At 33.0% G+C, this 224,127-nt stretch overlaps 5 protein-coding genes across 5 annotated transcripts in view; all 5 read right to left on the minus strand.

The window, feature by feature from the left end:
• LOC115875263 (chitotriosidase-1-like) overlaps positions 1–12,930 on the minus strand; it is a 23,623-nt gene extending 10,693 nt beyond the window's left edge. The window contains exons 1-3 of the mRNA XM_030890685.1: positions 12,850–12,930; positions 12,745–12,805; positions 8,149–8,331 (exon numbers count right to left, since the gene is read on the minus strand). Of these exons, the coding sequence (XP_030746545.1) occupies positions 8,149–8,331; positions 12,745–12,805; positions 12,850–12,930 (325 nt within the window). The remainder of the gene's footprint in view (positions 1–8,148; positions 8,332–12,744; positions 12,806–12,849) is intronic.
• Positions 12,931–17,048: 4,118 nt separating this feature from the next.
• Positions 17,049–158,453, minus strand: LOC115875236 (serine-rich adhesin for platelets-like). Its single transcript, XM_030890656.1, has 19 exons — positions 158,277–158,453; positions 79,438–79,498; positions 78,364–78,546; positions 71,420–71,679; positions 56,995–57,119; positions 52,235–52,364; positions 41,926–42,111; positions 41,368–41,777; positions 37,582–37,742; positions 35,622–35,741; positions 35,307–35,563; positions 31,969–32,336; positions 27,984–28,148; positions 27,044–27,331; positions 26,917–26,988; positions 24,314–24,445; positions 24,102–24,227; positions 23,992–24,045; positions 17,049–22,294 (listed from the first exon to the last, which is right to left on the minus strand). Exons 1-19 carry the CDS (start codon positions 158,283–158,285, stop codon positions 17,908–17,910), a joined length of 7,494 nt encoding a protein of 2,497 aa, XP_030746516.1. The 5' UTR covers positions 158,286–158,453; the 3' UTR covers positions 17,049–17,907.
• A 3,403-nt stretch (positions 158,454–161,856) lies between these two features.
• Positions 161,857–169,405, minus strand: LOC115875237 (exoglucanase B-like). Its single transcript, XM_030890657.1, has 6 exons — positions 169,322–169,405; positions 168,261–168,475; positions 165,273–165,481; positions 164,666–164,885; positions 164,400–164,603; positions 161,857–162,969 (listed from the first exon to the last, which is right to left on the minus strand). Exons 2-6 carry the CDS (start codon positions 168,467–168,469, stop codon positions 161,898–161,900), a joined length of 1,914 nt encoding a protein of 637 aa, XP_030746517.1. The 5' UTR covers positions 168,470–168,475; positions 169,322–169,405; the 3' UTR covers positions 161,857–161,897.
• Positions 169,406–178,423: 9,018 nt separating this feature from the next.
• Positions 178,424–187,533, minus strand: LOC115875238 (exoglucanase B-like). Its single transcript, XM_030890658.1, has 5 exons — positions 187,385–187,533; positions 186,904–187,325; positions 184,658–184,877; positions 182,339–182,536; positions 178,424–179,541 (listed from the first exon to the last, which is right to left on the minus strand). The coding sequence occupies exons 2-5, from the start codon at positions 187,319–187,321 to the stop codon at positions 178,470–178,472; spliced, it is 1,908 nt and encodes a 635-aa protein (XP_030746518.1). The 5' UTR covers positions 187,322–187,325; positions 187,385–187,533; the 3' UTR covers positions 178,424–178,469.
• Positions 187,534–197,491: 9,958 nt separating this feature from the next.
• LOC115875239 lies at positions 197,492–200,082 on the minus strand. Its single transcript, XM_030890659.1, has 3 exons — positions 199,792–200,082; positions 198,962–199,211; positions 197,492–197,972 (listed from the first exon to the last, which is right to left on the minus strand). Exons 1-3 carry the CDS (start codon positions 199,837–199,839, stop codon positions 197,539–197,541), a joined length of 732 nt encoding a protein of 243 aa, XP_030746519.1. The 5' UTR covers positions 199,840–200,082; the 3' UTR covers positions 197,492–197,538.
• Between the last annotated feature and the right edge of the window lie 24,045 nt (positions 200,083–224,127).

Raw genomic sequence — 224,127 nt, forward strand, 5'->3', positions numbered from 1 at the left:
AAATAGATACCGTAATTATTCATTCGAAGTTTCGAGAAGAATCGACTTCCCCTGGAATGGAGTAGTACATACGAGAACAATCGAAACCTTCTCTATGCACCTAACGATCTATGGACTATTCGAGAAATCTTTAGATGTGGGTATAAACAGCCGGCGGCTGGGGCCTATAGAGGGCAGACATAAATAGACCAGTACAGTTGACGCGCTAAAATTCAAAATAAATTCTTTCTAGATAAATAGTTATAAATCGTTTGTAAATAGTTCTTTAAGTCTTTTATCGTTATTTTTTTTTTGTTAATTAGTGTTAAATAAATTATTGGGTTTAAATAAATTGTGACTTTCTATCCACACGGAACCGACGAAAAACGTAACACTATCAATTCGCGAACCTTGTCATTTTTTGACGGTTGTAGAAAAATTCTTTTTTTTTATTTAAAAGATAAAATATTAATTTAATATATTCATACTCTACAAAATTTGAATACAAATTCTTTATTTATTTAGAATTAAATTATCGTTTTATTTCCATAGCTATTAAGCTGTTGCTTTGATTTATTAATTAACCATATATTTTGTTTATTGGCATGCGTATAAATACTATTACATACCAAACTCAATGCCAACAGGTTAGGCAAAAAACGCATGCTTGAAATGCTAAAAACACTAGAACTAGTTCAATTTATAGCGTAATAAAGGTGTTATTTAGAAGTTCTGTTTATGAGTAATTTAAGTAATTTAAATTTGTTTATTTTGCTTATTTTTTTGTTAAATTTTAAGGAATGTGATTGATATAGGTAATCATAGAAAACTGGGCATAGTTCTGCGTTTTTTTAAACGAATTCAGGACTGTTATGCAACACTCTACGCATGCATAATCATCAATTTAATTATAGAAGAATGGCTAATTAGTTAGTCTATAGCTGTAAGATTTAATACAATGCAGGACCTCTTTATTCCTACTATCATCTCTCGTTGATTCGACCTTCGCTGCTATTATTAAAAATTACATGTTCCACCTACACTCCTTGGAATCCGACGAAGGCATTGTCTCTGCAAGAGTACTTTCATTAGTACCTATACAGGATGTCGCGGAAATACGGAGAATTTTGAATTGAAGGAGCCAAATAGATTATTCTAAATACCATAGACCCCATAGACACGTATAGTCCAGTCATCTTAGTCGAAATAGGGTAGGAGCACAGAATATCTAGCTACGCAACAGAAGCCTCGTTACATGTATAAAATTGTAGGAAGCAAAAGGAGACAGGCTTTAAAAGCCTGTCTCCAAATCAGATATTTTGATGTGGTAGTTTCGCTACAATATAATAGAGGGCAATAAATTTAAAAGAAAACAGTTTTCTACAAACAAAATCTAAAAGAATTTTGTGCAGTGTTGCCATTGTGTAATTCATATCGTAATACTTCCTGATAAAGCCTACCTTCAAATTTGCTACATCATTTAAACATATTAAAATAGATCAGAGCTGTTTTTTTCAGTTTGCCATGTTAGTTGGAATTAAATCTTATGAGCTAAATTACAATTACTTCCTGACGTTTGATTGTATAATTAAATCCTGAATTTTCATTGTAATTCGGCGACAATATAATAAGGATTGTTCTACAGAACTATTATTATAGTTCTACCACTTCCTGACGTTTGATTGTGTTCATACCAAGTTCATATCGTATAATCGGGAAAAAACGGCGTTAGCGATAGCTATGAAATGAATATCGCTGTCATTTTATATGTAAATTTATATGGGAAATGTCATCGATCGTCCTTCTCAAGCCAACTGGACGCCGTTTTTTTCAGAAGCATATCAAGTGATACCATAATATAGTACTATATTACGATACATGGCGTTCGATTGGGCTTAAACTTGGTATACTATATCTTCAGTGACATTGTAATATCATGGTACCATGAGGCATATAAAGTGGTACCTTCTATAGTACCATATTTGATGACATAGCAATATTAGGTACATGGCGGCAATAGGGCTTAAACTTGGTATACTACGTATTTTCGGTGACATTGTAATATGATGGTACTATGGTGCATATAATCTGGTACTATAATATAGTACCATATTATGTACATGGCTTCGATTGGGCTTAAATTTGGGATACTACGTATCTTCGGTGATATTGTAATATTATGGTACCATGGAGCATAATAAGAGGTACCATAATATAGTACCATATTACGATACCATTTCCTGGCGTTCGATTAGGCTTAAACTTGTTATACTACGTATCTTCGGTTACATTGTAATATGATGGTACTATGATGCATATAAAATGGTACCTTAATATAGTACCATATTTCAATACCATTTCCTGGCGTTCGATTGAGCTCATATTTGATATATACTTGCGTATTTTTGATGACATTGCATTATTATTTTACCATGAAGCATATCAACTGGTACCATAATATAGTACTATATTACGTACATGGCGTTCGATTGGGCTTAAACTTGGGATACTACGTATTTTCGGTGACATTGTAATATGATGGTACTATGATGTATATAAAGTGGTACCTTAATATAGTACCATATTACGATACCATTTCATGGCCGTTCGATTGTTCTCAAATTTTGTATACTACGGATCTTCGGTGACATTGCAATATTATGGTACCTTAAAGTATATCGAGTGGTACCATAATATAGTACACTATTATGATATCATTTCCTGGAGTTGGATTGGGCCCAAATTTGGTATACTTGCGTTTCTTTATAAAGATCTGTTTAATTAATAATTTTAATTTATTTTACGAATTTTAATTTATTGTTCGATGTCGTGACAGCAACTTTTATGCCGAACTAATATATTATTAATTGTACCCGTGTCACTTTTTAAAATCTACCTAGGTCTATATAAATAACGTGGCAAACGGAAGAAATTTGTTATTATAGTATTTTTTAGTCAGTTAACATTTTTTTGTACTGCATTTTAATAAACTATTTCCATTATTATTAAACTTATATTTCATTACTAACGTTCCAGCATTAATAAATATCACTATCAATCGCCCTGTATATTATTAATTTTAAAAGTAATTAAAGGTATTTTCTTACTTAACATTATAAGGTATAGTGTATATTAAAAATATATATGTTTTGTAATAATATACTTAAAACTATTTTAATAGCCAAAAGAATAATTAATATAAGCGTATCTGACAAGGAAAGAAGAATAGAAAGAAACACATACTGCATTATACACAATAAAAAGAATGGGATGCCAATTCAAGTCTTTTTGAATCTGGCAACTGTGCATATTTAGCCGAGCTATAAGGCCGTCGACGAGCCGTCGATCCAAAACCGAAAGTTCAAAATTTCTAATTATATTCTGATTATGATATTGTCGCGCCATCTAGTATTCTATTTGTGCAATTTTAGCTCTTTCATTTCGAGTATTTTTCTGTTGCGTAGCTAGATATTCTGTGGTAGGAGTCTCGGAATTCAAGATAACCGGTTGTAAACTTGTATAAACCTTTATTTTAACATCTTAAAACATGTCTCAAAACCTACCGGTAGAGTGTGCGCGACTTGTAGATAACTGAGGTCAAAGGTAAAAAAATATCGATGCTTTGCGCATTTTTTACAAATATCTCGTTCCCTTTCACGTTTACGCTATTTGTATTCATTTTAAATATTGTAGAGGATAAAATTCTCTACAGCTTTTGTTTCAAACATTTTTTTGTACTTCAAACCGTTTTTGAGATAGAGAGCGGTGAGCGCGCAATCTTTCATTATGTACGGTTTCATTCAAGTTCAACCTGTAGTCTCGGTCAAAAACACGCCGTATAAAGTCCGTTAATTATTGAAAAATATATAATTATAAATAATTTACATTTTTTCCTAAAAGATCATATTGAATATAATAATTTTTTTCATAAATTAAGTACCTATATCTTCATTTAGTAACACTTATCTCTTTGTACAATTAGAAAATTATTAACAGAAATAATTCAATTACATTTTAATTATAGTTAGATTTATACTAATTACATTTTAAGTAAATAAAAAGACAAGAAATACATTTTTAATTTATATGTCTATTAAAAAATACGATTTCATACATTTCTCATGGTTGAATGGAATTTCAAATTCTTCTTCATTTTCATCTTCAACGACATTTGTCTCCAAGTCTTCTAGGATTTCGGGGTCAATTGTACCATCTTCATTGACATCACTCTGATAGGGTGAAGCATTGAGACAAGTTTGTCCATTATACTGGCCACAAGCTAAAGAGCACGGCAACCCTGATTTTCTGTATCCACATCGCGAACCACAACCATTCTTGCAGTTGCAGAATATTGTGTTCAGCAAATTTTCTGGAGCTGGAGGTAGAATAGTAGTGGTAGGTTCCAGGAATCCATTACGCATTATCCAACCCCACTCCTGGGGTTGTGAAAGAACTTGGTAGTAAACACGATTGAAATGTTGGTGAGCTGCTGCACTTGGTGGAAGATTTGATAATTGCACAGGTTTATTCAGTTTGGTTGATTTGATGAATTGTGTATAACGAAGATGATCGATGCTATAATTAAAATCTAATTAAAGTATTTTTTTGTTAATAATTAATGTTAGCATCATCAGCAGATGAAGATGATTATAAACTGAAAACTAGTTTATAATCATCTGCTGATGATGCTAACATGGTTAGCGAAACGCGCGTCCAGTGTAAAATAAAAGTGTTTTGGTGTATTGTGATGATTTAGTGTTTTTATTTTCCTGTGTAACAACAAAGGTTCCAACCCTCAACTGTAAATGAAGATATACTTAATTTATGAAAAAAATTATTATATTCAATATGATCTTTTATGAAAAAATATAAATTATTTATAATTAAATATTTTTCAATAATAACGGACTTTATACGGCGTGTTTTTGACCGAGACTACAGGTTGAACTTGAATGAAACCGTACATAATGAAAGATTGCGCGCTCACCGCTCTCTATCTCAAAAACGGTTTGAGGTACAAAAAAATTTTTGAAACAAAAGTTGTAGAGAATTTTATCCTCTACAATATTTATAATAAATACAAATAGCGTAAATGTAAAAGGGAACGAGATATTTGCAAAAAATGCACAAAAAATCGATTTTTTGACCTTTGACCTCAGTTATCTACAAGTCGCGCACACGCTATCATATGTAGGTTTTGATACATGTTTTAGGATGCTAAAATAAAGGTTTATACGAGTTTACAGCCGGCTATCTTGAATTCCGAGGTGAAACCCCTAAGATGACTGGACTAATACAGAAGTTTGCTGCAGATAAAAATAACATCAATGCGTCTCGAACGGTAATCTAAAAGCTATTACCTAACACCTATCATCTCTATTCTTTATCTGATTTCCCTCTCCCTGGTTTGTGTATAAATATTTTAAAAATCTATAATTATTTATGTATACAGAGTGTCTTAAAAGTGAATGTTTTGAATTTAAAGAAATATGTTTATTTTTAAATAGGCGGGTCATGAAGCAACCTGTATATTGATTTGTTTGACCACAGACTTCATATACAGGGTGACAATTTGAAAACGAATAGTATTTAATATTGCCTCTACCGATGATAGTATTGTGACGTTTTTCCTCGGTTCCGTGTGGATAGAAAGTCACAATTTATTTAAACACCATTTATTTAACACTAATTAACAAAAACAATAACGATAAAAACTTAAAGAACCATTTACAAACGATTTATAACTATTTATCAAGAAAGAATTTATTTTGAGTTTTAGCGCGTCAACTGTACTCGTCTATTTAAGTCTGTCCTTCAGGCTCCAGCCGCCGGCTTTTATACCCACAGCTAAAGAGCTTCTCGAAAAGTCCATAAATCATTAGGTGCATAGAGAACCTTTCGAATGTTCTCGTATGTACTACTCCATTCCAGTGGAACTCGATTTTTCTCGAACGTCCGAATGAATCATTACGGTGTCTATTCTTTAATGCGATGTTAAGGTCATCTGAGGGCGGGACATATAGTTAGGTTAGGTCGAGTCCACACGGGACCCCACCAACCCCTTGACCCCAGGGCACCTACCCCTAAAATTTTAAATAGTAACCTCTATTTCTTTTACCATTTTTGTGTTTCTTATTCTACATAAACTGCATTATTTTTTTTGAGAATTTTATAAGGAACACTTCTTCTTCTTCTTCCTTCTTCATACTAGGCGAATCGCCTGTTTGGTTTCGTCGTCTCTACCGGTTAGACTGACAAGTTGTCGCTCCATCGTTTTCGTGGACGTCCTAAGCTTCTGCGACCTAGCGGTGATTTGTCGCGTGCAACTCTCACTATCCTTCTGTTGTCCATTCTGCTGATATGCTCGTTCCATTCTTCCTTTCTGCTAAGTACCCACTCATTTACATTTTCCACCTTGCACGCTCTTCTTATGCTTTCATTTCTCTCCCTGTCCAGAAGCGTCTTTCCAGCTATTCTGCGTAGTACTCTCATTTCGGTTGTTTCTAGTAGTTGTTTAGTTTTCGCTGTATCAGGTCGAGTTTCTGCAGTGTATGTCATTATTGGTCGTAGCGTTGCCTTGTAAATTCTCGCTTTAGTCTCCACCTCAATGTTTTTATTTCGCCATATTGTATCATTTAGGCATCCTGCTATTCTGGTTACCTTCGTTGTCCGTTCTCGCACCTCCGCTTCTACATCACCATATCCTGAGATTTCTATGCCTAGATACTTAAACTTCATCTCTTGCTGAATAACATTGCCCTCGACTTCCAGTTTGCATCTTAGTGGTACTTTTAATGTCGTCATGCATTTAGTTTTCTGAGTCGATATTATCATAATAAGTGATTTGGCAGTGCAATTAAATCGATGTAATAAGCGCTGTAGATCGTTCTCATTTTCAGCTACCAATACGGCGTCGTCGGCATAGCATAGAATAGTAATTTCCTGGTCGCCCATACTGGATCCCTTCAGTAAACGTACATTTCCTATTATTTCGTCCATAATGATGTTGAAAAGAAGAGGGCTCAGGGAGTCACCTTGTCGGATACCACAGCCTACATTTATTGGTTCGGTCAGGACCCCGTTAATTTTAGCTTGAACTTGGTTCGCTTCATATATGTTTTGTATGGTTTTAACGAGGTTGTGTGGGATTTGCCTATTGTAAAGAAGGTGTACAACGTCTCTTAGCTGCACACCGTCGAACGCTTTTTCTAAATCAATAAAACACATATACGCTGGTTTGTTATATTCGATTGATTTTTCTGTTATCTGTCTTATGTCAAAAACCGCGTCTGTGCATGATCTGCCCGATCTGAAACCTTACTGTTCATCTGCTAAGCATGTTAAGTCGTTAATTTTGGTTGTTATCACTTTTGTCGTAAGTTTTAGTGTGGTGCTTAGAAGATTTATGCCTCTATAGTTTGAGGGCAGCTTCTTATCTTCTCTTTTAAACATCAAGATAGTGGTGCTGGTTCGCCATTCATCGGGTATCCTGTGTTGGTAAAGAATTTTTTGAATCAGGGATGTTAGCTGCTGTATAAGACTAATATAAGGAACACAAAAATGGTTAAAAGAAATAGGGGTTGCCATTTAAAATTTTAGGGGTAGGTGCCCTGGGGGTCAAAGGGTTGAAAGTAACACGACAACAAATGCTTAAAAAATTGTCCCCCTTGATATGGAAATTGACGTATTTTGCCAAATTTTCATACTATCATCGGTAGAAGTAATATTAAATACTGTTCGTTTTCAAACTGTCATCCTGTATACAGGTTGAGTCTTAAATAAGTCAAATATTTTTAGGGGTAGTATATTTCGACCTCAGAAACACAATTATGAGGTTTTTTTGCGAAAAAAAAATTGAAAATTTGGAATTTTTTGAAATTTTTTTTAGTTTTTGGTAAAAAAAATATAACTTCTTGATGATATGGCAACATAGATAGTAGATTAAATTTACAAGAAAAAGAAAATCCAGAAAAGATCCAGTGGTTCTCAAAATTTAAGCAAAATATCATTTTTTTGGAAATTTTCAAAGTGAAATAACTCGCTTATTTTGAACTTATTTGTAAAACGGTAAAGAGAAAATATGTGTCTTTTATCGAGATCTACAAGCCCTGAAAATATTTGCACTTATTTAAGACCCGCCCTGTACATACTATTTTATATTTTGTTTACCTTTTTCTATGTCTTGGTATTTATCGAATGGTTTGAGGGTATTTTCTTTGGTAAATCCTCCGAAGGCATACACCAAATGCGTGCATAGGTACGGATTGATGTTCTGTGGGCTGAATTTGGCCTGTCCGGGCCTGTACACCGACCAATTCGTGTAATAACAAACCACACGCATTTCTTTTGAATCTAGAAAAAAAATTAAAAAAATGAATAGTTATTTTTTATACAAGACGATAAAATGGTATTTTATCGTCAACCAAAACAACGTAAAAGATCCCAAGCAGCATTTGGACGTCGGGACAACGTTGTGTCACGCGACCAAACGTCGGGGCGCAACGTCGGCACAACCTCGTGCCAACCCTAGTCTGCACTAGTTTGGAGAATAATTTTTGGGTCGAAACGACGTTGGATACCGACGTTGGCTAGAAGCCTAATTTAGTACAAACTGCAACGTTGTTTAAAATCCTAATTCACAGAAATACAAAACTAATATGGCGTCTAAGTCGCGTTTTATCCTAAATTGGGATAATTATAGTAAAAATATTATTTTCATGATTTAGTTAGAGACATATGTCAGATGGCAGTGAAGGAAAACAAAACAAAAGTATTTAAGTGTGGAGGATGTTTGAAGATCATAATTATTGAAACACTTTAACCGACTCTGTAACTCGTTACCCAAGGCAGAAAAGTTAAACGCAAATAACTTTATTGATAAATGTATTGTTTCTACTTTGAAAAATACTAATGGGCCTTAAAATTAAAGAAGTTTTAAAAATTTTCTTGAATTTTTTTTTTTTTTGTAAAATGAGAATAATTTATTCGCAGTCGAAAAAATTGTTTCCGCGTGTTTTTTAGGGTCAAATATTTCAAGTTAATGTATTCAAAAAGCAGGAATTGCTATTTTAGGAACGAAACATTTTCTTATTTAACAACATGGCGGCTTTCACTTTGTTGTTTTAGAGATTAAGATGGAGTAATTCGAGTAGTCGCATACTGGACTAATAAAGTCGCAGTTAGGCCTTAACAGGTAGTAATACTAGTCTCAAGATTGCCTAATTTAGTCATTCTAGAGTCTAGCTTGTGCCGCCCTCTATAATCTATAATCTAAATAAACGAGGGAGTGGATAAACTATCGGTAATATATGTCGATGTATATTTAAATTTAGTTTTATATGTACCTTTCTTATGTTCCATTTTAATTAAGTTTTTTTTATAAAAACAAAAACAGCACTGAACTGTCTGACTGAACAGAACAATGAAGTGAAAATTTAAGATTTAAGGTTATGGTTCAATACAGTTGCAAAAAGGTAGTGACTCGACGTCCTACCAACGTAAGAATAAAGGAAATCTAAACAACGTTGGAATTAGTAAAACAGACGACGTTTGCATAACGTTGGAATAGGTCCTGAAACTGACGTCGGAAAACTCTATATTGTCCAACGTTGTAACTACGTTGTCCGAATCACCTAAAGATCACTTAAGCAAAAAAGGTTACAAGACAACGTTTATTCGACGTCGCAGAAGCTTCTACTTTGCTGTAGCACTAGTCCAACGTCGGCACAACGCTATAAAAACGTTTAAATTTATTTTAACACCCATGGTAGGGAGCTAACTATTTTTTGTAACTAATCCAACGTTGTGTTTAGTAAACGTGTGGTCGCAAGTCGTGAAAATGCTACTTGGGATTGGTTAGGGTGGACGATTTCGGAAGACGATAATACAATTTTATCGTCGTGTATAAAACAATATTTTTTTTTCCATAGCGAGTTACATTTTAAAAAATATACAGAAATTGTTCTGGGTTGGCGTTGGTTTCTATACAGGGTGGGCCACTGAAAATTTACAATGGCTATAATTTTTAAACCAAAAAAGATATCAAAAAAATAAAAAATGCCGTTTCTATAATATCGTGGGGGAATACATATGACGTATTTTTTGAACCACCCCGACCTACCCCTTAGGAGGCACCCCTACTCACTTGAAAATCTTAAATGGGGTAAAATCTTAAACAGTTGCTATGGAAAAAAAGAATAAGGACAACTTTTTATTTATTTTTTCTGTTCTGAAAAAATCTAATTTTATAAATATAAATTATTTATAAACATAGAAAAGAAAGATATGTTATCACACCTGTTTGTGTTACTTTATATCCATATACATTAGTTAGTTACTACAAGAAATTTCTTATAAATATTAATATATCTAATATAGATTTAAATTCAGTCAAGGACAGGGGATACAGGGTGTCCCATTTTCGTGTGTTTTACACGGTTTTTCCTTTATGAGTAGAGATACGAAGATATACGGCTTCCACATCACTACTTTTTTATGAAACTAAAGATGAAGAACTACCAGATTTATGCGAAAACAGTATTTTGTTTGGTGGACACGCTATACAAGGTAGGCGAAATTCCACGCTTTTAAAGGGAAACATCGGTGTCTGGAGCTCAATTTTTATCAAAAAACCGGTGAAAACCGCACATCGATATCTGTTACCGGTTCGGAGTTACGGGATGTTTTTCAAAAATGGGCATTTTTAACAAATCGAAATTAGAATAATATTCCATTTAATAGAATTAAAGGTTTAAGTATAATTTTTCAATAATAGTATTTTCCTTTAAAAGCGTCCAGTTTGATCTTGTACAAGGTGGACCCTTTTGGTTGATTCTATAGGGTATCTAGGAAACCGTGAGAAATATTCAAATTTTGATACTGCAGTCTCGGGTTCCTTTTTTGAAAAAATTACAATGACGCAAACGGATCGTGGCTATCTTGATCGGTTTTGAAGCTACAGGGGGATTCTCAAATATTGTACATTTTGAAGATGTTCGATAGTTTGTTTATTTCAGCAACCACGGAAAAATGGATTATACATTCTAAAGGCACTTTTCTGTGTAGAATGCAGTGGCGTAGTCAGACTTTTTTCGAAAAAAATATTTTTTGAGATATTAACTATACTTACGTTTTTTTAAATAGAATTCCCTGTATATTTTTAAATTTTCTTATTCAGCTTGGCATGGGCTTCGCGAAAATATATAACACTCTATATTTATTTTCACTATTAACCTCAACATTTCAAATTTTTCTTAAAATATCCACTTAGTAGATAGTAGGCCGCGCCGAGTAACAAAGTAAACGGTTGTCATGGTGATCGGAACACACCTGATGGATGCGGGACATTTCATATCAACAAATTGAAGTGTGTGTATTTTAAATAATAAAAAAATGAGTAAATTTGAAACTTTTGAGAAATATAACATTCTAACATATTATAATTGAGCCTAACAAACATAAGCAAATGGCAGCTGATTTATATTTTGAGCGGTATCCAGAGCGCGAGCAACCAAACCCAATCATTTTTAAAAGGTTAGAAGATAGTTTAATCAATTTTGGATCTTTTCAAAAACCGCGTCTGAAAAATTATCAGAAAGAAGATGAATATAATCAATATATTAATGTCCTCGGAGCCGTAACACTAGATCCAACAAAATCAAGTAGAGCTATTGAAATCCTGTTATTGGCGGCGTGCGGAGACGGTACCAACTCTGTCTAGATAATAATGGGCAGCAGTCTGAACATTTAATGTAGTCTTTGTGGTTTTATTTTTTTTATATTAACTGAGAAGCCCGATTGAAGTAACCTCTTGAGTTTATATTAAAATATGTTCTTTTGTTTCTGTCACACTTATTTTTTATTTGCTTCGTATTGTTCGATTTTATTTAATTGCTAATCTATGTATTCGGCTTGATTTTCTTCATCTTCTTTCTGATAATTTTTCGGACGCGGTTTTTGAAAAAATCCAAAATTGATTAAACTATCTTCTAACCTTTTAAAAATGGCTGGGTTTGGTTGCTCGCCCTCTGGATATCGCTCAAAATCTAAATCAGCTGCCATTTGCTTATGTTTGTTAGACTCAATATAACATTCTAACATATTATATTTCTCAAAATTTTCAAATTTACTCATTTTTTTATTATTTAAAATACACACACTTCAATCTGTTGAAATGAAATGTCCCGCATCCATCAAAGGTATGTTCCAATCACCATGACAACCGTTTACTTTGTTTCTCGGCGCCGCCTACTATCTACAAAGTGGATATTTTAGGAAAAATTTGAAATGGTTAGGTTAATAGTGAAAATACATAAATATAGAGTGTTATATATTTTCGAGAAGCCCATGCCAAGCTGAATAAGAAAATTTAAAAATATATAAAAAAAACATAAGTATAGTTAATATCTCAAAAAATATTTTTTTTTCGAAAAAAGTCTGACTACACCACTGCGTTCTATAAAGAAAAATGCCTTTAGAATGTATAATTCATTTTTCCGAGGTTGGCTGAAATAAACAAACTATCGAACATCTTCAAAAAGTACAAAATTTAAGAATTCCCCTGTAGCTTCGAAACCGATCAAGATAGCCACGATCCGTTTGCGTCATTGTAATTTTTTCAAAAAAAGAACCCGAGACTGCAGTATCAAAATTTGAATATTTCTTACGGTTTCCTGGATACCCTATAGAAACAACCAAAATGGTCCACCCTCTACATACAAATAGCAATAGCAAGAAGAGGCAATAACAAGAACATTCACAACTTACCTGTGAGTTTCGTCCATGTCGATAACGATATCAGCAAAATCAACCATCGACAGATATCCGTCTGAAACAAAGAGAAGGAACATTACTTTCTCATAAAAATTTTACCCTACTTTTACTATTTACTATTTCTATAGAATGGCGTGAATATTCAGATTTTGCACTGGTTGCATTTTTATTTAAATACATTATTAATACGTTTCTTCAAAAGGCAGAAAAAGCAAAGCTAATAGAGAATTCTTTTTGTAGAGAGGCGCATTTTCTATTTTTACATTTTACAATTTTTTTTTAATTACCTTTAAAATTTACAAGATATGTTACAAGTGAGGGCTGTAAAAACTTTCATGGACTATAATTTCCTCAGTAAGCATTTTAGAGCTTTATGTTTATAGAAACTTGTTGTGTACTTTGGTGGATTATATTATAATCACACTTTTAAATAAACTCAATATCATGACGATAGATCTTCAATGTTTTATTTGTTTGTACCATCCTACAATCAAGAGAAACCATATTTGGTATCGGTACTCTTACGCTTTCTATTATTAGTGTACGTTTAAAGTGAAACTTAGAAGATGGTACATACCTGATGGTAAAAATATCTATTTGTTGTTAAATGTAAATAAAATTCGAGTACCTACTTAAAATTACGTATGTTTCATTTTATCTTTGATTAAAAAACAACTCGTAGTGGTGAAATGTACGATAATAGTTTAGAGTAATAATGAGCGAATAAAATATTTTTCTTTGTTTTTGGATAGATGATGTTTTGTGGTTAAAACATTCTGTTATCAATAACAGAAACAACAATTTCTTGACTTCTAAAATTCGATGTGTCAGCACCACATTTTGATTAACCTGTATTTACATTTTTCTTGTATAAGTGGGTTTACTATAATTCGATGCATATGGAGAGTCTATATCTTTTATATATGTATGTCTTTGTATATAAAAGAATTGTTCGTTGTTTCATAGTAAAAAGACTTTTTTTTAAGATAGGCACTGTATAAATATATGAATAAACATATAAACACTATAAATGCAATATATTATTAAATAACAAATACCCATTTTATAAAAAACATTATACATTTCAGACAGATAAAAAATAATGTGAAACACAAAAAATTAAATGTTTCTAAAATTAATGGATTTTAAAGCGATTGGGCCTATAATATTGATTTTTGTTTTTTCCGTCAACTGTTATTGTTTCTGCTACAATAAAACATATCAATCTATATACAATACCGAAGGTTTTTCAAAGGTGGCTCACCCCTATACCTTTTTTTATTTTTTCTGATAAAAAAACAAGATTTGGTATTTTAGTATACCGGGTGCATCTCAAAAGTGGCTCACCTCTATAACTTTTTTATTTTTTTAGATAAAAAAAAGAGATTTGGTACGTTAGTATATGACATAAATTAGGATTGATTGACGAATTCAATTGTTTTTCGTCACTTCCTGTTTCACCGGATTTTTTTTTACTTCGTTCGATAGAAAATGACACTCTGAATAGAATGACATATCATATGTCAACTTTTGTCATTTTCTTATATGGTTTATTTCAAATTGTAACATGCGGTTCATAACGACAATTTGACTTGGAATACCAAGTGTGTTGTACCAAATTATTCGTAAAAAAATGCCTTTTTCTAAATATATTAATAAGTTAATCGTTCAATTTGAAAAAAATGAGATATGATTAAAAATACGATTTGGGTATCTTTAAACCGGCCAGGACAAGACACGAAAAACATTAGACGATCAAATTTATTTTCCAAGGCTCCTTGATTAAAAATTAGTGTTTTTAACACAGCCACTCTAGATTGAAATTTAAAATACGATTTTTTTAAAGCGAAAATTTCATAAGTTGACATGTGATATGTCATTCTATTCAGAATGTCATTTTCTATCCAATAAAGCAAAAATATACCGGGGTGCCATTTAAAAATCAAAAGTTGTAATCATTTCCGGTGAAACAGGAAGTGACTAAAAACAATTGAATACGTCAATCAATCCTAATTTATGTCATATACTAACATACCAAATCTCGTTTCTTTATCTGAAAAAATAAAACGGTTATAGAGGTGAGCCACTTCTGAGACGCACGGTATACTTAATATTTCGAGTAAAATTGTCGGTATATCTATTGCCATTGTCACTCTATACAGGGTTGTTCACCACATACGACACGGAGTATTGTAGCTAAACGATGAAAAAACTGTTTTTGAAATATTTTCAATTTTGTGAAATTGCAGTAAAAATTTTAAGGCTTCATTTCTCCAAGGGTATCAAAGTTTTTAATACTAAATATTTACTGAAGTTTATTTACTGATCACTTATTGTGTTGCAATAATAAAAATAATACTACCTTATACAGAGTGTCTAAAAATTTATTTTAAATAATTATTAGCTTCAAACGGCAATAACTTGTTTAATTTAAATGGAATACCCTCTACATTTTACGAGAATCAGATGCACAATTTAATTGTCTATCAAATTATATTATACCATTTTTCCCTATCTCTTTAAGTTTCCGTAGAAAATGCATTTTCTTGTAATTTAGAACTTATTTATCAATATACCCATGGACTATTGACATTTTAGATTATTTTTAAAGATGTACCAAATTTTTAAAGAGTACAGATACTAATATTGTCGATATAATTCGTTTATTTCATTAAAAAATAAAAAAAAAACTGTTTAAATACCTATTTGTTAAAAAGGATCAATTAATATGATTCCAGTATTCAAACTACATTAACTGACTGTTTGCGTTGATTGATAATAATTGCTCCAAATACTAAAAAACTGAATTTTGTATGGGCATTAGGCAGTGTGATAAAAAGTAACACCTTAAAAATGATATTTCATTTCTTAATAAATGCTTATTTATAACAACAGAGACTTTAATTTGATAACTTATTATTATATTGATTTCTGACTCAAATCCACATTTATTTATAATAATTTATTAACGAACACAATTAAGTATGTAATTAATTAGATATGGACGGAAATAATGGTGTTATATTTAATTAATGGTATACTCTTTTATAAAGATTTAAATAGTTTTCTTTTTGCATACAAATGGGCTAGTAATATTATCGTTTTGCTAAAAACGATAATATTACTAGTTTGTACATTTTGTACATTTGTTGCTTTAAAAACAATCTCAAATATCAATATTCCATGGATATATTGATAAATGAGGTCTAAATTAAAAGAAAATGCATTTTCTACGAAAACTTGGTAAAAAATGGTATAATACAATTTGATAGACAATTTAATTGTGCATCTGATTCTCCTAAAATATACAGGGCATTTCATTTAAATTAAAGAAGTTACTGCCGTTTGAAGCTAATAATTATTTAAAATAAATTTTTAGACACTCTGTATAAGGTAGTATTATTTTTATTATTGCAACACAATAACTGATCAATAAATAAACTTCATTAAATATTTAGTATTAAAACATTGATACCCTTGGAGAAATGAAGCTTTAAAATTTTTACTGCAATTTCACAAAATTGAAAATATTTCAAAAACGGTAAGGTTTAAGTATAATAAACCTTAATCAAATTTACCTTTATTTTAATCGTAGAAACCAAAAATGTAATAATATACAGGGTGTTCCATTTAAAAAAATACAACTTTGATATTTTTTATTTATTTGGGACACTCTGTATGTTGTAAAAATATTTTTAAATTGTAGCTATAATAGTCCTTCAACGAACCCCAAACTTACAATTTGTAAAAATATCATCGTTTAGCCACAATACTCCGTGTCGTATGTGGTGAACAACCCTGTAGAGGTGAGCCACTTCTGAGACGCACGGTACACTTGGTATTTCGAGTAAAATTGTCGGTATATCTATTACCATTGTCACTCTATATAGATTGAAATTTAAAATACTATTTTTTAAGCGTGAATGTCAAAAGTTAACATTGCGATATGTCATTCAAAACGTGATTTTCTATCAAATAAAGTAAAGAAAATACCGACAGGTCATTTCCGGTGTAACAGGAAGTGAACAATTGAATACATTTATCAATCCTAATTTATGCCACATACCAAATCGCATTGTTTTATCTGAAAAAATCAAGAAAAGTTATAGGGGTGAGCCAAAAATTTTATTTTTTTACTACTCTGAGGATAGTACTAAATAAATACAAAATACAATCTTTTATTGTAGAATGGTCACGATTTCCGATTAGTACTTTTGATAATACGTTCAATTTTACCTTCACGACTAAATCTAAAACACAACTGTACAAGTGAAAGGAGAAAGAAAAACAACCCAAAGTTCAGATATCACAATATTATATTTAAGGACAAAACAGTATTACATTATTAATAATAAAAAAAATATTAGAAAGAACACAGAGAACCCCACTGGCCACATACGAGTAACAAATAAAAAAAGAGTCGACCATTTCGTTATGGCACAAACACACAAGAAGACAGAAGGGCTAAGAAAATATACAGGGCGTTTCATAAGAAAGAGAGAACATGTTTTTTTTTCTGAAAGAAGATTTTTTACTTATGGAACACCCCGTATAGAAAAATAAACAGTTTGCAGAGAGGGTGTACAAGGCTATACAAACAGTGCTGGCAGTAATATATACATGCAATCCTAAGCTTAAGTTACTAAAATTATAACGATAACAAAATATATTTACATATACGGAACGACCAAAAATGATTGAAATTGTCTTACATTATTATAGACCCAATTTAATACTATTAATACTATATATTAATATAAAATTATTTATATTTTTTCGCGTTGTTTATACACTAGTTTAAATCGTATTTAACAAGTATAACATTTTATTGCCAACCAAATGAACAAAGTATAGCCAACTATTTCAGACATTTTTGATAACTCCGTAGTTATTTTGTGTTTTATTTTTTAAATCCCTTCAGTCTCAATACAAAATTATTTTAAATTCCAACAATAATAAATAATAATAAACCAACTCATTCCATTGTATTATTATTCACCTAATTTGTCGATTTTTTTAAAACATAACCATACAAAAAGTTTCTATACTGAAAACTGAAAGGTTAGTACCCCAAAATCATAAAAAAATCGTTCAATAACCTTTTTCGGGGTCATTTCAAATAAATAGATCACTAAAAAACCATCACAACGACCTACGTTATGTTTTCGGTACCGCCCTAGGAGGTAGCGCGAGGTTCCTGGACATTTCCACACGAATCGGTACTATTTTAATCGTCCTTGTATCGGGCTTGGGGCGGATCTCCACCACGCGAGCCTTCATGGTCACCTCTTCTTCGTCCTCTAAGTCTTGAGCTAACACCCTCACAGGCACAAACTTGCTATCCGACTTTGAGCGTGACTCTAACACGTCTTGGTTCAGTACTCTGACTTGGACTAGTTCAGATCGACCGCCTTCAAGCAGTTCATCGGTTGATGTGAAGCTGGGGTTCAAGTTATTCTGGAAAAGACCTTCTAAAGATATTGTGGAAGTTTCCGGAGATAGATGTTTAGGTGTAACAACGTTGATGTGGGAAATTCCGTCAATGATTTCGGGTTTTCCACCAATATTTGTTAGGACTTTGTTATCTACAACCTTACTACCGCCATGAATCTCAAATTTACGCTCTTCGCGTTGATTGGGCTGTCCCATTTTTAACTCTAAATCTACATTCTTCAGGTTAAAATTCTTTGATTTATCTGGACTTGGAACTTGTTCAATTTTGGCTGGACTCTCACCAACTTTACTGTCAGTAGACGAATAAACAGGAGATATAGGTTCGTTCAAACTGATCTCATTTGATACAGGGTCTTTAATAACCGTCTCATTGTTTCCATCAACAATTTTAATGAACGTTATCCTTGAGATCTCTCCTATTTTATCCAATGTAGGTAACACCTCCACCTTTGCCTCTTTGGTTTTCACTTCTTTGATCCTATTCACTTCGATCAATCGTTCAATTTTACGTGATTTCTCATCGAATGATGATGACGCTGCTGATTCAGTTGTAGAGTTCATTTCATCGACTTGAGCAAAAACGTGATGTAGAGTTGTCAAGCTTGGATCAGTTGTATCGGTCGTGAACATCTTAATCGTAGTGAATTGATCACTAGAAACAGTCTCTGTGTCAGTTTCAATCACATCACCTATTGTAGTAGACTCAGTAGCCGAAGAAACAGTCGAAGACAAAACAGCAGGAGTATTCATCTTCCTTTTTGCAAACAAATTTTTGTTTCTTTGCTTCACTGCCTCGGTGTCTACCCCTAAATCTTCCTGATTCACTTCCGATTTAACTGCTGGATTATTAGAAGGTTTCGTAAACTTAGGTTTATTAATCCTGCCCTTAGCTGGTTTGTTCACAAAAGGAGTATTCACAATTCTTCTTGTAGTAGACCTAGTAAAGGAAGGTTTTGAAGTAGGAATAACTTCTTCATCTTCTTCAAATTCTTCTTCGTTTTCTTCATCCTCATCCTCTTCAGTTTTCCTGTTATTATTTCTCTGGTTAACATACTGTCTAACTGATATAGGACTTGTTGATCTTACTCGACTACTCAAAGGTCTGACTGTTGTTGACGGCCTAGAAAACCTATTTTTACTAGCTCCAGATCTAGTAAAAGATCTTCTAGTACTAGAACTCACAGAAGAAGGAGTGGTGCTTGTAGTAAGTGATGGTTTACGGGAGAATGACAGTCCAGGACGTTCTTTTAAAGTCCTTAAAGTACTACGACGTCTCGGTTCCGATGTTGTTGTAATTCTGTGAGTTGTTGGTGTGTTATTATTGTCCGTGAATGTTGTAACTTCTAAATCTGAATCGGTAGTACTTGTTTCGAAGTTGCTAACAGAAGTTACATCAAAAGATCCCTCAGTTGTCGGACTGAAAGTTGTTTCTTTCACACTTTCAGTTGTGGTAATACCAACTTCATCTTCTTTTGAGATTAAAGTAGTAAATTCTTCAAGTTTATTGAACCCATCTTCTGTACTGACTGTCAATTCTAAAATTGACTGCGTTGTTGCATCAGTTTCCGAAAGCTCAGTTGTATTATCATCAGTAGATGAAGCAACAGTAGTAGTGCTAGACCTTGATTTGGATCCTGGACGACTTTTTAGCAAATCTTGCTGAGATTTAGTCTGAACTTCTTCTTTACTCACGGCTACTTTCTGTCTTGTTAGAATAGCCTTGTTATCTGAATCAGTCTCATTGTTGTTTACCATCTGATTAACTTCTAACTCCGATTCAGGCTTAGTAGGATCAGTAAATTTGTCTTTATCAATCAAAGTTTCTGATTCGTTAAGACTATTCAAAGCAGTTTTAAATACGTACGAACTAATAGTTTTGTTTGCCTTGACACCATCATCGTTATCTTCCTCATCCTCGTCATTAAAGTTAGTGTTAGACTCAAACTTATGAGTCCTACTAAGTGAAGAAGTCGAGAATATAGTATACTTAGGTTTGTCTTCTTCGTTTTCTGGATGTTCGTCTTCATCCTCATCTTCTTCATCGTCCGAGTTAAAATCTTCATCTTCTTCATCGTTATCTTCAACATCAAACCTTTCCGTTGTAGAATACGGCTTTCTTGAATACAGGTTATACCGAGGACTCAGTGGAGCCTTCGTAGATTCAAAGAAAGTCTCTTCAGTGGTAGTCTTTTTCCCAAAGCTCGGTTTAAAAGACTTCCTGCTAACCGATTCCTCACTGGCAGAAGCTTGGGTGGTAGATCTTCCAAAATATCGACCTCTTGTCGATGATGGCAAAGAACTAGGAGTTGTTGGACGTCTTCTAATATACGTTCTTCCGGTAGTAGTGAAACTATTTTTTTCGGTAGTTGTTGCAGAGCTCTGTGAATCAAATTCGGTTGTAGTTTCAGTGTTAGTGGTTTTACCCCTTATAAAGTTCTTTCTTACAAGCTTAGTAGTTTCGTCTTTTGATGTAGCATCCAAATTATTAGAAGACCCAGGCCTAAAACGACGTATAACTTTCCGGCCTCTGACGGTATTTGCTTCTGTGGTTGAGCTAATATCAGTTGCATTAAATTTTCTGATAATTTTCCTGGTTCTCAGTATTCTAGTAGGTTCAGTTCGTGACAATAAAGTTACTGACTGGATATTTTCACTTGTAGAAGTCGTAGTAGTCGTTGGAGTGGTAGTTTCGTTATCACTACCTAAATCTAACTCTCGGTTCTCTTTTTCTATCGATGTTTTGGTGAATATGCTTTCTTTGTTCTTGCCGAAACCAAACTGCTTTCTCAGCTTATCATCAAAACCAAACGTATTAATCTTGCTACTTTCCCTGATGTTAGACTCAGATAACTTAATATTTTCACCTTCTTCCCCATTTAACACGTCAATATGATCGCTGGTAGTGTCTTCTTCTTCATCTTCTATATCTGTATTGTTCTTGGTGACACCAAACCTAGACTTGGTACTGAATAGTGCTATTAAAGGATTTTCTGATAAGGTTGTTGTTTCAGTGGTTGAAGAACTAGAAGACACTTGGTTTGATTTAAAGAATATCGATTTTCTTCGTGAATTAGGTAATACAGAGCTTGTGGATAGGGGTTCAATAGATGTATTTTCCGTAGTACTCGATCCAGACGTAGGTCTAAACCTTCTAATTATTTTCCTGCTTCTTGGTGTGATTTTAACACTATTCTCTGAAACATCTGGTTGTGGTGTTGTAGATGAGATCTCAGACGTAGATTTGGCGGTGGTTGATCTAAAACGCCTGATTACTTTTCTGCTGGCTGATTTATCCGATTCTGCATCGATTTGATCGACGTTTTTCTGGATTACTCTACGACTTTTTCCGAAATTTGAAGAATCTATTAGCTTCCTTGCTAGAGGTAAGGTTCTGGATCCAGTTTTTTCGTCTTCTTCTAGTACTTTCTCTGTAGTTGATGTAGTACTGGAAGTAGATGAACCTACGGGTCTTCGACGTCTCTTATTAAGGTTTATTTCTCCCTTCTTCAAATCAACCGAAGTTAACGAAGATAAATCAGCCAATTCAACAGGTCTGTATTTCCGGTTCTGTTCCAGGTTGTAATCGATTTGATTCTCTGTAGTACTGGCAATGAAACGTGCCTTGGACCTGACAGATTTAACTTCGGTCCTTTCGGCTTTGTCCTCCTGCTCGGCGTCTTCGTTGCGGTTTGTACCAGCGAATCTAACTCTATTTCTTATTCTACGTGTACCAGAATCTGTGGTGGTGGGTATAGTCTCGCCCCTAGCCCGCGATTTGAAACTAGACTGACTCACCTTTGCAGCAGATTCGCTCGAAGGAGTTTGTGTTGTTGTTGTAGTGGAACTCTGAGTGAAGGGTCTAGGATGGAACAAAACCGGACGTCTTCTTTCCGGTACTTCTGATGTGGAGGAATTGCTGGAAGAAGTTGACGATGCGAGGTCTCTTTGAGGTTCGGTAGATGATGGTGAGGTAATAGATGTTGATTCCGATGGTGGGCTTGGTGGTGTTTGTGATGTAGGAGTGGTTATAAGGATTTCGGTTTCGGTAACTGAAGAGGCGGCTTCGTTTTGACCACTTTCAGATTTTAATCTGAAAAAGGAATGAAATAAGTACTTATGTGAAATTATTTCTGTATGCTTTTGAAATATTGACAATGAAATAATGGGTTTAATATTGGAAAATGAATTTTAGTATGAATGTATGTATTTTTTTGTACTTCAAAGTAGTAGTGGGAACTATCGAATGAATACTATCGAAACATTCGATAGTTGCAATTCATTCGACTAATTCGATAGATAGTAAGAGAACATTCGTTGAAAACTATTCGAATAAAAATTATTATCGAATAGATGCGGCATCTGCCTTGAAATATTGTATTCTAGTAATTCGGCAGCAAAAACCATTCGTTTATAAAACTCATTCATTTATGAAATTCATTTATTCGTCAGGATCGATTATAATAAAATATTAACTGGATTTTAGTTGTCGCTCGGCGACGTAGGTTTCTTTCCGAGAAACCCGACAGCGGTCGACACATTATTTTTTTTATTGAGGTGCTAGTATTTACACATTAAATACATTATGAAGGGCGCTGTTGCCATATATTGGTATTAATTCATATTAGCAAAGAATATTATTATTTGCCATTAGTTAGTTAGGGATAGTATGTCTATATATTTTGCATTTTTTTATTAATATTCTGTTGTTACACTGCAATAATACTTTTTATTTTGGATGTAGGAAAATTATCTTTAATGTTTTTAAGCAAAGACTGGTTTAATAAATAATAATAACAGTAATAATTTGTTATACCTATTAACAACAAAATTTAAAATCATTTAATATAAACATTTTTTTAAGTAGGAGCAAAATATAAACAACAAATTAGAAGTCAAAATTATTTATATTAGATCCTGTTTAAAAATAATATAGTCTCTAAATTTTTGGGGTAACTTTGGTTTATTAAATAATAATAATTACTGAACTAATTTGTTATATTAACAACAAATTGTAAAATCATGAAATATAAACAGTTATTAATTTTCTAAGCCTGCAGTGTAATTAATGTAAAATATGTAAAATTATTTATATTACTTTATATTACTATTTAATAATGATATTTACTTTTACTGGCATTTACTTAAAAAATAAATGAAATATTTCTTCGCAAAAAACTACATGTAAGAGAATTAGCATAAACAAAATACAAACATCGTTAACTTTTTTTTAAATTGGCATGTGTAAAACTTTCAATTTAATTTTCTCACCCCAAAATTTGAGTTCGATAACCATTTACTTAACCACATTACTTAAATATGATTATTAAGTTCAACTAATTCATATTATTAAAACATCTAAAATACAAATATGTTTTTTGAAAATCAATTGTAAGTTTATCTCATCTCTCTTAAAAATTGCTACTTCTCAAAATTTCCCATTAAAAAAATAGACCATATAACATATAAAATTAAATAATTGAAAGATCGGGCCACAGAAAATCACACAAATTTTCTGAAAAATTTTGACCATCTCGCATACAATTGTCAATATATGTATAACCATTTAGTCGCACGGCGAGGTTGTCACATATATGCTTTAGTATACAAATGAATGAATGATTTTATTCGAATAAAACCATTCGATAGTTGAAATCATTCATTCAGTAACCATTCGATAGTCTAATTCATTCGATAGTTCCCATCGCTAGTTTAAAGTCCAATTTTCAGCAGTAAACTCGAAAGGTAACTTAACTAAGAATGTAATTCAACTAAGTTAAGAGTACTTACGCTTGTGACGTAGGTGGTTCGCTTGAAGCAGATGATACACTATTAACATCATTCCTAAAAAAATAAGTTTTGAATAACAAAGTAAACAGAAAGAAAGTACTGTTACTTACGATGAAGAGTTCTCCGCTACAATATTGGAAGAAACTGTTGTAGTAGTTGATCGTCGTATAAATTTATATTTCGATTCGGTTCTGCCTGCTTCAGTTACACTGGGGGCATCAGTAGTTGATTTTTGCCTAACAAAATAGTATAAAAAATTAGATTTTTCTATGGGAGATCTATTTTAAGATATCTGATAATTTTAATTTTGTTTAAACCTTACCTTAAAACCTCTTCGTTGTTATCATCTTCTTGATTAGAAGTGGCAACAGTGGTGGTGGTAGATCGTCGAATAAACTTATATTTCGATTCAGTACTGGACTCAGCTCCAGGTGAGGTTGTAGTTGATCGTTTCCTAAAATCAAATTTGTATTAGTAATGATATACCCAGATATACAGGGTAGTCCGAACTGTATTCCGGAAACTTCGGCAGCATAATCTACACAAAAATAAGTAAAAAAGTTCGTATAAATGTATGTCCTAAAATGCTTTGTTTCGGAGATACAGGGTGTAGAAGTTTCATTTTTATTTCGAATTTTGCCAAATAATTTCTGGACTAATATCGATATTTGAATGAAAAATGGTATTTGGGAGTTTTTTGACATAAAAAATTTGACTATGATTTCAATATGACTCCTACCTCTAGAGGGCGCCACCTACATAATTTTTAACTGGTTTGAAGAGGAATAACTTTTTGTCCGCACCTGTATAAAACTACTGAGTAAAAAAATATACATTTACGACATTTTCTACGCAAAAAAGGTCTCTTGGTAAAAGTCGCTACGAGTCATAGTTCTCGAGAAATTTGGAATCGAAATTATCAATACTTGTCATCATTGACATAAATTAAAAATGTGTCAACTAAATCGTTATTAGTTTGAAATAATTAGTATAGTTCATAAATTTGAAATGTTTTTGTACCAAAAGTTCAACAGAAACTGTTTTATCATCATTTTTTCGAAGAAAAATTTATGATCAATTTAAAAAAATACAAAGTTCCCAAATTTATCATTTCAGTCAAATAAGTATCTACTCGACATGTTTATTTTTTGTCAATAATGATATGTAAGATTGAGAACTGTTGCTCGTAGAGATTTTTACCAAGATATATTTTTTACGTAAAAAATCACAGAAATGTATATTTTTTCACTCAGTAGTTTAATACAGGTGCGGACTTAAATTTATTTTACTCTTCAAAACAGTGTAAAACACATGTAGGTGGCGCCCCCTACAAATAGGAGTCATATTGATATCAAAATCAAATTTCTCAGATCAAAAAACTCCCAGACACCAATTTTCATCCAAATATTGACGTTACTTCAGAAATTATTTGGAAAAAATCGAGATAAAAATGAAACTTCTACACCCTGTATCTCCGAAACTAAGTTTTTTAGGACATACATTTTTATAGGAACTTTTTTACTTATTTTTATGCGCAAAAATATGCTGCCGAAGTTTCCGGAATACAGTTCGGACCACCCTGTATATAGGCTTCAATTTGCAATAACAATAATTTGAACGATTTTATCGAGGGGTAAACCGCAGAGGGAAAAGTGTACACCGTAATTCCTTTTACTCAAATAATTCCTCAGAATTCCTCGTAATTCCTTCGGAATTCTTTGGAATTTTTTGGTCTTCAAGGTCAAGGTCAATCATTCAAGGTCTTCCTTGGAATTCTTTGGTACGAACTCGGTAACTCTTTCAGTTTCAACCAGCTTTGCCACCTCCGTTTCGCAGTTCCGCAATGAATTTTCTCGTGATTTTTATATGTCCAATATCTCTATAAGTACTAGATCTAACAATAAAAAGTACTATTACAAGATTTACGTTTTTTTAGTTAAATTTTAGGACTAATAGGGGATCATGAGGTGAAAATACTGGAAATATGTCGGCACTTACTTATTAAAATTATTTTTTCTCGGGATTTTTTTGAAAATTATAGGTCCTAGTTATATCTATAGGAAAGGGAATTAATAAAACTTCAGTTGAACGTCATAATACGATCACCAGTAAATTCCACAAGATTACGCATGGTGTCATTGATGAAGTGCACCTAAAGTTGTATTAATTTTCCTATTGTATATACCTCGGTATTATTCCGAGGAAATGAAAAAACAACTTTACACTTTCTGAGTATTGAATAAAAAATCTTATGAGCGTTTCTTTAAAATGGCGAAATCAAGGAACGTTATAAGTAGATCTCTCGGGGGTGGTTCGGCCGTACTATTGGAATATATTTTAGATATATAATCGAGGGTACAATATTAAATTAAAAGAATATCTAACCTGTAGATATTTGATGTTGGGAAATTTTGGAAGCGATTCGAAAACGAAAAACGGATAGTAAAAAAATCGCCTGCAAAACGTTTTTCGTTAAATTTGGTCCTACCTATTATAGTATTCATGGTCTACTTATGTTCGTTAATTTTGTATAAAGTTGCTTGTAATTCCTGTTAGTTCCTGTGGAATTCCTCTAAATTCCTAAGGAATTCCTTGGTATTCATCGGAATTCTTCCGGAAATCATTGGAATTCCTAGTAATTCCTTGGAATTCCTCGTAATTCCTTGGAATTCCTGTAGAATTCCTTCATAGTGTACACCATAATTCCTCTGCGGTTTACCCCTCGGATTTTATATATGTAAAAATTATTTTTTTATCTCTGTTTGATATTCGATCGGTTGATTTAGACATATCGAATATATGTCAACTTTCTTACATTGCATTGTCAACCCCATTTAAAGTAAAATAAATATACCTTCAACAACCATAATTTCTTTAATTTTATCATCTTTTTGTAGATATTTCTTTAATAAATATTGTTATTACCTAGCAACTTGATCATCTTCAGTGGTTACCGGTAGTGGAGTTGTAGTACTACGCCTCAGTATAGTTTGGTACCTAAAAAAATCAAAATTAAAATAAAATCTATCAAATGAAACATTAAAAAACATACTTTGGAGATTCTCTGCTTGATTCCGTTGTTGATCTACGCCAACTGTTTGTACCACCCTCTTCATCGTCATCATCCTCATCTATTTCTTCTTCTTTTTCATCTTCTTGTACTGGGGCTACAGTGGATCTTCGAATTGAAGTGTACTTCGAAGATGAAACGCTGGGTTCAGTGGTTGAAGGTCTCTGTCTTCTGATACTGACGTATTGAGGAACATTGTTTTTTTTCTTTACTTCTTCTTCGTTTTCTTCGTCGTCTAGTTCTCCTAGAATTCGGTTTCTGTCGGAACCACTGTAATCAAAAATAGTTTTATTTAGTAATTATTTTGCCATTTTCTAAGTTCTCTAGTTTGTTTGTTGTTGTTTTGTCACGATATTTATCTATTAAAGACTCTTTTTATTTTGTTTATACATTAGTGCGAGGTCCAATTTCCTCGTTGTAGACAAGGATATAAAAAAAAATATACTGGGTGTTCCGTTTAAAATAAAACCATAACTTGCTTTTAAAGGTGACCAGACCAATGTTCAATATTAATTTTCTCTTACCCTGTATAACTTTTTGGGTCAAGTTTTAATTTGATTTAAAGTACAATAGTTATTTTAACAACTATACCGGGTAAATTCCAATTTAGGTAGCTTTTATTGTAATTTAAAAAATGTTTTGAAATAAAATCTTTATTTTTAGACCATGTTAAATATATCAAAAACCTTACATTTTAGTCATATACTTCTCTAATAAAATTCACATTTATGTTTCTCCTAGAATCCGAAAATCAATTAATATATAGGGTGTCCCATAACAAAAAAAATATCTGTGATATGTAACTTTGTTTGGGAACACCCTGTAGAACTTTTTATATTTTTAAAAAATGTTCTTAATTGCTGCATAATGCACCACGTGGTATGAAAAGCGCCACCCTGTACTTAAGTAATAATATACTCACTCATCTTCATTGGATTCGGTGGTAGTACTGCTTTTTGGTCTACGAATATTAACATACTCCAAAGCTGATTTCGATCTACTTGACTGTTTACTTTTACCAGCTTTGTTTTCTTCTTCCGCCACACTTTTTACTTCTTCTTCGTCAACAGCTTTCTCTGTAGAAGCCCTACAAAAACATTCATCAAAAAAAAAAAATCTTCCCCAAATTATATAAAAATATAGTAATCGCAAAAAAAAATTCCGATGCACGTAATGACAATTAGGAGTGACAAGCGATAGCGACAGCGCTGCCAGATTGTGATGGATTTATGAGATGAATCTTAATTTAAAAGCGACAAACAATATACTTATTATATCATTTTTAAAGATTTTTACGTTTTATTTTTAATTTAGTACTTTACTTTTACTTTTTCGTATCCGGATTATATTATAGTTTATTAACCCAGTAATGGGCTACGTCCAATGCTTCCCGTTTAACCAGCCATAGGTCTTCGAGGGTACATCTGTGGGGGCACGCAGGACATTGAAGAAGATGTTCCATGTCCTGAAAGGCGCCGCAGTCGCATTTGTCGTCATTTCTGTCCAGCAAACCCCATTTGATCAAATTGGATTTTACTGGGGCCACCCCAGTTCTGATTCGGTTGAGCATTCTCCAGGTTTTCCAGTCGCTAGAAACACCATTTGGTGGGTCCTCTCTAAGGGGGTAGTGGGAGGGAGGTTCATCCAGGGGGTGGCTTAGGAAACGGCGTCTGGATTTAAGTCTACCTGTGCCGCACTCTTGGCCAAAAATTCAGTGACGAGCATCAAAGGTTTGTTTTAACTTCTCAGTATGTTCATGAGCTTTTCTGCGTAAATCGGGGCTTGTAAATTAATTTAGTAACTAGTATTTTAGTAATGAATTGATTTATTTGTTTTATAGTTTATTTTACTTATTACATATTGGCAAAAACTAGTCCATTATGAAGCGTATTCTAAGCGTTATTAAGGGTTATATATTTATTTATTGATCTACATCTTACAACGCCATAAGTGGTAATATAGTCTGTGAAACGAATAACTTTGAATTTGACAGTTCCCGCGGGCTTTTCTAGTGTTAATTTTATTAGGTTAGCAACTTGCTGCCATGCTGACGCAATACCGTCGCTAATAGAACAGCCTCGGAGCGAGATTTATACGGATTAATAAATATGTTGTAGAATACATGGAAAACATAATTATTCCTTGTATTTTTGGTCTGTATTTTACAAATGATATAGTTTACATGAAATATTATACATAATATACAGTTAATAAATACAATATAATATATACCTATTTATTCTAATAAATACTTTGGCAAATAAAACTATGAACCATGCAAATGCAGCAAATGTTTTACAATATACAGATAATGAATAGGTACATAAGATAATGGGTAAAATGTAAAATATATTTTAAATTTTGAGGTTTTAAAATCGATCTAATTTAACAAAAACATTCAATATCTACTAATAGTGATGTATTATTATTTACATTCACAAAATTTAGATTTTCAAACCTCAAAATTTAAAATATATTTTTCATTATTTGTAGATTCGAAAACATTTGCTGCATTTGTATGGTTCATAGTTTATTTGCCAAAGTATTTATTACTATAAATACGTATATATATTGTATTTATTAACTGTATATTATGTATATTTCATGTAAACTATATCATTTTTAAAATACAAACCAAAAATACGAGGAATAATTATGTTTTCCATGTATAGTACAACATATTTATTAATCCGTAGAACCTAACTAGCGTGACGTCATAAATCTCGCTCCGAGGCTGTTCTATTAGAGACGGCATTGGTCTGATATTTAGAAATGTCAAAAGCTGATGACTTTTTACTTTTGACAATTATGACATTTCGTGTTTTTGCAAGACGAGGAAGAACTGTCACTTGTTTTATTATTTTCCTTTTCTATTTCACGAAAGTAAAAAGAGTTACCTATCTGATTCGTTCAGGCACTCAATTTAAAGAATATCAGTAACTTTTTTGATAGGGATTTTATATTTGCCATGTTGGAAAAAAATAACGGTCAAAATTCAAAGTTATTCATTTTATAGACTATAACAAGTAAGAGGGTTAATGCACAAACTAATAATCACAGAATTTAATAAAAACTAAAGTAGAAATAACTTTGAAAGTAGTGTAATGTGCTTATCAGTCAAATTTATTTTTCTGACTGCAATCAAGGGTAATTTTTTTTTCATAACAAGGGGCCGTCCTCTGCCGGAAACACTGCGACCTGTAAGGCCTATTGTGTTTGTCCCCCTTGTATATCTGCACCCATTCTCCTATCCCTGTGCCCTGCACTAGCTTATGCAGGTCCTTGATAGGATGGGAGCATAGTTCCTCCGGTTCTAGCCTAGCTTTCCCAAATAAAATGTGTCGCTTGCGATCCAGAGCCTCGCAATGACATATTATGTGCTCCGTTGTTTCAGGATCTTTATCGCAGAGTCTGCAGCAAAGACTTCCTTGATATAGGTTGAGCTTGTTCAGGTAACACTTGACAGCCATGTGTCCTGTCAAGAGGCTTGTGTAATTCGCACTTTATTCCTGCTAAGCATTAGCAGTTCTTTTGCGGTTTTAGAGCTAGGTCCTTGGATAAAAGCCTTGCTGTGCCTGTGCCCCTGTCTGTTTCTCCAGTGGACATTGTGTTTTTCCCTGATCCAGAGTTTTAGTGCACTACGGGCTAAATATTTGGGTATTCCCAGTACTCGCTCTGGACCAAGATAGGATGCCGATGATCCCTGCCTAGCTAGCTCATCGGCTTTTTCGTTGCCTTGGATGCCGCTGTGGCCAGGCACCCAGAATAATTTAATTCTGTTCCTTCGTGCCAGAGCTCCCAGTTCATCCAGGCATTCCCAGACGAGTCTCGACGATACCTTTGGGTTCATAAGCGCCCCAAGTGCCGCCTCACTGTCTGAGCATATATTGATGAGCTTACCTAAATAAGCTCTTCTAATTCTAAGATTTCTGTCTGGAATACGGTTGAGTGTTTACCCAAGGAAAAGGATAAGCTTGCCCTTGGTCTTTCCCCATATACTCCAGCTCCTGTTCCTTCAGCGGTCTTCGACCCGTCTGTATACCAGATTAGTCCATCCTGAAGGAATGTTATATCTGTCCACATTCCTCGATCCATTTTGTTCACCTCGAATGGTTTGTGGTAGTGATAAAGAGGGGTCATTTGGTCCGATCTCATTTGGAGTAGAAATCCTCCAATAGAATCTCCCATCTTTAAGTGTCCTGTTTCTGTCCTATTTCCCAGAGACAAGACACTTTGCTGTCGATAGAGTCCCATTCTTGTCTCCGCCTGGATCACTATGTGCAGAGGCGGAAGGTCCAGAATCGCCTCCATTGATGCAGTGGGCGTTGATTAAAAGGACCTTTATTGTCACATTCTCGCTCAAAATAGTTTATCAGGGAAGCTACAAGCTCTTTGCTTTGACTGTTTAAATGCTTCGACATATTTTCAACACACAAGTTCAAGAAATGCAATACAGAAACTCGAAAATTTTTATTCTTAAAAGAACTGTTTGTGCTTAAAAGTACAATTTTTTAAAAAGGCTTATAAAAATAGGCAAAAAAAAAACGAGAATTACTCACAAAGATTTAACAACAACACGATATTATACAAAATAATAACTGACATTAGGATAATTGTCAAATAATAAACGACAACCTTGCTGAAAACGGCGCAATGTGACCAACACAGCGATAATAAAATTCGGTTTAAACTAATTTTTGCAGCTTTAATCTAAATAAAATATCTGTTACAATCGTTTGTTCTATAAGGTAAAATGAAGAGCTGCTCGGTATCTTAAATTATTCAACAAATTTAAACATTTTTGCCAAAATTTCATTTAATCATGTTTATAGACTTTAGTGTCGATGTCGATATGATTGATGACGTGGATCGGAAAATGTTTTGCGATTACTATACACCTAAATTACCTTTGTCTAGCTATTGAACTGTATTGTGGCCTGCCTCTATCAACTTTCTTCGCTCCATCACTACTTTTAACTGCCTGACCCTGAGGACCACCGCTATTTCTAGTACGAGAAGTCGATTTCAAAGCGTTCAAAGCATTTTTCGACGTCTTGCTCAGTACTCTCTCGTACAGCGTCTTGCTGAGAGCTGACTGAGTCGTTGTGTCAGTTCCGGAAGAGGTAGAGGAATCTTTGCCGCCTGTTAACTGTTTTTCCAATTCTTCCAGACCTCCGGCTTTTTTGATCAGGGCTATCAGTTCTTTGATGACCTGAGGATCTTCTTCTTTGCCTGGTACGGATTCCTCTTCCTCATCTTCGTATTCTTCCTCATCCTGTAAAAATAAAATCGAGTACGGCCATTTAGTTGTTTGGAAACTTTGATGTTGGCGCCTCTAAGTAATTAATTTGGGTCGCCGCGGAGGCTCCAAGCAGAACGACAGTTTGTATTGAAATTAAATTTTGTGAGCATATGTAGGTTAATTCAGAGCACTTTTTAAAAATATAGAGACTTCTACAGGGTGTCCCCAAAAAAAGTTACATATCAAAGTTGTGTTTTTTGTAATGGAACCCTCTATATATTAATTGATTTTCGGATTCTGGGAGAAAAATAAAGGTGAGTTTTATAAGAGAAGTATATGACTAAAATGTAAGGTTTTTGACATTATTTAACATTTTCTAGAAATAAAGAACAAAATTTACAATAAAAGCTACCTAAATTGGAAATTACCCTATTAATAAGTTAAGTATTTTAAATCAAATTAAAACTTGATCTAAAAAGTTATACAGGGTGAGACAAGATTAATATTGAACATTGGTCACCTTTAAAAGCATGTTACTCTTTTATTTTAAACGGAACACCCAGTATATTATTCCGATATTCAATGGAGAATTCATGTCTCTTCAGAATACTCTTAAGGTTGCCACCCCTCAATCAAAAATTTTCCTAGATACCTATTCTCATTTACATGATTTGATCTGAGTAGATGTTTATTGTTTGATAAAATCTAGGTAGCTGTGATATATGTCAGACGTTACTTCAACATAGCTGTCTAATTAATCCAACTTTATCAACTGGTTATCATTTTGTGTCAGTTAAAACAAAAAAAAATTCTCAGAAATTTGCCGAAAATGCAAACATATCCTACATCATAGAGAATTGATATGATTCTATTAGTTGGTGAATGCAGTGTCCTAATTGAAAACCGGAAAAATATACTGGGTGTTCCATTTAAAATAAATGAGTAACTTGCTTTTAAATGTGACTAATGTTCCATATTAATTTTGTCACACCCTGTATAATTTTTCGGCTCAAATTTCAATTTGGTTTAACCAAAGTTTAACATACAATGGTTACTGTAATTAAATATCAGGCTATACAAGGTCAACTAAAATTTGGGTAGCTGTTAAGGATATTTAAAATTTACCCTTCATTTTCACAAAATGTGAAATATGTCAAAATCATTAGATTTTAGGTATATGCTTCTTTAATAAAACTCATCATTATTTTTTTCCTAGAATCCGAAAATCAATTAATATATAGGGTGTTCCATTAGGAAATACACAACTTTGATGTGTAACTTTTTTTGGGGACACCCTGTATAATTCTATATTTTTTTATAAAATGCTTTCAGTTAACCTACATATGGTGCCAAAATGTAATTTCGATATAAACTACCGTTCTCCTCGGAGCTTCCGCGGCGTATGAGAGGCGCTACCCTGTACAGGGTGGGCCAAATTCGACGCTTTTAAATGGAAACACCCTTTTTATAGGAGATAGACAAAAACTAATATCGGTGTCTGGAGCTCAATTTTTGTCAAAAACATAATGGTGAAAACCGCATATCGATATCTGTTACCGTTTCGGAGTTACGGGGTGTTTTTCAAAAATATGCATTTCTAACAAATCGGTGTAACTTTTTTGCTATGGAAAATTTTGTATGAAAACATTTCCAAAGCACCTTTTTACGTAGAATTTAATGGTTTAAGTATAATTTTTTTAAAATTAATAATTTAAGAATTATCAACAGAACATTTGATTTTTTATATGGGACACCCTGTATATTTTTAATTTATTGTAAAGAATTTAAAATTACCTTTCCAAAAATATAACACACTTGATATTTTGCTCGATTCCTCTTCGAGATATAGAGTATATAAAAATTCGCCCGCTTTGAATAAGTAAACGGCACCGGCTGTAATGCAAAAAAATTCTAGCTGTGAGCATCAATTAAAACGAAAATAATATTTGCTATGAGAGATGCAGAATTTTATAACAATTTAAACTATATTTAACCAACATCAACACATTTAAACTATATCTAATAACAATAAAAATAAATAGCAAACCAAGACATGAGATTTTGCTACAGGTGTCCGACTTATCGACAGTCTTCTGTTATGGACAGACGGGGCAGTTTTTGAACATTTCTCGTGGAATTCATTAACTCAGTGGGGGTGAAAGATACCCTCTCATAACTGCTAAGTATTTATAATTCTTGTCTAAATTATACGGAAGAATAAGGAACCTTTATTCTCCCGCAAATATATCCATAGGATTAAATCCATGGGCACTAAGTCAGGCGGCCTCGACGGCCAACGGCTGGGATCATGGTTAGCTCGTCAATTATTCTTGAAATTGGCTGCGAAAATTTGCTGATAACTTCAGCGTTCAGAGGCGGAGCGTCGTCTTGCTGGAAAAATATGTTTTCGAGTTCCATTAAGGGCATATCATCAATAATGGGTCCAAAGCCTACTAGTTAAAAGTGGCGAACTTTTAAAAATTCTGTATTTCGAAGGGGATTGTAACAAAATATCAAGTGTGCTATATTTTTGGAAAGGTAATTTTAAATTCTTTTCAGTTAATTAAAAATATAGAGGGTGTCCCAAATAAAAAATCAATTTTTCTGTTGATAACTCTTAAATTATTAATTTAAAAAAAAATATACCTAAACCATTAAATTCTACGTAAAAGGGTGCTTTGGAAATGTTTTCATAGAAATACAAAATTTTCCATATCAAAAAAGTTACAGCGATTTGTTAAAAATGCACATCTTTGAAAAACACCCCGTAACTCCGAAACGGTAACAGATATTGATGTACGGTTTTCACCATCATGTTTTTGATGAAAATTGAGCTTCAGACACCGATATTAGTTTTCGCCTATCTCCTATAGAAAAGGGTGTTTCCTTTTAAAAGCGTCGAATTTGATTCACCCTGTACAACAAAATGTAACTGAGGTTTTATAAAGTGTTTTGGGGTAGTGTGATAAGCAAATTAAGTATTAGTAAAATAAAAATAATTACTTCATATGCTTCTGTTGTGGTTGTAGTAGACGCTTTAAAGGTAGTTTTACTTGTAGCAGCTGTAATTTTAGGAGGTGCCCTGGTTGTAGAAAATATACTACTCAAAGTCGGTCTTGGAGATGTCGTAGCGCTCGTACTAGACTCGGACAGTTTTTCGGTAGTACTAGTAGTGGTGGACGGTGCTTTTTGCAGTTTTTTCTTGCACAGTACGTTCTGGCTGTAATCGCAAGAATCGGCAGCTTTGTTAAAATATAATCCTGAAAGAAATACGTTAATTTTAGTTTGAAATTTTATTTGGTTTAGCGAAAACGGTACCTGCGGGACATGTAAACTGATGTGCGACGATTCCTGAGTCTCCCGCTCCACTGAGACACCAATAGTATTTTTTGCAGTCTTTCGGGTGAGGGAAGAAACCTTCATCTTCACATTTGAAGTCTGAAAATAAGTCAATATTATTACTAGAGAGTAATAATTACTATAATCGTCATTGATGGATCAAGAGCATTATAATAAGGCTATATACCCGGGGGGCATTAAGGAATGTGCTTCAGGATGGGCATTATTGTATACTAACGCCATTTTTGCAGTTTTTGGATGAGGAAAGAAACCTTCAACTGAATGTGAAAAAGGAGCATTTAACTAAGTATATTAATATTAAATATTGTTATAAAGAAGTAACAATTACTTTAATAAACACAATTTATGGACCAAGGGCATTATAATGCTTTTGGGTATTATAATAAGACAAAATGCCATAAAGGCATTAAGGAATATACTTCAGGATGGTCATATAAGCCTTTAAATAAATAATTATAGTTATAAAAAATGGCAGATACTATAATACTTGAAAATATAGGAAATAATGCCCTGGGGGCATTAAGAAGCATATTTCAGAATAAACGATATTGTCTATTAATACCCGGCGTTCATATAAGATTTTTATGTCTTACTTCATAGTTACTTTACAGATTTTAGATGATTTTTAATAGCAAATTATGTATAGGGTGTGATAAGAAGTTCACAACAAATAAGGATTTTTTTATTATTGAATTTTGAAAAAAAATGAATTAAAAACAATAATTTTGACATATCATACCACAAATTACAAAGATATGCAAAATATCAATAATACATTGTGCAAACAGAATGGTTATTGGTTATACAATATGATCGAAAAAAAAACGGCGTCAGCGATGAACTGAAACGAAGATCGCTGTCATTTTATATGTAAAATTATTTGGGGAATGTCATCATTGTTCATTTTCAAGCGAACTGGACGCCGTTTGTTTTTTATCATACGGTATTACACAAAATTACACCATTTTTTACGTCTTTGTACCAAGTTTCATAAATATAAAACAAGATTTTCTAAACAAAGTGAATAACTTTTGGTGAACGCTGTATAACAATTATAACTTTTTATTAATTCTTTAACGTGCACATATAGTATTGTGATTTACATATATAATCTGTGATTTATGTTGTCATTGTGATGACCCTAGGGACTTCTTTACCTGAAAAAATACTGGGAGGGCATTATTGTAAACCATAATGCCCTGAAATGTTTAGATCTTACCAAATAAACTTTTAGTCACATGATTAAGCTTGACCGGCACAGCGTTGCCCACTTTCACATTTTTTCTTTTAATCAAGATATATTAGGAACAGTTATTATTTACATCATTAACAAAACTCGCCTCCTTAACAGCACTTAAGGACATAAATGGCCATTACTACCGCTTTCCCGTTCAAAATATTCTAATAAGCTTGCGATGAGTTTTTTACAACGGCTATTAAGCTGTCTTGAACACTTCGCACTAAAAGGGGTTCTAAAAAGAACAATGATAGACTGCAAGGTCTGCTAGTAAAATTTTTAAGCTTATCACAACATAATTCATTTAAACCAAAAACACGTAGTATAAAATTAAAGTGTCAAAACGAATGACAATGTCAGGAAATAAATAAATAAATGTGGCAACTTGACATTTTTTACAGCAGAGCTGCCACCTGAATCCCCAGCGGGAAATTTAAATTCCAGTTAGTCAGCCCGGCGCCGAATATATCCATGGTTGGTAACGATGAATTTACGTAACTAAAAGTTTAATCGGTATAGCGATACCGATACGCATTAATAGTAAACTAATAGGCATTAATACCAAACACCCATAGGCATTATGATCTCTAAGCGTAGAGATCATAATGCCTATGGGTGTTTGGTATTCTAACAATAATTCTGAAATAAAAATAAAGTAAAAACTGAATATAAATAATTTACCTCCTCCCATATCCGGTGTAGGTGGGGGTGCAGGCGTGGTATACGAGGGTGTAACTATTTTTAAGCTACTGTAACTCGAAGTATCTTCTTGTGCTCTAGATGAGTCCTTTCTTCTTTTGGCACTTGATAATTTCTCCTCGGATCGGTTTTTGTTCTTGATTCTAACAGAGGAAATCAATAAATCAATAAAAATAATCAAATTTAGTTAGTTCGAACCAACTCATAATTTAAAAGATTCATATGTTGGAAGATTAACCAGTTTTGGTTGATCTACAATACAGGGTCCGGCAATAGTGCGTCGGGCATCTGTAGCTCAGAGAATAAAAAACTTGGGAATTTTGTTGAACTGCAAACCTAAAGAATGTTTTGTGATGTATTTCAGGAAAATATTTTAATTTCTATAAGGTGGCTCAAAAAAGTGTGTGTAGATCGGGATGATTTTTTTTAAATAGAACAAACACCCTGTATATTATTGCATTTTTAGTTTCCTTTTCATAATTCTAAGATATGAATAAATATATATTGATAGCTTCAGAGATATTAAAAAAATAAATAAAAAAATACATATTTTTTAGCCTTTTATAAAAAAATATTAAAGATACAAAAACTGTCCAGAAATCAAAGTTACACTAGGTATTTACTTTAGATGGTCTGTACTTACTTTAGTATAAATATGGTAATCGGAAATCACACAGGATGTTCAAAATTCTACGCCAAACTTTCTAAAATATAAAATAATTTTTCTTCGTTTTTTTAAATGGAACATCTTGTATATTCTTTTTTCAATAGATGGAGAACTAAAAAACGAGCATTTTTTGTATTTAGAGTATTTCAAAATTTTTAACGGTTGCGCAAATGTTCGCAGTTTTATACGTCATATGGCATTTTCTACCACAGTAAATTTTTACCAAAGCCACCTAATAATTTTTTTTGTGTGAGTATGCTTTTATTTTAAAGAACACAAGTTTAATTAAATTAAAATAAAAAATAATTCTTCTGCATATATAAATTAAAATAAATATTAAATTTCTAAAAATTAACTAAAGTAAATATTAATTTTCTACAATATATAAATTTGAAATATAAATTAAAATTCAACATATACTAATTAAAATAGATAGATATAATTTTTTGACATTGTAAAAAAAATTTTGACTTTTTAACTTGTGATTGTATTTTATAAATTTGACTTCTGTAATTGTTTTAGCTTTGGACCTGATGATGGGAATAGTTTAAATTACCGAAACATGTCGCCCCCTTGCTTTTTTAAGCATTAAAATTTAAATTAAACAACTTAAAGATTGTGAGTTATTGTCCTTTTACCCGCCTTCAAAGGTTTTGCTTTGATAATCATTTTTCTTTGGAATTTTACGAAGGTTTCGCATGGTTTCGCAGATGTACGCAGTATTATTTCATATGGCTCTTTCAACGCCATATGAAATAATACTGCGTATATCTGCGAAACTAGTAGTGGGAACTATCGAATGAATACTATCGAAACATTCGATAGTTGCAATTCATTCGAATAATTCGATAGTTAGTAAGAAAACATTCGTTGAAAACTATTCGAATAAAAATTATCGAATAGATCCGTCATCTGCCTTTAAACATTGTATTCTAGTAATTCGGCAGCAAAAACCATTCATTTATGAAATTCATTTATTCTTCAGGATCGATTATAATAAAATATTAAGTAACTGAATTTTAGTTGTCGCCCGGCGACGTAGGTTTCTTTCCGAGAAACCCGACAGCGGTCGGTGGCAATGCTATGAAAGAAGCCGGCATCTTTGATTTTTTGCGGAGTCAGATAAAAATAAGGGCACATTATTTTTTTTATTGAGGTGCTAGTATTTACACAGAAAATACATAATGAAGGGAGCTGTTGCCATATTTTGGTATTAGTTGATATTAGCAAAGAATATTATTGTTTGGCTTTAGTTAGTTAGGGATAGTATGTCTATATATTCTGCATTTTTTTATTAATATTCTGTTGTTACACTGCAATAATACTTGTTATTTTGGATGTAGGAAAATGATTTTTAATGTTTTTAAGCAAAGACTGGTTTAATAAATAATAATAACAGTTATATATAATAATTTGTTATACCTATTAACAACAAAATCTAAAATCATTTAATATAAACATTATTTTAAGTAGTAGCAAAATATAAACAACAAATTAGATGTCAAAATTATTTATATTAGATCCTATTTAAATATTTAAAAATAATATAGTCTCTAAATTTTTTGGCAACGTTGGTTTATTAAAGAATCATAATTACAGAACTAATTTGTTATATTAACAACAAATGTTAAAATCATGAAATATAAACATTTATTAATTTTCTAAGCATGCAATGTAATGGAAGGAAAATATAAATAAAAAATTAGAAATCAAAATTATTTATATTAGGTGCTTTATATTAATATTTAAAAATTATATTTACTTTTACTGGCATTTACTTTAAAAAATAAATGAAATATTTCTTCGCAAAAAACTACATGTAAGAGAATTAGCACAAACAAAATACAAACATTGTTAACCTTTTTTTTAAATTGACACGCGTAAAACTTTCATTTTAATTTTCTCACCCCAAGTTTCAGTTCGATAACCATTACCACATTACTTAAATATGATTATTAAGTTCAACAAATTCATAATATTAAAACATCTAAAATACAAATATGTATTTAAAATTAATTGTAAGTTCATCTCATCTCTCTTAAAAATTGCTACTTCTCAAAATTTTCCATTAAAAAATAGACCATATACTATATAAAATTAAATAATTGAAAGATCGGACTACGAAAAACCACACAAATTTTCGGAAAAATTTTGACCACCCGCACATGCACACAATCTTCAATAAATAAAATTAAAAAAAACTACTATTTTAGTATTTTAAATATTTTAATAAACCCAAGAATAGCACAGTATTTATACGGCGAAGTTATAAAAATTTGGAAGAACTAATAATGCACTGACGCACACAAAAATCAAACGAATACTAAATTTCATTTACCAAAAGCATTCGATAGTCGTGGCTCAACGATAACCATTTAGTCGCACGGCGAGGTTGTCACATATGCTTTAGTATACAAATGAATGAATATTCGAATAAAACCATTCGATAGTTGAAATCATTCATTCAGAAACCATTCGATAGTCTAATTCATTCGATAGTTCCCATCGCTATGCGAAACCATTAAATATTTTGAAATACTTTAAATATAAAAAAGATTCAATTTTTAACACTCCATCTAATAGAAGAAATAACATACAGGGTTAAAAAAATACCATTACATACCATTTAAAAAAAAACGAAGAAAAATTATTTTATATTTTAGAAAGTTTGGCGTAGAATTTTGAACACCCTGTATGATTCACGATTACGATATTTATAGCAAAATAAGTATAGCTCCTCTAAATCAAATACCTAATATAGTTTTGATTTCAGGATAGTTCTTGTATTTTAAATAATTTTTATTTTTATTTTTTAATTTTTAAGGCTGAAAAAATATATTTTTTATTTATTTATTAATATCTCTGAAATTATTGAAATATATTTACATCATATCTGAGGATTATGTAAAGTGAACTGAAAGAAAACCACGATTGCAATAATATACAGAGTGTTCCATTAAAAGAATCATTCCGATCCACTCACACTTTTTTGATCCACCCTGTAGAAGTTAAATTATTTTCCTGAAATACATCCTCGTACATAGTTTATGTTTGCACTTTTATTCTAGGAGTTACAGAATTTTATTATACAAAAAACAAACCTTCGTTTTCTGGGTGCAGAAGTTGTAGAACTACTGATTTCCTCTGACTTCTCCGTAGTACTACTCTTAGTCGGTCTACTTCTAGGCTTGTTCTTCGATGACTTCGTTGGTTTTGACGGAGGAGATATCAGATTCTCCTCAGTCAATCCATAGGCGTCCAACAAGGCTTCTTTACCAGCTTCAATCAAAGGATAAGGTTTTCCATGACAGTTACCTCGAAAATCATCATTGTCAATCGCCCAAAACATAATACCGCCCAAATTATTCTCGGCAACGTATTTTGCTTTTCTTTTAACTATGTTTTCATCGTCGTATCCCACCCATTGGTTGTCTTTGAAAGCTATGGGACCCATAGCTTCGGGATTGGGTTCATCGACCTCCCAGTCTTGGTCTTTGATGTTTTCGCAAATCTATATCAATAAAATATAGTTATTTATGTATCTAGGGTGTTAATTACCTAGGGCAAAGTTTGCCGAACCAAGGCAAAATATAGATACTAGTTCAGTAAGAATTAAAGAAATTTATTGAGGATTTTGACGCTGTTTATGTAAATAATACCTCGTAATATGCTAGATATCCGTTTTCTCTGGTTGCTGAACCCATATCTCCTGGTCCATCGGCTGGAGATCCGATTTCGTAGGCTTCTGGGTTGAAAAGGGTATAAGAACGACCATAGGTTGGTATACCGAGGACAAGCTTGGTTGGATCGGCGCCCATTTTTAGGTAGTGTTTGATCGTATGGTCCTATAACAAAAATAAATTGAATATGCAGGGTGATAGGGTGATCCTTTAGGAAGGTTGGTAAGATGTTATATAATCGAGGTGCAAAAAACTTTGAAGATCTTTGTCCAACAGTTTTAGAGCATAAGCTCTACAATCTAATTACAATCTACAAATCTGAAATACTACAATCTATAACCTAATTGTCTTATTTCGGAGTTATGGTATGGCTTTTTGGCGTGACTTTTGTTTTTTTGGGCCTAATGATGGAAAGTAACTGCAACCTAACCTAACCATTTTGAAACAAAATTATTTTTTGAAATAAAAATTTGAAAAGATTGTGAGGTTTCGAGTCGCCTACCCCTCGTTAGGGGTTTTGCAATTGAGATGTACTCACACTGGATTCGAGAACGTTTAGACATTTTAATTATTTCTAATTGCTTATTTTTATTTTTAAACGGTTAAACTTCAAAGTAACAAATAGCATAACATAAGTACGTGAGATCTCATTATTTTTTTTTCAAGTTTTATTGAGATTTCTGCTAAATACTTTAAAAGACTTCTTTTTTCTGCGATTTTAATGATCAGTTCAGACCACCTATAGAACTGAATACCAAGGCGAAATATTTAAGATTGCTTGCAGAAATTAAAAAAAACAGGTTTTTCCCAAAACGGGATGATTTAACTGTTGGTTTGACATTTTCGATAGTTAACAAAATATGTTTGCGGTTACCCTTTGACTGGTCTCGTTTCGTCGTGAGAATTATATACAGAATTTTTCACACTTTAACCTATTATAGTATTTGATTAAATATTATACAAAGTGGACATAAAAGTATAATAAAAATTACAATTTGCCGGAAACACTGCGACCTGTGAGGCCTATTGTGTTTGTCCCCTTTCTATATCTGCACCCATTCTCGTATCCCTGGGCCCTGCACTAGCTTATGCAGGTCATTGATAGGATGGAAGCACATAGTTCCTCCAGTTCTACCCTTGTTCTTCCCTAGCTTTCCCAAACAAAAAGTGTCGTTTGCGATCCAGAGTCTCCATCTTTATCGCAGAGTCTGCAGCAAAGACTTCCTTGATACAGGTGGAGCTTGTTCGGGTAACAGTTGACAGCCATGTGTCCTGTCAAGCAGCCTGTTGTAATCCGCACTTTATTTCTGCTAAGCCTTAGCAGTCCTTTTCCCGTTTTAGAGCTAGGTCCTTGGATAAAAGCCTTGCTGTGCCTGTGCCCCTGTCTGTTTCTCCAATGGGCCATACATTTGGGTATTCCCAGTACTGACTCTGGACCAAGATAAGATGCCGATGATCCCTGCCTAGCTAGCTCATCGGCTTTTTCGCTGCCTTGAATGCCGCTGTGGCCCGGTTTACACACATGTTTACTAAATACTGCTGCGTTAATTCAACGGAGACCAACTTGTCAGCAATGATTTACCAATAAACTAATCTGCTTCCCGTCGTCGAAGGCAAATATACACAACGAACAAAGAAAAAAACTGTAAAACTTGGAAAATAAGTTGGTTATAATAATGGTTTTATAATTCGGAAACTCTCTATTTATTTATCTAGTAATGCTAAAACACTCTATTTTAAAGTCGATTAGAGAAAATAGTATGATTCATTGGCAAGTAATGTAAATATTTACGATCCGGTAAAATTGTGATGTAAGAGGAGGCTTAGCTTGCCTGAGGCGAATCAGTTGTTGATAGGCCGGCAGGCTGTTGTGTTTTGTCATAGAGCTGATATTTGGGGGTTGAGAGTCTTTTGACTATAAACGTTGCAAGTACTGTAAGGCAACGGGTCGTTTGACCGGAAGAAAACCTCTTGTGACGTCTTGCCTTCGAGGTTGGTCTTGAGAGTTTGAGGTCTCCCTTGTCTTCTCGATTGACACGATGCGGCGTTGGGGTAGTGAGCTACCCCAATTAGCCTATTCGATTGGGATGCGAATCTGTTTAGCGGCAAAATTGCGTCCGGGGGAAGCCCCTATACTATTTCAGGTGACACTAGCTAGTTGTTGAAGATGATTAACCAATATATAACCGAATGATATTTGAATTAGATGGAAAATATGGAATGGGATGTATTGAATAGAATATATCAGTGGCTAGGGGGCGGAGTACCCCCGGGTGAGTCTTACTATTTAACTATCAATTTTATCCAGATCAGTAAATGTTTGTTTTTTATTTTCATGTACAATGAGAGAGTGCTTGCCAATGACCAACTAAATGGAAATTTGAGTTGAATTTGCATTGTGAGACCCGGTTGAGTGAGCCCTAGAAATAAGCGATTTTACAAAACTATTTAAAATATATAAATACAACTATTCAAGAACATTTTAGTTTTTTTTTCAACAGATACGTCTATAAAAACCATTGACGTTCTCTTAAAATGACATTTTACAGAGCATCTATCAGTTTATGAGATTTCTGGTTTATGAGCAGAGATACAATGATGCGATTTTCACATTACTTTGCTAGTTTTTTATGAAACTAAATATGCTACACATAGATTTGTCCTAGCCTCCTTAGTTCCTGAAATACAGGACAAATTTGTGATGTGCAGTAGTGAACAGATGTTGAATACAGATATGATGCGCAGTAGTGAACGCACCCAGTTTAGGAGAGCATAGCAAAAGATATATATTAAAGAACCAGCTTTCTTAACATTCTCTCTCGCAAATGTTACTAGCTCTTAGACTATAAGTAAAACAGCGAAATCATTATGGAAATGAAAATATAAAATGACACCAATCACAAAAAAATCGTATTTCCGATGAACGAATGAAAATGCAATAAATTTAAAAAGTGAATTTTCTAGCCAATGAAAGTCTTTAAATTCAATCAATAAAATTAATATTATATCATCGTATCGTCGGACAACGGACGCATGAAAATCAAGCTTAACGAAATACCCATAGGACTTTTTTGAAGACCAGGTATAATGAAAACCTCTATTTTTGTTTCTTTGATTTATTTAGTGTTAAAAATAAAAGCAAATTTGTATGAAGCTATTAAAATAACTCGATTCTCTCACTTTTCATTTGATATAAAAATATAATTGGCAAAATACCGACGGTTGAGTATTGCATCAACTTGAAAATCCAAAATCGCATTCACTCTTTTATAAATTCACTCTAATTGTGCACAAAACTGCAAATTGGTAATCGCATTCAATGGAATTAAATCGATCTTAATTGTGCACCAACCCAAGCGTAAACCAACCAAATTAAACAAAGATCGCAACACGCAAATCATACCAGTAGAACAGTACAGAAAAAATCTAAATAGTCAGCTTTTTCGTTCTTCCAACCAGCAGACACTTGGGCTTAGATTGACCGATGAAGCATAGAAAAATCTGCAGACTGCTGTTGCACTATCAATTATATCGAAGTTTTTTATAATTAAATCATTTTCGGAGTATTTTATTGGAACAATAAGCTCCAAAAAATGTTTTGGAAGGAACAACATAATTGTATACAAGGTATTTCAAAAAACATGTGCCATCTCTCGTGAGGAGAGAGATTCCTCACGTAAAAATAAGATTTATTTTTCATATCAACATAGGTCCGATTCCATAGCTAAAAGAAAATAATCTACTATTAAGATAGATATGAAACTTAATAGTAAAATTTTGGGTCAAAGCGCCCCTCCGTGTTTTTAGTGGAGACTATACGTTTAACCCAGCGCCTTCGCCTTTTCTGCTGTAAATGTTTTTTATGTTTATATTTGAATTCAAAGGATTTATTTTTAAAGTTACACTGATATATTATTATATCAGAGTAATTTGAATGAAACATAAGAATATATATATTTTACAATTTATTTTTTTATTTATTTTACAGAGTTTCATGTAAATGATCGTAAGTCGATTGGCTGTCTAATGAATAAACCGAGATTTATAGATTTGAAAGCGAACGAAAAAAAATCAAACAACGAATACATACCATATATTTTTCTTTTATCTAAGATACATACCTTATCGTCTTTTGGAAACACGTACATTTTTGCAGTTTTGTTAGTTTTCTTTGCAAGATGCAACACAACAAGAAAACACCATTTTTACAGTTAATAAATAATAAAACTATTTCTGACTATGATATTTAAAATTTAGATAGATAGAAAATTAAAAACAAACAATAAAATCAAAATTTTTTCCTGCGAAAATCAAGCTTTTTCACTGAAAAGGTATTTTTTGATTTATCAGCAGTCATTGTCAAGTTGACAATATACAGGGTGTTTTCGAATTAGTCTCAAAAAATTATGGTGTGATTCCTCATGTGTTCTTAAAACAATTTTTATATAACCATTGCGTCTAAAGTACTTCCTTTCTGATCTACAGGGTGTTAAAAATTAAAAAAAAATCGATTTTTTTGCTTAACATAAATGGTACACTACTGCTTTTTTAAAGAAAACATATTTTTTTCTTGACTGGCCATCCTTTTTCAACAAAATTGATCTTTTGAGTTTTTCTTGTTCATCAAACGGTTGTCGAGAAAAAAAATAAATATACTTATTAAGAGAGCCCGCCTTAATCTGTTTTCTAACGATTTTTTATTTTTTAGATTAATTAGGAAACACGCTGTATATGCATATCACAGGCAACCAAATAAACTAGTAACCTCTAAAAATTATTTTTCCTAGCACTAGCGACAACCGTGTTTTTAGTGTGTACTAAATTATTTTATCAAAATTTCACTATATAAGTTGCCAGGCAATGGTCCGATTCTGCTTTGTTTCGTAGCTAGAGGTTGTTAAAATCTTAATAATTTTTCGATTAATTATAATTTTCTTCCAAGTACTTTTAATGATTACAGTTGAGGGTTGGAACCTTTATGAAACAGTTATAAAAACACTAATCATTGCACCAAAACACTTTTGCATTTTTTGACGTGCGTTTCGCTAATTGATAAAGCAGTATCATCAGCAGATGACTATAAACTATTTTGAGTTTATAATCATCTGCTGATGATGCTAACATAGTTAGCGAAACGCGCGTCCAGTGTAAAAGTAAAAGTGTTTTGGTGTATTGTGGTGATTTAGTGTTTTTATTTTACTTTTAATGATTCGAATGAAATTTTGAGAGTAAAACTTACTATACTTATCGTCGGTATAAGGTCGGCATCATCAAATTATACGTTTATTCCAAGCGCTCTTTATGAAATATGCTCGGAACAAAGAAAGCCAATGTTATAAAATAAAGGTTCATTTTCACTTTCTACGATTTCCATTCCATTGATTGCAAATTAAATATGTGCTTTAGTTAGCAGCAATATAATTTTTCCTTTTAACGAACTAGAACAATGGGCTTTAAAATAAGAAGGCTCATTGTTTGAAGAGATAAAAGAACGAATTTTTCTCAAGTTTACACAGAAACAATACTAGGTAATTCGACTTCTTGAAGAAATTAATAGAAAAAATACCTACTGAAATACTGTTCTGGTGGATATTATTTACTCTCTTGTATTTAAGTTAATAATGTTAATAAAGTACATCAATTTGAGGATTAATAATTAATAATACGGGAAGAAAAAATCGGGACACCACTGGTGCAACCTTTTTTCTTAAATATAAAATTTTATATGCCTATCGGATTTTGAAACAATATTTTATGCCTTTTTTCGTTAACTTAAAAAACTATTCAAAATTTATAAACAACTAGCGTGTACCCGCGACTTCGTTCGCGTCGAATTAATCATTTGTAATGTGATGATAAAGCAAGGCAAGAATTTCCATTAACATACAAACTGGATAAAATTTTCTCACATTTATGTCAGCATGAGAAAAAACAATATGGCGATATTATTATATAACTTGGTAATATTTGAGGGGTAGTTTCATCTCGTTGTAATTTGACTTTCGAAAAATCCGTTTGCCAAAAATAAGCTTTTTACGTCAAGCAGTTTAAGCAGAATCGTGGTTAATCAATTACCCAACTTTTTGGAACACCCTGTATGATTTTTTTAAAAAAAATTAACATATGTAAAAAAAAAACAAAATAAATTATGCTTGTCCAAGCGTTTTCCCAATAGACTAACCGTTTTTTCAATAACAAATATTGTAATATTTGAGGTGCGTTTTCACCCTCTTGGAATTTGAGATATCAGAAACCCCTCCTTATCGAACCTCTCTACCCCACAGTCAATTTGTTTGCCAAAAATCAGCTTTAAACGTCAAGCAAATTAAGCAGAATCGTGATTACCCAATGGTCATATTTTATGAAACACCCTGTATAAATTTTTAAAAAATCTTAAAATATGTAACACAACAAAATAAAATATACGTGTTTAAGAGTTTTTCCGAAAGACTCTCCGATTTTTAAATAAAAAAATATTCTAATATTTCACACCCTTAGAATTCGAGTTTCGAAAAATCCCTTCTTATCGAACCTCTACACCGTAAAGTCAATCTGTTTTCCAAAAATCAGCTTTAAACGTCAAACAGTTTAAGCAGAATCGTGATTACCCAATGGTTATATTTTATGAAACATCCTGTATAAAGTTTTAAAAAATCTTAAAATATGTAAAACAACAAAATAAAATATACGTGTTTAAGAGTTTTTCCGAAAGACTCTCCGATTTTTAAATAAAAAAATATTTTAATATTTCACCCCCTTAGAATTCGAGTTTCGAAAAATCCCTTCTTATTGAACCTCTACACCCTAAAGTCAATCTGTTTTCCAAAAATCAGCTTTTTACGTCAAGCGCTTTAAGCAGGATCGTGATTAATCAACGACTAGATTTTTTGAAACACCCTGTATACATTTTTAAAAAATCTTAAAATATTTAAAAAAACAAAATGAAATATACGTGTTTAAGAGTCGGAAACTTGGCCGTTTTTTAATTAAAAAATATGGTAATATTTGAGTGGTGGTTTCACCCCCTTGGAACTGGAATTTCGAAAAATCCCTTCTTATCGAACCTCTACACCCTAGAATCAACCTGTGTGCCAAAATTGAGCTTCTTACGTTGAGTGGTTTGAGCAGGATCGTGATTAATCAGTGAGTCAGTCACTTAGGCCCGCCGCAAATTGAACCTAGCCCACGCACAGCACACGCCCAACCCATGCGTGGCGAATTTTGTAAAACACAGGAAAGAAGGGAGTACCGCAAATTAAACACACTCCACGCCTAGCACAGCCTTTTCGTGGATCTAGTTGCGTTCAGACACAGTTTTCGTGGGTCGTGGGTTCCTTCCCCTTCTACTTTTGCGACAAACTGCTAGTTTTTCTTCACTTCCAATAGGTTTTTTGGCATTGCACTCCTTACCTGTAATGTCTGTTTTTATTAGTTCATACACTTCAAAAAACTGTCTCCTGTTTAATCGAAAAGACTCTTTAAATAGGCTGTCTGGAACTCCGCTAGACAATCTAAACTCTCCGTGGCTTGCTCTTTTTCGCAAATATGCGTTTCTTCTACTTCCTTTTCTCTTTTTATTAAGCGCAATGAAGTAAAACAAGTCCTCGTTCTCGGGTTCTGATTCTAAATCAAGAAGTTGCTCGTTTTTAGTCATGATCGACACTAAAAACTTGGGTCTGGGCTGTGTTCAATATGCGGTGCTAAAGAAAACGTGTGCGTGGAATCAAGAATGGGTTGGGCGTGTGCTGTGCGTGGGCTGGGTTCAATTTGCGGCGGGCCTTAAGGATTTTATATATTATATAGTAGAGTAAACGCCACGAATATTTGGGAGTGATTCATCGCTTGATGAAGTTAGAATCGACACGCGCGCATCATTTTTACATTAAAAACGTAAATTTTTACCGCAGACGTAGGTTTTTAAAGCCCGGTCTAATCATCTGCATGCGCTCCTCCTATTTATTCTAAAATGTTAGCGTGATTGACAAAGACGATACTATATCGCGTTTCTTTGATTGATCTGTTTTGTGCGTCAGTCCATTGGTGTGCTTGCAGTGCGACCAATGGGACATTCCATTTTATATTTATAACCAAATATATGTTTTGACAAGACTTTGGCAGTTAAAACAACAAATTACAACAGATTATATATTGATTATTATATGCCTTGAAACACCACGGCACTGGAATTAAGTTTTATATGACCTTGAACAGATTAGTTCACATGGTAGCGACCGATGAATCACTCCCAAACATTCGTAGCGTTTACTATATAGATAAAAACGTGGCTATTAAACAAATAAAAATCGGGACATTAGGGTTTTGCGTGGGAACACGGGAATTTTTAGATCAAAATCGGGACAGGTGGCAACCCTGATTAGGCTGACATTGGTGTCCCCCTTTCTTGAGTTATAACTCATCATACAGTCTCAGCGTTTTTACAAAAGCCAGTATCTGAGACGTTTTTACAGGAGTTAGGTTAGGACTCTTCCAGGTTCTTGAGTTCTGCTTTAAGTTAGAACACTTGGAAAGCAGAACGGTTTTGGTACAGTTAGTGGAGTGTCCGCTCCTTTTCTAGTTAGATGGTGTAGTCTTTTTCATTACTTCTATCCCTTGGTGGGTTGGCACCAGAGTAGAAGGACTTTATGTTCTTTGCCTAATTTATTCAGCTTCTCTATTAGGCAGGATAAGATGGCATAAGATCTCTATTAGGCAGGATAATTCGGATAAGATGGTTATTTCTTGTTTCTGATAGATTCCTTACAAAGATAAGTTGTACGCATCTTTTGTTTGATAGCGTAGATTTCTGCCTGAAGGATACTATGCCCAAAAGTAACAGTAGCAAACCGTTTTTTTTTAACTTGATTAAGTAGCTTAAGAACAAATATTAAATAGTTCAAACAAAATGGCTGTTCTCTTAGTAAAATAAATATTGTTTGAAGTGTTCCAAATTTAAATTGAAACCATGTCCAAATAAATGTGTTTAATTTAACTTTATTTATTTAAAACAATTTGGAGCAATAATTCGACACTATTTAATTGATATAATACAATTTTTAATCGATATTATAATTGGTTTATGTCGTATCGGTGTAGTGCTATGAATAACGTTGAGAAATTGGTACGAAAATTTCGTACAGGAAATATATCGATCAATATATGGGCACCGTTACTGTAAATAATGATCGTACTGATTGTTTGATCTAAATACTGAATATCGGTACAGTTACCTTCAATCAAATCAATTTAATAATTATATCTGTAACGGTTCCTAGCTGTACATAACGTATATCGAATCGAGTTTTTCATAGGTGTATTATAGTAGGTAGGTACATCGTCTGCTTAAAAAAATACGCAAACTACCGTATGATTGGATAAAAACGACGTCGCGATAAGCCTAGTAATTATATTTCAATTACAACTTACTCAGTTTAATCTTAATGAAAAAAAAAGTAATAACCTGTACAGGGTGGCGCCTCTCATACGACGCGGAGACTCCAAGGAGAACGGTAGTTTATATCGAAATGAAATTTTGGGAGCATACTTGGGGTAATTGAACGCATTCTATTAAAATATATAGAGTTCTACAGGGTGTCCCCACAAAAAGTTATGCATCAAAGTTGTGTTTTTTTGTAATAGAATACCCTATATATTAATTGATTTTCGGATTTTTGGAAAAATTGATGAGATTCATTAAAGAAGCAAATGACCAAAAGATAAGGTTTTTCACATATTTAACATTTTCTAAAAATGAAGAACAAATTTTAAATTTCAATAACAGCTACCTAATTATCGATAAAATATTAAGAGACAACTTTTAATCGGCATTAAACTGCTTACAGTATTTCGCTGACAAGATAAAAAAAAAGTCAGTGGCGTGGTGGCGTACATGCTTTTTTTGATGAATTTATCGACACTTTTTACCATTAAAATATGTAGCAATTATAGTAGCTTTTACCCTCAAAATTTCATTCGAATCACTAAAAATACTTGGAAGAAAATTATAACAAATCGAAAGATTATTAAGGTTTTAACACCCTATAGCTACGAAACAAAGCAGAATCGGACCTATGTTGATACGAAAAATAAATCTTATTTTTACTTGAGGAATCTCCCCACGAAAGATGGTACATGGTTTTTTGAAACACCCTGTATATTTTAACTGGTATAAAAATTATTCAAAATTACTATTCGTCTAAAATTAACATACTACCGCACTTATTATTCATCGCAAGTACAATTTACACAGTTATTCAATTGAAAGAAACTAATATTTTTTAATAGTACTCACGATGTTCAGTTCCGTATCATAGTTGTATTCATTGTCTTCCTCCAAGGCAAAAAGGGGGGCATGGTGATTTACGGCAGGTTCAAAAGCCGAATGGTAATCGTAGGACAATATATTCATCCAATCCAAGTACCTATAAAATGAAAATCATAAAAAAAACGCATCGCAGTAGCTTTTAAAACTACTAAAAATGAGAAATGAGACCAACAAATTGTTTTTCAATACCTATGTTTTCTAATCGGTTGAAAAAATATTCTATTTATCTAAATATACGCTTTAGGTACCGTATGATAGAAAAAAATGGCGTCAGAGACGGCTGGGAATGACAATCGAAGAAAATTTTCGTGCTAAGTGATAACCTTAATTGTTTATTTTAATCTTGTTTATTAAGAGAAGTTGCGATCGGGATACCGAGTCAAAGAGACGGACTTGAGGGAAATTGTTTAGTTAGTAAAATATTTCGGTAAATATAGTTATATATTAAGGAATAACTCGTTAAAGTATACATAGTTTTAACTGCGATACAGAGGATTTGTTGAAATTAATAGAATTTTTTTTACTACCCAATGTTCTTGATGGTTTATAAAGAATTTGAGAATTGTCTCATTGTTTTAAAATGCTGAAGAAGTACAAAATTTACTTAGTTCAATGCTACAGAAAGGGTGATAATAGTTATCGAAAAATGTGATACTTTAACAACAGCAAAAAATATGACGTTAATCAAAATTAATCATAACCATCTATCAATGAAATCGAAATTATATTGCTACAGAAACGCCTTTTTATTTTTAAGATTTATTGATTTATTGATTTATTGATTTATTGATTTATTGATTTATTGATTTATTGATTTATTGATTTATTGATTTATTGATTTATTGATTTATTGATTTATTGATTTATTGATTTATGGATTTATCGAATTATCGATTTATCGATTTATCGATTTATCGATTTATGGATTTATTGATTTATTGATTTATTGATTTATTGATTTATCGATTTATTATATTATTGATTTATCGATTGACTTATTATATTATTGATTTATCGATTGATTTATTGATTTATTGATTTATTGATTTATTGATTTATTGATTTATTGATTTATTGATTTATTGATTTATTGATTTATTGTTTTATTGATTTATTGATTTATTGATTTATTGATTTACTGATTTACTGATTTACTGATTTACTGATTTACTGATTTACTGATTTATTGATTTATTGATTTATTGATTTATTGATTTATTGATTTATTATATTATTGATTTATCGATTGATTTATTGATTTATTGATTTATTGATTTATTGATTTATTGATTTATTGATTTATTGATTTATTGATTTATTGATTTATTGATTTATGATTTATTGATTTTGATTTATTGATTTATTGATTTATTGATTTATTGATTTATTGATTTACTGATTTACTGATTTACTGATTTACTGATTTACTGATTTACTGATTTACTGATTTACTGATTTACTGATTTACTGATTTATTGATTTATTGATTTATTGATTTATTGATTTATTGATTTATTATATTATTGATTTATCGATTGACTTATTATATTATTGATTTATCGATTGATTTATTGATTTATTGATTTATTGATTTATTGATTTATTGATTTATTGATTTATTGATTTATTGATTTATTGATTTATTGATTTATTGATTTATTGATTTATTGATTTATTGATTTATTGATTTATTGATTTATTGATTTATTGATTTATTGATTTATTGATTTATTGATTTATTGATTTATTGATTTATTGATTTATTGATTTATTGATTTACTGATTTACTGATTTACTGATTTACTGATTTACTGATTTATTGATTTATTGATTTATTGATTTATTGATTCATTGATTTATTGATTTATTGATTTATTGATTTATTGATTTATCGATTTATCGATTTATCGATTTATCGATTTATCGATTTATCGATTTATTGATTTATTGATTTATTGATTTATTGATTTATTGATTTATTATTATATGACGATTTATCATTGATTTATTGATTTATTGATTTATTGATTTATTGATTTATTGATTTATTGATTTATCGATTTTATTGATTTATTGATTTATTGGATTTATTGATTTATCCATTATTGATTTATTGATTAATTGATTTACTGATTTATTGATGTATTGATTCATCGATTTATCGATTTATTGATTTATTAGATTTATTGATTTATTGGTTTATTGATTATTGATTTATTAACATTGATGGTTGACGATTGATTTATTGGTTTATTGATTTATTGATTTATTAGTTTATTGATTGTAGTTTGGATTTATTGATTTATTGACTTTATTTGATTTATTGGTTTATTGATTTTGATTTATTGATTTATTGATTTATTGATTTACATGATTTAACTGATTTACTGATTTACTGATTTACTGATTTACTGATTTGCAATTACTGATTTACTACTGATTTACTGATTTTGATTTACTGATTTATTGATTTATTGATTTATTGATTTATTGATTTATTGATTGACTTTATATATTATATTCTTAGGATTTATCGATTGACAACTATATTGATCGATTTGATCGATTGATTTATTGATTTATGGATTTATTGATTTATCGATTTATTGATTTAGGATTTATTGATTTAATGATTTATTGATTTATTGAGTTAATGATTTATGGATTTATTGGTTTATCGATTTATTGATTTATTGATTTATTGATTTATTGATTTATTGATTTATTGATTTATTGATTTATTGATTTATTGATTTATTGATTTATTGATTTATTGATTTACTGATTTACTGATTTACTGATTTACTGATTTTAACTGATTCCATTGATTCCATTGATTTATTGATTTATTGATTCATTGATTTATTGATTTATTGATTTATTGATTTATTGAGTTATCGATTTATCGATTATCGATTTATCGAGTTATCGATTTATCGATTTATTGACTCCATTGATTTATTGATTTATTGATTTATTGATTTATTGATTTATTGATTTATTGATTTATTGATTTATTGATTTATTGATTTATTGATTTATTGATTTATCGATTTATCGATTTATTGATTTATTGATTTATCGATTTATCGATTATCGATCCATCGATTTATTGATTATTGATTTATTGATTTATTGATTTATTGAGTTTATTGATTTATTGATTTATTGATTTATTGATTTATTGATTTATTGATTTTATTGGTTTATTGGTTTATTGGTTTTATTGGTTTATTGGTTTATTGGTTTATTGGTTTATTGGTTTATTGGTTTTATTAGTTTTATTGGTTTTATTGGTTTTATTGGTTTATTGGTTTATTGGTTTATTGGTTTATTGGTTATTGATTTCCATTGACAGTATTGATTTACTGATTTACTTTGATTTACTGATTTACTGATTTACTGATTTACTGATTTACTGATTTACTGATTTACTGATTTACTGATTTGATTGATTTACTGATTTACTGATTTACTGATTTACTGATTTACTGATTTACTGATTTAATTGATTTACTGATTTCCAATTTACTGATTTACTGATTTACTGATTTACTGATTTACTGATTCACTGATCATCGACTTCACTGATCAATTGATTTACTGATTTACTGATTTGCCAGTTTACTGATTTACTGATTTAATTGATTTACTGATTTAATTGATTTACTGATTTACTGATTTACTGATTTGACTGATTTACTGATTTACTGATTTACTGATTTACTGATTTACTGATTTACCGATTTGACTGATTCCATTTGTTACTGATTTACTGATTTACTGATTTACTGATTCCACTGATTTACTGATTTGCTGATTTACTGATTTACTGATTTAATTGATTCCACTGATTTAATTGATTTACTGACTTTGACTGATTTATTGATTTATTGATTTACTGATTTTATTGATTTATTGATTTATTGACTTTATTAGATTTATTGATTTATTGATTTATTGATTTATTGATTGTGATTTATTGATTTATTGATTTATTGATTTATTACGATTTATTGAGTTACATGATTTCATGATTTATTGAGTTTATTGATTTATTGATATATTGATTTATTGATCTATTGATTTATTGATTTATTGATTTATTGATTTCCATTGATTTTGGGTTATTGATTTATTGATTTTATTGATTTATTGATTTATTGATTTTATTGATTTATTGATTTATTGATTTATTGATTTATTGATTTATTGATTTATTGATTTATTGATTTATTGATTTATTGATTTATTGATTTATTGATTTATTGATTTATTGATTTATTGATTTATTGATTTATTGATTTATTGATTTATTGATTTATTGATTTATTGTTTTTCAATACCTATGTTTTCTAATCGGTTGAAAAAATATTCTATTTATCTAAATATACGCTTTAGGTACCGTATGATCGAAAAAAACGGCGTTAGAGACGGCTGGGAATGACAATCGAAGAAAATTTTTGCGAGGTCAATCTCTAGACGTTATTTATTAAAAATCGACACACAAATCTATTTCCAAAAAATTATTAAATAAAATATTTTTATTTTTTAACTCTAATTTTAAACTATATCATTTAAAACTCATTATCTAAATGACGTAGTAGAGAAGAGTATAGGCGAAGTAAATTACGTTTGGGGCTTGACCTCGCCAAAATTATCATCGATTGTCATTTCCCAGCCGGTTCTGACGTTGTTTTTTTTCGATCGCATGATACTATACTCACTTGGTAAGTTTAGGTACATCATAGCCTTTGTTAATGTATTCTATACCAGCCGGTACAGCCATGGTGAGCAATAATCTTGGTCTTCCGGTTTTCTCTGATTCTCGTTCAAATTCTTCTCTAAGTTCCTGAAAGGAAAATAATGAAATAGCATTAAAACATTTTTATACAGGATGTCTCACTTTAACTGGTAATATACAGGGTGGTCCGAACTGTATTCCGGAAACTTCGGCAGCATATTCTGCAGATAAAAATAAGTAAAAAAGTTCGTATAAATGTATGTCCTAAAATGCTTAGTTTCGGATTTACAGGGTGTAGAAGTTTTATATTTATTTCAATTTTTTCCAAATAATTTCTGAAGTAATGTCAATATCTGAGTGATAAATTGGTGTCTGGGAGTTTTTTGATCTGAGAAATTTGATTTTGATATCGTATGACTAATATTTGTAAGGGGCGCCATCTACATGTGTTTTAACTGTTTTGAATAGCAATAACTTTTCGTCCGTACCTGTATAAAACTACTGAGTGGAAAAATATACATTTCCATGACTTTTTACGTAAAAAGTGTCTCTTGGTAAAAATCGCTACGAGCAACAGCTTCTTCGTCTAGCAATATCTATACCTCACCTGAGAAACTTAATGATTACTTTGTAAATGTAGCGAAAAACTTAAAACCGCAACCATATGTCCTCCTCATGATTCTCTTTCTTATCTCTCTAATGATATTGTAAACTTACACAGTTTCTTTTTTTCGCCCGTAGTTTTAGAAGAGCTTCGCAGTACAATTAATACCATCAAAAATAAATCCTCTTCTGGGACCGACGGGCTAACTTTAAAAATGTTTTCGAATCTGCCAGATAGCACTCTGAATCACCTAACAACTTTAATAAACATGTCGTTCCAAAATGGTATTTTTCCAAAATGTCTTAAGACGGCAATAATCATTCCTCTGCATAAAGGCGGAGACAAAGATGAAGCTTCTAACTATCGCCCAATTGCACTCCTTCCAACGCTATCTAAGATCATAGAAAGGTTGGTTAAAAGAAGGCTGGTATCTTTTGGAAGGCTTTTCTGTTTAAGTACAAAATACTTACTGAATATCAATTTGGATTTCGAAGCAACAAGTCCACAAATGACACTATGTTTTCCCTCCTTAATAAAGTTTACTCCAGCCTAAACAACCATCATTCTACAGCAACAATTTTCTGTGATTTTTCTAAGGCGTTCGATTGTGTAAATCATAAGATCTTAATTAATAAACTGCAGCACTATGGGTTCAGGGGATCATCTCTCGAATGGTTTAAGTCATATCTGAGCAACAGAAGTCAACTTGTGAGGGTGGATACCACGTTGTCTTCTAGCAAGCCAATAGAATGTGGAGTACCACAAGGCTCAGTACTAAGCCCTATTTTGTTTCTTCTTTTTATTAACGACATTGCTAACATAAACATCAGTGGCAAAATATGTCTTTTTGCGGATGACACTAGCATCAGTTGGAGCAACAAGGACATCACGGCACTTCATAGGATTATATCAAATGACTTAATCACCATTAAATCTTGGTGCAATTCGAACCTCCTAAGTTTCAACATTTCTAAAACTAAAGCTTTGTCGTATAAAAACTCGTTGCAGCTTTTTGTACTTAACAACACCACCATTGACGTCGTCAAATCTGTAAAATTCTTAGGGCTTGTTGTGGACAATTCTCTGAAATGGGACATACATATGGAAGCTTTGTCGGAAAAATTGAGCTCTGCCTGTTTTGCATTAAGGTCTGTTTCTAAGGAGCTTAACTTGTCAGTGGCTAAAACTGTTTATTATGCACTTTTTGAGTCGCACCTCAGGTATGCCCTTCCATTCTGGGGTATGTGTTGTGCGACTCAATTTGACCGCATTTTCAGGCTCCAGAAGAGAGCTGTTCGATATTCACTGGGACTAAACAGCAGAACTCATTGCCGGGACTTTTTTAAAAAATTAAAAATATTGACTCTTCCTTTCTTATTTATATTTGAATCCGTTTGCCTAATACGTAAACATGTAGGGTACCGCGGGGTATTGGGAGCCATTGGGTAATGAGAGCCATTGTGTAATTTTGAATAACGCGCCCTGATCTGAGCACTGACAGTCATGATATGCAGGGATCCCATTAAATGTTTCTCTAGCCACCACCGCCTTGTTTGGTACGCATTCAAAGTCTGTTGAGAAGAACGCATCGAGTTTACGGGACTTTCTTATAGCGTGCACTTGTTAAAAATTAGTGTAAGTTGTATTTATATTTTGCTTTAGATCAAAAATAGCGGTGTTAATCAAAATCTATTGAAGTGTAGGTTCGATTTGTGCAGTTGTTTTTGCTTCTGTTAGCGCATTTAATTTTGTTATTTTAACTTGCAAATATGTAAACAAACAGGGGTAATCGGAGCCAGAGTGGCTCTCTCATCCCCATGGTGGTTCAATTTTATTTTAGAATGTTATAAACATATTTCCTTATTTTATTTTTAAAAGATAATTTAAATCTTTGTTTCAGAATATCCCAGACATATTTTGTGTCTTTTGTTTTTAACTAAAATAATTTAAATTTGTTTTAAGATGTTCCAAAGATATTTGTAACCTTTGGTTTCAACTGAAATAACTTTATATTTTTTAAATATTTCCAGACATATGTGCATTTTTCTCTCTTTGTGAAATTCTAAAATAATCCAATTTTGTTTGACAATGTTAATAACAGATTTAAATATGTAAAATAAAAGTGGCTTCAATTCCCCCACTGTTATGGGTGTAGAGAGCCAATGATAGGTTTTAGTTTTCTTTTTGCATACCAGTAATGTTTATCTAAAACAGAAACTGATACTTATATTTTATTTCCACATCACGAACTATCTAGAAAAAAAAGAAAATTGTTTGCCAGCAGTGGAATAAGTAGCATTTTATTTCAGGTTTTCCTTAGGTGGTTCTTATTGCCCCGCGCACACCCTATCAGTTTTCAAGAAAGGCCATCTCACACTTATCACTCCAGGAACATGAGCAAGATCTTTATCTACCTACCCCACGCTCAGAGTTAGTTAAAGTTCAATATTATACAACCTGGAAAAAATGCACAATCAATCTTTGCCATTGAAATCAAATCCATAACAGCATTTTTTTCATTTCGCAAAGCATTGAACTCTTATTTACTAGACAAGGCTTTCTACGCCGTAAATGAATTGTATTTTGAAAATTAAGTTTGATCTTGTGAACACTGGTCTAATGTTTGCTATTGCTATATTTACTAATGACATCGAAATGAATTTATTTAAAGGTCATTGATATTTTACTATAAACTAGCTAAATATTTTTGAATATTATTTTTATTTTTTGTTCTTTGACATTATAAACATTTATAAATGTTTATTTTAACAATAAGACTGGCAATATTATTTGTATAATGTTTTGTATTATCTTTTGTTTGTTTGTTTGTGTACCTTGTTTTTTTTACTTTGTTTGTTAGTTTACCTTTGTCTACAAATTGAAAAAAATTTTGACAATAAAGGCATTTATTAAAAAAAAACAGTTCTCAAGATATTAAAATGGAAGTAGTCAATACATGTCATTATTGACAAAAAATAGACACGTTTCAGTAGCATAGTTATTTGACCGAAATAATAAATCTGGGAAATTGTAATTTGTTAAAAATTAATCATAAATTTTTCTACAAAAAAATTATGGTAAAACAGTTTCTGTTGAACTTTTGGCACAAAAGCATGTTAAATTTATGATTTCACTCTAATAACTATTTACTCAACATGTTTAATTTAGGTGTGTCAATGATGACATGTTTTGATAATTTCGATTCCATATTTTTTTTTACTCTGTAGTTTTATACAGGTATGGACTGAAAGTTATTACTCTTCAAACCAGTTAAAAAATATGTATGTGGCGTCCTCTACAAGTAGGAGTCATATTGACAGCAAAATCAAATTTCTCATGTCAAAAAACTCCCAGTCACCAATTTTCATCCAAATATTGACGTTACTTCATAAATTATTTGGAAAAAATCGAAATAAAAATGAAACTTCTCCACCCTGTATCTCCGAAACTAAGCATGTTAGGACATACATTTATACGAATTTTTTTACTTATTTTTATCTGCAGAATATGTTGCCGAAGATTCCGGAATACAGTTCGGACCACCCTGTATATCGACCTCAAAACACGCCTATGAGAATTTTTCTAACAAAAAAGAATTGTGGAAAATTTCACATTTTCTGGGGAAGTAAAAAAAATAGTGCCATGAATTCATTTTCCTAATATTTCTTGACGGTGTATTGAAGCTTTGCCTCTCATACGTTACCCACATTCTGTATATTAGTTTGAATATAAAATTTACACTAATTTTAAATGTCTACACTATAAATTACAAGAATCAATTTTAACAAACAAGACCAAAAGCATGTTAAGAGTCGCTGAAATGAAGAACCTAAGAACCATAATGGGAAAGAGTAGAAGAGACAGAATTGGAAACACAAATATCAGACAACAATGTGGAGTACAGGACGTAGTGAGAGGGGGTAGGCAAAGAAAAAGACAATGGTTCGCACACGTGAAACGCATGGAAGAAAACAGGCTACCACGCTCTTGAAGGGAAACTCATGGGTAAAAGACAGCCGGAAAGACCTCCAAAAAGATGGAAAGACAGTTGCAGTCCATCTCCCAAGAAATCCTACAGAGGCTACCTTAAAATTAACAGATCGAAAGATCTCAAATAATTAAAAGAAGAAGAAGAAGAATTTTAATTATTATTAGCCGACCATACCAATAGGTATGGTAGGCTATTAAGATCGGCAATTAAAAGTTTTTTTAATTTCACTCAAAATGAATTATTTGGGTCATAAATGACCTAAATACAAAATATTTTCATGGTGTCTGTCTCTCTGTCTGTCCGTCTGTACGAGGATGGTCTGAAAAGTTTCCGACCTCAACGTGAAGATGGCAGCACTCGTATATAAAAGCTAGTGAATTTTCATTGTTCATCTGTTGACAGTTATTCACCAAAATTTCAGCCATTTTGGATGAGCAGTTGTTACAGGTGGATGACACTTCTTATGGGAGAACTGGCAATGGTTGAAAACTTGACTACAAGCGATTTTCTAGGAATCTTCCTTACCGATAAATTATTGACAAGAGTGACAGATAAAGCCTTGACGTTCTTTCAGTATTCCAGTTCATCTCTTTTTCTTTCTAATGTGTGCGTTGAAAGGAGACAAAACAATTTTTGGTGACCCATAATTGTTATTCGAACACCACTTTTCTCCTTGTCGGGTCGTTGACGTTGACTTGTCGCCATTTTATTTCTTTTGTTTACACGCTGCATTTTGCTTTGCAAATTTAATACATAAATTATTTAGGCAAATATATAGGTTTTTAATAAAACTCCTCGGACTAACGTGTAGGTAAGTGTTGATAATTTTTTTTTCATCTTAACATGCTCATTGTCGTTCTCCTGATTTTAGGTGACAGAAAAGGATCATCAAATCAAATTGAATTTTATATTTTCCTTCCTATTTATCCTTCCTAAATATCAACGAGATGAGCCATCGGAAGAAAGGGACCATAGTACAAAACAGAAAGGTGATCTTTTTTCTTTCCACTTCGGATATTGAAATTATTATATACTGTAGTCGTGTTCGGCATTATGCTCTGAGAAATATAGATAAACAAAGAACAACAGATATAAAGCATCCCAGAGGAAAAGAGAGGCAATACCTGTATGTACTCTCTCTGATATTTGTGAAAGTTACAGCAAAGTATTGTTGTAAATGTCATCTTTTTGATCGACCTGAAAACTTCGAGCAAAAAGATGACACTTTCAACAATACCCTGACAGATATCAGAGACGATACAGGTTTTTCCTCTCTTTTCCCCTGGAATACTTTTAATTTATTATTCTTTGTTTATCTAGATTTCTCAGAGCACTATGAACGAACTCAGCTTGTATGTTTGAAATAATCGTCCAGTTGGCTTAAAAATGATGATCGAAGACATTTCCCATATAATTTTACTTTCAAAATTATGATATATCTTTTATTTCTAAGCCATCTATGACGCCATTTTTTTCAGTTTTGTTATAATTAATTTTGTCTCTTGATCTACTTGTAACATTATTCTTTTAATTTTATTAATTTATTGTGGTGAAATTAATTTCTGTTGTATATTTGATATTGATATTAAACATATTTTTAAAAAATGGTGTATTTTTTGTGTTTTTGTGTATGTCATAATTAAAAATAAATGAAGAAATAAAAATTTTTATTTTTTTTAAACTTCCCGCCATGCGTGACAATTTAGTCCGTAGTTCCTACAAGCGAAATTGGGGGCGCTAGTAGCAGTAGACCTGTCAACAGTGTCAAATTTAAACGTCAATTTCACTTTCCAATATTTAGCAAGGCGCTCGCACTTCTTCTTGTGTATGTGTTTTGTGAGTTGTTATGTAACAGCCGTTTGAGTGAGTTGATGTGAGTGTTTTTGCGAAAATGGACAAAATCGAGTATCGAGCTGTCACTAAATATCTGGTTTTGAAAGGCAATACGCCTACACAAATTAAACATGAGTTGGATTCTGTGTATGGGGTCTCTGCACCATCATTTACCACAGTGAAATTTTGGGCAGCTGAATTTAAACGTGGCTGTAAGAGCTTGGGAGACGATGAACGTTCGGGACGTCCAAAAACTGTAACTACCGACGATAATATCGCCAAAGTTCACCAAATGGTGCTAGACGACCGCCAAGTTAAAGTGAGAGAGATAGCAGAGATTACGAACATATCAAAAGAACGTGTTTGTCACATATTAAATCAAGATTTAGGCATGAGAAAGCTGTCCGCGCGTTGGGTGCCGCGTTTGCTTACGTTAGACCAAAAGCGTGTTCGAATGAACATTTCCAACGTTATGTTGGCGCAGTTTAGGCGCAATAAATCCGAGTTTTGGCGTCGATTTATTACTGTAGATGAAACTTGGATACACCACTACACACCAGAAACAAAAATACAGTCCAAACAGTGGACGGCAAAGGGAGAACCGGCTCCAAAAAAAGCAAAAACTGTTATTTCGGCTGGGAAAGTGATGGCGACTGTTTTTTGAAATAGGCATGGAGTTATTTTAATTGATTATCTTTAAAAAGGAAAAACCATCACAGGAGCACACTACGCATCATTACTTGACAAGCTAAAAGCAGAACTTGCGGAAAACGGCCACATTTACAGAAAAAGAAAATCCTGTTTCATCAAGATAACGCACCGTCTCACACCTCAGCGGTTGCCATGGCGAATTACGGTTTGAACTGCTTGACCATCCGCCTTACTCACCAGATCTAGCCTCTAGCGATTTCTTTTTGTTCCCTCATTTAAAAATTGCGCTCGGAGGACAGAGATTTTCGTCAAATGAAGAGGCATCACCTTCGTGAACCACAGAGAAGAACGCCGAGTACTATTTGGACGGGATACAGAGATGGGAGCATCGCTGGGAAAAGTGTGTAGAGTTATAAGGGGACTATGTTCAAAAATAAAAACAAATATTCAGAAAAAATGTCTTGTATCGTAGTTATTATCTGACAAACGGATCTAAAACAGCAAGAGGAATTCGGGCAAAAAAAGTCGACGTTGTCACGTTTAATAATAGAAAAGCAAAGTTGCTCAATATTACCTATAAATTGAATATATTTTAGTTCATTTCAGCATACATAATTATATGACGTTGTTCTTATTTCATTAATGTATATTTATCTAATTAACTGATCTCCTTCATTCTGCCTATTTAAAAAGGTAAAGTATTTCTCCTAAAAATAACGTCCGCTTAGGGCAAGCTGGCAACGCTGACAAAATTCATCATGGCATCCCGGATTCAACCAATCTGATTGGTCGAGATTGTCGCACGTCTTGCCGCCATTACCCCCAACTTTATGCCCCTCTCTAAAAAATCCAGTGGCGATGTATTATATTGTGTTTTATGCCTTTAACTTGATTTCTGCTTATTGTAATTAGTACACGGGTTTTAACAAATATTACTATATTTGGCAAATGACTAAACAAAATGTAGGTACATTTAAAGTAAAATAATATTATAAACTTTACTGGAAAATATTATAAAAATTCCTGATATATTTTTATGAAACACCGCACGCTCCTCGATATTTTATGAATGAAATCGGTGATGATTTCACAAAATTGCGATCCCCTTACCGTTGCCCCGTTGTTTCAGATCCGTTTGTCAGACTGTAGGTCGGAAACTTTTCAGACCACCCTCGTAACACGATAACTCAAAAACCGCTAAACCGGTTTTAACCAAATTTGGCACAAAAATACTGTGGCACCCGAGAATCTGGCCATTAGTTTTTGGTGGGCGTGGGGGGTTGGTAAGGGGGTATGGAAGGGGGTTAAAAATTTTTAAAAATCGTAACTCCAAAATTACAGTAGCTAGCGAAACGCGGTTTTCAATTTAAGATTAGGAATAATATTTGCAACAAAATTTGTAATGACATCAAAATCAGTTAAAGTCGCAGTTTTTAAGATATTCCGTGTTTCCATAGTCCGTTTTTGAGAAAATCCAATGTGATTAAACCATCTGTAATAACATGCGTGCAGGGTTTCTAATGTCCGAGTTGTGTTAATTATTGTAAATATTGTTATTTTTAATTATTATAAATTATTCAATAGGGTGAGGTGTCAGAACGCACCCACATACATTTGAATACCTGATATCCAACGCATTTTAGCATTTTAACGCATACTATTTCCTTTTTAAATTCCTGATAATCGTCAATACAAACAAATCGGCTTATTTGAAAAAAAAATTACAAAACAGTTTTTCTTGTTTGCTGGCATTGCTTATTTCCTATTAGGAAATGTAAATATTTCTTTGCAAAATTTATACAGGGTTGTTCACCACATACGACACGGAGTACTGTAGCTAAACGATTAGATTTTTACAAATTGTAAGTTTTGGGTTCATTGAAGGACTATTAGAGCTACAATTTAAAAATATTTTTACAAGATACAGAGTGTTCCAAATGAATAAAAAATATCAAAGTTGTATTTTTTTAAATGGGACACCCTGTATATTATTACATTTCTAGTTTCTACGATTAAAATAAAGGTAAATTTAATTAAGGTTTATCACACATAAACCACCTTACCATTTTTGAAATATTTTAAATTTTGTAAAATTGCAGTAAAAGTTTTAAGGCTTCATTACATAAATAACATACATTTAAATAAAAAGTTAATAAAAATCCCAATTTCTTTTTCGAAAAATAACAAAGTTTCATTTTTTTTTTCGCGAAAAAAACTGATACCTAGGCTTAATTAATTTTTATGATCTTGCGTATTAGGTATTTACTGTAAATTAAAACTATAATAAAATGTTTTTTGCTAGGATCAAAAATCAAAATAACTCTAATAAATTTTAGAAATTTTACAAATCTTAATATCAGATTTTAGCTATTGTGACAGGGTGTCCCAATATTCCGTAGACACAGAATTGACAGTTTAATTTCGGAAAAGACCAATCTCGACTCTGAAATTCAGCACAGGATTGGTAGCGCGTCAAGAGCATTCTGGAAATTAAAAGACAGGGTTTTCTACAATCATGACCTGAGCACAAAAACGAAGCTTGCAGTGTACCGAGCAATAATTTTCCCCATTATGTTATATGGAAGCGAAACCTGGGTACCGCCGAGACATGAACGCATTAAACAGATTGCAACAGAGACACCTTAGACAACTGATGGTACCACCAATGTCTCAAACGCGTCGGTCCTTGAAAAAGCCAGCTGCGAGAGCGCTAAAGTCATGATTCCAAAATCCCGCTTAAGATGAGCTGGTGACTTATGCAGGATTAGCGATGGGAACTATCGAATGAATTAAACTGTCGAATGGTTACTGAATGAATGATTTCAACTATCGAATGGTTTTATTCGAATAAAATCATTTATTCATTTGTATACTAAAGCATATGTGACAACCTCGCCGTGCGACTATGGTTATCGTTGAGCCACGACTATCGAATGCTTTTGATAAATGAAATTTAGTATTCGTTTGAATTTTGTGTGCGTCAGTGTATTATTAGTTCTTCCAAATTTTTATAACTTCGCTGTATAAATACTGTGCTATTTTTGCGTTTATTAAAATATTTAAAATACTAAAATACTAGTTTTCTTTTAAATTTTATTGACGATTGTGTGCGTGTGCTGGTGGTCAAAATTTTTCTGAAAATTTGTGTGATTTTCCGTAGCCCCGATCTTTCAATTATTTAATTTTATATGGTATATGGTGGGAAATTTTGAGAAGTAGCAATTTTTAAGAGAGATGAGATGAACTTACAATTAATTTTAAAAATACATATCTGTATTTTAGATGTTTTAATAATATGAATTAGTTGGAACTTAATAATCATATTTAAGTAATGTGGTTAAGTAAATGGTTATCGAACTCAAACTATGACATGAGAAAATTAAATTGAAAGTTTTACACGTGCCAATTTAAAAAAAAAGTTAACAATATTTGTATTTTGTTTATGCTAATTCTCTTACATGTAGTTTTTTGCGAAGAAATATTTCATTATTTTTTAAATTAAATGCCAGTAAAAGTAAATATTATTTTTAAATAGTAATATAAGGCACCTAATATATATAATTTTGATTTCTAATTTTTTATTTATATTTTCCTTCCATTACACTGCATGCTTAGAAAATTAATAAATATTTCATGATTTTAAAATTTGTTGTTAATATAACAAATTAGTTCTGTAATTATTATTATTTAATAAACCAACGTTGCCAAAAAATTTAGAGACTATATTATTTTTAAATAGGATCTAATATAAATAATTTTGACATCTAATTTGTTGTTTATATTTTGCTACTACTTAAAAAAAATGTTTATATTAAATTATTTTAAATTGTGTTGTTAATAAGTATAACAAATTATTACTGTTATTATTATTTATTAAACCAGTCTTTGCTTAAAAACATTAAAAATCATTTTCCTACATCCAAAATAACAAGTATTATTGCAGTGTAACAAAAGAATATTAATAAAAAACATGCCAAAAGTCAAACAATAATATTCTTTGCTAATATCAACTAATACCAAAATATGGCAACAGCGCCCTTCATAATGTATTTTCTGTGTAAATAATAGCACCTCAATAAAAAAATAATGTGTCCTTATTTTTATCTGACTCCGCAAAAAATCAAAGATGCCGGCTTCTTTCATAGCATTGCCACCGACCGCTGTCGGGTTTCTCGGAAAGAAACCTACGTCGCCGGGCGACAACTAAAATCCAGTTTATATTTTATTATAATCGATCCTGACGAATAAATGAATTTCATAAATGAATGCATTTTATAAATGAATGGTTTTTGCTGCCGAATTACTAAAATACAATATTTCAAAGCAGATGACGCATCTATTCGATAATTTTTATTCGAATAGTTTTTAACGAATGTTTTCTTACTAGCTATCGAATTATTCGAATGAATTGCAACTATCGAATGTTTCGATAGTATTCATTCGATAGTTCCCACTACTATGCAGGATGCAAGAAAACCGCCATCAAAATCTCTTCTTCACAAGGACAACTCAAAAGGTAGAAGGATATTTTCCACGAAAACTTTAAGGGTATAAGCACAGAATATATACGCGTAAGTAGCTAAATATTCTGTGGTATAAGCATGCAAAATTAGTCGGAGGAAGCAGTTCACGATAGAACGCAACGGAGAAGAACTGTAAACTCATTTAACAACAAGTAAGATACAGAACTACTACGTGTTTTTGAAATCAGAATATGTTAGTTGAATACAATTTACCTCTACGAAAAGTGCTTTGTTTGGTCATTAGAGGGCACCAATCAAAAATTCAACCATTAAACAAACATTAATTAATTAAAAGTTTATGGAGATTATTGTCAATAATCATTTGTGACATTAACATAACATTCCATATTTTCTCCAACTAGATTATTCATATCACCTTCTAGATTTTAACGCTTGATATGACAAGAATGTTTCTTTCTATATCGAAAAGACAAAAAATGTAGTAAATACTAAGAGGAGCTTTTTTAAGAAAAAGAACTCCGTCCTTGGTAAAGTTGCAAAACATTTTAACTAGAATTTTTGTAGGGGTGAGGCCACTTTTCACTTTTCACCATCCTCGCAACCTCTTTGGATTTTTGTAAAAATCAAATGTTCAGGCGCCTAGCAAAAATAAAATATACAGGGTTGTTCACCACATACGACACGGAGTATTGTAGCGAAACGATTAGATTTTTACAAATTGTAAGTTTTGGATTCGTTGAAGGACTATTAGAGCTACAATTTAAAAATATTTTTACAAAATACAGAGTGTCCCAAATAAATAAAAAATATCAAAGTTGTATTTTTTTAAATGGAACACCCTATATATTATTACATTTTTAGTTTCTACGATTAAAATAAAGGTAAATTTGATTAACGTTTATTACACTTAAACCTTACCGTTTTTGAAATATCTTCAATTTTGTGAAATTGCAGTATAAATTTTAAGGCTTCATTTCTCCGAGGATATCAAAGTTTTTAATACTAAATATTTACTGAAATTTATTTATTGATCAGTTATTGTATTGCAATAATAAAAACTTTACTACCTTATACAGAGTGTCTAAAAATTTATTTTAAATAATTTCTAGCTTCAAACGCCAATAACTTCTTTAATTTAAATAGAATACCCTGTATATTTTAGGAGAATCAGATGCACAATTTAATTGTCTATCAAATTGCATTATACCATTTTTTACCTATCCCTTCAAGTTTCCGTAGAAAATGCATTTTCTTGTAATTTAGAACTCATTTATCAATATACCCATGGAATACTGACATTTTAGATTATTTTTAAAGATTTTTAAAGAATTTTTAAAGAGTACAGATACTAATATTGTCGATATAGTTCGTTTATTTCATTAACAAATTAAAAAAAACTGTTTAAATATTTGTTAAAGAGGACCAATTAATATGATTTCAGTATTCAAACTACATTAATTGACTGTTTGCGTTGATTAATAATAATTGCTCCAAATACTAAAAAACTGAATTATGTATGTGTATTAGACAGTGTGGTAAAAAGTAACACCTTCAAAATTATATTTAATTTGTTGACAAATGCTTATTTATAACAACAGAGACGTTCATTTTCATAACTTATTATTATATTGATTTCTGATTCAAATCCACATTTATTTAGAATAATTTATTAACGAACACAATTAAGTATGTAGTTAATTAGTATTTGGGCGGGAATACTGGGGGTATATTTAATTAATGGTATACTCTTTTATAAAGATTTAAATAGTTTTCTTTTTGCATACAAATGGGCTAGTAATATTATCGTTTTACTAAAAACGATAATATTACTAGCCTGTACGTTTTGTACATTTGTTGTTTTAAAAACAATCTAAAATGTCAATATTCCATGGGTATATTGATAAATGAGGTCTAAATTATAAGAAAATGCATTTTCTAGGAAAACTTGAAGGAATAAGTAAGAAGTGGTATAATACAATTTGATAGACAATTAAAGTGTGCATCTGATTCTCATAAAATATACAGGGCGTTCTATTTAATGTAAATAAGTTATTGCCGTTTAAATCTAGTAATTATTTAAAATAAAATTTTAGACACTCTGTATAAGGTAGTATAATTTTTATTATTGCAACACAATAACTGATCGATAAATAAACTTCAGTAAATATTTAGTATTAAAAACGGTAAGGTTTAAGTGTAATAAACCTTAATCAAATTTACCTTTATTTTAATCGTAGAAACTAAAAATGCAATAATATACAGGGTGTTCCATTTAAAAAAATACAACTTCAATATTTTTTATTTATTTGGGACACTCTGTATCTTGTAAAAATATTTTTAAATTGTAGCTCTAATAGTCCTTCAACAAACCCAAAACTTACAATTTGTAAAAATCTAATCGTTTAGCTACAATACTCCGTGTCGTATGTGGTGAACAACCCTGTATAAAAAAATATCTTAAAAATGTGTTTATTTATAAAACTTTTTTATTTGATGCCCTCTAACAGACATACGAAGTACTTTTGTATGGAAGTAAATTGTATTAAATAAACTATACGTAGTAGTTCTATGTTAATGGAAATTAAGACGCACTGTATGTATTTATTTGGTTTTTAATTAAAGTGAAGGACCTAAAGGAGATTAAATTGTCTAGACCTAATAATCTGCTTAATCAGATTTGCCGTAGCGTAACTGCATCTCTCTTCCGCCGAATGCGTTCTCTTTCTATCGTGTGCGCGACCGGTGCTATCCCCAAGTCTCTTCCTATATTTGTCAAACTGTACGTACACATATTTACAAAAAAAAAACGTTTTTTACCATAAGAATACAATTTGTTGTTGCTCACCTTCACTAATTGAGCATAATTATCCCTATCCCTAGATTTACCACCATCCCTAAACGTGGGGTACTCCCAATCCAAGTCCAAACCATCAAAATGGTTCTGCCTGAGGAACTTGACGGCATTTTTTACCAGTTCTTTTCGCCGTTCGGCGTTGGCCACCATTGGCGAAAACCTGGAAGAACCCTCGTTCCAACCTCCGATAGCTATCAAGGTCTTGAGGTTCTTGTTGTAGGTCTTGAGGCCAGTGAATTTGGCATATCCACCTGGAAAAAAAAATAGAAATTATGTAGAATTGTTTATAAAAAAAATCGAATTGAAACTTCTTACTGACATATGACTGACAGCTATGAAATTGAAGGATTTGAAGGACATGTTTGAAAAAGTGACATATAGTGCCGTGAGGAACTTACTAAAATGACGATCGATAACATATTTTAGAAGATAAAGATTCAATTTTGATTGTTAAAGTACCCGATACAAAAACAAACATAGACCGAGTCTTTACAGTATCAAATTTGAATTATATTGAGATTTACCGAAAATACGCAGCTCTTCGTCCAAGAAATGCTACCAGTCGCAGATTGTTTTTAAAATGTCAAAATAAAAGATTGGTTACTGGATTGATTACTTGTCAGAACTATACAAATCAGAAGAAATAGAGGTTGAACTAAATACATCCGAAATAATGACCAACGACAACGTACAGATTGAGGCAGCCGATATAATTACATCCCTTCGAAAGCTAAAGAATAGGAAGAGCCCAGGGCAAGATGATATCCCAAACGAATTACTTAAATATGGCGGCCAAAGTCTCATACAGCAGCTAACATCGCTGATTCAAAAAATTCTTTACCAACACAGGATACCCGATGAATGGCGAACCAGCACCACTATCTTGATGTTTAAAAGAGGAGATAAGAAGCTGCCCTCAAACTATAGGCATAAATCTTCTAAGCACCACACTAAAACTTACGACAAAAGTGATAACAACCAAAATAAACGACTTAACATGCATAGCAGATGAACAGCAAGGTTTCAGATCGGGCAGATCATGCACAGACGCAGTTTTTGTCATAAGACAGATAACAGAAAAATCAATCGAATATAACAAACCAGCGTATATGTGTTTTACTGATTTAGAAAAAAGCGTTCGACCGTGTGCAGCTAAGAGACGTTGTACACCTTCTTTACAATAGGCAAATCCCACACAACCTCGTTAAAACCATACAAAACATATATGAAGCGAACCAAATTCAGGCTAAAATTAACGGGGTCCTGACCGAACCAATAAATGTAGGATGTGGTATCCGACAAGGTGACTCCCTGAGCCCTCTTCTTTTCAACATCATTATGGACGAAATAATAGGAAATGTACGTTTACAGAAGGGATACAGTATGGGCGACCAGGAAATTACTATTCTATGCTATGCCAACGACGCCGTATTGATAGCTGAAAATGAGAACGATCTACAGCGCTTATTACATCGATTTAACTGCACTGCCAAATCACTTAATATGATAATATCGACCAAGAAAACTAAATGCATGACGACATCAAAAGTACCACTAAGATGCAAACTGGAAGTCGAGGGCAATGTTATTCAGCAAGAGATGAAGTTTAAGTATCTAGACATAGAAATCTCAGGATATGGTGATGTAGAAGCGGAGGTGCGAGAACGGACAACGAAGGTAACCAGAATAGCAGAATGCCTGAATGATTCAATATGGCGAAATAAAAACATTGAAGTGGATACTAAAGCGAGAATTTACAAGGCAACGGTACTTACCAATAATGACATACACTGCAGAAACTCGACCTGATACAGCGAAAAACTAAACAACTACTAGAAATAACCGAAATGAGAGTACTAATACGCAGAATAGCTGGAAAGACGCTTCTGGATAGGAGAAAATGAAAGCATAAGAAGAGCGTGCAAGGTGGAAAATGTAAAATGAGTTAGGGTACTGTGCAGAAAGGAAGAATGGAACGAGCATATCAGCAGAATGGACAACAGAAGGATAGTGAGAGTTGCACGCGACAAATCACCGCTAGGTCGCAGAAGCTTAGGACGTCCACGAAAACGATGGAGCGACAACTTGTCTTGTATGAAGAAGGAAGAAGAAGAAGAAGTGTTCCTTGTAAAATTCTCAAAAAAATAATGCAGTTTATGTAGAATAAGAAACACAAAAATGGTAAAAGAAATAGGGGTTACTATTTAAAATTTTAGGTGGTGCCCAAATGGATTCAAAGGGGTTGAATATGGCTGACCAACAAATGCCTCAAAATTGTCCCCCTTGGATATGTAAATTGACGTGTTTCGCCAAATTTTTCATACTGTTGCATGTACCCGTGTGGACTCGACCTAATCCTAACTATATGTCCCGCCCTCAGATGACCTTAACATCGCATTAAAGAATAGACACCGTAATGATTCATTCGGGACGTTCGAGAAAAATCGAGTTCCACTGGAATGGAGTAGTACATGAGAACATTCAGAAAGGTTCTCTATGCACCCTATTGATTTATGGACTATTCGAGAAGCTCTTTAGCTGTGGGTATAAAAGCCGGCGGCTGGAGCCTGAAGGACAGACTTAAATAGACGAGTACAGTTGACGCGCTAAAATTCAAAATAAATTCTTTCTAGATAAATAGTTATAAATCGTTTGTAAATGGTTCTTTAAGTTTTTATCGTTATTGTTTTTGTTAATTAGTGTTAAATAAATCGTGTTTAAATAAATTGTGACTTTCTATCCACACGGAACCGAGGAGAAACGTCACAATACTTTCATCGGTAGAGGCAATATTAAATACTATTCGTTTTCAAATTGTCACCCTGTATATGAAGTCTGTGGTCAAACAAATCAATATACAGGTTGCTTCAAATTGTGTTCGGAAAACATATTTATTTAAATTCAAAACATGCACTTTTAAGACACTCTGTATAGATAAATAATTATTGATTTTTAAAATATTTATACACAAACCAGGGAGAGGGAAATCAGATAAAGAATAGAGATGATAGGTGTTAGGTAATAGCTTTTAGATTACCGTTCGAGACACATTGATGTTATTTTTATCTGCAGGCCAACTTTTATACGTTTCTATGGGGTCTATGGTATTTAGAATAATCTATTTGGCTTCTTCTTCGCAAAAATTCCCTGTAATTCCGCGACATCCTGTATAGGTACTAATGAAAGTACTCTTGCGGACACAATGCCTTCGTCGGATTCCAAGGAGTGTAGGTGGAACATGTAATTTTTAATAATAGCAGCGAAGGTCGAGTCAACAAAATGATAGTAAGAATAAAGAAGTCCTGCATTGTATTAAATCTTACAGCTATAGACTAACTAATTAGCTATTCTTCTTTAATTAAATTGATGATTATGCATGCGTAGTGTGTTGCATAACAGTCTTGAATTCATTAAAAAAACGCAGAACTATGCCCAGTTTTCTATGATTACCTATATCAATCACATTCCTTAAAATTTAACAAAAAAAATAAGCAAAATAAACAAATTTAAATTACTTAAATTACTCATGAAACAGAACATCTAAATAACACCTTTATTACGCTATAAATTGAACTAGTTCTAGTGTTTTTAGCATTTCAAGCATGCGTTTTTTGCCTAACCTGTTGGCATTGAGTTTGGTAGGTAATAGTATTTATACGCATGCCAATAAACAAAATATATGGTTAATTAGTAAATCAAAGCAACAGCTTAATAGTTATGGAAATAAAACGATAATTTAATTCTAAATAAATAAAGAATTTGTATTCAAATTTTGTAGAGTATGAATATATTAAATTAATATTTTATCTTTTAAATAAAAAAAAACGAATTTTTCTACAACCGTCGCGAATTGATAGTGTTACGTTTTTCGTCGGTTCCGTGAGGATAGAAAGTCACAATTTATTTAAACACAATAATTTATTTAACACTAATTAACAAAAAAAATAACGATAAAAGACTTAAAGAACTATTTACAAACGATTTATAACTATTTATCTAGAAAGAATTTATTTTGAATTTTAGCGCGTCAACTGTACTGTGTACTGGTCTATTTATATCTGCCCTCTATAGGCCCCAGCCGCCGGCTTTTATACCCACAGCTAAAGATTTCTCGAATAGTCAATAGATCGTTAGGTGCATAGAGAAGGTTTCGATTGTTCTCGTATGTACTACTCCATTCCAGGGGAACTCGATTCTTCTCGAAACTTCGAATGAATAATTACGGTATCTATTCTTTAATGCGATGTTAAGGTCATCTGAGGGCGGGACATATAGTTAGGTTAGGTCGAGTCCACACGGATCCGCAACAATAGCAATGTGCAAAGTGACACTTTTTTTCATTTTCCTACGTTACCATGACACGGTGCGCGAAGTAATGCGCGAAATGCCTATTTCGCACACTGCATGTAAATTATATGGGATTTTGGAATTTTGACTTTTGGAAAATGAAGAGTTAAATCATAACTAATTATTTATTTCGAAATATTCAAGAATAAACAAATAACAAATATCAAACTTAACACTAATACATATTCTAGTTATTATTTACAATATTAACATTAATAATACTTACAAACAGTAAGTGCACGAACCAATATTTAATCCCAAACCTGATAGTTCTGTTTTTGCTTGAGATATGGGGGTTTTGGGACTTGAGACACTATCCAATTTTGATGTATAGGTTTTATATCTACAATTTTATTTGATATTTGTATTTTATTGTTGATAGAATCCTCGACGTATTCCTCGGCCACTGTCGAAGATTTCCATGCTCCGTGGCGTTTCAAACTAAATATATCACCACCTGCATTAGCAAGGAGTGTGGCTGAAGTTCTCCGAAAACAATGCCCAGTGTAGGCCTCATAATCTGGCAGCTTCAAGTGTTTTGCTATCATGCTAGGCATCTTACCAATAGAATTTATGCCGACCACTTGGTTAACACATCTTTTATTTTCTTCTTCTTCTTCTTCCTTCTTCATACTAGGCGAATCGCCTGTTTGGTTTCATCGTCTCTACCGGTTAGACTGACAAGTTGTCGCTCCATCGTTTTCGTGGCGTCCTAAGCTTCTGCGACCTAGCGGTGATTTGTCGCGTGCAACTCTCACTATCCTTCTGTTGTCCATTCTGCTGATATGCTCGTTCCATTCTTCCTTTCTGCTGAGTACCCACTCATTTACATTTTCCACCTTGCACGCTCTTCTTATGCTTTCATTTCTCTTCCTGTCCAGAAGCGTCTTTCCAGCTATTCTGCGTAGTACTCTCATTTCGGTTGTTTCTAGTAGTTGTTTAGTTTTCGCTGTATCAGGTCGAGTTTCTGCAGTGTATGTCATTATTGGTCGTAGCGTTGCCTTGTAAATTCTCGCTTTAGTCTCCACCTCAATGTTTTTATTTCGCCATATTGTATCATTTAGGCATCCTGCTATTCTGGTTACCTTCGTTGTCCGTTCTCGCACCTCCGCTTCTACATCACCATATCCTGAGATTTCTATGCCTAGATACTTAAACTTCATCTCTTGCTGAATAACATTGCCCTCGACTTCCAGTTTGCATCTTAGTGGTACTTTTAATGTCGTCATGCATTTAGTTTTCTGAGTCGATATTATCATAATAAGTGATTTGGCAGTGCAATTAAATCGATGTAATAAGCGCTGTAGATCGTTCTCATTTTCAGCTACCAATACGGCGTCGTCGGCATAGTATAGAATAGTAAATTCCTGGTCGCCCATACTTATCCCTTCAGTAAACGTACATTTCCTATTATTTCGTCCATAATGATGTTGAAAAGAAGAGGGCTCAGGGAGTCACCTTGTCGGATACCACAGCCTACATTTATTGGTTCGGTCAGGACCCCGTTAATTTTAGCTTGAATTTGGTTCGCTTCATATATGTTTTGTATGGTTTTAACGAGGTTGTGTGGGATTTGCCTATTGTAAAGAAGGTGTACAACGTCTCTTAGCTGCACACGGTCGAACGCTTTTTCTAAATCAATAAAACACATATACGCTGGTTTGTTATATTCGATTGATTTTTCTGTTATCTGTCTTATGACAAAAACCGCGTCTGTGCATGATCTGCCCGATCTGAAACCTTGCTGTTCATCTGCTAAGCATGTTAAGTCGTTTATTTTGGTTGTTATCACTTTTGTCGTAAGTTTTAGTGTGGTGCTTAGAAGATTTATGCCTCTATAGTTTGAGGGCAGCTTCTTATCTCCTCTTTTAAACATCAAGATAGTGGTGCTGGTTCGCCATTCATCGGGTATCCTGTGTTGGTAAAGAATTTTTTGAATCAGGGATGTTAGCTGCTGTATGAGACTAATATAAGGAACACAAAAATGGTAAAAGAAATAGGGGTTGCCATTTAAAATTTTAGGGGTAGGTGCCCTGGGGGTCAAAGGGTTGAAAGTAACACGACAACAAATGCTTAAAAAATTGTCCCCCTCGATATGGAAATTGACGTATTTTGCCAAATTTTCATACTATCATCGGTAGAGGTAATATTAAATACTGTTCGTTTTCAAATTGTCATACTGTATACAGGTTTAAACAGGAGTCTTAAATATGTCAAATATTTTTAGGGGTAGTATATTTCGACCCCAGAAACACAATTATGAGGTTTTTATGGGAATTTTTTTTTTGAAAATTTGGAATTTTTTTTAGTTTTTGGTAAAAAAAATATAATTTGTTGATGACATGGCAACATAGATAGTAGATTAAATTTACAAGAAAGAAAATACAGAAAAGATCCAGTGGTTCTCAAAATTTAAGCAAAAAATTATTTTTTTTTTAATTTTCAAAATGAAATAACTCGGTTATTTTGACCTTATTTTCAAAACGGTAAAGAGAAAATATGTGTCTTTTATCGAGATCTACAAGCCTTGAAAATATTTGCAATTATTTAAGACTTGCCCTGTATATAATATTTTATATTTTGTTTACCTTTTTCTATGTCTTGGTATTTATCGAATGGTTTCAGGGTGTTTTCTTTGGTAAATCCTCCAAAGGCATACACTAAATGCGTGCACAGGTACGGATTGATGTTCTGTGGGCTGAATTTGGCCTGTCCAGGCCTGTAAACCGACCAGTTCGTGTAATAACAAACCACACGCATTTCTTTTGAATCTAGAAAGAAAATAAAATAAATCAATTAATGATATCACTGGAAAAATATGAAATAAATGAAAACAATTCACAATTTTATTAATTATTTTTTCTGTTCTGAAAAAATCTAATTTTATAAATATAAATTATTTATAAACATAGAAAAGAAATACATGTTATTATCACACCTGTTTCTGTTATTTTATATTCATATACATTAATATTCTTATAAATATTAATATCTTATATAGATATGAGTTCAATCAAGGACGATGTAAAATATACAGTGTATATCAAAGAAATCTAATACATTATTTATATCGATAACTATCGAATAGTTATCGATGTATCGGCAAAAAATCCCATCCCTATTCATAACTAGCATACGATCGAAAAAAAAACACGCCAGAGATGGCTTGGAAATGAAGATCGCCATCATTTTGTAGGAAAAATTATATAGGGAATCTCATCGATCGTCATTTCCAAGCCAACTGAATGCCGTTTTTTTAATGATGCGGTTTTTTAACATAGGTCTTTTTTAGGATACAAAAATGAGATTTGATATGCTGTTGTTTCACCGGGAATCACTATAATTTCTGATTTTTGAATACCTAGTACCCTCGGTATTTTTTTACTTTATTTGGTAGAAAATAGAATTCTGAATCGAATGACATATCATGTGTCATCATTTGATATTTTCGCTAAAAAATAATAGTATTCTAAAAAATAATAAAATTCTCAATCTAGAGTATCATATGACATTGACAATTTGACTCGAAAAGTATGTGGTGCCAAATTATTCATTAAATGCTTTTTCCAAATATACTAATTAATAAGTCACCCTTAAACCCGGTTTTTCAAAACGCCCGGTAGATACCGGTTCAGGAAATATCTAAAGCATCCACAACTTACCTGTTAGTTTCGTCCATGTCGATAACGATATCAGCAAAATCAACCATCGACAGATATCCGTCTGAAACAAAGAGAAGGAACATTACTTTCTCACAAAAATTTTACCCTACTTTTACTATTTACTATTTCTATAGAATGGCGTGAATATTCAGATTTTGCACTGGTTGCATTTTTATTTAAATACATTATTAATACGTTTCTTCAAAAGGCAGAAAAAGCAAAGCTAATAGAGAATTCTTTTTGTGTCACACTTGTATTCGGAGAGTTTACTTTCATGAGTTTATTAATAGACAACCATTTCACTATATTATACAGGGTGTTTCTTTTTAAAAAAACTACAGTTTTCTTCCTGATATTTTCCTGCAACTTAAAAATAAATGTTTAGTGCTTCTGAAACACCTTGACGAAGTACAAAACGTTGCAATGTTGCCACCTCGTGCTTTACTCACATTCTGTATATTTGTGAGTTTGAACTGAACTCGACTGACAACAACTGTCAATTTATAAACAGGTAATTTAATACAAGACCTTTAAATTTTCGAATTAAAGAACATAAAGATTATTTAAGAAAAGGTGACTTTCACAAATCTAAGATTTGTCAACATTCATGAGACACGGGGCAAAAATTATAATGAAAGCAGCGATAGTATCTAAAAGAAAAATAAGAGTCTATTTTAATACAATCTAATAACAATAAATGTATTGCTTATGCATCTGTAGATGTTAGTAATGTATAGCAATCGCTACTTTGATTTTAAAGAACATAACATACATAAAAGTTAAAAAACAAATTAAAAAATAATCATACAGAAAGTTTGAAGCTTTTTGGTTTTACCTTATTAAGTAATTAATGATTCTTGAGTTGGGGGGAATAAATTCATTATTAAATAACTTTATTATCATCAAAAGAATATATTAAAACCGAATTATAACAAGAAAACTTTCCTGGACTGGGTCCTTTCGAACTGGATGGAATGTGTCCATCAGCAGTTTACCATTAACTGAAGAAGTATGATTCTTCGGTTGTGGGGTATAAATTCATTATTAAATAACATTATTACCATCAAAAGAACATATTAAAACCGAATTATAACGAAAAAACTTTCCTGGTCTGGGTCCTTTCGAACTGGATGGAATGTGTCCATCAGCAGTTTACCATTAGCTGAAGAAGTATGATTCTTCGGTTGTGGGGTATAAATTCATTATTAAATAACATTATTACCATCAAAAGAACATATTAAAACCGAATTATAACGAAAAAACTTTCCTGGTCTGGGTCCTTTCGAACTGGATGGAATGTGTCCATCAGCAGTTTACCATTAGCTGAAGAAGTGTGATTCTTGAGTTGGGGGGTTAACATTCATTATTAAATAACATTATTATCATCAAAAGAATATACTAAAACCGAATTATAACGAGAAAACTTTCCTGGACTGGGTCCTTTCGAACTGGATGGAATGTGTCCATCAGCAGTTTACCGTTAGATGAAGAAGTATGATTCTTGAGTTGGGGGGTATAAATTCATTATAAAATAACTTTATTATCATCAAATGAATATATTAAAACCGAATTATAACAAGAAAACTTTCCTGGACTGGGTCCTTTCGAACTGGATGGAATGTGTCCATCAGCAGTTTACCATTAGCTGAAGAAGTATGATTCTTGAGTTGGGGGGTATAAATTCATTATAAAATAACTTTATTATCATCAAAAGAATATATTAAAACCGAATTATAACAAGAAAACTTTCCTGGACTGGGTCCTTTCGAACTGGATGGAATATGTCCATCAGCAGTTTACCATTAGCTGAAGAAGTATGATTCTTGAGTTGGGGGGGTTAAAATTTATTATTATAATAACATTATTATCATCAAAAGAATATATTAAAACCGAATTATAACGAGAAAACTTTCCTGGACTGGGTCCTTTCGAACTGGATGGAATGTATCCATCAGCAGTTTACCATTAGCTGAAGAAGTATGATTCTTGAGTTGGGGGTATAAATTCATTATTAAATAACATTATTATCATCATAAGAATATATTAAAACCGAATTATAACGAGAAAACTTTCCTGGACTGGGTCCTTTCGAACTGGATGGCATGTGTCCATCAGCAGTTTACCGTTAGATGAAGAAGTATGATTCTTGAGTTGGGGGGTATAAATTCATTATAAAATAATCATTTATCATCAAAAGAATATATTAAAGAAACCGAATTATAACAACAGAAAACTTTCCTGGACTGGGTCCTTTCGAACTGGATGGAATGTGTCCATCAGCAGTTTACCATTAGCTGAAGAAGTATGATTCTTCGGTTGTAGGGTATAAATTCATTATTAAATAACATTATTACCATAAAAGGATATATTAATACCAAATTATAACGAAAAAACTTTCCTGGACTGGGTCCTTTCGAACTGGATGGAATTTGTCCATCAGCAGTTTACCATTAGCTGAAGAAGTTTGATTCTTCAGTTGTGGGGCATAAATTCATTATTAAATAACATTATTACCATCAAAGGAATATATTAAAACCGAATTATAACGAGAAAACTTTCGTGGACTGGGTCTTTTTGAACTGGATGGCATGTGTCCATCAGCAGTTTACCATTAGCTGAAGAAGTATGATTCTTGAGTTGGGGGGTATAAATTCTTTATTAAATAACATTATTACCATCAAAATAATATATTAAAACCGAATTATAACGAGAAAACTTTCGTGGACTGGGTCTTTTTGAACTGGATGGCATGTGTCCATCAGCAGTTTACCATTAGCTGAAGAAGTATGATTCTTGAGTTGGGGGGTATAAATTCATTATTAAATAACTTTATTATCATCAAAAGAATATATTAAAACCGAATTATAAGGAGAAACCTTTCCTGGACTGGGTCCTTTCGAACTGGACGGAATGTGTCCATCGGCAGTTTACCATTAGCTGAAGAAGTATGATTCTTGAGTTGCGGGCTATAAATTCATTATTAAATAACATTATTACCATCAAAAGAATATATTAAAATCGAATTATAACGAGAAAACTTTCCTGGACTGGGTCTTTTTAAACCGGATGGCATGTGTCCATCAGCAGTTTACCATTAGCTGAAGAAGTATGATTCTTGAGTTGGGGGGTATAAATTCATTATTAAATAACATTATTATCATTATAAGAATATATTAAAATAGAATTATAACGAGAAAACTTTCCTGGACTCGGTCCTTTTGAACTGGATGGCATGTGTCCATCAGCAGTTTACCATTAGCTGAAGAAGTTTGATTCTTCGGTTGTGGGGTATAAATTCATTATTAAATAACATTATTACCATCAAAGGAATATATTAAAACCGAATTATAACGAGAAAACTTTCGTGGACTGGGTCTTTTTGAACTGGATGGCATGTGTCCATCAGCAGTTTACCATTAGCTGAAGAAGTATGATTCTTGAGTTGGGGGTATAATTCATTATTATAATAACATTATTATCATCAAAAGAATATATTAAAACCGAATTATAACGAAGAAAACTTTCCGTGGACTGGGTCCTTTCGAACTGGATGGAATGTGTCCATCGGCAGTTTACCATTAGCTGAAGAAGTATGATTCTTGGGTTGGGGGTATAAATTCATTATTAAATAACATTATTATCATCAACAGAATATATTAAAACCGAATTATAACGAGAAAGCTTTCCTGGACTGGGTCCTTTCGATCTGGATGGAATGTGTCCATCAGCAGTTTACCATTAGCTGAAGAAGTATGATTCTTGAGTTAGGGGGTATAAATTCATTATTAAATAACATTATTATCATTAAAAGAATATATTAAAACCGAATTAAACGAGAAAACTTTCCTGGACTGGGTCCTTTCGAACTGGATGGAATGTGTCCATCAGCAGTTTACCATTAGCTGAAGAAGTATGATTCTTTGGTTGTAAGAAATTATAAATTCATTATTAAATAACATTATTATCATCAAAAGAATATATTAAAAGCGAATTATAGCGAGAAAACTTCCCTGGACTTGGTCCTTTTGAACTGGATGGCATGTGTCCATCAGCAGTTTACCATTAGCTGAAGAAGTTTGATTCCTGGATTTGAGGGTATAAATTCATTATTAAATAACATTATTATCATCAAAAGAATATATTAAAAGCGAATTATAACGAGAAAACTTTCTTGGACTTGATCATCTTGAACTTGATGGCCTTTATCCATCAACAGTTTACCATTAGCTGAAGAAGTATGATTCTTGAGTTGGGGGTATAAATTCATTATTAAATAACATTATCATCAAAAGAATATATTAAAACCGAATTATAACGGGAAAACTTTCTTGGACTTAATCTTCTTGAACTGGATGGCCTTTGTCCATCAACAGTTTACCATTAGCTGAAGAAGTATGATTTTTCGGTTGGGGGGTATAAATTCATTATTAAATAACTTTATTATCATCAAAGGAACATATTAAAACCGAATTATAACGAGAAAACTTTCCTGGACTGGTCCTTTCGAACTGGATGGAATGTGTCCATCAGCAGTTTACCATTAGCTGAAGAAGTATGATTCTTGAGTTGGGGGGTATAAATTCATTATTAAATAACATTATTACCATCAAAAGAATATATTAAAATCGAATTACAACGAGAAAACTTTCGTGGACTGGGTCTTTTTGAACTGGATGGCATGTGTCCATCAGCAGTTTACCATTAGCTGAAGAAGTATGATTTTTGAGTTGGGGGTATTAATTCATTATTAAATAACATTATTATCATTATAAGAATATATTAAAACAAAATTATAACGAGAAAACTTTCCTGGACTCGGTCCTTTTGAACTGGATGGCATGTGTCCATCAGCAGTTTACCATTAGCTGAAGAAGTTTGATTCTTCGGTTGTGGGGTATAAATTCATTATTAAATAACATTATTACCATCAAAGGAATATATTAAAACCGAATTATAACGAAAACTTTCGTGGACTGGGTCTTTTTGAACTGGATGGCATTTGTCCATCAGCAGTTTACCATTAGCTGAAGAAGTTTGATTCCTGGATTGGAGGGTATAAATTCATTATTAAATAACATTATTATCATCAAAAGAATATATTAAAAGCGAATTATAACGAGAAAACTTTCCTGGACTGGGTCCTTTTGAACTGGATGGCATGTGTCCATCAACAGTTTACCATTAGCTGAAGAAGTATGATTTTTCGGTTGGGGGGTATAAATTCATTTTTAAATAACATTATTACCATCAAAAGAATATACTAAAACCGAATTATAACGAGAAAACTTTCCTGGACTTGGTCTTCTTGAACTGGATGGCCTTTGTCCATCAGCAGTTTACCATTAGCTGAAAGAAGTTTGATTCCTGGATTTGAGGGTATAAATTCATTATTAAATAACATTATTACCATTAAAGAATATATTAAAAACCGAATTATAACAGAGAAAACTTTCCTGGACTGGGTCCTTTTTGAACTGGATGGCATGTGTCCATCAGCAGTTTACCATTAGCTGAAGAAGTATGATTCTTAAGTTGGGGGTATAAATTCATTATTAGTAACATTATTACCATCAAAGAATATGAAATTAAAACCGAATTATAACGAGAAAACTTTCGTGGACTGGGTCTTTTTGAACTGGATGGCATGTGTCCATCAGCAGTTTACCATTAGCTGAAGAAGTATGATTCTTAAGTTGGGGGGTATAAATTCATTATTAAGTAACATTATTACCATCAAAAGAATATATTAAAACCGAATTATAACGAGAAAACTTTCGTGGACTGGGTCTTTTTGAACTGGATGGCATGTGTCCATCAGCAGTTTACCATTAGCTGAAGAAGTATGATTCTTGAGTTGGGGGGTATAAATTCATTATTAAATAACATTATTACCATCAAAGGAATATATTAAAACCGAATTATAACGAGAAAACTTTCGTGGACTGGGTCTTTTTGAACTGGATGGCATGTGTCCATCAGCAGTTTACCATTAGCTGAAGAAGTATCATTTTTCGGTTGGGGGTATAAATTTATTATTAAATAACATTATTACCATTAAAAGAATATATTAAAACCGAATTATAACGAAAAAACTTTCCTGGACTGGGTCCTTTCGAACTGGATGGAATGTGTCCATCAGCAGTTTACCATTAGCTGAAGAAGTATGATTCTTGAGTTGGGGGGTATAAATTCATTATTAAATAACATTATTACCATCAAAGGAATATACTAAAACCGAATTATAACGAGAAAACTTTCGTGGACTGGGTCTTTTTGAACTGGATGGCATGTGTCCATCAGCAGTTTACCATTAGCTGAAGAAGTATGATATTTGAGTTGGGGGGTATAAATTCATTATTAAATAACTTTATTATCATCAAAAGAATATATTAAAACCAAATTATAAGGAGAAACCTTTCCTGGACTGGGTCCTTTCGAACTGGACGGAATGTGTCCATCGGCAGTTTACCATTAGCTGAAGAAGTATGATTCTTGAGTTGGGGGCTATAAATTCATTATTAAATAACATTATTACCATCAAAAGAATATATTAAAATCGAATTATAACGAGAAAACTTTACTGGACTGGGTCTTTTTAAACCGGATGGCATGTGTCCATCAGCAGTTTACCATTAGCTGAAGAAGTATGATTCTTCAGTTAGGGGGTATAAATTCATTATTAAATAACATTATTATCATTATAAGAATATATTAAAACAGAATTATAACGAGAAAACTTTCCTGCACTCGGTCCTTTTGAACTGGATGGCATGTGTCCATCAGCAGTTTACCATTAGCTGAAGAAGTATGATTCTTGAGTTCGGGGGTATAAATTCATTATTAAATAACATTATTACCATCAAAAGAATATATTAAAACCGAATTATAACGAGAAAACTTTCCTGGACTGGGTCTTTTTGAACCGGATGGCATGTGTCCATCAGCAGTTTACCATTAGCTGAAGAAGTATGATTCTTCAGTTAGGGGGTATAAATTCATTATTAAATAACATTATTACCATTAAAAGAATATATTAAAAACGAATTATGACGAAAAAACTTTCCTGGACTGGGTCCTTTCGACCTGGATGGAATGTGTCCATCAGCAGTTTACCATTAGCCGAAGAAGTTTGATTCTTCGGTTGTAGGGTATAAATTCATTATTAAGTAACATTATTACCATCAAAGGAATATATTAAAATCGAATTATAACGAGAAACCTTTCCTGGACTGGGTCCTTTCGAACTGGATGGAATGTGTCCATCGGCAGTTTACCATTAGCTGAAGAAGTATGATTCTTGAGTTCGGGGGTATAAATTCATTATTAAATAACATTATTACCATCAAAAGAATATATTAAAACCGAATTATAACGAGAAAACTTTCCTGGACTGGGTCTTTTTGAACCGGATGGCAAGTGTCCATCAGCAGTTTACCATTAGCTGAAGAAGTATGATTCTTCAGTTAGGGGGTATAAATTCATTATTAAATAACATTATTACCACCAAAGAATATACTAAAACCGAATTATAACATAAAAAAACTTTTCTGGACTGGGTCCTTTCGAACTGGATGGCATGTGTCCATCAGCAGTTTACCATTAGCTGAAGAAGTACGATTCTTCGGTTGTGGGGTATAAATTCATTATTAAATAACATTATTACCATCAAAAGAATATACTAAAACCGAATTATAACGAGAAAACTTTTCTGGACTGGGTCCTTTCGAACTGGATGGCATGTGTCCATCAGCAGTTTACCATTAGCTGAAGAAGTATGATTCTTCCGTTGTGGGGTATAAATTCATTATTAAATAACATTATTACCATCAAAAGGATATATTAAAACCGAATTATAACGAGAAAACTTTCCTTAACTCGGTCCTTTTGAACTGGATGTCATGTGTCCATCAGCAGTTTACCATTAGCTGAAGAAGTACGATTCTTCGGTTGTGGGGTATAAATTCATTATTAAATAATATTATTACCATCAAAAGAATATACTACAACCGAATTATAACGAGAAAACTTTTCTGGACTGGGTCTTTTCGAACTGGATGGCATGTGTCCATCAGCAGTTTACCATTAGCTGAAGAAGTATGATACTCCGGTTGTGGGGTATAAATTCATTATTAAGTAACATTATTACCATCAAAAGAATATTTTAAAACCGAATTATGACGAAAAAACTTTCCTGGACTGGGTCCTTTCGAACTGGATGGAATGTGTCCATCAGCAGTTTACCATTAGCTGAAGAAGTGTGATTCTTGGGTTGGGGGGTATAAATTTATTATTAAATAACTTTATTATCATCATAGGAATATATTAAAACCGAATTATAACGAGACAACTTTCGTGGACTGGGTCTTTTTGAACTGGATGGCATGTGTCCATCAGCAGTTTACCATTAGCTGAAGAAGTATGATTCTTGAGTTGGGGGTATTAATTTATTATTAAATAACTTTATTATCATCAAAGGAACATATTAAAACCGAATTATAACGAGAAAACTTTCCTGGACTGGTCCTTTCGAACTGGATGGAATGTGTCGATCAGCAGTTTACCATTAGCTGAAGAAGTATGATTCTTGAGTTGGGGGGTATAAATTCATTATTAAATAACATTATTACCATCAAAAGAAGATATTAAAATCGAATTACAACGAAAAAACTTTCCTGGATTGGGTCCTTTTGAACTGGATGGAATGTGTCCATCAGCAGTTTACCATTAGCTGAAGAAGTATGATTCTTGAGTTGGGGGGTATAAATTCATTATTAAATAACATTATTATCATCAAAAGAATATATTAAAACCGAATTATGACGAAAAAACTTTCCTGGACTGGGTCCTTTCGAACTGGATGGAATGTGTCGATCAGCAGTTTACCATTAGCTGAAGAAGTATGATTCTTGAGTTGGGGGGTATAAATTCATTATTAAATAACATTATTACCATCAAAAGAATATATTAAAATCGAATTACAACGAAAAAACTTTCCTGGACTGGGTCCTTTTGAACTGGATGGAATGTGTCCATCAGCAGTTTACCATTAGCTGAAGAAGTATGATTCTTGAGTTGGGGGTATAAATTTATTATTAAATAACATTATTACCATCAAAGAATATATTAAAATCGAATTACAACGAAAAAACTTTCCTGGACTGGGTCCTTTTGATCTGGATGGAATGTGTCCATCAGCAGTTTACCATTAGCTGAAGAAGTATGATTCTTGAGTTGGGAGTATAAATTCATTATTAAATAACATTATTACCATCAAAAGAATATATTAAAATCGAATTACAACGAAAAAACTTTCCTGGACTGGGTCCTTTTTTGAACTGGATGGAATGTGTCCATCAGCAGTTTACCATTAGCTGAAGAAGTATGATTCTTGAGTGGGAGGTATAAATTCATTATTAAATAACATTATTACCATCAAAAAAGAATATATTAAAATCGAATTACAACGAAAAACTTTCCTGGACTGGGTCCTTTGATCTGGATGGAATGTGTCCATCAGCAGTTTACCATTAGCTGAAGAAGTATGATTCTTCGGTTGTGAAGGGTATAAATTCATTATTAAATAACATTATTACCATCAAAGAAGATATTAAAATCGAATTACAACGAAAAACTTTCCTGGATTGGGTCCTTTTGAACTGGATGGAATGTGTCCATCAGCAGTTTACCATTAGCTGAAGAAGTATGATTCTTGAGTTGGGGGTATAAATTCATTATTAAATAACATTATTACCATCAAAAAAGAAGATATTAAAATCGAATTACAACGAAAAACTTTCCTGGATTGGGTCCTTTGAACTGGATGGAATGTGTCCATCAGCAGTTTACCATTAGCTGAAGAAGTATGATTTTTGAGTTGGGAGGTATAAATTCATTATTAAATAACATTATTATCATCAAAGAAATATAAAAACCGAATTATGAAAAAACTTTCCTGGACTGGGTCCTTTTCGAACTGGATGGAATGTGTCGATCAGCAGATTACCATTAGCTGAAGAAGTATGATTCTTGAGTTGGGGGTATAAATTCATTATTAAATAACATTATTACCATCAAAAGAAGAATATATTAAAATCGAATTACAACGTGAAAAACTTTCCTGGACTGGGTCCTTTTGAACTGGATGGAATGTGTCCATCAGCAGTTTACCATTAGCTGAAGAAGTATGATTCTTGAGTTGGGGTATAAATTCATTATTAAATAACATTATTACCATCAAAAGAATATATTAAAATCGGAATACAACGAAAAACTTTCCTGGACTGGGTCCTTTTGATCTGGATGGAATGTGTCCATCAGCAGTTTACCATTAGCTGAAGAAGTATGATTCTTGAGTTGGGGGGTATAAATTCATTATTAAATAACATTATTACCATCAAAAGAATATATTAAAATCGAATTACAACGAAAAAACTTTCCTGGACTGGGTCCTTTTGAACTGGATGGAATGTGTCCATCAGCAGTTTACCATTAGCTGAAGAAGTATGATTCTTGAGTTGGGGGGTATAAATTCATTATTAAATAACATTATTACCATCAAAAGAATATATTAAAATCGAATTACAACGAAAAAACTTTCCTGGACTGGGTCCTTTTGATCTGGATGGAATGTGTCCATCAGCAGTTTACCATTAGCTGAAGAAGTATGATTCTTGAGTTGGGGGGTATAAATTCATTATTAAATAACATTATTACCATCAAAAGAAGATATTAAAATCGAATTACAACGAAAAAACTTTCCTGGATTGGGTCCTTTTGAACTGGATGGAATGTGTCCATCAGCAGTTTACCATTAGCTGAAGAAGTATGATTCTTGAGTTGGGGGGTATAAATTCATTATTAAATAACATTATTACCATCAAAAGAATATATTAAAATCGAATTACAACGAAAAAACTTTCCTGGACTGGGTCCTTTTGAACTGGATGGAATGTGTCCATCAGCAGTTTACCATTAGCTGAAGAAGTACGATTCTTCGGTTGTGGGGTATAAATTCATTATTAAATAACATTATTACCACAAAAGAATATACTAAAACCGAATTATAACGAGAAAACTTTTCTGGACTGGGTCCTTTCGAACTGGATGGCATGTGTCCATCAGCAGTTTACCATTAGCTGAAGAAGTTTGATTCTTCGGTTGTGGGGTATAAATTCATTATTAAATAACATTATTACCATCAAAGGAATATATTAAAACCGAATTATAACGAGAAAACTTTCGTGGACTAGGTCTTTTTGAACTGGATGGCATGTGTCCATCAGCAGTTTACCATTAGCTGAAGAAGTATGATTCTTGAGTTGGGGGGTATAAATTCATTATTAAGTAACATTATTACCATCAAAAGAATATATTAAAACCGAATTATAACGAGAAAACTTTCGTGGACTGGGTCTTTTTGAACTGGATGGCATGTGTCCATCAGCAGTTTACCATTAGCTGAAGAAGTATGATTTTTGAGTTGGGGGTATAAATTCATTATTAAATAACTTTATTATCATCAAAAGAATATATTAAAACCGAATTATGACGAAAAAACTTTCCTGGACTGGGTCCTTTCGAACTGGATGGAATGTGTCGATCAGCAGTTTACCATTAGCTGAAGAAGTATGATTCTTGAGTTGGGGGGTATAAATTCATTATTAAATAACATTATTACCATCAAAAGAATATATTAAAACCGAATTATAACGAGAAAACTTTCGTGGACTGGGTCTTTTTGAACTGGATGGCATGTGTCCATTAGCACTTTACCATTAGCTGAAGAAGTATGATTTTTCGGTTGTGGGGTATAAATTCTTATTGTAAAAACCGAACATCTATATCTGTTAGCGTTTCGGAGTTACGGGGTGTTTTTCAAAAATGTGAATTTTTAACAAACACCGTAATTTTTCTGCTGTGGAAAATGTTGTATTTTTGTAAAAACACAATTTAATGGTTTAAGTATAATTTTTTTTTAAATTAATAATTTAAAAATTCGCAAAGAGAAAATGTGATTTTTTATATGGAACACACTGTATACTTTTAATTCATGGAAAATAATTTAAATTACCTTTCCAAAAATATAGCTTCATGGAAAAACACACACACACACAGTGCTTTTTTCCATGACATTTTAACTGCATATGCGAGGGGTGTCTCACTATTGGAATTACATGTACATTTTCTTGGCAATCGCTGGCAGTCTTATGGCAGTCACTTATAATAATTACATAGCAGTCATAGGCAGTCTTCTTCATAGTCATTGGCAGTCGCTTAGCAGTGGAACGATATTTTGGCAGTACGTGTACATTTTTTACCCGAGTGAGACACCCCTCGTGCATATGTAATTACATCTCAATCTGCACATTTTCTTTTAATTCATTTTTTAAACACTCTAGTCTTATTCAAATATATTTATTTATCTGTTAGCGTTTCGGGTTACAGGGTGTTTTTCAAAAATGTGAATTTTTAACAAACACCGTAATTTTTCTGCTGTGGAAAATGTTGTATTTTTGTAAAAACACAATTTACAATGGTTTTTAAGTATAATTTTTTTAAATTAATAATTTAAAAATTCGCAAAGAGAAAATGTGATTTTTTATATGGAACGCACACTGTATACTTTTTAATTCATGGAAAATAATTTAAATTACCTTTCCAAAAATATAGCTTCATGGAAAAACACACACACACACAGTGCTTTTTTCCATGACATTTTAACTGCATATGCGAGGGGTGTCTCACTATTGGGAATTACATGTACATTTTTCTTGGCAGTCGCTGGCAGTCATTAGCAGTCTTATGGCAGTCACTTATAATAATTACATGGCAGTCATAGGCGGTCTTCTTCATAGTCATTGGCAGTCGCTTAGCAGTGGAACGATATGTTGGCAGTACGTGTACATTTTGCAGGTGAGACCCCACATGCATATGTAATTACATCTCAATCTGCACATTTTCTTTTGAGGTTCATTTTTTAAACACTCTAGTCTTATTCAAAGATATTTATTTATCTGTTACCGTTTCGGAGTTACGGGGTGTTTTTCAAAAATGTGCATTTTTAACAAACACCGTAACTTTTTTGTTGTGGAAAATGTTGTATTTTTGTAAAGACATTTCCAAAGCACGGAGAATTTAATGATTTAAGTATAATTTTTTTTAAATTAATAATTTAAAAATTATCAACAGAAAATGTGATTTTTTATATGGGACACCCTGTATATTTTTAATTCATGGAAAATAATTTAAATTACCTTTCCAAAAATATAGCTTCATGGAAAAACACACACACACACACAGTGCTTTTTTCCATGACATTTTAACTGCATATGTAATTACATCTCAATCTGCACATTTTCTTTTAATTCATTTTTTAAACACTCTAGTCTTATTCAAAGATATTTATTTACATATTGGAAGGCGGTTCGTGTTGATTATATAGTTACTTCTTAAACAGATATGACGTAATGTTTCGTGACCTGACTTTAAGTGGTGTTAAGGCGAATAATAATAAGAAGAAGATAACCAGGAAGCGTTTGTTATAGACAGAAGAATAGTTCTTGAGGGGATGAGAGTATAGTTCATAAATATTTTAATCGATTACTTTGTATAATTTTTGTTATATAATATAAGCACTTAGTGACTGCAGAGATCTTATCCATCTTATAGCCTCGGGTTATTATCAAAATGCAGGAGTGTCTAGAACTTTAGGACTTACTATTCATAACTTGTTGTCGTAATACTATCCAATTTCTTATACTTTGACTAGCGTGTACCCGCGACTTCGTTCGCGTCGAATTAATCATTTCTAATGGTAATGATAAAGCAAAGCAATAATTTCCATTAACATACAAACTGGAGCAGAATCGTGGTTAATCAATTACCCATTTTGAAACACCCTGTATGATTTTTAAAAAAAATCAAAATATGTAAAAAAACAAAATAAATTATGCGTGTCCAAGCGTTTTCCCGAAAGACTAACCGTTTTTTAAATAACAAATATTGTAATATTTGAGGGACGTTTTCACCCTCTTGGAATTTGAGATTCGAGAAACCCCTCCTTATCGAACCTCTACACCCCACAGTCAATCCGTTTGCCAAAAATCAGCTTTAAACGTCAAGCAGTTTAAGCAGAATCGTGATTACTCAATGGTCTAAAATATGTAAAGCTCACCGGTTTTTAAATGAAAAATATTTTAATATTTGAGGGATAGTTTCACCCTCTTAGAATTCGAGTTTCGAAAAATCCCTTCTTATCGAACCTCTACACCCTAAAGTCAATCCGTTTTCCGAAAATCAGCTTTTTACGTCAAACGCTTTAAGCAGGATCGTGATTAATCAATGACCAGATTTTTCGAAAGACCCTGCATACATTTTTAAAAAATCTTAAAATATGTAAAAAAAAACAAAATAAAATATACGTGTTTAAGAGGTTTCCCGAAAAACTCACCGGTTTTTAAGTAAAAAATATTGTAATATTTGAGGGGTGGTTTCATCCCCTTGGAAGTGGAATTTGAAAAAATCCCTTCTTATCGAACCTCTATACCATAGAATCAACCTGTATACCAAAATTGAGCTTCTTACGTTGAGTGATTTGAGCAGGATCGTGATTAATCAGTGAGTCAGTCGTTTAAGGAATGTATATGTATATTTATATATTAGTATAGATATATTATATATTACTTATATTAGTATAGATTAGTATAGACATATGTTTCGAAAATGTTCCCTATTTGTGGCATACCGTTTCCATTTTGTTCCAAAAATGCTACGTGGGTAGGCCATTACCAAGAAACGTAATCAGTTAGCCAGTATAATAATCCGAATGAAATTTCAGAGGAATATAAGACAAGAAAACACACTAATAGCCTTCTACAGAACTGAATTTGGTTTGACCTTAAAATTCAATGTCATTAACAAAATTAAACAAATCATTTGTACTAATTTCAGTCTCATAAACTATATCCCCGAAAAAATGAAATGAAAGTTTATATATGCTCCTTTCTAACAAATTTCAGGCAATTAAAACCATATTTTCATTCGTTTATTTTAATATTACTGTTCGGGTATTTCATCGCTTTCATTTTCTGTCGCACTTAAATCTCGTTTTCCTGTTACTTTTGATCGTTCCGTTCGAAAAATACTTTTAATTTCATCGAACAGCAGTGATTTATATGATTTCCAGTGGCGGTACGTCATTAAGGATCTGAGAAGAAAAAAAATATATTGAAACAAAGGTTGTTTGATATACCGCCATCGGTAATCTAGACTGTACAGGGTGGCTCAAATTCGACGCTCATCATTGGGATTTCGGAAATCGTAAGAGATACAGGATCGGTTAAATGGAGGCAAAGTTGCGCAATTTGATGCTTAATAAAATGCCGTATTGCATTTTTATTTTTTTTGCATAAAATATTCTGGTGATGGAATTTTCTGTACGAAACGTCGGCAAATATCAAACTAACTATATACCGGGTGTTACATCGTCGAGCGGGACATGGAAGGAAATCTCATGTAAATTTTAATGGGGTCAATTATTGGCTTCCCTGATTATTTTAGAGAATAATTCTATTGAGGTTTATTGAAGAGCACTAAAACCCACATTCAAAAGAATAACTTTAGATATTTTTGATTAGCCTGTTTACGAGTTATCGCCGATTTCTTTTTAAATATTTCTCCTTTCTTATGGCCCTGTATTTACTTATGAGCACCAGTCAAGGTAAAAGATAACTGTCAAATGAAGTTGTCATTTCAGAAATTTATCTATTTAGTGCTTTATTATTATTATTAAAAACTCATACCTACATCGAAAATATTAGCCATGAATTACACTACCGAAGAAAAAGTATTGATGATTAAATGGTATTATCAAGGAAATAGTTATCAAAAGGTGTCGGACATGTTTGCTGCTCTGTATCCGAATAGACCGATACCTGGAAAATCTACAATCGCAAGGAATATCCAGAGATTTGAGACCAAAGGTACCCTAATAAATAACTGCAGATGTGAAGCAAGGCAGGAACAAAGAGAAGATGCAAGAAATGATACCGACTTGGAAGTTTTATTGTGCGTGGAAGAGAACGATGGAAAGATCAGCACAAGGAAACTTGAGGATGAAATAGGAATAGATCACACTACAGCGTTTCGAATTTTGAAACGACATAAATACTATTCCTTCAAATATGAAAAGCACCAAGAGCTACGAGATGGGGACGAAATACGGCGGCAGGCGTTTTGTTTTGATATGATGGAAAGAGCAAACACGGATAGGGAATTTTTAAAAAACATATGTTTCACTGACGAATGCACGTTTACCTTAAATAATGAACCCAATGTTCAAAATTATCGATATTGGAACAAAGAAAACCAACACAGGTTTGTCGAAACAAGGACGCAATATCCACAGAAAGTAAATGTTTAGGCAGGGATATTCGGACACAATATTATCGGGCCATTATTTCTTACGTGAAATTTAAATGCAGAATAGTATTTGGAACTACTCGAAAATCATATTTTACCTGCTTTACATGATGCCGCTAGGGAAAATCAGGAAGTTTGGTACCAAATGGATGGCTGCCCGGCACACATAGTACCCTGGCTGTTCGGGAATATTTAGACAATCGTTTTAACGGAAATTGGTTTGGTCAGCAAGGTCTCCTGATATTTTGCCAAATGATTTCTTTCTCTGGGGCCATTTAAAAAACAGGATATACAAGGATATACAAAAAATACACAAATCTAGACGAGTTAAAAAATGCTATTTCTGCCGAATGCAATAGAATTTCAGTTTACCAACTAGCGAATGTAAGAAGAGAATTTTATGATCGCCTGGGTTATTGTCTAGCAGTCGATAGAGGAATAATACTATAATTAACCTTGTAATTGATTACTTTATTTTACTCATAGATAACTTTACATAGATAGACTTACTTTACTGATTTTACTTTAATTCATATTAATTTGTATTTATAAATACATCTTTGAGATTTCCGATGTAGGAATGAGTTTTCAATAATAATAAAGCACTAAATAGGTAATTTTCTGAAATGACAACTTCATTTGACAGTTATCTTTTACCTTGACTGGTGCTCCTACGTAAATACAGGGCCGTAAGAAAGGAGAAATATTTAAAAAGAAATCGGGCGATAATTCGTAAACAGGCTAATCAAAAATATTTAAAGTTATTCTTTTGAATGTGGGTTTTAGTGCTCTTCAATAAACCTCAATAGAATTATTCTCTAAAATAATTAGGGAAGTCAATAATTGACCCCATTAAAATTTACACAACACCCGGTATAGTGTTTTAAGAGTGATAAAAGGATTCAATTAAATTGAAAAAAAAATCAGGTTCGATTTAAAAAAATTAAGTTGATGATGGTCGCCAGAAGCCAAAACGTCAGAGTCAATATTTAATCACACAGAGTTGTAGAGCAGAAAAAGTGACCATGAAAATGTGTTATTCATTTTAAGTTATCTTAACAAATAAAGCCGGGAAACAATAGAAAACGAAATTGAAAATTCCGTTTTTTTTTCCGAATATATTTGGAAGTATTCGGTATTTTTCAAAACGCAATACCGTATTTTATTGAGCATCAAATTACGCAACTTTGCCTCCATTTAACCGATCCTGTATCTCTTACGGTTTCCGAAATCCTAACAATAGATTGTATGAGTGGAGGAGAGTTAATCGCCACGATCTTCTAAACCTATTTTGTCTCTCTTTCTTGGGTTATAACTCATCATACAGTCTCAGGGCTTTGACAAAAGCCAGTATCTGAGAAGGTTTTACAGAGGTTAGTTCCATGACTGATATCGGAGCAGTCATAGCTAGTGTTTTTATTGATTTTTAATGCTTGACTAGACAAAATATACCTAAATAAAATCATTGTTGGATTGACACAAAAAACAATAACAAAATTATTTAATTATTTTGCCAACCGCAAAGTATACAGCACGTTAAATGCTGTTACCATAATAGTTACCTGAGGTCATAGAAAATTAGAAAGTTTCAAGACAATTTTCACCTAATCTACAACAACAGAAAAAAAATGATATCTCACAAACTTTATGTTGTGTTTCAGGAAATATTTTTTGTATTAGAAAAAAATAGTACCCGGGTTCATTGCTTTCAAAGATAACGATAAAAAAGCGGAAAATCCCACCTTAATATACAAGGTGAAGAAAAAATATATTTAATTTCTTTTTTTAATATAAAATATTTATTTCATACCTGCATAGCAAAGTAATTAGTATAGCCTGAACTGAATATTAGACTGATGTTGAAATTCTTGACCTTTTCCTAATATAAGAATTCGTTTACTTCCTTCAACAAGCCGGTTTAACATTATGAAATATTGGATCAGGTTAGACAGAAATCAATCATACTTTTACATGGTATCCTAATTGATTTTGATATAATAAATCGAAAATAATAACGATTCTATCAAAAAAATAATACGAGGTATATTCTGTAAGTTACTTTTAACTCTCATTTTACTTTAGAATTTTTTTTTAGAATTTAGAATGAGTGGGAGGGGGGTTAATCACTTCGACCTTACAGATCCATTGTGTCCCCCTTTCTTGAATCATAACTCATCATACAGTCCCAGGGCTTTGACGAAAGCCAGTATCTGGGACGGTTTTATAGAGGGTAGTTCTCCATCTCCAATATCAGTCGTACCAAAATTCATGGCACGAATGGTTGTCGTCTCGGCGCACTCAGTGATGAGGTGTACTGGTGTTTCACCATCTTCCCCACAGAATCTGCATTCGCCGTTTCTTCTTAGTTTCAATCTACTGAGGTGTTCATTGATGAGACAGTGTCCTGTTAAAAACCCCGTGACAATCCGAAGATTGTTCTTACTCGACCCAGAAGATCTGTGATTTTTATTGATCATAAGCCCTCAGAAACTTCTTCGAGTGTCCTAGACCATTGCAAGATTTCCATTCCAGGTTGCGGATGGAATCTTCCAAGTTCTTGAGTTCCTCCTTGAGTTGGTTACCACTTGGAAAGCAGAACGGTTCTGGTCCAGTTAGTGGAGTGTTCGCTCCTTTTCTACCTAGATTATTTGCTTTTTCATTGCCTTTTATCCCTTGGTGAGCAGGCACCCAGTGTAGGAGGACTTTGTTTTCTTTGCCTAATTTATTCAGCTTCTCTATGTATTCTTTGACCAATTTCGAATTGATTGAGACTGAGTTGATCGCCTTTAACGCTGCTTGACTATCAGATAAGATGGCTATTTCTTGTTTCCGATAGTTCCTATCTAAGATAAGTTGTACGCATCTCTCGATAGCGTAGATTTCTGCCTGTAGGATACTAGGGTAAGTGCCCATTGGTTCGGAGTAATTAGCTCTCGGCCCAACACTCCGATCCCTGTTCCCGTATTGGTTTTGGAAGCATCAGTATACCAAGTTATGGTATGGTCTTTTAACTGCTGGGCAAGCGTTTCGCTCTTCCAATCCTTTTTATTGCTCAATACTACATGGAGATGTTTCTCAAAGTTGTACGTTCTTAGCATATCGTCCACTGGGAGTTGCAGGAGTGGTATTTCCTTTATGAGGGTGTTCCAAGCCCCTGATCTGACAATTCTCCCAGTACTAATTCCGTTAGTGACCATTCTAATCAATGTCGCATTGGCATATCTACCAATGACAATGTGCAGTGGTGTTAGATCTAGAATGACCTCCATTGCTGCTGTTGGACAGGTTCTCATGGCTCCTGTGATGCAAACGCATGTTAGTCTCTGGACTTTGCATAGGTTTAGCCTTGCCGTCCGTTGCTCTAGTTTTGTGTACCAGGCAACTGCTCCATAAGTAATCATGGGTCTTACTATCATGGTATACATCCAGCGCAAAATGTTAGGGAAGCAGCCCCATCTATTTCCGGTAGTCTTCTGCATATCATGAGAGCCTTTATGGCTTTGCTAGTAGTGTTCTTAATATGCCTGTTCCACAGGAGTTTACTGTCCAGGGTTATTCCCAGGTATTTAACTTCCTGTGTTGGCAGTATTTCCTTTCCATCTAGGTAGATTCTTTTCAAGTTTTTCGGACTTCGCCTCTGGTGAATGGCACTATCGCGGTTTTGTCTGAGTTGATACTCAGCCCGACAGTCCTACACCATCTCTCAGTGATACGGAGTCCTCTTTGGATAATATCACACAAGGTGCCTTCATGTTTCCCCCGAGCGATCATGACTATGTCATCTGCATACCCAATGCAGTGTATTCCCGCTAGAGTTAATTCATCTAGTAGTTCATCCACCACCAAGCTCCACAGCAAAGGGGAGGTTACTCCACCTTGTGGAGTTCCTTGCGTTGTTTTAACAGCTACAGTTTTGGTGCCCATCTGAGCCTCTGCTGTTCGTGTTGACAGCATTTCCCAAAACCAGCGAATAATAGTTCTGTTCACCCCTCTTGTTTCTAGAGATCGCCTGACCACCTTATGTGGTATATTGTCAAACGCCCCCGCAATATCCAAGAAGGCACAAATTGCTGTTTCTTTGCTATCCAGACTTGTCTGTATTAGCTCCGTTAATTGGTACAGAGCAGTTTCTGTGGATCTGCCCGTTCTATATGCATGCTGACTATCATGCAGTGGTTTAACCTTTAGATGATTTTCTCCAATATGGTTGTCAACTACTTTCTCCAGCGTTTTTAGTATGAACGATGTGAGACTAATAGGCCTAAATGACTTGGGATTTGTCCAGTCAGTTTTGTCTATTTTGGGTATGAAGATTACTTTTGCTCTTCTCCATGTGGTTGGTATATATCCCATCGCTAGACTGCTTCTTGTAATGCTTAGTAGATGGTGAGTAGCTATTTGCTGACCTTCCTTTAGAAGGGCAGGAAAGGTCCCATCTACTCCTGCTGCTTTATAGGGCTGAAAGGTGTCGATCGCCCATTTCAGTTTTTGTTCTGTTATTACTAGCTTGGCCACTTCCCAATCTTCCCTGCAAGGATTGTGGGGTTCAGTGGGAGCTACATGAGTATCAATAGGTATGCTACCTGGAAAGTGTATATAAAGTAGGAGATTTGCTCTCTCTTCCTCTCCCTCCGTGTAGCTTCCGTCAGATTTCTTAAGTGCCATGTTGAGGATAGATCCACTCTTGGCCATAGCTTTATGTAATCTAGCTGCATCAGGAGTAGAAGTGATGTTTTCGCAAAAGGATCTAAAGTCAGACCGCTTTGCTCTTCTTATCTCATTATACTCAGTTAATTTCTCGCTGTAGAGCTGCCATTCGGCACTGGATTTAGCTCTATTAAAGAGTCGGCGGACCTCCGATCTAAGATTGGCCAACTTCTTGTTCCACCAGGGCTTGTTGTTACTTTTTTGTATGCCTTTACTTGCGGGGCAACTAGATTCGTATGCATCCAATATTGCACCGCTGACTTCCCTTTCGTACCATTCTAGATGCAGATGGTTTCTGGCCCTACTTGCATCTATACGGTTTAGGTTGTCTACGAGATTGGTGTTATACATGTCCCAGTCTGTTTTTCTTGGATTCCTTCGAGTTTCTGTTTGGGGTGTGATTCCTCCTAATTTGAACTCGATGATTCTGTGATCTGATAGGGAGGGTTCCGTTGAGATATATTCTGTAAGTTACTTTTAACTCTCATTTTACTTAGATTAAGATATTTTGTTAGGTTAGGTTGCTGGGGTTTGGGATACTGACCCCTCACTCCTCAACCTGATACCTCTGTATTATTGTATAACACACATCATTCTTCTTTGCGTTAGAGCACTTCCAGCTTTTTGCAAAGTTGCATGTCGCTGATGTTGGCTTCTGCTGCTTTCTCTAGTCCCTCCAAAAAAAGTGCCTATAGTTATTAATGATACAAGTTCGATACGAACATCATAATGAAACGCGTGTAATGTTAACACAGTTAGTTACACAAGTTTTATTAAAAAGTTCGTATCGAACGTGTATCATTCAAAATTTAATCTACGGCGCGACTCGAGGGACCATCCAAAGAGATTTGATTTAATTTAAAATATCAGAGATATCCTCATAAAAATGAAAATTCAAAATTATCAGGTGCCCATATTAGTCGAACCCGTGGTAATCGTGCTTGTTGATTGTTTCCATTTTGATTTTGACAACTCAATTATTGATGTTCAATTTTGTGTTAAACGTTCAGTTTTAGCAAAAAGCAAAAATTAATATTAATACGGGTGATTCTGATTCTGAAATTGTCCCTTCAGATATTGAGGGCATTGCGCAAAACGTTGGCGATTCCCTACTTCCCGAAAAATCAAGACCAACGTACGAGCAAGCCTATGTAAAACTTGAAGATTGGAGTAAAGGGAAAGGAATCAAGAATAGTAGTAACGAAAAGGTTCTCCTGGCATATTTTGAACATCTTTCAAAACATAGAAAGGCTTCATCACTTTGGGTATATTATTCCATGCTACGTTCAGTTATATCAGTGAAGAAAAATACAGATATTAGTAAGTACGTCCATTTAATTGCATTTCTAAAAAGAAAATCGGAAGGATTTCGGTCAAAAAAATCGAGAATTTTAAGAAAAGAAAGCATAACTCGTTTTTTGTTGGAAATCGATGATAAAACTTATTTTCTAACAAAAGATTCATCGATAGTGGGACTTGCGGGAGCCTGCCGGCGCGGCGTATCGAGTTGACAAATCTGCAGCTGCAAAATGTTAAAGATGAAAGACAATGCATTCATGTCATTGAAGGACAATTATTTTTTTATAACGAAAGGGAATGTTGAAGGAATAAATATGGTGGAAATGGTTCGAAGATATACAGCTATGCGGCCAAGCAACACAGAGCATACTCGATTTTTTGTGGGGTACAGAAATGGAAAATGTATTAGGCAACCCGTTGGCATTAATACTTTAGGGAAAATGCCGTATAAAATAGCATTGTTCCTAAGTCTTCCAAATCCACAACAATACACTGGACATTGTTTCCGTAGATCGTCTGCGTCGTTGCTTGCAGATTCAGGAGTGGATTTATTAACTGTTAAAAGAGATGGTGGTTGGCGCTCTAACACAGTGGCAGAGAGCTATATAGAAAATTCTAAAGAAAATAAGAAAAAAGTGTTATGTAATATTTTGGGTAACATTTCTGGCAATGATGGGCCTTCAACAAGTTCAAGCACTCAGGAAATAAATTTACTTTCTAAAAATTCAACTCACCTGTCATCGTCTGGAATTAATTTAACCAATTGTACTGATATTATAATTAATGTTTACAATAAATAAACGTATTTAGGTACCTTTTTTTGCTTGTTTCTTAATTTAAGATTTGCGTGTTATTATGAAAGCCATAATGACATCCAAATGACAATGTTAAATGTGTCATAGATAATGACATTGTCGTAGAAAGTATAGACAAACAAATAAACTGACTGACAAGAAACTGACAAATCTCATGGTAAAGAGTGGGACAGCGTTCCCGTAGCGCAACTCAGAATAACAATTTTGAAATCAATTAGCAGGACCATGGCAGGACGTACGTCTTTATTGCTATCTTGTTTTATTATGTGTGCTTTATATGAAAAAAAAAGAGATAGGTATAAAACGTATCGTAAGACATTATCGCACATTCTGGCTGGCGGGAAATAAAAGAAAGAAACTTAGGTAACGTTAAGGGAACGTGGTGTAGGGAATAAATCAGTTTAAGTGAAAATTTACAGTTTCTTTCAGAACGAAAGAATACTACTATTATAAGGGAAATTATAAAAAAAGCAAAAACTGTACTGTTTTATAAACATATTTATTTATACATAAAAATAAATAAACTTTTTATAATATAATAACAAAAAATAACAGTGTTTATTCCACCCACCTACCAATTTTAAATGCAGAAGAACTGACTGTTGCAGGAAACGATCGGCCAATTTTTTAAAGGGCATTAAAAATCTCATTTTCGAAAACAAACTGTCTAATTGCAATAACAAAGTGAATATCCAAGCAAAGAAGACTTTACGAGAATCATGATCCTGAACCATTTTCAAGTCCAGTTTTAATCCTAAAACAAAAGTAAAATAGGTATATCAATAAAGTTTCTGGTTACTATAAACCAGCTATAAGCTACCTACCCAAAAAAATGAAAAAAATTAATTGTATTAATTTGTTATGTTAAGAGAGGTTCGAAATATTTTTGACACTACTACTTCTATTTTTTTCTTAATAAGATGATAAATTTACTACTTACTTTTATTTTACCGGGTGTCTTTAACATATGTATCTATCAGAGAAAGGGGGTACTAATACATATAAAAAATAGATGATACTGGCTCCTGCAGCAAATAAAATAACAAATAGTATAACCTAAAATTATAAGTAACAAAATATAAATACCTATATGGAACAAAGGAATTTGTTCCCTATCCATATTCATAAGTCAATAAAATGGAGAGTTTAGAAAAAAAGGTAAATCACCAAAAGAAAAATTAACAAACATGACGAATTGTCATGATGTTGTCATGATGACGAAAACGAAAGGCGATTGTTCTAATTTCTATTTAGAAATTACGTTTTATATGGTTGCTTCTTTCTCTCTTGTTATATTAGAATGAGATAGTGGGCCCAATAGACGCAATGCGCAGATCAACTTAAATAGAACGAAATTTTGCGTTCTGAGTTGCGCTACGGGAACGTTGTCCCTTTCTTTGCCATTTAATTTGCCAGTCTCTGTTTATTTGTTTGTCTATGGATTAAAGTTTTAAAGCTTCGCGCGTTCGTTTTCGTTGTAGTTGTTACAATCAATACAAAATAAAAACAATACATATTTAGTAATCTAGGTGCAATAGTTTATACACCTAGGTTAAGGGTATATTCGCCATTGGCTACAGTTCACCTTGTAACCAATTGTTTGCGCCATATCCCGCAATCACGTTTTCTGCGAGCCACGTCGAAAATATTTTAATAAACACTGGCTTTCTATCAAAAAAAACTCTCTATATAGACCGGTCCGTTGTATACACGGGTGGATAATTTTTGACCTTTCCCATTGTAGAATTATAATAATTGCATTTTAAGTAGGGAATAATTGAGCTGTGTATAAGAAGTAGAATGTCAATAACGAATAACCTGTCTTCGATATGTGGAGTAACTAATACAAGAACAACGTTGGGTATTTTGCCATGTTTCATTAACTATATTCTATTTAGTCTACTTACGAGTAAAATATAGACATGATAATAATTCCAAATAAATTTATCTTAAGACTGATAATCTCTATCTTTTACCAAGGGACAGAAGGCAATGAAAAAGCTAACAATCTAGCTAGAAAAGGAGCGAACACTCCACTAACAAAACCAGAACCGTTCCGCTTCCGAAATAAAAATCAACTTAAAGCAGAATTCTAGAACCTGGAAGACAACTCCAACGGTCTAAGACACTTGAAGACTCTCAGGACTTACGACTGAAAAGTATCAAATATTTTCTTGATTTAAGTAAGAACAATCTTCTCAAATCTAAATGAGATCGAACCAAATGACCCTTCTTTATCACTACCACAAACCATTCGAGGTGAACAAAATAAATCGAGGAATGTGGACAGATATAACATTCCTTCAAGATGGACTAACCTGGCACACAGACGGATCAAAGACCGCTGAAGGAACAGGAGCTGGAGTATTTGGGGAAAGACCAAGGGTAAATTTATCCTTTTCCTTGGGTAAATACTCAACCGTATTCCAGACAGAAATCTTAGAATTAGAAGAGCTTATTCAGGTAAGCTCATCAATATATGCTCAGACAGTCAGGCGGCACTTGGGGCGCTAACGAGCACAAAGGTATCGTCGAGACTCGTCTGGGAATGCCTAGGTGAACTGGGAACTCTGGCAGGAAGGAACAGAATTAAATTATTCTGGGTGCCGGGCCACAGCGGCATCCAAGGCAACGAAAAAGCCGATGAGCTAGCTCAGCAAGGATCATTGGCATCCTATCTTGGTCCAGAGCCAGTACTGGGATTACCCAAATGTATAGCCCGTAGTGCACTAAAACTCTGGATCAGGGAAAAGCAGACTGTCCACTGGAGAAACAGACAGGAGCACAGGCACAACAAGGCCTTTATTCAAGGGCCTAGCTCTAAAACCGCAAAAGAACTGCTAATCTTTGCTGCTAGTGCTTAGCAGGAATATAGTGCGGATTACGACAGGCCTCTTGACAGGACACATGGCTATCAAGTGTTACCTGAACAAGCTCAACCTGTATCAAGGAATTCTTTGCTGCAGACTCTGCGATAAAGATCCTGAAACAACGGAGAACATAATATGTCATTGCGAGGCTCTGGATCGCAAGCGACAATTTTTATTTGGGAAAGCTAGGCTAGAACCGGAGGAACTATGCTTCCATCTTATCAAGGACCTGCATAAGTTAGTGCAGGGCACAGAGATAGGAGAATGGGTGCAGATATAGAAAGGGGACAAACACAATAGGCCACACAGGTCGCAGTGTTACGGGATTTTTAACAAGACACTGTCTCCTCAGTGAATATCTCGGTAGATTTAACCTAAGAAAGAACGGCGAATGCAGATTCTGTAGGGAAAATGGGGAAACCCCAGAACACCTCGTCACTGAGTGCGCCGAAACGACAACCATTCGTGTCGTAAACTTTGGTACGACTGATATCGGAGAACTAACCTCTGTAAAACCGTCTCAGATACTGGCTTTTGTAAAAGCGCTGAGTCTGTATGATGAGTTATGACTCAAGAAAGGGGGACACAATCTCTTTAATTTAGTCTCTTTTTTTGATTTTTAATTTATTTTTTAGTCTCCACGAGGGAATCAGCACGTTCATTTCCCTCTAGGCCGACATGTCCCGGTATCCATATTAGCGACAATTTGTTCCTGTCTCCTAATATATTGAGTAGTTTCTTACAATGAAGAATCGTCATAGACGTGCTTTTCGTTGCTTCAAGTGCTTTCAGCGCGGCTTGACTATTCGAAAATATGCATATTGTTTTCCCGGTGTATTGCTGTTTAATAGCATATAACTCAGCTTGGAAAATTGTGGTGTGTTTTCCAAGACTGTGGTAGATCTCAGTCTTTGGACTGCTGCTGCTGTAGCAAAAACCTAAAATTTAAAATAAGCGCCGAAAAAAAGAAGAAGAGATAAATATATACGTGAAGGCGCGGGTTTCAAAAAAATACAAATTCTATTTTCATGTCTCAAAAAATAAATTATATCGATTTTTATTCAGCAGCAATACACTCAGCCTCTAATATAATAAAAATAATTGTTTTATATTCTAAAAAATAAAAACAAAGTTTTTTTGGGTAGTGTTTGGTTATGTTACTTTTATTTTCTAATCTATATGGTTACTTTTAATTTTTTAGATTTATGCATCGTTAGCACTACTGTGGTTATTTAGTAAACCCTTATTCTTCCCATTATTTTGACCACTTTTTCAAATAAAGTCCCATAAGAGATATTTCTCCTCATATCTACACTTCATAATTTCTGTAATACACTAAAGCTTGATTTTCATGCATCCGTTGTCCGACGATACGTTGATACTATATTAAGTTAATTGGTTGAATTTAAAGGCTTCGGTTGGTTAACCGTTTCTAACCAATCGAAGTCTTTAAATTCAACCAATAAAATTAATATCGTATCATCGTATCGTCGGATAACGGATGCATGAAAATCAAGCTTAAATTGCAAAAATGACATAAATTGATATGTTAGTTACTTAATTCTTTTGCTTGTAAAATAAAAAGCAAAATAAAACACTAAATCACCACAATACACCAAAATACTTTTACTTTTACACTGGACGCGTGTTTCTCTAACCAAGCATCATTTGTTAGCATCAAGAGAATGTTGCAAAATTCTGCACCAAAATTCTCTAACCATGTTAGCATCAAGAGAATTCTCAATTGACTTCACTTCAATTTTAGGCGGCAAGAAGTTAGGTAGTTATTAAAAATTAGTTTGAAATAAGTTGTTTTGAATATTTATTAAGATCGATAATGTACTAACTACTATGGTATTTTTGAGTCAGACAATGTTTTTTTTTCTTTGAAATACCGACTCACGTCTACAGAACATTGACGTGACTTCCTACACACTATTGTTTTCGAGATAGCATCGAGGATATTCCACTTTTTTTCGAGTAGTACCTACTTGTACATAATGTTAAAACCTTGCTCTTTGCCAATGATTAATCAGACTTTAAAGCTTTTATTAGAACTATTCTACATTTTGAAATCAATTTAAAGTATAAAGAATTAAAGTTAAACAGTCCATTTTGTGATTGCCCTCAATCCATCCCATTTTCGATAAAAAAAACCATTAAATATTTCTAAGTATGCCAATTTTCGGGATCGCAATCCCGGAATAAGTACCTATAATCCCGGGGTACCGGGATTGACTACCAGAATGATAAATCTATACTAATATACAAAATCCTTAAGTGACTCACTGATTAATCATGATCTTGCTCAAACCACTCAACGTAAGAAGCTCAATTTTGGCATACAGGTTGATTCTAGGGTGTAGACGAAATTCCAGTTCCAAGGGGGTGAACAATATTTTTTATTTAAAAAACTGTCAAGTTTCTGAAAAAAATGCTTAAACACATATATTTTATTTTGTATTTTTACTTATTTTAAGATTTTTTAAAAATGTATACAGGGCGTTTCGAAAAATCTGGTCATTGATTAATCACGATCCTGCTTAAAGCGCTTGACGTAAAAAGCTAATTTTTGGAAAACAGATTGACTTTAGGGTGTAGAGGTTCGGTAAGAAAGGATTTTTCGAAACTCGAATTCTAAGGGGGTGAAACTATCCCTCAAATATTAAAATATTTTTTATTTAAAAACCGGTGAGTTTTCCGGAAAAACTCTTAAACACGTATATTTTATTTTATTGTTTTACATATTTTAAGATTTTTTAAAAATTTATACAGGGTGTTTCATAAAATATGACCATTGATCGAGTAATCACGATTCTGCTTAAACTGCTTGACGTTTAAAGCTGATTTTTGGCAAACAGATTGACTGTGGGATGTAGAGGTTCCATAAGGAGGGGTTTCTCGAATCTCAAATTCCAAGAGGGCGAAAACGCCCCTCTAATTTACAGTATTTGTTATTTAAAAAACGGTTAGTCTTTGGAAAAACGCTTGGACACGCATAATATATTTTGTTTTTTTACATATTTTGAAATTATTTAAAAAATCATACAGGGTGTCCCAAAAAGTTAGGTAATTTCTTAACCACGATTCTGCTTAAACTGCTTGACGTAAAAAGCTTATTTTTGGCAAACGGATTTTTCGAAAGTCAAATTCTAACGAGATGAAAGATGAAACTACCCCTCAAATATTACCAAGTTATATAATAACATCGCCTCAAATATTACCGAGTTATATAATAATATCGCCATATTGTTTTTTCTCATGCTGACATAAATGTGAGAAAATTTTATCCAGTTTGTATGTTAATGGAAATTCTTGCTTTCCTTTATCATCACCATTACAAATGATTAATTCGACGCGAACCAAATCGCTAGTACACGTTAGTAACTTATAAAAAGGAATAATTTTTTTTTCAAAAATGGAAGCAATTAAAAAACGCGCGAGAAGAAAGACAGTTTTTAACCTATCCTCGCTGTTAAAGTATCATTTTATCTACTATTTTTGATAGATATAAGGCAATTTTAAGAGTCTTCTAAGTAATTTTAAAAATTACACATTAATTTGATTACAACAACAGTTTGAACCAAGAAAATAATAATTTTAAGAACTAATTTATCCTTAATTCCTATCATCCTAGGGTAATCGAGATATTTGTTCTCGCTATGCACCAGAGATCACGATGACACAGATGGCGTAACGCTGCAGGCGAACAACAATTAAACAAAAGCCGTATTACGTCATCACGATCTGCTCCAGTTACAAGACAAGAAGAGTGCTGTGGCGATGTAATATCTAGGCGACCAAAATCCGGTACTTCATACAATAATCTCGGTTTTCCTGTTTAATTTAATCGAATTAAGTTGGAACAATCTCTTATTAGAGTCGCTAGAAGTAAGATTTTCGTTGATTATTTGGTGTTTTTTGGTGTAGCAGGTCTTGGTATGCGATGTCCGTCCTCAAGATTTGTCCGTCAAAGAGTCGGTACCTCATTCAACAAGGTTGGTTCGAATCAAGGATACTATAGAGATAAGGATAGTTCGATTCCTATCTTCCTGCACTGTCAGTTTTTTTACGTCATCTACTGACCGAGCTGAAGTTGGCGCTAAAGATTTTAGACAGTGACAGTTATTTGACGGAGGAGCGCACAGTGCGTTGGAAGATAAATTTAGCAGGACAAAAGCGTTTGGTTAGAAATAAGCCAAAAAATGTGTACTGATAAGAATAAATAGTAGACATTCCAATTGATACAAAAATGCATGAATATTCTTTGTATTTCGATACATTTTTATCAACTAAATTTCGTCGTTTTCTGCTCAGCAAGGCAGAGATCATACGAAAACAAAATATTTACAAGTGCTTATACATTTTATTAGAAAGCCAAATTATGTTGAAGATTGCCAAAGGTATGTACTTTTCTACTGTACGTATATTATTTGTTAAAATCCTTCGTGCCTTTGTTCTGCAGATATCAAACTTTCACCTTTTTTTTCGATATTGAATGATGTAGATCTTTTGAGTTACCAATAGTTACCAACACAGGTAGTCACAGTCACAGGGTGTTCAAGCTTAACAGGTGAATGCCCAAAAAGATTCATTTCAATCGGATAGTATAAAAACAAAACAACTCCATCAAAAGGCACTGAGTTTAAAAAATTTTCTTAGATACTTACTATATATGAATTTACAATTACCGAGTGTTAAAATTAAAATTAAAATATCTATCTTATTTATTGTTTTCAAAATAAAATATATTTTTTTAAAATAAATTATAGAGGGTGTCACAAGATTACAAATTAATTAAAAAAAAAACTGCTAAAGAGATTTTTGATATCATAATTTTATATATTTGGCAATAGTTTACAATACGGTTTTTGTGTGTCATGTACGAATAATATCATAGTTTTATTATCTTCTATTTATTTATTAATAAATTAAGTTGTTAATAAATAAATAAATTTAACCATATAGTTGCTATATATTAGACCATTTGCTACGTTCTTGGATTTTAAGTCCCAAACATTGCTCTTGAGATTTTGTCCCGCTAGAATAACTATTCGCCGCACTGTGGAGCGCTGGTCAGCGCGTGACGTAGCATTCCACGGCGACTACGACAGCGGCGATTTGACGCGATCGAACAGTCCTTTAGAATATATACAGTCCTTGGGTTCGAATGTCCGTTAATCTTTTAAGTAACTTATAGCTAAATTATTTGACTTTTTTGTATCTCGTTCTATGGCTGTATTCCGTTGCAAAACCAGGGCAACCAGACCGGTAAACTACGGTAAAGAGCGGTTTCTGAAAAAGATCGGTTTAATACGGAACCAGGGGCGGGAAAGTGAAATAGCAAAAGCGGTTCCACCGTTTCCACGGAAATTTCAAATAAAATAGTTCCAGCCTCAGGCGCTAAGTGGTAGTGCAATTAATTTTTAGGTTAAGAAGTTGCTACTAGTTATTGCCAGATGGCGTTAAATCAGAATTTTTTTGTAGTTTCCATAGTTTTCAAGGGCCATTGTCATCCTATTGTCAAATTCTCAAAAAATATTGTCGTTGTCATAGCGTCAATCATAATATTATCAAATGATTATCAAAACGTTTTTCAAACTATAATTTGTTATAATATGTGTTTTAATTAGACAATTCCTTTTGTTTGTGGCCCTAAAAATATAATGTAAGTCTTTTATTGTTGTCATTTAAGTACCTATTTATATTTACTCCATTTACAAAACTTTGGGGGTATTACGTTGGTCTTGTTTTATTATAATAACCGATGTTTAAATATTTGATTTATAAATAAAAACTTTAAATAATAAATAATATTTACACATGTTTGGCTTTAATTTTATTTAATAATTGTATAAATTATACTGTTAAATCTTATTTTTTACACATCACAACGATACTTGTTATTAGTATTGTTGAATTTGTGTAAAAAATAAGATTTAATAATCAAATTTAATTATTTTAGAGTAAAATTTAATAAATACGCTCATTTAAAAAGCCCGCGCTTCGATCCATTTAAAACAAGCCCTACTCAATAGATGGCGCCACTTCTGTAGGACCATTTTTCAGTATGGCAGAGTCCATTCTTTTTCTAGCTAGGTATATTCTTTGAACGGAACGGTTTGGTAAAATACTGGAAACGTCAAATGTTGACGTTTCTTAAATTTCAATACCTCTATTATAAAACTTATCTTTTATGCATTTTTAATGTACCTATTCCCTGCTTTTACGCTTGCTTCTTCTTTTCAATGGAGTTTAATATTGAAAAATACTTTGTTAATAAACTGTTAAACTCATTAGACAGCTCAAGTGAAGATTTACAGGTCCAATATTAAAACAGATCAATAATAAACAAATCTAATCAATATTTATATTTTTATAGCTTACAAAACATTCACGATTACTTGTCTTGTTTTTCATATTTTCTTTAAATGTTCCTGACTTTAAGATACAATGGCTGCATGATAAGTTTGTTCATAACCGTGTTCCGTAGTAAGAAAACCTTCAGGAAACCGATAGAAACGGAACATAAAACCATAACCAAGGTAAGCAACGGAATACACATTAAAAATTGCGATCTGTCAATATAATAGGAGGGAAAACAAAATGTTGATATTTTGGTGAAAGTTTGAAACACCCTGTAGAGTACGTTAACAAAGCAAGGAATTTAAAAATATCATCTAGATGTATCTTTCCTCGAAATTTTATTTTTTGATTCATCTCAATAGCATTATTTTTTTGGAGATATTCGCTTTTGATTTGGTTTGGTTGTAAAACAATGCCTTTTGCCTTTGCTTTCAGTTCTAGACAACATACCTATAAAATAATGTTTATGATTCATGTAATGTCGCTGTCTTTGAAAAATCATATTACTATTGTCTGTTGGTTTTAAGTCTAACAGTTGATCTCTACCATGATCAATTAACGCAGCAATAGCCGATAGTTCAAAACTTAAAACCATAATCTCTACTCTCTACTATAGTAAACGTCAATAAACAATAATAATTATGACTTTTTAATGACAGTAACATTACAAAAACAATAAACACTATTTTATAAGTATGTTGATGAGGACCCAAAATCAATGGCAAAATTGCTGTAAATCGTTACTGTCTTATTTAAAATTTATTCCGTTTCTTTAGATATTCTTTGACCAACTTCAAATCTATGGTTGTAGTTAACCGCTCGTAAGACTGCTTAACTATCGGATAAGAGGCTATTAAAAAAACTTCTACAAGCTATACAGCAACGTGTTTGATTTATGTTGCTAAGAACTGTTTTGTCTTTGTTTCAAAAGTAATGATATGAACACATAGATTTTTATTAAGGGATTAATATAATTTTTCGATATTATGATATCCCATACCATCCTTTATTAGAGACTATTGTCCAGGAGGCAGTGAAGATTTTCGGTACTTATTTTCCCAGTCAGCAAACACCGATAGAATTATGCGGTATCTTATTCTAAGCAAACATAATACATAATATACCGTACTGGCAAGTGTTACTCTTGGGTCGGTGTTTACATGTGTGGAAGTAAATCGCATAGGGATCTTATTAAGTCGGAGCGAGAGAAATGCGACGGAGTGCTGTTGCGGCGTTGCCGGTACGCCTTTCCCTATCAAATAAAGTAAAATCACGATCGCAAACCGCTTATTTTTAAAAGACTTTTTTTTCAAGAGATAACTAGATAAAATCATTAGACATGTTTCTGAGCATCTGAAATGGAATTATAAGGATATCTTTAGGGTGTCATTTTTTTATAACGAGAAAACGTCAGTAACTCAACTTTTTATCACAAAACACGCCATAACCCAAGAAACACTTTAGATATTGAAACTTTTTTTATTTTGAAGATAGGATCTAAATCATAGGATCACAATATGTTTACATAAGAAAAATTCGATAAAGTTGTTTTTTTCATTCAAAAATTATTGTAAACAAATCATTTATTTACTTTTAGAGCATAGCAATTTTCAGCAGTCGTGTAATTTTTTTATTGATAAAGATTTTCACTTACTGTCTACGAAGAAAATACAGCAGAAATATTAAAAAAGTTTTTGAAAAAACTACAATCAATTATTTCTAATAGATTTCAAGATATCGATTTTTGAATTCAGAGTTCTAATAGCCCGACCACTGTCGAAAACCAACTCAATTCACCGGCGTGAAGATAGCCATGGTTTTCCATCCACGGTTTCAGAAAAATCCCAACCATAGTAAACATATGAACATATGGCAACGACGCTTTTCGTCCGATTTCAGCCACATCCACGGTTTTCGGTGTCGAAACGCCTCAATTAAAATATATCTACAGCCACACTTTTCTGTTGTTACAAATATTATTAAAGATTTAGAAGAATTACATATTAAGTTAATAGAAATGGTCGAGTTTATATTTATATATAATGAACAATTATTTATAAGATATAGATTTAACTTTAAAAATCCTCTTAAAAATTTAAATTCTATCTAGTTCTTAGCAAAATTCGATTCTAAGTTATTAAAGGTTGTGCCACAGCGAGATCCTTTGAAAAAGATGTATAGGCGACTAGGGTACACTACCCTATACTCAAAACCATTTGCCGGCCTATAGGGAATGGGCCAGAATCAAAAAACTGTAATTTTACATAAAATTAGACAGAAAAAAAATCGCCGCCAATTTGTTAAGGGTTGTGCCGCAACGAGACCATCTGGAAACGATGTACAGATGACAGGGGTACACCACCCCGTATTCAAAATCATTTGCCGGTCCGTGGGAAAAGGGCCCAGTACAAAAAACCGCTGTTTCTCTTGAAAATTAACAGAAAAAAATTTGTAGCTCATTTATTAAGGGTTGTGCCGCAACGAGACCACCTGGAAACGATGTACAGATGACAAGGGTACACCATCCCCTATTCAAAATCATTTGCCGGTCCGTAGGAAAAGGGCCAAGTTCAAAAAACCGCTGTTTCTCTTGAAAATTAACAGAAAAAAATTTGTAGCTCATTTATTAAGGGGTTGTGCCGCAACGAGACCACCTGGAAGCGATGTACAGATGACAAGGGTACGCCAATCCATATTCAAAACCATTTGCCGGTCCGTAGGAAAGGGCCAGAATCAAAAAACTTGTAATTTTACCTAAAATTAACCAAGAGAAAAAAGATCGCCGCCAATTTGTTAAGGGTTGTGCCGCAGCGAGACCATCTGGAAACGTTGTACAGATGACAAGGGTTCACCACCCCCTATTCAAAATCATTTGCCGGTCCGTAGGAAAAGGGGCCAAGTTCAAAAAACGCTGTTTCTCTTGAAAATTAACAGAAAAAAATTTGTAGCTCATTTATTAAGGGTTGTGCCGCAATGAGACCACCTGGAAACGATGTACAGATGACAAGGGTAGACCACCCCGTATTCAAAACCATTTGCCGGTCCGTAAGGGAAAGGGGCCCAGAATCAAAAACTGTAATTTTACCTAAAATTAGACAGAAAAAAGATCGCCGCCAATTTGTTAAGGGTTGTGCCGCAGCGAGACCATCTGGAAACGTTGTACAGATGACAAGAGTACACCACCCCCTATTCAAAATCATTTGCCGGTCCGTAGGAAAAGGGCCAAGTTCAAAAAACCGCTGTTTCTCTTGAAAATTAACAGAAAAAATTTGTAAGCTCATTTATTAGGGTTGTGCCGCAACGAGACCACCTGGAAACGATGTACAGATGACAAGGGTAGACCACCCCGTATTCAAAACCATTTGCCGGTCCGTAGGAAAGGGCCAGAATCAAAAAACTGTAATTTTACCTAAATTAGACAGAAAAAAGATCGCCGCCAATTTGTTAAGGGTTGTACCGCAACGAGACCGTCTGGAAACGATGTACAGTTGACAAGAGTACACCACCCCCTGTTCAAAAATCTTTTGCCGGTCCGTAGGAAAGGGCCAAGTTCAAAAACCGCTGTTTCTACTTGAAAATTAACAGAAAAAAAATTTGTAGCTTTCATTTGAGGGTTGTGCGCAGCTTGAGACCACCTGGAAACGATGTACAGATGACAGGGTACACCATCCCTATTCAAAATCATTTGCCAGTCCGTAGGAAAAGGGCCAAGTTCAAAAAACCGCTGTTTCTCTTGAAAATTAACAGAAAAAATTTGTAAGCTCATTTGTTAGGGGTTGTGCCGCAACGAGACCACCTGAAACGATGTACAGATGACAAGTGTACACTACCCCGTATTCAAAACCATTTGCCGGTCCGTAGGGAAAGGGCCAGAATCAAAAAACTGTAATTTTACCTAAAATTAGACAGAAAAAAGATCGCCGCCAATTTGTTAAGGGTTGTGCCGCAGCGAGACCATCTGGAAACGATGTACAGATGACAAGGGTACACCATCCCCTATTCAAAATCATTTGCCGGTCCGTAGGAAAAGGGCCAAGTTCAAAAAACCGCTGTTTCTCTTGAAAATTAACAGAAAAAAATTTGTAGCTCATTTATTAAGGGTTGTGCCGCAACGAGACCACCTGGAAACGGTGTACAGATGACAAGGGTACCACCCCGTATTCAAAACCATTTTCCTGTCCGTAGGGAAAGGGCCAGAATCAAAAAACTGTAATTTTACCTAAAATTGAACAGAAAAAAAATCATACCGCCCATTTGTTAAGGGTTGTGCCGCAGCGAGACCATCTGGAAACGATGTACAGATGACAAGAGTACACCACCCCCTATTCAAAATCATTTGCCGGATCCGTAGGAAAGGGCCAAGTTCAAAAAACCGCTGGTTCTCTTGAAAATTAACAGAGAAAAAATTTGTAGCTCATTTATTAAGGGTTGTGCCGCTACGAGACCACCTGGAAACTTTGTACAGATGACAAGGGTAGACCACCCCGTATTCAAAACCATTTGCCGGTCCGTAGGGAAAGGGCCAGAGTCAAAAAACTGTAATTTTACCTAAAATTAGACAGAAAAAGAATCGCCGCCAATTTGTTAAGGGTTGTGCCACAGCGAGACCATCTGGAAACGTTGTACAGATGACAAGGGTACACCCCCTATTCAAAATCATTTGCCGGTCCGTAGGAAAGGGGCCAAGTTCAAAAAACCGCTGTTTCTCTTGAAAATTAACAGAAAAAATTTGTAGCTCATTTATTGAGGGTTGTGCCGCAACGAGACCACCTGGAAGCGATGTACAGATGACAAGGGTATATCACCCCGTATTCAAAATCTTTTGCCGGTCCGTAGGAAAGGGCCAGAATCAAAAAACTGTAATTTTACCTAAAATTAGACAGAAAAAAGATCGCCGCCAATTTGTTAAGGGTTGTGCCGCAGCGAGACCATCTGGAAACGATGTACAGATGACAAGAGTACACCACCCCCTATTGAAAATCATTTGCCGGTCCGTAGGAAAAGGGCCAAGTTCAAAAAACCGCTGTTTCTCTTGAAAATTAACAGAAAAAAATTTGTAGCTCATTTATTAAGGGTTGTGCCGCAACGAGATTACCTGGAAACGATGTACAGATGACAAGGGTACACCATCCCCTATTCAAAATCAGTTGCCGGTCCGTAGGAAAAGGGCCAAGTTCAAAAACCGCTGTTTCTTGAAAATTAACAGAAAAAAATTTGTAGCTCATTTATTAAGGGGTTGTGCCGCAACGAGACCACCTGGGCACGATGTACAGATGACAAGGGTACACCATCCCCTAATTCAAAATCATTTGCCGGTCCGTAGGAAAAGGGCCAAGGTCAAAAAACCGCTGTTTCTCTTGAAAATTAACAGAAAAAAATTTGTAGCTCATTTATTAAGGGTTGTGCCGCAACGAGACCACCTGGAAACGATGTACAGATGACAAGGGTACACCACCCCGTAAAAAAGTAACAGTAAATCAGAATCAAAAAACTGTAATTTTACCTAAAATTAGACAGAAAAAAGATCGCCGCCAATTTGTTAAGGGTTGTGCCGCAGCGAGACCATCTGGAAACGATGTACAGATGACAAGAGTACACCATCCCCTATTGAAAATCATTTGCCGGTCCGTAGGAAAAGGGCCAAGTTCAAAAAACCGCTGTTTCTCTTGAAAATTAACAGAAAAAAATTTGTAGCTCATTTATTAAGGGTTGTGCCGCAACGAGACCACCTGGAAACGATGTACAGATGACAAGGGTACACCACCCCATTCCAAAACCATTTGCGGGTCCGTAGGGAAAGGGCTAGAATCAAAAAACTGTAATTTTACCTAAATTGAACCCAGAAAAAAGATCGCCGCCAATTTGTTAAGGGTTGTGCCGCAGCGAGACCATCTGGAAACGATGTACAGATGACAGGGTACACCACCCCGTATTCGAAATCATTTGCCGGTCCGTAAGGAAAGGGCCAAGTTCAAAAAACCGCTGTTTCTCTTGAAAATTAACAGAAAAAATTTGTAGCTCATTTATTAAGGGTTGTGCCGCAACGAAACCACCTGGAAACGATGTACAGATGACAAGGGTACACCACCCCCTATTCAAAATCATTTGCCGGTCCGTAGGAAAAGGGCCAAGTTCAAAAAACCGCTGTTTCTCTTGAAAATTAACAGAAAAAAATTTGTAGCTCATTTATTAAGGGTTGTGCCGCAACGAGACCACCTGGAAACGATGTACAGATGACAAGGGTAGACCACCCCGTATTCAAAACCATTTGCCGGTCCGTAGGGAAAGGGCCAGAATCAAAAAACTGTAATTTTACCTAAAATTAGACAGAAAAAAGATCGCCGCCAATTTGTTAAGGGTTGTGCCGCAGCGAGACCATCTGGAAACGATGTACAGATGACAAGAGTACACCACCCCCTATTCAAAATCATTTGCCGGTCCGTAGGAAAAGGGCCAAGTTCAAAAAACCGCTGTTTCTCTTGAAAATTAACAGAAAAAAATTTGTAGCTCATTTATTAAGGGTTGTGCGGCAACGAGACCACCTGGAAACGATGTACAGATGACAAGGGTAGACCACCCCGTACTCAAAACCATTTGCCGGTCCGTAGGGAAAGGGCCAGAATCAAAAAACTGTAATTTTACCTAAAATTAGACAGAAAAAAGATCGCCGCCAATTTGTTAAGGGTTGTGCCGCAGCGAGACCATCTGGAAACGATGTACAGATGACAAGAGTACACCACCCCCTATTCAAAATCATTTGCCGGTCCGTAGGAAAAGGGCCAAGTTCAAAAAACCGCTGTTTCTCTTGAAAATTAACAGAAAAAAATTTGTAGCTCATTTATTAAGGGTTGTGCCGCAACGAGACCACCTGGAAACGATGTACAGATGACAAGGGTGTACCACCCCGTATTCAAAACCATTTGCCGGTCCATAAGGAAAGGGGCTAGAACCAAAAACTGTAATTTACCTAAAATTAGACAGAAAAAAGATCGCCGCCAATTTGTTAAGGGTTGTGCTGCAGCGAGACCATCTGGAAACGTTGTACAGATGACAAGAGTACACCACCCCCTATTCAAAATCATTTGCCGGTCCGTAGGAAAAGGGCCAAGTTCAAAAAACCGCTGTTTCTCTTGAAAATTAACAGAAAAAAATTTGTAGCTCATTTATTAAGGGTTGTGCCGCAACGAGACCACCTGGAAACGATGTACAGATGACAAGGGTAGACCACCCCCCGTAATTCAAAACCATTGCCGGTCCGTAGGAAAATGGCCAGAATCAAAAAACCGATATTTTACCTAAAATTAGACAGAAAAAAGATCGCCGCCAATTTGTTAAGGGTTGTGCCGCAGCGAGACCATCTGGAAGCGATGTACAGATGACAAGGGTACACACTCCGTATTCAAAACCATTTGGCGGTCTTTAGGGAAAGGGCCAAGTTAAAAAAACCGCTGTTTCTCTTGAAAATTAACAGAAAAAATTTGTAGCTCATTTGTTAAGGGTTGTGCCGCAACGAGATTACCTGGAAACGATGTACAGATGACAAGGGTACACCATCCCTATTCAAAATCGTTTGCCGGTCCGTAGGAAAAGGGCCAAGTTCAAAAACCGCTGTTTCTCTTGAAAATTAACAGAAAAAAATTTGTAGCTCATTTATTAGGGTTGTGCCGCAACGAGACCTGGAAACGATGTACAAATGACAAGGGTAGACCACCCCGTATTCAAAACCATTTGCCGGTCCGTAGGGAAAGGGCCAGAATAAAAAAACTGTCATTTTTCCTAAAATTAGACAGAAAAAAGATCGCCGCCAATTTGTTAAGGGTTGTGCCGCAGCGAGACCATCTGAAAACGATGTACAGATGACAAGGGTACACCACCCTGTTCAAAATCATTTGCCGGTCCGTAGGAGAAGGGCCAAGTTCAAAAAACCGCTGTTTCTCTTGAAAATTAACAGAAAAAATTTGTAGCTCATTTATTAAGGGTTGTGCCGCAACGAGACCACCTGGAAACGATGTACACATGACAAGGGTACACCACTCCGTATTCAAAACCATTTGCGGTCCGTAGGAAAAGGGCCAAGTTCAAAAAACCGCTGTTTCTCTTTGAAAATTAACAGAAAAAAATTTGTAGCTCATTTATTAAGGGTTGTGCCGCAACGAGGCCACCTGGAAACGATGTACAGATGACAAGGGTAGACCACCCCATATTCAAAACCATTTGCCGGTCCGTAGGGGAAGGGCCAGAATCAAAAAAACTGTAATTTTACCTAAATTAGACAGAAAAAGATCATAAATTTGTTAAGGGTTGTGCCGCATCGAGTCCATCTGGAAACGTTGTACAGATGACAAGGGTATAGCACCCCGTATTGAAAATCATTTGCCGGTCCGTAGGAAAAGGGCCAAGTTCAAAAAACCGCTGTTTCTCTTAGAAATTAACAGAAAAATTTGTAGCTCATTTATTAGGGTTGTGCCGCAACGAGACCACCTGGGAACGATGTACAGATGACAAGAGTAGACCACCCCGTATTCAAAACCATTTGCCAGTCCGTAGGGAAAGGGCCTGAATCAAAAAACTGTAATTTTACTAAAATTGGGTAGAAAAAAGATCGCCGCCAATTTGTTAAGGGTTGTGCCGCAGCGAGACCATCTGAAAACGATGTACAGATGACAAGAGTACACCACCCCCTATTGAAAATCATTTGCCGGTCCGTAGGAAAGGGCCAAGTTCAAAAACCGCTGTTTCTCTTGAAAATTAACAGAAAAAATTTGTAGCTCATTTATTAAGGGGTTGTGCCGCAACGAGACCACCTGGAAACGATGTACAGATGACAAGGGTAAACCACCCCGTATTCAAAATCATCTGCCGGTCCGTAGGGAAAGGGCCAGAATCAAAAAACTGTAATTTTACCTAAAATTAGACAGAAAAAAGATCGCCGCCAATTTGTTAAGGGTTGTGCCGCAGCGAGACCATCTGGAAACGATGTATAGATGACAAGAGTACACCACCCCCTATTGAAAATCATTTGCCGGTCCGTAGGAAAAGGGCCAAGTACAAAAAACCGCTGTTTCTCTTGAAAATTAACAGAAAAAATCTGGCTCATTTATTGGGGTTGTGCCGCAAAGAGACCACCTGGAAACGATGTACAGATGACAAGGGTACACCATACCGTATTCAAAACCATTTGCGGGTCCGTAGGGAAAGGGCCAGAATCAAAAAACTGTAATTTTGCCTAAAATTAGAACCAGAAAAAAGATCGCCGCCAATTTGTTAAGGGTTGTGCCGCATCGAGTCCATCTGGAAACGATGTTCGTATGACAAGGGTACACCATCCCCTATTCAAAATCATTTGCCGGTCTGTAGGGAAAGGGCCAAGTATAAAAACCGCTGTTTCTCTTAAATTAACAGAAAAAAATTTGTAACTCATTTATTAAGGGTTGTGACGCAACGAGACCACCTGGAAACGATGTACAGATGACAGGGTACACCACCCCGTATTCAAATTCATTTGCCGGTCCGTAGGGAAAGGGCCAGAATCAAAAAACCGCCATTTTGCCTAAAATTAGACAGAAAAAAGATCGCCGCCAATTTGTTAAGGGTTGTGCCGCAACGGGACCATCTGGAAACGATGTTCGTATGACAAGGGTACACCATCCCCTATTGAAAATCATTTGCCGGTCCGTAGGAAAAGGGCCAGTTCAAAAAACCGCTGTTTCTCTTGAAAATTAACAGAAAAATTTGGCAGCTCTTTTATTAAGTGTTGTGCCGCAACGAGACACCTGACTTTTTCGCCCTCAACAAATCGGAGTCATATTGACATCAAAGTCAAATTTCTCATGTCAAAAAACCCCAGACACCAATTTTCATCCAAATATTGACGTTACTTCAGAAATTATTTGGAAAAAATCGAAATAAAAATAAAACTTCTACATCCTGTATCTCCGAAACTAAGCATTTTAAGACATGCATTTATATGAACTTTTTTACTTATTTTTATCTGCAGAATATGCTGCGGAAGTTTCCGGAATGGCAGTTCGGACCATCCTGTATAAATATAAAAAAGAAACAAGTAAAAAGAAAATAAGTACAAAAAAATGTCACTGCCTCCTGGACTATAATAAAATGTTTATAATATTTAAGAATGCAGAAGTAAAAGTCTGCACGAGTCAAGCAAGGCCGTAGATCATCTGGGAAAATATCATCTGCATTTTTCTTCCTTTTGTAGTTTTTTTTTCGTATTATTTGTATAGATTCTCGTTTAATTTATGGGTTGGATAACAGACTGGGTTTGGTTTTGTACAGTGCTGCAAGTTATTAATATAATAAGAGAATTAATGAGCATTTTCAACACCAAGAGAAAATCTAAATAAATGAAACAAAGACTACGGGTTAGTTATAACATTTATAACTTTAAAACAGAGCTACAAGCTCACAGAAAACTTGTCTTTTTTTATTTAAATCATTTTAACGACTTAAGTCATTTTTCGAAAGTTGACTTAACTCTTAAAATTTAAGTCTTTTTCAAAATGATTTGTACGTGCGTAATTTATTTTGAAGAAGGAGAAAGAAAGTCGAGAAAAAAAAACGGTTTTGAGTCCGCCATAGCCTACAAGCAAGACCTAGATATAGTTGAACTCAATTAGCTTACCTTTTCAATACCTGCCGCGGCTGTTTCTGGTGGTGTGTTTCTGTCTTTAAAAACATTAATAACTTAAAAGCAAACCATTTTGAATTATCCACTTTATCTAAACCAGTACCTGATTTGCATTTTTTTTGTTCCCTCTGGAACTGACCTATTAGAAAACGCATTTTTTTCTCAACTTTTCTCTTTCCGAATACATACTTTTTGCAATTTTTAACCATGCATCATGCTTTTTTATTTCACTTTCAATGAGGAACTACGGATATCCCATAACACTGTATGATCTCTATACAATTTAATTAGTTGACAAGTCTGCTCTTCGCTCTACTCCATTAATAATATAAGAACCATAAGGTCGAATAAAAAATGGCGTCAGCGATGTCTATGAAATGAAGATTGCTGTCATTTTATATGTTTTTCTTTTTGAGTTTTCCCGAAAAACTTACCGGTTTTTAAATAAAAAATATTTTAATATTTGAGGGATAGTTTCACCCCCTTAGAATTCGAGTTTCGAAAAAGCCCTTCTTAGCGAACCTCTACACCCCAAAGTCAATCTGTTTTCCAAAAATCAGCTTTTTACGTCAAGCGCTTTAAGCAGGATCGTGATTAATCAATGACCAGATTTTTCGAAACACCCTGTACACATTTTTAAAAAATCTTAAAATATGTAAAAAAACAACTTGACCGTTGTTTAAATAAAAAATATTGTAATATTTGAGGGGTGGTTTCACCCTCTTGGAACTGGAATTTCGAAAAATCCCTTCGTATCGAACCTCTACACCCTAGAATCAACCTGTATGCCAAAATTGAGCTTCTTACGTTGAGTGGTTTGAGCAGGATCGTGATTAATCAGTATGTCAGTCACTTAAGGATTTTATATATTAGTATAGATGATACTCAGTAAGAAAATCGCTAATTGGTAATACAAGAAAATTAATAGTAATATTTAAAAAAGGTACTTATTATAAATTGAATTCTAGTTGTCTTGACTTGAGGGTAATAACTATATTGATTTAAGTTATTTTACTGACTTGACTTGCAGATTATCACGGTTTAAGTCAAAAATATAGACTAAAGTCATGAAAACGACTTAAATAACGTTATATTGATTTAAGTCTTTACAAAAATAACTTTTGACTTGAAATAAAATGACTTAAGTCAAAGACTTAAAGATTTAAATCATTTGAGTCTTTTTGAAACTGACTTGTTGCATTCTACTAACATATAAAACATTTTCTACTACCTTCAAACAAACGTGGCTATGTATTATATTATTTATGGTCTATGGTAGGACATTTTATCGGTTTTTAACTACGGTAATTATAGTAGGTATGCAACAAAAAGGTACTACATGTTTTACGTGAAACATACAAGTAATAAATATAACCACATGACATGTGGAAAAAAACTTCGTACAATCTCGCATACACCTTCCACATAAACGATTATTATTTTCTCCTCGTCTGTAAATAATTTAATTACGGTTCGGTTCCAAGGGTAGAACTATGGTACCGCAGTACCGCCATTAGAGAATTAGATTGAATTCGAAGGAATATAATAAGAGTACCGACCTTTAAAGCTTGCTACGCTGAGAAAAAGCGAAGCTTGTATAATTTTCGTTTAAAATAAGAGTCAGTTTCAATCTGAGGCAGAGCTTGAAATGCATTGGAAGTTGAAAATAATAACAAAGATTAGGTATCCTATAAGTATACAGATAAAAATCTTGTCCCTAATTCGTGGTACGAAAATTGTTTTTTATGACGATATGCAAACGAGTCAAATTTCCTATGCGCAAAAATAAACTCGCGTAAAATAACAATAAAGAGCGTAATAGAGAGATATCGCTAAATCGAATAGCGTGCATGGACTTTAACAAGGCCAGGTGTTATTTCCTTTACGTGAGGTGGTATTAACTCTCTTCATTTATAGTTATCGGATCGGAAAAAAAAGCAACAAATTCTCTTAGAAGGGCTAAGTCGTCATCTACTGTAAACCTAAGACTCTTTATAGGTTCTTTAGTATTGGAAGAGGTAGAATCCATATTTTCGGCCATATTTATTTAATTAAAACTAATCCCAGCTACTAAATATCAAATTACCTAATAAAACTATAGCAATAATTCAAAACAATTCAAACATAACCTAAAATAAAAGATCTCGCCGGCCGGCTCCGGTTGTCAAATACCCGCACATGCCCATTTAAGCAATTTTTAAACGTTATCAGAGGTTATTTAGAAACAGCGCTTAGTGCAATTGAACCGCAAATTACGTCAGGCGGTAACGTTATTAGCGGGTGTTGCGTTAAAAATTGACTCGCGCATATCGTAACCATGATAAGGTACGCGTAACTACTGGATGACGCTATTCGGTTTTCTGATATCTCTCTAATAACTGTGCCGGTCAGGCGCTGTGCACAATTTTAGAGGCCATAAGTGGGCGTGCTATGTGCGCAAACTAGTCACCTAACTAGTGCCCGATTCCGAAAATTGGAACCACCACGAAAAACAATTAAGAAAAAACAAAGATTATAATCTGTATAATCTGTGATAATAATCTAATGCCGGGTCCAGACCAAGCAGACAAAACAGTGAAAAAACAGAAACATTCATGTTTTACGACAAAGTTGTGACAATCCCAATACACTTCTGCGACATTTTCGTCTCATTTTTGTTTTGTTTCAAAATTCGGAGACTTTTTAATGTCCCGTCTCGAGTCGGTAAATATCAAAAAGTGTCTATGTTTTGTTCGTTATGCCATGGATGGCGTGTGCTGCCATCAGTAGGATACCAGTAAAATCACACATGGTTAATAAAACTTGTCTCAATCAAATTTGTCTCAAGTTTGTCTTCTCAGAAGTCTCCATTTTTTGTGACAAGTTTGTCTTGTTTTTGTCTCAAAATCGTGTTTACTTTTTGTCGCCTTGGTCTGGACCCGGCATAAGATCCGTGTGCAGAATTATCACGCTCATCACGTAGTTAATCGAAATATAATTTTTACGTATATTTATGTCAATCAAAAAGATGCCGCAAATATTGAGTGCGAACCTAAAGTCTCAATCATCATCATTTTCAGGTTATTCAAGCATTTCCAATTATGGTGTAGCCCAAGGATACTATAGAGATAAGGATAGTTCGATTCCTATCTTCCTGCACTGTCAGTTTTTTTACGTCATCTACTGACCGAGTTGAAGTTGGCGCTAAAGATTTTAGACAGTGACAGATATTTTTGCATTTGACGGACGAGCGCACAGTGCGTTGGAAGATAAATTTAGTTTGGTTAGAAATAAGCCAAAAAATGTGTACTGATAAGAATAAATAGTAGACATTCCAATTGATACAAAAATGCATGAATATTCTTTGTATTTCGATACATTTTTATCAACCAAATTTGGTCGTTTTCTGCTCAGCAAGGCAAACGAAAACAAAATATTTACAAGTGCTTATACATTTTATTAGAAAGCCAAATTATGTTGAAGATTGCCAAAGGTATGTACTTTTCTACTGTACGTATATTATTTCTTAAAATCCTTCGTGCCTTTGTTCTGCAGATATCAAACAAAAAACAAAAAACGTCTAAAGGTTTCCTGCCCATTGCCACTTGAGGGATTTGATTCTGCGAATGACATCTATTATCTGGGTCTTTTGTCGTATCCACTCTATTTTTTTACGGTCTTTTTTGGTTATTCCCAGCATATTTCGTTTTATTGGAACCTGCAGTTTCCTTATAATGTCCGTTTTAAGAGTCCAGGTTTGGTAGTACCCATTGGTCGAATGTTTTCTTCTTTAGATAAAGTGGCATTCTAACTTAATTCTTCGGTTGATTTCTAGTATAGTAGACATCCCGAGATTTGTATTAGTTGTCCCAAATATATGTATTCTTCTAAGTACTATTTCCAGTGTTGTTTTATTTATTAGAATGTCTTTTCTGTCTTCTAGTTCGTTGTACATTACTTTAGTTTTTGCTCAATTCATTTTGAGACCTAAAACTAGTTTATGATCTTAATATGCGTTTTATTCCTGAATTTTTTTAAAAATTCTTATAAAAATTCAAATGAACAACAATATAATGTAACTGACACATATATTTGTTTAAAATATAAACACGTACAATTTTTACATTATTAACTGACCTCACTCGCACAAATGGTTTATGGCTAATAAAGCACAATACTCTTGGAATGCTATTACGAAATTCGCATTCTTGTCATTTTTCAAAACTAGAATGGAACATGATGAAAAATAGGAGGTATGTGGGGTATATGAATCAACAACGCATATACCTACAAGAAGAAAATATCTTATAATAAATTTACTAACTTACAGTGTGTCCCATTTTAGTTGAAATCATAGGGTATCTCCGTTATTAGTGAAGATAGAAGGGTGCGTTTTGCACAAACCTGTCTCACTTTTTCGTCAAACGGAAGATGCTGCAAACAAAATTTTCATAGCCCTCTTCATTTCTGAGCTACAGGGTCTTTTCGAAAATTTTACAATTTGGGACACCCCCTGTATCTCTGTTATTGTTAAAGGTATCGAGAAGGCGAAAACTGCTTATTGTAGAACTTTTTACGTAGAATACAGTGGCGTAGTCTGTTTTTCTACCAAAAAAGTATTTTTGAAAATATGAACTAAAGTTATGTTTTTTCAAATGGAACACCCTGTATATTTATAAATCATATGATCTGTCTTATATAATATATATCACTCTATATTTATTTTCACTATTTACTGCAATATTTAAAATATATCATTATTAGTAGGCCGTGATAAATAACAAAAAATCAAAATGGTATTTACTAAAATAGTCATACACATATTAAAATTTATTTGGGATTGATATATTTTTTTACTTTTGAAATAACTGTTACCACTGAAACTGTGAATATATTTTTTCTTTTTTTTTTATAACGGGATGGGTTTGCAAATATCTAAATCTTGAATTATTAAAGCATTTTCAGGTGTTCGACATTGTTGTAGTGCCCACGATATATTTCGTATTTCAAAAATCCCCAAAATCAGAAATCGAGATCGGCGAAATCCGGGAATCGAGGAGGCTATCAATAGGCGTTCATTAGTTCCAATTCATTGATTTGAAAAATAATAATTTAACAGTATTCTAATATTTCCATAGTTATGAGGGGGAATGTTTCCCATCTTGCTGAAAGTATATTTCACGTAAATTAGCTAAAGGAATATCTAAAATTTCCGATACGATAGATTATTCTTACGTATACACTAGTAGTGGGAACTATCGAATGAATACTATCGAAACATTCGATAGTTGCAATTCATTCGAATAATTCGATAGTTAGTAAGAAAACATTCGTTGAAAACTATTCGAATAAAAATTATCGAATAGATCCGTCATCTGCTTGGAATATTGTATTCTAGTAATTCGGCAGCAAAAACCATTGAATTATAAAGTTCTTCCAAATTTTATAACTTCGCCGTATAAATACTGACACTATTTTTGCGTTTATTAAAATAGTTAAAATATACTAAAATAGTAGTTATTTTTTAATTTTATTTATTGACGATTGTGTGCATGTGCAGGTGGTCAAAAATTTTTCGAAAAATTTGTGTGGTGTTCCGTAGTCTGGATCTTTCAATTATTTAATTTTATATGGTATATGGTTTTGGTTTGGGTGAACTTATTCATTCATTTATGAAATTCATTTATTCGTCAGGATCGATTATAATAAAATATTAACTGGAACTTAGTTGTCGCCCGGCGACGTAGGTTTCTTTCTCGAGAAACCCGACAGCGGTCGGTGGCTATGTTATGAAAAAGCCGGCATCTTTGATTTTTTGCGGAGCCAGATATAGATAAGGGCACATTATTTTTTTATTTTGTTGAGGTGCTAGTATTAACACAGAAAATACATTATGAAAAGCGCTGTTGCATTTATTTTGGTATTAGTTGATATTAGCAAAAATATTATTAATTTGGCTTTAGTTAATTAGGGATAGTATGTCTATATAATTTTGATTTTTAATTAATATTCTGTTGTTACCTGCAATAATACTTGTTATTTAGAGATGTAATAAATGTTTATTTTTCATGTTTTTAAGCAAAGACTGGTTTATATAAATAATAATAACAGTAATAATTTGTTATACCTATTAACAACAAAATTTAAAAATCATTTAATATAAATATTTTTTTTAAGTAGTAGCAAAATATAAACAATAAATTATGTGTCAAAATTATTTATATTAGATCCTATTTAAAAAAATAATATAGTCTCTAAATTTTTTAAGCAACGTTGGTTTATTAAATAATAATAATTACAGAACTAATTTGTTATATTAACAACATTTTATAATCATGAAATATAAACATTTATTAATTTTCTAAGCATGTTGTGTAATGGAAGGCTTAAAACTATAAATAAATATTTAAATCAAAATTATTTTAAATTAGGTGCTTTATATTACTATTTAAAAATTATATTTACTTTTACTGGCATTTACTTTAAAAATATATGAAATATTTTTCTTCGCAAAAACTACATGTAAGAGATTAGCATAAACAAAATACAAACATCGTTAACTTTTTTTAAATTGGCACGTGTAAAACTTTCATTTTATTTTTCTCACCCCATAGTTTGCAGTTCGATAACCATTTATTTAACCTTATCTATATTACTTAAATCCGCAAAATTATTAAGTTCAACTTCTTTCATATTATTAAAACCGACCGCTGTCCGGGCTTCTCGAAGAAAACCTACGTCGCCGGGCGACAACTAAAATTCAGTTAATATTTTATTATAATCGATCCTGACGAATAAATGAATTTCATAAATGAATGAATTTTTATAAATGAATGGTTTTGCTGCCGAATTACTAGAATACAATATTTCTGCAAGGCAGATGACGAGATCTATTCGATAATTTTATTCGAATAGTTTAGCACGAATGTTTCTCTTACTAACTATCGAATTATTCGAATGAATTGCAACTATCGAATGTTTCCTGGCTAGTATTCATTCGGATACTTCCCCACTACTAATAAATACTGATCTTTTAATAAAAACTTTTAAAATGTTGCAGTAAATGAGTGAAAATAAATTTAGAATGATATACAGGGTGTTCTATTTAAAGAAACATAACTTTAGTTCATATTTTCAAAAATATATTTTTGGTAGAAAAACAGACTACGGCACTGTATTCTACGTAAAAAGTTCTACAATAAACAGTTTTCACCTTCTCATCTCTTTAAAATAACTACTTCTCAAAATTTGTCCCATTAAAAAATAGACCATATACCATATAAAATTAAATAATTGAAAGATCGGACTACGGAAAACCACAAAATTTTCGGAAAAATTTTTGACCACCTGCACATTAACACAATCGTCAATAAAATAAAATTAAAAATAACTACTATTTTAGTATTTTAACTATTTTAATAAACGCAAAAATAGCACAGTATTTATACGGCGAAGTTATAAAAATTTGGAAGAACTAATAATGCACTGACGCATACAAAAGTCTCGCCTTACTAAATTTTTCAATTTATCAAATAGCATTCGATTTGCTATGTCGTGGCTCCAACGATAACCATTGATTCGCACGGCGGGTTGTCACATATACTTTAGTACCGTTTGGAATGAATGAATGATTTTATTCGAATAAAATCATTCGATACATGAAAGCCTTCATTCCTTAACCATTCGATAGCCGATTAAGCTTATGTGGACGGGCATTGTCATGCAGCAAAACAATACCCTTACTCAATCCTTGCCACGTATTTCAAGATTTACAAATAGCGGTAGAGAGTTAAGTTTCCCTAAGATATAAAGATTTATTATTGATTCCCAAATTACAAACAAGAGACAGATAGCAGTAAACTTTTAATAATTCTTTAGTTTTTTATTATCAATCATGGCCTACTAATAAATATGATCTTTTAATAAAAACTTTTAAATATTGCAGTAAATAGTGAAAATAAATTCCATAGAGTGATATATATTTTGAGAAGCTTATGGCAAGACAGATCATATGATTTATAAATATACAGGGTGTTCTATTTAAAAAACCATAACTTTAGTTCATATTTTCACCCTTTGAAATACTTTACAATGTATTTTTTTTTAAATATATGAAGATATTTTTTTGTAAAACTTGAAAAATAAGTTTGTTATATGTAGGTAGTACTTTTATTGACCAATATTATTTTTTATACCGGGTGCGTCTCAAAAGTGGCTCGCCTTTTTTAATGTACTGGCGTCTGTGCATAAACAAAGCATGTAGGTAACCAGCGCACATGCGCGGAACGCCGACCTTTCCGTAGCGCTGCGGCGGCGGAATCGCAAAACGGTACATAAATTAGGATTGATTGGCATATACAATCGTTTTTGGTCACTTCCTCTTTCGCCGGAAATGACTAAAATTTTTGATTTTTAAATGACACCCTCGGTATTTTTTTTACTTTATTCGATAGAAATTGACGCTGTGAATAGAATGACATATCATATGTCAACTTTTGACATTTTCACGTAGGGTTTATCTGAAATTATAATATGCGGTTCATAACGAAAATTTGACTCGAAATACCAAGTGTGTGAAATCAAATCATTGGTAAAAAAATGATTTTTCCAAATATGCTAATGAGCCACCCTCGTTCTATTTGAAAAAATTGAGATATGATTAAAAATACGATTTGGGTATCTTTTAACCGGCCAGGACACGACACGAAAACATTAGACGATCAAATCTATTTTTCCAACGCTCCTAGATTAAAAAATAGTGTTTTTAACACAGCCAGTGGCACTTTAGATTGAAATTTAAAATGCGATTTTTTTGAGCGGAAATGTTAAGTATGTTTGCAAGTTTATACCATAGACAAACTAACAAAAGCAAGACTTTTCAAAGGATTGAGGAAGTCGAATTATTGTTTTTGCGCTGGCCAGTTGAGTCAGAAATCATCGCGCAGTCGCACTCGTCAAACCTAACCTAAATAAAACGAAAAACGTTTTTGCCTTGAACCATCCTTGAACGAACTGTTGAATTCCTGATTTTGCGTTTTGTTTGGTTATTACTATTATTTTATTAGCGTACAAAACGAAAAACAAATAATTTAATACATTTTACACATTTATGAAGAACATAATAATTACTGTGATTATACATATTATTGTGATTACATCGCTAACGTAGACAAAACGAAGGTCCTACAAATTGACTGTAAGTTATAAGAATCTTTATCTTTTAATCTTTTTTATGATTTGAATTTTCGTGCTTTATATTTTATAATAGACTCGAAATGTTAATATTTTTGCAAATTCTTGTGAAAATGTGAAGTTTATATTTTTGTTTTATATTTGAAAAAAGTTGTATATTTTGGAAGATGTTTCTTGTTGTTCCTATTATTAATATTATAATATACATAATTATTTTTTGTACCTTTTGAAGAATAATGCTTTTATTTCGTTTACCATAACTGTTTTTTATCATCTTTTTTGTTATTTTAATAAGAGAAATACGTTTTCGTTTATTTAACTTTGTTTTTATATCTGTTATGTCCAGAAATTATTGTTTATTTTACCGATGGAAATAAATTTATTTGATTTTAATAAACGCTTTTAATTAAACATCCTTGTCTAAAAAGGCTACTACAAAATACACAATCCATAAGTAAACCGTCCTCGTCTAAAAGGCCAGTTGACGCAAGCGCGGTAATAAACTCTTATCAAACTTGTTACCGTTTTGCAGTACAGCGTTGACGCGTCTTGCTTTTGTTAGTTTGTCTATGGTTTATACCAACGAGTATACGAAACAACATTCAATGTCTCAACCTAGTTGTACTATCAAAAAAATAAACAAGTCTATAAATGATAAGACTTTTATTCTATTTTTAAAAAATAAGTAATTTTGCAGCTGTATTTTTTCTTTTAAATCGAATAATAAAATATACTAACCAACAGTCTATTCAAATCTGCCCAAAATAATTTCTAACCATCAAAAAACGTATGACCTAGATTAATAGACTGCAACGAAAAGAATTCCGTTCTTTTTGAACTGTGTTGAGTCAGTCCTGTGTATGTGTGTATATGCGCCTGTAGAAAGCGCCGAAGAATGGACAATTAGAAGACCTTGATTGCATTTTAATTTGCAACTACATAAGTATATTAAATTATCGAGACTGATATATTTTGCCATGAGAAACATACTTAATTGTATTAATGTCCTCTATAAGTACTTAATTTAAGACTATAAACCATATGGAAGGACATAGATCAATGTCAAAATTAAAATTTAATTATTGGTGTAAAACAAAATTCAAATATTTTATTGCAAAAATGCCTCAAATATTTAACCAAAATGAACAAGACCTCATTACTAAGCTTATAAACTATTTTCTTCGAGAAAGATACGCTGGTAGAACACTCTTGCCCATGGATACCATATATAGTGGCGGATACAGATGGGGGCCATGGCGCTCGGGCACCCCCTAGAATCTGTAAATTGTGTAAAATATTAGGCTTTTGGGTTTAAAACGGCGCCCTAAAACAAGGATACTATAGAGATAAGGATAGTTCGATTCCTATCTTCCTGCACTGTCAGTTTTTTTACGTCATCTACTGACCGAGTTGAAGTTTGGTTTGGCGCTAAAGATTTTAGACAGTTACACGACAGTTATTTTTGCATTTGACGGACGAGCACACAGTGTGTTGGAAGATAAATTTAGCGGGACAAAAGCGTTTGGTTAGAAATAAGCCAAAAAATGTGTACTGATAAGAATAAATAGTAGACATTCCAATTGATACAAAAATGCATGAATATTATTTGTATTTCGATACATTTTTATCAACCAAATTTGGTCGTTTTCTGCTCAGCAAGGCAGAGATCATACGAAAACAAAATATTTACAAGTGCTTATACATTTTATTAGAAAGCCAAATTATGTTGAAGATTGCCAAAGTTATGTACTTTTCTACTGTACGTATATTATTTGTTAAAATCCTTCGTGCCTTTGTTCTGCAGATATCAAACTTTTACTTTTCTTTCAAATATCGATATATTGAATGATGTAGATCTTTTGAGTTACCAATAGTTACCAACACAGGTAGTCACAGTCACAGGGAGTTCAAGCTTAACAGGTGAATGCCCAAAAAGATTCATTTCAATCGGATAGTATAAAAACAAAACAACTCCATCAAAAGGCACTGAGTTTAAAAAATTGTCTTAGATACTTACTATATATGAATTTACAATTACCGAGTGTTAAAATTAAAATTAAAATATCTATCTTATTTATTATTTTCAAGATAAAATATATTTTTTTTTAAATAAAAATAGAGGGTGTCACAAGATAACAAATTAATTAAAAAAAATATTGATATCATAATTTTATGTATTTGGCAATAGTTTACAATACGGTTTTTGTGTGTCATGTACGAATAATATAGTTTTATTATCTTGTAGTTATTTATTAATAAATTAAGTTGTTAATAAATAAATAAATTTAACCATATAGTTGCTATATATTAGACCATTTGCTACGTTCTTAGATTTTAAGTCCCAAACATTGCTGTTGAGATTTTGTCCCGCTAGAATAACCATCCGCCGCACTGTGAAGCGCTGGTTAGCGCGTGACGTAGCATTCCACGACGACTACGACAACGTCGATTTGACGCGATCGAACAGTCCTTTAGAATATATACAGTCGTTGGCCCTAAAAAGCATATTTTACATTGCTTTTTATTTTGGGCTCCCTCTAAAATAAATTCCTGTATCCGCCCCTGCCGTATATGAAGTAAGTACCGTGTGGCCAACTAAGAATGGACGCCGGCTGTATCGCAGAAACTACTTATCGCATAACTTTGGGAAAAAATCCTAATAAGTAAATCGACCAAGAGAAATCGCTGGAAATTATTTTCAAATGCGAAAAATGTCCGCTAGGAGGCGTTTCTCTGATAGGCAATCAGAAAACAGGGTTTTTCCCAAAAATATGCAGGTGAACAGTTATTTTAAATATTACTATTGTAATCATCGGGAAATTTGTAATTTTTTTGATATAGAGTGTTTTGCTCTATCTCATAAAATAAAGTGGTGGGGGAAGGTTAAACTTACTTTTATTAAAATAAAGATAACTCTGGTTGAGGTTAGCCGATTTAAACAAACTAGGGCTCGTTTAAAAGAGCTTTTCTTCCTTAATGATCTCCAGTATAAATTTTGTTTCCATAATTTTTTTCGTGGCAGTTAGAGGGCGCTGTTTGACATCATAGCAGATATTGCGCTTTTGCATAAAAATTTAAATAGGAGGATATATTTCTCTTTGCACAGTTAAATAGAGCACAAAATTTCCAAAATATAAGCGCCAAACCGCAACTTTCTATCTTCTTTCTAACCAGAGATATTAGAAGAACAAATCATGTTAGGCTGCCGCTTAGGATTATATGGTTTAAAAATTATAGCAGTAGGCTAGAAAACAAAAAGAGGTAAATTGGTTATGTCAAAATAGTAAAACGTTTAAGTTCGGTTTTCATGTTTTTAAAAAAAAATGACGTCATAAATTTTTAAACGTGAATTTTGTGCCGCCATATTGATTTTAACAGAAAACGGCCAAATTTCGTATGGCTGAAAACTAGGGATTTATCTCATGTAACATTATTTAGTTATTAATCCAAGTTCGTCCTTGATTTCACTTGTTTTCGTGTTTTCACTGTTGTTTGTGTTATTTATCATTTTATTAAGTATATGCCGTTTGGGTCACTTTTTATATAGCACCGAAGTTGCGAATCTTAACAATATGCACTACTGGTTCAAATCTACTCTTGATGCAAGTAGTTCAGCACCAACCGTTGGTCGGTACATGTTTAAGCAGGAATTTTAGGGTGGCGAATGATTGGACTTGGAACTTGGAACTGAATGAAATGAACAATCCTAAGAGATAAATTGCCAATTTTGTTAGGGGATCCATCATGATCCAAATTGTAACAAATGCAAAAAAAATTGACGCCGGGAGGCAAGTATAGCCGCCCATACTAAAATATGTTAATAATCAATTATCTCAGAAACTGCGACTTTGACTGATTTTGACGTTATTACAAATTTTGTTGCAAATATTATTCCTAATCTTAAATTGAAAACCGCGTTTCGCTAGCTACTGTAATTTTGGAGTTAACGATTTTTTAAAATTGTTTCATACCTGTTGGTATGGTGGGCTAAACAAATTTTTAATCTTATTATTATTTTATTTTTTTTATAAGATGCACCACACGGTATTTTTTGATATACCAATGAAGGTATAAGGGTATTAAAGGGGTCACTTTAACCTCAAACTGTCCAACCCATTGTGAAACTGCTTCTTTTGTGTGAAAAAAACACAATGGCATAATTAACAGCTGATTTTTTTGCTTCTCTCAGTAATGAGCAGTTGTTGCTTTTCGTTTAACTAAAACGACTCAACAGAACGCATTATTCAAGTAAGATTGTACGATACCGAAGAAGGACGTTGGATACTATGACGTTAAATTTAAAGTAAGCGTTTTGTTATGTTTTATTCTAATTAGATGTCAGTGTATAAGTAGGATTATCGATATATGCATGACATATACTGCACGATCGAGTGGATTAATAAATTGGCTCAACCTTGCAGTAGGATTTTCGTAATAAAATAAAAGATCTCCTATAATGAATATTGTAGAAGAAGTATATAAATGCTTGTTTATATTTATTTCAAAGAAAAGGAAAATGTTTACTTTAAAGATAAAGTCAATATAAACTAGTCAAAACGAATTAAGCCCCATACTCACACTTCGCTCCTTCCTCGCGTTACTTCCTCGCGTCCCTTCGTTCAAAAATCATATATTTACTATGGGAAAATGTAGATTTTATGCGACTGTGTGTTCCTTCCTCCTTCGTCTAAACGCTACTTCGTCCGTTTACTTCCTCGAAACGCTCCTTCCACGTACTGTCGGTTTTTGGAGGAAGTAGCAAAGGAATTATCACGAACACAAAAAAATATTAAAATATATAAAATATTTAAATCGATCTTGGATTTCATTCGTAGTTGATTTCTTGATTTGGCAGTATGTTTGTACAGGGTGTCCCATTTTCGTGTGTTTTGCAGGGTTTCTCGATTATGAGTAGAAATACAAAGATACGGTTCTCACATTACGCTGTCACTTTTTTATGAAACTAAAGATGCTACATACAGATATGTCCTAGCTCTCTTACTTCCTAAAATACGGGGCGAATCTGAAATTATTGCATTTTTCGATCCCTTTAGATCATAACTTATCGAAAAGGTGAAAACGGTCTCCGTACAGTTTTTCACGTAGAATGCAGTGACGTAACTCTGACGTCTTTTTTTAAATTGACTAAAACTTATATGTTTTTTAAATACGATATTTTGTATATTATTTTATTTTTCCTTGTTACGAGCTTAAAATACTTATTTTCATAAACGGGGTAAAATGCATTATTTAACTTTATTACATAGTCGGCCGGTTTAAATTAGGTAATCAAAACAATCAACTAATTTATTCGACGTAAAATGTTGGTTATTGCATGTTATTTAAAAAGCAGCACAAGTTCAGTTTCCGTGTAGTTTATCAAAATATCACGATGCAAAGCAAAATTATCTGGTAAAAATTAAGTTAAATAAAATAAGAGCCGTTTAGCAGTTTAGCAGTACCCTAAATAAATAAATATAGAGTATATTATAATTTTCGAAAGCTCTCGTTAATCAAAGATTAACAAGGCAAATAAAATAAAAAATAATATATAGAGTGTCCTGTTTAAAAAAAAGAACATAAGTTTGAGTCATTTTTTCGAAATAGACAGCTGCCAACGAAGAACCACTTTCGTGACTGCCATTCTACCTGAAAACGAGAGACACGGGTGGTGGGTAAGTACTACTCAGTAGGTAGAACAAAAACAAAACTCAGGGTATCCGGTATATACCTGTATTTTTTAGATGAACAGTCTATCTCTTATAAAAGGTATTTCCAACGACCGCATAGTAAAACCCGATACCAGTAATGTCAGGAATACGAGTATATCTACAATATTTCTTATATATATTGTAGATATTATATATTGGTATATTTCTATTCCCGGCATTATACCGGGTATTTACTATGCCGTCGTCGGAAACTCCTTTTATTAAAATTAGGATGTTCATCTAAATCTACATATGTACATATATACCCAGATTTTATTCATCTACAAATTGGGTACTTACCCACCGCCCATCACTGACCCTTTTCACCTTTTCGATAAGTTATAAGATAATCGAGATACAAAGGTTATCAAAAAATGCAAAAATTTCTACTAATTAAAAAATAAAAAGTAAAAGAAAGAAATAAGAAATAACTTTGAACTAAGAAGGCTAGGATCAATATGTATTTCAAAGTTATTTCTTATGTAGCATATTTAGTTTCATAATAAGTAGAACAATGATGTGAAAACAGCATCTTTATATCTCTACTCATAAACCAGAAACCCCATAAAACACACACAAATGGGACATCCTGTACATCTAGCAATCGCCAGTCGATATAAAAATAATTCACACACAATAGTCTAAAAAAATGGAAGAAAAAAACAATATTGTCTTCTCTATTTGTGAAAAAATGCATGTCCATATTTATGTAATCGTAGCGACAAAAATAAAAAAATAAAATAATGTGCATGATGCCTTTACAAAAATATCTGAAGAAATGGGGATTGACATCATTAACGTTTAATTAGTATGTCATATTTCATGGTTTCGATATAAATTACATAATAAACTTTACTCTATTGTTGACTCGCCTTGTACATTCATACTGATATACCTTGTACATGATACTGAAATATTCGGATTTATTAAAAAAATATTATTAAAATTAAATTTTTATTTTTGACACGACAAAGAATTGCAGTTTTATAAAATAAAAATTATGCGCCTTTCGGATTTTTTTTTTTTAAAATTTTAGAAGTTACTAGGGTATTTCTGTATTAAACATGTAGCTGCTATATTAAAAATATTTTGTGGTGTGTTGTTGCATAACTGACTAGGGGATTTCGAATAAGGATAAAATCTCCTACAATGAATGTGTAGAAGAAGTATATCAATGCTTGTTTATATTTATTTTTACTTTAAAGAAAAGTCATAAAGTCAATATAAACTAGTCAAAACGAATTAGGAATCACTTTGATAAATTTCGTTTAAACAAAAAATATATTTTTATTTAAACATATAAACTTAGCAATATATTTCATAGGAATAAAGTTTGACTGTAGTGTATGCACCTTGGTGTTCATGACGAAAAAAATTGCCAACCTGCTGAAAATTGTATGTTTATTACGTTATGAATGACTACAATCTGTATTGTAACCAATGCTAAACAATTTTTATCTTAATTGGCAACGGAAATATTTTTTTCCTAATAATATGTGTCCTCCGCGGTTTCTACTTCCGGACACCGATTTGGCATAGAATGAATGAATCAATTTTTGGCATGCTCCGAATAATCTCTTGAGGAAAGGCGTTCCACTCCTCTCGAAGATTTTCTCCCAAAGTTTGAAGATCTGGTGCTAGACAACCTTCTAGTTTTCTCTTTAGTAGGTCCCAAAGGTACGTCTTCTTTCACGAAAAATGGCTTGAAAAAAGATGCCGATCTTCCCGCTCGTAACCTCTCCTGTTGTCTTGTAAAGACGATTCGGGGTAACGCATAAAATGACGAATTAATTATCATGTTAAAGACTGAATTAACAATATTTTCAATGGCTCGCATCAAAGGCGGCTTCGACTAGAAACAAACGAATGAAAGTATCGAAAGTCTCAACCTACTTGTCGATTATGTTTGTTAATAGTAGACGTTTCGTACGTTGTGTGCAGGTTCGGTTTTTGATCTATGTTGGAAATTGCGGCATAGGCGCACCCAGTAGGAGGGACTCCATGTAACGGAGAGAACAAAAATAATTATTACGATGAAATTTATATAACGCCGAATAATAGTGGGTTTTCCGGTAATTTATAATTCGAAATACAGTGCGATCTAAAAGACCGGGATCTACATATTAGAGATGAGCAAAACTGCGATTGCGATTTTAATATTTAAATATTGTACTAGGTATATAATTGTCTGTGTACAGGGTGGGTCAAATTCGACGCTTTTAAATGGAAACACCCTTTTCTATAGGAGATAGACAAAAACTAATATCGGTGTCTGGAGCTCAATTTTTGTCAAAAACATGATGGTGAAAACCGCATATCGATATCTGTTACCGTTTCGGAGTTACGGGGTGTTTTTCAAAAATATGCATTTTTAACAAACCGCTGTAACTTTTTGCTATGGAAAATTTTGTATTTTATGAAAACATTTCCAAAGCACCTTTTACGTAGAATTTAATGGTTTAAGTATAATTTTTTAAAATTAATTATTTAAGAATTATCTACAGAAAATTTGATTTTTATATGGGACACCCTGTATATTTTTAATTTATTGAAAAGAATTTAAAATTACCTTCCAAAAAATATAACACACTTGATATTTTCCTCGACTCCTCTTCGAGATATAGAGTATATAAAATTCGCCGGCTTTTAAATAAGTAGGCTTTGAACGGCACCGGCTGTAATGCAAAAAATTCTAGCTGTGAACATCAATTAAAACGAAAATAATATTTGCTATGAGAGATGCAGAATTTTATAACAATTTAAAATATATTTAACCAACATCAACACATTTAAACTATATCTAATAATAATAAAAATAAAAAGCAAACCAAGACATCAGATTTTTGTTACAGGTGTTCGACGTATCGACCGTCTTCTGTTATGGACAGACGGGGCAGTTTTGAAAATTTCTCGCGGAATTAATTAACTCAGTGGGGGTGAAAGATACCCTCTTCCTCTTATAACTGCTAAGTATTTTTAATTCTTGTCCAGATTATACGGAAGAATAAGGAACCTTTATTCTTCCGCAAATATACCCATTGGATTAGATCCATGGGCACTAAGTCAGGCGGCCTCGACGGCCAACGGCTGGGATCTTGGTTAGCTATCCAATTATTCTTGAAATTGGCTGCAAAAATTTGCTCATAACTTCAGCGTTCAGAGGCGGTGCATCGTTTTGCTGGAAAAATATGTTTTCGAGTTCCATTAAGGGCATATCATCAATAAGTGGTCCAAAGCCTACTAGTTAAAAGTGGCGAACTTATAAAAATTCTGTATTTCGAAGGGGATTATAACAAAATATCAAGTGTGCTATATTTTTGGAAAGGTAATTTTAAATTCTTTTCAGTTAATTAAAATATAGAGGGTGTCACAAATAAAAATCATTTTTCTGTTGATAACTCTTAAATTATTAATTTTAAACAAAAATACACTTTAACCATTAAATTCTACGTAAAAAGGTGTTTTGGAAATGTTTTCATGGAAATACAAAATTTTCCATAGCAAAAAAGTTACAGCGGTTTGTTAAAAATGCACATTTTTGAAAAACACCCCGTAACTCCGAAACGGTAACAGATATTGATGTGCGGTTTTCACCATCATGTTTTTGATGAAAATTGAGCTCGACGCCGATATTAGTTTTCGTCTATCTCCTATAGAAAAGGGTGTTTCCATTTAAAAGCGTCGAATTTGACCCACCCTGTACAGTTCGTCTGCTGGATCTGTGTCTATGAAAGGAATGTGGACAAAAAACATTTAAATAAACAGCAATATATTTTATACTGCTGGATCTGTGTCTATGAAAGGAATGTGGACAAAAAACATTTAAATAAACAGCAATATATTTTATACGTCGACTTGACGAGTACGTCACCGCAAATCGCTCCGCTCACTCATTTTATTGGCTACTTGCAAATTTGTCGAATTTTTATTGATGGGACGCGTCGTCTAATTTTTTACGAAAAACATGGAGAGAATATCGTTTCCCCTCTCACGGATACCCCGGAGCTACAGAACGGACAGACGTACTGTATGTATCTATAGCTTAACAGTTCAAAAAACTTAATAATAATCGGTACCTAGTTTACTTTTTAATTTTTTTTTAAACATCTGCACCTCATTATAGGTATTAAAACTTTATATATGCTGCAACTGCACATACCTACTCTTTCTACTCTTCTCAATTATCTAATTCTTTATCCAATTCTTAAAAAATTTAAAAGAATTATTTTTTAAGATGGCTCACCCCTCATCCCTTCGTAAACAAATGCCAAGAAGTCACCCTCGTTCCATTTGAAAAAATTGAGATATCATTAAAAATACGATTTGAGCATCTTAAAATTAATTAAATATGTCAAAAGTTGCCATATGATATGTCATTCTATTCAGAGTGTCATTTTCTATCGAATAAAGAATAAAATACCGAGGGTGCCATTTAAAAATCAGAAGTTGTAGTAATTTCCGGTGAAACAGGAAGTGACCAAAAACAATTGAATACTTCAATCAATCCTAATTTACATATGTCATATACTAACATACCAAATCTCGTTTTTTTTATCTGAAAAAACAAAAAAGTTATAGGGGTGAGCCACTTTTAAGACGCACCCGGTATATATAACCTATGTCGGCATATTATGGAAATAAAAGCAGATGTACAACCTTTATGGTGTTTAAAACATAAAAAATAGTATTAAAATAGCTGAAATAATATATGATTTTTTTTAATCAATTAATTTGATCAATTGTGCAAGTAAAATCGAGAAACCAAACAATACTCGCATATTAACGTAAATGATACAGTTGCAACGAAAAAATCAAGAAAATTAATATATAATGAAAGTGAAACTCCAGCAGTCAATGCAGACCTTACATATACCACACTTCAGTAGCGTAGCAATAAAATATTCGAAAGGAATTTGATATAATTTAATCAATCCTTAATAAAAAAATATTTTATCTACATTTAATCACAGTGTATATAAAATATGTGTTACGGTAACCAATCAATTTTTAAAAAATACTAAAAAAATTAGAACTACTCCCAAAGATTCAACAACACAATATTATACAAAATAATGACCGACATTAGGATAATTGTCAAATAATAAACGACAACGTTGCTGAACACGGCGCGATAATAAAATAGCGATAATAAAATTTGATTTAAACTAATTTTTGCAGCTTTATTCTAAATAAAATATCTGTTACAATCATTTGCTCTATAAATTAAAATACAACAAATTTAAAAAAGTTTTAAATTGTTTTTTATTTAGACAGGTTTATAGACTTTAGTATCAATGTCGATTGTCGATGTGATTGATGACGTGCGTCGGAAAATGTTTTGCGACAACCGGATTATGTTCTTTAAATTCCCTAATCTGTAAATATGCCAATATTAAAGCGCAAGTTTAACTAATTCAGTTTCTATTTATTTATGACGATTTATAAATGGACTTTAACTCCACACACGACCTTCTTCAAATGGTCGCTTATTGCCGTAATCCACACGCTTTTCCTTTTTATATAACAGGCCCATAAAAATATGTCTTTCAATAGAAAATGAAATCGTTACGTTATATTATACTTGCTCGTCGTTAAATCGATTCGAAATCGATTTAAAACCAGAAATTCGTGTCTTTTCTATGCGACGAAACCGTTCGCATTTTTGACATAGTTTTTCGCGTCGTAAAAGTTACGAGTCGAGACAGGTGTAGCTCGTATAACATTTTTCAGGAAAATGTCAAGGGCAAACCACGTCTGATTTCTAGAAGAAAATGTTTTTCAATTTTAACGGAGACTCACCCTCAAAATATCAAAGTAGAAATATAAAAATATAGGCTTATATAAATATCGAATTATCTTAAGATAAGAACTATCGGAGACAATCATATACAGGATGGTCCGAACTGTATTCCGGAAACTGCGACAGCAAATTCTGCAGATAATAATAAGTAAAAATGTTCGTATAAATGTATGTCCAAAAAGGCTTAGTTTCGGAGATACAGGGTGTAGAAGTTTAATTTTTATTTCGATTTTTTCCAAATAATTTCTGAAGTAATGGCAATATTTGGATGAAAATTGGTGTCTGGCAGTTTTTTGACATGAAAAATTTGATTTTCATGTCAAACGACTTCTATTTGTAGGGGGCGCCACCTACATGCGTTTTAACTGTTTTGAAGATGAATAACTTTTTGACCGTACCTGTATGAAACTACTGGGTGAAAAAATATACATTTCCGTGATTCTTTACATAAAAAATGTCTCTTGGTAAAAATCGCTACGGGCAACCGTTCTCAAGATATTTAGAAATAGTCAATACGTGTCATTATTATTGACAAAAAATTAACACGTTGAGTAGATAGTTATTTGACTGAAATTATAAATTTCGGAACTCTTTATTCTTTTAAATTAATCATAAAAATCGATCATTAATTAAAGTTTCTATTTTATTGGACATAATAAAGATTTTCTTTACAGGTTTGAATTTAAATACTGTGAACTTAATTATTTGCTATTGTAATTGACTGATTTAATTTCTTTTAGTATATAGATATTGGACCTATAACTAGACGATTATTTTTGTTATATTTTGCGATATTGTATGCTTTAATAAATATTTCCTTTTTATATTTGAATTTGAGTACTTTGAACTTGAAGATATTGGATTCGTATTTAATTTATTTAAATAAATCTCGTTACAATATAATAAATATATTCGACTTTAACTGGCTTAAACCCCATTTCCCTGGATTCTCCACTGTAGAAAAGCTACCCGTACTGGCGGAAGTGGTCTCTCAAACACTATAAATTTTGAGGGTGGCGCCCGAGAGACAAAAGACCGCTGCTCGGCGTTAGTAATAGCTCTCTAGAAAAAAAGATTGTTACAAATAACTAGTCAACATGTTTAATTTATGTCAATGACGACAGGTATTGATAATTTCGATTCCAAATATCTCCAGAACCATTACTCGTAGCGATTTTTACCAAGAGACATTTTATACGTAAAAAAAGTCATAAATGTATATTTTTTCCTCAGTAGTTTTATGCGGGTACGGACAAAAAGTTATTACTCTTTAAAACAGTTAAAACACATGTAGGTAGCGTCCCCTACAAGTAGGAGTAATATTGACATCAAAATCAAATTTCTCATGTCAAAAAACTCCCAGACACCAATTTTTATCCAAATATTGACGTTAGTTCAGAAATTATTTGGGAAAAATCGAAATAAAAATAAAACTTCAACACCCTGTACCTCCGAAACTAAGCATTTTAGGATATATATTTATAAGAACTTTTTTACTTATTTTTATCTGTAGAATATGCTGCCGAAGGAACACAGTTCGGACCACCCTGTATATTTCTTATAACTGATTTGTATATCTTAGTTACCTTTGTTTTGTGTAGAAAGGTTGACATCGTTTTGTGTGGATTTATCTGCCATAACTGTCATTAAACAATAATAATTGTTGAAATTTTAAATATGACATTATCTAATGACTGTTTATAGATACATCAAAGATTAGATAGACGTATTTGTTAATACACCTACAATTATTCATAGGTTCTTACAATAATAGTCCAACATTATATTATAAATTTTTATTTAAAACAAACTATAGATTTTAAAGGTCGCTAATTTCAACACTTCAGGCAAAATCGTGATACTCCTTTTAGTAAAAATTCCGATACGGACATGTTTCTATTAGTAGTGGGAACTATCGAATGAATACTATCGAAACATTCGATAGTTGCAATTCATTCGAATAATTCGATAGTTAGTAAGAAAACATTCCTTGAAAACTATTCGAATAAAAATTATCGAATAGATCCGTCATCTGCCTTGAAATATTGTATTCTAGTACTTCGGCAGCAAAAACCATTCATTTATAAAATTCATTCATTTATGAAATTCATTCATTCGTCAGGATCGATTATAATAAAATATTAACTGAATTTTAGTTGTCGCCCGGCGTCGTAGGTTTCTTTCCGAGAAACCCGACAGCGGTCGGTGGCAATGCTATGAAAGAAGCCGGCATCTTTGATTTTTTGCGGCGTCAGATATAGATAAGGACACATTATTTTTTTTATTGAGGTGCTAGTATTTACACAGAAAATACATTATGAAAGGCGCTGTTGCCATATTTTGGTATTAGTTGATATTAGCAAAGAATATTATTGTTTGGCTTTAGTTAATTAGGGATAGTATGTTTATATATTCTGCATTTTTTTTATTAATATTCTGTTGATACACTGCAATAATACTTGTTATTTTGAATGTAAGAAAATTATTTTTAATGTTTTTTAGCAAAGACTGGTTTAATAAATAATAATAACAGTAATAATTTGTTATACCTATTAACAACAAAATTTAAAATCATTTAATATAAATATTTTCTTTTAAGTAGTAGCAAAATATAAACAACAAATTAGATGTCAAAATTATTTATATTAGATTCTATTTAAAAATAATATAGTCTCTAAATTTTTGGCAACGTTGGTTTATTAAATAATAATAATTACAGAACTAATTTGTTATATTAACAACAAATTTTAAAATCATGAAATATAAACATTTATTAATTTTCTAAGCATGCAGTGTAATGGAAGGAAAATATAAATAAAAATTAGAAATAAAAATTATTTATATTACTTTTTATATACTATTTAAAAATTATATTTACTTTTACTGGCATTTACTTTAAAAAATAAATGAAATATTTCTTCGCAAAAAACTACATGTTAGAGAATTAGCATAAACAAAATACAAACATCGTTAACTTTTTTTTTAAATTGGCACGTGTAAAACTTTCATTTTAATTTTCTCACCCCATAGTTTGAGTTCGATAACCCCCCATTTACTTAACCACATTACTTAAATATGATTATTAAGTTCCAACTAATTCATATTATTAAAACATCTAAAATGCAAATATGTATTTTTAAAATTAATTGTAAGTTCATCTCATCCCTCTTAAAAATTGCTACTTCTCAAAATTTCCCATTAAAAAATAGACCATATACCATATAAAATTAAATAACTGAAAGATCGGACTACGGAAAACAACACAAATTTTCGGAAAAATTTTGACCACCTGCACATGCACACAATCGTCAATAAATAAAATTAAAAAATAACTACTATTTTAGTATTTTAACTATTTTAATAAATGCAAAAATAGCACAGTATTTATACGGCGAAGTTATAAAAATTTGGAAGAACTAATAATGCACTGGCGCATACAAAAATCAAACGAATACTAAATTTCATTTATCAAAAGCATTCGATAGTCGTGACTCAACGATAACCATTTAGTCGCACGGCGAGGTTGTCACATATGCTTTCGTATACAAATGAATGAATGATTTTATTCGAATAAAACCATTCGATAGTTGAAATCATTCATTCATTAACCATTCGATAGTCTAATTCATTCGATAGTTCCCATCGCTAGTTTCTATACCAATAGGTGCAACACGAGTTCTAGTGGATACTGACAGGGACAAAAGTGAAGTAAGAATTTAAAATCTAACGGCACTAAGTAAGGTGGATACCGCGGCCACTACTCGTAGCAGTACTTTCTATTTCATCTTTCGGAAATAATTGAAATAATATGATAATTAGTTTGAATAAGTAGACATGCCATAAAGCTTATTTGAAGTGAAATTGAAATGTACCTACCGATCGTGTAACCTAACATTCTGAAATAATTAATTATATTTAGCAATTAATATGTAAAATAAATTGTTTATGAATCATCAAAATGTTTACTGTGGGTCATTAACCATTTTTATAAATTCTATAGCCCAAGGTAAAGTCTTTTATTTTTTAGTTTTCACGCATCCGAATTTCGAGCGTTTTCTTAAAAGAAATACGTCATACATTTTTAAACGTGTTTATGTAACATTATCGTCCATCCATATTATTTTTACGAATTTCTTGGTTAATTATACGTAGGTAGTTCTCAGATTAAAATGTCCGAAAGTTGGACAATCAATAATTTTATTAAAATTTCTAGGAATTTTGTGCGCCATGCCAGCACCATATTGCTTTTAACCAAAGACATTATAAAGATAGACCGAACATCTCATTCATAAATACTCGTTGGTAGTGTATCAAACATTCCAATGTGTCAAACAAGGACAGAAGAGACAGAGAGGTCTAAAATTTCCGACCCCGGCAACTAGGAGCATTTCGATTGTTCTAATGGCCAGTGGCGTATCGTTTTTTGGAAAGCATTTAATTAGTAAAGTAAAAGTAAATTAATTAGTAAAATTTATACTCCATATTAATATACTACATTAACACTTTTTCGTCAGATGAGTTTTGTTATAATGTCTAATATAATAATATAATTAATATCCCACATATACCTATGTTGAAACGTTAGTAGGTGGTTTTCGAAAATCGCTCCAACGTCGATTTTCAATTTAAACTTTCAGTTACTTCTATATAAACTTTCAGTTACTTTTGAATATTCACAGGGTGACTCAGGCTTCCGAAACAGTTCTATATTAGGTTTGTGGTTGGTGACATTTCTTTCAATTTTTTTTCAGAATATGGAGGCAATGGTAAAGCACATTTTAGACATTTTTGTAAACATAGGTGGCCGGAACATATTTTCAAACTAAAGTTGTAGATTTGCCATTAAATTTCCATTCCAGAAATACCTAGAGTTGCCACCTGTCCTTTTTTGAAAAGGCAGTCCTTTTTTGGAATAACTTGTCCTTTTGACTTTTTTTGGCTTAAAAAGTCATTTTTATTTTCGTATTTTCCCTGAGAAAATTACCTACAGCAAACAGAAATATTCTTTTCGTCCAAATTTAATTAGAGATGTTATAAAACTTTAATAAATTTTTCTTGTTTTTTTAGAATTTTTTTTTTTATTTTTGTTTAGAATAGACAACATTATTTAGAACTTCCCGTTTATTCTGAGATGATAGTTTAGGTTTTAGTTTTATACCATTTTTGATCTTAAAAAGAACTTCAAAATTAGTAATTAGTAACGATTTAGTTAGTTCGCAATCGATAGCTTCCTGCCAAGTACTGTGTAATAGTTGTTTAATCTTGTATTATTAATAACTTCCTATACATAAAATCAATATTTAATGAGAAAATTGAAAATTGATTCATTAAAAGTATCAAACCTGTGCTCCTACAGTATGGAATTTCTGTCGCATAATAATGAATTACGTTTGCTTCATCTACTTTACCGTAGATGGAGCTCAAGGCTTGGTAGGGTATGTATAAATAAACAAAATACAAGAAGCAAAAAATTATTAAGGCCTAACCCCTACATATATGCTTATTCTCTGCATTAAGTTCATCAGACTGAAGGGAACAGCCACTCGACGACCGGTTTCGGAGATTTATCTCCATCGTCAGGCCGTCTTTGCTGTAACCCTCAATCCGACAAACGAAAAGCATAAAAGCAGAAAATAGCATTTGAGTACAAAACGTACTACTATGGCGAGAGCAGCTAGTAGTAATAGGTAAAAAGCTTTTTTGGAGGCCTGGGTCACTCTGTATATATAGATATGTATAAAACTAGTAGCCTAAGAATTATTTACAGTTCATCCCATTCTAAAAAAAAGGTAAACACACCGTACAAATAACTCTAGGAAGAGGTATTTGTACAGTGGTAAAAAATTGTCTAAACAAGGCCGAAGGGGCATATATAATAAAGCAATAAAATGTAAAAAAGGTCGGGTAACACCTTTGTTTATTTGTTAAGCAAAATTCCTTTAGAATATCGTATATAATGACCAGAAATGACGCAATTTTAAGAAAAAAATGTCACTTTCTGGCTTATAATAAAATTTCAAATGCAACGTTTATATTCAAATTTGTTATGATCTACAACAGTTAGGTAGTCATTGAGACTAATTATAATTCAATTACTGGCTACTACGTTCTTGTTTTAATAGATTAATTACAAATATAATTAGAAATTATTTTGATTGTAAGAGGCTCCCTTGTGGGACGCCTATGTACAATGACGAAAACAATACCCACCTGTGAAAAGACAAATTCGGGTAATTTGAGCTTATTTTTCCACACACTTGACACTGTCGTACCATACTGAATTCGCAGATTCAAAAGTACGTTAAACAAAAACAAAAACCACCGAAAAACACTGAAAGTTCACTTTCGTCTTGATTCCGACTTCAAACACACCGCAAGCTAAACGTAGTACGCTATAACTGGCTATAACGGACCAAGGGCCGTCGCGAGGGGTGGTGGGACGGACGGCTCATTTCATTCTGGAAGACTAGCAGCGACGTTGCCAATAGTTCTAGACGTTTCAGCACATTAAACAGTAAAAATGTCCTTTAATAGTAACGCATATATCCTCTGGTTAATAACATATTATTCCGCATGCTTCTTTAAAAATAAACTATTAATTTAATTAAGAAATTTAGATTTATTGATATCCGGTAAAGGTTTTAAAGTCACCTTTTCTGCAAATCAAACTGAGGAGATAGACGCAAATTTGAGATGCGGCAATGTCGCCTTCTCTATCTCAATTGGTTTTTACAGTACGTAGTCAACCTCCGATTGTTTGATCGGGTTAAAATGTCTAATGCGATATCTGTTCTTACTAAATCTATGCTTTTAACAGAAAACGGCCGTATTTCGTATGGCCGAAAACTTGTGGTTTATTTCATGTAATGTCATTTAGTTATTAATCCAAGTTCGTCCTTGATTTCACTTGTTTTCGTGTTTTACCTGTTGTTTGTGTTATTTATTTTTATATTATAAAGTTTATGTCGTTTGGGTCACTTTCCATCGGTGCGAATCTTAACAATATGATGCTCTACTGGTCCAAATCTACCCTTGATGCCAGTAGTTCAGCACCAAGACCGTTGTTCGGTAAATGTTTAGGCAGGAATTCTAGGATGGCCAGTGATTGGACTTTTTTAATTATCTGAATGAAATGAACTATCCATAAGAGATGAATTGCCTATTTTGTTTGGGGATCCATCATGATGAAATTGCATTTGATGAAATTTCATCAGCATGAATGCAGTTGGTGTAGTCGTGCTGCTTATTTTGCTATGAATGTGCGGGGCTCCTTGGATACCGCTTACTTTAGTAAATAGAGACGTTAGAGCGGCATATTTCCATGGCCAGCTAGGTCATCGGATTCAATATGCCTGGATTTTAATTTATGGGGTCGAATCAAGAAGGAACATAGATAAATAACATTTAAATGGTATTAAAATATATGTTTTGATATGTGGGGTCTTTTTGTTTCTTAGCCTACTACTATAATTTTTAGACTATGTAATCCTAAGCGACAGCCTAACATGATTTGTTCTCTTAATATCTATCCGGTTAGAGAGAAGATAAAAAGTTGCGGTTTTGTGGTATATTTAACTGTGCAAAGAGAAATATAGCCTCCTATTTAATTTTTTTATGCAAAAGCGCAATATCTGTTATGATGTCAAACAGCGCCCTCGAGCTACTACGAAAAAAATACTGGAAACAAAATTTGTACTGGAGATCATTAGGGAAGGAAAGCTCTTTTAAACGAGGCCTAGTTTGTTTAAATCGGCTAACCCAAACCGGAGTTATTCTTATTTTTAAAAAAATAAGCTTAACCTTCCCCCACCACTTTATTTAACGAGATAGAGCAAAATACTCTATGAGTATATCAAAAAATTTACAAATTTCTGGATGATTACAATAGTAATATTTAAAATGCCGGTTTACCTGCATATTTTTGAGAAAAACTCTGTTTTCTGATTGACTATCAGAGAAACGCCCCCTAGCGGACATTTTTCGAAGTTGAACATAATTTCCAGCGATTTCTCTTGGTCGATTTACTTATCAGAATTTTTTTTTCAAAGTTATACGATAAGAATATTCTGGAGATACAGCCGGCGTTCATTCTTAGTTAACCACCGGTACATTTTTATATGAGACACCGTGTATATTAAAAACAAAAATGTAGATACGGTTTAATAGCGAAATTTTTCTTTTCCTCTGTTTGCGCAATCCGATGATGATCAAAAAACCACAACGATAACTAACGATTTCAATGCAGAGTTGTTTTCACTTAAGTTTTGGGTGCGTGCTACATGCCAAACCTTTTTTTCCCATTAAGCAATTGTTGATTTTGGTGAGAAAGGTCACATCAAGTAAACCCTGAGGCGTCTCTTTCTTTTTTTTAACAATTTCTTGACTTATTGTTTCATTGGTCCCCTTGATATGTTATTCACATTGACATTTCTTTTAGATTTAGATTTTTTTCATGCAAAATTTTTAGGTTGGGTGTTTGAAAGTTATTGTTAATTAAGCACAAAATGCAATAAAGTTCATTGCCAAGAAACATTTTGACGAATATGTACCGGGTGTCCCACTAAGAATAGCTCTCGGCTGTATCTCGAGAAGTATTAGCCGTAGGGTTTACGGAAAAAAAAATATTTATAACTAAAAAGGATATGAGAAATTGCTGGAAATTATTTTCAAGTTTCAGGACGACCGCTAGGGGGCGCAACTGCAACAAAAAATATAAAAATGGAGTTTTTACACAATTTTCCTTAGATAAGGTGTACTATAAGTAATAGCTTCACAATCTTCAGTAAATTTTGAATATTTTTTGTTAGAGCCATTTTTCCCTATCTACCAAAATAAAGGGGTGGGGGAAGGTTAGATCTGTTTTTATTTAAATACTAATAACTCTGGACTGGATGATCGGAATCCAACAAGCAAGGGCTCGTTTAAAAGAGCGTTGCTTACTCTATATTGTACCATATAAACAATAATAATAAGCTTTTGAACGAAGACGCTAGGGGGCGTTGTCTTACAATTTAACAAACATTGCGCGTTTTTTCAATAATTATCCCAATTTAGGATAAAACGCGACTTAGACGCCATATTATTATAGTTTTGTATTTCTGTGAACTTTTGTATAGAGGTACATTGTGTTCAATAAACTTATTTTAATTCCAAAAATACGTAGTAGTTCGATGTCCACGGAATATTGGGACACCCTGTATCTAGAATATGCTATTGTTTCACTATTTTCAACTGAATTTCTATTCAATAATAGTATGTTACTGATTTGCAATGGAATTTATTTTCTACATAATTTTTTTCCGTTAATTTTTCCGATATTTTAATTGTTATTGAAACAAGGAAATGCATTAAAAAAATAAATAATCAAGATTAAAAAATAATTATATTAAAGAAACATTTATAATTTTTAATTGCCAATAAATTATTTGTAAAAATATAGAAAGAAACTGAAAAATAATAAATATGTATCATGTTATTAAAGATACGGAAGTAATGTTATTTGTTATACATAACGATTATTACAGAAATAATAAGCAATATAGAGGGTATCATGCAATATGTAATTATTAGCATAAATTTTGTAATTAATGTAATTAAGAAGACACCGCACTTATTTGAACAAGAAAAAAACGAAAAATCATTAAAATATTGTATGTACAACTAACTTTCTTTTGGCAAATAATACATCAAAACGTAACCAAGGATGTCATCACAGTAATTTCTCTTAAACCATAGTGTAAATACACCTTAATATTGCGTAGTAATTTTTGAATAAAAAGCTTTTAAATTAATCTGCTTCAAAGTTTTAATTCCGGTTTTTCTCCTGTGTCTTGTGCCATAATAAATAGTATTAATTGACCAATATCTATATATTTGATGGATATTTTATTTGAATTGTCGAAATCGCGCGAACTATAAGTTTTATGCCTAAGAAATAATCGTGACTAAACAAAAATATGATTGTCATTGCCAATGAAAGTGAGATTCTTGTAACTTGATAAAAAGAAAGAGCTAGTAACATTATGGTGATGTTGCTGGTTTGAGACAAATAATATCAGCGGAGTAGCTTTCAATGATGCGGGTGATGCACTGAAAAGTCGCTGAGATCTCCTATAATAAATTAAAATTAAATTTATTCAAATAATTAAATTCAATTTCAATTATTTAATGTGAGTATTGGTCGAGCTTTATAGATAACGCTAATACCTACGCTAAACGCTAAAAATAAAAGTATCTCGACAGAGCCATGATGCGACTGTTCTCATTATTCTCTCTGATAACTCGCTGATTTAGTCGGTGGGTGATGCGGTTTTTTAAACACATCTTATACACACGTCCGGGATATAAAATAAAAAATATCGTCGTGCGTCCCGATGAACTGTTCTGAGTGTGGCTGTAAAATCGAAATAATTTTGCAATCATTCTTCAGTTCTATGGTGTATTCAGAAAAATTAAAAACTATTGAAGGACCTCCAAAGCATATTTTGTATATTAATACTAAATTAAAATCGGGTATTCGATATTTTAGTGAAAATATTTATAAAAGTGAACGCTGGTTATAGGCCTGTTCCAAACACCGCAACCCCGTTTTAACACCGGTGTTGGTCTGGACACCGGTGTTCATCTCGATACGGGTTTTGACGATGACACCGGTTTTGATATTGACACCGGTGTTTTGTAAACGGGTTAAAGAAGAAATAATGATAATTAATAACTTTAAAATAAACCTGATAATAATAATGTCGTATTGGTGCTTATTTTTACAGTTTATTAAAGCGCACCGACTTTAACTTAAAGTTTTCAAATTTAAATATAATTTTTCTATCAGACTAATCACTAAAATAAACTAGAAGCGTCAGATAAACAACTATTGTAAAAAATTGTTTAATCAAAAACAAATAGAAAACAAAACAAAACATAAACAAAAATTCGTAGCTGTAAAATAAACTAAAAAATATTACATTAAAAAACTAAAAAAACAAACAAACGGCACCATCGACATCGACGATCGACACCGACACCGGTGTTGATCTCGACACCGGTGTCAAGATAAACACCGGTGTTGTAGATGAACACCGCGGTGTCGAGATAAACACCGGTGTTGAGATAAACCTAACACCGGTGTCGGTGTTGACACCGGTACACCGACTGAAACACCGGTGGTCATCAACACCTAACACCGGTGTTCAAATCTCAACACCGAACAGGTCTGATGAAGAACTGGTTATGCGATTGTAATGCATTCAATAAACCTTTTTGTTGTAACTGACACGTTTACGGCTTTGTTTTTTTTTACCTAAATTTAGTGTTTTTGAAATTTAGTTTGATTATTTTTTTTTATTTTTTGTATAGTTTATTTTTGTAACTTCAAATTTAAAAACTTTATTGTGTTGGTAAAATGTCAATTGCAGTTACTCATTAAGTAAATCTCCTTGAATTGACACCACGCTACACCGCTGAAGATTTCTGTATATTTTAATAAACATTAAGTACCTAATAATGACGGTACTACTTCATGACAGAGAAAGTCATCAGATCAGTTTTTCGAAACAAACAACGCGAAAAATATTTAATTTCAAGCTGTTCAGGGTTTAGTGCAAAGAGCGCGCGGAATGCAATAGAAACCTGCCAGCAAACAGCCGCAATTTTATTTTATTATCAGCACAGTACACCAGCGGCAGTACCAGAAGTAAAAGCACCGCGTACCGCGCACCCGTTTTATCAATCTGCAAAATTCCATTCGCCACGCCGTCGGTCGCTTTTTCCTGCACCTTACATAAGCCGATTTTTCTCTATTTCAACGTAATTCTTAATTCAATCGGAAGAATATAATAGTACCAACGTTTGGTCTGTAGACAGTACATTTTTTTCTTTCAAACAGTTTAAAAGAATTCAACAACGCCTTAAACAGTATGAAGAATAGGAACAGGCAGCAGGCGTATAGATGATCTCTGTACCGAGCAGATTAAAAACTTCGGCCCAGCAACAAAAACGTGGATTTTAAAATTGTTTCAAAAATGCACCCAAAGCCACGAAATCCCGAAATTTTGGCGCAAATCGTGGCTTTCCTGAAACCGGCCAAAGATCCAGAACTAGCCAGTAGCTATAGACCGATCTCGCTGCTGTGCCATCTCTACAAACTATACCGGGTGTTGCATCGTCGAGCGGGACATAGGAAATTCCATGTAAATTTTAATGGGGTCAATTATTGACTTCTCTAATTATTTTAGAGAATAATTCTATTTAGGTTTATTGAAGAGCACTAAAACCCACATTCATAAGAAAAAATTTAGATATTTTTAATTAGCCCGTTTACGAGTTATCGCCGATTTCTTTTTAAATATTTCTCATTTCTTATGGCCCTGTATTTACTTATGAGCACCAGTCAAGGTAAAAGATAACTGTCAACTGAAGGTGTCATTTCAGAAATTTATCTATTTAGTGCTTTATTATTATTATTAAAAACTCATACCTACATCGAAAATATTAGCCATGAATTACACTACCGAAGAAAAAGTATTGATGATTAAATGGTATTATCAAGGAAATAGTTATCAAAAGGTGTCGGACATGTTTGCTGCTCTGTATCCGAATAGACCGATTACCTGGAAAATCTACAATCGCAAGGAATATCCAGAGATTTGAGACCAAAGGTACCCTAATAAATAACTGCAGATGTGAAGCAAGGTAGGAACAAAGAGAAGATGCAAGAAATGATACCGACTTGGAAGTTTTATTGTGCCTGGAAGAGAACGATGGAAAGATCAGCACATGGAAACTTGAGGATGAAATAGGAATAGATCACACTAAAGCGTTTCGAATTTTGAAACGACATAAATACTATTCCTTCAAATATGAAAAACACCAAGAGCTACGAGATGGGGACGAAATACGGCGGCATGCTGGCGTTTTGTTTTGATATGATGGAAAGAGTAAACACGGATAGGGAATTTTTAAAAAACATATGTTTCACTGACGAATGCACGTTTACCTTTAATAATGAACCCAGTGTTCAAAATTATCGATATTGGAACAAAGAAAACCAACACAGGTTTGTCGAAACAAGAACGCAATATCCACAGAAAGTAAATGTTTGGGCAGGGATATTCGGACACAATATTATCGGGCCATTATTTCTTACGCGAAATTTAAATGCAGAATATTATTTGAAACTACTCGAAAATCATATTTTACCTGCTTTACATGATGCCGCTAGGGAAAATCAGGAAGTTTGGTACCAAATGGATGGCTGCCCGCACATAGTACCCTGGCTGTTCGGGAATATTTAGACAATAGTTTTAACGGAAACGTTATTGGCCTAAATCATACAGTAAATTGGCCAGCAAGGTCTCCTGATATTTCGCTAAATGATTTCTTTCTCTGGGGCCATTTAAAAAACAGGATATACAAGGATAAAAAATACCAAAATCTAGACGAGTTAACAAATGCTATTTCTGCCGAATGCAATAGAATTTCAGTTTTCCAACTAGCGAATGTAAGAAGAGAATTTTATGATCGCCTCGGTTATTGTCTAGCAGTCGATGGAGGAATATTTGAACATCTTCTTAAATCCTAAAGTTCTAACAATTTAATAGTACCTAAATTAATAAGTTATTGAATATTGTAATACGGTAATAATAATATATGTATACTATAATTAACCTTGTAATTGAATACATCTTTAAGATTTCCGATGTAGGAATGAGTTTTCAATAATAATAAAGCACTAAATAGGTAAATTTCTGAAATGACAACTTCATTTGACAGCTTTCTTTTACCTTGACTGGTGCTCATAAGTAAATACAGGGCCATAAGAAAGGAGAAATATTTGTATTCGTAAACGAGCTAATCAAAAATATCTAAAGTTATTCTTTTGAATATGGGTTTTAGTGCTCTTCAATAAACCTAAATAGAATTATTCTCTAAAATAATTAGGGAGGCTAATAATTGACCCCATTAAAATTTACATGGGATTTCCTATGTCCCGTCCGACGATGCAACACCCGGTATGAGCGAATGGTTCTCGGTTGCATGGAGAAGATCGTGGAATCAAAACTTGTCCCTCACCAAGCTGGCTTTAGGCCAGGAAAATCATGCACTGGGCAAGTCTTGGCCCTTACTGAGCATATCGAGAGGGGATTTGAGGATAGGCTGATCACTGGAGTCGCGCTTGTTGATTTAACCGCCGCATATGACACCATCATCCATAAACAGAGACGATAATGCAATTTTATCGTAGTCTATAAAATAATATTGTGTTCCGTAGCGAGTTACGCTTTAAAAAATATTCAGAAATTATTATTTCAAGGAATTTATTACGAGTAGAAAAAATATTGTGCTGGGTTGGCGTTGGTTTCTCTCTAATTTGACAAATAAATAAAGCTGTCTCTTTATTTGTCAGTTTTGAATCAACATTTTTTATTCTCTTTCGTGTCGATTGCTGATTGAATTTGAGCCAGAAATGGCTCAAAACGAAATAATTAAATTATCAACAGATATTGAGGCTGAGGCGACAAACGCCATATCCAAACTACTTCCATTAAAATCCCGATTAACTTATGAAAAGGAATAGAAAAATTTTCAAAAATGGAAGCAATTAAAAAACGTACGAGAAGAAATAAAGTTTTTAACCTATCCTGGTTGTTAAAGTATCATTTAATCTACCATTGCGGTTAAAGTACTATTTTATCTATTATTTTTGATAGATATAAGGCAATTTTAACAATTGCTGTGGAAAAAGACAAAATTTCGTGCATTTACAATTATTTTATTATCAATTAAGAGATAATGTTGTAACCAGTACGAAATCAAAGCCTTGTTATTTTATAAATAAGACAAAATAAACTAAGTACTTAATAGAAATTCAATAAAACGATTTTCTTTCATAACAGTACCAAGTACGACGATTCTAACGAACTTCTTCAGCGCTGGAAATAACCATTGCAATATGCGCCTTTTTAGGATGCGGTACCAATTTCACTTGTCACGTAACAAAATCATTTTGTAACCAATTCTTTAGTCGTTCCTACTTACCGAGATCATATTACTGTTTCGAAATGTATCCAAAAACCATCAAAGAACACCAAAAAAAATCCAAGATAAACTCAAACACCAAAAATTAAAGCCACAACGCGACGCGCCGAGTTTTTTAGCGATTATTTTTTTCGTCCCGTACTGCCTACTCGAAGTACCACTGTCGTGAACGTACGATACGAAGACGTAGTTCTTCTGACCAAGGCAAGAACCAGCAGGACCGTCGAAGAAGGTGAAAGGTATTACAGGTCGAAGGAGGGAGAACCATCGCGACAAAGACCGGTACTTCAGGTGGGTACAGCCGCAAATGTATGGAATTTAAACGAAGAAGATTTTATTGAGTGTTCTTGTTGGACATTAATCATTAAAATTTAGAATGGAATTAGCTAATTTGGTATAATTTGAAGAAGCTTAAAGAATTTTTTGATAGCAGTACTAGATAAGCATCTTCTTAGCATGTTAATCTATCTCACTACTTTACTTAACGAGTCATTCCAAAAAGGAGTTTTTCCAAACTGCCTTAACTCAGCTATAATAATTATTCCTCTGTATAAAGGAGGAGATAAAGATCAAGCTTCGAACTATCGCCCAATTGCTCTCCTGCCCACATTATCTAAGATCATTGAGAGATTGGTTAAAAAAAGGCTTCTATCTTTTCTCCTTAAATATAAAGTACTTTCTACCCATCAATTTGGATTTCTACGTAACAGTTGCACAAATGATGCTATGTTCGACCTTTTTAATAATGTATACTCTAGCCTGAATAACCATCGCTCTACAGCTACAATTTTCTGTGATTTCTCTAAGACTGTATAAGTCATAATATCTTAATTAACAAATTGCAATACTATGGATTCAGGGGAGTGCCGCTCGAATGGCTTAAGTTATATCTTGGCAACAGAAGGCAGCTTGTGAGGATTGATACGTCTATGTCTTCTTGTAAGCCTATACAGGGTTGTTCACCACATACGACACGGAGTATTGTAGCTAAACGATGAGATTTTTACAAATTGTAAGTTTTGGGTTCGATAAAGGACTATTAGAGGTACAATTTAAAAATAATTTTACAAGATACAGAGTGTCCCAAATAAGTAAAAAATATCAAAGTTGTATTTTTTTAAATGGAACACCTTGTATATTATTACATTTTTAGTTTCTACGATTAAAATAAAGGTAAATTTGATTAAGATTTATTATACTTAAACCTTACCGTTTTTGAAATATTTTCAATTTTGTGAAATTGCAGTAAAAATTTTAAGGCTTCATTTCTCCAAGGGTATCAAAGTTTTTAATACTAAATATTTACTAAAGTTTATGTACTGATCAGTTATTGTGTTGCAATAATAAAAATAATACTACCTTATACAGAGTGTCTAAAAATTTATTTTAAATAATTATTAGCTTCAAACGGCAATAACTTGTTTAATTTAAATGGAACACCCTGCATATTTTACGAGAATCAGATGCACAATTTAATTGTCTATTAAATTATATTATACCATTTTTTACCTATCTCTTTAAGTTTCCGTAGAAAATGCATTTTCTTGTAATTTAGAACTTATTTATCAATATACCCATGGACTATTGACATTTTAGATTCTTTTTAAAGATGTACCAAATTTTTAAAGAGTACATATACTAATATTGTCGATATTATAAACGAATTTCATTAAAAAATAAAAAAAAACTGTTTAAATATTTATTAAAGAGGACCAATTAATATGATTCCAGTATTCAAACTACATTAACTGACTGTTTGCGTTGATTAATAATAATTGCTCCAAATACTAAAAAACTGAATTTTGTATGGGCATTAGACAGTGTGATAAAAAGTAACACCTTAAAAAAGATATTTCATTTTTTGATAAATGCTTATTTATAACAACAAAGACTTTAATTTGATAACTTATTATTATATTGATTTCTGACTCAAAAATCCACACTTATTTATAATAATTTATTAACGAACACAATTAAGTATATCATTAATTAGTATATGGGCGGAAATAATGGTGTTATATTTAATTAATGGTATACTCTTTTATAAAGATTTAAATAGTTTTCTTTTTGCATACAAATTGCTGCACAAATTGCTACGGAACACGGTTCCTGAAAAATTCGGTTATAACTGTCACCCTTTGAATAAGAAGACTAAGGAAGGAGCATAATGCTATCCATGTATTCATGCATGGTGGGCGGAAAAGGCACCATAAAAGCTCTCTAGGGTGGGGATCCTTGACAGTTTTGTTTGACGATTCATTTGACACATTTGAATTTGATTTGAAATTTTGTGGATTTGTCAGTCTTTATGGAGCTTATTTTATGTTATTTATTATTTATTCTACTACTGATAGTTGTATAAAGGTAGTAAATCTAGATGGAAATTGTGGCAGAACTTAAATTAACAGTGACACTTTCGCGATTGATCGAAAAAGGCTCTAAAATAGTTGGTTGTGTAGCGTGCGGTAGATCTCGGCAAAAATTGAGTGAAATAATGGAACAACTTTTCGCTAGTAAGTGACTATATAATATACATACGTGTAGTAAACCGATCATTTATGAAATTCACTTAAATTAACTAAATTATATATTTTTCTTGCATTTTAGCTTTTATTTATTACTTGTCAAACATTAGATGTCAAAGAATTTAGATACGTTAATTTGACTATTAGAATTATATATTTTTATAACAATTTTAATAACTACCAACATTTATTCACAACGTAAAATAAAACAACAAATTATTGAGTCTACCCCACGTCTACCCTACATCATAGTTTTACATTTTTTAAATAAAATTAGAACGACACTGATAAACCGGAATTTAAGTCGGCCATATTTGAGGCCCATCGCGGTGTACCTAAGATTTTTGATATGCTCCTTCCTCTGTCACCAAACTAACCAGCGCGAAAAGGCTAGTTTTTCTGGTTTTGTTTGTCAATCAATGTCATTTATGTGACAGAAATCAAGCAAATATTGGAAGTTCGAGTGAAATTCTCATTTAATTTCTAAAATTTGTAATAATATTTTGTATTTACATCCAAAAGCAATGGAGGTAGGCAGTAAAGGTAAATAAATTTCATTAACTAAATAGAATGACTTTTTAGGGCCATTTAAACATTGTTTCTTAAAGTCAGGAACACTTAAAGAAAACATGGAAAACAAGACAAGTAATCGTGAATGTTTTGTAAGCTATAAAAATATAAATATTGATTTGATTTGTTTATTTATTATTGATCTATTTTAATATTGGACCAGCAAATCTTCACTTGAGCTGTCTAACGAGTTTAACAGTTTATTAATAAAGTACTTTTCAATATTAAACTCCATTGAAAAGAAGAAGCAAACGTAAAAGCAGAGAATAGGTACATTAAAATTGCATAAAAGATAAATGTTATAATAGAGGTATTGAAATTTAGAAAACGTCAACATTTGACGACAACTTAAAATAATAACTACATACTGAATATTTTTTAAAATATAACTCGCTATGGAAAATAATGGTATTTTATCGTCTTGTATAAATAATAACTAATGCTTGTGGCAAATTTAAATAAAGAATAAATAGACGAACACAAAATATATGCTTATTTTTTTATTACAAAAAAAACTTTATACATCTTATTCGTTAAAAAGAAGTCCGTATGCGCCAAAAGCCAGAGCGATATCAGCCTGAGTCCAGAACCTGTGATAGGTAAACGTAGGTACATCACCACCATCCAAGTAAGCCTGTATTTTAGACCAGTCAGGATCGTTCTTGTACCACGACCTGATCTTGATAAAGGTGGCAGACGAATCGATGACGTCACCGTTGGGATAAGTACCGGTCCATCCGCTGGGAACATACACTGCTTCGTTAAAACGGCTGTAATCTTCACGGGTTTCCGGAGCTGAAATACCTTTGGTGGTTTGGTAGTTAGCGTACAAAGCGTCTAAAATCTTCTTGGCGTTTTCTTTTACGGTGGCATCGTTGGCTTTAGCAGCGTAGTAGGAGAAAGCTCTGGCAGTGGCAGAAGCTGTACCCAAATCTTTACCCCACGAAGTAACATTAACGTGAGCATTTGGTGGGTCTCCTGTCCATCCAAGATTCGCGGGCATTTCAAAGTCATCTCCCGTCCATTTGATGTTGGGAATAACCCAATTAACCCATTTCTCCAAGATAGCTTGAGCTTTAGTATCTCCGGTTACGTAGTAGTACTGAGCTAGACGGTCAGCTGACCAAGGTTGCATTCCGTACCATCTGTTTGATGGAGGGTCATGGTATACAGGTTCCCAATCATAAAACATACCATGAAAAGTGTCCACGAGTAAATCAGAGTCAGGAGTATCGTACCTTCCTTTCCAGGAGTTGGTAACACCACCAGCAAACGCTCCTTCGGAAGTTTGCAAGTACTCGTACAGTTCCAATTGTCTGTCCAGGGAAGTTTTCCAGTCTTCGACAGCTGTGGAGCCTTTGGGAGTTAGATTCGAGTCAGTACTCAGAGCGTAAGCGGCCAGAGGGTTCTGGTAGCCGAAATGAGCGGCGCCATCTCCGATACGCCAGGCCCAGTCGTACTGGGCGTTGTAGGAGGCACCCCAGGCGAAGTACCAGCTGATGAGGTAGTGGGCACTTTCTTTTCCGGTACCTCCTTGGCAAGCGTAGGCACCAACGCAGTTACCAACCTTCTTAAAGTATTTGTCGTATAAGGAATATCTATAACAAAAAAGGTTTTATACTGATTATATTATTGATTTGTTAATCTGAAATATTGTAAGAAGAATCTTTATTTACAACAGCCCATGTAATACTGGCAATACTCAAGGACTGTATATATTCTAAAGGACTGTTCGATCGCGTCAAATCGCCGCTGTCGTAGTCGCCGTGGAATGCTACGTCACGCGCTGACCAGCGCTCCACAGTGAGGCGGATGGTTATTCTAGCGGAACAAAATCTCAAGACCAATGTTTGGAACTTAAAATCTAAGAACGTAGCAAATGGTCTAATATATAGCAACTATATGGTTAAATTTATTTATTTATTAACAACTTAATTTATTAATAAGTAAATACAAGATAATAAAACTATGATATTATTCGTACATGACACACAAAAACCGTATTGTAAACTAATTATTGGTATTTTTAAAAACTAAACTAATTATTGGTATTTTTAAAAAATCAAATGGTACATCTTATAGAACTTTTGGGGTGCTATTCAGAACTCTAACCAGAACTGTTTTTCAACATTGCATTTCCTTCGTAGAGTCGATTTTTTTGCCTATCTATAGAGTCGTACATCAATGAAATTTTTAATTATTGGTATTTTAAAAAAATCAAATGGTACATCTTATAGAACTTTTAGGGTGTTATTCAGAACTCTAACCAGAACTGTTTTTCAACATTGCATTTCCTTGGTAGAGTCGATTTTTATGTCTATCTATAGATAGTCGTGCATCAATGAAATTTTTAATTATCGGTATTTTTTAAAAATCAAATAGTACATCTTATAGAACTTTTGGGGTGCTATTCAGAACTCTATTCATAACTATTCTTTAAATCATTTTTTACCTAGAAAATCGATTTAAACTGTGCAGGCTGCCATTTTATTTTTGTTCATAACTTGGTTAATACAATAGAACTATTTTGATCAATAGTCAGGAACTATAGAACTCTTGTTCTAGAATATATTTCCACTATCAGAACTGTTCTCGAATAAAAAAAGGGTGCTACGTGAAGTTGGCACCCCCCTGTCATATCTCCCGAAATTAACCAGAACTATTTTTTTAACTTATCAAGAACTATAGAACTATTGTAAATCTATCCAGAACTCTCAAATTCCAGTTCATTTTTTGAAAAAAGGGTGCCAACTTCACACGAGTAACTATGTGCGGTAATCTTGCCGCTACACAATTTATGAGAGTGTTGTTTGAATTTTGAACATTGGGTTCATTATTTAAGGTAAACGTGCATTCGTCAGTGAAACATATGTTTTTTAAAAACTCCCTATCCGTGTTTGCTCTTTCCATCATATCAAAAGAAATTTGACCAATATTTGCCAATAATTGACCCAATTAAAATTTACATGGGAATTCCTATGTCCCGCTCGACGATGCAACACCCGGTATACTATTAAAGTATGCTTACCTAAGGTAATCTCCCAACTTAGCAGCTTTGGATAATGTGTCTGTAATAGATGAAATTTGTCCGTTGTCTGTAGCCCATTGGGCAGCCCAGTAAGCAGCTTGGACAGCTCTGGCGTCAGCATCTGGAGCAGCACTGTATTTATATTGATGAGCATAAGAGTTGTCCTTGGTGAACAGGTCCAAGAAACCATTTTGACCACCGTATCTATAAAAAAATATGTAATATTAATATTTTTGTAGGTATAACAGTGGAAATATAAGAATTACTTGAATTGGTCGCAAGTAGGTTGAGGGACTGTCCTCCATACTGACTCTTGAGGTCCTCTCTGGTAGTTGTTGATCAATGATGGACCATTAGTACCGTCTTCACACTGTCCTTGAGTGTTGGAGAATCCGTAAACATTGTCAACGTCGAGGAGCCAGTGCATGGCGTACAATACATCAGAACCATAAGCATTCTTCAGTTCAGTAGCGATAGGATCTTGACCTATTGAGTATCATAAATAAATAAATTTAAAAGAAGGTTAGGAAAATATAACATTAATAACAATTTAGTTCTATCTAACTTTAATGTCTGAAATCTCTATATGGTAATATAAAGTCCATAAACTAATTTCGATTTTGAGAATAGCTACTAAATGCCACTAGAAAATTGCCATAACTACACCAGCCTTTTTGGTTGCCATTTTATTGAAAATTGACACTATTCAAAATCTGAGCCAGATAGGTATAGGAATCCCTAATATAGTTAGACAACAACTTTTAGTGTAAAGTATTCTTTCGTAAAACAGATTTTACATGAATAAATTTATAATTTATTTTTCAAAGAAGTCCAGATTTAGGAGTTCACTTGTCCCGAGTTTCCAAAACTTACCAACTGGAACGTTGAAATCGATCGGTGATGGGTAGTCGCTAGGATCGTCCAACTCAGCTTCGTACGACCCGGGTTTGCTGGGATTATAAGCTGCGTTAGCTGTTTGCAGTGCTGGAATAGCGTAATTTTCTAGGGTAGTCCAGGCAGTGTTGAAGGAAGAAAAATCTCCATTGACGGCTCCGTACATAGCTTCAAGCCAGACATAGTAACTAAAAGGAAAGGGAACACATATAGAATGTATAATTTAGCACAGTGTTTTTCAATCGCGACCCCTTTACAGGTAGAAATATTCTGGCGACCCCCTGTGTCATAGAAAGCCAAAAAAATTATTTAATTAAATGACTACATACGTTAGGTAATTATTTTTTTCCTATTTTGGTACATTTATTGTAGTATTTGTGCACTTTGAAGCAGATACCAGTATCAGGGAAGAAATTTTATTTTGCAAAGCACTTCCTGCAAACACTACTGGCCAGAAATGACTGGCAAAAATAGCGGACTTATTGCAAAGTTAAAATCGATGATGCCGAACATATCCTGGACACACTGTTTTCTTCATTGACAGGCTCTAGCTGCTAAGCTAATACCTTCTAATTTAAATGACGTGCTCAAGGAGGTAATAAAAATTGTGAATTCTATCAAAGGTAAAGCTTTGCTAACCCGGCTATTCAGAATCATTTGTGAAGATATGGGCTCGCTTCATCAAAATCTCCTTTATCACACAGAGGTCAGGTGGCCATCCAAAGGAAAGGTATTGACAAGAGTTTTGAAACTGAGAGCTGAATTGTTAATGTTCCTACAAGATACAAAATCTGAATATGCTTCTCGTTTCTCTGACCCTATTTGGCTCTTGGAATTAGCATTTTTGCCAGATATTTTTAGCCACCTTAACAATTTGAACTAGAACCTTCAAGGAAGAGAAGAAAATATTTTAACAGCGAAAGATAAAGTAAAAACATTTTACTCAAAACTTCGTTTGTGACCAACCTCTGCAAAACAAAACGTTCGAATCTTTTCCATGTGTTCAGAAGATTATTGAAGATAATGCAACAGACCAAAGTTTTGCAGTATAGATATTTTCCAGACTTGCACTCTGAAGCTGACAATGGGCGTAGATGGATTTTAAACGCTTTTTTGGACAAATCAAAAGATCTGGCTGATGTCACCACAAAAATGAAAGAATGTCTTCTAGATTTAGCCGTTGATGGCATGCTTAAAATGGAATTTCACACACCGGAAAAGTCTACGGATATTACAATTTTATCCAGCCATCGTCAGTAATTTTATTATTTGCATTTCTGATATAATAAAATTAAAATAAACAAATAGTTTACAGGACGTATTGGAAATAAAAATGCGAAATTTATCGAATTTTTCAAATTTACCTTGATTTTTATTGAACTCAAAAAAATACACACATTTTTTTTATTCTAACTGTGAATTAAAAAAAAAAAGATAAAACCATTTTTTACTAAATAAAGGGTATAGCCTCCTCTACTGTTCATTACAGCCCTACATCGTCTCTCCATGCTCCTGATCAGGTTGTCGATCTCTTCTTGAGGTACAGCCTGCCACGCTGCATTCACGGCCCGAACCAGATCCCTACGAGTTTCACGAGGCATACCCATTCTCAAAATTCTTCTTTGGACCGCGTCCCATACGTGCTCGATGGAGTTGAGGTCAGGAGATTGTGCCGGCCAGGGTAAGATGTTTAATTGATGAGCATTGATAAACTCACTTACCACTCTGGCTGTATGAGGCCGTGCATTGTCATGCATGAGAATGAAGTTTCTCCCAAAATCATTGGCATATGGTAACACGACAGGCTCAAGAATTAAATCACGATATGTGATTCCTGTTAGAAACCTTTCAAGAAAAACGAGATCGGTTTTTCGGCTTAACTGGACTCCTCCCCAGACCATAACTGTTCCACCTTGATAAAGGTGCACTTCCTGAGCATGATCCAACCGAATAAGATTTCCCGGTTCTCTCCATACCCTAAGCCTTCTCGAATTCGGATGAATTCCAAAGCGTGACTCATCCGTGAAGAACATTGGCCCATTGTTCATTCGACCACTGAACATGATCTTGAGCCCACATACCTCTCGATTTCCTCTCGTTAAGGGTTGAGCTCTCCAGGGGCGTCTGCTTCTTAAGTTGACCTATCTTAATCTATTGCGAACAGTGTCAGGACTAACGGTTACATTATGTGTTTCCTGGAGAATTAAACTAAGCTCTGGTGCTGTAAGAGTCGGTCGGCGTCGAGCATTTAATTGTAAAAAATGATCTTGCTGAGGGGTAGTAATGCGATGACGCCCTGTGTGCCTTTCAGCAACAACACCACTTTCACGGTAGCGTGCACTTAATCACGATATTACACTTTGCGTTGTATTTAATGCTCTATCTACGTCGATTTGGCGCATTCCAGCTCCGAGCATACCCATGGCCTTTAGCATTGCGTCTCTGTTAAGATGTCTACGCTCCATAAAGTTGTTTAATACTAAACAGAGTTATTTGAATGAATTCTGGCCAGTTATCATAAAAACATAGCCAGTACAGGTTAAATTTGAACAATTGATGCTAGGTGCTTTTTATACATTTGACAAAAAATACACAAACAGTTCTGCAAATATCCCAAATTTAGAAATAACTAGTGTGACTACTTCATTTCAATCGAAGTAGAAAGAATCGGCCTACAAATATGTGGTTGTTTATTCAAAACATTTATTTTTAACTTTAATAAAATGATATCCTTAGATTTTTCCGGTGTGTGTTTATTCACAAAGTGTCGACGTATTTTGGATAAAAAGAAAACACGAATATCCAGAGCTGGCAAGAGAAGATCTTAAATTGTCAGTTGTCAGTACTTATGTGAACTGACATTTTCTTCAATTCTGTGACTTCATTGTTTCAACTCTTCTTACATATTTTTATGTAGTTGTTAAGTAGTGCATTAAAGATTAGTTTTTATTAAGAACTCTAATTTACCTGAAAGCTTCAGAAGTGGTTTGATGACCATGATCTGGGGCTTCTACGATCAATGTTTCGACACTGTGATAAGGAATACCTTCAGAAGAAAAGTACCCATTAGCGGAATCGTGGATTTTGTTGTACTGTTCCAAGAAACGGTCAGTGTAGGTACCACCATGGATACCCACCACGCAGACAATGGCCAAAAAGGCCAGAGATACTCTCATTGTGTCCTAAATAAGATAATAAGTTAAGTACACTACAGAAATAGTTATTTTTTATTGTTTGTATCGACCGAAAAGATTAATTCATGAGCGATGAAACCACGAGTGAATTAATTTCGGGAGAGGAAAATGCAATTTTATCGTCGTGTATAAAAGTTACGTTTTAAAAAATATTCAGAAATTATTATTTCAAGGAATTTATTACGAGTAGAAAAATTATTGTGCTGTGTGTAGTTGGTTTTTATGTAATTTGACAAATAAAGCTGTCTCTTTAGTTATCAGTTTTGAGTCAATATTTTTAATTCTCTTTCGTGTCGATTGCTGGTTGAATTGGAGCCAGAAATGGAACATTGAAATGGCTCAAAACGAAATAAGTAAATTACCAACAGATATTCAGGCTGGGGCGACAAACGCCCTATCCAAACTACTTCCATTAAAATCCCGAATAACTTATGAAAAGGAATAGAAAAATTTTCAAAAATGGAAGCAATTAAAAAACGTGCGAGAAGAAATAAAGTTTTTAACCTATTCTCGCTGTTAAAGTATCATTTAAGGCAATTTTAACAGTTACTATGGAAAGAAACATTTTTAATTCATTCTAAAATCATGTTTAACTAACTAGCATCTTCGCAACTTAATCTTAGCATCGTCAGCAGCTGATTAAAATTTCATACAGTTATTCTTATTTATCATAATCAATTCATGGAGTTATAGTAAAATACTCTTCGATTTTTTTCTTCTTTTTCTTATTCTACTTCAAATCTACGCATGTAGTAGATTCGTCAAAATACTAGATACTAGTTATTATCCAAATAGTCCAAACTAAGCCCTGTTTGTAAAAATATATGTACTTACCTGTTTGTATGAACTTTACAAAAACCAATAACTTCTTCAAGTAATAGGTCAGTTTATTTATATGTAATATTTTATCAAAACATGTAATCAAGGACCATGATAAAGAATCAGTCGAAGTTGTTTAAAAAGATTAAACAATAAATGTTTTTAAACAAAAACAAACAGAACCTGGTAGCAACGGAGTTATTTAAAAAGTATTATATCATTGGATGGAGCAGATAAACAATGATTTTGAAGTAATCTACTCCTTCTTAAGAAATATTTTTTTGAAGTGCATTGTGCCTTAAAATTAAAGAAACTCGATGATAAACAATAATAAGGGGGTTATTGTTTATCATTGTTAAGGTAACTTAAATCATTAGTGATGCTGTTTGTGATAAATTTTATAAAATAATCCCGCTTAAGATGGGCTGGTCACGTATGCAGGATGCAAGAAAACCGTCTACCGAAATCTCTTCTTGATGACGGTAAGAGGAAATCGGGTGGACAACTCAAAAGGTACAAGAATATTTTGAATGAAAAATTAAGGGGCTTAAACTAAACTTTAAGCAGCGCAGAATAGAACGAAATGGAGAAGAATCGTAAATTCAGTTAACAACGACAACGAAAAAGTAAAAAGGCAACAAAGTAATGAGATTTTTGAATGTCCGGAGTGCGGAAGAGTATTCGGTATTTTTTACTTTATTCGATAGAATATGAAATTCTGAATAGGACACATTATAATATGTCAATTTTTGAATATCTATCAGATCAATCTATCTAGAGTGCCATGGCTGTGTTAAAAACACTAATTCTTAATCAAGGAGCCTTGGAAAAATAGATTTGATCGTCTAATGTTTTTAGTGTCCTGTCCTGGCCTGTTAAAAGATTCCCAAATCGTATTTTTAATCATATATCAATTTTTTTCAAATGGAACGAGGGTGGCACATTAGCATAATATGCTAATGTGCCACCCCTATATCCGAATATTATTCGGAAAAAGTATTTTTTTACGAATAATTTGATACCACACACTTAGTAGTTTAGTATTTCGAGACAAATTTTCGTTATAAACCGCCACGTTATAATTTCAAATAAACCATATATACGACGAAAACGTCAAAAGTTGACTTATAATATGTCATTCTATTCAGAGTGTTAATTTCTATCGAAAATAGTAAAAAAATACCGAGGGTGCCATTTAAAAATAAAAAGTCGTTGTTAGTTCCGGTGAAACAGGAAGTGACCGAAAACAATTGAATACGTCAATCAATCCTAATTTATTTCATATACTAACATACCAAATCTCGTTTTTTTAACTGAAAAAAATAAAAAAGTTATAGGGGTGAGCCACTTTTGAGATGCACCCGGTATTATATAATGCCGTGGATATCAATTTTTATAAATAAATATGGCGGAGTTCCAAACCAAATCCAAACCTAATTTGTTTAAAAAATAATTTTTTCCGTAATTTTTCCTGTTGTTTTTTTTTGGATATTTTAGTAGTTATAGTAGTTAGTCCACATTAAAATCAGTCCAGTCGTTCTTGAGTTATAAATGGTATGATATGGTATGATAATGTTGAGGATGTACTACCCAATTAACTGTTCTTAGCTATTTGTTATGTATTTTTGTTTATATTCAATATAGAGGAAATTTATAGAAACAAAAATAGATTTTTAGTTATTTAACAACTTAAGATTGCTTATCGCGTCAAATATTCCTAATTGAATTAATTGGAGTACCCACTTGAGGTACTCCAAATATTAAAAATAACAGTTTTTAATAAACAAAATAATCAATCAATGAATCTAAAGTGTATCTAGAAAAACAAGAATGAAAAACACTTTAAATGCGTGTGCATTTCTGAAATTTTCCAATAAGAAAGATTCGAAAAATTATGACGTCAATAACCCGGAACTAGAAGGTAGTTATCTGTGTATGTTTGTATGTTATGTCACTTGAGTGCAAGAGATTATATGAAAGAAGAGTACTTCAGTACTTCAGTTTCAGATAAAGTTCAAAAAATATTGTATAAATTCTATTTTTAACATATTTACTTGTCACTTCGTGGATCTTTCTGTATCTGGCAATGTAATATGATTATTTAAATGTAAAAAAATTATATATTTCTGCAAGGGCAAACTAGAAGATCATAATAACTAGATTTAAAGAGCATATGGCTAAACAGGGAGAAACTTAATTATATGCAAATCTAGAATGCCACTCTGTCTAAAGAAGAAAATATTCGACCAGTGTGTAATAACAGTCATGACCTATGCATATGAAACCTGGACACTTAAAACGATCATCATAAGGAAACTGCAAGTCGCACAACGCTCAATGGAACGAAATATGCTGGGAATAACCAAAGGAGACCGTAAAAGAATAGAGTGGATACAAAAGAACCATGTAATAGATGTCATCCACAGAGTCAAATCCCTCAAGTGGCAATGGGTAGGACACCTGGCAAGAAGGACGGACCACAGACGGACCACAATGGATGAATGGGACCATGATACTAGGAAGTTAACAAGGAATAACTTGGCGCATAGCCAACAATAGACAACAATGGGCCCAACTACAAAGAGAGTATCTAAATATGTGAGGGAGGCTACACCATAATTGGAAATGGTTGAATAAGCTAAAAATGATGATGATGATGATGATGTCTCAACTAAGATATAGTAGAGCTCATCAATCTAGTGTTGCTCAACATATATATTTTTAATAAAGATCAACACAACTCAACTAGCAAATATAGTTCCTAGGCCCACTCTGCCACTTAAAATGTTACTCTATAAGAAATAGTCACTTTGAAGTCTTTTTTTTTTTCTGAGGATGGTAAAAAAATCTTCTTAGACGCCTGGTCTGTTGTTCTGGCGACAGAGGTGTGCCGGATTCCTACCGACTAAAAAAATTCCACCCTATTTGGTAGACAAACTGCGCTGGAACTGCTCACGCATTACTTCGGCGCAGATGCCCCTCTCTACGTTAGACTTTGGTCATTCTTCAACCCTCCGTTGATCCAGCTCTTTCTGTCGTAGAATTTTTGATATAAACGCCACGAAAGCCTCCCATATATCTTCGTCCTCCACAATAGATGATACTAAGTTTTCTTTTTTAAAGGGTACCTTAAAAATCCCCTTGATCTTTAATCTACCTGGTTCCCAGGCCGAGCATTCAAAAATGGTGTGACTGACATCGTCGATGGCACTGCTGCAATATTTACAGGCCGCACTAGCTCTTTTCTTGAAACGATATAAATAATGTTCGAAAGCTCCGTGACCGCTAAGTATCTGGGAAAGTAATAGTCTACCTGTCCGTGTTTTCGTTCACTCCATCTTCTTATATTCGGGATTAACATATGTGTCCATTTTCCATCGTACGCCTCGTCCCATCTTCTTTGCCACAGTTGATATAATATCTCCTTCGCTTCATTTTTGATCTCAGCCTTATCTGTTCTTCCTGTAGTTTTCTGATCATATATATAAGCCCTTTCCTTTACTACCAGGTCTATTGGTGGTATACCTGCGATTACGAATACCGCTTGCTCCGCTACAGTTCTGTAGGCAGAAACAACTCTCAAGGCGCTCCGTCGCTGAACTGATAGAAGTTTCTGTTTTTCTTTTTAACCTCCAGTGCCTTTGCCCATATTGGAGCGGCGTACAAAATACTGGCTGGACCACTTCATTTAAAAGTATCCTTTTCTCCTGCCTTGGACCTCCGATGTTTGGCATTACTCTTGCTAATTTAGCCACTGTTGTCTGAGCCTTTACCACTACTGCATGTATGTGTTCTTTGAAATTCAGCTTTTTATCAATTTGTACTCCCAGATATCTGAGGCTTTGACTAGGACTGAGGACCATTGATTTCCGTCCCATCCAACACAATCTTTGGATACGTAAAAGATCGCTTATCCGTTATCAGTACAGCCTCTGTTTTATGGACAGCCAGTTGCAAATTTTTCATCTTCAGCCAACGGTGTATTCTATTTAAACTATCGTTAACTTCAATCTCCAGTTGTTCTGTTTTACTTGCCGTTGCCACAACAGCAATATCATCTGCAAATCCCACTATATCTGTGTTTTCAGCCATTTCCAGTTCCATAAGCTCGTCATAAAATATGTTCCATATCCTTGGGGAACTCCCATTGTCATGTCATACGTTTTTGTTCCTTCAGACGTTAGATAGAATATTTTTCTCTCTGTAAGATAGCTATTCACCATATTTTTCAAATTATCTGGGAAATCTTTTCTTTTCAAGGCTTGTATAATTTCTCCCCATCTTGCAGTATTGAAAGCATTTTTGACATCTAAAGTTACTAATGCACAATATCCTTTATTTTTCCAATTCCCTTCCTTTACACTCCTTGCAATGGTGACTACTCGATTGATTGCGTCGATGGTCGATATGCCTTTACGATATCCATACTGCCGATGTGATAATCCTCCTATGGTGTCCACATGGACCTCCATTCTTTGTAGTATTAATCTTTCCAGGAGTTTGGCACTGGTGTCTATTAGGCAGATTGGTCTATAAGATGACGTATTCTCTATTGGCTTGTTGGGCTTGTGTAGAAGGACCAAATTTTGCTGCTTCCATTTGTTTGGGAAACATCCAGAAAGAAGACATTCATTTACTGTGTGTAGTAGTAACTCCGGCCATACATCAATGGCTATTTTAAGAACTTCGTTTGGTATGCCGTCAGGACCCGGTGATTTATTTGCCGAAAGTTTTGTACTTGCTTGTTCTAGTTCGACTACAGTAAAATATTTTAGTTCCATTGTGTTGTTCCTGCACACTTTTTTCTTTCCTCCGTCATGTTTTTTATGCTGCTCCTTTGGGAAGAGTGTCTCTACTATTTGGCAAACCCAATCTGGGTCCAACAGTCCTGGTATTTTTTCGTGTCCTATCCTCTTAAACACTATTTTGTAAGGGAGTCCCCACGGGTCATTTTCAATCTCTTGGCATAAATCTCTCCAGAACTGCTTTTTACTCGATCTTATAGCTGTTCTTAAAAGCTTTCTCCGACTTTTGTATTCCTCTGCTAGTGTGGTGTTTCCCTGGCTTCTTGTCCAATTACAGCAATTTGCATCCCTCTTATTCCCTCTCTAAGACTGTAAATTCTAACATTCAGAGAGCTATCACCCGTAGTGTTTTTCACCGCCTCGATAAGATCATCCTTAGTAATGGAACCGTCTAACTCTCTTATTTCAAGAGGATATAGTTTCTGAAGAGACTTTCACTTTGAAGTCTATTTCGAGAGTGACCGGTTAGTGCCTACCTACCATAAAAGTGGAAAATAAACACCCCGATTGCAAGTCGCAAACATGTAATTTAAAGAAGTGGCTGGAACTACCCGAATCTTCGAATATGACACCAGAAAAGACCAAAAACTTTATAGTAACTTTCAATGTAAGGGTTACTAACAAGTGCTACCATAATGCCTCCATTAAGTTTTTGTTACTTTATAGTAACAATTTAAGTTATGGGGTATTCGCGGCCACGACACCTAGTTACTTCTAATTTATAGTAGCATTGAAAGTAGCAAAATGGTTACTGCTACCTTCCTAGGTCACTATAAAGTAGCCGTCGCTCATCCATTGCCACTAAAAAGTCACGGGGGTCAAAAACGGCTACTTTATAGTGACCGTAACTTAATATACCCTAATAAATGTAATTGCCTCAGATTGCATCGTGTGCTGCTCTGCTTTAGTGTTTTCTTTTACTTGAAGCTTTATTAAAATTTTGTAAAAACCCTAAAGTGAATAAAAAGAAATTTAGATATTCTAGTACTTTCTACCGAAGAATTAAACAAAACGAATCACTGCGAGCCGATGCATCAACATCAGAAACAAAAACTACATTTTCCTATAATCCTACTGATGAACATCATAAATCAGGTAGTGATTGAGACATTTTTGAAGCTGTTTCTGTAGATGAGTGTAGTGTTAGTTCATCTAAAACTGAATCTCAGAGGAGAACTAATTTGAAAACCAACAACAATATAAAACAAGAGTTAAAAGTGTGGCCGTTAAAATATTCTATACCTCATGTAGCTCTGAATAATATAGAAATACTAATAATAGAAAATACACAATAAGTAAAAAATAACTTCAAAGGACAAGGCGGAACATAACGTCCCAATTAAGTGGCAATTTGGTGGCGCAGGGAACTTTCTTGGAAAAAATCACTTTATGGTTCCAAAGAATCGTTGACCATGTAGTTCCAAAATAGTTATTGTTTCTATAAAGTCACCTTTGGATAGCTACAATTGTCACTTTATCAATCAGAAGATTTTAAAGATCCGAACGGGTAGGGTTGGCCTAATATGTTATTGTTCCCGGTACTTTATGGAAGCATATGGAACTATAAAGTATTTTTTGGATTAAACGGCCATATTTTTTTCATGAATTTTTAAACGAACTGCCAAATGGCTCAAACATTATGCGTTTTTAAGCTAAATATACCTAGATTAAAGCTTTTTTCCTTAGTTATTTTGTTATTTCTGACGGTGGATTAATATTTTAAAGTTTGACCCCGGTTTCAAGCAAATTATTATTATTCTTTAATTACAAACATGAGTTTCTATTTTAAATAATATAATAATTTGAAATATTTTGAGAGCCGCTCGAAAATTTATAAGTTATATAAACCCACTATTTTATTCAGTAAAGTTGATTGCGTTCTGGAATTTACCTAAAAAAGGCGTTAAAATCGCACGGTAAATAACAAATAACGAAAAAATAATAATGGCTTCCATAATTATTTTCCATCATGACATTTATTTTTATGAAATGTGAAATTGCATGAAGTCGCTGCGAATAAAGTTCAACAGTTTAACGAAAGTTCCACATGTCGTCGGCGGATAACACTTGGCTGCCACGAACCCGCGCCTAGGCAGCTTCGTAACGGATAAGTAGGCTACTTTATAGTAACACATCATAGTAACTCTTTTAGTGGCAAAAACTACCCAAGACACTACCGGCTACTCAAAATCTTTCCCCATTTTGGTCGCACTTAGCAGCTACGAATATACGACGTAGCCGCCGATGGTCACCACCCACTTTGTAGTGGCTTTGATAGTAGTAGTCTGTGGTAGCAGTTACGTATTTGTCACTATAAACTCTAGTTGGGAATGCTATGGAAAAGGTGATAATAGTTACTGAAAATGTGGAACTTTAATCAAAGTTAATAATCCTAGGTCATAATATATACTTACGTGAATACATAAATCACTCTAGAAACTGTCGCAAACATATCAACGACTGACATTTATCTTCTTTCTTTGTTGCACACGCGATGCTTATACCCTATCTATCCTTGTCGAGAACCTATCGTCCACACGCTAAGTTTGAATATTAATTTTAAAAAATTTAATTTGTGAAATACATATATTTGAGCAATAAATTGAAAATTGAATATTTACTGTCACAAAAAATTAAATTACATAAAAAATGCATTTAGCCACTCCGAACGAATATCAATATTCTTAGGAAATCTAACCAGTTACCAGAAAATATACGTGTGGTTTAATATAAATAAAAAACCAACTGAATACTTTACTTGTCTATGAAAAGATAATTCGGGGACCTTTATATTAGAACTTCCACACCCAAACACTTTCTTGTCATTTTTACGAGTATTTAAAAAACCCAACGAAAAGAAAAATAGTAGTGCTTATATTGTTTCTTTCATTAAAGTATCATTTGCTTTAAATCATGTACTTGAAAGACAATTTTTTCAAAATTATCTATGTAGAAATTTCCTCCAGTTAAAACCTATCAATGCGCAAGACATGCAAGAGTCTTGTAGCAAGACCAAGACTGGACCCTGCAATACCAAGACCAAGACTAAGAGGTGTTTGTTTTGGTCTTCCTAATTTTGTTAAATGACTATCTATTGTATTATGCAAGGGGACCTATACGATAGCCTCCCTGATCCCAGGATTTGTCCGTTCTCTGTATTTAGGGATTTTTGAAATATGAAATATATCGTGGCAACTGCAACAATGTCGAAGACCTGGAAAATGCTATCAGACAAGCTTTTAGATAATTGCAAACCCATCCCGTTTAAAAAAAAGAAGAAAAACATATTCAGAAATTCAGTGATAACAGTTTAAAAGTAAAATATTTTTGTACCTAACAAACTTTTAGTATGTGTATGATTATTATTGATGTAATGATTATTTTAGTAAATAGGTACCATTTTGATTTTTTTGTTATATATCAGGGCCTACTAATAAAAAAAATATTTTTTATAAATATTGCAATAAATACTGAAAATAAATAGAGAGTGATATATATTTTTGTAAAGCTCATAGCAAGACGGATCATATATTTATAAATATACAGGGTGTTCCATTTGAAAAAACTTAACTTTAGTTTATATTTTCAAAAATATTTTTTTCGTAGAAAAACAGTCCACGCCACTGTATTCTACGTAAAAAGTTCTACAGGAATCAGTTTTCATCTTCTCGATATCTTTCACAGTAACGAAGATACGGGGATAGTCTCAAATTGCAAAATTTTCAAAAAGACACTGTAGCTTAGAAACGAAAAGGGCTATGAAAATTTTATTGACAGCTTCTTCCGTTTGACAAAAAAATGGGACAGGTATGTGCAAACCTTATCCTTCTATCTTCACTAATAACGGAGATACCATATGATTTCAACCAAAATTGGACACCCTGTATTCTTAAATAATGTCTTCGGTCGTATATCCAAATACAGACACTTAAAAATACAAATAAACTTTTCAGTATTGAATGGAATAATAACATCACTATAAATCTATTTGTACTGTGTTTTATAACTGATAATTATTTGAATTGAAAGATACATAGTTTCATTAAACTCTTTAAGTAAATAAGATTATTTTTTTATATTATGTCATACTTGAAAGGGGGTCAAAATATTTTTATTTGAGTACTTGATCGGTACCAGCAAACATTAAACTTGAAACATATTAATTAAAAAGATGATTCTATTTAATATCAATTAATCTATTTTGACGTAAAACACTTAAGTATAATCAAATAATTTTGTTAAATTTAAACGTCCCCTTTTTGTTTTGGAGTACTTTCTCGAAGTATGGGTGTATTGATTTAAACAAAATAAACTTGCTTATTAAATCATTTATTTACAAAACCGATATCAAAAATAATCTATTCATTGAAAAGCAGTCCGTATGCACCAAAAGCTAGAGCGATATCAGCCTGAGTCCAGAATCTGTGGTAGGTAAACACTGGAGCATCCCCACCATCCAGGTAAGCCTGTACTTTAGACCAATCAGGATCGTTCTTGTACCACGACCTGATCTTGATAAAGGTGGCAGAAGAATCGATGACGTCACCGTTGGGGTACGTTCCAGTCCATCCGTTGGGTACATACACGGCTTCGTTGAAACGGCTGTAATCTTCACGAGTCTCTGGGGCGGCTATACCTTTGGTGGTTTGGTAGTTTGCGTACAAAGCATCTAAAAGTTTCTTGGCGTTTTCCTTTACAGTTGCATCGTTGGCTTTAGCAGCGTAGTACGAGAAAGTACGAGCCGTGGCAGCGGCGGTACCCAGATCTTTACCCCAGGTCGCTACTGTGACGTGGGCGTTTGGTGGGTCACCGGACCATTCAAGATTGGCGGGCATTTCAAAGTCATCTCCCGTCCATTTGATGTTGGGAATAACCCAATTCACCCATTTCTCCAAGATAGCTTGAGCTTTAGTATCTCCGGTTACGTAGTAGTACTGAGCTAGACGATCGGCCGACCAGGGTTGCATTCCGTACCATCTGTTTGATGGTGGGTCATGGTATACGGGTTCCCAGTCGTAAAACATACCGTGGAAAGTATCTACTTGTAAGTCAGAGTCGGGAGTCTCGTATCTTCCTTTCCAGGAGTTGGTAACTCCACCGGCAAACGCTCCTTCGGAAGTTTGCAAGAACTCGTACAGCTCCAATTGTCTGTCCAGGGAAGTTTTCCAGTCTTCGACAGCCGTGGCACCTTTAGGAGTTAGGTTCGAGTCGGTACTAAGAGCGTAAGCGGCCAGAGGGTTCTGGTAGCCGAAATGAGCGGCGCCATCTCCAATACGCCAAGCCCAGTCGTACTGGGCGTTGTATGAGGCGCCCCAGGCGAAGTACCAACTGATGAGGTAGTGAGCGCTGTCTTTTCCAGTAGCTCCTTGGCAAGCATAGGCACCAATGCAGTTACCGATTTTCTTGAAGTACTTGTCGAAGAAGGAGTATCTAAAATAAGAAGAAATATGCTAAAGCATTTGGTTCGTAGAACTTTTTGCAATAGTGTATAACAAAAACATCTAAATAAAGGGAGACAAAACAATTTACATTGTATAGTGATCACGAACCGTGTTCCGCAAAAATCGATGATGACAGATTTACGCGGTATGTGACAGAATACGATTCGAGTTCCAAATGCTATTATTGTTATTAATTTTTTTTTGGAGTACCTATAGAAATTTTAAACTAAATATTTGAAATATTTGTTTAGGTATATAACTTTAATTAATATACATAGATTGTGCCAGGATTATACCGTATGATCGAATAAAAACATTTTATATGTAAAATTATATGGGAAATGTCATTGATCGCCATTTCCAAGCGAACTGGACGCCATTTTTTTTCGATCATAGTGGAGTGCCCAGAGACTTTTACCTCGGAATTCAATTACTATGAATGTATTAATGTGAAACCCTCTGTATGGTGTTTTATAGATAAAATATTAAAATGTTTACCTATTTTTTTTCTTTGCTATTAATTTTTTATTTTAGTAGTTTTAGTAAATTCTTAATTATTTCCTTCTCAATATTTTGATTTTTTTAATTCTTTTTCTAAGTAAATTTATTGAAATAAATAAATCTAATACATAAGCTATACCTATTCTGCTTATATTCCAATCATTGAAATTTTGATTGAAATCGAATTATACAGGGTGGCGCGTCATATACGACGCGGTTTTTGCAAGGAGATCAAAAGTTTGTATTGAAGTGAAATTTTCTGAGCTTATGTAAGTCAATTTAAAGTATTTTCTAAAATTATGTAGAGTTCTACAGGGTGTCCCCAAAAAAAGTTACACATCAAAGTTATGTTTTTTGTAATGGAACACCCTATATCTATTAATTGATTTTTGGATTCTTATTAGAAAAGTATATGACTAAAATTTATAGTTTTTGAAATACATTCACCGGCACGAAAAATGGGCACCTTAAAACTTTGATGTATTTTAAAGGTTAATATATTTTATTTTAATGGGCCGATCTTGATGATCTTTTTAAGCAGTGTGTTGTCAAATTATTTGACTTCTTAGTATCTTTTTCTAAATTAAAAATGAAACTCCCCATCTGTTAATTATACGAGGGAAAACAAAATGTTGATATTTTTGATAAAAGTTTGAAACACTCTGTGAAATATGTTAAAACAGCAAGAAATTTAAAAATTACTTTATCATCTAGATACATCCTTTCTCGATGGTTTGTTTTTTGGTTCATCTCATTAGCTTTATTTTTGTTGGAAATATTCGGTTTTAAAGAAGGCACTAACATTTTTCGTAATTTTTACATTAAGACCATGCCTTTGCTTTTGGGCCTAGTCAACACATCTAGTAAGTTCTGGTCCCGAAGCAGGCCTTCTTGACATAAGATTTGCTTCATTTAATCGTCTTCTTGTAGTCCGTTATTTAATATGTACGGTTCTTAAGTGCAATTCATTATCAATTTGACAAGCTGGCAAACGGCGGTTTCTTAGCGATAAACTTACAATAAGTCGATCGTCTCGATTAGAAGTCTCATACGAAGGTTCCTGGACGTTTATATTGACGTCCTCATGGACATGGTCATAATTCAAAGACCATTTAGTATACTCTATGGTATTAAGGTATTTTTGGAACCAGAATTTTATAGCAAATTCACTAAACTCGAATAAATAAATGATATATATTTGACTCACCCTGTATATCTATAAAAATATTTTTGAAATGTGAACTATTATTAAACATATATTTTGTAAAAGGTTTGGAGTGAAAATCTCAAATAGAAATCCTGATACAGGGCTTTTTCGGAAAACGGAGCCATCTTGTATGTATGCATTTGTATATGTGTGTGTTTATTTAAATACTAAAGTGAAAACAACGAATTTAAATAGGTAAACTTTGTAATATATCTTATTAACAATACAATGCAAAAAGTTTTGTAAAAATTCGTTCACAGTAAATGAATTCCGAGGTTTGTATCTCATAAGGGCTTAAAGCACTCCACTAATTAGGGAAATCACAATGACAACTAGCGGCATCGCTGCGGATTCATCTTTACTAAGAAATTGTCGAAATCTGTAGGAATTACGTTGACATTTGACGTTTTCATTTGTTTTCATTCAACTTATATATATGACAGCGGGCGGTTGTGAGTGTTCTACGGTAGTTGAAAGTTTTTGTAATTTTTGAACAACTTTCTAATAATTATTACTGTTTATTGCAAAGAAAACTATTTAAAGTAGTTTTTAACTATCTACGATGGTTCGCCAGGGCATAGTTTGTAAAAAGGTAGACTATTCTAACCCGGAATTGATATTTCGACGGTAAGTGTCATTACGTTTTTTTACCTTTACCCATGCTTACAGTAGCGTATTTAGATACTTTTAGTTATTACAAAGTAGATTATTACAAAAATACGTATATTTTCTTATTTGTTGGCGCTTTCGATTGTGAAACTAGAGTTACCTTCAGTTAGACCTCAAGCAAAACTAGTTATAATGAAAAATTGGTCTGAGGCAATCCCAATCAATTTTTGATAACAAAAAAAACATCGCGCCACTGATAGAGGCAAATGACAGAAAGATAGACGAAACTCAACCGTGTTATCATATTTATGTACCCATCTCTTTTTAACTGTCATAAAAGTGTCAAACCATGTATGATTAAAAAAACTGAGTTTTATGAATGGAGTGTTCTGTCTACTCATTTGATGTCTTTGGTGTATACTATATCTGAACGGATGGAAACAAAAACGAACTGTTTAAAAATCTGTACCTGAGGTAATCACCCATTTTGGCTGCTTTGGATAAGGTGCTGGAGATACTACTGATCTGTCCATTGGCTGTGGCCCATTGGGCAGCCCAATAAGCTGCTTGGACAGCTCTGGCATCGGCATCAGGAGCTGCTGTGTACTTGTATTGGTGGGCATAAGAACTGTCTTTGGTGAACAAGTCCAAGAATCCATTTTGTCCTCCATATATATGAATTAAGATTAGAATTTAAGCATAGTCACGCATAGTGTAAGCACGGCATATAAATCACACGGCAGGCTAACTCTGCCCAGATCCCATCCCATTTTAAATGTCTATAAAATTTGACCTTGAAAACACCATTATGGGTGCCGAGTCAGGGCCGGATTAAAACGTATCAAAAAATTTCCCAGAAAATAAACTATTGATAGACAGGGTCGTATTAAAAAAAATACTGTAATTGACTGAAACTAAATTTTATTTACACAATACTTTTATCTAAACAAATGAATCGTTAACCGCGCATACTCCTCAAAAAGTAACAATGAAAAAATCAATTAAACATTTAACTGTAGAGAATAGACAATAAAATTAAAAAACATACCAGGAGTTACAAACAAGAATTAAAGAAATACCCAATACAATATTTATTGAACAATCTAAAGAGGCTACGTACAAATTATGTCCATCAATGGATATAGCAAATTTTGTTAATATTCATCATAATATAATAATAATATCATCAAGTGCAATTTATTTTATAATAGTGGTCGTGATAATATTGTAGGTTTTGAGGACCAGAAGGGGAACAGAGAGTTTAAACCAGCTCGGGTGTCTAATGTTATTATGGTAAGAGGTATCTCTACCAATGGAAAGCAGTCCCTAGCTTATTTTACAAGCTTTTATTTAACTTGCTTTGTATGTATGTTTGTTCGGGGCAAATCTTTAGAAGCACTTCCTTTCATTGTAGGAAATTGAAATTTGGCATGTAGGTTCAGTCCCGATGACAATACATTTTCTTGCAAGGCATGACCCGAATTTTTGACAGCTGTCAAAAAAAGTTCACAGTTGTCCGATTTTGATAAAAATCGATATATAGGATGGCCATGGGCTAAAATGAAAGAAAAAAAATTGAGCTGTCAAATTTGACAGCTGTCAAAAAAATCTCAAAGTTGTCAGATTTTGATAAAAATCGATATATTGGATGCTCCCTACCCCATAGTCGGTTTTCATTTTATTTGTCTCACATTTGAACTGTCAAATTTGACAGCTGTCGTTTTTTTTAAGTTCTCCTTTTTTAATGAAAATCGATATACATATTATTAGGATGCCCATAGGAAGTTATTTAAGAAAAAGAATTGAGTTTAAGTGTGTGGCACTGAGAAACCAGCATAACTAAAAAGTAAAAAATAAATTTAAGAAAAAAAACTTTTTAAAAACAAGGTTTTATTTAAATACATTAAAAAGAAAAAAAAACTTTTATTATGGACTTATAACGTCATTACAGAATTTTATATTATATAAAAGCTTGTCGCGAGATTTGAGTGTACAGTTGCACTCATAAAAATCTGGTACGACAACTTTATCTTGTAATTCCAATATCTTGTAAACCTATCATTATTCCCATCCAGGATAAATTCATCCAGTTTAAAAGAACATTTAAAAAACTTTGTGTCCGAATATTACACACGGGTACTGAAAATTGCCAAAATGATCTGGCAAACATCTTATTAAAAACGGCAGACCTTATTGTTTACGTCGGAATCCGTAACATTATTATAAAAAACAACGAGACCTTTGTTCTTTTCTCTCTGAATTGTCATGAGCTATCCATAAAAATTAAAAATAGATACGGATAATCAGAAGAACAGTAATTTAGAAATGAATCTTATTTGTCATTTTGTAGGATACCTAATAATAAAAATTACTTTGAATGCCGTAGGCAATGATTGAGTATTAAAACTAAAAGAACTTCGGACTTCCATTGTACTACTAAACTACAAAAACCAAATATACCACACACAATAAACAAAAATAAAAAAACAAAATATGTCACTCAAGAAAAGAATGAAATAAATTAAGCCGCACGCTACTGACTCAAAGCTGCCGTAACTGTATGTTCTCGATGACAAAGACTACGACTGACTACGACACTGGTTAATTTAAGGTTAATTTCTGTTGTTTATACCCATAATGGCGGCGTGCGCTAGAATATGCGCGTAGCGTTCCCGCCAGGCCGCCAAAGCGAGTTGGCCTGCCAGTGATTTATATGCCGTGGTGTAAGTATAAAGTAGAGGTACTGGACATCAAAAATAATAATTTAAAGACAAAAAATAAACCTTACTTGAATTGATCACAGGTAGGTTGAGGAATGGTTCTCCAGACAGATTCTTCAGGTCCTCTTTGGTAGTTGTTGAACAAGGATGGTCCGCTACCACCGTCTTCGCATTGGCCTTGAGTGTTGCTAAATCCATACACGTTGTCAACGTCAAAAAGCCAGTGCATGGAGTATAAAGAATCAGAACCATAGGCGCTCTTCAGTTCAGCAGAAATAGGATCTTGACCTGAAATCAAAGTTATTTTACTCTCAAAATATTTGATTTTGTGTTCGAAACACAGTTTATTTTTTTTGCAATGTTTTTTGCTTATACAGGGTAGCGCACCTCATTCGACTCGGTTGATTATACGAAAATGGAAAGATGTAGAAACAAAATATTTTACGGGGATATGTGAGAAGGCAATGTGCAAAATTTAAAATTATTTTGAAATGTACATGTAGGGTATGTCAGAACTAAGATCCACACCGAAGTTATATTTTTTCTTATGGAGCACCTGCTGGTATTTTATTTCATTTTTGGATTCTTGGACACAAAATAAGGCATTTATTATAAGGGTTAAATATGTTTACAAGTTCTTGAAATATTTAAAGATATTTAAATATGCATGCTATAATATAATATATAAAAAAATTATCAACAGCTTGTATATTGCTTTCCAGAATTAATTCTTGTGCCTGACTTTTAAGCCAGAGAAATAAACTTTACTGAAAAATTCTATTGCTTCGTTTAATGTATACAGGGGTATCAAAAATTGCTGGTCTATTTTAAATATTTAGTTTACATTAAAACTTCGTTATTTCAAATTCAACACCCTGTATTTTTTTTAAATAAATCGAAGGAGATTCAAACGCTCTTTCAAACTATATTAGGGTTTTTTATACTCATCTAGCTCAGATTTTGAATAAAGAGCAATGTTTCAATAAAATGGCAACCAAGAGGGCTGGTGTCGTCATGGCAAGTTTTTAGTGACAGTTAGTAGCTTATCGACTTTTATTTTTAAATTTATAGCAGTTTACTTTTATTTAATTTACCTCTACAATAGATTAATAAATAATATTTATTAAATATGTATTTATTATTCTATCAAGAAGAACGAAGAAGTAGTTCTTTGATTTATTTTACGATGAGTTGAAGATATATAGATTTTCTATAAAAGAGCCAATTACGGCAATTTTATTTTCTTTACTTCCAACGACAGGTTTCTGTCTAATAGGTTTTTTATAAACCACACTAACAGCTCTGCGAAATAGGACAAGTAGTTTTTCAAAAGAACGCTTATCAGGAACATTCCTATTTGGATATCTTTGGCCAAGAAATAAAATAAAATCACTAGTGACATATCCTCGGACATATCCATTTGTTCCGCCAGCAGATACTGCTTTATTTTTCTTGATAAAATAAAATTAATACTTACTTATTAAATTATTATGGGTAAATTTAAGTAAACTGTTATAAATCTAAATAATACTGTTCATAGACTAATATCGATTTTGAAAATAGTTACTAACTAATTGTTATGGCGACACGAACCATCTTGATTGCCATTTCATTGAAATATTACTTTTTATTCAAAATCTGAGCTAGATAAATATAGGAAACCCTAATATAGTTTAAAAGAGCATTAAAATCTGTTTCGATTTATTTTAAAAAATACAGAGTGTTGCATTTGAAATAACGAAGTTTTTATATAAAATAAATATTTAAAATAGATCAGCAATTTTTGGTGCCCCTGTATAAATTTAAGAAAGCATTAAATTTTTTCAGTAAAGTTTATTTCTCTACCTTTAAACTCAGCACAAGAATTAATTCTGGAAAGTAATGTACAGGGTGTTGATAGTCTATTCTATTGTAGCACTCATATTTAAAAATCTTTAAATATCTCAAAAAAAAGATTTTACACATATTTAACCCTTATAATAAATGCCTTTTTTCAGCCCAAGAATCTAAAATTGAAATAAAATTCCGGGTGTTCCATAAGAAAAAATATAACTTTGGTATGGATCTTAGTTCTGAAACACGCTGTATATTTCAAAATAATTTTAAATTGTGCACATTGACTCCCCAAACCCATAAAATATTTTTGTTTCTACATCTTTCGGTTTTCGTATAATCAACCGAGGTGAATAAGGTGCGCCACCCTGTATAACTTTTAAACCAGAGCTGCATAAGTATGCTGCATATTTAAAATGCTGCATATTTAAAACTGATTTGGTGCAGCTCTGTTTTAACGTGTATGACTTTAATTACTGACCTACTGGTACACTGCTGTCAGACAGAGATGGGTACTCGCTGGGAGTGTCCCATTCGGCTTGGAAAGTAGCCGGCTTGCTAGGATTGTAAGCACCATTAGCTGTTTGCAAAGCGGGAATAGCGTACTTCTCCAAAGTGTCCCAGGCACTGTTGAACGAAGAAAAGTCTCCTTGGATAGCTCCGTACATCGCTTCAAGCCAGATATGGTAACTGAAGGCTTCAGAGGTGGTTTGGTGTCCATGGTCTGGAGCTTCAACGATCAGGGTTTCCACGCTGTGGTACGGCACACCCTCAGAGGAAAAGTACCCGTTGGCAGAGTTATGGATTTTGTTGTATTGTTCCAGAAATCTGTCGGTGTATGTACCGGCATGGATACACACCACGCAGGATACTGCCAAAACACCCAAAATCGCCCTCATGTTGCTTTAAAAGAAATATTTATTAGAAAAATCATATAAAATCGAAACCTTATAGTAACTTACTCTGAAAGACTACAACCAAGCAATGACAAAAACTGGAACCGATGAAGAGTTTTTATATCAATTGTGTATAAGGAAATAGTCAAGAGATAGATGAGATAATCAAAATAAAATAACAAACACGAGAGCTAATTGATTGATAAAAAATGTTTACCTGTGTAGCGTCAGCTGATTATCGGGGTTTCGTGAAAACAAAGTCCTCAAGATGGTGTCCAATAGGATTGGAAATAAATAATTAGACAACAAATTTTCTCGATTTTTTGTTTGTCATACATCGTTGTATAGTTTAACAACAGTATAACGAACATGACTACAACAAACTTGATGAGTTGAAGATGAGTTGCACTCAAACTATAAAAAATTAATTATTAATTATATTAAACCATATTTTAAGTAACAAAGAAGATGATATACAGGGGTGTCTCTAAAAATTCCGAGGTTGCTTTCATCAGTTTTTTATTTTTTAAATACAAATTTGTATTTTTTCTTTCATTTTTTAGAGTATCATTTTTTAACGTATATATATATACATATATATATATATATATATATATATATATATATATATATATATATATATATATATATATATATATATATATATATATATATATATATATATATATATATATATATATATATATATATATATATTTGTATTTAAATACAAATCTGTATTTTTTTTCTTTCATTTTTTAGAGTATCATTTTTTAGAGTATTCTAAGATGCCCAATATAATATATATATATATATATATATATTGGGCATCTTAGAATACTCTAAAAAAATGATACTCTAAAAAATGAAAAAAATACAGACTATATTTAAAAATAAAAATATACGTTTATGGAGGAAAGATCTCTCGGAGACGGTGCATGGAGAGACAGACAGGCATGGAGAGCTGGCATCGGAAGAGGTTGAACGTATTAAACCGATTGTATATATATATATATATATATATATACTATATATATATATATATATATATATATGATATATATATATATATATATATATATATATATATATATATATATATATATATATATATATATATGTGTCCATCCCTTCCTGCCAACTTCTTCTCGGTCTACCCGGTTTTCTTCTTCCTGCAGGTTTCCAGTTTTTAATTTGCTTTGGGATTCTTATTTCTGCCATTCTTTGGACATGCCCGTACCATATGAGTTGACTGTTCTTTATGTCGTCCACTATCGTATGTTTAACTTCCCTAATCTCTCTTATGCGTTCATTAGTTATATGCTCGAGTCTTGATTTGCCTGCTGATCTTCTCGAAAAAAAATCCATCTCTATAGCTTCCAGCATTCGTTTTGTTGTTTCCTTAATTGGCCACACTTCACAACTGTACGTGGTTATACTCTTAATGATGGTATTATATATTAGAGTTTTGTTCTTGTTGTTTATGCTTCTGTCCCACACTATCCCATTCAATACCGTGATAGCATTCCTTCCAAGTTGGTTTCGTTCTTTAATTGCTGTATCCAACAGTCCATCATTTATGATTTGCATACCCAAATATTCGTATTTTGTGCAGTACTTAATTTTCTTCCCTTCTTCTAGTATTAGATTTTGTTGTTCTCCTCCGATACACATATATTATGTTTTGTTAGTATTGATCTCGAGTCCCCATTTCTGATATTCTTCTATAAGCTTACGTGTCATATAATTTATGTCATCGTAATCTTGTGCTATGATCACCTGATCGTCCGCTAAGCAAAGTGTGTAGAGCATGTTATCCCCTATGGGTACTCCCATATTTCTACATTTTTGCTTCCAACCTTTGAGAACTTTTTCGAGATATATCTTGAACAGTGTTGGTGAAATACAGCACCCTTGTCTCAGACCTTTGGTTCCATTAAATCCTGTTGTTAACTTTTTGCCGACTTTTATTCTAGTTTTTGTTTGCTTATATAATGATTTTACTGCTTTTATTAGCTCTACATTTATATTGTTTTTTTCCATAGCTTCCCAAAGTCTCACAAGGGGAACGCTGTCGTATGCCTTCTGCAGGTCCACGAACACAAGATGTAGCTCTTGGTTTATATTGCTCTTTTTACTTATTACTTGAGTGACTGTAAATAAGTGGTCCACCGTCGATCTTCCGGCTCTAAATCCTGCTTGTTTATTAATTAATTTCTTAATTTAAGAAAGGATGTCTTCTTCGATGTCATATAGGAAAGCGGAGAGGTACCTCAGGACTTTTGAACGTACGGGGTCTAGAGAACAACAATACCGCCGACGCCATCCGGGAAGCCATTAAAGAATCACTTCCACCGATAACTTCAATCTCAATCTTGGAAGCTAAACATGGCTGGACACAATCATGATTGGATGCGATTCATAAAATCAGCAAAGCAGTACTGGGAAAGTCAAACAAAAAGAAAAAACCAGACTGGTTTAACGAAAATCAACCGCATATACAGGCTTTGTTGGAACAAAAGCATAGAGCACATCAAGCAGTCACTGCAAATCCACATAATCCAAGACTGGTAGACAACTTTAAAGTAGCCAATAACACGCTTCGAATTGAACTGCGCCAAGTAAAGGATAACTGGTGGTCACAAAAAGCGAATCAGATTCAAGAGTACGCCGCGCATCACGATTATTGTAAATTCTTCGAGGCTGTTAAAGAAGTATACGGCCCAACCAAGAAGGTAAGCTGCAAGGCACAAAATGGCGAACTTCTAAAAGAGGAAGAACAAATCAGAAATCGCTGGAAAAAACATTACAGCCATATCCTTAACCAAGAAAACAACCCCAATATGGAAGCACTAAACACAATACCTCAGTATAACAGCCTCGATGTACTAGACATCCCAATAACAGAACAGGAAATAAAGACCTCCATAAAACAGCTTAAAAACAACAAATCAGCTGGCTGTAACGCGATTCCGGCGGAAATCTACAAGTGTGCAAGTAAAGAACTTATTGGTCATCTTAAGGCTCTCTTCGATGTCGTATGGAAAAGTGGAGAGGTACCTCGGGACTTTCGCAACGCGAATATAGTGAATATATTTAAGAACAAAGGAAGTGCATTAGACTGCGGAAATTACCGATGAATTTCACTATTGGCTATCGGCGGAAAAATTATGTCAAACTGCTTGCACCCATATATAGAAAAAATCCTTCCAGAATCGCAAACAGGTTTTCGTACCAACCGCGGCACCGTCGATTCCATATTTTCAATCCGCCAACCACAGAAAAAAGTAAAAGAGCAGCAGTCTAAACTTTATGTTGCATTCGTCGATCTAACAAAAGCCTTCGACTCTGTGAACAGAGATGCGCTTTGGGCAATTATGGAAAAGTTCGGAGTACCCAACAAATTTCTTACAGTGTGTAAAAGCCTCCATAACAACAACAAGTCACATCATGGATCAATGAGCGACCCATTCCTAACAAATACAGGAGTTAGGCAGGGATGTGTCTTAGCGCCTCTTCTATTCAACATATTCATGGCAGCGCTCTCCATTATAGTGGACAGCAAACTGCAGCAGAGAGGATTGGGCATTAGATACAGATACGACGGCGCGGCGGTCTGTTCAACATAAAAAGACTCAGGGCAAACACACGTACAAAATTCATCACAGAACTTCAATACGCTGATGACTATTGCAAACACAATACAACAATTACAAGAAATGTTGAACACATATACCTGGGCATACGAGGCTTTGGGCCTTAAGCTAAACATCGACAAAACTAAAATCATGTGCACTCCCCCGGAAGATTACAACAATGCTATAAAAATCGGAGAAGAACTATTGGAATATGTGGCGGAATTCAATTAGCTCGGCAGTTTGATTTAGGAAAAGGCCAATATCGATTCTGAAATTCAGCACAGGATTAGCAGCGCCTCAAGAGCATTCTGGAAATTAAAAGACAGGGTTTTCTACAATCATTGACTTGATATAATGAAAACTATAAAATTTGACCACCCATGTGAGAAATTTCCTCTTATTTACATCATTAAATGATTTATTAAATTGAAAATATTTGATGTATTAAAGTTTACAAATAAAGATTTATATAGTCGAAAAATGTCCGATAGAACCAATAGAAAGGTAACTATTTTGTCGCATTTTTAATTAAATTTTGTTAAATAAATTAATTTTTTATACTATAAATATCTTTTTTTTCCTTATAAATAAACACATTTGCATCCCATTTTAAATAAGATATACAAATTACCAAAACTTAGAAATAACAGTTCAAAAGTTCAACAAAAATCCTAAACGCGTTTTTAAAAAGAAACATATAACCACGCACTATGTCATTCCAGCAAGCGAATACGACACAGCATAGGTTTCCGGACTAAACGACTGGTGTATTTACACCACTCAATAGGCGTGTCGGGTTTGCCGAGCGGTTTCCGATGCAGTCGCTTTCTTTCGCATCTGTTATAGGTAATTTGTGACAAAGCAATGAGATTTTTGAATGTCCGGAGTGCGGTAGGTAGATAACATCACATATCGGGCTTTTCAGTCACAGTCGAATCACTTCAGTCAACAGTCGAATACTCGTCAGCGAGTAATGGCTGTAAATCTTAGATTTGTCAGCATTTTTCTTAAATAATAATCTTTATGTTCTTTAATTCGAACGTTTAAGGGTCTAGATGTTTCACCAATGTAAAATTTAACGCATTCGCATGGTATTTGATATTTTTTGTTTGTTGTTCTGTATTCATTGGTTTAGTATGTGATAAAATGGATCTAAGTGTATTTTGAGTTTTGAAAGATGTTCGTATGTTATATTGTTTTCCTATCCTTCTTATTTTTTCCGAAACGCCTCGTATGTATGGAATTGTAAGTTGTATGTATGTATGTATATTGTGTATTAACTTATTAACTAGTTTCCATTTTTGATTAACGCAGAAGTGTTTACGAAAAATAACTATTTTATTTTGTAGATTTTCTTGCAGCGGCGAAATACCCATAGAGGACTTTTTGGAGATATAAATAATTACCTATAACATTATTATATTTTTGGGTGTTAGATCATTGTGCTGCTTTCAGATTTAGGGTCCACTTAGTCTAAAGTAGTATTCTGTATAATATACACAAAAAGCAAACAGAATACTAATAAGCACTTCAAATAATTATCATTTAAAGTAAATATTTGCAGAACAAAATTAAATCAAATTTATTTTTAAACTTTATCTTTTAAGAAATTTTCAAACAGCATAGATACACACACATAGATAACATAGAATATTTATGTAAAAATGAAATCAAATTTTTTTTGTGTAAACCTCTTTGCATGAAATAATGAATGATAACAAAACATTAAACTAAAAAATGTTAAGAGGTTTTGTTGAATATTTTGGTTTGGAGAATATTTCTTCTAAAAAACAAATATATATACTGCCCGCCAAAAATTTCACCGCCTTAATTGTTTTCAACTTTTCTTCGTTGTCGTGCAACGTAGGCAACCACAAGACTCTACAGAAGTTTATTTTCATTATTCCTCAAGAAAGAATAATTCTTTCCTCATTCGTTCAATCAAAACTTCATGAAACATTATAATTTGATAAAAAATTTAAGAAGGTTAAGGTAGCTTTTTTTCCAAGATGATAAAATTGACACTCCAAGAGACAGTAAATGAAGTCAAAGTAAACAAGAAAACAACGGAAAAATTTATAATCAGGGACGGATTAAGACAGGAGGATCCACTATCTCCAGTACTGTTTAGTGTAGTATTTGAAAAAATTATAAAAGATGCGGGAATCAACAGAGAGGGCCTCCTGTAGGTTAAGGTAGATCTTTTGCAGGGGAGTGTACTAAAAGGTATCTTATGCAAATGAGACCAGAATTTAAAATGTAGGCAAATAAAAAACAAAATCAAAGTATTTTGTATGTTTATTTTCAGGTTTCAGATCCTGCATTCAAAATGACTGTTTGTATACCTGGCCAAAAGGACATTGTCCTACCCTCGGTTTAATGATCTCTATAAAACGTTGTTTTTATCCATTGCCAAGAAACGGTGTAGAGGTTTCAATAAATTATTCACAGGTAAGCATATTTTTATCAATTTTTTTTATCTTTTTAAGCCTGATTTCGATTTAATTTTAAAACCCGCTTCAAGAGCTCTGAACCTGGCGCATTCGCCATAATTTTTGTAATGTTTTTACTACATACAGTGTGGCGCCCCTCATACGCCGCGGAAGCTCCAAGGAGAACGGTAGTTTATATCGAAATAAAATTTTGGGAGCATATAGTCGGCTTTATGACGAAAAGGCATATCTCGATTTTTGCTACTTTTCAGGAGAGCAGTTTAAAGAGAATCTCTTACTTTATTTGGCCAATAAATGTAAAGTCTTTAATTTTTTAATAGTGTTTTTGTATTAACACTTAAACGGAAACATTGAGGAAACGTTCTGAAGATAAATTGAGCGTAAATTCTAATAAATAATTTATTTTTAGTTGTTTAATAGAGATAGGCCTTTTTGTTATAATAATAATAAATTTATTTCCGAACGAATAGTATAGAAACGCCCATGTAAAATAAATTTAAAAATGACGGTAAAGTGTTCTTAATAAGAAAAAAAATGATACAATATTCACATTATGGAATTTCTTACAAGAAAATACAATACATACATACAAGAAAAAATCTGAAAACCGCCAAAAAATCAGAAACAAATATTTTTAAGTACTTTTATTCGCGTTGGATTAGATCAATTGAAAACAAAGACAATTTTCATGCCAGAAGCAAAGACAATAATCAATTAAAATACTCTTATCTAGCTTATTTTAATAATATTGTTTTTTATACAAAAATGCATTTTTAACTAATATATTTATAGTAATTTTTTAGTTAATTGAGGGCATTAATACAGGGCATTTAAACTCACGGTCCATATAATAAAAACCAAACTAAACAAAAACAAAACATGTTTCTTCATTCGTTTTTTTTTATACAAATAACTGTGGAGTAACAGTTTCTGTTTTCCCTGTTCAATAATAACAAATTCGACTTCCATTCTATGTGTTTATGCTGGATGATGATAGACAAAATAAAATTTTTCAAAAATTGGTAGGGATGACAATGCCAATGGCCTGACAATGATGAGATAAAAATTATTGTATTTTTCGGGCAAATTTTTGGTTCGCTAAAATGTTCTTAGAGAAATTATGATTTCGGGATTTTTTTTTAATTAGGACAATTTTCGTTTCGTTGTTTTGCTTTCGATCAAAATTTTCCTTTTATTCGGCCATTTATTCTCGGACAATCTTTTGCATACCCGATACAGCTATGTGCAGAGTCTAGCTCATTTTAACAATGGTTTTTGGCAAAAAATAGACTGTAAAAGAGAGCTGCTGCCATGATAGAAGTTTTATTTTGTCCCAAGCAACCGTCAGAAAATAATTAGGTAGAATGGTATGATTTTCTCTAGCATGCATTTTCATATCTTAAAACAAATGGACCTATCTCAAATTCCATCTTTCTTGTGGTATAACAATTGGTATAACAATAATTGACATAACAAAGAGCTCTATCTCAACATACGTCTCTTCGTCATAACGAAGAATTGGAGTATTTGAGATGGGGCAAATTTTTAAACGAATATAAAATGAAAAAGGTACACTATTGAGATGCGCAAATTCGCTATGTTAAAATATGACCCATTGGGCATGTCATGCCAGGTTAACTGAAAGCATTTTATAAAAATATATAGAATTATACAGGGCGTCCCTAAAAAAAGTTACACATCAAATTTGTGTTTTTTCTATTGGAACACCCTATATATTAATTGATTTCCTAGAATCCAAAAATAAAGGTCAATTTTATTAAAGAAGCACATACCTAAAATCTAAGGATTTTGACATATTTCACATTTTGTGAAAATGAAGAGTAAATTTTAAATTTCGATAACAGCTACCTAAATTTTAGTTGACCTTGTATAGCCTGATATTTAATTACAGTAACCATTGTATGTTAAACCAAATTGAAATTTGACCCGAAAAGATATATAGGGTGAGACAAAATTATTATGGAACATTAGTCACTTTTAAAAGCAAGTTACTCCTTTATTTTAAATAGAACACCCAGTTATTATTCCGGCTTTCAATGGGGAATTTATATATCTTCAAAATATTATTAAGGTTGCCTACCCCTCAGACAAAATTTTTCCTAGATATTTTCATTTTTATGATTTTGCATCAGTAGATCTTTATTATTTGATAAAATATAGGTGGCTGTGATATACGTTAGTCTGTGGATATACCTTTTGCTAATTTAACAAAAAATAAAGAATGTAGAGTCAAATACTTAAAGGTAATAAAAAGATACATGTTTAAAACATATTTTAATTATTACAGAATTAAAACTAGATATAAACCTATAATTATGTGACAAAAATTAGCTAGATGAAATCAAATCCTCAAAATGTTTCCTTTCCTGTTAACTGCATAAAATGATTGTCTTTTCAAAAGGATCTTTTCATTTTAAAAGGCATATGTGGAGTGTTATCTCGAAAAGCAGCTACAATAATTACTCTCATGTTGTCGACAATAGTTGGTCGAGTTTTGTAAACACTGTCTTTAACATATCCACATAAAAAATCCAGAATAGATAAAATCAGGAGCATTTAAGTATTCTTAGCTAAAACTAACACCAGAAATAACATATTCAGCTAAATCTATACTAATATCACAGATAACACAAATTCTGACTTTCAAACATCCACTGCGACTAGTATTTTCATATCCAATTGTCTAGTATTAAAGTCCGAATATACATTTTCCCTGGGTTTGACCGGGAATTTGCTTATAAATGTGAACAACCGGCTACGTCGCTTCACATCGCGTGGCCGTGGCGTGACTCCAAATTCGTTCGTTTTAAAAATATTATTAATTTGGCTATAGGCGCCCTCTGTGTCATTAATAGGGAACTGTCTCATCGAAAACATGCTGTTCCGTAAGCAATGGCCATCTGGATTATGTGTTATCTGTGCTAACATATAAAATCCTTAAGTGACTGACATACTGATTAATCACGATCCTGCTCAAACCACTCAACGTAAGAAGCTCAATTTTGGCATACAGGTTGATTCTAGGGTGTAGAGGTTAGATAAGAAGGGATTTTTCGAAATTCCAGTTCCAAGAGGGTGAAACCATCCCTCAAATATTACTATATTTTTTATTTAAAAAACGGTCAAGTTTCCAACAAAACGCTTAAACACGTATATTTTATTTTGTTTTTTTTTACATATTTTAAGATTTTTTAAAAATGTATACAGGATGTTTCGAAAAATCTGGTCATTGATTAATCACGATCCTGCTTAAAGCGCTTGGCGTAAAAAGCTCATTTTTGTAAAACAGATTGACTTTAGGGTGTAGAGGTTCGATAAGAAGGGATTTTTCGAAACTCGAATTCTAAGGCGGTAAAACTATCCCTCAAATATTAAAATATTTTTTATTTAAAAACCGGTGAGTTTTTCGGAAAAACTCTTAAACAGGTATATTTCATTTTGTTGTTTTACATATTTTAAGATTTTTTATTAATTTATACAAGGTGTTTCATAAAATATGACCATTGAGTAATCACGATTCTGCTTAAACTGCTTGACGTTTAAACCTGATTTTTGGCTGTGGGGTGTATAGGTTCGATAAGGAGGGGTTTCTCGAATCTCAAATTCCAAGAGGGTGAAAACGCCCCTCAAATATTACAATATTTGTTATTTAAAAAACGGTTAGTCTTTCGGGAAAACGCTTGGACAAGCATAATTTATTTGGTTTTTTTACATATTTTGAAATTTTTTAAAAAAATCATACAGGGATGTTCTAAAAAGGTTCGGGTAATTTTCTTAACCGCGATTCTGCTTAAACTGCTTGACGTAAAAGCTTAGGTTTTGGCAAACGGATTTTTCGAAAGTCAAATTCCAACGAGATGAAACTACCCCTCAAATATTACCAAGTTATATAATAATATCGCCATATTGTTTTTTCTTATGCTGACATAAATGTGAGAAAATTTTATCCAGTTTGTATGTTAATGGAAATTCTTGCTTTGCTTTATCATCACCATTACAAATGATTATTTCGACCCGAACGAAGTCGCGGGTACACGCTAGTCAATAAATAAAAAAGCATGTGACACTGTGTAAAACAAATTATATTTATTTCAAATATATCTTTCATTCACACGTGATTCGTATGATCCACCAGTAAACAAAGAGCAAAATCATCAAGAATTTCTGCAGCTTGCTCCGGTATACTCTTCACAACATTTGTATCGCATTGTTGAATGCTTTCCTTGGATTCGGTAATTGTTTTGACAGCTTGCTGAATATACTTTTCAATTTGTTTAGGTCCATCTATGACGTCCATCTCCAATTTGGCCAGCAATTTGTTGTAGCAATCGTTGGGTTTGGCAGTTGTGCTGCATTCGTTAATTTTGGTTTCGATGCTGTCGAAGTCTTGCACTATTTGGGACGCTTTGTTCAATGCTGTTGTAGCATTGACCTGAACTTGATCGATAATGCTTGTTGTGCATTTCAGTACTTCGTCCAGGATCTTGTTGGGAAGTTGATTGAGTTCCAACTCGTAGTTTCTACAGTTTTCAATATCTATACCTAAAAAATTGTAGATGTGTGATGTGATCTCTATCTATGGAATGTTCAAAAAAATATACAGGGTGTCCCACTTAAGATGGATACATGCCAATATCTTGGTTGTTTGTTGAGCGATCTTTTTCATTTTTGGCAGGAGACTGTATGGCTATAAGACGTACATTTTGCCCAGGGAAGAAATATGATACCTCATAGACGTACGTTTTAATGGGGTGTGATATTTTTTGAGTCAAGAGTAAACTACCCTTAGGACGGTATTTATTGCAAAAAATATCAACAAAAACAAAAACAAAAACAAAAACAAAAGCAAAAGCAAAAAACAAAAGAAAAAAAGAAACAAAGAAACAAAACAAAAAAGAAACAAAAGCAAAAGAAACAAAAACAAAGAGAAACAAAAACAAAAACAAAAACAAAATGAAAACAAAGAAACAAAAACAAAGAAACAAAAACAAAAAAAAACAAAAACAAAAAACAAAACAAAACAAAGAAACAAAAACAAAACAAAAACAAAAACAAAAACAAAAACAAAAACAAAAACAAAAACACAAACAAAAACAAAACAAAAAACAAAAAACAAAACAAAAACAAAACACAAAACAAGAAAACAAAACAAAAACAAAAAGAAAAAACAAAAACAAAAACAAAAGGGGCAAAAACAAAAACAAAAACAAAAACAAAAACAAAAACAAAACACAAAAACAAAGAACAGAAACAGGAAAACAAAAACAAAAACAAAAACAAAAACAAAACAAAAAAAAAAAAAAAAAAAAAAAAAAAAAAAAAAAAAAAAAAAAAAAAAAAAAACACAAAAACAAAAACAAAAACAAAAACAAAAACAAAAACAAAAACAAAAACAAAAACAAAAACAAAAACAAAAACAAAAACAAAAACAAAAACAAAAACAAAAACAAAAACAAAAACAAAAACAAAAACTATAAGCATGCATGGGTCCAGACACGCTGTGTTTTTAAAGTTTCGGGTTCTTTACCAACCTCGTTCTTCGGCCATTTCGTTAATTTTATCCATTTCTTCTTGGAATTGGGCAAATGTCCCATTTATTTTGTATTTTACTGCTAATTCGACATCTGTGGCAACATCTCTTAACTCATTCAAAGCAGAATTTAAAGTAGAATTGGAATCCTCGATAACTTCTTCAACTTTTTGCAACAATGTGTGGTAGGCATTTTTTATATAATCAACTATATTTTCAACCGGTTTCTCCTGGTCACTATCAGCATACGACTATAGAAAATTAAAAATAAAAATAGTGTGTGCACTATGTGCGCATATTTGAAGTAAAACTTCTTACTAACAGCTATTAAACTAGAGGATTTGAAGAACATGCTTGAAAAAGGGTAGTTTGAAGTGTTGAAAAAGTAATAAATGAAAAAATTATTTTTTACGCGTAAAAAAACTATTTGTTACTACCAAAAAAATATTGTTCACGTATAAAAAACTATTTGTTACACGTAAAAAAACTATTTTTACACGTAAAAAACTATTTAATACACCCAAAAACTATTTTTTATGCGTATTTTTTGTATAATTTATTACTTTTTCAACATTTCAAACATGTCAATTTAATAGCTGTTAGTAAGAAGTTCCACCTCAAATATGCGCACATAGTGCACACACAATTTGGTTATATACAGGGTGATCCATGAGTGTATCTGCAAAAGCCCCATATCAGGTGTTCTAATTCAGATTTTCACATAATTTTATAACATTCGAAATTTTACAAAAACACATGAAAAAATTAACCTTTTTTATAAACTGTATCACCCTGTATAAAAGAAGAGTATCTAATCAAATAAAGACATACCTGACAGGCTAGAACAAATAAAAGTAATGCAAGAGTATTTTTAAACATTTTCTGAAAACTAGATGATTCAAAATAAAATATTCGTACTTCTGCATGTTAAGATCCGTGTAGCGCTTTAGATTTATCTTTTATCATAAGAGATAATCAGCATATCAATAAAAAGCACTTAATTATAATTTGCCAATAACAAAATACCGTAAATTTTACATAAAACTAAATCAAAATCAAAGTAAACTAAATATGTATTTAATTACATTTACTACACTCAAATGCAAAAAATAATCTTTAAATATTAAAAATGTGTAATTGTTGTAATCGATTGGATGTACGATCTTATAAATTTTTAATATTAAAATCAAATTGGATTTCCTTATTCAATAATTTAAAAAAAAAGATAAATAGGTATCTGACGGCAAGGCAAAAGAAAAATCGTAGAAAAATATAATAACACTTATTATAATAGGTGTACCTATATTATTTCGTTATGTAGATTACTTAGCACCATACCTAGCTCGTTATAAATCACAGTGTGAAACTATATACTTCAGAAAATTGTAGAAGAAGTAGTCTCTTAAACAGGGTGGTCCTACATTCTAAAATGTGATTAATCAAATACTTCAAAATTTGTAAGTTGTTTATACAGACTACCCATATAACACAACACAATCTTATCGATATCTTGAGGATATCCACCAAGATATAGTAAATATCTTAGGGATATCCAAAAACCAGGGGAGGATAGTTATGGGATATCCAGATGGGACAAAAAAAGTAATCTTCAAGACACCCCTAGGCAAACCTTTTACGATTATTTGGGATATTTCTAGGATAATACAAGGATGATGTTGGGAGCATTATAGAATATTTTTAGGACATTATATGAGGACTGTTATTTGACAATACTTACTTCATCCTTAGTTTATAGTAAAAATGTTCGCGATTTAGTTTTATTTAGCCACATTTTGACGTTATTCATTGGATATTTTTATTAACAGCTCTAGAATATATACTCTGTTTTTTTTCTCAGGTAAGATTTCGACAGACGATGACAGAAGAAAAGCAGATGACGTCCCATACCAATCTATTTATTTTACTAAAAAAAGTTTCTAGTAATTTTTAAGTTATCTATGGATGGGTTTAAATATAAATCCGTCATGCGTCGTGTCGTGTTGTTTTTAACCAGTTTTATTGGTTTATTTAAAAATGACAGATCGTATTTCAATTTGGTTGGTTTGACGGAACGATGAACGACACACGGACGCCGATGCGTATGAACTCGCTCTTTAGATTTTGTCATTTTTTGACGCTTGTCAAAGTCTTGCCAAATTATAGGTTATAATTTTTGTGTCAACTTTTGTTAAATACCCTGCGTTCTGGAAGATGATGGTATTTTGATTCGTATTATTACGTGTGTTTTGTGTGTCTTTGAAGTCAAGTGGAGGAAAAATCGAGTGAAAAATTAACTGTAGACCCAGAGCACAGTTTATGGTTAATACTCGCTGCCCAGGCAGAAAAAGTCTTATACACCAATGAAGTTGCCATCGATAAAGTTTGTATACCATTTCGTCGTAGATAAGTGCATCTCGTATTATATGGTAGAAGGATCAAACTAAACACATACTAAAACTGGAGTAGCTGTAAAATATCGACATCACACGATAGGTAAATAATGGATTTTAGTACTGCAGAAAAATAATGTCAAAAGGTACTGGTTTAAAAAAATTAAGATTAAAGTTAATTAATCAACCTTTAAGGTATACAATTTGGTAGGTGTTATTATTAATAAAATAGTTTGTTTTATTTACCTATGTTGTTTTATTTATTCTGTGGAATATTACAAATTTAATATTTGTACATAAGTTATATTGATAAATAAAATCATAAATGCGGGTAGTTTCATAAAGCTTGAAAGTAAATAATAGTTCTTTTTATATATTTTTTGGTATGTAGTGTCTTGTTCTTGTTTGTTTTTGTATTAACACATACCGTTTTTATTAAATAAAATAACTCGATTACATTTTTTCAGTTTTATATAGTTTTTTTCACAATATTTTGAAGTAATCACTTGTCATCTTGTCAATCAAATTTTAAATATATCCTGCCCATCCTGCTATGCGTTCCAGTTGTACCAACTTATTTCTTTGTAAAATAAAATAAACTACTTTGAGATTAAAATGACAGACACATCTATCACTGTCAAGGATCTTCTCGTTGGACAGACTATACCTACATATTATGTCAATAAATTTTGCGTCAAAATTTAGAAGTTTATTTGTATGAGTTAAGAGCTTTCAATTTATACTATACTATCGAAAAAAAACGGCGTTCAATTGGCTTGAAAATTACAATCGATGACATTCCCCATATAATTTTACATACAAAATAACAGCAATCTTCATTTCCAAGCCACCTCTGACGCCGTTTTTTTCGATCGTATGGTATTATATCAGATTATACTACCCTTTATGGAGTCTAGCAGTTTATGTCTAGCAGCAACAGTTTACATCAAAGTTAGCACACAGGATACAGGTATAATTTTTAACACCACACATTCCGAAAACTCAAAATTTAAACACAAAAATAGGATTTCTGTTTGAATAGATCAAACACGAAAATGGGTTTAGGGATAAAGAACAAGCGCTTTTCAACAAATTTTCACCTATAATTTTGTCACAAATTTTTCATTGTGAGACCCTGAGTCGTTCGTCGTTTTTTGACATTAGTTGAGGTTAGGACAGAATTTCTGCTACAACAAGGCTAGAACTATGAGTATAAGAAAAAACTAAGTCAAACTCAACCAGTTTTGTCAGTTTCAGTCATTTTTAAGCCCATCCGACCGACAAACGACTGAATTCCCCTCGAATTTCACTAAATCAAAGAACTGAATAATACACTGTGTAGATGCAAAAACAAACACCTGTCGAGATGGATTGTGGGAAATTTTTTTCGCGGGCGTTTTAAATTCTCTGTATTACTGGGATGATGGCCAAGCTCATAAATATCTAGATTATCCAGAAAATACCAACAGGATATTTTGTTGCCTTGACGTAATATATATCTATCTGTATGGTTTATTGCATTTTATGTAATATAAAAAATAAAAAGTAGTACATTATTTATTTTTCCTAAATATCTAGACGATATTGTTAGGATATTTTATTATCATGAGCATGTTTGGATATCTCAGGTGGATGTACATTAGATATACGACAGAGATATCCATAGGATATTCTATTCTGAGACATCAGGATTTCAGGATGTCTGGAGGATATCCTATAGATGTCTTTATAAGATGATCTTATAATGGGACATTCCGACATTCTATGAATATCCTGCGGATATTGTGTGTTATATGGGTAAGAACAACTGTTAAAAAAATCTTGACAAATAAGTTATTATTAGTGAAAATATAAATAAGTTCATTTTTTATTTTAAGAAAAATTTTGTAAATTGTGTATTTTGGCAGATATTTGCAAAAAAATTTTTTATTTTGTTTTTTTACATATTTAAAGATTTTTTAAAAATGTATACAGGGTGTTTCGAAAAATCTGGTAATTGTTTAATCACGATCCTGCTTAAAGCGCTTGACGAAAAAAGCTGATTTTTGGCAAACGGATTGACTGTGGGGTGTAGAGGTTCGATAAGGGGGGGTTTCTCGAATCTCAAATTCCAAGAGGCTGAAAACGCCCTTCAAAAATTACACTATTTGTTATTTAAAAAACGGTTAGTCTTTCGGGAAAACGCTTGAACACGTATAATTTATTTTGTTTTTTTACATATTTTGAAATTTTTAAAAAAACATACAGGGTGTTCCAAAAAGTTGGGTAATTGATTAACCACGATTCTGCTTAAACTGCTTGACGTAAAAAGCTTATTTTTGGCAAACGGATTCTTCGAAAGTCAAATTCCAACGAGATATGTACTCTCAATATTACCAAGTTATATAATAATATCGCCATATTGTTTTTTCTCATGCTGACATAAATGTGAGAAAATTTTATCCAGTTTTTATGTTAATAGAAATTCTTGCTTTGCTTTATCATCACCATTACAAATGATTAATTCGACGCGAACGAAGTCGCGGGTACACATTTTATTTCTTAGAAATTTTCTTCCCAGCTATTTTTTTTCTAGCAATTTTCTTTCGGGCAATTTTATTCTGGCAAATTTCCACTTACCTTTTTTTAAACTTTTTTTTTAATAAAACCTTAGTCACCCTGTAATCACACGTATTATCGTAGACCAATTTCTTATGCAGATTATTTATTAAACACCTTACATATCTCACTATATTTTAACAGATCCGTGCATGCAAAATAAAATTATATTCGCCTAGAAACCATGTCCCAAGTAAAACTTCTCCGCCAAGCAAAACTGCTTATGATTATCGGCGGTGTATGGAGAATGCCTCTGTTTTCAAAACCCCAATGGCAAAAACTGTACCAATTTTACGCTTATCTTTTACAAACCTTGTATATTCTGGTGGCATTCTTCATGTTCATCGAATTTTTCTTCTTACTGAACCACGAAGACGTCAAAAAGTTGACCGATAACATTCAGATCACCATTACCTGTTCTTTGGCATGCGTTAAAGGACTTATCTTTCAATCGGGCAGATTTCCTAAACTTATTCAGTACATGATCAACGAAGAGAAGGAAATGTTAAAATCCGAAGACGAAGAAATAAATAAAATATACCTGGGCATTGTAAAATACATAGAGAAATGTGCCACGGCCATTATAGTACTGGCGGGGGGGACAGCGGGTTTGTTAGTGGTTGCCACAAGTATTATAGGACTGATGAGCGAAAACGACGAGAAACCGATGATTTTTCTGGCTCATTTCCCCTTCGATCAGCAAAAGTACTACAAAATATCTTTGTCGGTGCAAGCAGCATCGATTGCTATAGCAACAATTTATTATTGCATGTCCCAAATACTCTACTTGAGTATACTGACGTTTGCCAAAGCTAAGTTACGAATGTTGCAAATCTGTTTCAGGAGTTTTAAATGCGATCAAGGGTCGAGTAGTTTCGCGATAGTCAGGAGATTGATTCAGCTGCATCAAGATATTATCAAGTGATTTTTAGAATTGCATATACAGGGTGTTTCAAAACAAATGCGAAAAACTTCAGGGGGTGATTCCCTGTTCAAAATAAAGGATAGTTTGCTTTATAAACGTTGGGTCAAAAGTCAACCATTAGGGAGATATCGCGGTACAAAGATGGCGGAAAAATAATGTTTTTATTTTTTATCTTGAAAACGAAAAGAGATAGACTAATGAAATTTTACGGAAGCATTACTGTTATGAAAACACACTTTCTGGTAATTTTTTCACTTTTTTCTCTTGTGTTTTTTTGATAAAACTCACCGATTTGAAATTAAAAAATAAAATGTAAAGCATTACATGTCAGGACAAAAAACATTTTTAGATAAAGAATCTAGTGGGCAGCTGTAATTTTTTTAGGAAAAAATCTAGTCGGCCGCTGTCACTTTTTAGGATGTTTCTAATATTGTTTTATTTGACATTACCCTATTGCAATACGTTATTATCTAGATTATTATTATTATCATTATTATCACTAGATTCTTAATCTAAAAATATTTTTAGTCCTGACATGTAAAGCTTTACATTTTATTTTTTAATTTCAAATTGGTGAGTTTTATAAAAAAAATACAAGAGATAAAAAAAGTTTCTAAACAAACTAAACTATCCAAATTCATTTTTTTGCATGTGTTTGATAAGATTTTTCTTTAAATTTCGTTAACAAGAATGATAGGGGTAGTTTATTTCAACCCCTTCCACTCATTTTAAAAAAATGAAAAAATTACCAGAAAGTGTGTTTTCATAACAGTAATGCTTCCATAAAATTTCATTAGTCTATCTCTTTTCGTTTTCAAGATAAAAAATAAGAACATTATTTTTCCGCCATCTTTGTACCGCGATATCTCCCTAATGGTTGACTTTTGACCCAATGTTTATGAAGCAAACTACCCTTTATTTTGAACAAGGAATCACCCCCTGAAGTTTTTCGCATTTGTTTTGAAACACTCTGTATATACAGGGTGGCGATTATACGAAAACGGAAAGATGTAGAAACAAAATATGTTATGGGTATATGTGGGGAGACAATGTGCACAATATAAAATTATTTTGATATATACAGGGTGTTTCAGAACTATAAGACCCATACCAAAGTTATATTTTTTTTTATGGAACACCCTGTATTTTATTTCATTTTTGGATTCTTGGGCCCAAAAAAAAAGGTATTTATTATAAGGGTTAAATATGTTTAAAATCTTTGGTTTTTGAGATATTTAAAGATATTTAAATTTGCATGCTGCAATAGAATAGACTATTAACACCCTGTACATTACTTTTCAGAATTAATTCTTACGCTGAGTTTAAAGGCAGAGAAATAAACTTTACTGAAAAATGGTGTTGGTTCCTTAAATTTATACAGGGCTATCAAAAGTTGCTGATCTATTTTAAGGATATATTTTATATAAAAAGTTCGGTATTTCAAATGCAACACCCTGTATTTTTTTAAATAAATCGAAGCAGATTCAAATGCTCTTTCTAACTATATTAGGGTTTCCTATACTTATCTAGCTCCGGTTATGAATAAAAAGCGATTTTTCAATAAAATTGTAATCAAGATGGCTGGTGTCGCCATGGCAATTTTCTAGTGACAGTTAGTAACTCATGATACAAAGAAAACAAGGTATGATCGATAGCGGCCCCAATTTCGTTAAGTTTGCGCATACCACCTGTGACGTCATACGCCATACAAAAAATATCCATATTGTTCAATTGCCACTAATAAAAAAAGACCTAAAATAGGGAAGAATTAGGACATAACCCTAAAAGTTATGTCAAATCATCGTGCTTGACATTTGAAAAATTATTTGACATTTATTGTGTCATCTGTTTGACGATTTGAAATTGGCGCGCGGAACTTGCCGACCAATGGTGCCGTTTATCACCTGTGACGTAGTGACCAACCTGCGCAATATCATACCTTGTATTCTTTGTATCATGTTAGTAACTATTTTCAAAATCGACATTAGTTTATGGACATTATTATTTAAACAGTTTACTAAAATTTACCCACAATAGTTTAATAAGTAAGTATTCTTTATTTTATGAAGAAAAATAAAGCCGTATCTGATGGCGGAACGAATGGATATGTTACTAGTGATTTTATTTTGCGAGGAAAATTATTTCTTAGCCTCAAGAGCTTATGCTCAAAGATATCCAAACGGGAATCTTCCTGATAAGTGTTCCTTTTTTTTTGAAAAACTGCTTGTCCTATTTCCTATTTTGCAGAGTTGGTAGTGTAGTTTATAAAAAAAACTATTAGGCAGAAACCTGTCGTTGGAAGTGAAGAAATTGAATTTTCCGTAATTGGTTCTTTCATAGAAAATCCATATATAGTGTGACCAACGGATCTGTAGCTACGGGGTATCGGCAGGGGAATGCAGTTGTAAACAAAACACGCCCAATTTCATTCATAAAATAGGCATGGGCGTACGGTGTTATAAATGAAAATAATGTGTATCATAAATATAATACTCAGATTAATATTTTTTTTTCAAAAAACTTTATGCTGTTTGAATCGTTACTGTTGAGTTAGCAGATAAACACTAAAAGCTTTTATTAAAGCTCCCTTAAATATTTTGAATCATTTTATTATTGTGTTGTTAATATAATAGAAGAAATAATTACAGCTGGGGGTTGAAACCTTTGGTGTTACACAGCAAAATAAAACACTAAATCAGTACAATACACCAAAACACTTTTAATGTTACACTGGACGCACTTTCCCTAACCATGTCTGCCATCAGCAGATGATCAAGACTGAGTCTTGAGGTATATTTATTTATATATCTGTACTAACTATATTTTTTTCTATAATACATAATTTTAGATTATAACTATTTCCAGCAAAAAAAAATCTTGAAAATAGTTAACTTTGGAAGCGCAAACAAAACATAATTTTACTCACCAGTAGATCCAATATTGCCTATTACCACAGATATGGTATCGCTCCGCCAGCAGTTTTTAAAGGTTAGGTCATTGTCTACCCATATGTTACATCCAAATAGATAATACTTGGCTATATTTTCGAATTTCGCGTATATATATTTATATCTCTCTCTGCAATATAATGGGCCGCTCCATTAATATTTATCTGTTATTTTAACATTTACGCCAAAAAAATTCATTTGATTTTAATAACCCCCTAAGCGTTTCCCTGCAAAAGGAAAATTCGATTCTTCCTGCAATTTTTGCAAAAGCTTTCTAATTGTGGGGACGAGTTTGAATTCGAGATAAAATCTATTTATCAAATTCCTGACCACTTCGAAAAAGTCGTTGAGCTTTTCGACAGCAGTCTCACGTGGTCGTTTCTTTCCAGAGAGGATATCATTTTATCGGGGTTAGTTTTCAGCCTTTTTTTTATCTTCTGTGTGAATTTTTTTATAGCCGATACGCTAACTCCGGTATAAAGAAATATCCGCTCAAGTTTACGTTTAAGCGGCAACTCAAGCGAACTCTCTGTAGCTTCTTCATCGCAAACCCTATTATGAACACAAGGAAATACACCAAATGAGATTTCATCCACGTTATTATTAACTTACCTATATAAATTAGCTATTATTTCTCTTGTCTGACTATGTAGCGTCTTACCCTTAACAAATTTATTCGTTTTAAAACACAAATATACGATCAAACTTGATATTAATAATTAAAAACTACGAACGAAAAACATTATAACAAGATAACAAAACAATAAAACACAACTTAACTATCAAATATACTAAAAATATAGGAATAAAGTTTAGGATAACCGGTATAAAATAATGAAATAAAGTAATAATGATCAAAAAAATGACACCGCCACTGGATATTTCAATAGTATTCAATATTCCTACTCTTTTCAGAAGAGACCGTGAAGTTGGGGATAAAGCAAGCGAATAGGAAAGGCGTAAAAGCCATGGCAACCGCGTGGTACCAATCCTGTGACGTACTCTGGCCAATCATGTTCGACGAATAGGCGGCCATGCGCGGCGATGCCGGTTTGCTAATGATATCGTTGAAAAATCTTCAACTTTCATAATAAGCAGATTATACAGAATGAAAGAAATAAGTTATTAAATAAAACATATCGAACAATATGAACTACGTTAAAATTCCTTAATAATATACGTCAGAATATATGCTAAACACATTATATATAATAAAAATATATTAAATTTATAGTTCATGTCTGGCAATTTTGCAATTTTATAGATAAACGTGGCAATATCGATTTTTTTTTCTCGCATTCCTTCCGTAGCTTCAGATCCGCTGGTCAAACAGTATCTACAAGTTATCGTAAAATAAAACAAAGAACTACTTCTTTGTTTTTCTTGATAGAATAATAAATACCGTATGATCGAAAAAAAAAACGGCGTCCAGTTGGCTGGGAAATGAACATCGATGACTTTTCCCATATAAATTTACATATAAAATGACAGCGATCTTCATTCCATAACCATCGCTGACGCCGTTTTTTCTCGATCATACGGTACATATTAATAAATAGTATTTATTAAACTATTGTAGGTAAATTAAATAAAAGTAAAATGGTATAAAATTTAAATGAAATCTATAGTTAAAATAAATAAAAAATAAAGTCTAGAAAATTCAGAAAATTGCCATGGCGATACCAGCCATCTTGATTGCCATTTTATTTAAAAATCGCTTTTTATTCAAAATCTAAGATAGATAGGTATAGGAAACCCTAATATAGTTTGAAAGAGCATTTGAATCTGCTTCGAATTATTTAAAAAAATACAGGGTGTTGCATTTGAAATAACAAAGTTTTTATGTAAAATAAGTCCTTAAAATAGATCACCAATTTTTGGTACCCCTGTATAAATTTAAGAAAGCAATAACATTTTTCAGTAAAGTCTATTTCTTTACCTTTAACCTCGGCACAATAATTAATTTTTATAAAAGTAATGTACAGGGTGTTAATAATCAATTCTTTTATAGCATACATATTTAAATATCTCAAAAACCAAAGATTTTTTAAACATATTTAACCCTTATAATAAATGCCTTTTTTTGGGCCCAAGAATCCAAAAATGAAATAAAATACCGGGTGTCCCATAAGAAAAAATATAACTTTGGTATGGATCTTAGTTCTGAAACACCCTGTACATTTCAAAATAATTTTAGATTGTGCACATTACCTCCCCACATATACCCATAAAATATTTTGTTTCTCCATCTTTCCGTTTTCGTATAATCAACCGAGGCGAATGAGTGGCGCACCTGTATAGGGTGTTTGAAAAGTGCACGGCCAAATTTTAGGAGATAAGAAACATATAGATATAGGATGTTAAACTTTAAAAAAAATATGAATTCGCCACATAGGTATAGACATTTTAAAAAAAAATAGTTTTTTTATAAAATAAAAATTATAAAGTACAGGAAAATTATAAAGTATGAGGATGCATTTACGGAAAATATTTTAAATTCTATGAAAAATCATATTACAGTTGAGGGTTGGAACCTTTGGTGTTACACAGCAAAATAAAAACACTAAATCACCACAATACACCAAAACACTTTTACTTTTACACTGGACGCACGTTTCGCTAACCATGTTAGCATCATCAGCAGATGATTATAAACCAAAGTACAATCTACAAGTTGAGCGTTTATATACTCGCCCAGTGGGCACCGAGTAGGCGTGGCAAAATCTAGCCAACCGAGTCAGAGCCCACTGAGCGTAACAGTTAGATTTCCGCCACTAGAGTAGTAGGAACAAAGAACTTGAAGGAATTGGACCGTTGTCTCTGTTCATACTATCTTTACATTTATTAATTCTGATGCTTTGATAAAAATTTACTGTGGAAATTGTTATTATGAAACACAAAACTGCGAATATCCGCGAGACCGTTAAAAACTTTGAAATATGTACTCTAAATACAAAAAATGTTCATTTTTTAAAACTCCATCAATTGAGAAAATAATATACAGGGTATTCCATTTTAAAAAACGAAGAAAATTTCTTTTTTATTTCAGAAAGTTAGGCGTACAATTTTGAACATCCTGTATAATTTATGATTACCATATTTATAGCAAAGGAAGTATACAGACCATCTGAAGTAAATGTATAATATAGTTTTGATTTCCGGACAGTTCTTGTATTTTTAATAATTTTTTTAAAAAAATATATTTTTTTAATCTGTTTATTAATATCTCTGAAACTATCGAAATATAAGTATTTACTCATATCTTAGGATTTTGTAAAGGGATCTAAAAAGAGGCCAAAAATGCAATGATATACATGGTGGTCCATTTAAAAAAATCATCCAGACGCACTCACACTTTTTTGGGCCACACTATAGAAGTTAAAGTATTTTTCTGAAATACATCCTGGAAAATTCTTTAGGTATGCACTTCCAGTAAAATTCCCAAGTTTTTATTCTCGGAACTACAGATGCCCGACGCACTATTGCCGGACCTTGTATCTTTAAATCCATCTTGAAATAAATTTCATAAAATTGAAATTGTCATGTCTATGTCATGTCAAATGTCCCAGCCGCCATATCTGAAAATTAGTTACCCAGGCAGCCACGCTGTTTCCATAATTTAACATTGACTTGACACTTCTTCTTGTATTTATTATTTTATGGGGTTAAGTTCTGGTGACAGATGTGACATATATTTTCGTCTCTCTTTGTTTATTTTAGTTTTTGTCTTTATCTAACAAACAGCCATAGATTATAATTATGACTCACCCCTTGTGATTATTTTTTCTGGACGCTGGATCTATATGAGTTCAGGCCGTCTAAAAAGAAAAGAAGAAAAAATCCATATCAATCTGTGGTTGCCCATGTTTTGAGCCACCGATATAAAAGAGAAGAAGAACCTTACTTTTATTCTGTGGTTACTGTTCTTTTAAGACCTGAAGTACGAAAAAGAAGAAGAATGCTGGTGGCGCCATTGTAGAAAAAGTGAGAAAATTTTGAACTAAAGTGTTTCCATGGTTGCCAAGCTAATATTTAAATCCTGAAACCAATCTAAGTCAATATTTTTGTAAGTCTTAAATGAATGAACCGTTACAAAATCATGATAAATGTAATAAACATATAATACAAACTTTGTTTCAGTGGAATAAATAATATATTTTCTTTTAGGAGCAGTATTATTTATTATTTATGCAGCAAAAAATGATCAGTCTGTTTTCGATGTGTTTGGATGTGTTCAATCTGACAACGTTGACGGTTGACGTACGATATTTTCCGTTGTTAAAAGCAAATCGTTATATTACGTTACAATTTTTATGATTTTTTGATAGAAAAAGTGATTTTTCTGTGCACTATTTGAGTTTATTCTGTTCCTTAAGGCCTATTTAATCTCATGAAAATGTAAGTAGCCATTATTTTGCCTGTTTTCTGTAGATTTTTTCACTCAAATATTTCAATTACATCACCATTAAAAGCTTATATTTTTCCAGTTTTCATAATTTTCTTTCTCAAAATCGAATATATGGAAATATAGATACATTCCTTGACGTCTCTATTGTACAATAAAAGTAAAGTTGCTTAGAATTTTGTTTTTCCTTAAAAAAAATTTGTATTTTTCGGCTATTTTTTTGGTAAAGTTTACAGATGTTTTTAGTTCCTAAGCATAAAGGTAATTTTTTAGGTGTTTGTTTGTATAGGCAATCAAGTATTTTCTACGTCTTTTATTATTTAAGTCAGTGTTTGTATACCCAAAGGTACCCCCAATTCTCTACAATAATTACATAATACTTTTAAATTAAAAAGTCTGTCGTCATTTGTTCCATTTCACACATTTCAGTCACATTTCCATTGTTTTAATACGTATAATGTTTTAATAATAATTTTCTTTTTTAGGAATGTTATTAATAATACACAGCCAGCACATAAAGACCACCTAAATGAAGAGACCTGTGTCAACTCTCATATAATTCTGATGTTTGGCCAACATTGAGCTTTACGAGATTATTTTTACATTATCCAGATTAAAAGTAAGTTAATTATATTATTTAAAAACAATTGTAATACATTTATTAACTAGTTATTAATAACAGATTAACCACATGTTTTAAGATATATTTAATATTAACATGAAACAAAAAAAAACACAATTATTATAATAGCATAATTGGCTCAACTTTCGTTTAGCTGAAATCTGTTATATAAAAAATGACTTTATATATGCGTTATAGAAGGCGTTAGGAGTACAAATATACAAAAATTTTCCTGCGGAAATGCGTCAATTTCATTTTTCGGGCTTTAGTATAGCCGAAATCTGTTACATCAAAACTAGTCTTTGGGGTGTGTTTTAGACATTTTTCTAAACATAAAAACACAAAAAAGAAGTGTCTGCGGAAATTTTTTATTTTTATTTTACATAAAAAAATGCTTTGACTTTAGAATAACCGAAATCAGTTACATGAAAAATGAATTTATATTTGTTTTATACGAGCGTTTACATGCAAAGAAATACAAAAAAATTCCTGCGGAAATGTGTCAATGTAATTTTGTGGGCTTTGTTTTTCATACATTTTTCAGTTTAGAAGCTTACAGGACCCGGGAGGGAATAGGGGTGCTGGGTGGGGTAAAACATCTTTCGGAGGAATAACAATTCTTGTAGAATAGATAATATAGGTTCTTGTAAACTATAAGTACCTCGGAATGTTGCACTTATTCTTGTTTTTTATTAAAGCTTTACGTAAATAGGGCTCATTAAAAACAAAAAATCATTGGATCATGCAGTTTTCTTTTGTATTTTAATAAAACTGTGATTTTGCAAAAATATTAGATTGGTTAGCATTTGGGTTGCTTTGGCTAGCTTTTCTTTGTGGAGGGTGTTAAGCTGTGGTTTTTATATTTGAATAATTAACTGCGATTTTGCAAAAATATTATTAGATTGGTTAGGATTTGGGTTGCTTTGGTTAGCTTTTCTTTGTGGAGGGTGTTAAGCTGTGGTAGAGGTGGGAATTCTAGTTCCTTAGTTCTAGTTCCTCCAGAGGAATAGTTCCTTGAACTAGGTCTTTAGTTCACAATAGTTCCCGACTAACATTGACATCCCCCCTGCTTGCTAATGCGTTTCGTTGTCAGTCAGACCTATTCACAGTATGATCTGTATAATTTTTATAATGTACGGAGATATAACGAGACGTGTAATTGTGTATGTTAAAAACATATAGGTAAGTTTTATAGCAGATAAAAAAATTAAAAAAAAACGCTAATCAGAATTTAAAAAACTATATCACAGATCAATTGGAGCAAATATTACAAAAATTTTACGAAAAATTGCATTTTTCCTAACTTCAAGCTTTTTGTTTTTGTCTAAAAATTCAGAATATCTACTTCGTTTTATAAGATATTTCTTAATTTTAGGGACCTAAAGTGAAACATTCCCATAAAATATTTAAAAAACAAACTAAAAATCAAAAACAGTATCCACGACAATTTTCTGTGGTAATTACGCCGCGCCCGCTGCGGCAATAGACAAGGCCGAATCCATCGTCGTCGCCTTGTATTATATCTCGGATCTACCGACTGAATAGATTCCCGTGAACTAGTCTTTTAATAGTTCCTCTATGTCCGGATCCGATAACATACGGCTCGCACTCCCCACGCCTGCCTAGCATCAATCGCGCTGGCTGATCCATATGTAAACTAGTCTTTTATTTAGTTCCTCTAGTTCCTTTAGGTCCGGATCATAGACAAACAGAAAAATTAAAAGACTGCCAGAAGACATACGGCGCCGCAGGCAAATGTTCCTGTAGCGCATCGACGCAAGTGCCGAAATACGTCCATCTAGCTATCTGTGTTTCGACACTAGTCTTAGCATATTCAGAAAGAACACGCTAACCTCCAGCGTTGCCAATTTGTGGGGAATTCCCCAAATTTTGGGGAATCCGGAGCCGATTGGGAATTTTGTGGGGATTTTAGCAATAGGGGGCGAAAATAAGGGGAGTTTCAACATTTTATTGCTGATTGAAAATGGCGTAAAATTTTTAGCTTTGAAAACGGAGCGGGACGATATATCTTTCCCAACTTAAAAATTATAATCTGCTTTTTACTTGTGCTTCCCTTTGCAAATGCTTCAGCTGAAAGAAAATTTAGTGACCTCAAATTATTTAATGACTATTAGGGAAGGGATTAAAAAACAAGGAGGTAATTTACAGTTTAATCCCTCTAACATATATAATAAATATTGTATTTTTAATAAAATTATTTTTTTTTTGTTAAAATAATCATATTTAATTTAATTTTTGGCGAATCGGGACATTTTTATCCCCAAATTGGCGAATTTAATTTAGATTTTGGGTAGTTTAGAAAATTGACATTAGCAACGCCGCTAACCTCATTCTTTTGTTTGTTGCTTGTTCAAAAACCGGCACACGGCGTAGTACAAGGCTTGATCAATTTTGAAGAAATTTTTGATTGTTAATTTTATTTTTGTGCAAACTAAACAGTTGTTTTTTATTAAAAAATAGCAGACAAAGGTAAGGTAGGTAATGTCCATGCAGAAGTTTTTATTTCACAGGCTATTCTTTCTAGAAATTATACCATCCAGCCCTCCTATTTAATTATTAAATGAAAGTGTGAAAGAGATATCAAGGGCTATTCTAAAAATATCATCCGGCCAGTCTAGGCCCTGTTGTCAACCAGAAGGTGTGCTAAGTTGGATGTTGGATATAGAATGGAAGGAATATCATGGCCGAGAACAAGGCATAATTGTATGACCCTTGATGTAGGAGGGTAGGTTTGTTTCTAATAGGCAGTAAACCAAAAATTCTACTGTGAATCTTCATATTCTAGGCCTGTAAAGATAAATAATTCCTGGAGCCATCTCGAGGTATAGTAAGTACTCAAGTCGGAGCGAATCAATTGATAGCACGTTGAAAAGAAATAATAGCCATCATAAAACTGTAAATATGTATATAACTAGTACAATGTAGCTATTTAATTGTAAGTACAATGTAGCTAGATATTTAGTAGAATAGGGGTATTATAAATTAACACAAAATACAATAATTGGTCATTCTTTCCATTCCCATTCAATTCTTCCCATTTAATCGTTTTCCCATAAAAAAAGGAAAATTAAAATTAAGAGTGCCCTTAACCAAAAATAGTGAAATAAATGGAGATGGTCAAATTTTATATTAGCGTGTAAGACTTTGAACAAAAAGGTGTAAAAGGATTATAAATGCTGTATTTATATCCTTTAATATCATGATAATATAAAATTTGAGTAGGTATCTCCATTTATTTCACTGTTTTTGGTTAAGGGCACTCTTAGTTTTAATTGCTTTAAAAATAATAAGTATAATAATTTAAATCTCCCGCTCTTTCATAGTTCGTTCCTGTAGCCAACCAGAGGGCGCCAAAAGCGCAATCTCCCAACATTTTACCACGCGATTTACCACTCTAAACTATTAACTTTCTCTATGGTCCAGATCCGATAACATACGGCATAAGGCTGGCACTCCCCACTCCTGCCTAGAATCGATCGCGCTGGCCCGATCCTTTCGTACGTAAACAAGTCTTTTATTTAGTTTAGTTCCTCTAGGTCCGGATCCGATAACGTACGTCTGGCACTCCCCACTCCAGCCTACCATCGGGCTACGCGCGCTAGCCGATCCATCGCCGTCGCATATTATTCTATATCGGACACACTCTCGATCCCGGAATAGGTCCTGAGGAACTAGTCCTTTGAGAAACCAGGAACTAGTTCCTTTCATTCCGGGGTCGGAATAGTTCATTGGAACTAGTTCGTTCACGAACTACACACCTCTAAGCTGTGGTTTTTATATTTTAATAATTAACTGTGATTTTGCAAAAATATTTAGATCGGTTAGGATGTTGGTTGCATTGGTTAGCTTTTCTTTGTGGAGGGTGTTAAGCTGTGGTTTTTATATTTTAATAATTAACTGTGATTTTGTAAAAATATTATTAGATTTATTATTAAATTGGTTAGCATTTTAGACACTTTTAAATGCTTTTTTTTGGTTCAAAAGTGATAAAAAGATAATTTTTTATGTATTTATGCTTACAAAAATGAAAATCAAGCATTTCCCAAGCAGAGTTTGTAAACGCTTCTAAAAGGCAAAAATATATTTATTTTTTATATAACTGATTTCAGCTATTCTAAAGTCTATTAAATTTCCTCAGAAAATGGATAACAGTTTATTTCCGCAGGAAAATTTTTATTTTCCTCAATTCGTGAATGCTTCTAAAAGGCAAAAATATATTTATTTTTTATACAACTGATTTCAGCTATACTAAAGTCTAATAAATTTCCTTAGAAAATGAAAACAGCTTATATTTCCGCAGGAAAATTTTTGTATTTATATGTTCAGAAAAATATTAAAAATAAAACGCAAAACGTATTTTTTTTATAGCAGATTTCAGTTATTCTAAAGTGTGAAATTTGGAAATTACGCATTTCCGCAGGAAAATTTGTGTTTTCGGTGGTTTTTGTTTATTCTTTTGTACGACAAATCACTGGATGTATACAGTTCCAGGGCAGTACATTTATCCTTTTTTATGAATATTACCAGTAAGTATATCTAAAATTTGTTTCTTTTGGGTAAATACATATATTTTTACTGGTTTTTAACGTTCATCGGTGGATTTCATCATTTCATCGGAAAAAATGTCCAATGAGTCTCTGCGAGTTACAAAAAAAATATATACCTTGACTGTATTTTTATAGGTCTTATTTGTTTAGTAAAAAATAGTATCTATTTAGAATTTTACTTCATGTTGTTTGTGGTTAACTTTAATTTTTCTATAATAGCTTGACTCCCCTATTTTCTTCGTTCTGGGAATAATATCAGTTACCGATTCTTTTATGTATATTATTCTTTTATGTATATATTTTTTTGGTCGTGTCATTCTTCTAATATTTTTTTGCTTGTATAATTTCTTGTATGGAATTTTAGTTTTGATGGATTCATTTTCATGTCATTTTTTTGTAATTTTACAGATTTGTTGGTCCGATTTGCGTGTGTTTAAATATAATTTAGACCCTCGATACCACACTTAAAAATCTCTAAATAAATAATTTCCCAATCAATTCCTGCGCATTCGTCATTTATTCAAAAAAAACTGACTTGCCCACTTCTGGTTTTTCTATCATTTCTCCCAATGAATTTTCCTGAGTAACTTCGACTCCAGAGCATCATAACTAGCCTCCCGTAAGAGGAGGAGACCCGGGTCGCCCCCTAACCCTGATGTTCGGCCATCGATGACCAATGTAGCATGCATAGGTACCCAAGGGAGTCACCACCCTCTGGTTTACGAGCTAGGTGTTCGCTAGAGGCTTCGGCCGGATACGACCTGGCACCCGAGCTACGAGACTTTTTCGTGCACGTATCCCGTGACGTCTCGACGGTAGAGGGGGCGGGATATCGGACACATTGAAGATGATGGGGGGGTCCGCCTGTAGGGGGTCCCGGTGGATGTCCGCTCGACGGGTGACGAGGGTGACCCGAGACGAGGCTGCTTAGCTGGGATGGGAACTGACTGGCGAGGCTTAATCGTCGGCCAAGGGTTGAATCTGATGAAGGGGGCGAACTTATATGCTCTGGAGGATTCTTCTTTATGTGGTTGAGTCATATTTTGAACTTGTAAGATTTAAAGCTTCCTTTTCGAGATACAGGGTGTTAAAGTTACTTAAAAAAGAAAAAAAATTAAGATATTTGAAAAACTATTTAATCGATTTTGATATAACTTGACCCGTTTATAATACTTGCTATGGGTCTTAATTTGATGCAATTAGATTTAAGTTTAATGGCCAGGGGCGGCGGTGGGGCATCACTGTTAAATTATTTTAAAGGGAAAAATAGGCACGCCACTGCTTTTTTAGAAGTTTAATATTATTTTTAGATTTAGGAATTAAAAATATTATTTTTTTTGTCTCCTGACTTTTTTGTCTATCTTGCTTACTTCTTGCGAGAAAAATTAAATTCATTTATTCACTCCACCCTGGACAATAAATTAAATAATAATAATGGTTAGTTACAAAAAAATATAATAATTGTTCGAATTGATAACCACTAACATCAGCGCATTGGTTTCTGGTATTGTTGCCGTCAACGTTATTTCATATTGTTTACATTATAAAAAAATCCATAAATACTCGGGAAAGATACTCGGCCCGATTATTTAATTCATTGTCCAGGGTGGAATTAATAAATTAATTTAATTTTTTTCGCAAAAAGTAAGCAAGATAGACAAAAAAGTCAGGAGACAAAAAAATAATATTTTTAATTACTAAATCCAAAAATAATATTAAACTTCTATAAAAGCAGTGGCGTGCCTATTTTTTCATTTAAAATAATTTAACAGTGATGCCCCACCGCCGCCCCTGGCCATTAAACTTAAATCTAATTACAACAAATTAAGTCCCATAGTAAGTATTATAAACGGGTCAAGTTATATCTAAATCGATTAAATAGTTTTTCAAATATCTTAATTTTTTTTTCTTTTTTAAGTAACTTTAACACCCTGTATCTCGAAAAGGAAGCTTTAAATCTTACAAGTTGATATGAACTTTCTGTTTTATTTTTGCAAGTTCTATCGTCTATTAAATTTTCCCGATTAAAATCTGAGACATCCTGTATATTTTTATATTATTTTTGTCATTCTTGTGAGTCGTTTCTAAGATATATTTCATGAATTCTGTTGCCTCTACAGACTTACAGTTATTTTTTAATAATTTGCATACCATTTTTAAATTTTTAATATCTTCGTTTCATTATTTGTCTTCAATATTTTCTATATTATTGGAAATACATATCATCTTTCCTCTGTTCTATAAAATTTTCTATTCATTGTCTTGTTTGTATAATTTTTTGTGTCAGAGTTTGCATATTTTTCTGTCAGACTGTTGTACACTGACATAGTATTTCCACATTTCTGTTGCCTGTTTAATTATAGCTTGTTTTTATTAATTTTCATGCCATTTTTTTAATGCATCATATCTCTATTTTATTATTTGTCTCCCATATTTTCTTCCTTGCGGGAATACCATTCCATCAATTCTATAAACTCTTCCATTGATTGTATTTCTAGGTCATCTTATGTGTCTTTTCAATATCATATACCTCGTTAACAGGGTGGGTTCAAATGAAAAAAAAACTAGGAATTTTACAAGTAAAAATCAGTTTTTTTACGTTCACTTTTTTACCTACCCATCCCTGTCAAAGATCCTAGCTTCACTCATCCTTGATTTCTGGTCAAACGTAAAAACTGATTTTTACTTGTAAAATTCCTAGTTTTTTTACGTTTCAACAGAAATCAGGGACGAGTAAAGTTAGAATCGTTAACAGAGTGAGTTAAAATGGAAGAAACTAGGAATATTACACGTAAAAATCAGTTTTTTACGTTCACTTTTTTACCTACCCATCCCTGTCAACGATCCTAGCTTTACTCATCCTTGACTTCTGTTCAAACGTAAAAAACTGATTTTTACTTGTAAAATTCCTAGTTTTTTACGTTTCAACAGAAATCAAGGACGACTAAAGCTAGAATCGTTGACAGGGTGGGTACAAATGGAAAAAAAGTAGGAATTTTACACGTAAAAATCATTTTTTACCTACACATCCCTGTCAACGATCCTAGCTTTACTCATCCTTGATTTCTGTTCAAACGTAAAAAAACTAATTTTTACTTGTAAAATTCCTGGCTTTCTACGTTTCAACAGAAGTCAAGGACGAGTAAACTAGAATCGTTGACAGGGTGGGTACAAATGGAAAAAAGTAGGAATTTTACACGTAAAAATCATTTTTTACCTACCCATCCCTGTCAACGATCCTAGCTTTACTCATCCTTGATTTCTGTTCATACGTAAAAAACTGATTTTTAGTTGTAAAATTCCTAGTTTTTTACGTTTCAACAGCAATCAAGGACGAGTAAAGCTAGAATCGTTGACAGGGTGGATACAAAAGGAAAAAAACTAGGAATTTTACACGTAAAAATCATTTTTTACCTACACATCCCTGTCAACGATCCTAGCTTTACTCATCCTTGATTTCTGTTCATACGTAAAAAACTGATTTTTACTTGTAAAATTCCTAGCTTTTTACGTTTCAACAGAAGTCATGGACGAGTAAACTAGAATCGTTGATAGGATGGGTTCAAATGGAAAAAACTAGGAATATTACCCGTAAAAATCAGTTTTTTTACGTTCACTTTTTTACCTACCCATCCCTGTCAACGATCCTAGCTTTACTCATCCTTGATTTCTGTTCATACGTAAAAAACTGATTTTTACTTGTAAAATTCCTAGTTTTTTACGTTTCAATAGAAATCAAGGACGAGTAAAGCTAGAATCGTTGACAGGATGGGTTGAACTGGAAAAAAACAAGGAATTTTACACGTAAAAATCAGTTTTTTTACGTTCACTTTTATTACCTACCCATCCCTGTCAACGATCCTAGCTTTACTCATCCATGATTTCTGTTCAAACGTAAAAAACAGATATTTACTTGTAAAATTTTTAGTTTTTTACGTTTCAACAGAAATCAAGGACGAGTAAAGCTAGAATCGTTGACAGGGTGGGTTGAAATGGAAAAAAACTAGGAATTTTACACGTAAAAATCATTTTTTTACGTTCACTTTTTTACTTACCCATCCCTGTCAACGATCCTAGCTTTACTCATCCTTTATTTCTGTTCAAACGTAAAAAACTGATTTTTACTTGTAAAATGCCTAGTTTTTTACGTTTCAACAGAAATCAAGGACGAGTTATGCTAGAATCGTTGACAGGGTGGGTTCAAATGGAAAAAAACTAGGAATTTTACACGTAAAAATCATTTTTTATCTACACATCCCTGTCAACGATCCTAGCTTTACTCATCCTTGATTTCTGTTCAAACATAAAAAACTGATTTTTACTTGTAAAATTCCTAGTTTTTTACGTTTCAACAGAAATCAAGGACGAGTAAAGCTAGAACCGTTGACAGGGTGGGTTGAAATGGAAAAAAAAGTAGGAATTTTACACGTAAAAATCATTTTTTTACCTATCCATCCCTGTCAACGATCCTAGCTTTACTCATCCTCGATTTCTGTTCAAACGTAAAAAACTGATTTTTACTTGTAAAATTCCTAGTTTTTTACGTTTCAACAGAAATCAAGGACGAGTAAAGCTAGAACCGTTGACAGGGTGGGTTGAAATGGAAAAAAAAGTAGGAATTTTACACGTAAAAATCATTTTTTTTACCTATCCATCCCTGTCAACGATCCTAGCTTTACTCATCCTTTTTCCATTTTAACTCACCCTGTTAACGATTCTAACTTTAATCGTCCTTGATTTCTGTTGAAACGTAAAAAAACTAGGAATTTTACAAGTAAAAATCAGTTTTTTACGTTTTAACAGAAATCAAGGACGAGTAAAGCTAAAATCGTTGACAGGGATGGGTAGGTAAAAAAGTGAACGTAAAAAAAACTGTTTTTTTTACGTGTAAAATTCGTAGTTTTTTACGTTTACACAGAAATCAAGGATGAGTAAAGCTGAAATCGTTGACAGGGATGGGTTGGTAAAAAAAGTGAACGTAAAAAAATATTTTTTACGTGTAAACTACTTAGTTTTTTACGTTTCAATAGAAATCAAGGATGAGTAAAGCTAGAATCGTTGACAGGGATGGGTAGGTAAAAAAGTGAACGTAAAAAACTAATTTTTACGTGTAAACTACCTAGTTTTTTACGTTTGAACAGAAATCAAGGATCAGTAAAGCTAGAATCGTTGACAGGGATGGGTAGGAAGAAAAGTAAACGTAAAAAACTTATTTTTATGAGTAAAAATACCTAGTTTTTTACGAGCTGGTTTTTACAGGTGTATTAATAAAACTCATTCGGTGTAATCAATAATATTTAATAACAAAATTCGGATTACAAAAAAAATCCTTATACGACTAACAAATTTCTCCACTTTTTATAAAGTGTCAAAGAGAACACAAAAACGTGTGATCAATAGCAACATGTACATTCCCGTGTTGTAACAATAAAAACAAAATAATAAAAGTTTCAAACAAAAAATCTTTGCTAGTTCTATACCCTGCTACATTCTTAACTTGGTTAAGGCCGGGTTCGCACAAAGAAATAAAATAATAAAACCATTTTTTTCCCGTTTGAACCAGCGGCTAGTAAAAAAATCTAAAATAATTGAGGAACTGAATAAAAATTGCACAGTTTTTTTTTTGAAAATCAGATCCAAAAAATTATTATTGGTTAGTGGTAAAACTTTGGCATAGTTTGTTTTAGTTCTTATCACAAAAACGACTTATTTAATGCACTTTCTCTAAGTTAGAGGCGAGTTAAGTGTGATTACGTGTGATCATCACGCGATATGCAACCGACAATACTCGGGTGTAACGTCAGTTGCCTACCTCGCAACGCTATCACGACAGTGTTGCCAGGATTGACGGATTTCCTTCAATATGAAGGATTTTATATCGATTGAATGGCAGCGATAATTTTTATCCAAAAAGAAGGCAATATGAAGGTTTCTGGTAGTTTTGCACAATAAAAATTGTTAAAATATATAGTGGGAGTATTTATTGTTTTTCCTACATCTATTTTTGCACTTTGACGGTGTTTAATTAGGGATGCCTCAGTTGCTGTCAAAAAGTCCGCAATTCAAAAGATTTTAACATTTAACAAAAAATTAATTGATACATTTTTATCTTTTAACGCGTCTTATTATACACATACCGTAACTAAACCAAAATACTTGATATTGAAAAGAAATAAATAGATAAACGGAAAACATATCTAATGGCGTCTTGCATGATTAATATTCTCGGTTCAAGCAGTCATTGGAAGCAATGAATATTTTGAAGCATATTTTATAACACTGCTGTCGAGTATCTATCACAGCATTTTTGATTGTGTTATTTTTTAATAAAAAGTTTATTTAAATACATCGTTGTCCAAAAATTACCAGAAATAAGTTTTTAAAAATTGTCTCCTAATTATAAAATAGATAAAATCCACGAAATTCGGTGATTTTTCACAAGATCTGGAACTTTTTGTGAAGCTGATGGAATATGAAGGTTTTTTAAGAAATTCGCTCGAAAATTCCTGACAACACTGCATCACACTAACCGAGCCTAATCTGACACCGACACAAACAATGTCATGCTGCCAATATGACGTTTAATATCTACGATTTGAACTATCACTTGCCTACCTACGAGCAGGTATGAGCATGCTCGCGCCCTGTCAAACGAAATTCGCCGATCGGTTTCGCCATAACCTAAGTTTTAGAAAGAAACATCCCCTAAAT

Source organism: Sitophilus oryzae, unplaced genomic scaffold (assembly GCF_002938485.1).
Source record: "Sitophilus oryzae breed Bouriz unplaced genomic scaffold, Soryzae_2.0 scaffold_1356_pilon_pilon, whole genome shotgun sequence".
Classification (NCBI taxonomy): Eukaryota; Metazoa; Arthropoda; class Insecta; order Coleoptera; family Curculionidae; genus Sitophilus; species Sitophilus oryzae.

Coding starts and splice junctions, on each gene's coding strand:
- LOC115875236 (XM_030890656.1), bottom strand. Junction 24,446..26,916: donor GAAGATGATCAAGTTGCTAG/GTAATAACAATA, acceptor ATTTGATTTTAG/GAAACGATCAACTACAACCT. Junction 24,046..24,101: donor GTAGCGGAGAACTCTTCATC/GTAAGTAACAGT, acceptor TTATTTTTTTAG/GAATGATGTTAATAGTGTAT.
- LOC115875238 (XM_030890658.1), bottom strand. CDS start 187,321: ATGAGGGCGATTTTGGGTGTTTTGGCAGTATCCTGCGTGGTGTGTATC. Junction 184,878..186,903: donor TGACAGCAGTGTACCAGTAG/GTCAGTAATTAA, acceptor CTTTGATTTCAG/GTCAAGATCCTATTTCTGCT. Junction 179,542..182,338: donor AAAATGGGTGATTACCTCAG/GTACAGATTTTT, acceptor TTCTTATTTTAG/ATACTCCTTCTTCGACAAGT.
- LOC115875239 (XM_030890659.1), bottom strand. CDS start 199,839: ATGTTTAAAAATACTCTTGCATTACTTTTATTTGTTCTAGCCTGTCAG. Junction 199,212..199,791: donor TATTTGTTCTAGCCTGTCAG/GTATGTCTTTAT, acceptor AATTTTCTATAG/TCGTATGCTGATAGTGACCA. Junction 197,973..198,961: donor CGAAATGGCCGAAGAACGAG/GTTGGTAAAGAA, acceptor ACAATTTTTTAG/GTATAGATATTGAAAACTGT.
- LOC115875237 (XM_030890657.1), bottom strand. CDS start 168,469: ATGAGAGTATCTCTGGCCTTTTTGGCCATTGTCTGCGTGGTGGGTATC. Junction 165,482..168,260: donor ACCACTTCTGAAGCTTTCAG/GTAAATTAGAGT, acceptor CTTTCCTTTTAG/TTACTATGTCTGGCTTGAAG. Junction 162,970..164,399: donor AAGTTGGGAGATTACCTTAG/GTAAGCATACTT, acceptor TTTTTGTTATAG/ATATTCCTTATACGACAAAT.